Raw genomic sequence first — 288,358 nt, 5'->3', positions numbered from 1 at the left:
TTTGTAACATTGATTTAACAAAGGTCACATTTCATAAATATTACAGAGCAATTTTCACAGATAATGCAGCAGGCTAGTTAATGATTAGAGCAGTAAACTCCTGACGTAAATCTGTGATGAATAAGGGACATATTTTTACAGCTTCTGTTATTATTGCCTCAGGAATCTTAACCAAAGGCAGCAGAAGTTATTATGGTCCAACATACCTTTAAAATCTAGTCCATCAAACTATATCTGGTCTTCCCAATGGCTTTTGGATTAGAAACTAGAAAATTTAAGGTATTTTAGAACATCAGTCAGATTCTTGATGGGAAAATAATCATGTTGGTTTCAATCCAGTTCTACTGGATTCTGCAATTAAAAAACCCAGCCTCAATAACTGGTGGGAATTGGCAGAGCTCAGGCTAAGCAGGGATGCAGTTCTCCCTCTTGCTCCAGCTGCTGGAGTGGCTAGGTCAGGACAGAAAATTTTAGTAAAGATCTAATTCTGCTCCTAGGACTGACCCCAGAGACTGGCATCTCTCATGGGACTGGGTCCAGCACCGTTTCTTAGATGGAAAGGTACTTGAGCTACCTGAGCAGTAATCTTGCTGAAGTCTGTGGGATTAGCTCTGTAGGGAGGCAGTATTGTACATATTATATGTAAGAGAAGGCAGTGGAACGAATCCTGGGATTACTCAAAGGCATAAAACCAGAAATCTTGGGCCCATGTACAAACAGAGGACTTAAAACCAAAGAATGTAATTTTCCAGGATTTAATTAGGCATGTTTTATATCCAATAGCTGTGCACACACAGACAATCCATATTTCTCAGTAGGTTTTTATCTACTGAGCCATTCGTGTCTGAATTTGATGGGCTAGAAAATCTTGGTATAAAACTATGGGACAACTGTCATCCAACAGTGCTTAAGGGTGGAGGGCTTCGGAATCAGCAAAAGTCCAGCAGGCATTTTATATTTCCTTCATCCAGAAGAAACCCCCAGGGGACAGAAAGTGGCTAGTGTCACTCTGTAATGCATTACTGAGAGAAATTAAATGTAAAGCCCATTGTGGAACGTGCAGTGGTGTCCAGGCACTTGGATGAAGAGATGGAACCAGTTACATCTCCATTTGGGAAAGCTGTTTGATGAGAGGAAATGTGAATTGTCCACGCAGTGATGATTGCCGTTTGGACATTTTAGGTTTTAATTTTCAATTTTTAGATGCTCATGCTTTGAGGCCATTCAGAACCTAAATCTAAAAATATAATTCCTTGAAAATCTAGTGCAATTCAAGTGAAAAAAAACCCCACAACCAAACACCCACCCACCCCCCCCCCCCCCCCCCCCCAATATTCATGTAGGTAGCAGCTCAGCTAAACATAAACCAACTCAAATTGTGAAAACCAGCCCAAAGCGGCATCAACACCAGAGTCAGAAGAAACCTAGAAGGCTTTTCCCACAGCCAGACATGGGGGACCCCGACAGGCAGAGGTTCACAAGGTCGCTGGTCCCTGGAGGGCTCACCCTGCCCACAGCCAGCACTTTCTCCAGCCCTGCCTCCATCCCAGCTGGAATGGGCTGAAAAATAACTGGAAGTGTCTTGTCAGAGCAGATGCACATCACAGCCAGTTCTTCCATTGACAAACGAGCAAAAGAAAACAAAATATCACACTGTCATTTAAAAATAGCTTCAGTAAAAATACCGCGGAGAGTGCTTTCACCGAGCAGAGATTGGCAACTGATTAGGGAGGGTTATCAGCATACTTGGTGCTGGATAAAACCTGATCCCGCTGCAAGGCATTCTCACTCAGTCGGACAAATTGTGGATCTGCAATGAACGCCTGAGAAACTTTAGAAGTTTTCTGATAACGCAGGAGTTTGAAACAAGGGTTTTCTACTCCTCACCTGCAATGCAACTTTAGAAAAGCTCTGTGTGGTCTCATGCTGCAAAGTGGCATTCTTGGAGTTTGGTGAGACAGGGCAACTGGGAGGCAGGAGAGCAGGGTGTAGATGTTATTCCTCTCCCATACCCATTCTCTGTTCATGCCAAATGCAGGATGACTTGGTCCACTGCCAAAGTGGGGTGAGCAACCCTATGCAAGGGTGATCCCGTCCTGTAAGTTAGAAGTGAAAGCATTCGTGAAGACTGGGCACCATTGTAAAGTTCAGCCTAGGTTTGGAGACTTCCACAAGTGACGTCTGTGCCTTGTAGCCACGCTCTGAAGTGATATATTTTGATCACAGGCTTTACCATGTAATTTTGGGAAGTTGAGCCATTGAGCGTTCTTGCAAAGTCATCAGTGCCATTTTTAAAACACTGCATATATGTGCAACAGTTTTTCAATGGCAGAGCTCAAATTGCATGACCCAGAATTTAGGGTCGTTGCAACTTTTAACATTCCTTCTGGTCTTCAGCCTCTTGATTCTGCTTATACAATGAATTCAGGTGTTAAAATGAATGTATTTTTCTTGCTTTGTTTATTATAAAGTACTTAGAGCATCATTTAATTTGCAACTATTTGCAAATCTATTTGCATGATTCCGATTATTTCACCCAATAGGGGAATTAATGTTCACTAGCTGAAGAAAATCAAGCAATGAACCAAAACCCACCAATTTGTTTAAGGGACTCTTGAATTTATTTCAAGACAAAAGAAGAAATGGATGGAAAGAGAGCAAGAGCAAGTCCTGAGCTCTTCTGGGATGGTGTCCTTTGTTAGTTCACTGCAGTCCTCTCAAGACCTACCTTGACCCATCACTTGTCTAAAACTTCATAGCTGGAGACACTGCTGAAATCCAGAGGCTTGAAGCACTGTCCGTACTGAAGAAAAAACAAGTACATTAGAAGTAAAGCAACTGGAGAAGTAGCTTTGCTAGGTCAAGTGTCATTCTCATGACCCTAAGATTAAAGATCTTTCCTGTTTTTATGTAGTATATCCTGACTGCTTTTTACACGTGACTGCATTAGCAAAGCACATCACAATGAAAATATGTGCAAAACCCATAAAAAACCCATAAAACCAGACAAATCAGGTAACACAGTGATGTACCCCAAAGCAGGGAAACCCCAGGCTGGGGCTACCCTCGCAGCCAGCACCTACCCACAACTGAATGTGTCCTCTGACACTCGGATCGTATCACGTGCAGCGCGGTTGGGAGGGCAGAGTCCCTGCCTCTGTGCTCGGCATTCAGGACACGGGATCTGCTGGGTTGCCAAAGCTTCACAAAGTGGCCACTTCACTGGGCAACACCCCAAGAGCACGGCAGTGCCCAGGGTCAGCGCGGCCCTCCCCTGCTCCTGGGGTACAGCTGCGTACAGTCATGTCATGCAGCAAGTAGCCCTGTTTTGGGACTCCTTTGCAGGGGTGCACATCTGCATGGGGTCGTCTTGCACCTCTCCTTTCCCCTCCCTTTACCCTATCCCCAGGATCTCACCCATGCAGATTTCCCACCGCTCGTGCTCTTCTAGGCTTTCTTCAAAATGCTTCCTTGGGTGATTCTGAAATCTCCCGAGGCAGCTGCGTTCCAGAGTTTTCCTTTCCTGAGCAATGTCCATTCCCTGGTGGGATCCACATGGGTCATTTCTGAGGACAGTGGCAGATCCATCACACCACTGAGTTTCCTGCTGTCCCATCCTGAGGCCAATTTAATAATAGGGGGTTATTTGGGACTGGTTCTTTACCAAAGCAACGAATACTGTTCTTCAAGCTGGGGGGACAGCAAGTGACACCAAAGACCTTTCACTCCCAGATCTGTTGCTGCCGCTTCAGGTATTGCTTGGAAGGGAAACCAGCTGCCCCCAGCTTACCTAGTAAACCGTGAACAGCAAAGGTGGGAAACTAACACTCCCGCGGCACAGCCTGTTGCCACATCTACTCAGCCTGGACCAGTGACATGGACCATTTCACTGCTGAGATCTCCTGCAGGAAGGATAATACTTTATGTGTGTTGTCAGAATGCCTTTTAGCAATAGCAGGATACTCTCTGCTCCGAGCGGAGGAGGATACATACCAAGCCTTAAGCTGTTCCAGGCTTCACAGCACAGCAGACAGCAAAATACATGTGGCTGCACTGGGACACGTTGTTTTCAAATCCCTGTGTGATAGCACTAAATGGCATAAATCAGAATTACCTGTCACAAATCATATTCCTCCATGGTAATTTCTTCGTCCAGGCTGAACGGCAGCCCAGACTCTCTGAGGCAGTGGTTGCACTAGAAAGAAGGCAAAGCAGTAGCAATCCAGGAGATGGGGAGAAGGTAAAAAAGCATTGATGCTTGAAAAAAATGTTGAAATGCATCCCACTAGAAAGCTGTGCCAAGGTTGTTTTAGGGCAGGAACGTGAGGGGCTGTCATGGTTTAACCCCAGCCAGCAACCAAGCACCACGCAGCTGCTCACTCACTTTTCCCCCTCAGTGGGATGGGGGAGGGAACTGAAAAAAAAAAGTAAGACTCATGGGTTGAGAGAAACAGTTTAATAAGACAGAAGGGAAGAAAATAATAATAATGATACTACTACTACTACTAGTACTAAAATGACAGTAATAATAATAAGAGAATTGGAATATACAACACAAGTGATGTACAATGTAGTTGCCACCACTCATTGACCGATGCCCAGTTAGTTCCCAAGCAGCAGTCCGCGCCCCCCCCCAGCCCCACTCCCCCCAGTTTATATACTGGGCATGACATCACATGTTATGGAATACCCCTTTGGCCAGTTGGGGTCAGGTGCCCTGGCTGTGTCCCCTCCCAACTTCTTGTGCCCCTCCAGCCTTCTTGCTGGCTGGGCATCAGAAGCTGAAAATTCCTTGACTTAGTATAAACACTGCTTAGCAACAACTGAAAACATCAGTGTGTTATCAACATTCTTCTTATCCTAAATCCAAAACATAACACTATACCACCTACTAGAAAGAAAATTAACTCTATCCCAGCCAAAACCAGGACAGGGACTTCCCTGCTTCCTGAGAGCCTGGAACTGGCTCCAAGAGCTTCTCTCTTTAGCATCAGTTTCAAGAGTCAACATTTTGGCTTTTCTGCCTGAAGAAGTGGAGGACTCTGCCCTGATGTGCACCTTCTGCAGTCCCAGAGTGTCCAGTCTTCCTCTAAAACAGTCTGCAATACTTACAAGAGCTTTCAGTTAAAGCTCAGCCCATCCCCAGGGAACCTGTGGAGCGAGGCCAGCGGCACATCCTCCTGGAAGGAGGCAACGTCCGTCCATGCTGCTAAATACTTCACATTCCTCCCAGACACCAATCCAGACTCTAAGATGCACTGGAAACCTGACACAGAGGTTACTCAGTGTCAGACATTTGCCTCGGGGAGCAATTCTGACCAGCAACAAGTCACGTCAAAACCTCTGTCCAGACCTCACCTCCAGATCCAAGCCATATCTCAACCAGCTTCAACAGCCTAAATGTGGGGAGTCACGACCTGGGCACTCTGCCTGCTTTGGAGACTTACCCTTTGGCTCGATATCCCAGGTGCTGAGCTATTGCCACCTGTGGTATTTGAAGGCCTTTTTACTAATTTATCTCCACAGCTCAGGCTTCTGTTGTGGTGCCGTCCTTCTCTCTGGAAGTCTCTGCCTGCCTTGATTTAAGTAAGTAACTCATTGCAAGACACATCTCATCAGAGTTGTCTTAAAACATAGGTGTCGGTTTCTTTTCACCCTCCAGTTTGGGTGAAGTCAACATGCCCATTCTCCTTCGGTATGTGAGCCGGTTAGCAGTGAAAAGCGGTGTGGCTTGGACTTATCACCACTGCATGGTTTCTAGGCACTGTGCTCTGGTAACTAAACAACCCTGCCTACATCCTATAGGTCTAATAAGTATTTCCCCTATCTGAGCTCAAGCTATTACGAGCAGATTTTGTAGAGTTCAGCACCAACATGTCCTACTGAGAACAAAAGGGGTTGCTGAAAAATCAAGCCAGAAATAATTTGTCCATGAACATGAGGTTCAGTGCTGGCTGGGATCCGAGTGCCAGAGCTCATAGCTACTACCGAAGTCCTGCTGCTCCATCATTTGGGGGTCAGAGGCTGAGATCAGCCTTATTTTTGGAAGGAAGAAGTCCTGCTCTTAGCTGGAGTTAAGCATACAGCAATCAGGCCAACTTCATCAATTTATTTCGTTCTCCCTGTCTCACTCCTCATTGACTTGTTCCCACACTTTTTGGCAGCCTCTAACACCGTTTTCATTTTTGCCCTCAGACTGATGTGCTGCTTCTATGCAGAGATAAGCTCATGTAAGAGAGGCTTAGGCAGAAAGAAAACCAAACATCCAAGGTCTCTATTTTAAGAATTATTGAAATAGATTCTGGTATCACTTACTTCTTAGGACAAGAAATCATTTACGTATGTCAAAACCAAAAGAAAACCCTGAAGTGCTGAGTTTCCCCTTTCTATGATCATAATTATTAAAAAGAAGGTACCATTTGCCATCTGCTTCTGATGACACCTACTCCCAGGCAGCCTTTCTACCCGCCCCAGAGTTTGTCCTGGGGTGCTGCTGGGCTTTGCTCACTACTGCTAACGAGCTAATACAACTACTGTTGTCATTCTGCAGGGTTACGGGAAGATGCAGCAACACGAAGTTTTTCAAATCCAGGTTTCAGAAAGAAGTAAGAGACACATATCTCTCTAGTCTGTTGGGGGAAGGAATGAAAAATAAATTGTTCTGGTGACATGCAGTTGCTGGCTATTAATTCCTTGGAGGATTTTGCATTGCTTCCAAGGCAAACATAAAATTAGCTGTTGGAGTAATAGTGTAGTGTGGGATACAGATCTAAAGGTTCTTGTAACACAGATGTTATTTATTTAGCCAGTGCAGAGCAAATCTACTTAAAGATGTAATTTTGTGTTTGTATGGTCACGGTGATGTCTAGCTGCCTAAGTAGTCCCACACTATGACTGGAGAAGGCAGGCATCCTGCCTTCGTGGTCCAAGCCCCCAGCTCGCAGGCAGGGATGGGTACCCCCTAGACCCACCCCTGCTCGAGCAGGTGCCCCGTGAGGGTGTCAGCCCTTTAGGTGCAGCCACTTGTCAACATGCAGAGGTGAGCAGGGCAAAAAGCCGGGAGAAGGCAAGTGGATAACAGGTCTCAGTCGCCTGAAACCTTCCTGGTGATTCACCCAGCTGCAGGGGCTGTCCATCCCAGCTGCACCAGTCGGTGGTGGTGCTTGGAAGAAACGCCGCTGCTGTAAGAATGCCTCTATTTTGTAAAAGCATTTTCAGGACATTCCAGTGCCAGATATCCAGACGTGCTAATGCAAAATGCATTAGCCCAAGCAGCAGGAGCTCCGGGGCTGCTGGCGCCATTGAGTTCCACTCATTTCATCTTTATTATAAATACTGCATTGTCGTCTCATTCTTTTCTCTCATCCTCTCTTTAGAAAAGAATTATAAGGCTCTAGTTGACTGGTCCCTTTGACTTAGTACAGTTGTTAAACCACAGGCAGTAAATACCTCTTTCAATTGTTTAAGGCGGATGTATTTATTTCATTGGAACAACTGAATGAAATCTGTAAGAGCTAAAGAATCCCCCCTTCCGCAGCAGCTCTGCTCTTCTACCTCCGAGCTGAATGCAAAGGAAACTCCTCCTAAACCTGCCGTGTGAAATCAGCCCACCTTCAGGCTCCCTCCGGCTCTCAGCTTAGCTTTTTGTGGTTCAAGAAGTATTCCAGCCCAGAAAGACTCACCGCCTACTTGTAAATAGTGATCTTTCACCAGGCAGATCTCAGCTGACAAATGTTAATTGTTATGCAAACTATCCAGAAGATGAGCTCTCCTCCCAGGACTGAAGGGCAGCCACCTCCCAGAAGAAACGAGGCAGCTGTTTAAACAGTGCGGGGCTGCTCTGCCCCGGCTGCCAGAGCAGGGGGAGAGCCGAATGGGGCGAGCGGAGCTGGAGCTGTGCCATGCCACCATGGTTAACACCCCCGCTTTTGTGGAGAAAACCTCCACAACGCAACTCGAGAACTTTAACCGACCCCACGCCATCAGGAAAATGATCCTATGTTTCAGTGGAAACCAGATATAAAAATTGTTTCTTTGGGCTCATGCAGTGGGATGCTCCCCCCTGCAACTGGGGAAAACGAATTCTGGTGGTTGGGGCAGGATAGGGGTGGGAGAGCGATGCTCTGCCAGCCCAGAGGATTTGACAGGGACCAGGGATGCTGAAAATGCCGTTTGAGCCTTGTTCTTACCCGGTGGGTCGATGCCCCGGGCAGGCACTGCTGCTGGGCCGTGGCTGCCGCTGGAGCCCCCCAGGGAGCCGGGAACCATCTCCCCTTGCTTGGGAAAGGCACGTTCGTGCTCGATTGATGCTGCTCATAACTCCACCGTAGGCAACAGCTGAAGGGAAATTTGAACATGCTATCAGCTCATTTGTCCTTCCAGTCCCATTTAGTCGCTGCTCCTTCTCTCCTCAGCTGCTCTTGGTGCAGGGCTGCTTTGCCCGGTGCAGGGTCTTTGGGATCACTGTGAAGCATGTGAGTCACCCCAGAAAGACAGAGGGACTCACCACGGCCGCTCATAAAAACCATCCTGACAGGGCCGGTGGGAATTCATCTGAGTAGCAGGACTCGCTCTTTGCCTGCACTTGTCCAGCCCTCGGAGAGCACGGCCTCGGCGAGAAGGAGGTGGCTCATCGGAGCGCCGGCAAAGCAAGCTCCCACTTTCTGCTCTTACGCTGAATCTGTTGGACCAGGCTGGCTGCAGAGAAAATTTATGTTTCAAGCCCTGTGTGAGACATGCATAGAGCCCACTAGCGGGTGTTGCCAACTTCTATCTGTATCAGCCACATCCTTGCTCTTCTCAGGTAAAAAAAACATCTTTCTGGCCATCAGAGAACATGGAAAAACATGTCTTTCCTAGAGGGTGCTTAGGAGAGTTTAAAGGGGTTGCTGTGCTTCCTGACAACTATATTGACCAGCGTCTACTTCTGTATGTGGCGGTGCTGAATTTCTGAGCACTGTATTTATCCAGGGCATCATGCCACCCTGTAATCCTTGTAACTGTTTGGTTTTTTTAGTTGGTTAGTTTTGGGGGGAGGGGGTTTTAATTTTTTAAGATAGCTTTGTATTACTGAAGCAGGGAACTTCAGGGTTGTTTTTAAATAAAATAATTCATCCCACCTGTACCTGCATAGTCTTCAGCTCTGTAGGACTTCATGACTTCGACCCAGTGCATTCTGAGATGAAAAAACATAGAAGGGGAGAATGGAGGAAGGACTACAATTTGAACATTCAGGCAACCAGGAGGAGTTTTCACTGATTGTTACTTTCTTTAAATTTAATAGCAACATTTTCATTGATTTCGGTGGCAGCAGGGCTGCAGTCTACTTAAAAGGGAAAAAAAAAAAGGCATTTGACCCAACAAATCTGTTCCAACCTCACATCTCCTTCCCAGCATCAGTTCCCAGTATCTGGCTGAGCAAAACAGCCATGTGCTATCTCCATGCTCCACTTTCCCCCTCAACAGCTCTGTCTGGCAACTTGTTTTACACAATATGGTAAAACTCCTTCCCCAAAGGGCCATAAAGGCATGGATTCAGTTGCCAGGGAAGGCCACTGATTCCTCTCAGCAAGGGCACTTGGCTCAGCTCACAGTGGTTGTTTTCATCTGAGACTGAGCTGATAAGGGGATTTCCTTTCAAGTGGAAAAGCATAAACTATATTTATATGCAGATAATTTCCTATTTGTTGGGTTTAGCGTAACAGGCTGAATTTCTGGCCTGTCTTTCCAGTGCTCTCCGACCACATGAAACACATTCACAGTTGTCTGGGTGGGAGATGTTTTGCCAGAAGCTGGAGAGATGCCACAGTACAGCTGGCTGTGGAAGGCAGAGGTGGAAGGACATGACCGGGCTTCTTTACTCTGCTTTTTCTAGAAGGAGGTAACAGAGACCACAGCACCTGCCTAGCATTTGCTACTGCGTTCATTACAGGAGCTTATGCCACTGATCTATCATTTTATCTGGGCAAACTATATATATTTTGATAAAAAGATTTTAAAAAGAAACCCTTGAAGTGTAGCTTTCCTTCAGGACTTAGTGATTTTGCAGGCAAGTAGGACCATGCTCAGGTAAGGAGCAGGAGAGATTGAACTACATGTGTAGTAGAGGAAGGATTTACTGAACAAGCTGGTAGAAGATTCTCAAACTGTTCATGCCCAAGAGGAGGGGAAGATTGAACCAGCAATACTTCGTGTTTGTCTGGGAAACCTATCCCATTCCTCTCTGCAGGGGTTTCCAGAAGACGAGACCCCAGTTCACAGCAAACTGATAATTATTACTCTTCTCTGTATCATTTTAGAGTTGCAGAGCACCTCAGGATCCCTCCCTGCAGGAATTCTTCATGTTTATTATATTATCTGGGGTTTTTATCTTGCGTTCACTTTAGTGGCTGCCATGGGAGTATCCTCTTGAGGTTTAAATATTAAGCTTTTATTTAAATGTATATTCCTCTAATGTTATACATCTGGTTTTGTTTAAAACCAGATGTATAACATTAGAGGAATATACATGTTACTCGTTTTAGAAATCCTTTGTTTACTGGCTCCTTTATAACAGGTCCACCTAAGTCTCAGGCTGCAGATCTTACGAGCAGCTCCACCTGAGCCAGCGTGCTTTCAAACATCTGACCTCTTCCAGTTTCAGCCTCCTGGGAACTCGCGTGTGGCAGATCAATGCACATGAAAGTTTTGCAGAGGAACTTCTCAAGGTCACCTTCGCTTTATACTCAAAAAGTCCAGCAAACAATAAAGACATCTGAAAAAAAATAAACACCTGAATGCCTTCCCCCTTCTGGGTTTACTTAGTGCTTCTTGAGTCCTGTGAGGTTTGGACCAGTGTCTTTCAAGAAACAGGACGTAGCTCTGGCCCACTCATCTCCGCACAGTCTTCTAGTTCTAGACAAAGTCTTTTTGTTTTGGGGGGCTCTCTGTCCCTTCTGCAGTAGAATCTGATCTCTGTGTATCTCTCAGTTTTGGAAATTTTCTGTTCTTCTTTTCAAGTAGAAGAGACACATGAAAAGCCAAGTGCTCCGAGGAAAGTGCTGATGGTTCCTGATGCCTTGAGTTGGAGCTGAGATCATTCTTCTGCTGTGAAATGGCCATTAATCAGCACTGAAAGTTAAAGTGAATAGAAGGAGAGTTTTGAATTCAAATGGAATTTGTGCAGACATAGGCAGGTCCCCTGGGCCGTGTGTGTGTATGCATATATAAACACATACATATGTACTTATGTATGTCTGCATTTATACACACACAAACCTGAATGAAAATATATATATATGCTGCATTCCAGAAAGAAAGGTAAGCCTCAATATAGAAAGTAATACCAGAAAATATCCAGTTACCATCACAGAAGACACCATTTTCCTAGTCCTGCCCACTAGAACTGCATCACCCTAACTGCACAATGCTCACATCACATAAGAAATTAAATGGTACAAAACATCAATATTTTTTTCAGCTTTTGGGTTTCAGGGAAACTCTCCGATCTAGAGTTTCTCAGCTTGAGAAAATGTTAAACTGCAGAGTAGATTACTGTACCTTGTGCAACCATGCGAATTACAGCCTAGTTTTCCCATGCCCAGCTCAAAATACAGCTTCCATCTTTCTCCTACTTAACCATATCCTGGTGTGAGACGATACAATATTGAGAAACACTTCAAACTACAGTAGTAGTAACACAAATCTTTTGTTTTATCATTAAGCGGAATGAATCCCTGATGACTCAAGAGAACTCCACAGAAGGCTGTGTATGCAAAAAGAGAGGCTGGTTACGGTAAGTAAGGTTAGAGGTTTGGATATAGTCAACATGCACATTCATGCAATGAGTAGACAAACACCCAGTATGGTGGAGATTTTGGTGAGGGACACTTCCCTCTCACCTGTACCAGAGGCAAAGGGATAATATCCATCACCATTTATGAGATCTCAGGATAGAGGGATGTAAAAATATCAATAGTCATCCGTTTGAGGTTGCATATGGACCCTGACTGAGCTACAGCAGAGACTGAAGTCTTTCACCTTTAGCATGTAAGATTGCCAAAGGAAAGTCAAGTGTATTGTGCCAGGTGAATGTTTCTTGTCCCTTTCCACTATTGGTGAAAAGTTCCTTTGCAGGGAGGAGTGGGCAGGTCCTAATGGTGAGAGCTGGCTGGCGTAAATGCCGTGAGGAGCTGGGGACAAGCGTGGATCCAGAGCTCTGCACAGGGAGAGCAGGAAAGGGAGGTGGCATTCTACAGAGCTCTTTGAAATAGGCAATGGAAATCCCAGCAGTAGGACCAAGATGGCCACATTCAGGCAATCGGAACAAGCATAGGAGCAGAAACAGGTCCAGCCACAGCCTTTGACCCCTTCCTTTCTGAGGACAGCAGGTTCGACTCTTCTGCATTAACATCTGCAGTAAACAGGTTTCTTTCCAAATGTCTCCAGTCCAAGAAACCAGTCTACAAAATGCCAGTGCTTATCTTCCATGGGAGGTAGATCAGTCCGGTTGTCAATTAAAAGCACTCGTTGAAGGTGAGCTGTAGATAAATTAATCTAATAGGAAAGCTCCATAGGTCAACAGCTTCCTGCCAGGGATAGGGGAATGTCACAGCGCATTGCTTGATTGTATTGCACATGATGGTAATACTGCCCGTCATCACCTGGAGGCAATGTCCCTGGATATGTTAATGACACCTTTGCCTGCAATCTGCCTGGTGCTGTGGTTCATCATGTTTCAGCTGAAGTTTTGTTTCTGTAATGACCAAAGGTCTTGTGCTACTGAAATGCCCACATGAGCACACCATATGAGCATTCTGGATGGCTGTCTCTACGCTTGGAAAGCAGCTCCCGCTCATACACCAGAAAAACAATTGTCACACACCCAAGAGGAGATAAGGGTGGGTTGTTCTGTAGACAGTACTATACGGAACCAAGATTACAAGTGGAGAAGGTGCAGTCTGACATGGGCCATTACCAAGATACAAACCGCTGGAGATCTTCACAAAGGTCAGCAGGATTTGGCAGTAGTTGTTGGCTAAACCTCCAGGGACGAGTGGGTCCTGCGTGCTCTGCAGTCTGGTCCAGGGCCAAAAGCACCAGCCATGGAGCTGGAGTTGCTCCAAGGACCACACAGACTGAAGAGGTGGTCTCTGACCATTCACAGTGAAGTCCTGCCCTCTGAAGCAGAGGTGGCCCAAGATGACTGAAGATCAGTTCATTAACCAGATATCCAAATAAGGAGGAATAAAAATTTCCTGCCATCTCTGATAAGATGCAAAGGCAGAAAAATGTCTGGCCAGAAGCAACAGAGTGTAGGCACACTTGCATGCAGAGTGATGCTTGAAGGTAGAACCCATTCTACCAGCCATGACCAAGATACGAAGATGACCCACATCAAACATAGCTGAATTTGGGGGAATATTCAGCCTGTGTCTACTGAGTTCTCCAGACATAATTTGAAATTACAGGAAACACAAAAAGACATGATTGCACACAGATGTGGAAGAAGCAAATCTTCACACAACATACCTCAGAACTTCAGGTGAAGGGACGGAAAAATCTCGATGCTCAGCAATACACTCTGCTGGCCACTTCCCTCAGATGATGTTTTGTTGCCTAATATAATGTTTAAAACATCATATTATTGGCTGATGTTCCTCAGCCAATCAGTTCACATCTGTTTTTTTGTAAAACTTCATATTTATCCTTCCAGAGCCTTCTAAGCAGAAGTAGATGTTTTCAGAGATGCAAAAGGAATTCTGGATTAGTTTGGGGGTTTTTTGAGGTGAAGAGGAATTTGAGGGCAAAAGCAGTTTATATTTACTCACCAAGCCCTTTATTTTGTAATACGGATACCAGACATGAATATGGAAAAATAACGTAGGTTTCTCTCATGAACTGAAAGGTAGCTTTTATCCATAAAATGTCTCAAAACAATTACAATCCAAGTAATGAAAAAAATCCTCTAATGGGAGACAATTGGTTTGTCACAATTCAGACAAATATTTGTTATGCAAAAGCAATTCTTATTTTAAAAAGGCAGTGCAGGCCATTTGGGAATGTTCTGAAGAACTTTATTCCTATCTCTGCAGAAATGTAAAATGACATGATTCAACCATTTGCATTGCAGCAACGGGTCAACCGCTCCAAAGGGATGACGGCTGGGTAGAGGAGCTGCCTCTGCCAGAAATCGTAGACATTTTACGTCATGCACATTCTGGTTCTCAGTTTCCCGTTACTGTTTTCTTTCAGTTTAGGGATAATCCGAGATGTATGTTTCTTGCCATTTAAAACCAAGAGAAAAACCACAACAGTATTTTCCATGTAAGCCAAAATCTTTCACATGTGCCAACTGTCAAAGCAGACAAAAGAGCTTTGATCATGGTCAGACACCATAACTAGCTACTTGTTTTAATTACAGAAAGTTTTAGCTATTATTACACGACAAGCTGGCAGATTCAGCACATGACATAATTTTATGAAAGCTTTTCATTTCTCTCAGCAGACCTCCAGCCCTAGGCTATTCCACTCACAGCAGAAGCATCAGTTTGAACGAAGCCAGGGAGATATCTCAGACCAAGACCTATAACAACCCCATTACACATCGACCCCGCTCCCAGCCTGGGTGGGAGACCATCATCCTCAGCGCCCCAGCCGGGGCAGAGCTGTCAGCCCACAGATCATGTGTTTTCTTTTGTTCTTTTAATTTTTTGGGATGAAACAATTCTAAATCCCCGGGCTTGGGGACATAGTGCATATTGCTTTTACTTGATGTTTTCCTTCTATTTATAGTACACTAGCTGTTTTGAGTGACTTGATGAGCTAACCCCCAAAACATTTTTTTTCCCTGCCTGGATCACTGTCAGACCACCAGAAGAAACCAGATGTGGCACAGGTCAGTCCAAACATTTTCACAGGTATTCCTGGGCTACTACATGTTTTCACCTTTCTTAGCAATACTTTCATTTTGACAAAGCTTTCTGTGAATAAACTAGCAAAAGCACTGATGAAGAGCAAATCAAAGAGGGTATGACAGTCATCAAAAAGGCTCTGTGATTTCTGTTTGAACAAATGCTTATGAGGACTCATTTTCTCATAGCTGTGGGGCTCTAATCCTCATCTATTCAGCACATTAGGGAAAAATACCAAATTACACTCCCTATCACTGGATCTAGTTTCAAATGAAATCAAATAAGCATAGTAAAAAGAATAAACACAAATAATTAGTGGCAATGATAACATAGGAATTGGGCTGAAAGAGTATCTTTCCCTTGCAAAACACTGGAAAACAGTGTCAGAGTTGTTGATTAATTTAACAGCCATTAAAACATCTTACTAACTCAAGTGCTAATTGAGTGCTTGGCAGGAATAACAGCAGTGCCAACCATGCACATACATAAAAATTGCTAAGATTTGAAGAAATTCTGTGGCTTAATATTTTATTACTTTTATAAGTTGCTTTTATAACATGTGTGGCTGGCTTAGGTGGCCTTACCTACCTGCTTTGTGCCTGTTTTGAAGATGCCACGCTCTGATGGCACAGTCTCAGCTGTCCTTAGAAAAAGTTAAGGCCATTTGCAGTCCTTTTGGCTGAGATCTGCCAGGTCTGGCTGAAACACGTGCCTCGCAGCAATGCCTGGGTTTGCAGGGCTGAAATGTGCAAACTGCTGAGCTTTGGGAAGTCTCAGTGCCATCACGGCTGATGTAATGGGCACTGAAGGAGACAAGGTGGGCACTGAGGGAAGAATGGCTCCAGCTGTTCCAGTAAAGGACCCATGACCATGCTGACCACCACCTTCCCAGGACTGGTGTTTGGTTTCCAGAGTACCAGATCATTTTTCTTTCTTGTACCTGGACAACTACAGTCTGTAGGGAGAAGTTAGACTAACATTGCTCCTTCCTCTACCTTTGACCCCCAACTGTGATGGTTTGTGATTGCCACGTAGTGTATCCCAGGTCCTTTCTTCCCTTGCGCCCATAACCTGTGAAGGCACCCTACCGCGGCTTCTAGATGGAGAGAGGACAGCCGCATATTGCTATACTTTGTTTTTGCAGAACCACGGAGGAGATCACGTCCACTCACTTCCCCACCATTGCTCCCAGTGGGAGGAAAGCAACGAGTTTTTCCTGTCCAAGCAAAGCCAAGACATCATATTGCCTGATTTTTGCTCGGGGCCTGGAGAGAAGTATATTCCACTGCTGAAAGTGTTGCAGAGACACGCGGCTCCAGACCTCTCCCCTTGAGGACTGCAAGCGGAGGTGGGTGGTATAGAGCTCAGTTCTATAGGGCAAGCCCAAATTTATAGTCACATAGTTTAGATTAGTAGGGCACAGGCAGGAGATATTTTGAGCTCAGCATATCCTGAACACACTATAGATACTTTGAAACCAAGTGGCAGCCGGCAAAACCTATGAAAACTTACGGGTCACGAAGTTTGTCATGCATAAAACCACCTTAAGTCTGTTTTCTAGCCCTCAAAAGAGACACACCCCAAGCGGTTTGTCTTTAGATACACAGAAAGCAATGGATGAAGCCGGGATTTACCGCCAGGCTGTAGCTGACCTCACTGACCCAAGGCTCCTGATTTGTGTGTGGCTTCAACACGTGCTCCCCTGCGCTGGGATTCTTTGCTGTTATTGCAGTTTCTGCAGTGAGTGTGGCTTCCTCCAGCTCAGCAGCTGCAGCGTTAGTAGTTTTTTACACAGAGCTGCCTCGAGCCCCTAGTTAAGACCCACTGAAAGATTATTTACCTCTGGCTTAAAAGCTGCTAACTTCCCTTTAATGGTTTGTTTGCAGCTCCAGTGAAGCATGGGCCGGCAAGCATGAATGACCAGGGCAGGGTTGGAAGCTGTACCTGGGACAACGTCTAGGCTGCCAGGCTTGCACAGGTACCCAGTAAAGATTATAAAGTGCTTCGAGTGGTCGAATCCACTGGGAACCTTGTTCAGAGGAGGGAGGGAGGTTGTGCTGCATATATCATCTTCCCCAGCCACCTAGAAATGACCAGCCACCAAACAACTAGTGCTTATTAATAAACTTGCTTAAGGAAATTGGCTGGAGTCTTACTTTCATTGTGCTGAATGAATGGAGCTAAATATAATCCAGAGCTCGTTTTGCTGGATAACAATGCGAGAGAAACTTCCTGTTCTAGCAGAAATCCCAGAGTTTACAAGTAGGAGTTTCTCTAGGCTGGGTGAAATTCTTCAAATCTCAAGAAACATTAAGGTCACTCTCTAAATTCCTCTCTCCTCCGAAATAAAGATATTATTTTAATACTCTGTGTGAAGAGTAATGTAGTGTCTTTATTAGAACCCAGCTGAAAGCACAAAATGTTTTAATCAATGAGCACTCAGAAACAAAGGTACTTCTTGGCTTAAGACCCAAATTCAATAATTATTTTTTCAGCTGAACTGGAATAAAGACATTATTTAAACATGTATCTGTCGTCTCAGACTGCCTGCGGCTTGCTGTTGGATATCTATTTCTCAGGAGCACTGTGGCAGCTTCTTATTTAAAGGGAAAAAAATATAACCATTTCCTCGCATGACTTCATTTGGGATTATGTCTCCTTACATCTCCTTCCGTGGAGCACCATGTCAGGAGGGGGCTTCAGGTGCTAACAAAGCCTGTGGTGGGTGTGCAAGTGCACGCTGGTCTTTGCAGAGATGCCTGTTCGTGTTGCAGATTTGCAGGACAAAGGGCCTCAGTGTTTGATTTTTCCCTCGGTGCTAAATGAACCGCAGGCAGGCTGGGCTGCAGGAGAGAGGGGATCACTGGAGAACCGGGAGCTCAGCAGCAGCACCGCTGCCAGGGCTGGGACTTGGGAGATTCAGCAATGCAACAATGCTTTAATCCTGCCAGCCTCCTCTCCTTCATTTTACCATCGGTTACATTACCAACCCAACAAGCTTTCTGATGAGTTCTCCAGGAACAGCTTTGATCGCCCAGCGCTGCCAGTGCGACCAACCTCCTTGCAAAGACCTTTGCTCTAGGACAAAAACAAGGAGTTAATCCCCAAGTCCTTTTTAGCTCTGCAGGTGCAAAACCTGGTCTTTTCCCTTTCCACGCGTAATGGACCTGAACCCAGTATTACCCATAAATACCGACTGTTGTTCAGCTCAGGAGGCTCCTGTGCACGTAGCTGCAGGATGGTTTTGGGGTGCATTCCAGCCTCACTGGGCTGCGGTGATTCCTGTTAGAAGAGATGTTCAAGGAAGTCAGACGAACCACAGTTGTGGGTGGGGTGGACACTTAACGCCTGATGGGTGGTGGAACTTTTAGGAGGCTGCCAAAGCCCAAGTCAGAAGCTTTGGCAGAGCGTGGTGAGGCCCCTGGGCAGAGCTGGCTTGGTCCTGCTGGGCTTCACCCACCTGGGGCCAAGGCGCTGGGTCAAGGGGTGCAAGCAAGGAGGAGGCAGAAGCTGGTGGGGTGTAAATGGAGATACATGTTGGAGGTGAAGAGGAGAGAGGGCAGGAGATCATGACCTTGGGGTAGGAGTGAGAGAAGGTGGAAGGCAAGAGACACGCTGGGTACCTGTTGGGTACCTGCTGGTGATCTCTTGGGTGTCTGCTGCGTGGGAGCACTCCTGGGAAGCCATGGGCCTGCTGCGCTCCTGTGTCACATCCGTAGGGTTTGCACAGACAGATACTCAGGTCTGCAAGATTTTACCAAGAGTGCAACAAACTATTTGCTAATCCTTTGCTTCTGAAGGGCTGCAGGTATAGATAGATAGATCACCTGTCGTCATTTAAGTCCAGCCAGCAACGAAGCACCATGCAGCCACTTGCTCACTCCTCCCCGCTGGTGGGATGGGGAGGAGAAAATATAACGAAAAGCTTGTGGGTTGAGACAAGGACAGGGAGGGATCACTTACCGGTTATGGTCACGGGCAAAACACAGACTCAACTTGGGGGAAAAAAACACAAAATCACTTTAATTTGTTACTAATCAAATCAGAGCAGGATAATGAGAAATAAAACCAAATCTTAAAACACCTTGCCCCTACCCTTCCCTTCTTCCCAGGCACAGCTTCACTCCCAAATTCTCTACCTCCTCTCCTCCAGCAGCGCAGGGGGACAGGGAGTGGGAGTTGGGGTCAGTTCATCGCACGTTGTCTCTGCCGCTCCTTCCTCCTCAGGGGCAGGACTCCTCACACTCTTCCCCTGCTCCAGCGTGGGGTCCCTCCCGTGGGAGACAGTCCTCCACGCAATTCTCCAACGTGAGTCCTTCCCACAGGCTGCAGTTCTTCACAAACTGCTCCAGTGTGGGTCCTTTCCATGGGCTGCAGTCCTTCAGGCACAGACTGGTCCAAGCATGGGCTTTCCTATGGAGTCACAGCCACCCTGGGGGGCATCCTCCTGCTCTGGCGTGGGCTCCTCCCCAGGCTGCAGGTGGGCATCTGCTCCTTCACTCCCCTCCATGGGCTGAGGGGGACAGCCTGCCGTCTCACCACCGGCTGCAGGGGCATCCCCTCCTCCCCCTCCTTCAGTGACCTTGCTGTCTGCATAGGGGTTTCTCTGACATCCCACTCTCCCCCTCCGCTGCAGGTTTTTCCCTGCTTAAATATGTTATCCCAGAGGTGCTACCACTGTTGCTGATGGACTCAGCCTTGGCCAGAGACGGGTTCAACTTGGAGCCGGGGAAGCTTCTAGCAGCTTCTCACAAGAGCCAGCCCTGGAACCCCTTCCCCACTACCAAAAACCCCACCACACAAACCCAATACATCACCTTACCCTCCACCAGTGAGACCTGGAGCATCACTGGTCTTTTCAAGGCTGGGTGATAGCCACACTGCAATGGGGCACAGCACTTAGGGGAGAAAAAACATCTTGGTGGCCTTCAACCCAAGGCAGCAGCACTGAGGTGCAAACTACTGCCCTGAGCGTAATTCCACGTGACCTGAACCTGCAAGAGAAACTCAACATTACCAGTGGCTTCTGCAGCTCTAGTGAGCTGGATAGTTAGGAGCAGCTTTGAAAAACTGCATGTGTCCTCTCTAGGTCACCTGTCCACCAAGTGGTTTGGCCTCTCAACCTGGAGCATCACCATGTGGCACTTTCCCTCACTGTCCCATGGCTGTGGTTCTCCACAGGGGACCCGCCACGCGATGTGGCCCTGAGGAGCTCCTGGCATAGGGTACGGGGTGGTTTTTTGGGAGGGGCATGCTGTAGGGCTACCTCTGCCCTCTGGATGATGAACACGTGGGCTGGAGCGTGGATGGAGGCTGAGATGCTCCGGCACAGCCACAGTCCCCGAGTGTTGAGACAGGGCTCGAGAAAGACAGGGCATGCTTCTGTCCACGACCGACTGAGACAACCTTTTATACCTCAGACAGGCCCTGCAGAAACCACCAAGCTTCGAGGAACGGCTGGAGGACGCAGGAGCAGATTTCATGCTCTTGCCCTGCGCTTTGATGCTCTCGGCTAATGAGTTAATCAGCTGCTTGTTGTCGTGCCTGACAGGAAAATAACAACAAACACAACCAGAGGATGAACCGAAGAGAGCAAAACATTTTCTGGCATGTGCTCCTTTGACTGCAACATCAAAGATCACATTGAGATTTTTGTAGAAGGTTATTTCTCCAGGTTTCTTTAGCTCTGAAATTATCAGAAGTGTCAAACCCCATTTGCAGGAAGGTCTTCTGGGGAGGAGGGCACTGCTGAAAGGGCAGAGATGTTTAATATTTCACAAAGGATATGCACAGACTAACGCGCAGTTCTCAAAACACCCTCATTAAAATGCTTTAATTAACATTGGTTCAAGTACTAGCAGACGTGGAGCTCCATGTGTCTCATACATCAGGGGTGCTGGGCACCGCTCAGGTCCCCACGGGAGCATCTTTTCACTCTCCCAGGGGAAGGATGAACCTCAAACCCCCTCACAACCTCCATTTAACACCAGATGAGTTTCCTCATCTCGAAGGGCCAAGGGACTTTTTTTTACCCGACCGCTTGCCAGCCCAGTAACCATTCATGCAAAGCAAGCAAAGTCAGCAGCGTGAAGGGAGCAGCAGAGACGATCTCTTCCCTTTCGAAGACCGTAGTTTAAGTTCCACAATGCTGTAATCTCATTAACAATCTACCCGGCATCCAGACCAGGCACCCTCCTGCTCCCGCACCGGGAGCGCTCCTCTGTCCTCATCTGCTTTGTCTGTCTTTTGGAGAAGGGACAAGAAGACTGCTTCAGGCCAAGCCAGAACAGAAAAGCAGGGGTACAACCTCATTTCCACAAGGTCACTTTTAAAATAGAAAGAAGAGGCTTCTTTTTGCACCCAGAAGAGACAGAGCGCCTTATGTTTTCCGAAGAACTGGGCTGATGCACTAAAAAAACAATATAAGGAAAAGGGAGTGGGAAAATATCCCCTGTATTTATTATTTCTTTGGTCCAGGAAGGGTTTTGGGGGGTCTCTAAGGCAGTGCCCTGCTCCAAGGGTGCGTGGTGAGGCAAGGGCTGAACATCCCCCCGCCAGGGCTGTGGGATACCTGGTTGCTGCCCACCCTGTCCCCACCGAAGGTGCTCGCTCCTGCCCGGGAGCTCCAGCCCTCCCCGATCTCCGCACCCGCACAGACCGCCGGAAAGGTCAAGGACTAAACGTGCCACCAAGACGGACCGAATTTGCCGACAGCGGCAGCCCAAGAGGAAGCGCCCTTTGCCACCGGCCGCTTTACCTGCGTGGAGGTAAGAGAAGGGGTCTGCTCTCCGGCTGGCGAGCGGCTGCCCTTCCCAACCACCGCTGCCACCAGGCAGCAAAGCCACGGAGGAGCTGGCTGGCAGCTCATTTTGCACAGCCTTTTGCAGTGATGATTAACCCGGGTTGGAGCCACAGACCCAGCAGCTTCCTTCGGTCAGCACTGACGTGGGAGCAAGCTACGGTGAGTCGGGTCTGCCGGCGCGCGCACGCCGAGCGAGCGGCATCCCAGCACACGGATCGGCTGGACGACGGCGTCCCAGCGTGCAGATGAGAATGCACTTCAACCTGCAATAGATATGAATCTGCATTCCAGAGAAAATGGATTTTAATTATGCAAACTCTATGCGCATTTTTAAAATACAAGGAAAGAAAAACAGGACCCTGTCTTATCTTTTTGTGAAATCATTATTCGGTTTGAAATACATGGATAATTAACAACATTATCATGCAAATTTAAGTGAATTGAGCTGGGTGAATTAAAGTGACTTCACCTACCTAGCCGTAAAAATTGCAACACGGAGCTGTCGCAATGAAGCTCTATTTTTAGTGCAGCGCTGTAAGAGAGGGCCTGTGGGAGGGCATCTTCCAAAGGAATGCAGACGGTATCTTTTAGGAGGAATTAATCCTTAGGAAACCATTACTAGCTCTCACAATGACCGAAGGGTATTTTTCTGACTAGGCTGGAGTTCATACACAGAAAGCCACATGCACTGAAAGAAAATAATGAGTCATTGAATTTGAGGAACAATTTACTGAAGCCAAATTTTCAAGTGCTCCTTGCTCTGCTCCTTCTCCCTCAGGTCGCTGTCCTTGGGGCACACCAGCCCTTTATCAGTGGTAAAAACAGAGTAAAAAAATCTTATTTATTTCCTCTGAATGGGAGCAGTGAAGCTTTTTCAGGACTGCAGGTCTGCAAAGCTCTCATGTCATACTTTTAGATGCATGAAAAATACCCACCTACTGAGATCAACTCATTTCAAATTCCTGTGATTTTACATCTTTACATTTTGCAGCTTCAACCGGCAGGTTTCAGCCATCAGTGCTTGAAGAGGACATGCACAAACATCTTCCCTCGTTGAAAAAAGACCAGGTTAATGCTTCTTGGAAAATAACCATCCAAAACAGACCCTGAATGCTCTGGTGATTTTTCCATAGATATTTGAGGGGGTTTTTTTGGCCTGCTCACATGTTAAGTTTGACCTGTGTAGGACAGTTACGGATCATGCTTAGGAAATACCCTGGCTCTTGTTCAGTTGCGACTTGGTGTGGAGTAACCCCGCCTGGTCATCCCTCCTGGACACCGATGGGGATTTCTGGCGCACTAGCATTGCAGAATGGCACCAGTCACAGGGACACAACATCTTGGCTGACTGCAGATGCTGTTTTAGTGAACGTTGTCCTTAGACATTCACAAACAGCTAAAACTGGCTTTTTTTTTTTTCCTCAAATACCTATAAATGGATAAACTGAGCAGAGGCCTATCTAGGCTGAAATGTTTCATTAGTACCTCTAAAGTGTCAAAATCGTTGTCACGTAAACTCACATTTCACTGGTATAAAGTACTTAGCAGGATCACCTTTGAAAAAAAGTCATAAATACCATACAACTGAACAATTTTAGATAAAATTTGGGGGTTTTTTTGGACACCTCTCCCTCATTCTCCTCCCCCATGCATATCTTAACTCAAACTCATTTGACCCCAGGTGCAGTATTCAAGAATCTTTAGATGAAGGAGGAAACGATGTGCTGCTTCTTAAAGCAGCAAAGGGATTCAGGAGTTCCCATCTCCCTGTAAGTCACTGGGACTTTGGTTGCCCAAGTGACTTCAGAAAACAGGACTTCAAAGCCTTTCAAAATTGTACGACTGAGAAAAATAAACAAATAAAGGCTGTAACTAGCCAAAAACTTTAAAACATTTAATGACTTTTTATGGAGCAGATTTCAATTTATCAACCTTACCCAGTGCTTCAAAGGGTGAGCAGCAGTGGTCAGTTTGGCCGCTCATCCCTAGTACTAACCCTTCCTTCTAATTTTGCCTCCAGCTTGTTGAGTCTTGCCTTTGATTGCACATCCATAAGGAAAGACTTACATTTTCCTACACGTCTGCAAAATGCCTGCCACAATGCCTGAGCCCTCTAGATGCTACTATAATAATAATTATTATTATGAGCATGATTCCCAGTACGCGCGGTGTGCAGTGAGGCGCCCAAGAGCCCTACCACGAGCAGCTTTGCAGTCTGCCATCTAATTACCGGTGAAGAAAAGGGTGGAGGAAGACTGGCTATAGCGGGGGAAGAGGGAAAGGCTCTTGGGAGAAAACATGATTGTTTTACAAGGCAGACTCACTCTCCTCAGCTGTGCTTAGTGAAGATGAACACCTTTAAGGTATCACCCCAGAGAAAACCCTTTTTTTTTTTTTGCTGGGAAAGTTTGTCTGGGTGGACTTTGAGGTCCTTTTCAGCAGCCAAGGGATTTCTGCAGGCTGGCTTAAGACCTCAAAACACTTTGAAGCGCCAGCAGAAATCACAGGGCAGCAAACATACAGAGGCTGTTGGGAAAGGCCAGGCAGACCATAGAATCATAGAATAGTTTGGGTTGGAAGGCACCTTTAAAGGTCATCTAGTTCAACCCCACTGCAATGAGCAGAGGCATCTTCAACTAGATCAGGTTGCTCAAAGCCCCGTCCAACCTGACCTTGAATGTTTCCAGGGATGAGGCATCTACCACCTCTCTGGGCAACCTGTTCCAGTGTTTCACCACCCTCATCATAAAAAATTGCTTCCTTGTATCTAGTCTGAATCTACCCTCTTTTAGTTTAAAACCGGTACCCCTTGTCCTATCACTACAGACCCTACTAAAAAAGTCTGTCCCCATCTTTCTTATAAGCCCCCTTTAAGTATTAAAAGGCCACAATAAGGTCTCCCTGGAGCCTTCTCTTCTCTAGGTTGAACAACCCCAACTTTCTCAGCCTGTTCCATCCCTCTGCTCATCGTTGTGGCCCTCCTCTGGACTCGCTCCAACAGGTCCGTGTCCTTCTTATGTTGGGGGCCCCAGAGCTGGATGCAGTACTGCAGGTGGGGTCTCACCAGAGCAGAGTAGAGGAGGAGAATCACCTCCCTTGACCTGCTGGTCACGCTTCTTTTGCTACAGCCCAGGATACAGTTGGCTTTCTGGGCTGCAAGCGCACGCTGCTGACTCGTATTCAGTTTTTCATCCACTAATACACCCAAGTCCTTCTCCGTGGGGCTGCTTTCAACCCCCTCATTGCCCAGCCTGTATTTGTGCCTGGGATGGCCCCAACCCATGTGCAGCACCTTGCACTTGGCCTTGCCGAACTTCATGAGGTTCGCACAGGCCCACCTCTCCAGCCTGTCCAGGTCCCTCTGGATGGCATCCCTTCCCTCCAGTGTGTCAGCTGCACCACACAGCTTGGTGTCATCCACAAATTTGCTGAGGGTGCACTCAATCCCACCATCTTATACATTCTTTCAGATGGAAATGGGATGCACAGGGGTAAGGGCAGGCGCAGGAGATCTGCCAGGTCCTGAAACCCTACGATTTATTACACCAGTGCAAAGCATCTGCCTAGCACATGGCTGGTTGACCCAACAGAGCTAAGAAATCCCACATGGAAATCCGGCAGCCTGAGACATAGGGTGAAAGGGACCATCCTAGTCATAAATATAGCTTTGTGTTTTTGCAGGGAACTGAGCTACATATTTCATTCAGAAGGAAGAGCTGGAAGGGAGCCAGGGGTGGATTTTTTTTGTTTTTGTTCTCGTTTAACCCCAGCTGGCAACTAAGCCCCACACAGCCGCTCACTCATTCCCCGCCTGGTGGGGTGGGGGAGAGAATCAGAAGGTAAAAGTGACAAAACTTGTGCGTTGAGATAAAGACAATTTAATAGGTAAAGCAAAAGCCATGGGCACAAGCAAAGTAAACCAAGGAATTCATTCCCTGCTTCCCATGGGCAGGCAGGTGTTCAACCATCTCCAGGAAAGCAGGGCTCCATCATACGTAACGGTGACTTGGGAAGACAAACATCATCACTCCGAACGTCTCCCCTTTCCTTTTTCTTCCCCCAGGATTATATGCTGAGCATGAGCATGACGTCCTATGGTCTGGAATATCCCTTTGGTCAGTTGGGGTCAGCTGTCCCAGCTGTGTCCCCTCCCAACTTCTTGTGCCCCCCCAGCCTCCTCGCTGGTGGAGTGGGGTGAGGAGCAGAAAAGGCCTTGACTCTGGGTAAGGACTGCCCAGCAGTAATGAAAAAGTCTTGATACCATCAACACTATTTTCATCACAAATCCAAAACATAGCCTCATACTAGCTACTATGAAGAAAACTAACTCTATCCCAGCCAAAACCAGCACAATTTTATGGAAAAGATCTGTAATTTTGGAATTTGTTTTCCACTCCAAAGCAGGTAATAAATTTGTTATGATTACAATTCCAAAATTGTTTAACTTCAGGTGTTTGGTTTTTATGAAATCTGATACAGGCCTTGAAAATTATACATTATCTTTTCCATAAGAGTGAAAGACATTGAACCAAAACATTCCAAAATGATAAACTAAAATTGCTCGCTCCTGTTACCAGTTTTTCCTATTGAAATGAAATTTCGTCCAATTCAAAGCATTTCTACAAGAGAATTCATCTCAACACATCAGCATTTCCAAACAGAAGAACACCGGTCCCTGAGTTTCCCATCCCTGTTTGTGCTGTTATTGCACCGCTGCTAGAAAAGACCTGAGGAGTCCAAAGCCGGAGCAGCCGGGGACCCGACGCGGGCTCTGGCTGGGACACGCTGGTATCACCTGGGATGCGCGGAGCGGGCACCTAAGCATTCACCCAGAGCCCCGTCATCAAGGCACGTGTGTCCGGCTGGTTTCTGTCACGGCAGGCAGAGCCAGAGGGTGCTGCACACACAGCTGCCTCGGCGCAGAACACTATCCTGCCAGGCATTTTCTTGTCTTAACAAATTACCCTAAAGTGCCCCTACATATTCGGTTTGCTGGAAGAAATTGGAGAAACGTGGAAGATGCTTCTTGCTGAGCTGACCAGAAAACCGTTTCTGCAAAAAGTCGCGGCATGATGCGGCACAGCAGCAAAAGGTGAGAGGGAGACGAAGGTGCGACGAAGCAAATGTTTTGCAGTGACATGTTGTCCTGGAGCGTAAATTAGGAGCTGGAAGAGCTCCGTGACAGCCCAGCACGCGCCAGCAGCGGGGTCTGTGTGTGCATTGGGCGCTGGAGGTGACAGCCCAGCCTGCAGGACCAGCTGCTGAGGTGATGCTAAAAGGTAGTCTAAAAATAAAGCGCTTATCAGGGCGAGAAGGGCCAAGTATTTCATCACTCCGCCTCGACCGATGACTAGCAAAGCACAGGCTAGGAGGATTTCTGTTTTGTTCGGAGCTGTGTTCTGATTCACAGTTTGCTGGGCTTGGGCAAATATCTTCTGTTGACTTAAGCCTCGCGGGAACGTTGGTGCGACCGCTCGGCTGCGCCGTCCCCCACCCGCCGGCGTCTCTGCTCCTTATAATGCAGGACAGCGAACCACAGCATTTTATAGAGAAAGCACATAAAAACCATGGAGTCATGGCTGGCCCGATGCCTGTAAGAAGCAACAGGTTTGGGGTTGGGTGCTCAGCTCCCCCTTGCCCACCCCCCCTGCAGGGAAAAGCAAGCAAAACTTCCCCTGCAAGGGAAAAAAGAACAAGCTTCACCTCATCTGAGCAACTTGACTGACTCTGTCCTGGGCAGATACATTATTTAAGGGACATTTCATTGAGCACAGGGGTAGGTTTGACTCTCGGGGCACGTTATTCCTGGGAAACAAGGCAGAGAAAGGGCAGGGAGAGGTGCCTGGGACGACCTGCGTACTCCTCGTGGCATTGAGCGACAGCAGCTCCCGCCACTTGGATCCCCGGGCTGGCTTTGACGAAAGCCAAGCCGAAGAAGAGTCATCCAGCCCGGCTGCGCCGGGGCGCGTACGGACCCCAGGGGACGGTGCCTGCGCGGTGACACGGTCACCGCTGCTGAGCGAGGCACGTTGCCGCCGTGCCGGGAGCTCTCGCCGTGGGAAAGCCTTTGATCTCACCAGATCTCCCAGGGCCGCCCGCCGGACTCCGCTTCCACTTCGGTACCTGATCTTGTAAACACCAGCGCCGTGCACGCAGGAGCCGCATCCTGTCAACCCCTTTTGCAATCTGTGGGGCCATCTCCTTGGCCACGATGTTCAGGGGTTGCGACACGTCTGTGTCTGTGTGGAGCAATGCAGCCGTCAGGGTGCGGCACCGGCTCTTTGCACCCGCACGCACCCAGGGTTTTATTTTTGAAGTGACTGAGGCAGGCTATGTGCATCAGTAGATGGTTTCTGCAAGTAATTCTCCTCTCCGCAGGAACATATATCTGACTTTATAATTCATGCATGCCTGGGAAGTTCAATCCAGTCCCACTGGAGTAGCAAGCTCAGTGGGAGTTTATTTATTTAAAAGAGTGCATGCAGTAGCATGGAAAAAAATCAAATCTATCAGAAACCATAAGTCTTAATCCTAAACCAGCTTTGCTTTTCTTAAAATATGGTCTAGGGAAACTGCTTTTAAAATGTGGCTTCCATCGAGCCTTGGCTTTAGCGTTGCAATCCCTACAGAACAACATTATAGCATAATAATTAAAACATTTACAAAATGAAGATAATCTATGGCTGATCCAAGTTTCTATGGAAATTTGGAGGCTATAGTGTATGCAGCTGTTCCCATCTAATGCAAAGGTTGGCTGCAGCTCTACTTCTGAGCCCATTTGTAACTTAGGGGATAATTTATCTGCTCTGTTTACACAGTTCTCAGCTTGCACAGCCCTGGAGTGTAACTTTTCTATGGTTCCCAAGTAAAAGGGTGTCTTACCCTCACCGCTCAGCCTAAGCAATTAGTGTTCTCAAACTTAATGAAACGCCTCTGCTGAAAGGTGTGGGTGCTTGCGCTGGTGTCACAGACACTGCGTGAGATCTATCAGAACATCAGATGCACCAGCAGAGAAATGGAAACACTTGCTCATGCTGGCCTGCCGTACCCACAGAAATGGCCCCACGAAGACTCGCCCCGATCACTCTGCTTTATACGTGCAAGGCGTTTACCTCCATTTTGTTCCCCTTTGAGCTCCTGCATCTCTTACCTTGTGCTGCTGGCGGCGCTGGCCCCGTAAGGCTCGGCCAGCAGTGGAAGGAGGTGGGAGCTGGCACAGCTGGCACCAGAGGTTGTGCCAGATGTTCAGCTCTGAGTATGGGTCCCTGCTCCTGAGCTGATGGCTCCTGCTAACAGGTTTTTCTGAGCCCATGCAGGCCAGAGAGAGCTGAAAAGAAGGCAATTCCCCCAAAGGATGAGGCCAGCAGCTTAAGGGCGGTTAAATATTTTTATCCAAAGCCGTGGGCATCTTTATATGAGTCGCCGTATTAACACCTCTACAGACACACACAGATCAGGGGAGGGTGTTGGCTGACAAAGCAAAGAAACACCCAAGGAAGGACCCTAAACGTTATGACGAAGGACTGTTTGGGCTGATACCACTACCTGGTACTTTATAAACCAGGCTGATAAAAAGCTGGACAATGTGCAACTGCTTGTGGGGGAGCAGAGAGCAGATATTTGGTACCTGCTCATTGTCATGACATGATGATGTTTTACGTTCACAACCTTATCTCCAGCGAGTCCGTGGCTGATGTAAGCAGTTTTCATTTTGCAATATTAAATTGCTAATGAAGAAAGTATTAATAACCTCTAAGGAAGGAAAGTTAGCCAGTACAGCAGAGCTCCAGCAGCTACGCAATGGCCCCAGGGGTGCAAAACCTTCAAGTCTCATTGAAACAACAGCATGAAAATCTGCTTTTTGCAAAGGGACAGGAAAACTGTCGGTCAGGAGTGCACAGAAGAAAATCTTTCAGCTGAAACAGTGCTGGAGGTTCCCATCCTGAAGAAATATTTAGTAGCATTCACTGAATGATTCCCTTAGCATTAGTTTGAAATCAAAGACAGAAAGACATAAAGTCTCAGTGCTTCACAGTGAGAATTAAAAAAAAACAACCAAAAATAACCCAAAACACACAACCCCCCCAAACCTAGTATTTTAATTCCTGGTTGTATTTAACCACCGCAGGACAGCTGAGTTACAGTTGGGATGGAGGCGGTGATGGCTCAAAAGTGTCGTTAATTTTAGAGAGCAGCTGTATCCAGAGGCCCTCAGTCATTTCTCAGTGAAAATTATTTGCAAATAAAGATACGCAACCCAAGACATTAAAAAGCCAGTCAAAACACAAGGGAACTCAGAAACTGAGATAAGTCTCACTTTGTATGACAGGCCTTCACTTAAGAAAAAAATCATTTTGCTCTCTGTTGTTGATTGAGCTCACGTCTCCGACGGCTTCAGCTCGAGTGGCTCCCACAGCCACGCTGACAGCCGATGGCCAGCAAAGGAAGGGCATGTGGGGACCCTGAAGTCACAGAAGCAAGATCCCAAATCACCTCATCCAGCAGAAAAAGAGAGGCACAAAACGCCTGCAGTTGCATGCCCCAGCCTTCAGCCAAGCCTCTGATGAAGGAGAGCAGGAAAAACTGTTCCTTGTGCTCAGGGCTCGGCGGGGTCGGCTGCACCACCGGAGCCTGGCTGCTCACGGAAATACTTGGAGGAAAAAGCATTTCCTGCCATCCCGAGAATACTAATTTGGCTCATGTGTGATATCGCAAAGGGTCGTGCCAATGGAGAGAAACTCTGCTGATAAATTTGTGTGCAGGGCTTGCGGTGGGAGAGCTTATCTGTGTCGCTGCAAGGGAATGGTCGCGGCATTATTCATGGTAATTACGGGTAGTTGTTTACTTTATGCTGTTCTTCAGTGCTTATAAAAGAGATCCTGAGCAGACAAGGGGTGCTGTATTATTTTTTTTGTACACATCTGAGTATAGAAGATTTGAACACACATACTTGGTAGTGCAAAAAGATGTAAGCCAGGCTGAGACCGACCTGAACTCCTCTGCTTCCCCGAAGGGCAGGATCACAGCTCAGCTTGGCCCCAGCAGACACAGACACACGGAGATGCCCTGATGGAGAGCATTGCCCCATTAAGCCTCCACTGACTTGTGGCATCAGGAGTAAGGTAGGGGTTTTGATGTGACAAAAGAGTGATTTCCTAGCAGAAGACAAGATTTGCTGAGCTGTCTGTGCTGAGGGGTTGTTTGCAGGAGCACAGGTCTGTCTGTGTCCGTGCCAGGGTTTGCGGCAATAAATCACTGGTTTGCTCAGATGCATTCCTTATTCCCCATGGGAACCCTGTTGCTAAGTCACACAATTATATCACCGTGGGGCTTCTATGATTTTTTGTAGTTTGCTGGGTTTTTTTGTTCTCCAGCAGACCTTCTGGGCATACAGGTTTCCTTAAGCCAAAATCTTAAATTTCCAGTTGGATGTTAACTGGATTTTGGTCATTGCCTTACCTGCAGCCATGAAAAAGTGTCTGCATATGGTTTTGCTGCTGGGTTATAACATCGGTCACCTCCGTCGGAGCTGCTCCCTCTCCTTTGCAGGACAGGAGGGAGGACCAGGCTTTCCGCAAGGCTGCCGTCCCTCCTGCATCTCCTCGCTGTTCAAAGGTCCGAGGGCAGGAGGGCAAACCTCGTCCGTAAGGGACAGTTGTGGAGAGGTTTGCACAGAGCTCCGGGCAGCGTGAGGGGGCTAAAAAGGGGTAAGAGATTTTGCTGCCTTTCCCACACACTTAGTGCTCAGCTTGTGCCAAAATGCTGTGCTGAATCAGAGATTCACCCCAGTGCCAGTTCCTGCAAGATGAGAACCAGGTCCTGATTGCAGCTTGGCTGTTAACATGCTGATCCTGTGCTTAGGCAAATCACAGATAAAACATTACGGGTTTTAGCAGCACTTTATCTGTTTCCAGCAATCGTACATCCGCTCCTGATCGTCATCATGATGAACTAACAAAACAAGAATTAAACTTAGATTTAGCTTAGATTAACCAACAAGTCACCTTCAACACCTTAAGAAATCCATTAGAAAGCAATTTGCACAGTCCGCTTGCTTTCTGGTTTGCAGGACAACACCTCTCTTGCCCTTATGGCCAATTTTGTTGTTTCTGTGATTATGCTGTTTTAAACCCAGAGCCTAAAAAGCTTCACACATGTTTAAGTAAGTCTCTCCCTATACATACAAAGGCTTCGGATTTTTTTTTTTTTTTTTTTTTAGATTATTTAAATTCCGGTAGAGTATTTTCTTTGTAACTACTACTGCTACATGCATTAAACCAGCTCTGAAGTTAAACAGCAATTAGAGCAAATGTTAAGATCATCAGCCGCTCAGGTCTATTAAAGCAAAAAAGTATTTTTGAGGCAATCCAAGAAACACAGCCCACCCGGCCAACGACAACACACCTTCCTCGTAAAGGGGCAGGTTTTTGTGCAGTTAATGAGCAGCTGCATCTGACCGCTGAGCTCAGAAGAGCCCGAGTGCCAACTAATAATGCAGCTGCAATGTAAACATATTCTGGGAGCAAACTGCACTTCGATTTGCTTTCCCAAGAAAGAGGGAGTGTGCGCAGTGTCCGACTGTACTGTGACTGCGTACCCCCGTCCAGAGAGACACGAGGGAAACCTGCTTACAAAGAGCGAACTGGAGCCAGACCCGAAACCCTGACGAGACGGGCATGAGCCGGGATCCAGGAGTACATGGACCTCTCTTGCGGAACCAGCCGTCCTCACCCCACGTAGCTTTGACGGGATTTCCACTGAAAGGGAAGATCCTTTTTCTGTTGTTTACGGAAGACAAAGCACATCCTCCACCAGGACACAGCACCTGCAGTGCAGAATGAATTCCTGGTTAGTAATAGCCACAAATTTCCAAATAATTTACAGCTAAACTGGAGTTTAAAGAGATCTCTAAGATGTCTTTTTTTTTTTTCCCCCCCTTCCTTTGGTCCCCTGGAAATTTAATAAAAGAAAAACCCAGTTTAAACTTCTAGGGTGTTTTAATTCACTTTCATTCTCAACTATATCCCAGGCTTCTAAGAATAAGGGCCGTTGCCTACCGATCATCCCAACTGAAAAGTCATCTCTCAGGCCATACTGCAAACTGCAAGGGTTCATTAAGGAGAAGTCTACGTGAAGCGTCCTTCTCCCACGCAGCCACTCTCACCCCGTGCTCCGGAGCAGCGCAGCCGTGGTGTTCCTGGGACCCGGCCTCAGCGGCCCCAGAGCAAAGGGGTGGGAGGGCAGGAGCTACCTGGTGGGAGCTCCATCACCGTGGTGGGAGCCTGTGGCCATGGTGAAAGAAAGGAGGGCTTCTAGTATAAAAACGGACCTTTACGAATACTGCTGGTATCATAAATACGTCTGCAGATCTTCACAAGATGCCTGTTGGGAAGGAGGAAGGAGCGGGCCATGTGCATGCATCCAGGAGACGCCGGGAGGGATGAGGGCTGAGGCTAACGTAAACACAACACTCCTGAACGTATAGCTTTAACCGTATCTCTGCATTTCCTGAGGTTTTAAGCACCTGCCTTTAAATAATTCAAACCACGTTCTTTCAACCTTACCTCTATTTTATCATTTTAAAAATTAAGGAATAAAAATGTAATACAGTGCAATATTTTAACCTATTTATTTCTTTACCTGGGCCCCTGGGTATGCCTCCTCCTGCCTTGGGCAGGCCCCCGCCGTGCTGCCTGGCACCCGCATGCCAGCTCCTCGGGGTTTAGTCCTGCGGTCTGTGTCCACCTTCCCCTCCTCTACTTAACCAACATTTTTTGAAAATGCTGATTCTGCAGTGATTTTGCCATTTTTCTCTGAAATGCAACTGTCACATGGAAAGGAGGACTCATTGGTTGTCTCAATAGGTCAGATAAAAAGGGTAGAGATTGCAGAACGGCAAAATAATAAAAAACAAAGACACCAAAACAATCCTTAAAACAGAAGGGAGCAATATTAGGTAGGGGAGACATAAGTACCTTGTTCTATATACTCCTCAAGTGCGTTTTCCTTCTGGGGAGAAAAAAAGAAAGAGATCTGGATCTTAATATTCTTATGGGGACATTAGAAGATCATTACACTTGTAGACTTTCCGTCTTCCCCAGTCCATTAACATCCCATCCCCACACCTCATGCAAGATTTCCCTGGAGACGTCACCTTCTTTCATCACATCTGATATCTAATAAAGACATAAGAGAATTTAATAACAGGCTGCAGAGGGGAGACTTCTGTTCAAACAGCCAAGGTTGCTGCTGATGTGTTGTTACTAGAGATGCTGAAGAAGGATAAGAGCAACCAGGAAACCGTGGGGTGTTTAGTTTTGGAGGTCATGCTGGTGAAGCCACTGATATCACCCCAGCCAGCCCAGACTTTGTATGAAACAAGGCACAAAAAGCTTTTCCAGCCTTCCCAGCTTCATCTGATCAGGTCCAGTTCCCTGTCACTTGGCTCTACACATTTACATAACTTTTTGGAAGGGGGATACCAGCTCCGTAGGATCCTGAAACAACAGAGCAAGTGAAGAAGACCAAAGTGATCAAAGTGAACTTGCACCCATTTCAATCACACTTGCTGAATTTAACAGAATATTCCCGGATTGCTTAAAAAATCCCCGGCCCTGCTTGAGAAACCAGCCCCAAAAGGTACCTGTTTGGTCTCCTACTGGAGCAAGTACTTGCATGAAGAGCACGGTGCTTTTGTGGCTCCTCTCTCCCAGCCCTGAGACAGTTTTCACAGCCAAAATTTTTAAGAATGACTATTGGTTTTGGATGCTCAAATTGAAACATCTTGAGAAGATAATTCTCTTTTTTTCATCTGAAGGTGAGCAAGCATTTTCACAGCAGCAGTCTTGTGTAAAATAATCTCAAATGAGAAATTGAAAAATGAAAGTTGCAAAAATACCACGTCACTTTTAAAAATTGTGGCAAGCTAAAATAAAGCACACTGACCTGATGGCTGGGCCTTGAGGTTCTTGCATGGCTTGTCCATGCAGTGCCTGCCAGGTCCTTTGTCATCCAATTGTAGTTCATCTTTTACAAGTCTGTGTTCACGTACTCATTTTGCAGAGGTGTACTGGAACATTTTCTAGAAAATTTCACTATTGCTGGTGACGGCCAATCGGTTTCACTGCAAATTGTTTATGATTCTTCTCAGGTGTGTGTTTAAATAGAGAATGGAATAAGTCAAGTATAAAGAAATGCTGGTTATAAATACATTATATATACCATGAGTTAAATATAGATGAGAAACAAAAAATGTCTATTTTCTGAGAGCTGAGCTGGGTACCCAAGGGTGATGCTGACTATGCCCTTAAGAGTTCAGCTCCCAGTTTTGGCTCTAGTTTGCTGAGGAGCCATGACTCCCATATTTCACAGTGACTGGGTGCCAAGCCAAAACAACAGCTTTCTGCAGCCCCTGAACCTCAGCTATGTAGGATGCAAACCTGAGGCTGCTAGGCTTTCTCCCTTGGGATAAGATCTTTTTGAGCAGCTTTAAATGCAGGCAGCAGGGAAGGAGTAAAATCCTGCCTTCAGGATTTCAGGATAACAGTAGACACTGCAGAAAAAGTGACATCATTTAACATAAAGAGAGGAAATACACAAATTAAGGTGCTAAACCGGGTTTTAAGAGATTTGGTCTAAGTTTTCTGCCTGATCATGTCTGACGTGGGTTAAATCATTTAGCCTTGATGCTGGTGTATGTACGAAGCTCTGTAGCTCAGAAAAATGTGGGTTCATGAACACTACCAGGTGCTCCGATACCACTCTCATGATGAGCAGCATAAAAACTGAAATACCCCCTTTTAGCAAGCAAATAACGTAGTGGAGCACTGGACCCACGATCGCCAGCCTCATGCAGGCAGGACGCGATGGCCCCGAGCCCTCCTGGCAGGGCACAGTGCAACGCGAGGTGCTCACATAAGGGTTTAGCCTCCATGGAGTTGCAGTCATTGCTATTTTCTCTGGATCAGACAGAGTTTGCAAATGGTACTGTTATTTTTTAAACTCTTTGATACTGAAGACTTTGGTAAGAATTTGTTTGTTTGGGATGTATACTCAAGTTATTGCTGGTAGCTGCACCAAGGTTATTGGTAAGTAAAGGATTCAGGACCTTTTCACTCCCCTTTCTCACTACAACTGTGAATTCAGTTTTTACTACACTAAAAATATCTCAACTTTTGCTTTCAACTATTTCACGTAAGTTGCCAGATTTCTTACACGCTTCAGGAGATTCCTTCCAAAGCAGAGTAGGGACGGGATTCATTTCCGAGCTGGTTTCTTCCAGCAACGTAACTGTGTATTTCTTGTTCCTGCACAGGCTCATTGCCTGCCTCGTGCTGGGCTCCCTGTGCTTGGTGTCCTTATTCTGCCTCCGGACACCCATCCTCACACATGCGGACCTGCTGCATCACCCACTTCCACAGCTCCAGAGAGTCCCCATCACTTTGCTGCTGGAGCATTGAGCCACAGGGAAGAAGACGTTTGCAAAATCCAGAAATAATCTTAGGGAGAAGAAAGGAAAAAGCCAAGTGTTGGCTACTTGGCAAAGGCTGTGTGTTCACTGCTACTGTGGAAAATGCCCGGGAGGCACCATTAACTCATAAGCTTATTGCTGCGGGCTGGCACGTGTCCACATCGCTGAGGACCAGCACTTTCTGAAGGGCACTGGCCACCTTCATGCCGTGCAGCATTTGGCCTGGGTCTCCTCTGAGCTCCCTGCAGAGCCCCGTGGACCCCAGGTCAACAATTATTGCATCAGGGACTGTTAAAATTTATTTTTAAATTCTCCAAATAATGAAAGGACTGGATGGCAGCCTGCCAGCACGATGCTTTTGCAGCAGGACGTGAAGGTGTTTTGGGTTCTGCAGCACGGCATGGAGAACGGTGAGCATGAGGTCTCCTGGGATGGTTGGAGGACTGTCCGGGGTAGAGTACGGTCCAGCTCATGACAGGCTCTTCTGTCTGGCCAACCCTGGAAAAAAAGCACCATCAGTCTTGTCGAGGTTTCTCCTTGGGAGAAACCAGTTGGTTTGCTCCAGAGCAGAGACAGGAGGGAGCTCATATGCATGCCGTGGAGACAGCCGGCGAGCAGAGCCCTGGGGGGAACAGAGGCAGCCAAATTGGCTGTGCAGACAAAAGGTACTTTCATACCCCCACCGTGGTCTCACCGAGTCATATGCTAAACACAGAACAAGCAATGCAATTTTTCCTCACCCATCACCTGCAGGATCAGCACGGCTGGTCCCCGCTCGCCTGCCGCTGTCACGACCATCGGGCTGGAGGTGTCTCCAGCACGTGGCTGTCCAGCCGCGGTGAACTCCTAGAGCTTTGCCAGATGAGGACAATCTTTGTGCCTTGGCGCAAGCCAATTTTTAAATGTTAATTTTTAAAAGTTGATTTTAATTTTGATTTTTAAAAGTTAATGGGACTAAACAGCAATTCTTCTTTACCTCTTTGAATTGCCCTAGCTTTTGCGTTTGGGCCTGTACAGGGGTTTAGGCTCAGTTTTAACCTTAAGATGCAAGATACATAAAACACTTCCATAAAAACAAATTAGATGGCACACAACTCACTGATTTCAATAGCTCTCCCATCCCATTTACAGTCCGTGTTTTCAATAATGCAGCTCTGACTGAAAAGTAATATGAGACAGCATTATTCTCTATCATGCATAGTTTATTTACAAATACATGAAAATGTTTACTTTAAAATATAAATGTAATTATAAAGGTATAATTACAGATAAGACTGTGCATCTTCGAGCTACCTCAAATTATAGCTTCAAATTATAACAATAAAACAGGATCAAATTAATGACCTTGATTAATTTCATTATGGAGCGGAGCAAAGGCCACTCAGCACGGGATAAGCTTACGCTGCCTGACCTCATTTCATCCATCCTCTTCCCCTGCAAGAGAGGAGCTCCCGATAACGCATCAGGTGAGCCGTTCCTCCCAAAGACGTTGCTAAGCAATCAGCTGCAGGGTTATAAATGTTGAGTGCTTAATATATGGTACATAGGAATAGAGATTATCTTTTTTTCTCTCCAGGTATTAAGGGAACTAGGATGGCTCAACTGAACTGCACTGAAATAGTTTAGAATTAGAAATTAACCCAGATTTAAAGCAGTCATCAGTATTTGTGTACAGACTGAACTGATTTATCGTGCGTGCTATGTGCTGAGTTGCAAAACCTCGCTGTATTAGTGATTTAACAGGAGGAACAATTTGATTTGTCATTACTAATAGGGATGTAACTAAATTAGTCTCCCACATACTTTATGCTGATGAGGTCATGCTTAGATTTCCCTTTGTAGATGTACATTCTCACTAGCTTTAATCACAGCTAAGAAACATATCGTATGAGTAACACTATTATGAAATACTGAAGTATTTTCAGAGGGGTTTAGAAACCCAAGAAAATCATGGAAGTCAAAATCAAAGTTAAGCATTAATATTCAGCCCTATGTTGTACATTTGATTAAATATTAATTCACAGCTATGTGTTGGGTACTTACAAGCAAGCTCTCTTGACCCATTTGAAATGCACGGTCACGTATATAAACTTGGCACTTGAAAAAGGACAGGTCAACACTGTAATGTCACTTAAATCTTTCCTACAGTTCTTGCTTAATTAGCAGCCTAATCCTACCCTTACAAGTTCTTGATTGCATTTGTGGAGTTAGGAAAATATTGCCGTAAGATAGATATGCAGGGTTTCAAAAATGCAAAGTCTTTCTGCAATACTTTATTTTTATTTTTGTGGGGTTTTTAAGCAAAGCAACAAGGGATGAAAGGATGGCAACCAAATTCTAGTTTATTCAAAGAATTTGACTTTTACTACCAATGGCAGAACTGTTGTCTGGATGGGAACATTGGGAATTGGCCTGCTTTCTAGTTAAAAATAGGAAAAAAGAAAAAGCCACTGGATAGAGCAGCTTCCTGAACTACTTAGTGGGATACGATGTGGGAAAAGAAGCAGGAGGCTTGTAGTGCAAGCTGGGAAGCTGAAACATCCAAATCACAGCAACATACCTCAGCATTTGTCTTCATCGGGGAACTTGGGAGAAGATGGTGCCGGTTAGCAGAGTGCTGCCTCTGCTTCTTCTGAGTTGCCCTACAACTTCTCAGATGGTACATTACATCCTTGACCACGGTCAATACATCCACAACTATCAGTAAATGATTTGCAACTGCCAGCCCCTGCTTTGACCGTCAAATAAAGTCAGCACTAGGATGGAGCCATCCTTTCCCCATCTACAGCCATTTATCAGTTCCAACATCTTGCACTGAAATTTCTTGAAGATTTTTGTTTCTGCGAAACTGTTAATAGCATTTCATTTGCTATCAATGCTTTGATCTCCCCACTTAAATACCACATTAATTCAGAGCTCCCCTGGGTGGATGAGTTCACAGTATTAGTTAACCTCTTCTGCTGGAAGTCTCAAATACGAGTTAGAAAGAATTTTGTGCATTGTGACAAAAACAAAAACTCATCCTTAATTAAAAGTATAAATAAAAAGGGTTTCTATCCTTAGACTAACCAAAATTCAGACACCAGTGCTTTGCACTGTTTTTTCACTGCATTAAAGCAAAAAATTCTAGTTCTGCATGATCAGCCTACGAGTCTCCTTTCTGGTCAGAAAACGGGGCATTTTCCTGAATGCCATAAAGAACCTGTGAGCAATGAGCTAGCTAGACCCTTAAAACATTTAGATTTTGATTCTTCTTTTGGGAATAAAAACTGAGCTGCAAATTTGGGGAACACCCAAATTTCATTACTGCTGTCAACTTGTAAATGGTTTATTGCTATTTCAAACTCCTTTAAGAAGTCCTTCAAGGTGGTTGGATCCACAAAGGGATCAAGCTCAAGTTTTGCAAAGAGCCTCTCAGCTGCTACCCGCAAATTTCTGACTTCTTACCAAGAACATGCTTGTGGGTGCCCGACCACCTAAATCCTGGCAGTGCAGAGCTGGCTGGAGCCTGAGCTTTCCACCTTTCTTCCCAACAGCTCTTAGGTATGCCTCAAGCACAAAAGGGAGTAGATGGTGACTTCTGGCACCCAGTGCCAGAAGAAGGCTTTTTGCTGCTGGTGGTGGTGGTTTCTATGCAGGACTCCAGTCTATACTTCTTGGAAGTCTGTGGGTTTTTTAATCTAATTACATTTTAATGTTATATTTCCAGTTTGCTATCTGTAACCAGTCAAATGAATGCTGCAATCACTAATGCCTGTGCTTGGTTTCATGCTCATCCTTCTGCCCCTGTGATTCTTGCCAGCCTGGTCCTGGGCAGGACCAAGGCTGCTGTGGAGGCTGCGGGGTCAGTCCTGCAATCCTCCAACCCTGTCCGTGGGCTGGCAGAGCTCAGAGCCCACATCTTCTGGTTTGGGATGAGTCCTGCAGGTGCTGGACCATTGGCTGAAAGCAGGGAGCACCACCACTAGCACATACAGCATCGTCCCACCACCGTGCTGCTAAGGGGGACTGAATCCCAAGTTAATTCCACTACCGATGTCTCCTTAGCATCTCAAGAGAAAACCAAACCACTCTTTTGAGTGGACAGGGCTGCCACCTGGAGGCACCCCAGTTTCCCTACATAGGCAGTGGAGAGAAGGAAGCACCCGTGGGAGATGGACTGCAGGCTCCGGAGGTGTCCGACCGGTCACGTAGGACATTTATGCAGCCATGTTATACAGTCAGGAGATGGCAATTTGGCACCTCAGTTAAGCAAAGGCTCTATGCTAGAGGCCTCTCTGGGGTTAAGGATTTAATCAGGGAGCAAGGTGGTTATTTGCTCCCAAACACAGCCAAAGTACTCTCAGAGCTTTTCTCTCCACAGCCCAGGTTCAGGCAGGACCCTAACCCCCACCTCCCCACTGATGTAACACCGTTAAATAAACAAGGACCTAAAGCACTTCCATCCTACCCACCAGTGACCACAGGCACCTCACAAAAACCCTCGTCCTTAACTGACTTTTCTCTGGTCACTACCAGACTGTTGTTTTTTGTTGGTTTTTTCCAGTATGAGTCCTGCAGAAGCCTCGGCGTTACCCAACGGCGCCGGGTTCCCATGAGGACCAGCAATGAGCACAGCGGGGTTGCGACAGGGCTCGCGTCATCGCGGCGCTGCGTCAGAGCCCACGCCGGCCAACGTCAGGCGGTTTGAGCAAGAGGAAGCAGCCTCAAAAACATGAAATGGCTGCACATTTCTTGAGAAGTCACAGGCGAGGCAGAAACGAAAGATGCAACCAAGTACCCAGAAATTTGCCCCGTCAGCATATAACTACCTTCAGCCCACCACCCCTTTCCTGCCCAGGCTGGCGGATGATGAATTTTGCCGTGCACAGAGCAGTTCTTTATTTTGCATGATGTTCTGGGCAGCAAAGCAGCAGAGCAAGGAGGTGGAAGGGAGTTGTGGCAGGGCTTGCTACTCCTGCCACCTCACCTGGTGCGGTGGCCGGGGTGTTTTCTCCACCTCTGTGACCACCGCTGCGTCCTGGTCCTTTTGCAAAACCTGGGAGCGCAGTTCTGCAGCAGTGGGGCGAGGAAAGGAGAGAGCGTCCCAGGAGAACACAGGAGGTCTGCAATGGGAACAAGAAACCCTTCAAATATTCACGTCCCACCAGAAAGTCACTGCCAGGCTCTGCCGTTCCGAGGGCATCACTAGGAGATGCAACCCTGCGCAGCCACCTCTAGCAACGGGCTGTTCCCACAGAAACGTCGCTCCGAGGGTTTATTTTTCTTTCCTAAATAACTGATGTGGGGAAAAGGCAGGTGTGACTGTCGGATTTCCAGGGTCCCTGGAAACACCACCATTTTGGCATCCATTTCTGTTTCATGGGCAACATGGGGAAGACGGGCCCTGATACCTTCACACCTTTTGGGCTGTGCCCTACTCCACAGGTGACATTTCAGGCGCTGTCTGTAAGGAGATGCTCCAAATGAGCCGAGGTGTTGCAAGCCATCACCTGGCAAACAAATGAGCATCCGCTTCTTTGTTTGCCCAATGAATAGATTTACGCCCCCACCCCCAAAACACTGGATGAGTAAATGTTTCCCTCAAACCTCACAGTCAGCATGACTCAACAGGGACCTCTTCCCAGAGGAGACACTGTTTTAAGCCATCTCCTTCTAGCCTGGCAGTGGGAAGCCCTCCCAGCAGGAGGCCCGGGTAGACCACCATGATTTTAGCAAAAACAGCGGAAGAAAATTAAAAGAGATTTTTCCAAACCTGCCTCATTTTCATTTTTTAATAAAAATCATGAAGGACATGGATTTTTAGGCAGCCATCAAGTAAATTCAGTAAACTGGTTATGGGACTCAAATCTGACTATTTTACTTGCCTTACCTAGAGCAAATCTCGCCTTTTGTCTTCCCTGCCCCTTGGCTTGCTCCTGGTTTTCTGTTTCACCAACTATGGGAAATTTTCCCTCTCTCCCTGGGTGGGTTTCCTCAGTTTGCCAAGGCTTCTGCTTCTTGTGCTCTGCACTTTTGTGCTAAAAAATTCATGTGGAGATATGGAGCTGAACTCCAACCAACCTTGTGGGCTGGTTGAGGACTCCGAACCCAAATCTTCATTTGAACATTAACCACCTCATCTCTTCCCACAGAAGCAAAGACCTTCTCAGCTAAAATTGCTTCTTGATGTCCCCACTTTGCACCTTGTCTGTGGAGGGTCAGAGCAAGGGTCAGTCTGACCCTCACATTAAACTTCAGCTGAAGCGGAGGACGTCAGATCACAAGGTCAAACCAGGTAACACACTACCCTCATTTCAGCCTCAGCTAAGACGACAGCATTTCTCCATCCCCTGGAAACGAAAGGTAGAACCATATTGCACCACAGAGCATTAAAAGAGCACACTCTGCCCATCAAAACATCCTTTCCAGCTGGTACTTTGCTACCCTCCTAATATACATTCCTACCCTCCTAATATACATTCCTACATGCACAGTTCTGCTGAGCAACAAGCTTCATACAGCCTTTAAGGCATGGTTCTTCCCGTCTGTCCCAGGGTTTATGCAGCATTTCCACCGCTCGCACTAATGGTACAGCTCTCATTCAAACGCCACCTCTTCCTCGCTCGTCTCAACACCATTGCAATCCCTCTCACACCAAGCAGCTGCATCTCTACACCCGATAGCAGAGTAAACCACTGCCGGCAGGATTTTACCACCTTATGTTCACAGACTGTTAATGTGTAAAAACCATTTTCTCCAGTTTGTTTGAAAACATTCAGTGCCTTTTTTTTTTTTTTTTTCCATTATTGTTTCATGTGGTTTGTGGCTCACTCCTCACAGCTCAGCTCCAGCATCTCACGGGGGGTGGTTCCTCTCCCTTTACTGGCAAGCACTGTCTTTGCAGCCAGGGTCTTAGTGCTCATGCTAAAGGAGAGGCAGTTTTAAATTCCCTTTCCACCTGTCCTAGAGACAGGAGATTATGGAGGCACAGAAACTTAAAGGGGGTGTAATACAGTCAGCGTGCAGGGATTTGAAAAGCAAGTATCGAAAGAAACCTTATTCTGAAACACATTTGCTGAGTCCTTCTTTTAGAAGGAGTGAAGATTTCCCATCCCGTAAGAGCTTTCATTCAGCACAGACTGGCAGCAGTCCTCCAAGGGGAAATCAGAACATAAATGACAAAAGAAATCACATTTCTCCAATTCAAAATAGGCCAAAGATAAGAAAGTTTTCCTTTATCGCATCCATGTGGTAAAGGCGGGTGCCCAGCCAGTACAGACCTGTATATTCAAGGGACAGTTGTGCCACTTAACTTGGCTGATCTGGAGGTTTAGTCATTTCTCAGAAAATGCAGCCACTTCTATAAATAATAAAATAAAGCATTAAAAGAAAAGGTGTCATTTTATTCCTGCCTCAGGTTGAGGGATGGGCAATGTTATGCTGTCAAAATAGTCCCGTTGGTTTTTGTCGTATGAGTTTTGTCGAGAGACAATTTCTTCGTCCTTTCAGTGCGCTGTGGGGGTCCCTGGGGCGATACAGCCACATCAGGACAGCGCTGTGGGATGAAAACCCTACTGCTATGCCAATGCACCGTCTGGGGCTGGGGTTTTAACAGGCGGTTTTCCACCATTTTTAGCTTAACCATATCCACAGGTGTTAGGAAAACCGGCGTGAAACTGTCCTGCATAGGATGCTGCTGGCTTAGGCCATATTCATTGCTCTGGGTGCGGAGATGTCCCTCTCACGTTGTCCTTGCAGAGAGGGGCTCGCTGCTCCAGGTTTCGATGGGCAGGAGGAAGAGGGGATGCTCTCCCAGACGTGAGCTGAAGATTTGCCAGAGGAAGGGCAACCGCACTGGCCTTCAAACACTTTTTTTAAAAGATCAAGGTATTTTTCTTTCAACTCTGTCCCCATTTTAAAGAGAATTCCCAGTGTAATTTCCATGCTAATCAGACGAAAGCTTGCAAAACACATTTCCTTCAAGATGTAGGGGCATGTATTAAGTTAACTCCGGGTGACCTGTGACTCTGTCAGTGACACACACCATTTAAATCCATGCAAATGAAAACCTTGCCCACGCCACAGGCAAATTCTTTGTTTTTCCCATGCTGCTCGCATGGAGCTGGAAATGTTCGATGAATGAAGTCTTACTGATGCATTTCAGCAATAATTCATACGCTATACATAATTTAGGAACTTGCTGCAGTCCCCCCTGTAACACACGTTGTACAGCGTGTACACACAGGGCCAGACAGCAGCTTTAAGGAGGCTCCAGGCATAATCCGCAGTAAGAAGAAGTTTGATCCATCTCCAATTTGCACCTGCCAGATCATGAAGGGAGCTAATTGGATTAAAATATCATAATTATAATTTCATTTATGTGCGGTAAAACCTTAGGGAAACATTTTAAATGGCAGAAAATTTGAGGATGCAGTCTCTGAAGTCTGCTTTTTAAAAGCCTAATGCTTTCTCCCTCCTCTGTTGCCTGAGACTGGAATTTTATTCCTAGGAAAAGGCGAGCTTGATAAGCGATGTGTGTGTAGCTGGCGTAGCGCACAGACCCCAAAACACTGCTTGGTTTGATCATGGTCATATTTATCAAGGCTAATCGGATACCTTTGATATTATCAGTTCATGGTGACTGTGCCCAGCTATTCCTGCTACCCCTACCCAGGCAAAATTAGCCTTAAAACACCCATAAAGGACTTGACCCTGGAGTCCAATGGAAAGCCAGTTGCAGGGGTGATTGTGAGTCCAGAGGAGAGTGGAAAGACCCTTTCTTTGGCTGTATTCGCAGCCCCCATTTCTCCTCCACAGGGAGACAGTCCTGTGTTTTGGGGCCGAGAAGATGCCCCAAGGAAGTTTAAACCAGGAGCAGCAGCCGGCCCCGCAGACCTGCCTCACAAGTGGGACACACGTCCCGATCAGCGCATCTCCCAGGAGGGTGTCCACCAGGTCCACGGCAGCCCAGCACCACCGTGCCCTCTGAAATGGCGGGGAGCAGGGATGACGTGCTGCATCTGTGCTGATGGCTGTCACCAAAAAGCTGGGAAACCCCACGCACGTGGTGCCGTGCAATCCATTTCAGAGACTAGTGAAATGGAATACAAGAAAGGCCAAAGATAACCCAAACCCATGTCTCCTCGCACCCAGTGGGTGCTCTTTAGGGGAGATGATAAGTTTGTGTAGGGCAGCAGATTTGCTTGGCAGATTTACAAGCCAGACCTGGGCTTTCCCCACTCCCGCATCAGTTGAAAAGTTCAGCCTGGATCAGGTATGAAGCCACTCCTGTCAACCGGGTGCTCAACAGCAAGTTCTGTGTCAGAAGATGTCCAACTAACTTCTGTATTTCTTCTGTGACACTGATTCAGGAATAAACAGTCACAGTCATGATGAGGAATAACACAGAATGTTGCAATGCTCTTGTTTTCACAATAGCCTTAGGGCCTGCTCTGGTCTCGTGTGGAGCTGACATGGAGCTACTGGTCAAGAACAACTTCAAGCCTCACTGAATGGCCAGGCCTAAGCACGTAGAAATTTTACGTGTTCATCGAGAGCAAAAAGGTGGCAACAAGAGAACAAATACTAACCTTACAAAGGAAAAAAAAGAAGAAAGGAAACTATTTTAGGGAGTGTATTAACCCTTTACATGAGGACATGAGGCTTTGAAAAGTCTAGTTTGTAAGGCCCTGCTTATGTCAACGGTGAAACACGGGAGCACATGAGGGCAGCTTTAGTAGGTACCTCACCACTTTGCATGACTGTTGGCAGCCTGGAGCCTACTGCTGACACATTTACCTGATCTCAAGGTTACGGTTTCTTTTTTGGAGCAGCCAACTCAATACACAATACATGGATCTGATTTTCAAAGGGCAAGCACCCCACCCAGTCTGGAAACTGAAGACTTTGTAAGACATGTCCCATTAGACAGGCAGAAATCAATGCCTGCTTGTTCATTAGTCATTCTGGAAACCTCCACCTTGGTGAGTCAGCCGAGGCACCTGGCATACCTGGCTAGCTGGAAGGGAATCTGGTTTGGGGATTATTTTTTTTTCCACCACCCCAAAGTTTCCAACTTGAGCTTCACAGGCAGCAGTTAGCCTCCCTGGGAAACTGCCCAGCAGGGAACATGACATGAAACCCATTTCTGGTCTCACTGTGTCACATCGAACATGTCTAAAGAATATTTGCCTGATGAGTTCCCTCTCTGCAGAAAAACAGCAAACAAGCAAGTCTCTCCAAAGCAAATTATTTGATGATCTTCTGTTAAATACACAAACCTAAGAGAAAGGAAAAAAAGGCCGAAAAGTAGAATTTGCTATTACCCTTTTTGTTGCTGGGATATCTCCAAGAAGGGGAGCACCAAGGACAGTTGTGCAGAAACACCCCAAACACAGTTGGTTCAGCTGGATCAGAAACAGCATTGCCATTCACACAGTTCCTTCAAGCTTTAAGCCAGTCATGACAGGTCTAGCCTGGATTTCTATTCTCCACCTTGCCATCCCAGAAAATCATCAGGTCTGCCCATTTCCAACATAGCCTGCTATGGACCGCAATGGAAAGCTAAGCAGCGTAGATCTTGTTACTAGAACAACCACAACTGCTGTAGATGTACGCAACACGTAAAAACGTCTTACAACTGTGACTGCTTACTGCTGAATTTCGAATTTCCTTGCCTTAGCTGAACACCATGAGAGAACTCCAGCCTTCCCAGGTTTAAGCCACCAACACACCTCTGTACGCAGTCAGCGCATCCTCGCCAGGGCTGGAGCATCCACACGTCAGCAACCATTTTACATCTCCACTCAATAGGCTTCTGCCAATTCTATGTTCACTTGTGCTACGAATGTATGTTTGGTCTTTCAGGTCTCCACACTTGAACAGTGTTGATATAAAGCTGACTTTACTACAAAAGACAAAGCAGGTCAATGGAAATAAAACTTTCAACATTTAGGTGTCGAATGAATGCTAACCATGTTTTGTAATTGTTTCATGTCTGTGAACCAAGGGATACAACCCAGGTGCTTCGGAGAGGCGAGCAGCCCATCAGCGCAACTGTTGCCTTATTTTCCTTGAGACACAATAGCAAGTGTGCATTTCCATAGTAGAGGAGCTCCTGATTGCCCAGCAGAGCTGCTTAGGTGAGCACCAAAGCATACGAGCAAGCTGACAAAACCCTGAAAGGCAGAGGAGCTCAACACATCACAGATTTCCCAGCTCAGCTCAGCATCAGTGTGTTGGACCAGCCACTGGCAGAACTGGCTGGGGGCCACGATACAGCTGACTCTTCCTGATCGTGGGTGGCTGGGGAGCTAAAGGCTGTAAAACTTCAGTGTTATGTTACTCTAGAGATCCCAGCACCAATGGTGGTGCTCTCCTGAGCATTGCACTCAGGAGAATGCAGTTGCTATAAGGCAGCATCTGAGTTTTATGCCATGATAAGGTTTCCACCACTGCTGGCTGTAGTGAGATCCATAGACCTGCCACAGTCCCTACTAGGATCAAGGGATCATTTATTCACAGACGTGATGATGCTGTGCAGGTCAGAGCTTTTTAGCACATGCTGCTTTGCCTCACCAATGACACAGGCTTGCCTGCTGTGCTGGCTGCCAAGGGACACTTGAACAACTCTTTAAACATCATTAAGTCTTTAGCACTGCTCAGAAACAGCCCAGCTCTTTTCTTTGTGCTGTAACGTAGCTCCATATTATTTTTTTTTATGATCCATAGCATTTACTTGGCAATGAGACTTTCCCAACTCCTCTCCTTGAAGGGTATCAGGGAGATCCCCAGGAAATTGCTTCTCCAGAGAGGCACATTTATATGGGCACCCGTGAAATGTGCCTTCCTCTTGTGATGGGACAGGGAAGGGAGGTGGCATGCAACTGGGACGTGAAAAGGATATTCTTCAATAAAGGAAGGGAAACATGACAGCTAGAACAAGACTTGGCCTCCTCCTAGGGGTACACCCAGCTCCAAGCTGCACCAGACTCTTGCTATTTCACAGGGAGAGACCAGCAGGAGGATGAAAAAGTCTGGTCAAAGGGACATGGATGGCCAACCCTGCTCCTCCACGCTTCAGGAAGGACACGGGCGTGATGAGAGCGCCGCTGTCTGCCCCCCTGCAGAGGAATTTTGCTTGTGGTGTGAACTGTCTGCCTGAGCGCTGCGGAACAGATCGCTCAAGGTTAAATTGGATTAAACTGTTACAGCTCCACTTTCCCACGTGTGGTTTAAATTTAAATGCTATAAATTTCATGGTGAGTTATTAAAACCTTCTTGGCAAGGAGAACTCATCTCTGAAAGAAAAAAAATTTCCTCCAAGTTTGCAAACCCACAGGGAGGCCTTAAGTCAAGTTAACGGTGAGATTTCCAAGCAGAGGGGAAGGAAGAGCTGAGGTATTTAACCAGCAGTGTGTGGGAGCGGGAGCCCTGCGGAGCAGCTCTGCCATGTCAGCTGCTCACCAGGTTTTCATGGTCAGCGCCTTGGTCCCACGTGTTGTGCCCAGCAGCACAGATGCTTCCGGAGCAGAAGCCAAGCACCACGCCGTATGGCACATTTAGAGACAGCAGGACATTCCAGGCTGGATGCGTGGAAATTTTTGCAAATGCTTGTCGGCGTAAATTAACAAACAAGCAGCATGAGAGACCTTGAAATGTAGTCCTTCTGAGAAGTCCCACCCTTACAGTTTCTCCTGGTTTCACCCAGCCATGCGGTGATCTTTGCATGGGGTGGATGCAGAATGTCACACTGAGTTTCAGCAGAAGCCATGCAAAGATGATCGCAAGTATCATGCACAGGGATGGCTGGTTCTGCGTGGCTGCTTCTCCTCGCCGGTCCAGGGGTTTCCTCCGAGAGGAACGTCTTACCCTGTTGCTCTCTGAACCTACTAATCAAAAGCTGTAAGGCAGACCACTGACAAGTGCAGTAAGTGAAGTCAGTGGAGAACCGTAAGGAAAAAAGGCCTAGACCAAGCGTTTGTGGCAGGGCAGCAGAAAAGCAGACCTTTCTCCTGCTCCCCGCGCCAGAGAAGGACATTAAACACCAGCCCTGGCAAGGACAGCACAGCAGACACTTACTTGTTCTACGCTCTCCAGGCTCTACATTGAGCCTCAGAGGACTGAACGGCAAAATGTTCAGAGCTGGTTTCTGTTCTCAGCTGTCACAACTCGGCAGAAGCGGCACCAGCCCAGACTGTTCTGCTCCACGCGCTTCCAAAACCTGCCCCATATGTGCTGTTGTCGGAGCAGATGTTCACAAGCCGCTTGGGTATTTTTGGTGGCTGAGCGGTTTTCCAGCTCAAAGCCTCCAGCGGGCTCCCACATCAGCCCCGGCGGGCACGGCCATCGTCTCTGAGAAAACGAAGGGCAAAGCTCCTGCCCTCGTCCTGACGCAGCCGGCAAGGAGCCGAGGCAGCCCCACGTGCCGCTGGCTCCGTGCACGGCCGGGCCACGGAAACTGAAGAGCGATTGCTTTGGATGCCGAGTCTCGGCTGCACAACCTCAACCGCTGATTTCCATTTCAAGACTGGAAAAACACCAAACCGCCTCTCATCTCCAGCTGTAATTCCAAGGGGATCTGGAGGCCCGGCTGCTTACGGGACTCGTTGCCTTTTCGCCTGTTAAACGCCGCAGCCAGCGCAGGGGAGAGCAGGTCAATCGGTGCTGGAAGGGCGGCCGATGGAGAGGCACCCACCCACGGCTAGTGGGCTCGGGGGCTGTCAGAAGCACCCAGCTGAGGGCCGAGATCTCCGATCCCGGCACCGGCAGCCCTGCACTAAGCAAACCCTGATTATTTAGGGGACATCAATCCCACGCTGGTGTCTGAATTCACCTAACAGAAAAAGAGGTTGGTTTGGGGTTTGTGGTTTGTTGGGTTTTTTTTTAATAAGGCCGGAGGTTAATTGGGCCGTAACGGGCTGAAAACCGCAATATTTTGGAAATGTTACCCCCTGGCCCGCGGTCCCGGAGAGAGAAGCCCCTCTCGCCCGCAGCCGGGCTGATCCCCCCGCCCCGGCACTGCGCCGGGCGGCCGCACGGTGTCACACCGAGCCCGCTGCCTGCTGCTGCCTGTGTCTGCCTGTCCCTGCCTGCTGCTGCCTGTGTCTGCCTGCCCGGTTCACCCGCCGTAGCTGTTTATAGGGACAAACCAGCCAGCTCCGGGACTGAGGGACCCCCGGACCGGGGCGATGCGGAGGTGATGGCAGCGGCTGGGCAGAGAGGACAAGCGTCGCCTGCATTTTTGTCCCGGACAAAATTTCATTAAGAAATGAAAATGAGATTTGCTGCTTTTAACCCACCTGGGGAAGCTGCTCCCTCCCCCCAAAAGGCTGGGCATCTTCGCGCTGCAGCTCGTGGTCTCCGATGGGTTCACGGAGAGCTGAAACTCTTATTGAACTTCTCGCCTGAGCAGCGAGGCAGGAGCGCAGCAGAGCCCCGCAGAGCTGGGGCTTCTTTCGGTGGCATCATGGGGTGCGCGGAGGCCTCCGAGGCGCTGGCACTGGTGCCAAACCCCACAACCACAGGGCTGGAGCGCAAGCAGCCCCACAGCCGCGCTAGGGCCGAAAGCAGAGCGTTGATTCCCTGCTAATGGACAAGGTGGGAAAGCTTTCAGGACTTGAACCGCTTCCATCTGACACAAATATCGTGCTTTACATTGGAGGATAGAGGCTCTAACGCTCCTGCGTGGAAGTTAAGCGGAGAACGGAAGGACTCGGTACTCAGCCATCTGATGCAATCAGCTTCCACGCAGCTCAAGCACTTAACCAAAAAGTATTCATTGCCTCCAAACCCTGGTGCTGTCACAGCAGGTAAAGCAGGCTCTGTGAATGCGCTGCCTTCTCCCCGTGCCGAGCTACCGGGCCATTAAAGAAGGAGAGATTATGATTTGGCAAGAAGACTTGGAAAGAACAGCTTTGCTGCATTTTAAATACAAAATGTTTGTTTTCTTGGAAGATGACTTTGGGATGCCAGGCCAGGCCTCAAAAATACTCAAGGCCCCAGTGGAGAAACTACAAAAGGAAAAGAAATAAACCAGGTAGTTGTTGGGTGCAACGCAAGAGCAGCAGGTCATGCCCCAACAGATCAGGGGTGCAGGGGGCTATCGGTGGAGATGGGAAGGAGGGGAAACATTTCAGCACATGGCAGAGTTGCAAGGGCTCATGCAGATCCGTCAGGGCGGCACAGAGCCTCTGCACACACAAAAAAACCTGAGGAAAGCTAGGAGCCATGGTAGGAATCACACACCGTAGTGATAACACACTGACTTGGCAGCACAACCACCCACTCCCATGGGTACGGGGCCACCCAAGCACGGTGCTGTACCGGCAGCTCCGGTGCCTGGGCGTCCCCAAGGAGGCGCCTGTGCTGGCACAGGCTCCTCTCGTGCTGCGAATTGGCACAGACAACATTTAGCATGGAGGGCTGGTGAAATAAGGAGATAAAACGTGTTTGCAAAGAACAAACCAACGAGGGAGCTGGGAAAGCCGAGCGGCCTGGGAAGTGAGAGACAACTCGGATGTGCTTACACAGCACAGCATCCGTGGGGCAAGCCTCTAAGATGCTTCCCTGAGCAGCCAGGCAGAGCCCGCCATTACCAAGTGCAATTAACTGCTTCATTACCATCTAAGCAAAACAAACCAATCAATCTCTGCTGCATTTACCCAGAGAAGAGACTGATGTCGAGACGCAAACATCGTCCTCCAGACTGCAGCCGTGACCCACACCCTCCGGCCCGGCAGGGCAGCTCTGCTCCCCAGCCAGGCCCTGGGAGCACATTTTAGATGTCCTCCACTGTTGCAGGCGTGCTGACACCACACCAGCGAGCCAGCGCTCAGCACCCTCATGAGCTGAGCCGCCCCACGATGTCAGTAAATACCTGCCAAGATAGAGCCATAGACCCAGACGGCCGTGATGGAGATGACAGCAAAATTTAGCCTTCAGAGGTCCATCTTGACCACCTGCACCTATGCTTGATGTGTCCAGCAGGTTTGGGAAATTTTAACAAGCCAAATGAAGGCCAGAGACCACTTTTAGGATGAGAGCAGCCCGCCAAAGAGCCTGCCACTATGGCACACTGATCACTTTCAGAGGACCAGGAGAAGCTGTGATTTTCGAGCTGGAGCCCAGAGCCACCACAGGCCTCCATTTAGGTGGCATGACACCCATCTTTCACAGCAGCATAGATAGACATTTCCCACAAGCTCTCTTCTTCCCAGAAGACAGATCTCTAGATAAGGGTCCAGGTGACAGGCAGAGAGCAAAAGATCCCCTGACATGCAGGAGGAACAGGGAGGGCCAACTCTGAGACCCAAGGTTAAGCTTCAAAGGGCCACTAAAACAGCATCACTAAAAAGACTTCAGCATCTCTAAGACCTTCAGTCTACTGAGAAGATTAAGGTCCAAGCACAGTAAAGAAAACTGCAATTACCCTCTGTGATGAGGTACAAGTGATTTACAAAAGGGATTATTCATGGTTGGTTGAGATAGCAGGGCAGGATTATCCAATCTTGGGTTCCCAAGTCTTTTAATAAACTTTTCTGTAGAATGGAAATAATATACCTACAGCAGTGACATAGGCAGGACCTGCGTGATGGCACATTAACATGCTGGTACCATGGTTAGCAAGGAAAGATAAGGGACACTGTGCATTGTGCAGGGCTGAGGAATGAATTACTACACCATATCCTGTAGACCCCACTACAGCACAGTATTGCAATGCCTCTGCTGTGGGGACACCCAAATGAATGCTCACAACTGTCCCTTCAGCCTGAACGTCTTCGAAGGGAAGAGAAGTGCCCATGAGCAGGGACAGGGGCTTGGCAGAAGCCATGGGGGGCTAGTAGCCTGCTCCCTATACTGAGGCAGGGGAAAGGCACAGCTCCCCCCTCCAGTCCTTCAGGGCTGATGTGCTCTGCTGGGCGAGATTACAAATAAATCCCTTTGGTGTGGTATTTACTTACATCCTCTATCGTACCTCACTGTAGTGTCTGCGCAGGGTCAGCAACTGTGGTCCATGCCCGGTTCCTCAGGCAAACAAGCATCCTCCCTGCTCTCTGGTTGGGAAATCGAGGCACAGGAAGGATTTTGGGGTCTGATGCAGCGCCCCTGGAACTGGCTGCAAAAGCTCTGCCTGAATCCAAAATGCTAGAGCAGGGATACAACTCCCAGCTTCCCAAATACCAGCTCACTGCCTCAACCATCCAGGGCCCAGCTACAAAGGCTGGCTCAGCTGAGCAGCAGAGTCACATCCAGCAGTTGTCAAGGAAAACAAAGCAGAAGGATCATTGCTTCTTTAGCTGCAGGCTGGGCTTGGGAAAGCAGTGATTTTATGCGCCCAGCCCTGCTCGGTTCCCGTGCATGGCATGCTGCTGGTACCCACAGCCCAGCTTGGTTGTTTGCAGGAATTACGCTTTCAGCCCGATGCCAGTATTGACGAGCGCTGTAGGAAATCGCAGCCAGCTCGCAAAGACAGGAGAACTGCTGTTGGCAAACTGCTACGTGGTTCCTTTAGCTGATTATGAATTGCACAGAACGGAGATGTTTGTGGTCACGGATTTTCCTTCCTCTCCTTTAGACACCAGGCTCCCAAACAGCAGCATGTTTTCCCTGCTTCCTTCTTCCTTCTGTTTATCCTTTACCTTTCTTCCCCTGATCCTCACAATGGTCCAATGCCAGTGTGACTCCAGTGCAGGATTAACTCCAGGGTGAAATGGGAAGATGGGGAGTGCTGAGTGGCTTTGCTTGTGCAGCTGCATCCCTCCCACATGTCAGCCCGCAGAGAAATCCCTCTTCTTGGTAATTCCTGAATTGATACATAAACTTGATGTCACTGCAACCAGCACCTCCCCTAACCTCTGGTGCAGGACAGCACCACTGAGCATTCATTTCTGCCTTAGTCCCAATACAGGTGGCCACACCACTGTACCTGTAGGAAGCCCCTCATGTCATGTTAAAAATTCTAGTGACCATAAGCAGAGAGTTCACCACTCCTATTAGTTCACTCTTTCAACAGCTGATTTTCCACACAAGAATTAGCCACCTCTTTTTCACATGGATTTGTTCAAGTTGGCTCAACTTTTGGCCATTGCTTCCCATGAGACAGCTGCCAGCTAGGCAGAGGAGCCCTGCTTATCAGATTTGTGCACCCAGGGTAAGCATTTAGAGGGTAGTTGATTGTGTATGCAATAAGTCTTCTCTTTGATACATTCAAAAGATTGCAACCCCGAAGATTTCCAATCCCCTAGTCATTCCCACGGCTTTTCCCTCATAGCAGAACACACCAGAAACGTCGTTTTTAGCAGTACGCTAGCTCAACAATTCCCATCCAGCTACATCTTCCTTTTTGCCAGGTGCTGAAGCCATTTTATAAACATCACAACCAAAAGCAACCCTGCAGAGGCTCACAGAGCCCTCAGTGCTGGACCCCAGCAGCACGCAGCACAGCGATGAAGATACAATTTGGCAAGAACCGATCTCCTCTGGCAGCTAATGCCGTGACAACATCTGAACCTTAGGAGTGCACTGGAAAGCTTCCAGGAGCGGCACACCGGGCAGAGGGTTTTATCACACCATGCTGGTATTCTCGATAGCTTCTGAGCTGTTTGTACTCAAAGGAAGCTCTTCCGCAACTGCTTGATTTGGGGTCAATGATTTTTCTGTTTCAAACCAAACTGATATTATTTAATGATTGGTATTTATTTGCACTACGCAATTAGATCACATTATGAGAATTCTTTGTTGCCTGAATGGGATTTTGAGATTTTAAGAAGTGAACACCTTTGTTGTTTTTGGTTAGTTTTTTTTCCATTTCTTACTGCAGCAAGCAAGCAGAAAAAAGATTAGAAGTATAAGCAGTAGCAAAAAAGACAACAGCCTCTCTCTGTCCCCCTGCACCTGCCAAGGACTAGTATTTCTGCTAACACTGGGTGGGAATATAGGAGTAGCACACCCAATGCACTTGAGTGGGTTTTTCTCCAAGCTGCTTGAAAATACCCTCAATGCAGTAGGTAAGACTTCCTCCTGGGATTTGATTTTAGCAAAACAATGGGGGAAAAAAAAAATCCCCCCAGGCTGTGTCCTTCGGGCTGGCCGCTCCAGCTTCTCCCTTCAGCCTGGGCCAGGTCCCAGGTAACCAGCTCAGGGCTGCAACACCCGTGGGCTCATGCCTTTGGTGACCGAGGCTGGCTCTCCACTTGGGTATTTTTAGTAAGCACCATCAAGAGTCTCTTCTTAAGAAGCCCTTAAGCCTTCACACTTTACACCAGACTGATTTTGGTTTCTTTAATGCAGCAACTACTTCGCTCTTGTTCCACTGGAAGACAAAAGTTGCGTGGAGGCAGCATTTGGACACAAGATCGCATCCAAAACCTCAGCTTTTCACAACGTCAGTTTTTGAGATGTACACTAGTCACAGAAAACCAGCCAAGTTTCAAATGCTGCCTATGGGAAAGAAATACAGAAATATTTTCCCTGAGACTCAGTTTAGAGTTTAACTCCACTATTATTCCTTTAAAGAAAAAAAAGTAAGAGAAAAGGCAGAAAGCAGAACGTGAGGAGCAAACGTGACTGAGAAGACCTCCTTTTGGGAGCACAGCTGGGCAAGGTTTTCCTACTTTGTTCTCCAAGCAAGGCTGATGTCCTGTCCTGAAACAAACTCTCAAAAAACGCAGCAATTAGAGCCTATAAAAATGGTCACTGCATGAATTTGTAGCAGTTCTATAGTCTGTCCCAACACACTTGGACCAAATTAGTTGAATTTTCTTATTTGAACAGAGCTTCTTTACATGGGGAGTATAGCAATTTCCTTCATTATTTTTTAAAATTAGGGAAGTTACTTCTAGACAAAGATGAGTTACAATCACCGGCTCAAACCTTTCATTTTTGTTCCCCACTAGGGAGACCATTTCCCCCCAGAGATCATCCATCCACATTACGCTTTCCACTAGCGACAAGGTGGCCTACTACACAAAAGCAGACGGTTCAGAGACCGGCATTCAGGACTTTTGAACTACTTGGGGTTCACTCTTTTTCTGTACCATCTCCCACTGTTTGAAAGTCAAGCGATCACAAGTTAGTTCCCTTTTAAATACATTTATGAACTTGCAGAAGTGATTATTTTTCTGTTTATATCTTCAATTATTAATTTCCAGCTTTCTACAGATAAGCCAGAGAAAGTAAAATTAATTTAAAAACACAAAACATGACAACCCCAAACCAACAAGCTTTACTGCTGCATAATAAACAGAAAAGCTACTAATGAGGCAACAATCACAAATGGCCTTGGCCAGAAAAAATAATTATCAACTGCTTCAAAATTTGATCTCACGAGGCTCCCCAAATGCAAAGGAAGATAGCATGGTACAAGTCCTTCGCTAATAAGGCCAGGACAGTCTCACTGCTCTTAACATTCCTGACATGCGACTTCTCACGACCAAGGATCTGGGTCTGGGACAGCCCAAGGTGAAGCCACCACCCCAGCCCCTGAAGGATAAGTGGTGACTTTCTCCAAACTGTCCAAAAAGGCTGAGGCACTCAAGTGTCATTTTCAGACATATCTTTTAAGAAAGATGGATATTTTCAGTATGTTTTACAGGACATCAGAGAGAAGTTACCAGCAAAAATGCTATTCAGGACTATTTCTTCTCAGCATCTTCCCCTATACTGTCAAGCCCATCAGTACCGCAGCCTAATTCCAGCTAAAAAACTGCAAGCTGGCCACTGCTGAAATATTACCTAGAAAGCAGTCACCTCAAACACCCTTCCCTGCTGCTGTTTTATGTCTTTTTTATTATTAACTCAGTGAATAAAAAAAGTCATGGCGGTAACAATAACGTTTTATTGCCCTGTGAAGAACTATGTAAAACTGCAAAAACATGCAAATAAGACTTTCTGGAGTAAGACATGAGTTTAGTGCTTGCTTAAGCGGTATGAGTGCCTGGCACGGGGTTATTTGCAGAAAATAAAAATCTCTAATAGCTGAGGTAGTTACATGCTAAATGCTGGCTGGCTCTGCCATTCCCAGGCACAGCGGTCCCTCACATCCCAGGCTGTGTCAGACATCTCACGCTTATGAGAAAGAGCAGATGGCAGCATGGACACGAACAACAGCCCCCTTCACAATTGCCTTGTGCCCACGGGCACACGCAGCCACCCCTCTGCTGCTCAGGAGTGTCCGAAACAGCAGGCAGGAGGTCTGCAGCCCCCGCTGTTGGCTGCATCGCTTTGGACGCAGAAGAATTTTTCTCTTTGGTGGACAAGCTCAGTCAGAGCCCTAACAGGCTGGTGGTTGTTTGCAGAGAAAAACTGAGAAGACAAATCAACTTCATGCCTTTGAGTGAAACATGAGGGAAAAATCATACTTTACACTTCAGAGCCTTCGTGTTTAGCGAAAATAAGAAATGAAATGAGTTCATGAAAGACTAATTGCCCAGCTTGTTTTATGCATGAGCCCCAGCATTCCTAGCACAAGCAGTTACAGCTTGTTTTCAAAGAGACCAATTATTTCATTAAAACACCATCTTCACACTTCCAGATTTGCTATAACAAGTCTTCTCCTCTTCATCCGTCTGGCCTAATAGTTTGCCATTTTTTGGTTTAAGAGCAAAGAAAAAAATGAGAGCTAAATGAAAAAATCAGTGTCTTTGCAATATGTATAATTTACTAACAGCTGTTAAAACCTAGGGTTTAGGATGCATCCTTTCTCCTCCACAAAGTAAAGGAATGCTGCAGGACATTAAACACCTTGGTGCAAAACCCATGGCAGCTCAGGCAGCCAGGAAGGACCTGTGTGGCAGGATGCTCCTGCAGGTACAAGGACACCAAATGAGGGTTTGAAATGAGCCTGTGCCCAGGAACTTAAAGGGCAAGATCAGGAAGCAATAGGGATGAAAGCTCCTTCGACTGTCTAATGTTGCCTCTAATATTTCACTATCTGTAAGATACTCAAGGAAGCTACATAAGACATCTAGTTTATACACAGCAGAAATGGAAAGCTGGGTGATGGGGTGGGGTAAAGGGTGAAAGAGGGGAGGGAAAATAGCTAAAGAACCCTCAAAAGTAGTCAAAAGGATGCCCACAGAGAAGATTTCTTCCAGACAAGCAACACAGATAAAGCATAATTCAGTAAAACATTATCACCAGAAAATAGAGTTCACAGTAAGCATCTGACTCTGCAGCATAAATCTTCATTACAAATAAAGATGTTTGAGCAATCGCAATCCCTCTGACGAAGCAGAAAGCAGAAGCCTCTGTGCCTGCCTGTGCAGGAACAGAGTGCTGCAGTCTTGGCTCTCGGTGGAGAGATGCTATCGGGGGTTGCCACAGAAACCAGAGGATGCAGACCCAGCAGCTTTGACTTTGCATAAACTGACAGTGAGTTCAGCTGGAGACAAGACACTGAGAATACTGGTGGTTTCCTCCAGCTCCCAGGCAGGATTGTGACAGGGATGTAGCCGAAGCTTTCTTACAGTCAAGTCTCTGGCTTCCACAGCCCACCTTTTGCGTCCTGTCCCCCCAACCCGTGTACAGGCACAACCACACATGCATGCGCTCCATTTTCCTCCTCCTTCCTCCCAAGTTAGGCAACACACACAGTCATTTTCCTCACCCATCGCTTCCATCCAGGTTCTTCCTCACTGAGCTGCTGTGTGACAGCTTTTAAGTATTTTTGAGTTTTCTGGACAGGGGTATTCTCTGGAAGCAGAGGTGGTTTTTTTATTGAAGTTCCTTTCATTGCAGAAGGAGCCCTGGTATCCCACCCCCCTTCACAAACCTGGAGAGAGCAGGAAATGCTGTATGATTTGTACAGATCTAGAAAGGATCATTTCAGAGTTTACTGTAATTTTTTTTCTTTTTTCCCCTGAAAACAGCCTTGATTCAGAGGGAACCTGTCATACAGGAGAGTCCAACACCAGGTGAATTACTGCCACCTTTGGCAATGTTGTTCTCACCTTATTATCCCGTATTGCTCCTGTTGTTGTATTCCCACCAGGAAAACTGCTGCAGAACACATCGTTGTGATTTGGAGAAGAGAATCCCCCTTTTTCCCCTCAAAACACTGAAGTGATGTAAATTTCATTTAAAAAGTCCCTTTAGGATAAATTTCTACTGTTCACACCTTAAGGCAGCATTACTTGCCCATAAATATTATGTATGTTAATTCAACTGCAATCTTAAACTTGTGTGCAGGCTTCCCATAAAATTTTCCTGTTGTTGCACCACTGAAGCCAAGATCCTCATGCACAGAGCTGTAACATTATTTTTCTTCAGTGAAATGGTATCCCAAAGCCACGCATTAAGTCCTCTGGGAAATAAAATTAATTCTCATAAAGCCTACAAGAGTTATATCTCATACAAGGAGCAGAACAAATTAGCACTAGGCATTTATGCTTCATAAGAATAACTGTGCAGGTAGATCCAAGGAGCACTATTTTCATTGCAGATTTATATCCCCCACAGAAAAGATTAGTCAGATGTGACACAGGCAGATCAAATATGCCTAATGTGTGAAGTGGCCACCAACAAGATATTTCAGGAAGGTAGATTTTCCGCCAGTGGCAAGAGATAGCACAAGGCAATGTTAAGTTACAGGCTAGTACTCCAGCTTTGATTTACCACCCCTTCTCTGCACGGGCAACTTCCATTTTCAAATTTAAACTCCTTTCTTTCATGTTACTTGCAAAGTGAGAAAGACTTAAGGCCAGTTTGACAAGATGGCAGCTGTCACTCCATGTAAAGAGACCCCGAAATGAAAGAGCAATCCAGCACATGGAAGTAGAAAGTCCTGACAGTTTAATTATCTGAAGAGATTACAAGATGAAAGTCTTCCTTGAGGCAAATGTATATTAGTATTGATATAGTCATTGTGCTTTTCAGTAAGAGAAATAGGAGTCTGTATTTACATAAGAAACTATAGTGTCTGAGATCTTTAAATATCATATTTATGGAAATGATTCTGAATTACAGCATTTACAAAATAAAAACAAGCTTGAATAAATATTCAGTCCATTAAATAAGATTCTTTTTTTTTCTCCACAGAAGCAACTTTTTGTGCATATCTATTTCACAATTGAAGTTTGCTGTATTTTTTATCCTATAAAAGAAGCATTAAATTTGTTGGTTTTTTTCTAAAAATAAAACTGCAATAATCATTGCAATGTGAAGCCTGAGATTTAAGCCTGAATAAGTATCATTGCTTGCACCACATTACCCACCACCCACCAATCGCCCAACCCCATGCCTTTCCAAACTCTGGTGAATGCTGACACTCCAACTCAAGGATTCCATGGGAAGGATTTCAGGGAAATAATAATAAAAATATAAATAAGGTGAGGATAACACATCATAGCTGACATTGTCTACAAACAGCATCATAAGGCTTGTGCATTACACATAAACTAAGTGAAGCTGTTTCATCTGATTCAAAATGACAGTAGTGGCAAACTGTTATACCCTTATATGGCTCATTAACACTGAATATTAAACCACTTAATAAATGGAATGTCCCTCCAAAATTAAATTAAAAAAAACAACAAAACAAAACAACACTGACCAGTTTTGCTTTATCATTTTGAATGATGACCTTTCTTGAGCAGGATACCGCAAACAACTTCCTTGTCCTTTTTTGGATTTATCACTTTGAAACACAGTGTGTAACACTGCGAGTCAGGAAAGGGGATACAGCAAAGAGCTCTTGATCTCGTTTCCTCTGTAACCACAGCACACAGTGTCTTGCTTTTCATGTGGCTAACTCAAAGCACGTCCAAACGCCTTTGAAACCTCAGTGCTCAGGGAGCTCTTACTGCAAATAGTTTGTGCAAGATCATAGCATGAATCCATGTGAGTCTTATGTCTTTCCTCTCCAAGTGGAGATAAAAATTAATCCCTGGTGTTTCAAATAAATACAAACATCATCTGAGTTGTTAGCATGAGTGAAGTAACAGTATGCAATATTTTACACAGTTACTCTGCCAAATGTGGACAACAACTACCTTTCTCTGGTTGACCATTCTGTAGGAACTTTTGAATATATCATTACATATTTGCCTTTTAAAAACCATCTAAAAAAACCCCCTTAGCATGGGAGAAATATTTTGTCACATTTACTGAATTTTGCTGCTGAACTCTTTCAAAAAATACGTACTTTAATATTAATTCATTTATTTGGTAACCATTTCCTCTGAAGTTTGTTAAGTTTTAAATCCTGATATAGAAACCAAAGCTCTGTGTCAGACTTTTTTTAACAGGGTTTAGCAGAAATGACGTAGATTATAAATACTTCCAAAACTTCAAAATATTGAACTGGAAGTTGTAAAACTTAATCTTTAGAAGACAACTTGGAGTTATTGCTCTGCCCAGTAAATGAAAGGCAACAGAAGTATACTGCTTCAGGACCTTCAGTGCTTCCTATGTGATTTGAAATAGTTTTGCTTTAATTAATCCTAGCATAGGTAGCAAAAATCTAGTAATGGGAAAGTTAAACTGCAGCAGGAGGGAGAGCGCTGACATCCACAGCCATGCTGGTATTCTAGTGAGCACAGAAGTGTCCGAGCTTTGGGATTGATTTGCTGGGATGGACTAGTTAACTGGCTACTCTGTTCCTAGCATGTAAGATAAGCAGCAATGCTTGTTCAATTCTGAGCCCTATTTCCTTCCACACAGTGCATTTGTTCTGCATATGGCATCGTAACATTAATGTTATAAATTTATGGAAGACTGTACTGTAGCCTTAAAGCTACAGACGCTTCATACTTCCCTTTAGCAGCTTAGTAAAATGCAATAAAAACTGTCTGTACAAAATTTATAATAATGGATGTCAAAGCCTACATGCCCTCGTGAGGTCCCTCTTTCAAGTTAATTCTTGGCTTAGGTCAAATATATCAGTCCGTGTAAGACTCCAGAAGACATACCACTAGTTTAATATGTCAGATACCAGCTTTGTCACTATAGAAAGGAGTGACATGGAACATATAACAGTGAGTGCAAACACGGACAGGCTTCATCTGACCATAACGAGGTAATGGAGCAGAGTGGGAGGAACAGCGGGAACAGAAGATCTGAAAAACAAGAGGGAGATTTCACTTTAGTTCCTTTGAAGAACTGGGTGGGACAAAATTGGTTTCAAGGGACAGGAGAGAAGATCGTATGTGTTGGGCTCCTGTGTATTGGCAACACCACCTTCCTCAGCATAGCAAGTGAAAGCCTTCTACAGGGAAGTCATAGCCCAATGACCAATTAATCTGACTGTGCCCAGCCTCTCTGATGCGGGTGCCCAAGTACTGACATTAGCCAAGGCAAGCCTGCCTAGTGCTGCAGCTCACAGGGGAAGGCAGCTCCACCAGAGACAAAAAGCAGCATCTCCCTCCACTGGTTCTGAAGAAAGACTAGGGGAATATTTGTGAACAATACCAATGGTCCTAATCCTGCAAGTCCACTATAAAGTTAACAACAACAACTGCTACTCTACCCTCTTTCTTTTTAACTTGTACAGCAGCAAGTGAAGTGGGACTGCAGATTTCTGGCTTGCTGAGGCACATGACTGCTTTTTTCTCCCTCGCTCCCTCTTCCTCCCCCACAAACTTGCAAAGCAGGAGCCCTACACACCTCAGTCCTCCTGCAAAGGTTTAGAAAGAAAGCAAAGGGACACACTGTCCCTCCCTTTGCAGCTGAGGTGTGCATCACCTCTCACAGTGCAGGCAGCTGCGGCTCATTAAAGCCTAGAGCAGTAGTCCAGAGAGACTCTGGATTTAGGGTGTTTGTTCCAGGACCTCAGTAGGGAGTTCTGCTTTTTAGCACACAAATGCTTATTTCTGTATAAAAGTCAAAACCCTCCCCCCCACTTTCTAAACATAAGCTGAGCAGTTGGTAGCCAAGATACACAAAAACACTTGTGACTTGAAAACCCTGGCCCAGTGCACGCATTTTGCTGTGCAGCTGAGTTTGTGGTATGCATAAATTTGCTGTTCTCTTTGGCAGATAGTTTCTCACATGTTTGACTGAGTCATTACCTTGCCACAGCTCCGACAGTGGTGTTTCCTGCGAATGACTGTGAAAGGAGCCTTGCACGCAGTGCAGTAGCTGCAGACTTCATCTGGAACCCAGTCAGGAGGATCTGTCAGAAACACAGCAATGAAAGGCAACATAAATCAGAAGGGAATAAAAACAAACATGCGATTACCAGATCCTCAGGGGAGTAGGGAGAATAAAATACAACAGCAGCTGCTTTCATCTGAGTTTCTCAAGGTCCTTTGCGAACAGGCAGCTAGGTGAGCTCAGGATGCCTGGGAGAGCTCAATGCCCCCCTTCTCTGCCAGGCACCCACCTTTGGGCAGAGCACAGCAGGCACTGAAACAGCGCACAGCAGCTTTGGACTCAAAATGAAATATATCCTATTCAAATGAAAATGGCAGGGAAAAGGAGATAAGCAAAATAAAGTATGAGGACAAGAGACTTAAAACAGAGCTGGATCACAGGTGTGTTTGTCAATGCAACCAGCCACCAAAACAAGCTCAGAGCTGAGATCATTCCCTGCCTCTTCAGCCCTCCGTACAGAAAAGCTGACTGCTTTTCTGCAATTAGGCAAGCAACTCTACAGATAATAAACTTGAAGCTTGACTACTGTCTGCTAAACTATTAGGACTCTTACTGGAAGTCACCAGTAACTACAGCAAAACCACAAAATCAAGTGTACGAGACAGCAGAGAAAGAATTGGACCACTGTCCTGAACAGCAAGTTTCCATTGTTTATTTCTCCTGTGAGCTCTCTAACCTCTCGTAAAAGCCAAGTAGGGAAATGCTTTGGGTTTGGCAAAGCAGAAGGTATTAGGCTCACTTCTGTTGAGCTGCTTCTGCTAGCAACAGGCTGACATGACCTCAGAGAGTCTAAAATTACAATTGTAGAAATGATGTAGCCGATTGCTTAATTGTTAAACATCTAATGAAGAGCAAAGCAAGTGCTATCCCGAGTCCATGGACACAGTGAACAGGAAGCGCTGGAGGTATTTACCCAAGTTCGCTGTATGCAGCTTCTCTCCAAGTATTATTTACAGCATGCAACCCATACAATTGCTGATTTATAAACCTGACAAGCAAGATCCTTGCCTCAAGGAGCATATTATCAAACGACAAAATATATGGTGCAGTTAATACAGAGGTCAAGAGGGCTACAGCTAGAAGCAGAAAGAAGATAATTAAATGAGAAATGCACTGTATTGTTCAAACATAACCATGACCAGTTTTCATGTGTTTGTCACATTGCAACATTTGTCAAATTAGAAGTAAAAACGAAATAGCATTCAATGCAGAAAATGTTCAAAAAGCAGATTAATAAAAACGAGAACTTTGAATCTCGACTCAGCTTCTATGCACTCCTCTAAACTATTTTGGAAGTTAAACTAGTTTTAAGGAAGCAATCTTTCACTTAGTGAACAAACTGGTCTGATAAAGGTCACAGCTATAGGCACAGCAACCAAAACCAACATCTGTGTGCAGAGAAATGACTGACGTGGTGAAAAAAAGGAGATTGCACAGAGGATCCTTCACCTCATCCCTGGAAACAGTTCACCAGAAAATGTTCTGTGGGGACACAAGGCTACAAATTCCTACTTCAGAGGCAGGCAGTCCTTTAGCAGCAGGAAGATGCAGGACTGCCAGCTTAAGTTGAAGCATTAATACCAATGAAACCAGGAGATTTTCCTTTGCAGTTCTTCTCTTTCTCTGCAACCTCCCTAGCTCCTACATGCAACTTGCCCAGTGAAACTTACTCCTAATATTAGTTTATGATGTTGATTTTGAAAACTTTGTATCACTTTCACAGGGATCTCTGATCTGAAACCATGGCAAGCCTGATGACTTTGGAGCATCTCCATGTTCTCCATCCAGGAGGTCCCTTGGGCTATCACATATATTCCAAACAAAACAACCGAGCCAATAATGTTGTTCCTGTTTAAAACTTGCCGTTAGACTACATAGCCTTGATTATGTTTTCAGGGATTTAACTATCCTATTGATTCTTAATAATTTTAAAGATGGCAAAATTTAGGAAGTTATTTAAGCACTGTGCCACCAGGTCTCCCTCTCAAATGAACACAGAGCTAGTGGAAGCAGGTTTGGTAACATGCCTACTTTGCTACCAATGCTTTATCAGCTGCATTATAATGTGGGTTACCATGTTCAGCTAGTTACTAATTTTAATATTCACAGAAAAGCCAAAAACCACAGGCCATTTTTGTACAAACTGCAGCATGCCAATATGAACTGCAACTTCCACAGCAGCTAGGACCATAATCACTCATTCCCTTAGATCATGATTAGTCCAGACACATTACAGGCTAATGCAATCCCACCACAAAGACTCTGGAGCTCATCAACACAAAGCAGCTTTCTTATCAGGTGTTTAACATTTGGGGTTTATTTGTTGGTTTTTTTTTTCTGTTGTCCTTGAAGTGCAATGTTGAAAAACTTATTTTTTAATTGACCTTCTGTTGATTTTTCTCTGGTGCTAAATAAAAAAAATTGCAAAAACCCCCCTCCATGAGAAACAGCATATTTATTTTTATAAATAAAAACCTTATAAACTCATAATAATCACATAATCCATAGTACATGGTTACAGAATTACTTGACTGCCAAATTCTTCTGCAAACTTAGTTTTTATAATTGCATGAAAAGAATAAATCACATCTTAGCAGTACTCAATGTATAGAACAGTATAACCCTCTACAGACTGTTCTCTCGCATTAGAGGGCCTCCCTCTACCTCCACATTGGTGTCACGTCAGCTGATTCAGTGAATTAACGCATCAGCAGAATGAGCTAAAGGGCACATTTTCCCCCAGACAGTGACTCAACAACAGTAAGGCCCTTCGACAGGGCTACACGGCCCCGTGCCCCATTGTTTCAGGGTTTTAGTGCCCTCCTAACATCCCAATTGCTTGCACCAAGGTCTGCTGCACTGCAGCACACCCCCAAATAGTAACAGTTATGTAACAGCTTTTAACATTCAAAAGGCTGTACAAACATTAATTGCTTTAATCCTCGTCACCCAGCTAGAGTCAGTAAGCGTGTGGGGAGAAATCAGGAGAGAAATGTCTTGCCCAAAATCATACGGTGGTGCAGCCTTGAAGTAAGAAACTTTGGGCCTTTAGCCCTATGCCTTTGCTTCCAGTTGTGACTGAACAAGTCGTTACGCTGAATAATACAAACACAGAGGCTTCATTTTGAGAGTACGCACTTAGAAATTAATGCAAACCTGGGTTGGAGCCGAAGCGCTCACCCTGGCAGGAAAGATGAAGCCCTGAACAACTCTGTCTCCCCAAGCCCATGCAAGCCCCGGTGGCAACAGGATCACTCACCCCTAGGTCCCCCTCGCAAACCTCAACCTTGGGAGCAGCCCTTCTGACTGACTTACATTAACGACTGAGTCATCAGGCTTTTTATAGAACAGGTTTTTGAAATATTCTCTGAAGAGCAGTCTCACAAGAGGATAAAGCTTCAATACGAGGAACAGAGCGAGTTATACAAATTAAACCCCTAGCAGGAGCCTGCAGACATGCTGGAAGCAGGGCAGCAGCACTGCACCCATAGGCTTTTTATGTTACAGTCCTTCTCTGGGCTACGCTGCTCCATTAGCTCTGCATGCAGCAGCAAGTGGAAACATCCAGTCTCTGAAGCGCTATCTGCCTGTGCTTCGGGGATTTGTACAAGGAATGGAGGGAAAACCTTGTTCGTGGGCTAATTGGCCCGCTGCTTTATCATGCAATGAGAGTTAAGAGAAGTCTGTTGGGAAATGGATGAAGACCACAGCACAAACATCAAAGAGGAGGAGGAAGGGAGGGAAGGGATTAACAAGACAAAGACTACAGAAATTAATTTTAGAAGAAAACATTAAAAGCATGTACAGAAAAAAAGGCAGAGAAAGGAAGAGAAACAAGTATTTAAATGAATTAGAAACTAGCTTAGAGAAAGGAAAAGGCACAAGATAAAATTAAATAGTGTGAAGACTGAAAAAGACATTTAAAAAGGAGAAACAGTATTCCCAGCTCCTAACTATTCAAAAATCTTGCATTATGATCTCTCATAAATCATGAAATTGTATGGTCTTTTTATTCGTTTTATGCTGTAGCTTTTAGAATTCACCTTTACATGTCTATGCAACCTCATTAGCTAGAATATTTTCTGCTCTTAAAAAAAGTTAAAAATCTCACATAAATCCAAGATGCTTGAACTTTAAGAAAACCATAATCATGATAAAAAAATCATAGCTACTGTAATTGGTTTTGCTTAATTAAATACGTGCAATAGACCTACTGCAGTCCCATCTAATCTTAGAAAACCAAGGAGAACACCTCTGCATCCCAGAGCACAAGAGGAAGAGAGCCTTGACTCTGATCCATCAACAGTGTTGACTGAAACAACATTAGACCAGGACGCTTAAGTTCATTCAGTGGTGCTAAGATACAAGAGACTGAGGTGGGTCAGGAAGCAATCCCAAAAGTTGTTGGAGATTGCAGAAGGCCTAATCTAGCAAATTATACTCCGGTAGGGAAAAAAAAAAAAAAAGAGAGAAAACATGCACACCACTACGCCCTGCTGTAGAGTAGCTACTAAACCCTAAGCTTGCGGTGGTGTTTGCATTATGGCCAGACAATTCAGAGAAAAGACCCTTTCTGCATCTTTCATTTTTATCAAATATTCCTAGTGCAGAAATCAAACTGAAAGTTCCTCCTGCATTGATGTGTATTAGATTTTTAGAGCACATCATGTATAACCCTGATAATATTTTATCAAACTAACCTTAAGAGGGCTGTTCTTACAGCAGCCTGTGGAACTTAGACCACTGCAGCCGTCAAAGTGCATTACCCTCGCAGCTGCAAAAAAGGTCAGATGGGCTTACTGTAGGTTTTCTGATGAAAGCAGGAATCATAAATTCTCACAGTTTTAAGTGTAGAAAGTAGAGAACTAAGATGACATGACTTTACCCCTCACTTCAACTGCCACAGTAAGATGAATCTTTTTGTCCCTTATCACATATAATTTTCCGCATGTCATTCTGGGCAACCTCTGACTTTCATGTAAAATTTCTAGCAGGCAATTGTACTAAAGTAATCTTTATCCTTGCTCAGTAGATTCAGTGTTGATTACAGCTGGCTTGAAATTTTTCAATAAAAATAAATTTTCTGCTTCAACATTATTTGATGAAAATTTTGGGGATGAGGGAGAAAACAGAGGTACAGACTTCTTAGCTTCAAGTACAGCTCTTGTCAAACAGCTTGCTTAGGATGGATTTTCTGTGCAAATCTAGAAAGCTTTCACCAAAGCATGGAGCTTTGCAGACTTGGGCTCAAGCCTCCACTCTGCCTGATTCAACACGACCTTGAACAACAACATCCTGCGTCCATTCTGTACAGGTACATGATCAGCAACTCATTCTTTGGGCAAAATAATTATTTACACAAAATGGAACAACTCTGATAGAAAACACTGACTTCTGCTGGGATATGGTTCAAATCTTTACTTTAGATCAGACGGATCAGAGACTTGGATCTTGCACTCCATTATTGGGAGTCTTTCTCTGTAAGAGCTACCAATCATAAACTAGAAGCAAGTTGATAATGTAGATCTACATATTACATAGCAGAAGAACACTCAATACGTGTATGTTTAGGACAAAAAATTTCAAACCTAATCAAAATCTCAGTTATGTCACTGTGGAGCTGAATAAGCCTCTGCTTTACAGTACTTATGGATGTTCTCTACTCCTGCAATGAAATCTCAACAAGTTCCACACGGTGCTAACAGAGAGGGATAGTCTTTGAAAAAGTGAAAGTCTCTGAGCAAGTTCTTAAAACCTAAGTCAGATCAAATTATTGCAATACAACCTAAAAACTGTATAAAATCCTCTAATTTTACATGCATGATTAAATATGTTCAGTTGATTATAAAACATTGCCTCAATTCGGAAAACTTGATGTTAGATTCTTCTCTTGCACACTGTAAGCGGAGCTGCTGAATAAGGAAAAAGTAAAAAGTTACATGGACAGAGTATGTTTGGCCACTGAACTGTGCAACAATTGAAATTCTTTCATTTAGAAAGCATTGCTGGTCATCATTATAAATAATAGAGTAGCCACAGGCATGTAGAGGACAAAAAAATTGAAGCATTCAGCTAGAGCTAATTCTAGGCTCACAGTTATTAGATTCTGCACATACAGTAGCATGGGTGGGTCTTCTTGACCTTGTGACTTCTTACTGCAACAAGAACAAGAGCTTGAGCCTTGGGACCATAAATCACTGAATTGTGCTTGTGCTGCTGGTTGGAGAGCAGGGAGGACTTGTGATTAGAGAAAAGTGGGTGGGCTGGAATATTACAAGAGGGAAAGGGATCAAGCAGAAATAGCGTGCTGTTGTACAGCAAACATGCTAGCACCTTTCGGCACAGATATTTGTACTGGCAGCCACAGCAAATCCATTGTGGCTGGAGTTATAACTAGGTGGTAGCAAGCAAGGTAGTTCTGTACGGATGCTAGAGGGATAAGGAGTGAAAATGAATGTATGATTGCAGAGAGAGCTGAGATGCTAAAGCAAGTATTTTCATGGAGCACCAACAGCTTTGTATTGCTGTTTTTCCTTGAAGAAATCTGATTTCTAGATGTCTCATGCTTCTGCCTAGACAAGATGTGTAACTCACTTTCTTAGCCAGCCTGTAACTTCATGACATTAACAACTAAAAATATTCACCTTCCCTCAATCGCAACAGACAAATCTTCCAGAGTAATTAACTACCCCAAAATACATACATGGTCAAAACTCACATTTGCCAAAGTTCACTACTAAAATCATCAAGCTCACAAGGATAAAAAATAATGCTCCCAAACTTGGTGAGCAGGGACTTAGGCTTGATCACATTTACAGTCTGATAAAAAAATGAATACATAAAAATCCTTATCAAGACAAAAAAAAAAGTTGTTACTCTGTGTGTGTGTATATCTATATCTGTGTATACATATATGGGAACCTGCTGACAAATACAAAGGAAGTTTTGTGTTGGGGCTAGAAACACAACCCCAGACACATAAATGGCAGAAAGACAAACTTCTACTTCCCTGATGCTTGTTTTTTTAAAGCTGTAATACATTAAGAATGATGCAGGTCTGTCCCAGCAGGGATACCTTTATACTAGGTTAACTAAGAGTAATTTTCTTACATTTTCAAATGTGGAGGTTTCCTTTAATTTGCATATGACCCATGCTGCCCACTCTCAGTCCCATGCAAACACCTTGGTCAGCTTGTTATCCAAGCTGGAGCTCAGGAACTTTACAATAACCATGCTGGCTCGTCATTCACCAGGACACAGGGAGAAGGGCAGTACCACAAAAGGTCCTGAGACACAGGCCCCTTCTGCTGTTACTGCAATTCAGAGCAAACACCACTGGTAGCAAAGAGCGCAACCTGCTTTTTTCTGAGCAGCTGCCACTACAATTTGCTTCAAGTTTATACACAGAATTTTGTCCCCCACGGGCCATCTTCTCATCATACAACCAGGACATGAAATTTTATTGTATTTAAAACTTATTCATGGAATATTGTATAAATTAATCTTGTATTCTTAGAAAATATAAATGTATTTGCTTTACATTCTCTCCCTATAACAATAAAGTGCTTTTTATAGTCTATGAAGTATAAATACATATGCTTCCTTGAAAGAAAGTCCTAGAGCATTAGGACAGCAAAGATGAACATATATTCCATAGGCTCATTTGTACTTTTGAAAATGCTTTTGTTTTGGAATGCCAATTAATCTGTAGTTTATTGTATTTCAACCTTCAGAAGGTCACAGGATTTAACTCTTACACCCTTGCCAATGTCAGTTGGCTCATGATAAACATTCATATTTGTTTTATGATCCAGACCAGCTAGTGGGTTTTATATACGGTAAGAATGAGAAATCTGACAAAAACAAGTGATTCATCTTTATAACCTGAGTAGAGGTCGGAACCTTCAGTAGAATCTTAAACCTATTCATTTATTTGTTCAGGTTGCTGGGCTTGCTTTCCTTTTTTTTTTTTTTTTTTTTTTTAAATTAACATTGATTGAATGCAATCTTAAATATTCAGTACTTTCTGTAAGAGGGATTTATTTGATAATTGGAAAAAGCTTTCCTGGCAGGTAGCTCGCTGGACTTTCTCAATCTGATACATGCTCATGTTCTGCCACGATGGCAGAAGGGAGGAGCTACTGATGTGCTCATTTGCTTTAAATTGTTTTCATTTTCAGCTGAAATCATTAAGAGTGACCTGAAGTGTAGAAACGATGTACAGAAAAAATAAGTAATTTTGGTGCAATGGTGTCAACAGATTGGTGCAACACTCTCAAACTTTGCGTTGAATCCATTTACAGTGGTAACTGCAGTATACTCCTGTTGGTGTCCTGTGGTCCAGATTTGGCCTGGAGGAGAAACCCATCAGGCTTGCTGCAAGAAATAGGGCACAATGTTCATGTAGCAAAGGTTGTCTTAACCACCAGACATCTTCCACCTGCACCCAAACATCACCCAAAGTCAGGGGCTGTTGCTTCCACAGTGACCAGCAAAAATGAGGTGGGTGGGGAGGTGTTATAAGAGCGAAAAGGCACATGGCTACTGAGGTTAAAATACTGCTGTAAGTTTATGCCTCATGCTAGATGCCTTAGGGATAGCAAAACCTATCACTGCATACCTCAGTAGATTAAAAAAAAGTCTGTACAGCATTGCCAGCAATAACAACTTGTCACCTGAAGGGACAGGAGCCTGGAACGTACTGGAAGTGAGGAGACAGAATGGGTGTTTCTACAGTTCCCACAAATTCAACAAATTGACCCACTTCAGATGCCCCGTTTTGTAGAGCTGTTGTGGTTTGTTCTGGTTTGGAAGGTGGAGCTCATCTCCGTGCTCCCCAGCACCCTCTGTCTCTTTGTGATACAGAAAATTCCTGCCCATCAGCAAATTTGAAGACTAAGTAACAGCAGACTACACTAGTTAGTTTACACAGTCAGAGGAGCTGTATTGATTTGTACAAGTAGGTAGTTTCAGCATAAGCACACACAAGCCAAGTAAGACTCCCACAGAAAGTCTGCAAGGAGATTGATTCAGACATGTCCAAGCCTTCCCAGTCAAAAGCAGAGTACCTGGCAGGAGCACTGGCTAACTGGTTTTGTTTAGAGGATGTGTTAGCATGGGAAAACATTGTGCCAAGGCAGCCAAGCTCATTCTGGCATCCAAATCCACTTATTCAAAAGGGACTTGGTTATCCCACAAGGCTCTGCTTTCCATCACAGAGGCATATGTGAAACACCTGCTATTTAGGAACAAAGGTGCAGGAAGGGGGCTGTTTTTGCTGTAGTTATCTGCATATGCTATTAATAATACAGGCTGGGTTTTATCATTTGCTTAGAGCAGGGACATAACTGATTCACACTACCTGGGTGCTGCAGGGGCCCTTGTAACTCCAAAGATTACCCTTTACCGTACTCCTACGTGGCCATAACATCACCTAAGCACCCAGACTGTTGTCCTCTATTTCAATAAGTAACATCCCAAGCCACAGGCTGCACTTCTCCAAACATAAAACCTTCCCTGTGTCAACAGAAGATGCCATGAAAAGCTGAAGAACCTTAAAAGCTGAGGAACATGCCAGGGGAGTGAAGTGACTTTGCCGTGGCAAAAACGTACATCCACTGCGAGAAGGTTATTCAGCACCCTGCAGTTCAGAACAACTTGCTTTTGAGTTCTGCAATTCAAATTCACTGACAGCATGAGGCATTGATTCAAACCAAAAGAATATGAACTGAAATGGTAGAGAATGAATAATCTCTTGCGTTCTTTTCCAATACAGCTTATACATGGTAAGGATTTTGCTTAAAGATTTGTTCTTTACTGCACCTTCTGTGACATTCTGAATTATGGCACAATAGAAAAATCAATTAAAATGACTACTGAATAGTTCTTTATCTGCCACCCAATCATCTTCCTCCAAAAGAGGTATTTCTACAGTGCATTATACATGAATTAGCCCTGCTGTTCTAAAATAGATTAGAGATCCTTTAGCCTGCAGCTTCAGAAGAAGAGTAAGCAAGCAAACCATAGGTTTTATATAAGCACAAAATAACTTATAAATATGTACCATTACTCTAAAACCTAATCTTTAATATGCCTTCCCCCCCCCCCCCCCCCCCATGATTTCTGATCTTTATTAGAAATGACATTTCATTTCTGTTGGTCACCCCTCTCTGCATACAAGCAGAGATGTACACTGCTTATCACTCAGTTCTTAGTCATTCTGCATTCAAAAACCTCTCACTGGAAGAACAGTAGTGCATATGGACAAATAGACAACAACAGATCAAAGTTTTAAAGCACAGGGAAATTACTGCACACTTGAATTTCTGGGAAGCTCAGATAGAGTTTCACAGTTGACAGCTGTCTTGTATTTCTCACTTGACCACAGAGATACCACCACTCCGATAATTGGGCTCCTGGTGTGCTGAAACCACCACTTAGCCCTGAAAATCAAAGCTGATTGCTTTCTTGTTTGCTCCGTCTCATAAATCTACTTTCTCTTTTCTTACTCTCTGACTGCAAGTGCTCTGTTATTTTTTTAATCCATTTTTTATACAATGTTTACCATACTAGGGCTATAGTCCATAACTGATTCCTAAGCACTCCCACAGCATCTCAGATTAAAAAGAAAACCAAAAACTTTTGAGCTCTCGGAATGCTTAAAGTTTTGGTCAGGATTCGAGACTCACATATGCACTTTTCTTCACTTTTACCATGTATTCAGTGAGATTTGAGTAACCTCAGCAGACTTGCGTAAAACTAACTTTTTCTTCGAGTAATATGGTGAAGAATATGAAAATAATAACCAAAATATTTTGATCAAAGACAAAAGTGAAGAAAATATGAAAGGTACTTCTGCCACGGGAAAAAGTAGCACCTCCACATAAAGCAAACGATATAAAAGATCTCTTTAGATTTGGCTGAGAAGACCTTACTTAGGGCTTTGCATCTTACACAGTACTCTGAAACTTGTCAGATGTTATGTCATACACTATATTAAAGCCTCTACTATACAGAACCTTTCTCCACTGATACAAAGGAATTCATACTGCAGATGACAATTTGTAGGTCAGAGTTTGAGGCTGTTAGAAAAAAAATCTGAAAGAAATATGCTCAGTTTGTCATCTGACTTTGTCTCTAAACCATACTATAACCACCTTACAGTCACTTTCCAGAGCCAAATCTTAGAGTTTTCATTTTAATGCAATTTTTTAAATATACAACAGTATTGTCTCATTTTAATTCTCAGAAAAAAGAAAGTACCTTCAAAATCCCCATCTCTGGCTTTTGCTGCAAGTTCTGAGGATGATATACTTTCTTGACATAAAGCACAGTCTTCCAATGCTGCACTCCTTAAACCCTGATTAACTGTAAAACAAACCAAAGAGTACTCAAATTAGTATTTTTCCAATTTGCACTTAAAATATTCACATTAGGACTTCTGGGATTAGATTACAGTAGCATCTGTATGTACCTTCTTAGACTTCTTGCTCTTTCTTTACCCCGACACAAACCGTGATTTAAAAGTCTCCTCTATTCTTCTTTGGAATGACAACAGAAATGAAAGATGCTGTTATTACAGGACATACAGTCCTCTTACTTCTAGCAGTTTAGTTGTATCCTGTATTTTATTTCCCAGTTCTTAACTTAGATCTTTTACAAAGAAGTAGATTATGAGAACAACCAGAGATTCCCTAAGTGAATCACAGACATCAAATCACATATATCAAAGAGAAACTTCATCCCTGAAGTCCCTGACTTTTATTTGCTCATTTTGTGTATGCTTGCTTTTGACTTTTTTTTTTTTTTTTTAAAAAATGTAATAGTTCATCCATTAGAAATTATTCCAGCCAAGTACTGGTGACTAACATATATTTCCTAGTGATAATTCTTTACAGGTCCAATTTCTTTATATTACTCTTATTTCAATGTTCAGGAGCTCTTTGATCCTCTCTACCAATTCTGTCTAACCCCCCCCCCCCTTTTTTTTTGCCTATGAAAAAAACAGTCTCTTTTCACATCATGACATCCCACCACCATAAAAATGTGGAAGTTTCAACCACAAGTAGAGGACTGTAATGCATGTTGTGCATTATCCCACTGCAGAGTTCAGCTGAATTGGAGGTTTTTCTGATAACTTGAACCAACTTTTAACTTTGTGTTTCATATAAAAATCCTCCATGCTTTTAAATTAAACTGGGAGAAAGGGAAAGCAAAAGTTTTCAATCATGAGGAAAGGGAGAAAAAAAAGAGCACTCTGATCACCTTCAGATGCTGATAGTTCTAATCATAACAAAGGACTAAAGCAATTGCAGTCTTGCTGGGATGACATGGTTATTTTTAGCTAAGTTAGCAGACTTGCCTCTTTGAAAAAGAAATAATCAAAATGGTGACAGAGAAAAAAAGTTCTTGCATTGGCTTATAATCTAGTTCTGGTTCTGTTATCCTGATTATCTAGAATTCAAAATTGGTTATTTTTCTATTTTGAAGCCAAATTCAGCATTCTGCAATTTCTTCAAGACAGGCCAGATTTCAGCATCTTACTGAGCAACCTCATTTTATAGTCTGCTCTTTTTACACAGCTATTTAAACTTCAGAATCAAAGATACACATCTTGGTAAATTCAAATGTGTCCAGCATGAAACAATACCAACGGGGGCGGGGAGGGCGGGGTGGGTGGAATCTATGAAGTCCAAACCCTGCATACTTTATGTTATGACTATATGGGCTACAAACACTGTTCTGTTATACATAGGAATACAGAAACTAGCAGACGTACTCTCAAGGCTCTAACTGTTTCAACATTTGTCTCAAGACGTACTGCTGTGTACCTATACCTCCAGTGACTTCGACCTGTTTGCAGTCTGTTTCCATGACTTTTTTAAACTTAGATCAAATCACTGGACAGTGAGTCCTGTCAAGAAGTTGACAAAATGTTAAGGAAATTCTTGTCAAATAGTTAATGGATCTCCATGGGGCTATCAGCAAAAATTCACTATAGAAAACAAACATTTAGAGCTCCTTACCTTTCTTTTGCTTTTCTTTGTCTTCTGTTTCAGGTTTGGTTGCCATAACTTCAAACAAGGTCTTTAAGATACTCCTCAGATCACTAGCATAGTTTGTCTGCAACTGGTCAGCAACACCTAGGAGTTTGAGAAAATGGGTAAGCCGTTACTAGACTAATGCACCAGCCTTTAAAAAAAAGTACTTAAATTTGCCTGTTGCTACCAGTAATGGCCTTGTATTTATTTTTGAGGGGATCACTTGTTCATGTCAGGAATAAAAATTGAACATTTAAACAAACCAATTTTCCATAATGGTCAAGTTACATTCTGGCCTTTATGCTACCTGCAGTCTGATACACATCCTCCTTGTCCTTTGGCACGAAACACTCAGAGATCCTTTTGCATAAAAATACAACAAAGGCTACTCTCATACCTGAGATACAGACAAAAAGGCGGTGAATAAGATCATTACTGCCATGAAATCTGGATCTGATCTTTTCTCGTGTGGCAATTTTAGCAGCCTGCAAAGCGAGCTGGATTTCTTCCTGATCAATGTCATCAGATGAACAAGAACTTGTCATTAAACTGCTGTTGGAGAAAAAAAAAATAAATAAAAAAATAATGTAAATCTTCACTCAGTTGCTCAAGATGTTCAGCAAATCCTAAAGGACTTATGATTCAGGCAAGACTCTATAGCAAACTGGAACTAATTGCTGCAAATTCTTGTTGAAGTTAATCAACATGCAACCAATCACCATCATGTTTGATTTTCACTCTGTGGCATAGCTGCAAAAAAAACTTTTAAGCAGAAAATCATTTGTCTGTATTTTATTGCATCTTTCTAATTATTACAAAGTGCTGTGCCATTTTTTCACATTAACTTTGTCTGAGAATTCAGTCCTGAGACCATACTCCACCAAAAATCCAAAAGGGGAATATCAACCTAAAAATGAGAAGGTCAGTTCTGAAGTCAACTTAGAAATTTAGTAATGTAGAAGTTAATTTGAAAAAAAGAATTTCTGAATTATTTTACCTCAAAATAGTGAGAATAGAATCTAAATATAACCTGACATTAAAAAAAAGGAAAGAAGAGTGATAAAATATAATTTACACAGTAGAGAGGTAGATTAGTTCCCTTATATGCATAACTGTAGAAATTGGTGAAATGTCAAACTACTGTAAAAAACAAAGGCTCATCAACTCCAAAGACACAAAAACATGTCACCAAATATCTACTAGACATTTAAATTTTCTTTTAAAAAACAGATGCACAGTTGCCAGCCGTTTCCACACCCTCGCCCCCTGCTCCCCATTTATGGAGAAGCAGCTTGAAACAACCTGAGACTGCAGGGAGGCTTTGGTGGGAATCCAGCTTCTTCAAATATCAGGAATTACCTAAATATTTGTAAATCAAGATATATTTTTAAAAAAGAAAGTACTTAGAGAAAAAGTAGCACTTCACCAATAGAAAACCCCTTAATTGGGAGTAGAGCGCAGGATATAATCACATTGAAGTCCTAAGGATTCACTCTGTTGACCGAAGGAGACATGCCTTCTTATTCTACTACATTCAGAGACAGAGGAACACTAAATCATTTTCCCCACATATTGGAAAAAAATTAGTCTCACCAATGACTACAAAAAACTAGAATATTTTATCTATAACCATACTTCGGCTGTCCAGAACTCCAGCGCACACTACCATGCAGACAACTACTATGTTAAAAAAGTTACTGACTGCATAAATAGCATGCATAATGAAGGAAGTAATTTCTAACACATTCCGAGTTCAATCTGCTTTTGTTAGGTGCCGAAACATTTACCACCTTACAGATCCCATCCCTATGACAGTATGCAGAAACAGTTACTGAAGGATAAGACACACAAGTAATGTTTATGATTATTTATAACAAAATTTTATGGGATATAGTTTTGACATTCTACCTGTAGGCTATACAGGTAATCCTTTAAAATGTAAAAATGAATTTATTAGGCTATATCTTAAAAGCCCTAGTAAAAACAGAACTGAAAACAAATAAAATACTGGAGATTAGTTATTGATAGAAATATCAATGGGAAATGTGTAGCATGAGTACCTTAACTGGCTTCTCATTCTTTCAAAGCCAGAGCAAAAAGCAGGCCTGGAGGAGACTAATTTTGTTCATGTTATCTATTGCTATTAACAAAAGCAAGTTCTTGTAAAAAGATGTTAGTTCTATGTTTACAGTTCGCTCAGCACCACGACTGACTAGGTTTATTAAAGACACGAAGAATTGAGCAAGAATACTCTCTCTTGATTTTTCCTTTGCTTTTCCATAGGGGATATTTTTTTTTTATATATATATATATAAAAATAATAATAAGCCTGTCACTGTGGAAAGGTCTGTGCTCAAGACAATGAAAAGGTCATGTAAGAACGTGGCTTAAGAAGGAGCTAGCTGAAACGTAGCAAGAGCCAGGAAGCAATCCCCGATTCGCAATGGTACGCAGTTAGACAATTGCCTATTTGCACAAATGCTCACATACAGAGAGAGGAGTTTGTCTGCCTCGTAACACAGCCAAATAAGGTCTACTTTTTTTTCTCGTTTTTAAAAGAATTGATCTTACAGTGATATACACATTTACACTACAAATTCCTCTCCAAGGCAAGCATGGACCTCATGACAGAGACAAATGCAGTCTGCGTGTGTAATTATATAACCCCAATGCAAGGGTCTCTTTGAGACTCCCAATAAGCAAGAACCTTAGTGCAGGGGAAAGCAGGGTGGCTGATCCAAGGATGACTCTTCCCTCCAAATCACAGCTGAAGAAATATTTCAAAGTAAGGTGTTAAGTGGGCAGAGAGCTATGAAGAGTGCTTTTCAAGAATATAAACTACTTAGTCCTTTCCTATTCTGCAGAAAGGAAGAAAGGCTTATTGCACAATTCTGACCAAGCTCTGCAATTTTAAGAGGAATGCAGTTTTACCTACTTCCTAATTCCTCCAAGCAATGTGGTTTGACCTAGTTCTGTTTCAGGCTATTCTATGTTAGATTTTGTGGTGTGTCATTAAGACTGGTCATGTCACACCACAAGACTGGCTGGAACTTTTTTGTCCTAAAAATCCCTAGCATGGAGCACATACAAATTGCTTCAGCACTGTGGGATGGAAGGTCAGTATGTATGCACACTCCACATTTATAACATACTTTCATATGCACAGTCACAAGTACTATATGCATACACAAGAGGTTCAGAAAAGAGGGCATTTTGTATTCAGGATTGCTTGTGCCACTGCAAAGAGAAAAGTGAATGCTCTAGAATAATTTATAACTGGACCTAAGAATCACTACAGAGTTAGAAAAAATTACTCTGCATTTACCAACAGGACCAAGTCAGATTTAGACAAAGATGACTCTCAAAGAATGACTAATGACCATCTGTTCTTTATTTTAAAATATATCTTACTGTTAAAGAATGTAGCCATAAAATTAATATTGTAGAGGCAGTCAGAAATACTGTAAGAACAGAAACATTGCAATTGTTTCAGATAAACAGCAAAAAAGATAGCTTTTCTTATAACAGGGTATCCCAAAAAGCAGTGATTGCATCTATACAAATATTAAAGAGTCTCGTGATTTTTTAAATTGATATTATAGAAAATAAACCTGAATTTTGATCTATGGAGTTCAGCTTACCTTTTGTCCAAATTATTCTTTCAAACTGTTGTTAGTTCTGTAAGGAATACCTTTCCTTCTGGGCTTATCTAACATGCATAATTTGGCTCAAAATTCTCAGCTGATATCAGATGTGTAGGAAGCATTTCACTGATGCCAGACTACACTCAGATCTGGAATGTTTCACTGCCAATGATGCTGCAGAATCAAGTATCACCACAGAATACAAATAGCCATACCAAGTAGCTAGAGACAAGTCCTCATTTTCTCAACTTCTTGGTGGAAGGGAACCCTGCATTACCCAAGGAATTAGGTTAAGAGATAAGACCAAAATAAGCATAGAACTCCCCTTGTGAAATGTTTTTCATATAAACAATGCTTATCATGTATTTATTTTTCAGACTGTAGAAACATTGCAAAGTTAACACATCTAAAGGTGAATATAAAAAAATAAGATGTTATGCCAAAGGCCAATTCCAAACAGTAAACCTTTTAGATTATAAAGGAACTGATACCCTTTGGCCGATACAATGAATTAGCTTTTTACCTAACTTGGCTAGCATTTATCTGACAATTTTAAAATTACTCTCCATTTGACATGTTAGAAGAGTAGCAAGACTCTTTCAACACTTTAAAGATGTATCTCTAGAACAGCTGCCTGGTCTCAAGGCTTGACTGTGATATTTAGTCAAATACGTACAAGCAAACAAAAGTCAATAACGTAACTGTACATGATATCATCTTTCACCCGTGAAACCAATCTGCTTTACAGCTTTTAAGTGCCAAAGGATACTTGTGAGCCAGGTTAAGTAGTAGTATCCATACATAATGGAAAACAGGACTGTGGAATAAGAATGTTATGACTGACATTTTCAGAAGTGGCCAGTCATTTTAGGTAACCATCTGTGATACCGTAGGCTTTGTGCTGTATTTGTTGGTCATTGACACTCATCCAAAACCGGTAAAAGCAGCAAAGTCTAAAACCAAATAACCAAAGTCAATTAATTCAAAGTTGGTCCAAATTTAAATATTTTACATTTGTGCTCAAAAAATAGTTAATAGCAGTAGGAATCTGTGACCACTCATAGATGTTTCTTTCCAAATTTGTCTAGAAGTGTTCGGTTCATTAAACCTGAAATCTGCTCTGAATTGAATGCAGAATGTGTGAGATTCTCTGAAAGAATTTCTCATTACTCACAGACAAACCCTCATAGTATCTTAAGTATGCATTAAAAATACAGCAGTGGCAGATAAAAAGAATTTAAAATCTCATTGTATCAAATATAATGAATACAAAGAAATCAACTGAATTATCACATTTTCAAAACAATCATAAAAAAACTTTTTAAAAAGTGGTTAGGTTTTGTTTCTTTGTCTTTAGAAATCTTGGAGGAAAAGCAATAGGTGGTTACTACTCGCAAAGGAGAAAACCCAACATACCTATTCTACTATACATGATGCAATTATGCCACGAAATTGAAAAGGAGACCACCCTCTAAGTCTCTGATATCAGGCAAGGTCTTTGATTGCAACTAATTTTCAGGTATAGATTTCAGAAGACTGTCTTTAAACCAAGAGGGCTCATGTTCCAGCATGACAAACTCATCCCAACTAAGTCTAAGAGCAAAACACTTAGAAGTTCTATGAACAATATTAAAAATGTTTACTAGAGAAGTGTTAACACAATTCAGTGACTATCCCTACACCATTTATGTTATACAAATACCTGTGACATCAGTGATGCCTATTCACTTGCTCTGGAAATCTCCAGCAAACTACACAAGCATAGGTAGGATGCAACTATTTGCAACAAAACAGGTAACACCTTCCTGCTGTAGAGCGTGAATTCAAAGCTTGTGAATCCACTTCATAGTGAATTCAAAATCCATGTATTAAATGGTACTATTCTGATGCAGAGGTTTACCCACTTAGCAAAACCAGAGGGATGCATTTTTAGACAAAGTTGTTTTTTAGGAAAATTTCATACATGCTGTATGGTAGCAGGTGAGACCCCTTCTACAGCAGGGAAATGTGAAAACTTCACAAAAGGTTTTCTGTGATTTCACACATTCCTATTTACATAGAAGGACATTGCAATTATAAACCATGCTGAAAGTTTTTACAAAGGGACAGTAGCCCAATTCTTAAATATCAGAGTTCATTAAAAAATTCATGACAGACTGCCCACAAATTATAAAACAGTGCAGTTCCTTAGACTTAAGTGACATGAATTCATTTGCACTAGTTGGCCTTAACGAATCTCTCATGTCCATTACTTAAGAAGTCACACATTTTGAATAACTAAGATAAAGATATATAAGTGTATAGCTATATCATGTACATGGATTTCCCTATATATAGGTATGTATGTATGTTTTGAATATTATAGTTCTTAAATAATTTCTCAAAAAAACATTATCATGAGCTCCCTAGCTTTCATTTTTGTTCATACAGAATTTAGCACAATGACCACCTTATGGTCTATTGTCGTGGTTTAACCCCAGCCAGCAACTAAGCACCACGCAGCCGCTCACTCACTCCCCCCCATGCAGTGGGATGGGGGAGAAAATCGGGAAAAGTAGCAAAACTCGTGGATTGAGATAGGAACGGTTTAATAGAACAGAAAAGAAGAAATTAATAATGACAATGATAACAGTAATAAAATGACAACAGTAGTAATAAAAGCATTGGAATGTACAAATGATGTGCAGGGCAATTGCTCACCACCCGCCAGTCCCCGAGCAGCGGTTCCCCGCCCCCACTTCCCAATTCCTATACTAGATGGGACGTCCCATGGTATGGAATACCCCGTTGGCCACTTTGGGTCAGATGCCCTGGCTGTGTCCTGTGCCAACTTCTTGTGCCCCCTCAGCTTTCTCGCTGTCTGGGCACGAGAAGCTGAAAAATCCTTGACTTTAGACTAAGCACTACTGAGCAACAACTGAAAACATCAGTGTTATCAACATTCTTCTCACACTGAACCCAAAACATAGCACTATACCAGCTACTACGAAGACAATAACCCTATCCCAGCTGAAACCAGGACATCTATGACAATACCAATAACATACATTTTTCATCCAATCTATGATATCTAAGTTTTTCTCTCCCATTTGATTTTTTTCATACTTTAAGTAAATTTAAAAAAAAGAAAAACAACACACCAAAACTTCTGCAGGCAAATCTATGTTATTATCTGCACAGTTTCTAAAACTACTTCATTAACTGGTACATTCACCCCACTGATAGTCATGTAGGTTGTAACTGTAAAGCTCAACACTAGCCTGTCAACCTGTCTTTCCCGAGCTACTATTCTTACTTTTATTACTCTTACTTTTATACTTCATAAGGCTGTAGTCAACTCTGGGTTCCAATTTGCAAGAAAAGAATCAACTACTCCAAAGGCTATGCAAAGGATTAGACACAATAGCTGGGGAAAGACAAATGTTGCATGCGTGAGGAATGACACGAGGAAAATGACAGGGGTTTGGGTAAGGAAAATGTAACTCCATGTCACTAAGAACAAAAAAAAAAATACTACTTCCCATCCTGCTTTCTGCAGTACCTCCAGTGTTTCTTTTTGGATACTCTCACAAGAAACACAATAAACAGCAGGTTAAAACCCCATGGTTTCTAACATGTACTAGTTTTGATATGGTTGGGAGGAAAACTATGAGATTAATAGCTTTTCACAATTATTTTAAGTGAAGGGGGTGGCTACACACTCAATCTTAAAGTCATTTAAACCAAATCCAGAACATGTCTTATTATTCAGGTAATAGCATATATTTATTTAGCCAAGGACTATATTTTAAGCAATTACCCCAGTGGCTACATTTAAAGCAGACTAAAAAAAAGCTTTAATTCAGAGCTTTATTTCCTGACTTTTTAACCCTAATGTTTTATTAAATCAAGAAGGTTTTAAAATGCAATCCCTTAGGTATTTTCTAAGAAAGAAAGGCTAAAGAGAGAAAAAAACCCCAACACAATAGCCAACCAACCCTTAAAGTGTTCCCAAGGCTTCAGAACTTTGTCTTGAGAAACCAATAATACAACTGCATGCAAATCCCTCTATCAGGAACAATCTAGCTATATACCATAGGAAGTGGACTTGACTAGACCACAGTATTATCACATGCACTAGCAGTGCCCAGCTCCATACTTGGTACGACATGTGCTAGAAGCCCCATCTGCTGTCAACCTTTTGAATTCCTCAGTAGGGGGAATTATTTTTCATAGACTGCAGGATTTGCAGAAGCCTCTCAGCTTCTTTTGCTCCAGTAGAGGTGGGCAATCTGAGGTTGGCTGATTGAAATAAGGAATTTGGCTAATAGGATTAGTCATGTGTCCTAAGTGGTATCTTCAATCAGAAAAAAATCCTGAGCATTGAACACTAGTAAATTTGAAATCAACAGCTTCTGCTCCACGCCCTGGCAGCTTCTGTAGCTGCCCACTCCGTTGGAAGAACACCTTCTTGAATCCTTCCTCAGCAATGCAAACCGCAAACTGCAGAACATTCTCATTGTACTTACCATGTTGGACTTTTGAGAAAACACAGCTGTTAAAGCAGCATCTTGCCAAACAGGTCCACTGTAAGAAACTCGAGGTAGACAACCAGCTTATTCAAACCCATTACTGCTCTGGCCTGGGTTTTCACAAGAATGCAAAAATACTGTATTTCAAGTGGGAACTAAAATAAACAACATTGCCAGTCCAGGATTTATCAGCTTTAACAGTGCTCTCTCCCAAATAGCTTTTCTGGTCATTATAGATAAAACTTCTGTAAGAGTGCATATGAACAAATAACTTAAGAGCACCAGTAATCAACAGGGCTGCTTTCTAAGCATCAAATTTCATGCCAGATACTTGCAAGGTACTACTTTTACTGTTTTTCTTAAAATTTAAACAAAAAAGGGATAAAACCTGCAAGACAAAGATATTGTAAAATGAAAAAAAAAACAACTGAAAATTTAAGAAGTTAGAATATTGGTTAGGTTCACCTAAGATTTTCTCAATTCCACCATGATGATGATTTTTCTAACACCTCCTTAAAATCAAACATGCATTTAAAGCTCTCAAATGTTCACTCATGCTGCAAAAGGACAAATAATATGAGATTAGAGCACAGAATTATTTAAACTTCAAAAATAATCCTGAAGTGGAAAAACTGAAAGTGAAAAACAGAACTAGTACAGCATTTATGAAGAAATGATATGTAGTATCAGCTCTGGTACCTGATACAGCAATAGAAATACATCAGTCCCAGCTTTTACGCCTTATCCAAAACTTGACACAGGACAGAGAGAACCTTGATACCTGATGCTGGATACAAATACTTCCAAGGTGTGACGGTCTGACAAATTCAATGGCTCAAACATCCGCCAAAAGAGCTTTGCTGGAGAAAACGGCCTCTGTAAAAATGCTGGAGTTTTGTGAACAGGCCAATGTGGGCAGAGAAGAGGGCCCCACGGAGGGTGGGAATGCACTTTTCCAAAGCCCCAATTCCTTATCTTAAGCGATCAGGAGAAGGAACACAATTTATGCCTTCCTGGAAGAAGGCGGCCCCACAGAAGTTGGGACTGTGCTTCTACCTTAAGTGGCCATGGCAGCAGGAAGAGAGAGGCAACTCCACAATGAACTCCCCCCCCGCCCCCTCCCCAAGCTCACCGACTGATTCCAGTGAACCCCCAGGTGTGGGAACTGCGCATGTTGAGATCATCAACAAACACACTATTAAAGAAGAGAGAACGAGTCCTCAGTGCACACCCTCCAGAACTGGATCTCTACACTGGCTGGACCAACGCTGGACCCAGGACTGGTGAAATCCTTCTTTCTTTCTTTCTCTCATTCTCTCTCTCCCTCATTTGCCTTCTCTCTTTTCCACAGTCCCTACATCTCATCCTTTGAAACATAAACCGGTGACCAAGTCTGAAACTAGGAGTGGATCTAGACGCCCCTGAGCTCCTCTTTGAGAAAGAGTCCCAAAAGCAAGGGGGTCTGCTCTGAACCTCATGACTCAACAGGAGGGCTCTCCTTCTGATACATTTCATGTTCCTTTTTCCATTTCATTTCTCTGTACTTCCCTCCTCTTCTCAAACAGCGGCTTAATGACATGCTGCAAGGTTCACATTAACAAGTTCATGTGTACTTGGACAAAGTTAGCTAGGTTGAATAGATTTTGGTTGTTGTTTGAACTCCTCTAGTGTCGTTTCACCTTAATTCTGACAAAGGAAATCCATGAACTTGAGTTGCTCCAACTTTGGGATGCGACACAAGGGCAAGGAGAGTCATTCCACATAGCTTTTCAGCAATGTCCTTGTGATATGCAAGCAACTATTATGTATGGCATAGAAAAAACTGAATTAATTTAGCATTCAATTCCAGCAGATACTCTTGAGTTGCAACTCCTGTGTGGGGCATAAAGCGATGGAGAAGCAGCACTGAAAAACATTTTCCAGCAAGAGGAACTCTAAGGGATAGGGAAACTTATTAGCACAATGTTTTCGTATCACCTCAATCAGTTCCCTCAAAAAAGAATACAGAACAACCAGCTAAGGCATTAAAGCATCCTAGGTCTAGGAGAATCCCGCAGGAATTCGGTATCCAGCCGTGGGAGTCAAAGCTGAGAAAAGCTAATTAAAGTATTAGGTGGAGCCTTAAAATTTTAATTAGAAAAGAAAGCTTTCTCTTCATTTTTCACCTTCAATGCAGCTGTAAGTATAAGGAAATCCTCTCTTTTTTCCACCAATATAATTATGGTTTCACAATGTATCTTAGTTTTAGGCATTGCCAAAATCTCTGCAAAAACTGAGGTTACTATAGTGATTTTAGTTAATTACACATAATCTCAACACTCCCAAATATGCTATTCTAAGGGTCTTTCTGGGAGAAAAAAAAAGAAATCTGTAAAATAAAATCTAATTTCTGAAAGCTAGTAATTTTTGTTCTATTAGTAACACAGGCAACACCAAGCGACATTCAACAACAGATTTCTACACATCATTAAAATGAACATAATTATAAATGTGCCCAAATTACTAAAAATGAAAATTACAAGTGAGCTATGTAGAAACAAGAACACAAACCCATTATTATCACTTTTGTCAGTCTCCAGCCAGATGATATGCCACCTGGAATACAGTCCCCAAATGGCAAATTTGGGGGCGTATAACAATTTTGGTTGAACAGACTTAATGCCTCTGCCACTGATGGTAGTCAGCTTAAAATATTGCTGTATTTCACTTGATTTACACAGAGAGGAACATATTTTATATTTAATTTACTTCAACCATATTGGCTATTTTAACACTGCTAAAATATGAAGTTTATAATTTTAACAGGGAAAGACCAAAAAACTTGGAAAAACTGAATTTTCACCTTCCCACTGTACCAAGCACTCATTAACAAGTAGTTCACACAAGCTGCCTGGGTTATTCCTTGAGAAAATAAAATCTGCATCAGTTACTTGTTACTGAAGACAAAAATACGCATATAATATACCCAAAAATACCTTGTGGAATTTCCTGAAAGGGAACACTACAGCTTAGAAAATGCTGCACCATTTGGAGATTCGATTTTTTTTGTCTTGCAGGGTGAAGAACAAGATAGGCATGAAACACGTCAAGAAGAATCCTGGCGGTGAAAAACTAGAGACATCTGCTTCAGTCACATATGTCTCACTGACTAAAATCATAAGCAAAAGCTGACAGACCTCATCAATGCTGACTTTTTTGTTTTGCTGGTACTGCTCAGCTGGTTGTTGGGGCAAGGGATTTAGCAGCAAAGCAAAAAGATTGTACACAGGAGCCTGTTTATGGCTGTATTAATATGCGTATTAATTGCCCTCACACTGCTTGAGTGACAGAGCTGTACAAAACACCACCGATTCACAGTGCCTAAAATGTACACAGGCAGTTTGCAGTTCAAAATAATTAGGCAGGAATAGCGTCTATAGTGGAAGTCATTCTGATTTGCTCAAGGTATAAACCCCTTTCTCTTCCCACAGCTCTTCTACCTGAGCTCTATTTCCATGATTCCAGTACAGTACATGTGAAGCCATTGCCACCAGCCTTTTTCTGGTTATGAGCACTCTTTCCATAAAGAAGAGCTATCCAGAAAAAAAGAGGAAAGAAAATCTACAGTAATGCATTGATCAAAACAAAAATGATAGCACCAAACATTAATGTAGAATTAATCCGTTATTTTGCACCGTTTAAACACAGATAACCTGAGCAGGTTAACAATGGTAAAACTGCAAGAGAGGAGATCTGGAGACACAGCTGATCAGGTACACTGTGACACATCAGTTAAAACACATTAACGTATTTGTTGTCCCCCACACTATCATCTGCAAGATCTCCGGAGCAGTCTGTGCCTGAAGGACTGCAGCCCGTGGAAGGGACCCACGCTGGAGCAGTTTGTGAAGAACTGCAGCCCATGGGAAGGACCCACATTGGAGCAGTTTGTGGAGGACTGTCTCCCGTGGGAGGGACCCCACACTGGAGCAGTGGAAGAGTGAGGAGTCCTGCCCCTGAGGAGGAAGGAGCGGCAGAGACAACGTGTGATGAACTGACTGCAACCCCCACTCCCCATCCCCCTGCACCACTGGAGGGGAGGAGGTAGAGAAAATGGGGAGTGGAATGACGCCTGGGAAGAAGGGAGGGGCAGAGGGAAGGTGTTTTTAAGATTTGGTTTTATTCCTCACTACCCTACTCTGATTTGATTGGTAATAAAATTAAACTAATTTTTCCAAGTTGAGTCTGGTTTGCCCATGACAGTAATTGGTTGAGTGATCTCTCCCTGTCCTTATCTCAACCCACAAGCCTTTTGTTCTCTTTTCTCTCCCCTGTCCAGCTCAGGAGGGGAATGATAGAGCAGCTTTGGTGGGCACGTGGCCTCCAGCCAGGGTCAGCCCACCACAAACATCTTCCTAAATGATCTGGACGATGCACTTGAGAGCACCACCACCAAGTTTGCTGATGACACCACACTGGGTGGTGAGGTGGATGCATCAGATGGGAAAGCCACCTTACAGACAGACTAGGACAGGCTGGAAGAGTGAGCTAGCAAGAACAGTATGGAGTTTAACAGAGACAAGGGCAAGGTCCTGCAGCTGGGACGACACAACCAAAGAGCCCGGTACAGGCTGGGGAGCAGCCTTGCTGAAAGGGACACAAGGGTCCTGGCGGACAACAAGCTGAACAGGAGTCAGCAGTGCACCGCTGCAGCCATGAAGGCAAGTCGGATCCTGGGTTGCATCTGCAGGGACATTACTAGCACAGATAAGAGGTGTGATCATGCCAATCTACCAAGCGCTTGTCAGGCCACACCTGGAGGACTACTGTGTACTGTTCTGGTCTCCACAATTCAAGAAAGACGCAGAGTGGAGAGGGTCCAAAGGAGGGCCATGAAGGTGGTGGAGAACCTGTCCTACAAGGAGAGACTGAAGGAGTTAGGTCTTTTCTCCCTGAAGAAGAGAAGGCTTGGGGGGACCTCATCACAGTATTCTAGTACATAAAGAGTAGTTACAAAGAGGATGGAGGCTCTCTCTTCACAAGGAGCCACATGGAGAGCACAAGTTGCACCAAAAGAAGTTTCACCTTGATGTAAGAAATAAATATTTTACACTAAGAACAATCAGTGACTGTAACCTCCCCAGGGACGTGGTAGAGTCCCCATTGCTGGAGATTTTCAAGGTGTGGCTGGATAGGATGCTAGAAAAATCTCATGTAGGCTTTCTTTCTCACAGCAGGTTGGACCAGATGATCTTTTGAGGTTCCATCCAACCTGGGCTATTCTATGAACTGACTAGCAAGGGAGCTTCAAACAGTCTCCTGCAAAACACCCTCTATTTCTGAAGCAGGTAATCAAAATTTCATGTCATTTATATACTAAGAAAACCTTCCCTGCCTTGTTTCACATGTGTGCTTATACTAACAGGGATATACTCAAAGTATGCAATAAAGTAAGCGGTATCCTTCAACTATATCCAGCAAGCCAATGCCTTCGGTTCTGCCCACATGTATGCAAATACAGATATTCTAACGGAAATACCCAGATAAATATCCCACTCTAACTGCTGGCAGAGTCAAGCTGTTTTAGCATAGACTTGAGTCACAATACATTGCAGATAACTCCTTTTACAGACTGTAAGTACCAGGCTAAAACTTTACCACCAATTTTTATAAATGCCTAAAACTGTAGAATAATATACCACAAAACATCAATAGTTAAGCTATAATGACATATATAAAAAAAGTGACTGCTGACCAGGGAAGGCATGTAATGTATCATTAAGGTTAGTTTTAAAAGTTATTATTATTTATATTTAAAATTGTCATTTATTGGCTCATCATACCCTTGAAATGAAGAAGTAGGCTTTACTGTGTACTCTAGGCAGGCAAATGCTTGAATACAGATTCATCAGTATTTCTTCTTCCCTTGCACTCTTACACCAAAAACTCCAATGAGGCTTGAAATCAACTAATTGTTACTACCTTGGTCCTTCTGTTGTCTCACCTGCTTTTCTGTTCTCTCACTTGTTTTTTTTCTCATTGTTCTCAAACCAACAATTTTCTTGCCATTTTCTAGCTCCAGTCTTTTAGGTTCATTCTTGGCTTTAAGCATATTGAGTCATCGCATTCTGTTAGCATGTGAATAGCCTTCACTTACGTTTCCACTCAAATTAATGTCTGTATCAGGACCTTGCCTAGTAATTCAAACACATGTTAAAAGCTGACGAATTCCTGCAGTTTATTCTTAAGAACTACAGACTTTACTACTTCTAACACTGAAATGAGTAAGATTCTAGCAGTGTATTTTATTAGTTGCCTATTTACAATTCAGTAAGTTATGGTTATATTAAAAATTGTTCTAAAAGTTACATTTATGAAGAGAAACCATTAAAAAGGAAAAACTGGATGGATTGTTTTGTGGAGCTAATAGAAACAATTGACTAATTGCCACCTCCCCGCTGTAGCTACAAACATCTCATTTTCACTCAAGTCAGCAGTATTATTCCAGTCACATTCATGTAACAAACAACTTCTGCATAAAACCATAGTTTCTCTGAAGCCTTCTGAAATACATGGAATACATTTATTCTTTGCTGAGAAAGCTGATTACTGATATGGGCATCTCAAGTCTGGATACTGCTTAATGAACATTTTGCAAAAAAAGTATCTTCTGAACTGGGCTAACATTTAACTTCTTGACCATCAGACCTCTGAGACTAGAAAGAGGGGCCTTCTAAACAGATCAGGCACCAATGAAATAATCAACCTTTCCTTAGCAAAACCATTTAAGAAAGCCCTCTGTACCTTGTTTTTCCCCCAATTTGTGCACTAGAAACCTTGAGCAAAGTTTTAAAATGCTTTTCAAATTACTGTGTGAGCACAGTCAGTAATCAAAGTATGCAACTATAGTTCTCATTTAAGACTGAATATCTTTGGCCCAGATGCATTTCAACAAATCACACGCTTAACCAAGTTTTCTACTTTTCTCCATTGACTAAACAGGGAAGCTTTAGCCACAAACCTCCTAATTTAGGTATATCTGTTTGATGCCTAAAATTAGGTGGGATGAATATAGCTCAAAAAATTACACAGCACTGGTTGATGATGGAAAAAGTTTAAGGCAGTAAATCATAGGCTGATTTGAAGCAGCCTCCTTTAACAGGTCCCAAATACTTCCTACAATCATAACAGCTTTTTTCCTCCCAATAAAAAACAAAATGGCAAACAATGACCCACAGGTTGAATGGTGCTCTGGGGTCCAAGGAGCGGGAGTTTTTTCCCCTGGTTCTCCATTTGGAAAACAATAAATGTATACATATACAGAATTCCATATCTATGATACTTCATTACTTCAAATCCATTCAGTCTACGCTATTTAATACACTAGTAGTTCATTCAACACTCTGTGCTACTCTGGTTAAGCTGGTTTTGCTACCAGAGCCAAACTGTTTGAAGGCACTTGGGTATTTCCAAAATGTGCTGCAATCTGACAACACACCTGTCAGCCTCAGTATTGATTATTTAACAGCACAAAAGAATTGTTTATGATTCACAGGAGGTTGAAAGGCCAAACAAATGTATTTCAAGAATTCCATGTTTAGCTAATTATTTTTCAGAGAAAATTGCAAATATTACGTTTTAATTTCTAATTGTTAAGTGAAAACAGCAAGAAATTAAGTACGTTAAAATGGCATATTTCAGAGGAAGAAAGAAACAATGAAAAAAACAACTTAGTTATTTCGGATATGCACATGACATCAGGGAGAACTTAGTTCTTTCAGAAAAGAACATTTGTAGAGATTGTCTTTTGCAAGGAACATGCTTGTTGTAGTAAACAAATGGTAACTCTACAGAAGTTGTTTAATGGCCAAATACAATTCTTTAGGTAATACAAGATAAAAGAACAGGGGAGCCCCTTAAAAATAACATTCTAAAATACAATACAAACAGATGTATTGAATATTACATTTCTATGCACACAGATCTAGGAACATACTACTGTGAAGAAGTCAGACTTCTGAGCTTTTTTTTTTTTCCCCCTTTTATTTTATTAAATTAAGTTGTTAAAAGGAGTTTACACTTTTTTTAAACTATTTCAAAAAGAAATTCATATCGGTATAGTCAGGTGGGCACTTAGCTTTTTTTTTTATTGGACCATAAACTACAATAGCTAGGTAACATCAATCAGATACAGAAAAATAGGCAACTTAGATTTCTTGCATGACACCTAGGGATGATACAATGCTATAGTTCAGTGGACAAGTGCACAAATGCACATGTACAAGTACTGCCTTATAAATCAAACTTCAAGCAAAACAAAATTTGAAAAAAGGGAAAAGACAGATCTAATTTACCTAAGCATCAATACAGGAACATCTACAATATTAACACAGTAGAGTAAGGCCTTGGAAAGAGGTGATGCACCTAACAGACTTACGCTTACTGCTCCAGTTATTCCTGAAAAATAACCGAGGTTACTTCTATTGTCCATTCAGACAGCCCTGTGTGAAACAGTCTTTGATGTATACAGCATTTAGAAGAGGGCAACTGTTGCATGCAGGTAAATTGGCCTTTTTTTTGAACAACAGTCAAAAGGAAATGTATTTCAAAATTAAAACCATGAAAAACAGTTTTAGTTGCATCTTTCTGCCCTTACTTTAAAAATATGAAACTCTAAAAAAATTGAGCCTGAAGATGGGCACAGCCTAAAAAAAAGAAAATATATATGCACTATTTCCTCTATAACTATTAGAAAAGACATTTTACCTCTTTCTATTCCCCAAACTAGACAAAATTTGGAATTCCTAACATTCAAATGAAGTGGGTGGAAGTAAATAGATGAAAAAGGGAGGACAAGCAGCAGCAGCAGATCTACCTCGACTGAAATAGTGGTATTTCAGTCTGCCTGTACCAGAGTAAAAATGTTATTGCATACAAGGTATGCAATACATCACATACATGTATGTTATGCAAACACTGAAAAAAGCAAAGAACTCCCATTTCTGCTTTAGTTACATTTTTCTGCCCTGAAGTTTATTACTCAATTATTCCGATTAAGTGCTCTGAACAAAACTAACTAAAGTTAAAACTCTCATGCATTTTCAGGAGAAGAGAATATAAATTCGTATTCTTGCCAATTTTGGCTAACAACACTGTGGAAGTTAAATTATTGTTAACTGGAACACTCCCCTCATTTTACTATGCAAAACAAAATGGAAAGAATATGTTTTCTAGACAGCCAAGACCTAGCTAACACAAACATTTGGTACTTTTCAAGCTAAAACCTGAAGTCTTTCTTAAGAAATGCTATATGGACAAATAAAAGGGAGATCATGGACATATATAATTAATTGCTGTATGCATTAAAACTTTTCTATAAATAGTTGCCTGTCAATTGCCACAGCACTGAAAACTGCTAGGAAAAGAAAAAGCACCTGCTGTTCAAAAGGAAGAATACTCAGAAGTGTTGCTGTCACTTGATTGTTAATTCAATGAAAAATTTTAACCAAGCATAACCCAATACCATTCGTCAAATCTGACTGCGAAGTGATGTTATTACCTCAGAGCGTATATGCTGGAGAGACTACATGTAGTGACAGAAACACTCTCATAGTCACTGCTGGAGATGGAGCTGAGGGGGGAATCACGTAAGCCATCCTGAGAACTGAAAAAACATATGGAAACAAAATGAACTGCTGAAGCAAACAAAGGTAAAAAACAGAGCACCGTGATAACTCACGGCTTACCATGGATTATACAGAAATAAGAATAAACCAGAAGTTGTATTTTTGCTCTTCAGAAAATGATACAAACCTATTCTGTCTTCTTCCCAAAAAGGACAGACAATTTGGCAAAGTCAGTGGGCACAAATCTTATAAAAATCTTCAATTTAATTCATGCCATACAGTTACAACTTTCAGGAAAGAACTGAGGATCTTACATTTCCATAGGGTATAGAGGGAATAGCATGCCCATGTTGCTAAGTGTGGTTTGATCTTATAATAAAGATATAACAAACCCAAAAGTTCATAAAGCGTGTTTCAGGCCAAGGCACCCTAAACAATAAGCTTCAAGAACTGAAATATCGTGACAAGTTTGATCTAAGTTTCCTTCCAATGGGAAGGAAAAAGTCTGTGAGAAAGCAGAAAGCTGACTCTTCAGTGAAGGAGAAGAAGATAATACATTTACCCTGAATGTGCTCAGTCCCTATAACTGCCACATATGTACCTCAAATTTTGTCCTTTAAACCAACAGATGAGCAGGAAGGAGCAGTCCCATGGCAAACCACTGACACTTCATTAGAGGAAGTCCACTAGCTACTAAGTAAAAGGATACGAATAATTTAAATGAATGGTACATGATTTGTCTCTGGCATCCCTGGGCTTATGAAAAGCCTTTAAATAAACACATCATTTTAGATCTTGCATCATATTATTAACATAAACTAGGGTTAGAAGAGTAAAAATAGTTTCATAAGCACTACAGAACTATCTTGGAAAGATCAATTTTTTGTTTCAGTAACAATTTACGTCTCAGCTATTAGAAATTCTACAAGCTGAAAAAAATTAAATTATACTAGATAAGAAAATATGTGGTCTTGCGCAGAGGTATCATGGCTGTATTGGCTCTAGGCAGTGCAGAAGAATCATTCAAGCCTGCTGAACTCAAATGTTCAGTAAACGGAAACCTTTGGACAAAGCAGAGAGAAACCCAAGAAATATCTTTAGTTAAAAGAAATGTAACTATAAGGGTCAGGATTATTTTACCTTACTTCTCCACAATTAGTAGCAGATTTTTTTATGCTCTTTTGATTTGCAGGCGTATGCGAGGTACATATTCAAACCAGCTACATTCCAAATTCTTTTCTGCTACCGAATTTACTATTGTAGGTATTTTTGCAGCTAGAAGTCTGGAAGAATGCTTAAGGGGAATTCTTCAAAGCAGTATATGGAAGGTATGTGCTCTAATCCCACAAAGAAATAATAGGATTTGTTTGCATACCTCCCACTAATCACTTGGAAAATGTACCCCTTCATGTTCTTAATTTCTGATTGCCAATTTGAAAATAAATCCCAAGCGTACTATGCTTTAGTTGAAAGGAGAACCGTCACAACTGGAAAATAATTTTAGACTTGAACAAAAATCTATTTAACTTTCATTCGTTTTATATAATTTCCCTTGCTAATTCTGCTCATTATGAAGAGATATATGCATTTAAACAAAGGCTTACTCTTTTATAGCTCATCACCTTTACCCATCCAATCTTACAATACGGTCATGCTACCAAAATGTACTTTTACTATCTGTTGTATGGCAGCTAGATGATATTAAAAAACCATTAGCATATGATTTCACAGCATGACTGAGCAGGAGAAGCTGTCTTGCATGGATGAAATGTATTGTTCAGAATAAAGTATTCTTTGAACAGCAGAACCAGGAAACAAGAGCAACTAGCAAACTCAGCACCTTCTTTTATTCTCTCTCACATCCCTGCCATTTCCAGATTTTTCCAGTATAACAATGCTGTCAGTTGATTTGGGTAGTAAGACTTTTTCTGAAAGATGTCAGGTTTGCTGTCCTTCAGTGCCTTCTGTGAAGCTCTGCCTGACATATTTGAAATCCAGTCAAAATATCTCAGTCACCAATAGTACATGAAACAAAATTATGAAAATATTTTAAGAACTTAAAATCAATTTTCTGAGGTTCTTGGTTTTCTAGATATTTTGTTTGTTCTGTTTTAAAGAATTTGAGGTTTTCAGCTCTTATGCACAATCCAAAGGGCTGACTAACACTTTTCCTAAGAAATTAAAGTTTGCATACGTTTTGGGGGAGTTAAACACTCTAGACTGAAACATAAACCAAACCAACCACCACCCTAAGTACCATCTCTCTATTAAAAGCAGATCTTATTTATTGTCAACATTGTGCCAAGTAATGAAATCACTTTCTATCCTGAGCTGACTTTGTGGAGTGGACAGTCCAAGCCAGAAGACAAACCAATAAAGGTGGCACAAAGTGCTGGACCTTGATCTTTAAGAAAACGTTAAGGAGTAACCTCTGAACATAATGGTACACAACCAGCTTACATTATCAACAATTTCAATGCTATCTTTATTTTCACCTTCACAGACATTCTCTGACCAGCTTATAAGCCTCACCTCATACCTCTTCTCCATACTTCTTTTTCCCTCATTTGAATCCTGACTCACCTCTAACTAGTAGCTATCAGCGTAACTTCTTCTCATCAGCTCCACTTTCTCATCTCTTTTTAAGCCTTGGCTTTATGCTGTTTGCCATTCTAAACTGTTTCACAAACTCCCTCTTACTTGGTGCACAAACCTGGCCATGCTGAGCCATCCACTGATTTCAGGATTAGATATCCATCTGGTCAGTCATCACTTGGCAACATAAACTGCTTGGACACACTTGACACAAACCATGCTCACAGAGGTTAGTTTGTTGTAATAAAGGATGTGTAGTATAGGCAATTACAACATGTAAACATTTTTCTTACTCCTGTGTACCAATACAGATTGAATTTTTGTACCAGAAATAATATCTATTATTTACAGTGTTTACTTCTGGTTCATATTCAGGCCGTAACTCTTCAGATAAGAAATTCTGTGTTTATTTAGTTCCAAGAAACGGGAATCCAATAATGATAACTCTGGTTTATACCTTCTCAGTGTTATACTAAATAGCTTTTTTTTAAAAAAAGAAGCAAAAAAGACTCCTGACATACTCAGTGCATTCCTTCTGAGTACACATAGACTCAGGATACCTCTTTGTAGAATTTCCTTCTCATTAGCGTCTGCCTGAAGATTCGCTCAGTTTTTCTAAGTCGCTGGTAGATCCTGAGGTGAATTGACCTGCTTTTCCCAACTGATTCCTGTTATCAGCTTACAGTAGCTCAGCACACATGTTCATTAGCACAATTATAGGAAGAGAAGGTATGTGCATATAGACACATTCTGTAGCTGATAGCAGCTAACCTTTTCTTCCCACACCATCCCACATGTAATTTGAACTTCACCACATCTCATGCTCATTTGAAACTAATACCGTGTTGAATTGGCATTCATAGAACTGTTTAAACTGTAAGATGGCAAAAGTTTGTTTCATTTGTGACGTCTTAAACACCCACAGTGCTATTTTAAAAATTACATTCTAGCACGGGATAAAACCACCATCCACACTCATCAAAATAGAATTCTTCAGCACTTCTGATAAAAATATAGAATAAAGATTTGAGGCAACAGAGCAAAGTGACACAGGGTGATGTGGCTGCCTCTTTTCACAGCCTTTTCTTTTCATACTAGCAGGCTGAACTAACCGACCACTTAATTAAAGCTGTTGGCCATTTTTTGTAACTATTCTAAGTGAAAAACAAACTTTGAAAGCCACCTATATCCTGGTTTGTGTGCTCTTTTCTACTGGAATGTGTTTCCAGCCTCTTACATTTAATTAAACCTCTGGTTGTTTCGGGGGAGGGTTTCCTCATGACTGTTATTACTCAAGTTACAATTACATCCCATGTTACATTAGTTAATTGGTAGAGATCTACTCTTCTCCGTCTATCTCACTACATGAGCGCTAACTCTAAAGCCTCGTGTCAGCTACACCAATCTACTCAAATAAGTGGCTTTTGAAACTGTTTTACCTACTATACTTATTTCAGGTATCTGTATGTTGAGAGTTAATACAGTTCACTGTTTCTGCATTTGATATATGTACTTAGCAAAAAGGAAGCTGGTATAAAACACTGACATCTTTTATTTGCATGCTAAGGCTTCATAACAGCAGTCATGTTACCGGATACCACACAAAATCAGTGTTCAACAGACAAGGTCAAACGCTGCACTTTTGAGACATGTATTGTTAAAAAGAAGGGGAGGAGGGCTTGAAAAAGATTCATTTATACTGAATCTGAATTTGGCCAGTTGCACAAAGAAAAGAAACACAATACGAGAAGAAGAACAGAGGAATTTCTATCAACAGCCAGCTAAACGATTGCTTAAGGGAAGTTTCGCAGTTGAAAGGCTCATATTTTGTTCCTAATCAACTATTTCATTCCTGCTGACGAGTTTTCTTATTCCTAAATAGCTGGTTAAAAGATTAATCATTGCAAGACACTCAGCAGACATGTTTTTGTTTATGTGAACATGCACAGCTGTCCACTAATTTTTATGGAAAAAGCAACTTTGCCATGTAAAGACACAACTTTCTCAAGTTTTACTGTGATGTGAATATTATAGGGAAAGCATGACTTTAAGACATTTAATCAAGTTAATTTGCATTGCAATATCAATTAAGCTAGTTTTGATAAAGGAACACTTATAGAATCAAATGCTATAAACTAAAGGACAAACTATAATGATAATGTGGGCTTGTTTGGTTTTTTTTAAATGTTAAGTGCTAGCCATCCCAAAAATACAAATGCTTCTTTCCCATGCATTTATAAAGGTGGAATGACTTATCTTAAAGTTGCAGTACTGAACATGTGCACACGTCACATGTTGCTAAGGAGTGAACAAAAGAAAATACAGGCAGAAAAATCTGAATTAACAACCAATGTATAAAACAGGTGTTGATCTTTTTATAAACTTATTCTAATATGCTGAGGAAATAAAATTTTAAATCTATTATATATTACAATAGTCTGTATCGTAAGTATATTACCATATATACAGTTTTAGACTACAGAATTGCATCACTAATAAATGGGACAACTTGAATACCAAGCTGGGGAAGAATAAATTATTCATCTTATTCTAGAATTGCAATACAGATCAGCAAACAGCAAAACATGCTTTTCCAAGGATGCCTCATTCCTCCTCCTTACACTGCAAAAGCATATGGCAAAATATTCTGTTTTTTAAGCCCCCACAAATAAATGCAAACAGTGCCAGCATCTAACAGCCGATGGACACAGCTAGAAGCTAGAGCTTGCAGAAAGCTTGAAGATAAGTTCTCCCCGCTACCAATTTCAGCTCCTTTTGCCAGTTCTCAGGTACACTGTAGAAGGCTTCATCAAGAGTACACTCACCAAATAGATCAAGGAAACTGGCAAAAAAAAGTATAATTTAAGCTAGACAGAATGGACCTGCAGTGGAAAGAAGAGAAACTATGATAAAGAATCCTTTTTTTACATCAGAACTGTTTTAATGTCAGTAGGTAGAGAAATAAACACGCAACACAACCAGGTATTTAAGACTAAAACATGAAAACACTAGCATTGCATGACAATATGAAACAAGCTGCCAAACTTCATAAAACACATAGAAGAATTAGCGGTTTTACAAAGACTCTTCAAGAAAGAACAGAAAGCCAAGTATTTCCAAAACATCAAAGAAAAACTGATCATCACTCTTTGTAATTTTCTTCCCCCTTGGAAAAAGCTGGCAGAATACCATGACAAAATAAACATTTTAAAAATCTGTATAGCTTGCTTCCAGTTGAAAAAAGAAGAAAATACTAGATACAGATCTAAAGCTTTGTTTTGGTGTTACGTCCTTTTTTACCCCAACACACCAAACACTCCTTTGTCATAATTTTATCATCCTCTGTACTTACTCTTAACTTCCCCTCTCTAACAGTTTGCTTTGCTACATCACAGCCTTTACTTATCACATTGTCCCTTCAGCACATCAGATACTGACTACATCTTTGCTAGCACTTTTCTCATATTTGCATCTTGTTAATGCTGCTTCCCAAGACTCTCAGTGCCCTTGGTGTTTTATGTCTTTGAGATACTTAAAAGCAAATAATGGAGAAAGACATAACACCAGCTATAACTTAAAAACCAAAGTAGTAAGATTTAGGTATTGACATGTTTTTAAGTAGAAGAGTATTTAATCTGTATTCTGAACTCTACTGAATATTGAGGCTAGATAGAGAAGCCTGAAATACCAGGTATTTCAGGTTTAAGGATTAATTACAGTAAACTTGATTGGATCATTGAAATTATACCTATAATGTCATATTGCATCGTATAAGAATTGATTTACTAAAAGAAACAGTTTATATCATAATGTACACATTTGACAGCTGCCTGATTCAGACAAGGGAAAGAAAATCTTCTTTCCCTGGTTGGTGACTTACAGTAACTAGAAAGTATATACATTTATCAATTTGATGAATGAGCATATCCTGCAGCTATTTCATGTATATTAGATTGCTTATTGTTCTAGCTAATGGGTCCATCATTCTGAAAATAATCTACTGTCTCCAACATTTCCCCTATGGTTAAGTTGGCATTCACAAGCATGTAATAGGGAGCAGTCGCAGAAGCTTAATATGATCTTCCCATTTAAAAATACCATTGAAAAGCAGTGATTAGTCACCACCCAGGCAGCATGAGTAAGAAGTAGTCCACAAAGTTCTGTTCTGTAACTGAATTATCTCTTCTAGTGATAACATGACTCGTGATTCAGAGGCAAGAACCGAATCTATATATATGAGGAAACTAAGGATCTACACAGATAAGTTTTTAATCTAATCCTCAGTAGATCCCCAGCATCTGTGTGTCTCAGAATATACTGAAGGAGTTAATATTAGAATGTTTCCAAATAAAGGAGCAACAATCTAGTAACAAAATACCTCCATCCTATTTCTCCACTTCTGCAAAGATGGAGTATTTGCCAATTAATAACAGATCTACTGTAGTCTCAATAATGAATAGAGAAAATTAGATGTCATCAACAAAGTAACTGTGGAAGAAGCTGTGATGAAAACAGACAAAACCCACTAACTGGTTCAAGAATTTCAGAACTCAAGAATGAATCAGATGAATTATTAACCTCTCATTTAAAACTTCCATGATGCTTGGAGTTTAAAGGTGGCAATCTTTAAAAATAAAAAGGACTCCAAGGGGATTCAAACAACTCTAGTTCAGTAAGCCTGATGTTCATACCAAGCTACTTAACAGAATATATCAAAAGCTAAAATAGGTAGACAATAATGAGATGGTCTGCCTGGCAAGGAGTAACGTGGCTTCTACAGGGGAAACCTCTTGGGAGCTCTCTGAAGGGGTCAAGAAGCTTGTGAAGAATGGTGACTCGGCTGGCAGCCTCTGGACTTCCAAATAGATTCCATCAAAAGTACCTCACTAAAGCTTTTAAGAAAACTAAGGAGCTATAGCATAAGAGGAAGGGGCCCAAAATGGATAAATAATTCTTAACCGTAAATAGGGAGGAGCTGTTAAATAACTACTTCTCAGAAGAGCAGAAGGTCACTGCTTAAGTTCTTTAGGACCCTGGGGGTTCTGTTTTCACACACGATCTGCAAAAGTGAGGAGAGCAATGAGATCTGAAAGGTTGCTACCAGTGCAAAATTATTCAGGGTAATAGTAACAAGAGCTGATTGAAGAATTGCACAGGATCTTAATGTCTGAATAACAGGTAATAAAATGGCAAGATGAGATTCAACTGGTAAACAGACAGAACACTTCTAGCATCAGATATAAAATAGCCTCTGAGCTCACAAAGCAGGATCCTGGGGCTTTGGCAGACAACTTCAAAAAAACCATCAGCTCGCCACTTGGCAAAAAATATGAAGTCAAATATTGGGAGCCATTGGAAAATTAACCGAAAATAATTATGCCACTGTGTAAATCCACAGTTTGTTTGTATCTTGAGTGAGTGTAATTCTGATTCACTTACAGTTAAGAGGAAATAGTGTAACTGGAAAAGGTTTAGAGCGAGACAAAAGGAATGATCAAAGCTATGGACAACCTCGGATCAAGTAGGCTGTGAATTTACAACTGAAAAAGTAACCACATAGGCGAAGAGCAGCTGAGGTCTACAAAATCACCACCGATGCAGAGAGGCCAGGCAGGAACCAGGAGCCATTCAAAGCTGTTAAGAGCCAGGTCCAGAGCAAACAAAAGGACACAGAGGAACACGGACCTACAGAACTCTCTGTAAAAGGACAATTCTCACACAAAGTTTTTACAGAATATTAACGGAGGCTGGACAAGTATGTGGAGAAGACATTATTACATCCACAAACCATGGGAGGCTGAAAAAGAAGCTTACATATATTTTTTTATTATACTTTGTAGACTTGTTCTCACAAATTTCACTTAATATCCTACCCAAGTGTATTGGTTTTGTTTGGCAAGGTTTTGGTAGCGGGGGGGGGGGGGGGTTACAGGGGTGGCTTCTGTAAGAAACTGCTGGAAGCTTCCCCTGTGTTCGAGAGAGAGCGAGCCCATATTAGCCGGCTCTGAGACGGACCCGCCGCCGGCCAAGGCCGAGCCAATCAGTGATAGTGGTAACGCCTCTGTGATAACATTTTTAAGAAGGAAAAAAAGTTGGGACGGAGAGAAACTGCCGCCGGAGTGAGGAGTGAGAACATGTAAGAGAAACAAGCCTGCGGACACCAAGGTCAGTGAAGAAGGAGGGGGAGGAGATGCTCCAGGCGCCGGAGCGAAGATTCCCCTGCAGCCCGTGGTGAAGACCCTGGTGAGGCAGGCTGTCCCCCTGCAGTCCAGGGAGGTCCACGGTGGAGCAGATCTCCACCTGTAGCCCGTGGAGGACCCCACGCCGGAGCAGGTGGGTTCCCGAAGGAGGCTGTGACCCCGTGGGAACCCCGCGCTGGAGCAGGTTCCTGGCAGGACCTGCGGATCTGTGGAGAGAGGAGCCCACGGAGCAGGTTTTCTGGCAGGACTTGTGACCCCGTGGGGGACCCGCGCTGGAGCAGTGTGCTCCTGAAGGACTGCACACCGTGGAATGGACCCACGCTGGAGCAGTTCGTGAAGAACTGCAGCCCGTGGGAATGGCCCACGTTGGAGGAGTTCGTGGAGGACTGTCTCCCGTGGGTGGGACCCCACGCTGGAGCAGGGGAAGAGTGTGATCAGCCCTCGTCCTGAGGAGGTGAAGCGGCAGAAAATAACGTGTGATGACCATAAACCCCATCCCTGTCCCCCTGTGCCGCTGGGGGGGCTTGGTGGTGAAATCCGGGAGGGTAGTTGTGCCCGGGAAGAACGGAGGGGTGGTGGGAAGGTGTTCTGAGATTTCATTTTACTTCTCATTACCTTGCTCCGGAAGACAAAAATGTCCCCCCTTCCGTCTCCCTTCACTTAGCTTTTATATCTGAGCTGACGTCATATGGTATGGAATATCTGTTTGGTTAGTTTAGGTCAGCTGTCCTGGTTATGTCCCGTCCCAAGATCTTGCCCTGCCCCAGCCTGCCATTGAGGGGAGGGCAAAAATGTTGGAGAGACAGCCTTGATGCTGTGCCAGCACTGCTCAGCAGTAGCCAAAACACTGGTGTGTTATCAACACCTTTCTAGCTACAGAGCTGCAGAGCACAGTGCTATGAGGGCTGCTATAGGGAGTACTAACTCCATCTCAGCCAGACCCAATACACCAAGGTAAAAATTAGTAGACAAATTATCTGAGTTTTGTAAATTATGTATGATTTATCAGGACACTAATTAAACATACAGTAATTACTTTTAAGGAATATTCCACCTGAAGCATTGCAAAAGCATGAAATGTCAAAGGGATTTGTGAATTACTTCTTAAAATGAAGTCCATTCAGAAACCCTGTTGTAAAGCCTTGAACATGATCATACTTACAAAATTAAGATTGCAAATACTCAGAATGACGAAGATAAAAGTACCTTCTCAAAAGTAAAGTTTTGTGCACGCCAAGTTGTGTTTAACCTGTAAGAGGAATTAACTCCAGGGCAAAGAACTCTTGATTCTATTTCCACTACCAGTAAAATATTTCATAATTCAATTGTTATGTTATTAAACAACTGTTTATATCTGTAGCCTTTATATTATGGTAATGCTTCATGGTTCAAGCTGCCCACACTGTGTTATCCTGAACTCCATACACATATAACAAAAAGATGCTACATCACACACACAGCCTCCACAGTACTGACACAGTAAGGCACAAAGGAAGAAAGCTGTCACAGGAATACAGAAAACAATAACCTGTATTTAATTTCTTCCCTCTGCTTTATTATATTAATACTTTAGGGAAACTGAGGACATTACTTGCTACAAAACAGGTTATCCCCTAAACAGTAAAACAAAATGAAGTCTGGTTTCCTACTGATGTGTGTAGGATCCCTAATGTCTAATCAAAGTTGAGCTGAAGCATGGCATTTTCTTTAACATAACTATTATTATGGTCTCTCCCTGTTATCTAGTTCCTTATTATAATTAAATATGTAGAACCTTAATCCATGACCTCTATTTTTCTATCAGCTTTCATTGAAATGGTCTAATAGGTTTAAAAGCTGCTTCTGCACTCTATTAGGCTCACTCAGCACACAGACATTCACAAATACACTTGAGGCCACAGGCAACACGATCAGATCAAGCCCATTCTCTCAAATGAAGCTAAGGTAAAATGTGTTTAGGTACCAATTTAATCCCATGCACTTTTGTAGAAGTTAACTTTTTAGTATCTGCCAGACACACTTTTCCTGCAAAACAGCAGAGTACAACAGAGGTAATGATGCAGGTAACGTTATAGCAGCAATGCACTCTTTGTTACATTAAACTGGTTAAGATTAGTGTACTTGATTTCAACAACAGATATACAATTAAAATTCAGGTGTTCTCCAGGTGTTTTCCAAAAAAGCTGAAGAAGTCCAATAAAAAGCTACTTGTATTAAAAAATGTAGATTGAAAAACTCCTTAATCCTGAAACACACTATTTTCTTTAAAATCAACATTAATTATACACCACTCACTAAAGTACAAGGATATAGGAAATCATTTACACACAAATTACTAACAAAACATCAAGTTGCTCTTACCTTGAACTAGATCTTGACTTTACATCTTCCTTTGCTGTTCTTTCACTACTAGCATCTTCACCGTTGTCCAATTTTTTCTCACCTAGTTTTCTCTTCTCCCACTTCTTCTGCTGATTTGAGATGCTTTCTGCTTCTCCTTGTGAGTCATTTTCTGCCCCTACCTGTGAACCTGAGGAATGTGCCAGGCACTTAGAGGAGATTGGCAGTTTTTGCTCTTCTCTGCCAAAGTCTCTTTCTGCTAACAAAGCAGAAGTTTCAGGTTTTAATGTTTCCTGTGCAGGGACTGAATTGTCCAAGTTATCTACATGGTCCATTTCCTTAGACTTTACTAATGTGTATGAAGCATTTACAACACCTCCTGCAGAATGTTTAGTCTTTAAACCTTCAACACTGTCCTCCCTGCTGTCTTCACAGCTGCCACAACACACACAGGAATTAATTAGACAGTTTGTGGCAGCTATACTGAGTTTATGGGATTCATCCTCCTCCTCATTTGCTAATGGATTAGCAGATCCAGGAACACAACTAATAGCTGCTTCCGGAGTTGTTACTGGGGATTCTGAGCTAGAGGGAGATTTAGGATTGAATATTACAGTAGCAGATATTTTCATTCCCCCTGTCCTGTGAGCTATCACTTCTGCTGTTTCTGCATCATCAGCATACGCATCCCAGCCATTGAGGTATAACTGTGAGTCCGGACCTTCTAGACAGCTGCATGAATTCTGAACTGAAATGCCAGACATCTGTTTACTATCTTCAATATTGTTATTATTGCTTAAGTCAGCTTCAGCATCTTTTAAAAGCAAAGTTTCCTCTGTCTGATGGCCATTCTCGTACAGCAAAGCATCTCTATATTGCAGGTTCTGTTTTGAATCGTGGCAGGGGTTATTCACCCAAGCAAAAGTGTCACTTACTGAATCCAACCCAGCAAGTGCTTCTCCTGCTCCATCTAGGTCATCCATAAAAAACACTCTGTCCTCTTCATCAGTTAAATTGTCAAGATGGTGTCTTGTTGGTGAAGCTTCTGTGCTAGAACTATTTCTTAGACTAGGTCTGTGAGCTGGAGACTGACAGATGCTTGGAGGGGAAAGCAGAGAAGACATTTCATCTCCAACTCTGTGTACCATCCTATTCAGCTGTTCCAGCTCCTGCTCATCATACTGCATAGAACAAGCCAGCTCAGCCTCTGTGTTTTCAGCTTTTGCTGAAAGCTCCTTAGCAGGCAAAGTCGCAGTTATGCCCGGTGTAATGACAGAGGGTACTTCAGGATCTGCTCTGACAGGAAAATCCACATCTTGTGAGATGCAGAGGTTACGTTCCAGCGTGTGCAGTTCATCCTCAGTTAATGTCTGAAGTAGATCCCTGAAAATGAAGAAATACACACATCACTTTACACTTCCAATCATAGGAGGCACTGATGTTACAGATTTCAAAGAAAACTTTTACTGTTAGTACAAAAATCTAGAACTTGGGGGCACAGAGTACTTTCAGCTGTGTAACTCAAGGTGCATTCGGTATTTATATTCAGAACACATGTGATGGCTTATACCTGAATTTGAGATTACTCATGCAAATGCAGGGTACCAAATTATTTACATCCTTGCAATTAAGCCCGAACATAAATCAAAACACACACAAAAATGGATCTTTCCCCCCTCCTTATCTATTTATAGTGAAAGTGATATCCACAATTAGATATATTTTGTCATTTTAATTTTTTAATTCACAAATTTGACTTTGATTAGCAAACCAATTTGCCATCCTTTGTACTAGCTTCTGAAAATTATTCTGCAAAAGAGTACCACAGAACTTCCACACCATTATATTATCAGATAAAAGGAATTCATTAAAAATAGTAATAGCACTTATGCACCACTGATGTCTTAGAAGCCTGTTCACTGAAACAGGGACTGGAAGTTGGCTCTCTCCTGCCTCAGACACGTAACTCAGTCATTAGGGAGTTAAGCTTCCGCATGATGTTAAGAATCAGACAGGTCTAAAAGCAAACATTTAGATATTTACTAAACTATGTCTTCTAGAGACATGCAGCATCTCTAATGTTATCAAGTGTCCTCAGTATTGCAGTTCAGGACTCTAAGCACCTAAAACCAAAGTGTTATTTGAGGCCATTATGTTTAAAGACTTTGTAACTTGTAACTTTAAAACAAATCCATAGACACAGCAGCATTTGATTTTAGGTCTGAATTTAATTTACACTATGCTTCTCAATTAGAAACCACATATGAAAATGGCCTCTGTTGAGAACTACTGTCAACATTTTCAAAGACCAGCAAGTATATTTCAGCATAAGTGAAAGGATGAGAAAAGCAAGACCTTCTGCTTAAACAGAGGCTAGGAGTTCATTATTCCTCATATGTTTAGAAATAATTGGCTAGTACACAGCCAGCATAGTAGTAATAATAATAATAATAATATGCACATATTAAAAGAATTCCCTTAAAAGAGTAACTTCAGTCTAACCAAGAGGACAAAAAAAAACTCCAAAGAAACATTCAACATCTCACACCTTGATTTCCAGCCAATGGTTTGCATTCTTAACTTGTTAACTCAAAACCCAAATATTTTTCCAAGTACTATCACTAAAAGATCAAATTGCTCAAAATTAGATTATACAGGATTCTCTGCCAACACTAAGAACGTGGCATGTTTTAAAATGCCTATATAAATATTGAGAATAAAATTAATGTCAACCAGTATACAGAAAGAAATGTTAAATATCACTACTGAAAAGTTTAAAACTAAACATCAGGCATCATTATTAAACTGTAAGGTTTAAGTTGTAGCTACTTCCATGGTTCATTTTCTTTCTGCTGAAGCATCTGTAACTCGTCATTGGATCCAAGCAAGTACTGTGCTTGTATGGAAAAAAGAATTTCTCCCTCTGCTTTCATTATTCAGAAGCTGCAGGTAGAGAGCTTCTGCAATCCACCCTAACAGCAGTAGCACGCTTCCTTCTCAGAGTCTTTAGAAAACACTGAATTTAAAAAAGGCACATGTTCAGGTTTCATCTGCTTTTACTCTTTCTGGCGTAGTAGCACAAGAAGGCAATCTAGCCCTGAAAATATGAGGAACATTTTTCTTCCAGTAGCTACAGCCACTGGCAAAAAAAACAAGGCAAGTTCTTAAGATGTACTCTGCTTGTTACAAGCAGTAGTAGAAATTTACTCTGTCTACTGCAAAGCCAATAAACATATTTTATTCTACTGCCAATATCCAGGGTGCAGACATTACTTCTTCAAAGATCTGAGGCCAAATGTCCATTTAAAAACAAATTTGGCTAAATAGAGGACAGGGCCACAAAACCCCAAGCGCACTGATCTCACACATTCTCCAAGCCTCCTTCATTAACTTTGCTCGTACCCTGACTAGAATTTTAAATTGTCTGTTTTCAGAGAACAGCACTGTTGTTACTGCTAGCCTATGCTTCAGTTCATGCTCTGAACAGAGCATAAGTAGCTGTCCTTACGGAGCTGCCACCGTAAGAACATGATGCAGGTACAGGAATACAATTTGCATTCTCCTGCTTCGACAGTGCTCAACTGAGTTCAGCACAGCAAAGTGCCCAGATCTGCCCTGATACATCAACACTGAGAAACCAACACTGATAGATAACAAATATCACTGGTACTCCTTTACTGCGAAAGTTTTAAACCCACTCAAAGTTTTAAAACACAGCCACCGTGGAAAAACTAACCAGTTTTCCCCCAATCACTGTGCACACTTAAAAGCACACGAGTTTCAACCTTCTCCCCCCCCCCCCCATTCTTTAACACACTGACAACAGGTATACGGCATTTGATTCCTAGTCAATGATACAGAAATGTTTCGGTGTACTCAAAATGGTATGATCCTCTGATTCTGCACCACTTGATCTGCAATCTGCTTGATTCTGCACCACCAAAATCCATTGGGACCCTGCCATCAATTGTAATGGTCCAGAAACAAGCACCAGGCAAGCAGAGGGCTCTGAAAAAGGGCAAAATTATGGAGTACTGCGAAATGCCTAGTTTGCTCACCTCTTAAAATCTCCGTATAGCAGCCTCAAATGTATATATAGTATAGGTAATATTTTATCACTTGAACGTTCAGTGTCACAGGCATCTAAATTAAATATCTATGCATATACTAGATGATATGCTTTGTATACTTTACTAGGCAGATTACAGTAGTTTGGCAGAAATGGTTCAAATGTCTTAGTTTAGAAGGAACAGGGATAACAGTACTATGTAATTATGCATTGGTAGATGTATAAAATACCAATGCTGATGTTTTACATCTAAAATAAAAATCAACACAAGCACCTGGCTTAGGTATTAATTAAAACATTCAAAGTCATCATTTGCTGCTCAACCTTACCAAAACAAGAACCATTACTGCTTCTGCTCAGAGAGCTTCCACAATCTCTATTGTTTTCAAAGTTTCCAGCCACCAACAGGATACCAAAAATTTTCCTAGCCAATAGATATTTTCCTCTGCTAGTTCCAATTTAATTATGTGGGTGCACATACAGTACTTATCATTGCCTTTAACAGGAGGGATGTTTTAGGGTAATATAGCTTAAAAATTACCTGTAATCCTGCCAAATAATCAGCTGTATATTTGGTGTTACTCCATGAGTTAAAATACTCAGTTGGCTTAAAAGTTATAGAACTTTACAGAGAAATTCACTGGGATGTGATAATATTCTGCAGTAAGATGTTGTTCTATATTCTTACAACAGGCACATAATTGCAATACAAGATGCAACTATTTTAAGAGAAGACTACTTCAATCTATTTGCATGCCCTAACTATTGGTGACAGAGACTGGAGAAAGACTCCTGGAAAAAATGCTCCCTTCTTGATGAGGAGCAGAAATATCAATATAAAATATCTCATTCCATCTTCCCTTATAGGTTTTTGTGAACATTCTCACTGAGTAGGAATTGCAGCCTGATAAGTTAAAAAAATATCTGTGATTAAAAAAAAATCTAGACAGCTTAGGTACTTTTTAAGAAGTAATTTAATTACCCTACATGAACTGCACATTTATTTGTATCTCATTGTTATTTTCATTCAATGTATTTTTCATTCAAGAATATTACTAAAGGATCTTTTTGAGCCCAGTTCTTTCAGGTATTCGATGTTCCTCCAATTCAGAGACTGCCAGAGATAAAATTTCACATTACATCTTGCATAAATTTTTGCTGATAGGTGCTGTCTCAGTAAGAACACTTCGCAAATTTTGTCTGCTAGACAACTGAAATCACATTTCTTAATGCTCAGTTGACAGAATAAATGTAAGTCTTAAAGTGTATCAGAACTTTTTCCAAAAACGAATCTGAAAGTATTTTCACTTTTTGAAATTTGTATTGAAAATTATAGTTACTGAACAAACAAGCATTTTACTAATGGATTTTCAAGCCAAGCATTAAGTTCAGTGTAACTGAAAATAAAATGGACTAAACAATAAACTGACTTCATTGATTTTCATTTTCCATGTTCTGAAATGTAAGGAGTAAGCAGGAAAAACAGATTATGAGAAGTATATTAGCCTTTAAATATTCTTTTGGCTTTAGCCAGCCAGTGGAATGCTGGTGAAAATCTCTGTGATAGCCATATATTGGGAATAAGGTATTTTAATGTAAACTTCGTAGACTTTTTAAGCTTCAGTACCATTAAAGTTTATTTCCTCCCTCTAACTTAAGCTTTGCTCCTCAATTTATGTTTTTCTTCACACAGAGTTTTATAAAACCATAATTGCTCAAAAAACCCAATCACCAAACATGTTACTCTGTCAATTTTGAGATTTCAATATAAATATCATTAATGTACCTAAATATAAAACTGTATCACTTTTTCTAGAAAGAAATAGTAGGAAATCCTGAAGGGACACAAAAGGATGTGGTCTGGATATTCATAAAAGCTAACTTCAGAAATAGGCTCCTCTCTGAATCATCCCTGACAGAGCTTGCATTCTCCCTCAGGAGATGCCTCACCTCTAACGGGTGAGAGGAGATTAATCTGGATAAACTTATCTACGTGAAAACTATTCTTACATCAAACTGTCATCATGACATACAGGGAATGTATAAACAGGTGAAAATTGGACATAGGAAAGAAAAAACTTCTGCCAAATTATCTCTATAGACATTTCTAGGAAAAAAATTTGCAGTTGGTATATAAATTTGATTCCTACGAAAATAATAGTACTTACGGATTTAGAAAACAGGGGGTTTTTTAACACCTAGATAAAATACCTTAAGGGTGAATATAAAAAACCTGAATATAAAGAGCCTTTAAAGATACAGCTTGATTTCTCCAAAGTAACAGATCAGTCTTCTAAAGACCTCAATTAAGAAAAAAATATTTTAATGCTCTTTATACTTGAGCTGAAGCCCACATCTCCAATGGTTACGAAGACGGAAGCACTGTGAAAAGAGGCACACAGAAAATTATTCATCCTGTAAAAAGAGATCCGCAATACGCAAAATTGATAGTCATTTCTATTAGATTAAGAATGATCTGAGTATTGCATCATAACATAATGAGAAAATGTAATAAGCCTACTTAAACAGAAACACTGATGCTAATTAGAAACAGGACTTCCTAAAAATAAACTGCAACTTCAGTATTTCAGGCATCATCCAACCATAAGGAAAATCTGAAATGTAATAAAATGATATTCAGAAAAAAAAAGAAACTATCACAAAGAGTTGAAAAGGTCAGAAAACTCCCATGGAATGAAAACCTACATGTAGTTATTTCATGGGTATATCAGGCAGATGAGAGAAAAAAGCAGTTTACGGTTAACATAGCAAACAGATAATTTTCTAGGCATTTATGAGTTCTTTTTTAGGCCTCTGATTTTCACTTCAGAAGAGAAGCATTTATTACTTGCCTTATTTTTCTTAGCAAAGTGTGAAAAGGTCTGAAGAGTTCAGACATATCTTCTGGTTTATGGTCCAAGTTTAATGGTCCCTCGGAGTACACAACAAGGCCACTGGAATTCAAACACACACATGAACACACACATAAATGAAAATTTCATTACACAGAGCAACTACTGAATAAGGAGTCAGAAAAGCACCTGTACATAAACATTAGAACTACACTCAAGTTACATATTATCATCTTATTTTTGTCTTATTCACCCACAGTTAGAGTTAAATGCTATTTAAAGCAACAGGAAAAAGATCCCCTCCCCTCTGTCCACTCCCCCTTAAACATGGGAGGAAAAGCAATGGAAACATAAGGGGAAGAACATTTATTTCATTGCTGCAGCTCACCCATTCAAAAAAAAAAAAAAAAAAAATCAAACCCCAAGAAACTGATTATCAAGTAAGTTGGGGAAGTCCAGACTTGAAAGAGATTGTAAAAGGCTTTTTCTTTCTAGTCTAAATAATTTCTACGTAAGATAGTTGACTCTTCAGCTCCTATTTTTCTACCTCTAAGATAAATACAACCTGGTATTAACATGTGGTAAAAAATAAAACACATTTGCTAAATCACATAAACCACACTTTGGTAATGCCATGCTTCTAAATCAACTCAGCACTTGTAGAAATTTCCCTGGAAAGAGGTTAGTTCATGATCCTGAAAGTCTCCATGTACTTTGTTGTACATAACTCAATAACTCTTCCTGACCGAATCACTACTGCCCAAACCTGTTTGTGTATCAGCAATTAAACAAAATTCACTTTCTTCACTGTATCTGCTGCATCATACCACACTGAGTCCAAGAGAGCGGATTCCACCCACACCAGGCACCACTCTGCTTAAAACTGTTTAATCCTCTGCCCACTGCAAAAACAACGTATACTTCTCAAAGGCAAATGAATCGCATGTTCTCACACTCGAGACTATGCAGGTTTTATTTTTCCCAGGCCCTTTTCCCCTTCTTGTCCTTACAGTCAGTGCTCATCAAAGCTGATGTCACAAGTTATATGAGTGCCACCAAAGTATTAAAAACAGGACCACTTACACTCTATTTGCCATCTAGGAATTACTGCTCTTTTTCTTCTGTTAATAAACCCAGAGTCTAGCTTATGCCCTGGTACCAGGATAGTAACATGGTCTCCCATCAGGCTTGAAGATGGCCATCAGAAAGTTCCGAATTGTCAAGGTAACAAAGGACCGAAGAAATTCAACTACTAAACTTGATCAACTTTGCTTTGGGAACTAGGGTTTTGAGGGCAGGAGCAGGGAAAGGGGACAAGAGAGAGAGAGAAGTTGCTTCTTTTGCAAGTCACCCTTTTTTTTTTTGGTGGCTTAAGACAAACTATCCTGTTACCAAGGATACATACTTTTATTTTTCTAAGCTTTCTGAGCTTCAACAAGCAGGCTGCCACAAAGCAAAGTAGTTATTGTTGATTCATGTCCTATGTTCTGCCTAAACAAATGTTACTTCTTTTGAGTGGAGGCTGGAGGCTGCTCTCACTGAACTTCTAACTGATGTAAAATCACCATTCCTCTGGCTTTCAGGTATAGTTTGCTCTCCACAGAGCTTAACTCTCAGAAGAAATTTTAAAAAAATATAAGTGGGCTAGCACACTACAAAAAGAACAACTATGAAATGGCCTCTGTATAGGTTTGACCTTTGAAAGTTCTGAATCAAACCCTGAATATAGTTATAACATGGAAAGAAGTAATAATTGGAAAAAAGTGTGTCTTAATATTTCCTACTAGGTTCAAAGTTCACTGACACCTGTTAACATACTACGCAACATACACTACCGAACATATATGGTAAACTGATGTCTGAGAAGAAACCTTAGACAAAAAATACTCTGAAAAGTATTCCTTAAAGCTTTGCTATTAGACGACCAAGGGGATCCAGCACTTTTCCTTGCCCCAGACCCATCCTTCTCATTAAGACACAGAGCAACAGCATGACAACTTCGCATTGCATCTGTCTGGCATTTAAAAGCGTCCCCTTTCACAGTACAAGTAAAAGGCTTGCATTTCTTCCAGACAACACTATTATCTTGATGGTGTAGTTTTTCCTGTGGAACTTCACATGGCAGGGATTTATTTAAAAATCACTGGATACTTAGGAGCAATTTAACTTTTTTCTCTTCCCCCCCATTCTTCTTTGTAATTTGGGAATGACATGGTGTATTGTCCAGAGTGCCCTTGGTTTTCCAGTTAGTCATGATGTATTCTTCTTCATTGTGTGTTCCAGCAGCTTCAAACTGAGTTCTCACATTCACGTTGTCTTTTGATAATCAGATTATTACTGTTATTACTTTTAGAATGACAGTTACAGACAATATCCTATTTAACAGGAACAATAGGCCACAAAGATTTCCTGAGGAGAAGTGTATTACACTCAGGATTTGAGGTTTCTTATTTCCTTCAATTATACTACTTATATTAGCCAACTTTAAAACATTCACAATGCTAAAATATTAAAAATGTGCTGGCTTCACTCCAGAAAAACTGCTGTCTGTTAAATTATAAAACACTCAGTAGGAAAAATGCATCTGATTTGTTCAATATTGCAAAAACTGCATGAAGCAAAACCACTGTTTTAATTTAGTTGTCTTGAGTGGTCAAATACAGGGCACAAACCTACACATAAGTTATATGTGTTAATACTTTCCTTGAAAAGATTTAAACCTAACTCAGTGGTCACAACACAGTTTGCCATGACAATTCCTTTTGAACCTAGAGTCATTAAGAAAAATACATAATTCCTATTGAAAATTTTTGGTTTTCAAGACTTGTATCCATAGGTCATATAATTTTTGAGTGACACAAAATACATGTTTTCAAAAAATATTTCTGACAACGTGTCATTCCATACACAGATGTTCTTCATTTTTTAATTTCTTTCTGGAGGATGACTGATCAATTGTTCCAGGTTCCTGTCTTCTATATTTAGAAGACCTTCTCTTTCCTTTTTTTCTCTTGATATTCTACATGAAACTGGTAATGATTTAAAAAAACAACAACAACCAACAACAAAACCCTCAACATAATCCTCTTTTTGATTATTTTTTAAAAAAAAGTACTAGCAAACTCAGGTGAAATAAAATATGCCAAAATACTGAACAAGGTTTTTGAAATATTCAGTAAATCTTTAAATGAGGCAGAGTGGAGAGTAGTTAAAAAAATTACTTACCATACAATGGCTAATCTTGGAATTGTAAACATTAAAGCTGGTTCATAGTCATCTATCATATCTTGAGTGAGGTATCCAAGCCTTAAGGCTCTAAGCAGAAGAATAAAATCATTTAGTAAGAGATCAAACTCTCAAAGAATACATTTCAATATGAAAAATATTGAAAAAATTGTTATAAGCCAAACCAAATTGATAGTATGTAACTCATGAACTATTTTTGTACAATCTAAACCACTATGTGTAGAACTGACCATTGTCTCTGCTTTAAAAAAGTATTAATATAAGAACAAAAATCTTTAAACACTTAAAGCTTTTATAGCCATCCAAAATCAAAATAATTTTTATGCCATTTTCCTTTTTACTATTTCATGCCAAGCTTCAGCTTGTTACTGAAAACCACCGGCACTTAGAGTTTTTGAAGTAAAAGAAATGTTTTTAAAGTAATAGGGGAAAGTTTTTGGTTTCATTTTCAAATAAAACTTGCTATGATCATCTCGGTCAATCCCCCTAAACTAACAAAACAAACTAAAAAAAACCCAACAGTTCTATACACCAACTATTATTGAAGTTTAAGGATTTAATATTTGGGGGACACTTCATTGTCCTCTAATAACTTTTCAAATATCTTAAGCCCCTTTCAGACTAAAATCCAATTTGTTTATGCTTTTCACTTGGCTATGTTTCCCAGGTTTCTTCACAATTTCTTAATTTCCTCATAAGTTTCATAACGTCCTCAAACTTCTTCGATTTGTCCATATCGGTGCGTAAGAAAACACTCAAAACTGCACACTCGTCCCGCTGAGATCTGACTGGTCCCCAAATGGATAAAACAACAACTTTCTCTTATTCCTTGTCAGTACTTGTCTTGCCAATACCACTGTTGGTGGACAGCAAAACGACCACAAAGCAAGCACTGCTTTGTACTAATGGTAGATGGACTCATCAGTGCATGGCCCACTCTCACTCCCTGTTCCGTCCTATAGCCCACTGCCACATTATTCAAAGCTGCAAATGAGAAACCATCTTTTTCCTCTTACTGGGCAAATATGCAGTAGCTCTCTGACTGATGGAAGGTTATTCCTCCTACTTGTGACCATTTTGAGTTGTAATCTTGCCTTTTAAAATGCCTGAAACACCTCTGATCTTGGTGACATCTACAGATTGTGGCAGCGTGCTCTGTAGTCCTTCATTCCTTAATGAAAGTTATCAACCATACCAGATCCAGGGTCCTACCTCACAAGTTCTCCCAATATGACAGTAAACCCAACACTTACTCCAAGTGCATTTTACAGTCAAGTGGTCTCTAATAATTCCACCCAGGCTACGGTTCACTAGTCTCCTTTTGAGAGCAGTGTTGTACCGCTCAAAAACTCACTAAAGCCAGGTATTTCACATGCTGTTCCCCTCTATTGCCCACCTGCTAGGCTAGTTACTCTGTCACTGGGGCGGGGGGGGGGGGGGGGGGGGGGCAGGGGGGAAGAGAAAGTTGTTCAACACAGTACGTTCCAAACTCACATTCTTCCTGTCGCCTTATACTCCTAAAAGAACTTGCTAGAGACTGTTTGGTTTCATTTTTTTTAACATCATCTCTTCATACATATAGAGTCAAGCTTCAAAGCTCTAAGATTTTAAAGAGCATTTACGAGTTCTTTATGATAATCACTAGAAGTTCACAGATTTGAATCATCTCCCCATGTATTCTTGCATGAAATATCATTAAGTCTTGATGCCTTAAACATATTTAGCTTATTTAAAAGCTTAGTCTTCATTTATACATACATAACTATGCATACCAACAATATTGTTACTGTTGGGATTCTTAGATTTGGGTTGTTTTTTTTGTCTAGAAAACAAAAAAGCATAGGCTTGGACCTGGCAAGCATGCTTAATGCTTTTTAACTTTGTACTTGGATACTTACTGGAAAAGCAAAATACCTGGTGTTTATGATGCTTCTTAAAGACTACAGTTAAAGTACTTCTACAAAAGTTCATAATGAAACTAAATACAGAAAGTAAAATGTAGTACTTAACTAAAATGCTTACCTCTCCACAGTTTCACAGAAAAGTACGATTACCTCTTGCTGTACATAATATTCTTTTGGAGACTTCACAGGTACCATGGCTGACACATAACTATAAAGATTATAAAATAAAGCATGTAAAATAGTAGTATGTTAACAAATCAGATTATAAATAAAAACAAACTTAGGACGAATCATCTTAGAAACCTAACCTTTCCTGTATCATTTTGTATTTCTTTTGACAGCACTCACTATGAAAATAGTACAGTGTAAGAATCTGTAAGAAATGCAGCCAATTTAGTTATTGCAGATTGAAGCAGTGGAAGTCAGTAGTAACTTAGAAATATAATTACATACATTTAGCAATCAGAATTCCATACTGTCTGGCACAGAGAGCTAGGTCCTAGAAGGATTTCATGGCCACATCTTGAAGATAGAATAGTTTAATCTGCATTTGCTTAAGAAAAACACCTGACTAAAAAGCATATTTTGTCTAGAAAGGTTTTACCTGAAATTATATTAGTGAAATTCAGTTACCCAGCAAGAGGCAATTTAGGAGACTTAGAAGTTGGCCTCATTTCTATGTGAAAGTACATGCAAAAGCACAAGGTAAGAAACATTGGTAAAAGTTCTCTGTCACCATATTACTTAATCAGTCATTTGTAGATGATAGGTAACACAGGAAGGGAAAAAGTTGTTTACAAAACAATGGCAAAGAAAAACGCTATATGTAAAGAATTGGTATGGACAGGCCAGAAACTGCACAGGCACTGTCAAAAAACAGTTACTGATTGTCATCGGTGTCTGCACTCAAAGCAACACTTAAAAGCATGGTTTTAGCCAACTTGTTCAATTAAAATGTTTTTCAATGTAACAGTATAATGATAAGATTTTGAATCAGAAAAAATTGCTTACCTGAATAAAATAATACAAAAGAATATGAATACTAAAGAAGGGCAAACAGTAACAGGAGACAAGACAGTCTATGGATTATTCCCAAGAAAAATTTTAAATGCTACCCAATTCTGAGAAACCTGTTCTCCTTAGGGTAGGAATGGCTGTATTATATTAGATCCATAGATAGGTCCAGTATCCTGCCTATAACTATGCCCAGCACCACAAACATCTAACAGATGCAGGAAGCTGGCTTAAACTCTGAAGCACAATGCAAGACTTGGTCAATGTGACCTTTGATGCAATAAGCAGTTACTTTTCTCACCCCAAAAGCAGTTATTTTTGCTATAAACCCCCAAGTCATTTTTCAATCACAAGTTTTTAAATCAGTGAGTTCTTGCGGTTAATTATGGGTTGTGTAAAAGCTCTTCCTTCATCAGATTTCAATATGCATTCTTAAATTCACTGGGTGCATCTTGTTTGCATCTCTAAGCACAAGAGAAAAAACCCCCTCATAATCTCTAGACTATTTGTTATCATACTTTTCTTTAAAAAGTCTCTTGTTTGTCACCTTTCCTCCAATAAAGAAAACATTAAGGGAAGAGATTTATGGCTTCTTTTTCATCTTGGAAAACCTCCCTCAAATGCCATATGCCAGTATACAAATGGAAGATTATAGTTTAGTTGAAGAGAGCAAATGTTGATTGCTAAAAAGCTATTTAATTTTCATTATTGCTACACTGGAAGGAAAAACCTAACAATACAACAAATTACTGAAGAATTCAAATACCACGATAAAAAAAATTACATACTTTTTTCCATAAAAAGAAAACAGAACAAAACAGCCAACTTCCAAAAACCAACAAACCACACAACAGCTGTAGGAGCCAAGACAATGCTCACAACATATGTACTTCAGATCTTTTACCTTAATTCAAATTCAGCAAAAAGGACGTCAAAATGCTTGAGTGAATCTTTCATTTTTTCTGTGTAGAGGTTCAAATCCCTTAAGGCCTGGTCACGAATGATATTTCTAACTTCCTCTAGGCTTCGGGTCAGATCCTTGGCTAACGGCCTCATAGCCATACTCTCTATTTCACGATTCATAATAATTGAACCAGCAGCCAAACACTATGAAATACATTAAGAGAGAAAATATTAATATTTTAAAAGTTACGTTTAAAAAAAAGCACAAGATGTGATATTTAATACTTAGAACAAGGGCAGCAGTACTTAGCCCCAATTTGTTGCAAATTATTAAACAAGTGAAAGATTTAAGACTGATATGCCGACAGTCATAAGCCTTTCCATAAAAGCTTAGGGAGTAGCTCAAGTCAGGGAGAAGTGAGAATGGCGGGAGGTACAAGTGCAAGAACCACAGAGCTGACAGAGAATTTAAAAAAGCTCTTCTCCCACGAGTTAGGCAGTAAGTATTGGTAGGATATATACTCTATCTGCGCAACAATTGCTTGCGTAAGAGGGATGTGAATCCAGCTAAAGTACGATCAATGGACTGTTTTGATTCAGGCTAGACTGCTTGTTTTGTAAAATAAATGTATTCCTTACAAAAAGAATAGAAATTCTGCAACTGTGATGCCTTTTGCCGCAAAACTGGTCACACTGGCTATCAGACAAGGGATGCAGCTAGATCAGTACCCTACCTCCCACAGAAACTGTAAATATATTTCATACGAAAGAACATAAAAAACAGCTCACAGTGATTCTTCCCTTTCAGTTGCTTGAAAGCTACTATTTAAGAGACTCCTTGGCCCAAAAGTTATACATGGACTCCCTCTGATCAGCTCACAAAGATATTAAAAGCAGATTTTTACTGTAACACTTTAACAAAACTTTTTTAAAATCTTGCTGTTAAAAAGCTATTTAATAATTTCTGCTGCTGGCTTTATTCCTTTATGGATACATATGAAAGACAACAAGCACTGATATAAATCATACTTGATGTATTAATGGAAATATTTTTATTAACTGAAAAATATACACAGTTCTAGTCTCAAAGTTCTCCCCCCCTCCCCCTTTTTTTTTTAATCTCTATTTGCAGGTCTTCTTCCCTGCACTCCCCTGGATGGGAGGCATTTCTGCAGCTCCGTATGGGGGATATGCAACCCCAGCCCTTGCTCAGCAGCCTGATACATTGATTCATGTTTTAAGGGCACTCGGAGGAGACCATGTCCTTACCCATTATCAACCAAAGCAGTATTTGAAACTATGGATAAGGCAAGTCTTACCTGTTGACAGGTACTCTTTGATAACTCGGAGCGATTGCACTGACAAGGACACATAAGCGTATATTCGTAACAGCTCATACAGTCTTCCTTACTACATGAATTTACAGGAGGACAGTGTCTACAGTAGTATGAGTTAGCATTACTTCATTACTGCATATGTTATTTTCTCTGAAACCAATAGGTCTCTCCAGCCTGTTGGTTTGATTTGAAAACGGTGATTTTGAAAGTTTGATTTTGAAAGAGTAAAAGCATTGGCTTATGTAACACAAACAGTGACTAAAGGGAGACTTTTTTTTTTCTCCTAGAAGATACTGGTTCTCTCAGTGATTCCCTCAAGCATCTTTAACAATGCAAGGAGAAGTTACTACATTGGCAGGCATTTTTACTGTTTGTTCATTGCTGTGATCCTGGTTTCTTAGTCACTTAGAGTAAGAAAAAATAATCGGATTCACAGGGATTCATTACGGATGGTTGCAGAAGGAATTACCCCATCTTCTCCTACCAACTACCAAGGAAGCACTATTGAGCCAACGTGTCAGACTCACAGCATTTTAATACAGAGCATAGTGTCACCTGGATGACAGCAGTGAAGGTCACATGATAATGTGAAGAAAAACTGCTTCTGTTTTTGCTGAGGACAGGATTATAAAGTATTGACATATCAAATTAATTTTGTAAATTCTACCTGGGACTTCCCTGAGAGGTGCCTACAATTAACAATTGTCAAAGAGCTTCAGAAACAGAACATATGGGAGCATATTTTCACAAGGGCATGTAGTGATAGGACAAGGGTAATGGCTTTAAACTGAAAAAGGATAGATTTAGATTAGATGAAAGGAAAAAGTTTTTCCACTATGAGGGTGGTGAGCCACTGGCACAGGTTGCCCAGAGAAGTAGTGGATGCCCCATCCCCGGCAGTGTTCAAGGCCAGGTTGGATGGGGCTTGGTGCAACCTGGTCTGGTGGAAGGTGTCCCTGCCCATGGCAGGGGGGTTGGAACTACATGATCTTTAAGGCCCCTTCCAACCCAAACCATTCTACAGTTCTATGATGATTCTATGATATGGGACTGAACAATATAGGAACTATTGATGCATAGCGTGGACTTTAAAAAGAAAGGAGAAACTGGTAGAAAGAATAGATAATAACAAGAGCCAAAGGATTGCTTCAAATACAGGAGAGGCAAAGCTGAAAACAAGAAGACAATGTGCTGTTGTGGGGTGGGATCTCTAGAGTACTCCCTCCTCAACTCTCCACAAATCCAGTGCTTAGAGTCACCCTCAGGCCAGCAGACCTAAAGAAACTAAGTTTATCATTGAAGATGCCACAATGACTTTCTTTTAAGCCAACAGGCATCAGGACTAATGAATAAGTATCTTACATATCACATGTTTTTTTCTGACACTTCAGGATTCCCTTAGTTAAAATAATTAAAGCTTATTCACTACAAAAATCCTTTATTCCTACAGACTGCTGTAGAATCAGGTCTTTGAGAGAAACCAGGTGAGAGAAGAAGACTTCAGTGTTTTGCACAGAAATCATTACGGTTTTAGCGTACACATGAAACAACTTACATGCAACAAATGTCAGCTCAGTGTTACGTATGTTTAATATGAGTTACAGCATAATATAGCCATTAAAATAAAGTGACAGCATGCATTTATATTTGTTGGAGATAAACTTTTATCCTGATAAAATTCCCATATATATACAGATATATCTTTATTTGTTTCTAAGGTTTTTTCAAAGCATGAGATGCGAGATGATCCATTAGGATGGAGAAAAAAAATCAAGAATGTTAATCAGATGCTAACTCACAAAAGAATAGTTTTTAAGAGATAGTCATAATAACAACAGACAATTAGCAAAATAAACGGCTATGCTGTTAGCCCAATGAATACCAGAACCATAGTTAAAGAATCCCCTTCCACTGAGCATCCAGAGCAATTTCTCACAGATGTTTACTTTACTCTGTAATTATACGTACTATTTTCAGAAAAGTCTCAAGAGGTACTTTAAACTTCTGGCCTTATGCCACAAAAAACTGTCCATTAACCCAAAGTAACAGAAATACGAGAGACTTACTTCTGCTCCAAACCAAAGCTGTCCTGCAAGGTTGTCATGGCGTATTTCCTCTGGAAACTTCACACAAAAGTCTCGGTTGGCCCGTTCATGTGGAATGCATTCATCCATGATTTGATTTATGATGTTTAAAACATTATCCTGAAGCAAAATATAGGATAGGATATATACTATTCCCACAGAAATCCCACAAAATTTTTTCTAACTTTTAACAGAATTTATTAGTGAGGCACCAACTAATTAAATAAGATAGAAAATGCAGTATTTAACTCTTACAGTCATCCCACACACAGAAAACAGAGGAGAATATTGCATAGTCAGAAGAGTGGCAAACTTCACTTCTAGTTTTCCAAGAGACTGTTTCTCAGATCCACTGCGCTTAACTTTGGCTACCTTAGTGGGACTTCTCATGAGGAGGCATGACTTAAAGAGCTCGTTACCTCCCGCTACCTGTAAAATATCAGTAAATAAACTAGAAGTACAAGTAAATTGGATTTCTCTCATTTCCTCTTACCAGCCCCAATGATATGCTCTTCGTTCTTCCTAAAAAGAATGCCTGACACGAGTACCCTGGAGAAATTAGAACTTGAGTTATATAGGGACCATTGGGGTTGAATAGATTTAAACTCATCCTGGGAATCTAAAGCAAGTAGTTTCCCTACTTCAGTGTCCAGTGGGCAACGGCTGGCACACCCGCCTGCCATCTCACCCCTCGGCCATCCAGGAGGGTAAGGGGACACTGCACAAGTTAGAGAATCTTAACTGCTCTGATCTACATCTGCACCAGGACAAAGATCAAAGACCTATAACCAGCTTCTTGATACACAGTAAATAATCTGTATTCATTAATTGGAAAAGATAATTTCTACATACGCCTGCTGGGAACTGCATGGAATTTGATTAACACAATAAAGGTAGATTCGGAGCATGAAAAAGGCTAAGTGCTTTCACTAAAGATGTTTTGCCTGTCTCATGCTTTTTCTACTACTCAAAGAATTCATGTTCTTTTTAAAATATTTTTCAAACAAATAAAACCAAATCTGTCTGTATAGAACTATTTAACAGACAGAACTGCTTTAAGTCTACACTTCTTAATTTTAATTTCCTCTGCATTTAAAAAATAATAGGAAAGAGGAATTTTGAAGAAACCTGCCCCTTTAGTATGTTCCCCACTGAGAAAGACAAAACCTACTTCAGGTACAAAAAAATTACACATTTTCTGTCATTTCAGCGCAGACTGCTGTAACTGCTGTTGCCACAAAATAGTCTTAACATTAATGCCATAATCACAGTTGGTTTTATCCAAAATAAATAAACCATTGGCAATATTTATTACACATTGGTATAAGGTACTTTATGTGTTAACAATTAAAACATTTTTACATAAATGTATTTTTTGCAAGTTTGTCATGAAGTAACACATTTCATTTTAATAAATTGTTAAACAAACAACACCCTGTACATTTAAAACACATTGGCACACATAATATTCAACCATCTTCTCTAGAAACAAATCTGAAAACCAAAGGCTCTGTCACTCCTCCATGGCATCACAACACAGACCGTGGCCAGCAGGTATAAGAAGAGCCAAGAAAACAAAGCTAGATTCACCAACATATAAAATACTTAATTTTACAGACACACCCCTCACTCTGCTGGGTATAACATACTGCCAGGATGAGTGGGGCACTTGGATCCCTAGGAATCCAAAGGGATGCCCATCGTAGAAATTGAGGGAAAACCCAACCTCACAATATTCCCTAGCGTAACTGCAAGGGGAACTTAAGTTCAAATCCTGGAAGAAGATAGAACAGAGCAAAGATGCCTGTAGCCCGTTTCAGCACTGCCACTCTGAACCACTGGCTGAAGAACAAGCTAGACTGCCATCACCTCCCCTCTCCAGGATAAAATGGGAGACAGACAAGGAATCATGGGCAAATTAGTATGACACTTTAGAGTGAGAAATAGCAGACTAATAGCAAATTTCCTGTTTTCCTTCCTTCCATTTCTTAATATCTGGTATTGAGTATACTCCTCTCATCATTATTGGGCTAGATCTGACTGGGGAACCAAAATATTTTGAAAGTAGGTCCCACAAGGAAATCAACTTCTAAACCACTTAGTTCCTACCCAAAGTTACAGATCAAAGAATGAAACTGAAGATTAAAGCATTTAAATTGTAGAAGAGCGCAATTCACACATGATGTTTTTTAAATCAGTTATTACTCATCTATTTTGAGACCAGGTGCTTTGCCTGTAGCTCCCACTTTACCACCAAAGCAAGAAAGGTTGGCACATTAGGATGAAAAAGCCAGATTCCCATTTTCAGGGAATTAATAAAAGTTTCCAAAGATCTTTTAGCACTGGAGAGATAGAGCACTAAGAAGTAATCCTACCAGTTAAATATAACAAAAGCTGCAGGAAATACAAAGAGATATTAAGGCAGGGAACTCTGAGAAGAATTATATTTGAATCTGACTGTATCAGATCTTAAATAATCCAATTCCATTTTATTTTAGGACATGACATTACAATTTATTTTACTTGCCACCAAACTTGAATATGGGAAAATGCAATTTTCAGTCTCTTCCTTTTTTTTTTTTAGTAAAAAGCTACACAGAATAGGATGAAACACATATTTAAGAGCCTTCCTCCCTAATTATTTTTTTACTTTAAAACATTATTTTTCAAATGCAATCTTATTTTACAGCATCTACAAAACAGATCGAATTCCCTTTTTATAATCACCTACATACATACTCAAAATTCCCAATATATTCAAGAAAGTTTTATGCAAATAGAGTAAAGCGATAGGACTCATACCTGGCCAAGCAACTGATCTGTATTTTTGTTCTGTTTTTCTAATCATCATACTTGTAAAAAAGTACTAAGATTCTGTCTAAATCATCTCAGGAGATAACTATTATAAGTATCATGAAATTTTGTACCTTAATGCACCTAAATCAAATATTGCAACCGAAGGCAACAGGACATAAAGATAAACTTTTTACAAAGCAAATACAGTAGTAATTTTTCAGTATATCATTTGTTTACCACCTAAATGACATTTAATATTCTTCCTCATTTCTTCAATATTCCTATAATCTCTAGATGCTTCTACTCCCGAGCACCCAAGATCTACCAACACATCTCCATGTATGCTGAACTTCCTGAGGCAGTTAAAAAAAAGTTTTTTGTTACTTATGGTTTAACTTACTAGTACTGCACAAGTAATTAGAATTTTAATATAAACTTCTCAGAGATAAATCACAATAGCTCAATCTCTGGACTAGTTTGTGAAGAGCTACCTGGCTTCACATAGGAAGCTGGTCATTCTGTCAAAAAGCTAAGTGAAAAAAAGCAATTAAAAAATGAGCATCTTTTCCTGCATACTCTAGTAGTGATACTGCAAAAATAAGGAAAGAATAGTTGATGGAACTTTGCCATTTAGTGTACAAATACTGAGAGATTTCTACAGGGTAAATTGTTTATGCTGTTTCAAGATGTGCAATTTCCCAAATTCTCTGATTTTCTACAGGGTTTATTTTATCCTACTACAGAAAAAATTCCAATTCTCCACCACTTTCCTTCCCTTTTCCATTCCTTCTTCTTATGACACCCTGAGCAGAGTAACCTAAATAGGAAATCTGGAATACTTGCTCCAATAATGATTTCAAATCTCAGCTGCTTTGAAGCTGGAAGGATGCCAGCCAATTTAGACAGACTATCCAATGCATTGTAAGCAAATTAGTCTTTTCTTTAAAAGAGCTTCAAGAAACATTCAATTTAGTTAATTACAGTATTCTGCTTTGTAAGCTAAGAACGAATGGGTTCAGATACATGGTAGCATTGAGGTTTTGCTCCAATTTAAGCAACAAAAATCAATTAGTTGGAATTGAAGTAGTAAATCTTTCACTTGATCCATCTTTCTCCATAAAAGCCTCTGGACTTTAATGTATCCTTTGGTGGCTTTATCTCTTATCTTTTGGTTCATTTGCATACCAGGATGAGCACAGTTTTGTTTCAGCTGCTCTTTTTAGGCTCTCCAGCAGCACAACCGGCAGCCACTGCAGAGATGCTGCTTTGGGATTTACTCCAAGTTCCTCATTTCCTGGAAAACAGAGCTCAGTGTTTCACGTAACAAAGAGCACTTATATTTTATTTTGATAGGAAAGATAATCAGTGGTAGTGAGACAATGTATGTAGTTAGCCACAGTAGAGGACAAACAGTTGGGTTTTTTTTGGCCCAGCAGTAATTGGCCATATACTCAATAAACAGAGCATAAAGCTAACAGCAACTGCTGCATTAGCTTTCAGATTAGGTACAAAAAGAAAAGCCAATAACTTCATCTTATTTATGCTCTAAAACATATATTTAGATCAACAAAAGGCAGACTCATCTACCCTTTCGTACATGTCCTTGATAAAATCTATGCTGCTCTTCCAAGCTATTAAATTTAACATGACCTTCCTGAGGTCTTTTGCAAGATTTCTTCAGAGAAAGTAACATCGCATATTGTTCAGTACCTCTTTAATACCCATTTTTTGAATTATCAGTAACATCTAGTCAAAGTAACAGTCTGTGATAATACTACCATGAGCTTAATAGACAGTATTTCAGCCTCTCTGTTTAAATATATCCTTCACATTTTTCATTTCTTTTTCTGGTTTGATGTTAAGTTGCAGACCACCTTCGCATCACATTTATGACAAACAGAAGCAACTGATGAACACAAATTAAGGCCCCACATAAAGGAAGATTTTGTTTTAATTAAAGCAATTAGCTAGTATTCAGGGTTTTATGGGTTACTTTCATTAACAGAAGAAACAAATAATAAGATGACATAATCTTTGAGGTAACAGGATTTCAAAGGACACCCAAACGTCCTGGCTTCAGAACCCAGCCAGATCTCTACAGATGGCTGTTTCACCCATCAGAGATCCAAAGTCTCTCCCTAAACAGCAACAAGTTCCACTGCTTTCACTCCAGCCTACCTTGCACAGATCCCAAAGGCTGTGCTTTTCAATGTCTCTTCTTCACCTGATAAGCTATTTGACTACTTCCCACTGCCAACTTCTAGATGCTCCACTTTCTAAAAGCAACTTACGATTTTTCTATGTTTGAACTTTGGGCAGTAGCTTCTAGTTTAACCTATCCCACTGTAAAGCAGTACCAAAATTCATCATGAATTAAAGGCAACTTGGACCTCTAGCAATTTAAATGCTCTATTGCCCCAGCCCAGCCCAGCCACGATTGTTGCAGTTTGTGTTGAACTGCAATGTCAAAGCTTCTCTTCCTGAATTATCTTGCTAGTGTACCCCCACAAAGGCACTAAACATTCCAAACATCACAGGTTTATTAATAGAAATTTTGATCTTACCTCCTACATATATTCAAAATTTATTATGTATACACTAAATAACTACATCTCCCCGAATGGAGCAATTATTACATACGAAGTGATGAATACTGGCACACCAATTTTCAAACAAAAGAGGTCACAGATACTTGAACACAGCTTCCAATAAAAATGGTTCTTTAACAAAGATGTAGTATTTATTTATTGGCTAAAATGAATTTTTCACTAAGCCAGTGTGTACTCTTTTGACAAATTACATTTAAATTTAACTTACATCTGTTCTGAGCATCTCTAACACAAAGACCTAATCAAGGAATTCATTTCCCTCTTCTTACTACCCAGCCAAATATAGCTCTCAGTAAATAAAAGAGAATCCCCATTTACAGAAGGGCTGTTTATAACTAAGACCAACTTGAGAGACTACATTAAGTACAGCATCATTACAGGGCATCATCCTCTCTGCAGAAAAGAACATTTTCAGCTATCAAAAAATCTAAGTACTCCTGATGCTACGATAAGAAAACAAAACAAAATATATGGTTTACTCCTCCACACCAAAAAGCCAGTAACTAATACTGGACATGACTGTCTCTACTGAAATGAAGTATACCCAGACTTGCACTGACAGACTGTTCTCAGTACAGAGCTTTTCAGCCAAGCCTCCCTTTATCAGTGTCATGGTTTAACCCCAGCCAACAACTAAGCACCACGCAGCTGCTCACTCACACCCCCCATCCAGTGGGGTGGGGGAGAAAATCGGGAAAAAGAAGTAAAACTCCTGGGTTGAGATAAGAGTGGTTTAATAGAACAGAAAAGAAATTAATAATGATAATACTAATAAAATGACAACAGTAGTAATAAAAGGATTGGAATGTACAAATGATGTGCAGGGCAATTGCTCACCACCCGCCAACCGACACCCCGCCAGTCCCCGAGCGGCGATTCCCTGCCCCCCCTTCCCAGTTCCTAAACTAGATGGGACGTCCCATGGTATGGAATACACCGTTGGCCAGTTTGGGTCAGGTGCCCTGGTTGTGTCCTGTGCCAACTTCTTGTGCCCTGGCTGGGCATAAGAAGCTGAAAAATCCTTGACTATAGTCTAAGCGCTACTGAGCAACAACTGAAAACATCAGTGTTATCAACATTCTTCACATGCTGAACTCAAAACATAGCACTGTACCAGCTACTAGGAAGACAGTTAACTCTACCCCAGGTGAAACCAGGACAACCAGTAAGAGATAGCTTATGAACTTTGACCACAGCGAATCAAAATATACTAGATAAATATCATGGATACAGACATGCTCTTATAGCTCTGTATACATACTTAAGCCTTTTCTATAAAGACTCTAAAGATGTTTGTCTTGTGTTAAAAGACATTTGAAAATAATCCAGTAAGTAACCTGATATACTAACATCCCCTTTTACAGAGTTTCATAGCAACAGAAGAATAAGAGACATTCACTTTGAACACGGGTATCTGCTGCAATAAACATAAAATGGGCTTTCTCTTCCACCAGTACCAGGCAACTGCCTTTCTACCATGGTACAGTGATCCCAAAACTGCCCTAAAATCTAATTCAGGATTTCCCAAGCACAAAGAATTTTAGCCTGGCACAGAGCTGGCACCACCTTCTTCGTATCACTCCAAAGCTGCTCCACAGCTGAGGCCATGAGCAGAACGGAGGCAATGTAACCAAGACTTACTGCCACCTTTGCTTTGCTTTCCCGTACTGCAGAGTGAAAGCATCCTGCATCCCCAACACATTCAGTGCTGAGCTGGCATGAAGCCAGTTTTCCTCCCAATGGTTCTTCGCTGCAAATTAATTCCCTGACCTGCAGTGCACAGCATTTTCAATCCACTCTGCCCACAGTCTTAGATAACAGGCAGTTTCTCCAAATGACCTATTTGATCCATATAAGCAAGTGGAAACACAAGAAAAAGCTTGTTAACACGGGAAACTACAATTTAAAACTACAGTAGTATGCACTATTACAATCCTTTTCTCAAAGAAAAAAATCTTACAGTATTAATCACTCCCTACATGCGATCAAATATGAATCCAAAACGCAGAAATGAAATAGAATTATTGTTAGTTGATAGAGTTGTACTGATGGTCCAACTTATGGTCAAGCATTTTATATTTTCTAGCCATCATTCTAATAATTCTATAGTGAAAAATAATACAAGTGACCAAAAGTTTCCCAACAATGACGAACAAAAGCTGTTAAACAGACAAGATTTTAAAACACACAATTATTTTATTTACTAATTAGAACATTTATTGCTGCACATTTGTTTTCTACCTAGCTTTATCATTCACTGATTGTGTAACATTTCTTTAAAATCTGCATTCGTAGCCTGAGTCCAGCAGAAGAAAATTCAACTCTTCTGATACTTAGAGGCTATTTAACATATTTAGCACAATTGTACTCAAGTCTATGTTCTACATGCACAGTGCTTTGAAGTACAGTAAAAACATATGAAAGGGTTGGCAAGCCCACACACTTTCAGAAGAAATGTTAAAAGCTTTCATTCAGTTGCATACCCAAAGAGCAAACAGGTACCTGACAGTAACTGTTTGAAGTCAGGCAGCACAGAGAAGATGACATCTGTTGGAGCAATGCAACTCACACAAGTAATCATTGCTAGGAGTAACGAAATTACAAATGTTGTATATCAATTATAAAACAACTGAACTGGAGATGAGACTGTATAGGAAAAAAATTACAAGCTCTATTATCACAGATAAATAATACTGCAGAAATGTGCATTGTCTGGAATTTAATCTTGACATCATCACTTAAAAATGCTTTTCAGTTTCACTTTCTTTTCTAAATTGGCACTGTCCCCACTTAAATTAAATTGGAAAAGACAGTATAAAAGAGACAATTTTCTCTGAACAAGGCTTGGCTCGATCTCCCATCAGCCAACTCCTCAGTCCTTCTGGCACAAATTCCTGGCTTTCCTACATCTTCATCCAGACTCTTAAATATACACCTTATGAGAATTTCTCTAGAGCCCACCAGCTCTGCTATTTTTTAGAAAAAGCCTCACAAACAGGTATAATTCAGAAAACTAGCATGATTCACTCCTCCCTACAGATCAATGAGTAATGCCCAAGCGTTCCGATATAACTGAATGGGCTGGAGAGGATCTGCTTTTGGTTCCTACTTCTTTCCTCCACTGTTAAAAAATATTTTTGTCTACTACAGTATCTAAACTTCAGGAACATGAAGGCTTCTTTCAGTCAATTTCTTCCCTCAACCTCAGTAATTAGCCTGCTGTCTCCTTCATTGACCATCACTAACATAACTAATATAATTTCTCGAGGGTTGCAAATTAAGCAGGGTAGAGAGACTTGGCCATTACTTCAGCTAAAAGTACTCCTGGCTCAGTCCCCACTGTTTAACCTTTATATCAATTAACAAAATGACATCAGGAATAGATTCTTGCAAACTTCTAACCAATCATTAGGTTTCAGAATCCAGCCGGGAGTTTCTTACAGCTTTAGCCTAACTTGTCTCCTTTAATGAGATCTATTTCTGCCTAATTCTACATGAAAATGTTCTTCGATGGACAGATGCAATCAAACATGAAAACGCTGCACCTCTGAACTGCCTCATTGTTCACAGTGATTATGGTACATACTCCCAGTTTGCTCTTGTCAAGAACGTTAATGAATACAATTAGTATTTCTTAGATAACTCACTGCCAATCCACTATGACACCAGCATTGTCCTATGCGTTATTTAACAGCTCTTTACAGATACCTTTTTCGTCAAGGGATGCTCATTAATGCTGACTTTCTTTTTAAAAATTGCTTTCACATCAGCATGGATACAATTCAGATAAAGCACAGAACAAAAGCGTGCATTTTTTTTTCCTAGAGATTCCTTATTCTCATACCACTTAAACTTAGGTAATAGGAGACACCTTCAGATAAGTTTCTTTTCCACCTGAAATAGAAAGCCACTTTTCATCAAAGACAGGCAAACATTGTAAGGCCATTTTGCAGTGTAAGTGTTAGGCAGCAATGCCAACTTGAGAAGTCAGCCCCTCATCTCACCTACTTTGCAGCTTTTGTTCCCATCTCCAGGCTGTCTCACCAGCACTCTCTGCTTATTTTTACAGAGGGCATATGTGGATAGTTTCAGTACACTGATCCACAGTAAGCCAGGTCATTTTGCTGTTAAAAGTTCACAGAATGACTCTGCAAATATGTGCATTGGTACAGCTGAAGATGTGGTTTCCTAGAGGTCTAAAGCTGACCACAGCTTATTTCAACTGGCTATGGATAAGGATCTACATGCCCACTGCTCTTTCTCTGCTTCTGTCTGCAGACACTCCTCCAGTTGCATGTCAACACTTAAGTGCCATTGTGCATCCATACGCAGAGTGAATCAACATGACTATTTGGCTGAGAGTGTGACCCCACCAAAGCCTCCTCTAGAACCAGGGTTCCAGGTGATCCCACCCCCTCCATGGCTGTTCACTCACTGCTGGAACATGAGACAGGTTCCTGGAGCATACTGACTGGTGCAGGAAGGAAGGAAGGACAGAGAAGACTACCTCTTTTGATGGCAGCACAGTCTCTAATCAGTTTAAGCTAATGGGAAGATGTGCTTTGAGGTGGTGCCGTGCTGAAGTGCAGGGATAGGAACAAAAAAAGTGTAAATTTGAAATAGAAAACCTTTAAATTGGCACTGTCAATGAACCATGGAATTATGCCTAAGGAAATGTGTGATAGCACAGAAATACATATTTGTGCAGATTTTTTTATAAAATCAAGGTTTATTTATCTTGTTTGCCCATACTCAACCACATATCCAAGCAATAAAGCTAAGATATTTACTGAAACTAAAATGTTTATAACATTTCTACCAAGTGCCCAAGGGCTTGCTTGAATCAAAGACTGGACACACCATAGCACAGCTACTAAAGTTATCATAGGACTCTGACCATAACCACTCAAATTTACATTAATATTTCTTTCTGAAATCACTCTATGTATTTCCATTAATACAGTTATAAAACGTAGCAGTGTTAAGCCATGGCACTGGTAGATTTAAAAGCCTTTACCTGCTAGGAGAGAAAGAACACACACTTTGCATTAAAAAACAATGGAAAATCTGATTTCACAGAATACAGAGTTATCAAGAGAGTTACATTAAAGTTCTGCAGCTGTAGACAAAAGACAAAGAAAGGCCAATGTGGTAGTATACAATAAAAAGTTATATCCAACAATAGTTCAACTCAAAACTGCAGAGCCCAAATCTCTGGAGACCTCTATTCTAACACAGAGAGTTTAGGCCTAGGATCCTTTCTACTACCTGTATATTTTAAATGAGTGATTTAAGGATGTCCTAAAAATTTGCATAAAGATAATACTGCTTACTTTGTTGAGGAATGCTCTCAAAATTTTATTTTCTCAATTATAAAATGAGGTACTTTTAGACTGTTATTTGCATTGCAGAATAAGCCAGACAACCACAAATATGTTAATTAGACATACAGAGTGAACTTTTCGCATTCCAGCTACAGCGTTAAATTATTTTTTCCAGTCAAAGTTGCAAAATCCCTATGGAGGACAATAGTACAAACAATAAACAGGACTGACACTGAGGCCAGAGGTTTGTAGGAATGTGTGAAAATGGAAAATATTTTTTAATCCCAGTCAGCACACAAGTCAAAAGTAGACATGACTCTGCAAGTCTGCTAGAATTCACCCTTGTTTGAGACTACATCAGACCTAACCAAAAAAAGGCAAAAAAAAGAAAAAAAATTTAACCCCCCCCACCTTCTTACAGTATCAGAACAATTCTAAAGCAAAAATTAGGTCAATAAGACAGTTTATATCTCAGTGCCTCAGTTGCTCAGATCAATTCAACGAGCTTTGCAGCCTAAAGATGATCACTTGTGCTTCTACAGGAACTATTATGCTGTTTTATTATGAGTAGTATAAGTGGAACAACAACAACTTTAGCAGTAGTTGCAGCTACCCTGGGGCAACTGAGAAAGCAAAGAATACAAATATCTGTTGCTTGGTATGTGCTTAAGTAATCTTCATGCACAGAAACCTCGAGAACTGAAAATGTATTTTCAGGGCAAAACCAAGAATTTATATTGTGTACATCATATGGTAGTATCAAGAGGACTACATTTTTTAAATTAAATTCTGGGCTTTTTTCTGAACTATGGAACAAGGAGCAGTATCAGCATATAAAAGAAGTTAGCTTTATTTGCTCTGCAGTGGGAAGAACCATGTACTTGCAGTAATACTGCTGCTGTTCATCTCAACACTACTTTCAAGAGTGTTGAAAAAATAGCACTACTCTGTAAAAACTGGAAATCCAGCAGGAAAGAGTAGATGGTATAAGCAAAAAGGTAAACAATCTTAAACAACACAGCATACTTTTTCATAATTCATTTCACACAAGTATTTATTTCCCAAAGCTTTTAAAATGAAAATTTTTATGTGTGCAAGGAGTGCAAAGGCATGTAGTAGCAAAGCCTACCATACAATCAATGCCTGCTCTCCGACATCAAACTCTTCCTTACCACAAGCTGGTTTCCTATCAACCATTTCAAACTTCTTTGAAGCAATACTAACTTGCTAATACACGTAACTCTTTCAAAAATTAGTAACTTTTAAAATTTGTCTAAAAGTCTGTATTTTTTAATAAGTTGGAGTTATGAGTGAACTATATAAGCTGCTCCTTCTCTCTGCCTAATTATAACGTTACAATGACTAAACAAGCTACCCTAATGGGTAACAGTTTATTTTCTTCCCATCACCTTGAACTCCAGCCATTCAATTAGTAGTTTATTGTTAAATTACACAGTAACAATAGGGCAGTCTGAAATTCATCTATTCTCCCAAACTCCAAAATATTTTGTAATCCCTCCTTTGAATCTGTAGAAGTCTTTGTTGCACCCAATTCTTAATATACATAGATGTAGATATATATCTAGATAAACATCTAAAGGCTTCCTTTTGTTTAACGAAAACAAACTTACGACAACCTCACACATGAAAAAACAAGGTTGCACAATATTCCACAAAATATTCTTCATAATAATCCATTATTCCTATTTGAAATATATATATATATATACAGTGTTACAGTATTGGTGTTATATATCTTGAAAATAGATGAAATGGTTAACAATTTATGAATTATTTCATATTGAAAAAACCAGCCTTTATTTTAACTTATAAGTACGTTAAGGTCACAATAGAAATTAAATTCCACTGCTAAGAACTGTCTTTAAAGAAACAATGTGCCTTCTTGTCTGTCTTATCATACTTCCCCAGCATTAAAGGAAAATTAAATGAAAGAAAAAGGTTTTTTCTTATATGATTAAGCAAAAAAGCTTCTAACAGAGGAAACCAGACTTAATCCCCAAGTACAGAAATATCACCAAATAAATAATTTGCATGTATTGTTAATCTTGCTAACATGGTGCTACCACATGCATATGGAGGAAAGAAGGCAAACTGCAGCATATTTAAGTCATGAGACTCCATAAACAATTGAGTGGCTGATACTAGAATTTATTCTTCTTTGCAACAGTAAAAAAAACTAAAAAGGACAAATATAGCAGAGCTGACAGCAATCCTCTGATGGCACTGATGAAGAATGTGGAAGTAGTATAAAGCCCCTGATAGTCAGGCATGTCACATTACATTAATTCCTACAGAACTGGATCTGGTATAGTCTCATACCTCGCAAATGCTGAGAAAAGTCAGTTTTAAAATGACCTGGCTCCACTGTCCTCATTTAGCCTTCAAATGCTCTGGGAATTACACCAGCATGTCTCAGGTCCACTATGTCAATAGTCAATCAACATGCCAACATGTCAATTTTTCTTAATATAAAAAGTATGACCTAGGGCAGATAATTATGCACTAAGAAATGAGACATCATCTTATCTTTTTAAATAGAATGTCAGAAAACTTCGTAAACTCAGAAATGAAGAGCCTTCTATTCTATAGGCAGGTTCTCTTTCACAAAGAAGGAAATACCACATTTTTTAATTTCAACAAAACTTGTGACATCTGGACCAAAAAAAAATACTATTCTACTTGAAATACAGATAAAATATTAATATTCCTCTCCTGTTATCGCCTCATGTTTTAAACAGATGACTACCTCATCTTCCACCAAAGAGTGTTTTTCCATAGGAGTTTGCATGCAATGAATGTGGTCATTGTGAGCAGATGGTGCAGTATAACCTCACATCACAGTCCATTCAATAACAACCTATGGCTTCCCCAGCACGCACCATTTAATATAATATAATCACATCCCTTTTTTCACTGATAAAAAATTAATTTTATTTTGTATACAAAGATAAGTTCGCTTTTCATTATTTAGCAACTTGTCAATCTAGCTTCAATTTCACCCTTGTGCATTACTGATTGCCACCTGTGTTGTCATTCCATGCTACTCCAACTTTTATTTTTTTTTTTATATATATATATACACAGACACATATATATATTTAAAAAATAAAAAGTCACACTTCAAAGATCCTTTCCATTTCCCACTACAGAGAAATCCATGCATGCTCTATGACAGAGTTCACTGCAGCTCAGTCATGATTCTCCTCCACTTGGGAAATTTTACTAGGCATTTTGCAAACCCTGCAACAACTTCAGCATTGTGTGTAGTGTTGGTGTTGGTGTGGTTTGGGGTTTTTGTTTGTTTGGTTTTTAATTAAAGAAAAAAGCAAGGTAGAAATCTGCCCATGTATATGGTGCAAGCTGAGATAAAAGGCAACTGGACTGGTTTCCATGTATCAGGCTGAAATTGGTAACCACCTCCTGAAGTGACCCATTATCAAATACCATTACTTCTTCAGCAAGACACTGAAGAGTATCAGATTAAGAGCTTCCCCTACTTTTAGACTTGTCTTATCCATTCATCTCCACCTTCAGAAAGCAAATAATGTTTTCAAGCTTTTAAAATATGCAAAAAGCATGTTTCAAAGATGAAGATTATTTTTTTCTTTTTTAATTAAAATTTTGATTTTGATTCAACAAGGCCGTGCAAGGTCTTGCACATGGGTCAGGGAAATCCCCAATATCAGTACAGGCTGGGTGATGAATGGATTGAGAACAGCCCTGGGGAGGACTTGGGGGTATTGGTGGATGAAAAACTGAATATGAGTTGGCAATGTGCACTCACAGCCCAGAAAGCCAATCACATCCTGGGCTGCATCAAAAGAAACATGGCCAGCAGGTCAAGGGAGGTAATTCTTCCCTTCTACTCCATTCTCATGAGACCCCACCTGAGTACTGCATTCAGCTCTGGAGCCCCCAAAATAAGAAAGACCTGGAGCTGCTCAAGCGGATCCAGGAGGGCCATGAAGATGATCAGGGGGCTGGAGCACCTCCCCTATGAGGAAAGGCTGAGAGAGTTAGGGTTGTTCAGCCTGGAGAAGAGAAGGCTCCAGGGAGACTTTCCAGTACCTAAAGGGGGTCTACAGGAAAGATGGGGAAGGACTCTTTAACAGGGAGTGTAGTGGTAAGACAAGGGGTAATGGCTTTAAACTGAAAGAGGGTAGATTTAGATTAGATATTAGGAAGAAATTATTTACTGGGAAGGTGGTGAGACACTGGCACAGGTTGCCCAGAGAAGTAGTGGATGCCTCCTCCCTGGCAGTGTTCAAGGCCAGTCTAGATGGGGATTTGAGCAACCTGGTCTAGTGGAAGGTGTCCCTGCCCATGGCAGGGGGGTTGGAACTACATGATCTTTAAGGTCCCTTCCAACCCAAACCATTCTAGGATTCTATGATTTTAGCATGCCACTCTGTGACAAAGGAGATTCCCCAGATGGGCTCCCAGCAGCATTTTACCCTTTACTCGTCGTTTCCCACAGCCCATTTCTACCCTCTTTCCACACTCTACAGTAAGCTCTTTCAGCCTGTAGGTTCAAACCACTCTAACATGTATGCCTTTACCATAAGGGCAAAGCTTTGTTTTCATTGACACTTCAATCTCAACGCATTTCATAGTGATGCTTTCAGCTGTTAAATTGAGCTAGAAGAAACATGGAGATAAATCTGGTTGAAACACAGCATTTTTTTATAACATTCAGCACATATTTCATATTGCTAGCGAAACCGAAAGAGACAAGTGATAACACCACAACATGGAAATATACTTCAGCTTGGTCTAAGTGCTCCGATTCCTCAGCAACATTAACTTATACTGTCATAGATAATGAGGTTCAGATTCTCACCCACTATACAGAGGAGTGACCTATGCATGAAGGAGCCCACTAAAGGCTACATTTTAAAGCCTAACATTACAGCAAACTGAAACTGCTGATAGCCGTCTTGAAAAAGCTCAACTGCCAATTGCAGTAATTTAAGTGGTGCTTCCCAAGCAGGCAAGTAGCAGGAAAAGAGTGAAGAGTCAGTATAACGTGCTACCAGTCAACACAGCATCAATTGCTCCTACCAGTGAGCCAGAAATAGTCGTGTTTCACAAATATTATAAATTACCCATTTTACTATTCTGTAGTACAGTGCAAGGGGTAACACAGCTGGACAAGTCTACAGTTTGCTTCAGGTCAGTGCCCTGACCGGGTGAATTCTTCCTGGTGTACTTTAGCAGATCAAATTACACATTGCTGAGACACAATCTGCAGTTCAAGGAATAATTCTGATAAAACCATGCTGAGGAACTGACTCATACACTATTCTGAGACCTCGCTACTGTACATAGAGAAATAATTCTCAGCATACTGAAACAGCAAGCAAGTACTATGATCCTGAAAACATTTTCACAATGTAAAGTAATTTTACATAGGCTCAGCTTCTACCTATCAAGTACTAACAAGATCTCTGGGTTAGAAACAAAGGGTTGGGGTTTTTTTTACCTTCTACTCTTACACAAAACCATTTAAGTTCTGTAATAGGTAACAATAAACCTTATTCCATTTAAATAGGTGAGAAATTGTTTTAAACCAGCTTATCAGCTCAAGTAACAACATACTAATCAATGTGAAAATAGCAAAGATCAAGGCAAATTAATTAAAGAATGATTGCAAATGCACAAGTGATTAACTGAGAAGTGTACACAAAGTACCATTACTTCTTATGAAATTCAATACCATGTGATGTTGGGAGCAGCATAGAAAAGGACACCTTACTATATACCACTAATAGAAAAATACTTAAATGAATTATTTGTGTTGCAGGGGGAAAAAAAACCTCAGATGAACCAGCACTGCATATTACTCAAGATTCACTGATGCAAATACGTTTTTCTTAAGGAAAAAAAAAAAGTACTTTCCTTCTATTACTGTCAATCAATTTCAACAAACCAAAGAATGACAACCTACCTACCCCATTTAAGAAAAACCTACATAGCATTTCATCATGCATCTCTGCATGCTTACCCTATTGTTAATTTTAACAGAAACCAGTAGTGAAGTGTTTTATTCTGTTGGATAGGTATTACCCACACAATAAATGTAAGGTACTGTATGAATAGATATGTTATGTTCTCATAATATCCTACCACTGACATGGAAACACCAAGCAAAACGAGGGATGTCATTTTTATAATAGGCTACCATAACAGGAAAAAACTGTTATATCGCATTAATGTGAAAATGAAAAGTGAAGCTTTGAAAACCATTACCTTGATTTTTACTCATAGATATATGCTACTCAGCATTATGCTATACAGTTAACTCACAGCATTTGAAATTCAAGTTGCAAGATCTTCAGAAGTTTTGAAAAGTTAATTTATTGTAAAAAGTGTGATTTTTTTTTTTTTTATCATCAAATACTACTAAGGCAAAACAGCATAAGACAACATTCAGAGTTGCAGTTCTTTACTAAGGAAGCGTCAACAGTCTTGAAGACTGAAGTTCTCTGCACATCCATGTGAACACCAAAATGCACCATACCCTCAACTTGCCTTGACTAAAACTGCCAGTGTTGTTAAGATAGAAAAATTTAAGTATGTCCACTATAAAGCATTACATCCTTTAGTTAGAGCCCTTAGGTTTTGTCTGAATCTGTTCACACACTATAGTAAACTTGGAGCTCTTTAACAATAGTACCAGAAGTTGAAAACATAGACAAAAATATAAAACTTAACTCTTCAGATATGGTTAAGATCCAACAGAATATAACCTCTCTCTAAAAAGAATCACAGTTTATAAGACTTTTTGGTCTTTCAGAAGAATCACACTAATTATTTCTCTAGTCAATAAAACAAAATAAAATCTCAAAACTTCATCTGTTAATCAAGCAGACACTGACAGTAAATCATCTGAAAATAAACAGCCCAGGAACAATGAATTAATTTCAAAACCAGATAAAAAAGCAGAAGGACAAGGGATTTTAGAAATCTTTGTCCCTACAAAACACTAAAACCCAGTAGAAAGACTATGCCTCTGTAAAGTTCATGGAGATAAAAAATGGGAATAATCTGGAAAAAAGTAATACATGGAAAAACAAAGACAAAAAAAGGGAAAAAAGTCATGCAAAGACTGTGACTGGTAAACTGCGTTCTGTGGTCACAAGTCCCTTTTCAAAACCACTGCTTGAAGAGTCAGAATGAGCACATATCTGAAAGAAAGGTCTCAGAATTGTGTGATTGTTGTTGCAGATATCACAGAGATATTGCACAATGTAGCTGCTATCCTACTTTCACATGCACAACCTTCCATTACAACCATTTTGACTCCAGGGCTGACTGTTGGATCTTCACCTTCCTCAAACTCCACCATACCTTAGGCTAAAACCTATTTTTCTGCTTACCATGCAATATTTGATTAGCAAATACCTACATTCTGAATCCCTACTAAAACACTGCTCCTTCTCTCGTTTGGCATTTACACAACAAATTCTTAGAAGGAAAAAACAAACCCATTGCTTTTATACAAAGTACTACAAAATAATATAAGTCCTAATTAGCAAAGCTATTTTTGACATGACATTTGATGATTATCTGACCTATTCTGCAGAACTTTGAAAATTAGAAATTACAAAAATAGGTACATGAAAAAATAAAACCATCTCCATCTTTTCTTTCAGCTCTAGCAACAGATTGTTTCACTAACAGCAATCTGTGTGACAAATGAAAAGAAGAAATTACCAGGCATCAGAAGGTGTTAAGAGTCACAAGGTGGTGAGTCACTATATAACAAGCCAAGCTAACTGACCAAGGAGCTATCGGAGTCTGCATTTCTTGCATTCCTACAGGTGAAACATTCAGAGAAGCCAGTTTTTTAACAGAACAGCTCCTTGGGTCTATCTGTACTACAAGAAACAAATTGGAAAGCCTGTGCACCTGCAGAGAAACAGGGAATAAATTGTCATCTCCAGGGATAAAACAACAAACAAGGAGATTATCTTGCACCATGATATAGTTCATCCACCCTTATTATCAGAAAACCTTGCCTAAAACAAAAAGTCTGGAATGAATTGCCTAGAAAAGTTTGTGGAATGTCCATTACGGGAGGTTTATAAGAACAAGTCAGACAAATATTTGTGAGGAGTGATTTAGGTACATCTAGGATCCATCACACAGAAGACTAAAGTCAGTGACCTTTCAAGATAACTCTCACCCCTATTTGTTTCCCCCTCCAAGTGACTGAATTTTTGACTGTTACTAAACTTAGTTTCCAGTTTGGTAAACCCTTAAACTCCACATTTTTCTTTAGGGACAGTACAGTACGAAACTGAAGATACTCAAAGTAGACATAAGCATTAACATTGTTTCTGACATAATACATTTACTTTTTCTCTGTAAGCACTCTTGAAAAAAACTGCACTGTTAAAATTTCATTTTCTTGCAAGCAAGCACATAGTACCTGCTTTTCTTTTCAAGAGACTCAGCTAACTTACTGTGAACATTTGCTACAATTATCAGGGCACTGCTCTTCAAACTCATCTTAACTTGATTAGTGATGAAATCTTTCCACATAACGAAGTTCGGCAGATTTTATTAGTAGTAACAGTAAGAAATTCTAGCAAGGGATGAATCAAAACACATCCTTTCCACTTAACTGCCATTTCTTACTTGGTGGAGATGTAAATGAATCTTTATTACTATGGTCTTTCCACTTCCAATTCTCCTGAGTTGACAGCAAGAGCTTACTTTTCATACAGAAATCCTCCTACCACCTCTGGCATGGCGTATTCTGGACTTGAACCTACTTTTCTTGGGTGTGACTGGGAGAAGAAAGATCAAAGCATTCATGCAAGTACAAAGTGCACAATAGAAGTAGTTTCTACTTCTAAAAATTTGAATTTTCTTACTGAAAAACTTGGTGTAGAATGGCATACAGCATGACAGGGAAAGTTTAATTTTTTCAATTGTTTTTCAATATCTGAACTGTTTTTCTTCATAAATCAAATCACAAAACCATCTAAGTTAGAGACCTAAACTTAGCTGAATTGTTCTTTGCAGTCTCTGGTTCTTTTCCCTTCAAGTCTCACTCAAAGTACAGCCACAGTTTCAGCAAATACTCTCAGGAATCTTTTTTTAGGTGAACTATATTATACAATAGGAACTTAAAGACAGATACATACTTTTGAAATAATTTACAGATAAAAACCCCCTCTTCTGCTTGATTCCTCAGTAGTTCCTCTCATCTTCAAGATGAAGCAGATAATATTCTTTCCAAAAAATCAGCACAGCTACCAGCTGTCTTCACATAGTTCACTTGCTAATGAAAAGCTATCAGATTCATGAGGTATGTAAGCTGAGCAGCTACAAAAGACAGGGCTACTTTATACTGCCTGAAATTTTGAAATATTTCTCATGTTCTAGTAAGCTCTGTATGCTTATTTTATACAAAGGAAAAAGTTTTTAATGTATGTTCTTATTTAAGGAAAAGCATCAACACTCTTAAATGAGATGTAGTAGATTTAATTTTCGGATAGTGTTTTTAAAAATATACCCTTTAAACTAAAGAAAGGCATATATCTACCAAGGATTCAGTATGAAGGGATTTGACAATAAAAACTAATACAATAAATAATAATGTAATACATTTAATGTACACAAAAATGTCAATGAAATCAGGAAGGTGATATTTTCATTACCTGACAAGAGCGAAACTGGTTGACTAGCAGCGTACATCTCTGTGGGTCTTTTCTTCCATCCAAACTGTCCAATTCAGCTGCTACTTGATTTAGTTCCTCATCAGCATAATAAAACTGAGCAAGGAGCTGTGGGTCTGTTCTCTGTATTGAAGACAGAGACATACACAATATTACATTATTTTTGCAAATAAAAACTCACTTCAGCTAATTGTATTTAATGCCTTTTTTTTTTTACATATAAGCCAGATAAGTAGCATGGCAGCATGGAAAAGAATGATCTTGAGATATTTAAGCACATTTACAATTCTTTTTCTACCTGGAAGAAAACAATCTCTCACTTAAAAAACTTGGGGCATTACTCAACTACTGTCATCTCCAAAACCATCCTGGCATTCTCACTACTTGTGGCATAATTAACTGGTGGAGCAAACAACTGAATCACAAGTTTTGTTTATTAAACAAAAGTACACTTCGGTTCTAGTCAAAACAGGACAAAGTTGCTTTCCAAGTTAAAACACACCCCCCCCCCCCCCCCCCCCCCCAATTTATCAAGCAATGTGATAATACACCAAGCACCATGGTAACCCCTGCAACATGATGCACAGTGCTATCTGGTCAGAATCCTCACTTTGAGGATCACAAGAATCAAGTCACTTAAGGGAAAGGTACTGCATCTACCAGGTACACTACCAGGGCCAAATGGATGTAAAGACTTCAAAAGCAAATAATATGACTAAACGAGGCATTACAGGGAGAAAACTACGCCACAAGTCTTCCAAGCAGCAAAGAACAGAATTATCACAATGGATTTTTGGCCACATTAAAACAAAACAGCAATTATAATGGAAAGAATATAAGAATAAAGGAATGCATCATCAAAAATATTGAAAAATATTAATAATAAAAGTTTACCCCATAAAAGGGATTTTTTAAAAAAATATTAACAACTGAAAATTCTGATTCCTATGAAAGGTTTCATCAAAATATTGGAAAAATAACAGAGATCAGTGTGTGTGGAGGGAGAAGATAAGAATTTTGACTCTTAAAAGACAGTGGAGATACAAGTGGGAGGAGGGAATAGCTTTTTGTAGGTGCCAGCAACTTGGTGAAAGATTCGTAGGCTCAGATAAGCACAACCTCATATTATTCTAAAGTAGTCATCAGTAAAACATACACAAGATTTGCGGGAGATGTATAGAAAACCTAAAATAGCTCTTAAGCCCAGTGTAAGAAACATTAAAACTATACTAACTGTAGACTGGGAATTAGAATTGTCACTAGATGAAAGAAAAAACGCCTCATACTACAGAAAACAAAAAGCTGCAAAGTATCCGAAATTGATTCTTAATGCACTGAAGAATGAAACAACAAAAATACTTTTAGAAGGACCAGGTTACGTATAGAACCAGTAAAAATAAAGACCAAGTTGCATGGAAGCAATTCACAGACTTAAACATGGGAAAAAAAAAATTAACATAGGGAAGAACTTCCAGGTAAAGAAAACCATTCGCTAAAAAGAAAACATTGCTTTTTATAACCTAAAAAAATAGCAAAAGCATAGAAATTATCAAGAAGCAACACATTTTAAATGACAACTAATGAAGATGTACAAGTACGTATGTCAGAGCAAAACATGTACCAACAGAAAAGAAAGTGTAATACAGTGAAGAAATTAGTCAACAGCAAAACAGAAGATAACATCACTTCAAAAGACAATATCACCAAATGCAACAAATGGCAAAGGACAAAAACACTGGGGGTATAATGAGGAAGTATATGTTGTGAACCATAACATTTTCTATCTGAAACACAAAACATTTCCACTATTGTAGACAAATAAAATACCAAAGTTCTTAAGGGATGGGCATATGGATGCAGTAGAATCAGAAATGCTGTCAATTAGCAAACCACAGGTTTAAGGCACTAATTGAGGTGATAAAGGTGTATTGAAGAGCTCAGGCTCGTCCTTCACATACACCCAGTCCTGCAGCACCAGTCCAGAAGACACTAACTGTCTGCAATCACAGAGAAAGATCAGTAGCAAACCTCGGCCAACAACAACACAGTTTCAGAAGTGGTAAGAGCACAATAAATGCTGTCAGAAATACGGGGGGGGGGGGGGGGGGGGGGGGGGGGGGGCGGGGGGGCGTGCACCAACAAAAAAAACAGTTATTTTTGCTTTATACTTAAAAAAAATTTCAACAGAAGGTACCACAACATATTGTTAAATTCCCTATTTTAGTCTTCACAAGATACGTATCCTGCAGAAGAATCATTTCAGGCCTTCATAGTAAAACAGCATTAAAACCTGCACAGCTGTTTAGTCCCTGAAAAGGAACAACAGAGTATTAACACCTTTTGAAGAGAACAGTATACATCCTCCACACTTGACAGGATCAAGGAGTTAACAACTGCAAGTATTTTATTGCCGTAAGACTTAAGGAAAAAGATTTAGTCTTATAAGTGATGCCAAATATGCCCTCAGTGTTACATGCTGAATTGGTTCTCAGTCAGCAATTTAATGAGAACAACAACCCTCCCTGAAAACAGTGGCACTAACTCCTGTTCCTACATGCCTTATTTGTGCATGAATATAGTGACTTTAAGGCTACCTTTAACATTGCTGTGAGCTGTCACACTGCCCAGCAGCTTCCTACATCACTACTTCACACCCACCACCCCAATTCTGAGGCAAGTCAGAAATGAAACATCTTTTCAGGAAGTTGAAATGTAGTAATCAAAGCATTGGTAGTTTTTTCTTTAAGCAGCCACTTTCTACAAAAGAAAGGGCCTTTCCAATCAGAAGTTTCCTCCTCTTAATCTTTCAAATGTTGTCTTTTATTAAGCAGTTTCAGTACCCTAAGTGTAAGCCGTCAAAAATTTACAGTCTTGAGTAATGTCTTCACTATAGCCTTGATATAAAGGTGCCCAGGGAGAAGAATAAAGCTTGCAATATATGGTCAGGGAAACAAACAAAATTCAAAATGAATGATAATATGAGGGAGGCCCTATAATTGAACTACTAAATTTAATTTTGTTTAGTTCTAAATTCCTGTATTTATAAAGTAAAGCTTAGTAAAGCACTTCTTTCAGCATTTCCCCTACCCAATTATTTTTATTATTTCCAATTTTTACATTTTCCTTCAGCATTTATCTACATCCATTAAAACCTTCTAGACAAAGCTGTGAAACAAAGATGCGGGAGTTTAGGTGTGTAATTGTATCAAAGCATGATTGCTGATTTATAAGCATTTAAATTGCACTGCAGAGGGAAAACAAGGCAATTTATTAAGACTGGTCTCAAGCAAAACAAGCAAGGCTGAGATACTTAGCTCCCACATGGCTGATCTTTTAAATTGGAGGGACAAAAGTTTTAATTGAGTTCTCTCTACTGTGTTATGTTTCGTGTGGATTAGTAGCATGATCTTTGATTAATAGTGTCAATCATATGTGGTCCCTGGCATGCCAAAGCTGCATGAAACTTTAAATCTCTTAGCAGGGGGCCATTTAAAGGAAATAACCACGACTTTCTAAATTCAATTTGTTCCAACTGGTAGCAAAAAATCAGAGATCGCGCCATGCTCAATGCCAATTTTTACTTTGAGTTTATGCAAAATATGTTTCAAATAATTCCATCCAAATTACTTATTATTCTTCAGCAGAATTAGTAATTCCCACCCTCAGGTGCTCAAATTAATAGAAAGACTTTATTTGAAAGCACCTGACAGGGAACCTACCCCTTAAAGTGGTAGTTTGTTTCAGGAATTAATCTCATTTACCATCAGATGAATGCATCTCATCTCTTGTTTTGATTTGCTAGACTTCAACTTCTAGATACTGCTTATTTTGCCTTTTTCCACTACAGCATCAAGTACTTACGTTACTTGTATTTGCCTACTTCTGTATCCACAGACTGCAGTAGCCCCTTTAATCATATCACAACTGTAGACTGCACACACGGTTTGGGGATTTTGGGGGGAATTTTTGTTTGGTTGAGTTTTTTGGGTGGGTGTGGGAGTGTGTGGAAGTTTTCTGTGTGTGGTGTTATTGTTGTTATTTTAAATCTGTTATCCCAACACCCTCCTGAGTGTAAGCTATGCAGGTAGGAGTCTCATTCTATAAGCACACCCTGCATTCCTTCTGTCTAACATTTCTTTATATTCCACATCTAACATTCAAAAGGATTCAGCCCACCAAACAGTCCAGCTATATTGACAGCACATAATTTACCATACCACTGGAGTACCATCTCCACAGATTTGAAATCATCACTTCATATGTGGGTCATAACTTATTATCCCAATTTGTATGATATACTCCAGTCAGTAGACAGGAGTCAGCACACCATCAGTTCCTTTTTTTTTTTTTTTCCAACATTTAGCCATGTCATATAATACTGCATTATTAACCTTATTTTAGGAAAGATCACTCACTGAACACTGAATATTTATTTTAGTGATTTTTACTCTTTATTAGGTACCACTCTCATTAGGTCAGAGGTCAAAACCAAAAGAAGACTGCCTGCCATCTGCAAGGATGGCAGTGTAAAACAGTGCATATCAAAAAGCTGTATTAACTATTGAACTGGTTACACTTGGGTTTTTGCCCATGAAGTCCTACCAATGAACAGTGACTAGGATTAGCTCTAGTTCAGTTTGTTGCATAATGAATTCTGATTTGATTTTTCAAACAGGATTTATATGGACTATAACAGAAAGTTAAAAGGAAAACATCTTAAATTAAAGACACCTGTTCGCTACAGGTTATTAGCTAAGTAACAGGTCTATAAGATTACCGATTACATGTTATCAGATGAAAAGAGGCTATTCTCACATCTTGTAAACAAGCTGGTCTATCAAAACCAGAAGCTGTCACTAAAAAAAGCGTCAACTAACTGGGAAAGGAAAACAGGCTTCTCAACACAGGACAGAAGTAAACAGCTAGACTGAAAACTGATACTACAAATGAGAAGCCATGGTGCTGACAGATCAATCTCAAACCATACAGTAATTCTGGAATTTAAGAATTGTCTTAAAAATCAAATTGCCAGAAATAAGCGTTTTTCTTGGGGACGATTTCCTCCTTTTGAAACAAAATTGCAAGTATCTTTTGCATGATTTTTAACAACAGCTTTCAAGTATCAATACTGCTTCTTTTTTGAATAACACAAAATACACAACATCTTATAAAGAAACTGACAGCAGCCCATAATTTGAACACTAAAGGTAATGTTTCCCCCAGGTTTCCATGATCCTTTGTAGGGAAGTAAAGATATTGTTCAGGCCTTTTCTTCTACTGACATTACAACAGGAACAGAGCCCTCCTCACCACTGCAAAGAGACAGAAGATGTCATCATCCCAAATGAGCCAAAGAATAGACTGAAGCACGGGAACCATGCAGATGAGCAAGATCCCAGCCAGTGATACAAGTATATTCTGATGCCTGCTAGTCATCCTTTGGAAAATAATAATTTTTTAATTGCTGATCTAAAGGCTATAGAACACCAGCTAAACCCCAACCCTGCTTAAAATAAAATTCATGGACCTGAGATAGAAAGCTCCAGGTCTCCCTTGTCTAGTAGCACTTTTCCAGCACTAAGCATTTATGTCTCTTCCACACACTCAGAAACCCTGACTTGATCCTTATGGGAAGAAACTATACAGAAAAGCATTAATTATATGCATTTTGCTGATGGTAAATCCAGATTGCTTTTTGACAAGGGAACAAAGTAAACCTACATCCATCAGGGTAACTTTTCAAGTAGTATTTGGTAATGGTAAAAAGTGCATTTTACACAAGTACTTGTATTTTATTACACATTGCAGCAACTGCATTCACAATCATGGGACGATACGGGGTGATAGTCCATGTGCAATATTTTCCGCTGCTGTAGGTGCCACAGGACACTACCCTTCCTTAGCCAGCATCAACTGCCTGCTCAACAATTTCTATTCTGCTCCAACTCCAACAGCAGAAGTGAAAAGTTTTCAAGAAAGGCCATGGCAATCACATCGGTGGAACTGTCTTTCATCTATGTAGCTTCCTTATTCCCCCTTTGATAAGGGAAAGGGTAGTATTAATGTCTCTATTACTGAGGGCCCAGTCGTTTTCAGTCTCAATCTGTTGTCTACTATATTTTCAAGAAAAGGAAAGCAGCACATTGTCACATGCCCAGATAAAGAGGATCAACCTCAAACTTTCCATTCCCTGAAATAAATGCTGGCATTATCAGACAATGTCAAATACGAACAATTACTGCACAGCATAGAAGTCAGAAAAGGGACTTCACAAGTGAAAGCACATTTCCTTTGAGATGGGAATTTGGAAAGGCTATAGGTTAAGAACTTGATCCTACTCTGCAGTGTAGAGAAAACGCCGTCTAACATTTTGGAAAACAACTCATTGTATGAGTTGACAACATGTTCTGTGCACAAGGCAGAATTGGGTCCTAAGCATTTTAAATATAGCCAGTAATGAAGCAACGCAGTATTTTTAAAACTTATAACTGATGTTGCATATAACTAGTTTTAAGCTAATTAAACTTAACTAAAACTTGAGTAACATTATCAGAAGGAAAAAGTGTTTTGTTCAGTAGTAATAGGATTTAGGCACAAAGTCCCAAGTTTATTCATTGCCAGTGTGAAAAATAACGGACTTAGTGACAGAAACTTATCCAATTGAAAAATGATTACACCAGTCACATTTGCACTAGTAGGCTTAACTGGCAGATGAAAAATTCCAAAGGTTTAAAGGATTTCTTCAGAAAAGGATACCAGCAGGATGACTTGTTACATCACCTCACATATAAGCAAATGTACTCACATCCTTCCTTTAGAGAGGTCCTCTGAATTTTTGGTTGATTTTCAAATGCTAATAAAAGACAATAAGAAGCAATAATTTGATTACAGGCAGGTGAGCCAAAATTTCTGATAAATTCAAATGTCAATTTTTAGTGGCAAAAATATTTCTTCGTATTAAATGAAAGAGGAACTCTGCTACTCCCATGTACACAGTTTTGGGAGCTTTTCTGTTTGGTTTTGTTTTTTTTGTTTAGGGTTTGTTGGGGTTTTTCCTTTTAATCTACTGAGTACCTGAAGTGCTATCCATTAATGAAAAATTCCCTCAACATTCATATTTTGTAGAATGTAATGAAGTCTTAAACTGGTGTTGCACATGCATAAGGACTCCAAGATGAATACGACAACTAGCAATTGGTTATGAAGATATGTAAAAAAACAAGCACTGTGAGAAAAGCTACAGCCTGGTTAAAGCTTTGCCAGCTGCTCTGTGTTTATCTACAGAATATCATTACACAAGTGAGAAAGACAGGTGAACAGCTTGTTAACACAATAATATGCTAGCAGCACCTTAAACAAACAATCAAAAAATCAGTGAGATTACTTATTGGACAACAAAAATCTGGCAGATGAGTTTTTGCAATACTAGTACACTCTCCCCAAACACATTTAAATGTTTCGTTTTCCCTACAGAATGGTATAATACCAGCCCCCCAAAAAGGAAAATCTGACAGTGGTTACAGTGAACTAGAGTAGCAAATATTTGAGACTGCCATGCAGTTGGTTTTCACTCATGATGGATTAAGTCACCATACAGAGTTTCTATTTTTGAGTGTTCATAATACTAATCTAGAAAAGCATGTGCTCAAATCCATATTTTCTGGGGGAATTACATAAGCATATGCTGAACACATATTACTTAATCTTTCGGACATGTACTCTACTGAATTGGAGTGCCCTGCAGCTGAACCACAGCTTCGATTTCTAGGAAAGACAGACAGATTTCAGGAAGAGAAAGGGGTTTTGCTGTGGGGAAGTCAACATGCTAAGCAGGTATGAGAAGTGATGGAGCTGCCACTTCTTCCATGTGAAGAGTGGGTAACCTGCAATGCTACCTCCACGCCCAGCCTATAGCAGGCTATTTTTAATTAGCAAGAAATTAGTCTTCCCCAAATTAAGTCTGCTTTGCCCATGATGGTAATTGCTGAGTGATCTCCCTATCTTTATCTTCAGCCCTGGACTTGTTCATCCTTTTTTCTCCCCCTGGCCTGTTGAGAAGGGGAGTGAGAGAGCAGCTGGGTGGGCACCTGGCAGCCAGCCAAGGTCAACCCACCCCACTGAACTTATAAAACACTTACAGAAAGCCTCCTCCTGCAGCTAGTATCTCCAAGTTTGACCTTAAGATAATCGCATTTCATTCTCAGCTGCTGCAAGAACATCAGGTTTAAAGAACAAATATTTACTCAGAAACAGCAAATTCAGCTTCTCAGGATATATATCAAAATGGGCAAATCACTCATTAAATGTTTTTATGCAGTTTACCTCAAGTTTGTCTAGATTTCTGTATTTAAACTCAAACATTACACTAAGTATCTATTCAAACAAAACAGATTCTGCAGTTTTTAGTGACTGTTACCTATCAAGAGGAAAATAGCCAATTTAGCTACCTGGACTTGTTGATCAATTACATTCAATTACACATCTATAGCCCCCACCTTACACAGAGAAATAGTGTGGCATTTGGAAGTGGCACCCAACTATTTTTCCTCCAATAATGCAAGCCCTCCATCTTGCTACAACACATCATCACAACTTCCTGCCTCAGAGAACTTTTTAACCCACTATAGTTATAACATGTTTTATGGATGCGTCTAAATATTTATAACAATTCCTAAACATTGAGGCAAACAATGACCTCTTCTTGGACATGTCCTCAATGTTAATGTCTTCCCACCCTTTTTTCCTTTCAGAATCAAGACTTCTATTCTAAAAAAAAAAACAAAAAAAACCACAACCAAAACAAAAACCAAAACCAAACAAAAAACAAACCAACACCCAAAACAAAGCAACAACACAACAAAAAACAAAGAACAACCTCATAAAAAAAATTTTGTGCAGCTGAAGGATTGCTTTGCAGTCTCTTTTCAGCTCCATCTTGTTTTAGCACGCACATATCCTAATAGGAATTTTTTTTTCCTCCCAGGTCTGTAGTTTCAGTATTTTGCTCATGCTTAGTAGACCTGGTAGAATGCCAATTTTGCCTTGCTGTTCAGTACCGACCTGTTTTGAACAATCTGCCACATACAGCATTTTACTTCTGGATCATGAAATAAATGTCTTCATTAATCAGGGCATAGACAAAACTTTAACAAGAGGGAAACCTGACCCAGCAACGAGTTTGAGCCTGCTGACTGTAAAAGAGTTACTCCATAGTCTTTCTCAGGTAGTAACAGGCATAGCACATTCCTTCAGTTTCTTCATATTGAAAGTGCATCTTTATTTTTCTTTGCCTCAGCAAACTTGCTTATAATGAGATGAAGGTGTTCCATATCATATTTTAATAAAAGCACAGTCATCTGTGTGAAGTTGCTCACACATAACCTCATTTGCCTTGTAGGAAGCTTTCTATAAGCTCAGGTGGAACACCTTGCCAGATGTTCAGGATTTAACTACCTTGGCATCATATCACTAGCACGATCAATCATTGCAACAAAAAGATTTCATCAGAACTCTGTTCCGAAACACATCTGTTCAAGCCCAGTGATGAAAGGAACTGCTCCTACGGCCCTCAGCACAGGAACTTTTCCCAGATTCTGCCTTCTGACAATAACTTCAAATGAACGTCTGTGTAAGTAAATCTTTTGATCTTATTTCCACTATTTCAGCTAACTCATATAAACAAGTAGCTTTCCGAGTGCCATTATCAGTCAAACTGGGTTTCTTATTCTATCTTCCAGATATTAGCAAGCTTCAGTTGATGTTTGTCCTGTGCTCACTAAGCACTTACCTGTAGAGATTCATGTCTAATAACAAATGTGCTCAAGACACAGTCCTTCAGTCAGAGCATTTAGCATCATCTCTGTTTGCAGAGAGTCCCCACCTCCTTTTAGGTAGGGACCTACCTAAAGTTTTAGGGAACTTTTAGGAACTTCATTGCTTTTAAGGACTTGATACCAAGAGTACTATCCTTTTTCCAAGCATGCTTGAACATGAATAGTGGCTTTCAAAATTACCAGAAGATGGGCAAGAACAGAGAGAGGAGAAAGGCACCAGACAAACCATCTGAAGGACCACAGAAGACCTTAAACCGTACTAAAAACTTTTGAAACAGTCCATCAACAAAACCAAAATATTTTCAAATACACAAGAAGCATATATTTGCTGGAAGACAGTAAACTAACTGGGTGACAGTGCATGGGAGAAGGCTCCCCTGCATCCCTGCTCGCACCCCCTGCTGAATTGAATCTTTTTGCTCAATTAGGCATTCCTGGGTCTCTTCAGACAATATCCTCAAGCTCTGCCCTTGGTCTCCTGGTCATGCAGAAAATCTCTCCTGGGAAACAAATGGGTTTGTATGGCTATTCCTGTTTTCTGTGCTAGCTCAGCACACAGTTTTAGTTTGACCATTTCTCCTCAGCAGCACATATGCTGGATAAGCTGTATCAGTCTTCAACTATTCTGGCCCCCACCCCCACCCCAAACCAGTTCATTTTAAATCAAGACACAGAATGCACAAAAACTAAGCAGAAATTAAACACAAACATGAATGCTCTACTGTTATATATTCTCCTAAGATGGACAGTTCTATATTCATTGAGAGGCAGGGAAAAAAAAACCCAGACCAACAAAGAAAAGAACCAAACCCTCTAATCACTACATATTAGTGATTCATAGAAGGATTTATAAATCACATATCATCTCCTCTGGCAAGATCAAGTTTCTCAGAACTGTTTGCTGCCTGTTTAGGTAAATATAAAAAACCAACACAATTATGGTACTACCTATTTCATGAAGAGACACTTTTCCCACATCCCAAAACCAGCTTTCAGAAAATCCTACTGCCTATTACTCTATTGATCAGCAACATCACTTTCACATTATAAGTATACATGTTCACATTCTCCCCAAATGGATTCTGCAAACTTCTGGTTGCCAAGTATTTTCTCTAGTATGCTAAATGACAAAACAGGCAAAGGCATTAATTGCAGAACTGCTGTTAAAAGCAAGGAAATGCATTACCAGTAATGCTTACTGTAATACTTAAAATGGTTTGGCAAGAACACAATTCAACCTAGTCTTCCTTTGTTGTATTTGATAATAGCATCAAAAACCAACATTGGAGACACCAAAAAAAAGATAGGGACATCTGATCCTTGAAAAATGTAGCATGCTTAAGTAGTGCAAAAATGTTAACTCATACATGTACATTTCACTTCAATTTGAACAGAGACACTTACTGCAGGTTTTTATCAGCAAAAAATAGTAACCTTTATCTTCCACCACAGCTGAACTTCACTCTCTACCACCACTGCTCTACACCCCAGTCGGACTCCAGAAAAGAACACTAACTAGGGACCACACCGAAATCAGAGGCAGACTCATGACTTCTCTCACATGTTATGGGGCAAAGAATACCAGTGCTTCCAAAGCCTTACAGAAGAACACCTGCTGGAGTACCTGTAGCTTACATTTCAGTGGCATAACAGGTTAAGAAGTTCAATTGGTTTTACTATGAATAATGCATCTGACAGAAGGTTCAGCATACGTGCAGTCTTGGATCAAAGCTATTCATTGCTTTGCCATTGAGAAACATTGAATATTTTTTCTCTGAAGAAAATAATCAACATAAAATCAAAGTGTCAAAAAAGTTCCCTGACGTTTGTGAAATCAAAGTTCTTTATTCCCAGCAATTTCAAGACTAGTCTGAAAATCGATGGTAATAGCTGCATCCAGCCTGATTTACACAGCTGTCCAACCTACAGTCACACAATCACATTACTTGCCTAAAACGTGGGCATTTGCTCCAAAACAGGCAAAAATAACAGTTGTCATCTCCCATCCCTGCTTCTTCCTGCTCAAGCCTTTCTGGTTAGTTTAACAAATTCAAAGTGGAGGTCAGAACTTGGAAGTACTTCCTCAATGCAGTCTTTGCTTGAACCAGACAAGTCTCCCTTCAGCCCAATCAATACTTTGTTGACCCATTCAAAGGTTCAAAGATGAGAACTGAAGACCCCTCTAAATTTGCGACAAGCATGGCAGTATAATTTCTTTCTGCAGGTAAGACACATCTGTTCAAACCTAATGAACTAAAAATCTCTTTTTTTGCCCTTACTTGCTCCCTTAGAGACAAGCTGCCTTGCATCCAAGTTTAGCTCCAGTACTTGTAGCCTTTTCAATTTTGCTCCCTCCAGCAGGGATTACTGTTGCACCAAACCTGAATCACAGCTCTGCTTTAATTTTCAAAATCCAGTACATGTGACATGGGCAAGGCTGCAGACTGCAAATACCTGCAGAACTTCAGGGACTACCAATGATCATCTAAAAAGTCTCAAGGCATTATTAAACATAAAAACCCCACTTTTAATATATACGACACCAGCAACTGCAGAGAAATACTTAAAGGAGACCTGTATTTTGCACTTTTGTGGCAATCTGGAAACACACTCAAAGCAATTAATTGAAAAATCTTACAGCAAAATGCTTTAGGTTATTCCTCCAAGCAGTTGGTTTATTTAGTCAGGTAACAGTTTCCTCATGTACTGAATATTTTACGACTTCTAAAGCTACATTGTTTTTATCAAAGTATAGGTGAAATACAGCATTCCCTTTGTGTATTGACATACATGTCAATATAACATAACTCAGATTTTTTTGTACCTTCTATTTGTTTTCCTTTATATAATTTTCATATTATTTGTAATTATCAATGATATACATAGAAAAATCATTACAAGTTTGGTTAAAACAGAATATATCCAATTAAAGGCTCTGTTCAGGACGACACAATAACTTCAGAAGATGATGTTATTGCATCCTAAAATTGTGCTGTGAACACAAACACTATTCAAAATCATGACTAACATCTATACTTACAGTGTGTGTTGAGAAACAATTCTTATTCGTTTACTTTTTGGTTTATTTATTTGAGAGAAAAAGGAAGTTCAGAATTTATCAACTGGAGATGACAGGCTGAAGAATATAGCCTGGAACTGATTAAGTTTGAGGATATGCATATATTTTGGAGGAGTATCAAAGATTATTTATATTCAGCAAAACACATTTATGAAATGGACAGAAAACATAGCAACGTAAATGAAGCTGGCATTTTACTTCTGCTCTCCAAGCAGCTACTGCTTGATTGTTCACGTTACTACAGACAACACTCTAAGGACTAGTCAGGTCCCAACACAACCTAAGACAGAGGAAAGGGCATTAACTATAGGGTAAGGGTGTGTAATTACAATAAGACAGTAAAAGTGCCAACTGATTACAACATGACGAATCATTTTGGGGATATGCATTTATATATTTATTCCATATATAGCAAAATAATCTGTCAAAAACTATGGCAAAATTAATTTTCAGGAGGTACATGAATGCAGATCATTTCACAAAAACCAGTTTGAGACAGGCAGTTTCTGCATTTAAATTACACAAACTCCACATGTGAAATATAGTAATCATTGTTTAACACATCACCGAATGCTTAAGCACTGCAACAAGGAAGGCAATAAAAATATGAAGTACAGGGTACAAAAAAGCACAAACAAAAGCACCCAAGCTAAGACAGAAGCTAAACCCAGTACTACTGCTGAGAACAGGACACATATAGAAAAGAAAGATAAAATTGAAAAGATACATTTAAGCCCAACGCAAACCTCACCTCTTTGAAAAGCATCTTCAAACTCCATTGTAAACCCAGCCCTTCTCCTCACTGGTAACTTCTGAGCATCAAGTCCCAAAGCTAACTTCTAAAGCTATGACAAATGCAGGCCCCCTAACAGGATAAGTTCTAGAGTAAATGAGGCAACTTGAATTATGAAAATTACATTAACAGCTCTTGTGTGTGTATATATATATAATTGTCTTTGTAAAAGACAATTTCAAGAAAGCTATGCAAGTTACTTTAGTCCATAAAAATCCCCTACATTACCTGTGAAATGAAACTTGCTAAATTACCAGAAGAGCCATTACAAACATCTTCATTTCCCATGAAATAATTTCATTAGACAAAACATGAAAAACCAGGAGACTGCTAGACTTCCTAATGATTACGTATGTTTTTCACTACAAAGCTGTTAACACTTGTGAAGAGCAGATGTGTACATAAAAGAGTCTGTCCTATATACCCCAAATTTCTACAATGGAGCCTAATGAGACTGTGGTCTCCCACCCCTCCATTATCAGGGTAGCATTCATTCTTCTCATATAGTACATGTGTGGCCTCATGTTACTGCCCCAGCTGCACTCAGCTCAGTTTGCCAAGTGGCCCAACAAAGCCTTGTTACTCCCAACAAAGAGGAAATGGGAGAACTTTCTCCCATATGGTTAATTTCTCTTGGGACATATTGTTACATAAAAACTTTTGTACAGTGCTTAGAGCAAGATACACTGCATGAAAAAATTTCAAAAATAAAAATCAGAATTTAAAAAGAAAAATTCCTTTTTTCTTCATTCTGCCCAAGCCAACACTGATTCAACGTTCTTCCCCACGTATCATCCTCTGCAACAGATGGGAAAATTCTCTAGCAGAGCACCATTACACACTTCAGCAATGAATTGTAGAAGACAACATGGCTCTCATACATTTCATTTCACATGCTGAGGAATTTATTCTGACTTGCAATGGATGATGCTACAATAAACCCTTGCCTTAGCGCACCTCACCACAAGCATCACTCAATACAGGAGACTGTAATTTGGAAAAGGACATTGCCCTTACCAAACACACTCAATCATGCCTGCTTCCAAAAAACCATTGGAGCCAGAATATTGTTACCATAAAAACTTACTGCTTAACAGTAACACTATAGCAAAACAGTTGAAACAATACAAAACAAGCTGGAACTCCCCAAAGTCTCTCTCAGGCTGCTAAAAGCCAGATGCAACTGGACTACATGCAGCTGCAGCAGATATGAATTTGTTTTGGCAGACTGGTCTTCCTCACGCACTGAACCATCTCTCTCCGGGTGCATGAAGTGCACCTGCCTGCACTATACCAAGTCTTTCACTCTTCAGTTTTCCAACCTTCTTCGCCCTTCCAAAACAAAGCATATTGCTCCTCACCAAAGAACCAAGGCATTCATGCTGTAAAGGACCTGACAAAGTAAAATATGGAGGAATGTTCCAGTAAGTATATTTAGCTGGAGGGAAGTTACTTAAAATCACTTCCTGAAAAATAGTACTTATGTGGAAAGCAACAGTTCATGAAAAGCAACATGCCAGTTGAGGATGGGACCCAGAACATCAGATTTCTTTCAGAGGGAGTAAGATAACCCAGACACATATGGCACTTTACACCAGAACTAATTTTAAACATTTATTTTCTCTGGGTCTATTTTTAAAATCAGGCCAAAACCCAGAACTATACTCAAGGCTAATGTTCTGTATTCACAGTATTCTAGCCAAGTTTAGGATTGTATTGGGTTTGTGTGGCAGGTTTTGGTAGCAGGGGAGGGGCTGCAGGGGTGGCTCCTGTGAAAAGCTGCTGGAAACTTCCCAGGATCCAAGTTGGACCCACCGCTGGCCGAGGCTGAACCCATCAGCAATGGTAGTAGCACCTCTGGGATAACATGCTCAAGAAGGGAACATGCAGCAGAGAGAGGAGTAGAATGTGAAAGAAACCCCTATGCAGACAGCAAGGTCAGTGAAGACCTGGGGAGGAGATGCTCCAGGTGCCGGAGCAGAGATTCCTCTGCAGCCCATGGGGAAGACCCACGGTGAGGCAGGCTGTCCCCCTGCAGTCCAGGGAGGTCCACGGGGGAGCAGATCTCCACCTGCAGCCTGGGGAGGACCCCACGCCGGAGCAGGTAGGTGCCCAAAGGAGGCTGTGACTCTATGGGAAAGCCTGCTGTGCTGGTTCTGGCTGGCCTAAGAGTTCATTTTCTTCACAGTAGCTAGTATGGGGCTATGTTTTGGATTTGTGCTGAAAACAGTGTTGAACTGATAACAGGGATGTTTTCGTTACTGCTGAGCAGCGCTTACACAGAGTCAAGGCCTTTTCTGCTTCTCACCCCACCCTGCCAACGAGTAGGCTGGGAGGGGGCACAAGAAGTTGGGAAGGGACACAGCTGGGACAGCTGACCCCAGCTGACCCCAGGGATATTCCAGAACACAGCACATCAAGCTCAGCATAGAAAGCTGGGGGAAGAAGGAGGAAAGGGGGACATTTGGAGTGATGACGTGTGTTTTCCCAAGTCACTGTTACGCGTGATGGAGCCCTGCTTTCCTGGGGATGGCTGAACACCTGCCTGCCATGGTAAGTGGTGAATGAATGCCTTGTTTTGCTTTGATTGTGTGCACGGCTTTTGCTTTACCTATTAAACTGTCTTTATCTCAGCCCATGAGTTTTCTCACTTTTACCCTTCTGATTCTCTCCCCCGTCCCACTGTGAGGGGGGTGAATGAGCAGCTGCATGAGGCTTAGCTGCTGGCTGGGGTTAAACCACGACACCCAAGCCGGAGCACCCTGAAGGACTGCATCCAGTGGAAGGGACCCACGCTGGAGCAGTTTGTGAAGAGCAGCAGCCCATGGGAAGGACCCACATTGGAGAAGTTAATGGAGAACTGTCTCCTGCAGGCGGGACCCCACGCTGGAGCAGTGGAAGAGTGAGGAGTCCTGCCCCTGAGGAGGAAGGAGCGGCAGAGACAACGTGTGATGAACTGACCATAAACCCCATTCCCCATCCCCCTGCACCACTGGAGGGGAGGAGGTAGAGAGAAGCGGGAGTGGAGTTGAGCCGGGAAGGAGGCAGGGGTGAGAGGAAGGTGGTTTAAGATTTGGTTTTATTTCTCATTATCCCGTTTTGATTTGATTCATAGTAAATGAAATTGATTTTCTTTCTTCCCCAAGTTGAGTCTGGTTTTTGTGCATAAGGTATTTATATATTAAGGATAAACCCCTCCTTGCCAGACCACGGCTGGGAGCTGGGAATCCTACAGCAAACACACACACAAAGTTCAAATCTCTTATCATAATAGGATCCCCTTCAGTAAAGACATACAAGTCTGGTATCATGGTAAGACCTCAGCTGCAAGAGGTTGTCTAGGGCCCTAGCAGCATTTTAACTGGATGCAACACAGTAATTTGCTATTTTAAAAACCCCAAAGCAAACAAATATCAGTAAAGTATAGTTCTCCTCATTTTCCATCACATGTCACTACATACAATTTTATCAAGCTTTGTACTATTCTCTGCAGTTACCTCAAAATTACTAGAAAGGCTCAAAACAAACAAGTGGAAGAGATATCAATTGATTCTCAAGGGAGAGACAACCCTAACCAGAGACAGCAACTTGCACAATGCCACAAAATATAATATAATCAAAAAGTTACATACTCAAAAAGTGGACTTCCACTAAATACATGTCTTTCCACTAAATACATGTCTTGTACAGAAACTGATAAATAAGGTGTTTGCTGGGAGACACACATCCTAAGTGAGCATCACTGACATACACAGAATAGTGAGCAGTGTACTGTTAAAATTTTAGTATCTACACTTTGGTTGTTTAAAGAACATGATGTGCCCCTTTCCCTTAAGCCAAAAGAAAGTCTGGATTCAGTGCTCTATAAAGCTCTCAGTTCTCAATCACAGATTATCACAAATTTACCATCCCAGTCTCTAATATTCTTTTACATACTTTGAAGAGATATGAATATACATGCTTGGTAGTGAGAAATTAAATCTGTCTGCGTCTCCTGATTAAGCTGGTAGTTCATTACTTCACATTCCTACCTGACTTACGGAGTCCATGCAAAGGTTTCTAGACCGTTATCCAGCCTAGCCAGAAATGCCACCTAGACTGGGACAACACGCTCTGAGGATTTCCTCCCCATTCATAAAATCAGCACAGTTCCTAGCCGGGAAGAGTGTCAAAAGCAGCAGTTTTTTCAGACTATTTCTTAGGTCTGTCTGTCAGCTTGTGCCAAGAAAAATCTCACTTAGGCATAAACAGCCACAGCACCCCAGGAAGAGAGAGGGAAAAGTGTAACACCAAGCAGTCTAAAGGAAAAACAAAGTTGAGTACAGTTAAACCACACCACATTCCCCTGAAAACTGAGATTAAGGATCTGGTCCAGTTTTGAAGTGTCATATCCAAAGATACTACACCTCTGCAAGAAGAATGCTACCCAGCCCCACGCAAGACCATGAATGCAAAGTAAAAAGACAAATTCTTGAAGGGCAAAGTACAGCCAGGAACAAACATATGCAGTCATTGCCTTCAAAACTTTTCAGTTCCATGCAGCAGATGGCTTAGCTATGCCAAAATACATCTGAAGTACAAGATGCGGTCACTCATGGAAGCTCTTGCTACTTGATTCCCCCAATTTGTCCTCTAGGACCAGGCTGCTGAGGCAGCCCTCTGCCGACATGTCATTTCTCCTCAGAAAAAAATTATCAGACGGAAGTGAAAAAGTTGACATCATACCTGATGGCTCCAAACTACACATGGATTAGCAGCCTTGGCTTATACCCCAAAAAGCTTACACAGGAAAACAGGTAAGATGTAAAGAACCAAGGTTAATTTCAAGAAAAATTAGTAGTCACTTCCTAGGGAGATAGATGTGCTGCTTTTCTTGGTCAATGCCATAAAACTTGCCCCAATAGCTTTGCACCAAATAAGATACTTATGAATTGCTATCAAACGAATCAAGATTAAAACACTGGCAGGACAGTGATACAGAGAGAAAATGGCATAACAAGAGAGAGAGAATGATCTCCTGGAAACTGCATCTACTACTAGGGTAAGGTAAGAATTATCTTTTAAATTTTTTTTCCTATGGCTGATGGAAAAACCTTGGATTAAAAATCCATTCTGCCTGTAATACAGCTCCACTGAACATACTAAAGGCATTCCAAAAAACCTAATCCTTACTTGTATGTTGGCAATACCTCATTCAAGACAATACCAATGTTCTTGAATCAAGCAAAAAAAAAACCCAAAACCAAGAGGTCATGATTATTACTATGGATTCATCAGGAAACTAGAAATTACAATATATGTTGCTTTGATTATCAGAAAGTCAGAGGAGAAAAGTGAAAAGGACACTTTCCATCCAGGAGAGAAGAATAATCTACACAGTGGACTTTAATTACTTGCACTAAGGGCAGGCAGCTTTAGTGGTAACACACCACAGGATGCATTCATTTGAGTGAATGCACCGATGGATTTATTTTTCCTAATGCCTTGAGATCACCGAGTCTCCTGGACGTGATGGCAAAAGTTATGGTGCAGCAAAGTTGGATGACTGAGAAGAAAGGACAAATGCATGAGCTCTGTTTAACAGGGAAGAAAGTTTTCACACATGCTCAGGTTTATTCTTCTGGTGGTCCAAAATTTTTTTCCTTAAAACCAAAATCCTAGTACATTCTCATCAGAATGTACATGGCCATAAAAAGCAAAAATATTTTAACATATGTCTAATATGATAGCTGCAAAATAATTTTAGAGAACCAGATGAACCTTTAATCCTACACTGTTCACGTCTGCACTAGCACAAGTTCAAATACTAGTGTTAGGGCATCTAGACATTTCCAGGAATCTTGACATCTGGTTTCTATACCCACAAAGAGCTGTTATGGTTATTTTGGTTGAGTTTAAAAACAAGCTATGGAACCACTGCAGCACTCTGGAAAAAAAAAAATATTTAAAGTTGGTTTATGTGTAAAAACATATTATAATGTAGAATTATACATAAGGTTCCCCAGTGACTGTTTGCTTTACACAGGAAAGGTTAAACTGCTTAGAGAAAGATGCTAGAAAACGAAGCCCATCCTGTTTTTTATTGTCAGCCATTGCCATTCAAACATCATACTACCCTACTAAGGTAAAAATGAACTTGCTTGCATATACCCAGGTGAAATTCTACACTGTGTAATAATAAACTACAAAGAAATTTCAAAAAAATGCTAATTGGATTCCACATCCAGCATTCCAGAGCACAGTAAAATACTTCTGTCCAAGAAATAGCTACATTCCTGTTCTTTCTGTGTTCTGCAGCATATGGATGAACAGCCAGGCTGAAGGCAGACTTAGACAGATTTAGAGATTTGTATACAAGGAGGAAAGAAAAAAAAATTCTTTGCTGGTTGCCACTGAAAAAGTTCACATAAAGCACCAAACTGACAGATTGAACTGGTTGCCGATAATGAACTGATAAAACAGAACGCCTCTTCTTAAGAAGCTGGAAGAAAACTTTTTAACTCTTTGCTTATCCTATTTATCTCACAAACACAAAACAATTGTTTTGCAACATCTACTTTTTCAGTGGCATCTTGAGAGTGACAAAGAGTCACTGGCAATAAAACCAGTTCTCTCAACACATTTATTAATGTGGACATGCCAACAAATTCTTAATAGCAAAAAAGTAGGCATTCATGGGTGTTACACCAGTCCCCATACTTCCCATCTTCCATCTTCTGATTATTAGCAAAAAACCTAATTTCATTCTAGCTTAGCAATGACCTAAGTAATTACAGTTTTCAAAAAACTGCTGTGTCCCTTACTACAGTTTAATAACCACCCTTAATATTTATATTACCATAGTTCTAAACAGGCTTCATCATCATCTGGTTATGCTGCAATGCTCCCAAATCATCCTGAGAAACCATCTCTAGCCTCAAGACTTCAACTTCACAGCAAGCTTTAAAGAAAAAAACAGAAGGAAGAACCCCAATAAACAGAAGGCACGAAACAGACTGGCTTGGTAGACCTGTATGAGGTATTAGCTCTGCACTGCTTTCCCTCCCTTGCCATTCTGTAATACTGGTTGAAGTCCTTGTCTACTTGCTCAGATGTTCAGCTTTGCTCTTACAGAAAAAAATGTATTTCTGAAAAGGAGGTATGACATAAATACAAGGTGTAAGAGCATATTTTGAGACCTAATAAGAGGATTTGTTTTCAGAAGCTGGCTTCTACTTGTATGTGTAGTCTTCACAACGATTTGTTGCAGAGCAACAATTACTTGGATTTGACTCGTGTCAAGGAGCTACAGACATGTTATTCTTTCAACATTCAACAGCAAACAGAACAAGCCAAAAAAGACAACCTAGAGTTAATCACCTCTATTTTTATTCAAACATCTCCAGAAAACAAACCAACCATGCAAAAAAAAAAAACCCCATAGCCCCATAACACTGTATTCCTGTTGCATTTAGCACATAACTTGATGTCAGGTTCATAGGTTCAATGACAATAAGCAAGTTACAGAATACAAGACAGCATTAAGTTGCTCCCCATTTTCTTTTAATCAGAAAATGTCTAGCATTTTGCAAATTTAAAAAGTAGTGCTATCACTATAGCACTACCACAGCAAACCTGAAGGTTATTCTTTAAATCCAAAGAAATTGATATTTAGATATAACTGTGCCAGGAAACCATCCATACTTTTTCAGCGGCACTCTAACACAGCATCCAAGCACACCCATTAACCACGTAATTCAGCTCGCAAAGCAAGGGGAGAAAACATTCACTGCTAACAGGCTCTGTCTACACTATTGCTATCTACCCATGATGTGTAGCTTCAATTTCAACTAACAGCTGAGAATTATTACAGTAAGAACTCTGCAAACAAATGCAGCATCTTCTTACAGGTTCACTCAAACCTGTAAGTCGACAGATTTTTTTAAAGCATTGTAAATGAGAACTCAAGTGTATTCCCATTCCAAATGCAATGGACAAGCCTTAATCCCATAACGAACAGTGACACAAGGACAGAACAGGTATCTATCTAGCCCAGGGTCCCATTTTCAGCTGTGGATCACAGATATCCAAAGACTACATGGATAGCTGGAATCTGGCAAGAATTACCTGTAGCTCAGCAATCTTCTGAACTAGAGTGATGTCCAGGACTTCACTTATTCCATTCATCTAGTTGCTTCCTGAAAATACTGTAAACACTGGGCATCTGCAGCATCCTAGGGCAAGGTGCTCCACACGTCAGTCATGCGCTGAGGAAAACCAGTGAATCTTTTGTTTGTTCTGACCCTGCTTCATACAACGCCCCTTAGTTTTTGTACTATGAGAAGAAACGTGAATCTCTTCCCTGCTCACCACAGTATTCTCACATAAGCATCTATCACGTCACTGGTTTCTGTGTTTTGTCTCAAATCTAGAACTAGTAATGAGCTAAACAGATTAGCCTCATCAAGGTGTTTGCATCGAGTTTGCCTGTTAACATACAGAAGGGACACGTCAAACTGAAGCAGAGACAACAAACACCAGAGAGAATGGAAGGAAGGTGTAGGAAGCAATGCTTGCTGAGGAAGACACATCTTCCAGTGACTAATGATAGCCAAGAAGGCTCTCTGGCATGCTCAGAATATTAATGAGCATCCTTGAGCCTCAAGGTTTCCTCCAGAAGTTTGTCCAAGTATCCTGTAAACATGTACATACTGAAATACTTGGTGGGGCGCGAGGGGGAGACATGGCAGTGGCTGGCTCTCTCCAGCAAATAATGAAGAAAATTAAGAAAAGTGAGAGTGTCTGTTTTAGCAACTAATCTTTACCCATGTCCTCTACTAAGACAACACTGAAAGGATGCTGTTGCATTTTGTTCAGACGCAGATGTAAATAGAAATATCTTTAAATACACGCCGACACTTAGACAGGTTTTTACTTGCAGACTAAAAACTGGAAAAAAACAAGAAATCAAGACAACGGACTGTAGCGTACAAAGCTTAGAACCCATTAAGGTTTTTTTAGCTACATATAAGAAAAATTTCATGACCCAAAGGACCACCACATACATCAACTCTGAGTTAAGTCAAAGGCACACAGTGCACAAACCTTGTTTAAGCAGGGACAAGTCTAATGAGTGCCTCAGCAGAGAAATGATGCCCATTCAGCCTAACTTCACTGGAGCCTTCAGAGTAGTCACAGCTGGACTGTTACCCCAGAGAAAGACCTGGGGCAAGGCCTGCATGAACCAGCAGAAAGCACCACTGTGAAACTAACACCCTGGTTATTTTACCCCTGGAGCTGAGTAGCACTTACACACTTTATTACCAATCATACTGAATGTTTTGCAGTAGCATTTGTTATATGCTTCAAAGCACAAAATAAAAACCATGACTCAGGAAAATGAGGTAAGAAGTGGACTTTCACAGTTAATGTGCGGTAATTTAATGCACAATAATCTTGGTTCATGATCACATATTTGAATTGAAATGAACCTTCAAGACAACTAATATTCTAAGAAATTTGCATTTTTAGTACAGAAACCGATGGAACTGAGAATTGCCACCAAGCTGCAGAATTGACAAATCCCATTTTCCTCACTGTAGGTGAAAACAGAAAAAAAATTGGACTTGTTCTGAGGAATGTGACTATAAAAAAGAAATCAAGGAAAAAGAAAATACTTTGAGCAAAAAGGGTAAGAAAAGTCTGCATACACACTTAGAAAATAAGGTTTCAAGGCAGAAGATGAGCCCTAGACCTGGAAAATGAAGTTATAATCCAAACTGGGTTTTGCTAATTTTTTTTATTACATGGTTTTTTTGTCATGTTATTTTCAGATTTATCTAGAGGTGTCACTATCCAGCCAAAGTGGAAGCATGGAACCAAATACACAATTCATCTTTACAACATGCTACATACAAGTTTCCTCAATTATTTACTTATAAAAGTAAAAAAAAAAGGTATGCCAACTATATAGGTAATCTGGATAAATTCAAGTTTCAGAAGTAACTTTCCACTTTGTAAAGCAAAACCAATCCAGGCTACCTATGACCACACAGAACCTCCATCAGACTTCAGAGAAAGATTTTTGATGTTTGGCATGTCTTTCTCCTTTCTTTAATTCTTCACTAGAGTCAACTTTACAGATCTTCACAGATATAGAATTGTTGATGCAGCGTGAAGACTAGAGAAAACACCACTAACACAACAAATAAGACATCCAAACAAGAAAACTTCATATTCATATTGGTTTTCCCTATTTGTATAGAAGTGTTCAGGTGCATCTAATGAAAAGCAAAACCTTTCAATCAATAATATTTTATAAGCTTTCTTATTCTTTACCTCTTATAAATTGCTTATAAGGTTGCTTATGCATTACTGCATTTCACAGTTTTCAGCTTTACTACATGACCTCCCCTTTGCTGAAACTATGTCACCAAGAAACTTACTCTAATGATTTATTTAAATAAAACTGGTTTTCCACCAAGGCTTGCCCAGTTGGGGGCGGGGAGCAGAAATCATTAAAACTAGTAAATGTTTCCGTATCAAGTTCTCTGCTTTTTACAAATCCATTATTAAATGGCCATGTTGGAGAGGTATGAGCAAAACCAAGTAACTCCAGCTACAGTTTTCAGCTGCTGATGTGATACAGACTGTAACCTGAAGCATTGCTAGGCTGGTGACATTTTGGTAAGGAACCATGATCTGAAGAAGCACTAAGCTGAAAACTGTATTGATTAAAGAAGACAAGGGAAAATAAAAAAAAGAAAATAGAAATAGAAACGAGGAGGCCCCCAAGGTAACAGCAGAACTTGCATCCTCTTAACTCTTGCAGCTGACATTAGTAGCCTCATTCAATTAGTGTGTTTTCTCTTACTGTGTTTCTTTCAGTTTTCTAATTTCTATTCTATTCTTGAATAGAAACACTTTAGCTCTTAAAAAGCCATTTTACAAACCTTTCATTACTCAGAAACTGAGCAAAATAGTATTAAAAAAATCAAATAAGATTAAAAAAGCAGAATGAGACAACAAATGGATTAAATAAGGAATGGACCTCCCTGATCTTAATTCTATTTTAACTTTCATGTGTTGTGAATTGTGAGAAAACTACCAGCTTTGGGCCTGGCAATGCTGCTGAGTGCTGTATGAGTATGTTACCAACATTAGAACTGAATCCCTCTGTGACCATGGAATAGTTCTAAACCTTTAACAATATGGTTATGGCCTTCAATTTCAGCCTGCAACTGTATGATTAAGTTTAATAAAACTGTGGTCTACCCTGTGACTCACATGAGAAGTCATCATGAACATTTGTTGCACTAGACCCATAACATGCCCATCTTGCATGTGGAAAATTAAGGTAACATTTCACTCTCACAGCACTCACTTAATGCAAACCATTCCAATACGGAAAAACATTGTGAGAATGAAGCCATAAGTGTTTATAAAGCACTTACGAGATTCTTGGATAAAAGATATTATAATTAAAAATTAAATTATTCTAAACTAGTGGGAGGCATTTTACATCCTTCCCTACCAGAGCTCATACCCCCACGCACAGCACCACTGCTACAACACTCCCCACTTTCATGGAGCCTGCAGGGACAGAATCCAACTTAATTCCAAAGTTCAACCCTACCTGAAGCTGCAAATCTGAAACTACTGCAGCTGAGGAAATTCAGCTTTTTTATTTAACTAAGGCCAAGGCACACTAAATATGAAACTTTCAGCCTCACTTAGGCTAGGAATCAATACAGTAACCCTTCAGTGAGCTTAAAAAGTATTGCTACCATAGCTTTTTACAATTTAAAAAAAAATCAATACTTGCGGAAAAAAAATATCATGACTAAGCAGTAAGAAAGGTTACTGAGACATTAAAATAAAAAAAATTGTGAACACTTGTTCACAAGATTTTTATTACAATCTTGCTTTATTACTTGTGAGCCAAGTTAAAAAAGCCCAACAAGCTTTGCTGAAACAATTTTTCATGTATACAGCAATTATTTCATATAACAGAAGAGCTATATTTCACATTTTAAAGCCCACTACACCTGAAATTCTACAAGCACACTGTAATGGTCTCCATAATGAAAGAAAAATGGCTATAAGAAAGCACTGACATCAAGAATTTATTGTGCATCTGTCTATAGGTATATTAACTTTTGTCTTGAAAAGACTACAACTCTGTTTAAAATGAGACTCTTGGTATTATTGAATATGGGGAGGACAGTGATAACCATAAAAATAACAGTTACATACATCAGCTATTGCATAATTTGGTAGCATCAAAAGTTATCCCTAACTTGCCGTTATCATCAAAAGAGGTGTCTGAAAAATAGCAGCTTCAGCAATCAGTTTGGTGAAGATATACAGGCAACTGTGGAAATGAATGGGAAAGTTAAGTTGATCTTCCACACTTTAACTAGAAGCTTGAAGCCAGTGCAACAAGATGGCAAAATTATGATACCTAGGAAGCGATGGCCACATATGCCACACCACATTTAGTTAACTGCCTTGGGTACCTGGTTATGAAGCATTCCTTGAACAGTGGCTGGATGGTTCAAGCAGTAAGTGTTCATAAAAAAGCGTTTGACACAGGCAAGCTAGATGCTAAATATCAGAAAATCCACCCAAGACAGAAGATACTAATTTACATCAGTCCGCTGGTAAGACTTGACCACATAAAACTGTGGCAACTCTAACCAGCCTTACACTGTAACTTCCCCCGCAGCTCCAACTGAACATTCAAGACTTGCAGAACAACTCCAGCTTTTACACAAGTTCTGGGAAGTCGGTCTCCCTCCTTACTTTTTTGGTTACCCAAAAGAAGAGAACTGCCTGTCTTTATAATCTCTATTGACAAGAGAAACCTATTCTGACAAAAGCTAAAGCATCCCTTCCCAACAGCCTTCTGAATATTGCATACAACAGGGAAAATAAGTTGGCATGCTGAATACAGAACTACCAAAAAAAAACCCCAAAAACCCAAACAAACCAAAACAATACATAAGACTATTACAATTACATAACATTACATTCAGAGTCTAAAAAAAGAAAAACCACTTCAGGTAAAAACCTGGTAGATCTTACAAATAATGTCTTCCTCCTTTTGCCATCTAAATAGGAAAGGCAAGTAGCAAAGGTTTAGCAATTGTTTTAAAATAGGTAAAAGCTCAAACATATTAACATTTCACAGAATCACGTAACGGGTTGGGATAGAAGGGACCTTTTAAGGACATCTTGTCCACCTCCCAGTCCGTGGGCAGGGGCATCTTTCACTAGATCAGGTTGCTCAATAGATTTCCCTATTTAAAGTATTAAATTCTGTCCTAGCCTTGATACAGCCTCTCATGTTTTTACAGAGCATGTTATTGCTGCCAGTGGTTGCATAAGAGAATTACTGAGATTTTCAGAAACACCACCAGAAGTAAAAAACATAACCCTAGGAACAAAATGGAAATTCAATTATCTGCAACTTTTCCCAGAAACATTGTTTTTCACAAGCAATAACCTGGAATTATGTTTAATTTTAAGATGCTCTCTCTAAAGCAAAAAAATTGATTTTAAAAAATTATTATGAAATTGTACAATTTCAATTATCTGCAAACATACAACTCACTCTCTACAATGTCTGCAGATAAACAGACAAGTCATTTAAGGAGCCTGGTGCAACTGGAAAGTTTCTTCCCTCTTCAGCTAAAAAAAAAAAAAAAAATATCAGTTAGGCTCCAAATACAGGTTCTGCTGTGAGTCTAATGCAGGCCCTCTAGCAGCAAGATTATGTGATTATTTCTGGATGCCGCAGTCATGTGGTTGCACAGCAAAGCTTTTGTCGGAAACATGACACAATCCCATTGCACTCAAACTGCCGGCAGCAACTTGCAGTTTTGCATTTTCCTAAAGCACACCCACAGTGACAGTAAAGAAATACCAGCTTTTCAGTGCTATGGTCTCAACTAGTCAACTATATTCCTTGTTGCAGTAAATCTAAGGGCTCATTTCTGTTGTTTTTTACTGTGCGTCACTTCAGGTGCACATTCGCTGGGTCCCACTAAATCACAGAGCATTAATATCCACCTCCCCCAAAGCACCCCTGCTTAAGGAAGCCTGACTAAAGACTGCAGAATAAGGAATTTTTAAAGTTTTGGTTAGTATTTACTCTTACAATATCTTTCCCTCAGGTACAAACAGAATTTACAATAGCCAAACTACATAATACTATAGCAAAGTATGCACAGTACAAGATTATCTACCCCATAAGACATCTATTTGGATATTGTATATATTCAGTGTTACCCCTTCAGTCAGATAGGTTTTTTCAAACATTATCATATAAGCTCTCACTGTACTTTTCAGAAAAACACGAGGTTTGCTAAAATATTTCACTGTATTACATCTTAATAATCAAGTCCTTGTTTAGCTTTACCTACTTCTGCCTCTCAAACTGCCTTAAACTCAGAATATTTAAACATTCAAGCACTACATGTACTTAGAAACAAGGAACTAGTTAAAGCATGTACAGAATACTAACCACTAGGTATACAATTGACAGCTTCTATAAAAACTGAGTACAAAACTAAGCATCTTGGATGTTAAAAAACAAAAAGATATTTATAATAAAACAGGCTATGGAAATACACATACTTGGTTCCTAGCACGTGACTCATCACTTGTTTTCTGTTACCTATAAATACTACATATTCACTGCCACACACATGGAGTACTAAAAAATACTTGATCTAATTACCTGATTTCAGGATAATTGGCATTTGGCCATAAAAATCAAATCTTGTAATTCAGTACTCTCATGGTGTATTTTTGCAGCACTTACTTTTCTTTCTGAAAGCTTGTAGAAAAAATGCACAGAAAATAAACCCAATTCCCATCTAACAAAGTTTAGCAAAAAGCTATTAAATACAAAACCTCATATTGCAAGTCACGGAAACCTACAGCCACCATAGTACTCCAGAATACCTAGGAAAGGATTCTGTAATGAAGAAACTCCTATTCCCAGATCCAAATCAACTCATTTAACAACCTCAGGAGTGGGCTTTCCTGTGTCTATGAACACACCTTGCTCATTTGCTGGGAGACTTAAAGCAATCAGTGCATAGTTCAAACACTAGTCACTGCAGCCCTCCTAGAAGAAAGCTCCTAAATCATAGCTGTAAGCAACACCTGCCAACAGGGCTATTGGCTGGAAGCAGAGTCAGAAGTGATTTACAAACAGTAATTTTAACAGAGTATATACTCCAACCTTTGCTAATTCCTGTAATAAAAGTGCGAGTTATACTGGCAAGACATGTTTCTTTGCCCTGTTTCTGTTAGCCCGACTGAAGGCTGTCTACTGTAGCAGCACAACTATTCCCCTGAAATCCTCCCCAAACTCTTGAGTAATTTTTTATTTTTTTTATTTTTTTTTTTTAACAGCAAGGTGTGTGATTTCATCCCATCACAGCCAACATCCCCAGGACATCAAGGCTTTGCTGGTATACCTGGCTGAACTCTGCATATGTCTGCATGCAGAAGCTCAGAATAGCATACAGGGGGTGAGGCAGAGTTTAATGTACACTCAGCTACAGCTGAATGCATGAGCAGCAATTTGCTTTTTTTCCTTGGGAACACACTAAATGAGCCAAGCTGTAATGAGCTCTGTTGTAATTGGTTAATGACTTTAAAGTTCTAAAAAAACAACTCGTAAACTAAGAGCATCTGCATAATGAAAGCTTGAAAAATAATATTTTGCACTTCTGCTATCTACAGGTCTCAGTTGAAAGAAAAAGTGGAGCTATCAAATTCAGACAAATAACAGCACGCAATCATTAAGCATCCTGCTCATGGTCAAACAGCACAATTACTAGCTACAACAGGGAATGCTGAGAGCTCACAAGTTATCTGAAGCTTCTGGGAGTTCTGTTAAACATGGGTGGTTATGAGATAAAATGCAGCTCCAACTCTCAAACTGGACAGCCAAGACCAGTGCTTTCTTGCTATCTGCTTGTAGCTTCATACAGCATCTATAAAACCGTTCTATAATTAGAAACCATTACACAATTAGAAATTCAGCCATATGGCACAAACATCACCTTTTAAAACCTTTAAAGTTACAAATATGCCACAAAAAGCATCTTATTAATTTGACCTGTTTACAGTAAACCACAAAAACTAATAAAAATATTTTAAAGACAAAGGCATTAAGTTTAGAGAAATACTGTTTTCCCAATAAGTTGAAGCAATAGTTCTGAGAGGAGAAGAAACAGGTAGGAGAGAAAGCAAAGACTGCTGCACTTCAAGAAAAGTGACCATGCGTACCGATGCATCATTAAATGTAAAGGTTCCCTTACCATTTTTAGGATGGTTTAGAATGGTTTTCTTAAGCCTAAAAAGTTTCAGATGCTTTGCAATTGATTCCCACATTATCTTAATTCTTACATCTTCTAAGATTTTTCTCCCACTATAATTATATGAGCAAACTAAAGCCTCTTTGTATCAGTTCCTGACTGTTGGTGTTAGTACCTTCCTAAGGTGTCAAACAGAGTTTAGGTATTTACTGTGCATTTCAAAGGCTTTCAACCTGTAAAACATCCAAAACCCAGTGACATGACATTTCTCAAAACTAGTTCTGAACTGAAATATAAATCTGAAGATACAGTTTCTCAAGCAGGTCACTCACCATGCAGTCTCAAGCAGAACTCTTCAAGAGAGGGAGAACTAATGCTGACTGATGGCATAAACACCATTTTGAAAGAGAAGGACCAAGAGCAGGTGGGACAAGCTTCCTAATTCACAGTAAGCATTTAAATTGCGTGCTATTAGGATGGGCAGTACAGTCCAAATCTGAGTAAGAGCATCACAAGACTCATTTGGGACTATGCTGAAGTATTACCTGTGACTGCAGCACCTAATAAGAACTTTTTCTTGGCTTCATGAGTTAATTGTCACTAAAAATTCCAGTTCATCGTTCATGTCCATATAACAAAGTATTTTGAACATTGAATCTGATAGCGGCTATCTTGTCAGGGCTGGCTATTAACATCCTAACCAGCATCCTAAGATGCTCTCATTACACACACCTTTAAAAAAAAATTACAGTACTAATAAACCTGCCAGACATTACAGATTGCAAAGTGACTTTTTTCATCAATATATAAAAGTTATTGACAGTAAGTAGCAGAAACACAAGAAACATGTTTATGGTATTGTTCAGCTATTATGGACTCATTTGATGAGCAAATTTGTTCACTGTAATTCTCAGCCCTTCCTGTGGCTAATCAGAGCCCTTGAAAAGTGCCTTGTTTGCCAACCAGTAACAGAGTGTATAGAACTGAAGCAATAAAGAAAACGTACTTCAGATTTCCTTTTCTCACTTTCAATCATTTCTCTTGACTCTTCTGCCAGATTGAGCTATTTAATTCATGGACTTCATGACTATAGAACAGCATTTACATCTTGTAAATAGGCAATTCTAACTTCACACGTGTACATCTCTAATTATGCTGATATGTAGCAATATGTTTCCAGAACTCCCTCAAGTAAAAACTGATGAAGCCGCATTTGGTTCATTTTAAAGGGAACTTGAACAGAGCACTAAAATGCATCAAGTATCCTATTTATCTCAGGAGGTGTTAAGATACTGAGTGGTGAAGATGATCTGCATTCTGCAGTAAACATTTACCTGATGGTCTGGTAATTTTATTTGATGTTGAACCTGCTCACTAACTTTAACTTTTAATTTTTCCTGTGTTAAAGTGGAAGTCCTGCTACATCTCTGTTTATAGTTTAATGCATCTGCTTACCCATGCAGAAAAACAGTTCCACAGTCAGACTGTATCAATTTGCTCACAAGAGATAGTCTGTAATTAATAATATCCTCCACTGACAAATTAATACAGAATTCTTCCATTCTGTAACTCTCACTTTGTAAATACAGGTTATACAGACACAATATTCCAAAGACACAACTTTCCAAATCCTTAAAGAGTCTCCCCAATAGTTTATCCACTCAGCTGAGCACAAGAACAGTCTGACAGTCAGAGTGGCATTAGCTTGTTAACACAAGCCCTTTCTAAAAAGCAACAGCAGAAACCACTAGCATCAGCAGCCCATTTTCACAGTTGCTCTAAAAAACGCACACTGCTTCACTTTGTTTTTTTCCAGAGAGGTCCTGAACTTAGTTTAAAAGTCTGTCTTGCACCTTCAACACCACCAGCCTGATCAGGACTAGGGCTGGAGAGCATAGAACAAGCTATCACACATACTGGTTTATCATGTGCCTCCTAACCAGCTACACCAATCCCTTAAAGATGCTTAAGCATCCTTTACCTTGCAACTCTCTTGGTAAGTCCCTCCCTTTGAGCAGCAGACTAGGTCCTCCTACTTCATAAAACAGGTCTAGCCTCACATTCAGCCTCCATCTGCAATGGCTTTTTGAGCCTATCCAGTATCAGCTGTCTAGTGAAAGAGTTACTGGTGGGTTGACCCCAGCCAGCAGCCAAACACCCAGCCAAACACCCCAGGGAATGGGGTGAAAAACAAAAGGAAGGCAAAAAGATTCATGGACTGAGATAATGACAGTTTAATAAGAAAAGCAAAAAGGAATTCATTCACTGCTCCCCATGAGCAGGCAGATGTCCAGCTGCTTCCTGGGCCTCAGCATGGGTAACACTTGCTTGTGAAGACAGATGCCATAACCACAAACACCACACACACACTCCCATCCCACCCCCCCAAGTTCCTCCTTTCCCTGAGCTTTCACTGCTGACCACAGTGTCATAGGGCATGGAATATCCCTTTGGTCAGCTGAGGTAAGTTGTCCCAGCTGTGTCCACTCCCAACATCTTGCCAACCCCCAGCCTACTCACCTTTTTCTGCTGTGTTACCAGCCCTGTTTTAGCCACCAATGCAAAGCACACCACCATATGGGCTGCTATGCAGAAAGTTAACTTCATAACTCCATCCCAGACAGACCCAGTACAGAGTTACTACAAGATGTCTCTGAGGTTCCAAGTATCAGTCTAAGACTTGTTTCTTCAGTCCCAGGATCCTGACTACAAAATTACTTTCCATCACCATCCTGAAAAATAGGCAGGCGGGATGAGGACCTTTAGAATGATCTCCCCATCATTAAACAAGCATTTTCAGAAATTTTAACACGTTAATTGTACATAACTTCCTTAGCTAAAAGTCAGTGACAATTTCTTGAAATCACTTCACATCCTGCCTACCACAGACTAGAGGATCACGAATGGCAGAGACAGGCTTGAGAGAAAAAGCAGGCTCACAGGAGTGATGTTACTTGTAATGTGTGCATTTTGTTTTGTTGGAGTTGTTGTTCCATTAGTTAAAAAAACCCAAAAGCCCCAAAAAAACTATAAAGCAAATGCATCACAAGATACTTGGGCATGACTAGGCAGAAAGCAAAAGAGGAATGCAGGACACTCCTTAGTAAAGTTGTCAATATTCATTCCTTCCAGTCCTACCACTTTTGTGTCAGTCAGTTCAGACAACTTTAGAGTTATATTTTTGGTTTTATACTATTGTCCCCTTGCTTTCTAAAGTTGTGAAGCTGGAGATACTTCTTTTTTTCTTTTTTTTTTTCTTTTTTTTTTTTTAACATTAATGCCCCCTCTGGGATACCCCAGGTGTGTATTAATCTGATTGCCAATTTAGGTGCTCATTGGTGCTGCACTCAAAATGCTGAAAAAAGTTCACAGGGCCATTTCTTGGCTGGAGGAGCAATATATTTGAGAGAGCCTGATGTACACATTCAGTCTTATTTGGTTAAGCACAGGTTGTTCTCAAAACATTTTGTTACTCAGATTCAATTACCCCGCACGCACTTACTGTCTCGAAGGACTTGTTCAGTGGAAGATATTTTAAACTTGTATTCAATACTAAAGCTTATTAATGCTTGCTTCACAATAGGACGAACACAGAGACTCAACCATCTGTAACATTCAGAGTTCTGCAATATACTTTTAGAGTCACCTTATTGTGACTATTTTCATAAGTTAATACAAAATATTAAATGCAAAACTTGGAAGACTTTATGTACCATCTGAGATCAAAATTAATGAACATTTTACTATGAATCTGGGACAGATTCAAATTTAAAGTGAACCACACTTTATTGCCAACATTCAAGTGAAATCACAACAATTACACTAACAATTTTGCAATCAGTTGGGACATAGTTAATTCCCAGGGTTTTTAATTGAAGTAGATTTGGAAGGGATTCTTTAATCAAAACTATGAATTATCTGCTAAACAAACTAACCAATTTTAGGCAGGTTTCATTATAATAGACATTAAAGATTAAGTACAAGAGGGGGCTTTTACTTTTTTTTTAAATGCATCTCTATCTTTTGTTTTCTTCCACCGAACTGTGAAACCCTAAGGATGACAAACTATAAGATGACAGGACATCTTTCTAAATAAAATTTGTCAGGATGCTTTTTCATTGTTAAATTCTGCTTAGCTAATGACAACCTATTCTCCACAATTTCTTCCCTGAGCCATTACCATAGTAAAACTTGGTGACATTTAGAACCAAGGAAACCCATCTAACACATGGACAGCTAGTATCTTTGACAGCCTAATTTTCGTCAAGGACAGGAGAAATGATGTCTTGCTAACACCATATATATCACAAATGAGATCAGCCTGTGCTTTTCATTATTCTACATGGATTACATTTGGAAAGGAAAACGTACTGCTGCATTAATACATCTCATTGTGCATCAACATCATTTGTAATTGTAAAAGTTTGAAGGCAGAAAGAAGTACATAAGGGAAAGGGATTTCTTAGGGGAAATCAGAAAATGAGTGGAAGATGACTCAAACTGATGAACTCAGATTTGTAACTTTTTTCTTATGTATAAATTAAAAGAGACCATTCAAATTTAATTCATGTGTTTCAAAATTTGGAGGAGATGAAGACACACATTTTAGTCCAAAACAACAGGTCCCCATCCTAGCACTGTCTACTTATAAATTCCAAACTTATAAACTCTACTTATAAACTATCTATAAAGGTTATAGGTTGTATAGAAGAGACAAATCTTTGCATAACCAAGAGCATAGCCCCAGACCTGAGTTTGTATACTGAAAGCTTGTATATTGAAAAGCTCTGTAAATTCCACAAAGTACTATGGAAAAAACAAAGAAACATATTAAGAAGTGAAACAAGGTAGACTTATTGAATGTTCTGTAATACCACCGTAAGAGGCTGAGTTCGCCCATCCTGTTTCACCCAGCTCTGGGGTAGGAGCAGTGCCAAACTCCCCTTCACACACCCTGAGTATCCTGTGACTCACAAAAGCACATCACATGCATTTAAAACCAACCAAACAAAAAGATTATAAATTTCATGTGTCCCTCCTCAGCTCCATGTATAGATCCATGTGCATATCTACAAGGACACAGGCGTATCTACAAGGAACATGTTAACTGAATTAATTTATTCTACGTTATCATAGAAATTAGAAAATAATAGTTAGGAGATAGGAAACAGGATTTTCTTCCACCTCATACAACAGCAATGTACCAGATTTCAATTACAAAAGTATCTGCATCTCACTTCTAAGCCATCAAGTATTCAGTATTTGAGAATACTGACCTAAGTCTTAGATATAATGAAACAAACACAAATTAAATAAACCAGGGTCATGTAGAAAGATGCTAATTCACTGCAAATGTGTGATTAACATCTTGTTTGCAGGCTACTATATGTTGTAGCCTCTGTGTAAGTTGTTGCTGAACTTCTGGATCATCCCTTAGTAAACACACTAAGCTTAACCTTGCAATTCAATGTGCTTTGCCAGAACTTGCTACAAGGCAAGCAAAAATATTGTGCTGCTTTATAAATCAGTTCTTCATGGGCAACAGTAGCAATAAAAGCCCACTAACAAAACCGCTGTGAGAATAAATGCATTTTAAAAAGCTCAAACACCTTTAAATCCCACTCTAACAGACCACAGACAACACAAATTCATACTACTCAGTTTAATTCAACTTGAGGATCATCCTTCATGCCTATTCACACACAAAGAGCTAAATAAAGGATGGTTGGGATCAATTCTATCTTTTCCTGCGGCCTGCAGTGGACACTGAAGAACACACAGCACATTTATACAAAATCCCTATACCTCCTATCATGGAAAAAAAAGAAAACATACGAGGAAGGGAGAACTATAGAAAATAAGATGTATTCAGGTAGCATACTAAGAGAAGAAAAACAAAAACAAGCTGTAACTTCTAGTGAAATTATTTTCTGTTCTCTTGGAGCCTCTGCACTTACATTAGCTTAAATGGTCTGGTCCTTTCAATCCACACCTTGACAAGAGCCTTGCTTTAGTGGCTGACATGCAGCTACAAACCACCCCCAGAATAAAACAAACACATCAGGATGGTAAATGCCATTAAAGTAAAGTAGAATGATGAGAGAGATGGAACAGGAAAAATATTTCTAAATACTTAGTACCAAAATTGCCTCACTGAAATTTTCCACTCTTTAAGCCACTGTTTTGAATTTCTCCTATACATCTTATCCCTTCTCTCACACAGCAGTTTCTCTAGATGAGCAGAATACAAAAGGTTAAGAAAAAATTGAAAGTCAAGCACACCTCTGTTCAACTAAATGTCTTGAGAAGGTTCTTCATATAAAATAAAAAACCCCAACCCAAACATTTGGTCCTATTTGGAATTCCTTTTAGCCCAGTAATAACCAGAGTTCTTACTACTTGTTTGAAATTATCCTTATGCCAGTATGGTATAGAACAGCAGACTTGAGCCATTTTTAAACAAATATACTCTAGGCTTGCATTTCCAAAGCTATAATTACATGAAACACTGACAGCTTTTATGACTGACATGGCAGTCAGACTTAATTTATATTCCAAATTTCTCCTAGTAGTTATGGACTGCAAATCATTTTACTTTTTCAATTATAAACATGAATCTGGAATTATGTGAACTAGGCATAGTGAATCTGTGACAATCACTTGCACGTTCAAAATGTGAATATTCAGAGTCATATCTTAAAGATATATTGCAAAGTAGAGCAACATGCTCTTCTCAGAGTTATATATTCTCCTGTTTCATAATCTTACATAATTACCAGAGTTTATTAGAATTTGTATTTTTTTCTAAGTATATTTTTAAACTAGCAAAGGCTGACACTGATTTTGTGTGTGTGTGTGTGTTCTCACTGAATAGCATGTCAAATATACCATTTCAGATTTTAAATTTTTAGCCTTACAGTTTAAATTATTAGCCTTCAAAACCCTGCATGTGGATTTATAAGTACTGTCTGAAGAATTCACTTGAGCAGCTTTAAAATACTCAGGAGACGGCACAACATCTGTCCATGACAAGCTGCTGAAAACCAGGCAGTAAGCCAAGCACTCCCCAAAGTTCCAGCCCAGCAAAATCAGACAATCTTGAACAGCTGTAAACAGTAAAGTAAGAACTGCTTTTAACATTAAATCAAATAAATATAAAAGCTTGCAATAAACATTTAGCAGTTGCTCCTTGAAGTTTACCGAAGAAATGAGAGGCACAACTTTAGTCCATATCAGCATATTATAGCTTATTACTATTTTACCGATGAAGATATTTGTGTCTTTAAAAATTACATTAGATTTAAAATATGGGGAGGGCTTCATTGCTCTGCAAAACTAAATTGATCCTCCTCTGACAAGTTCACGATGCAAATTCACAGGAGAATAACTAGGCAGAGCAAACCTGTAGAAGAAAAAATGACAATACAAGTTAGACTTTAGGATGCTTTTGTCCATTAGGTTCATATCCTGAGCCTTCCCAGAGATTTCAACTGTCTTTTGGAGGTTTCTTTCACTCTTAGAAAGAGTAAATATTATATTACAACAATGAAAACTACAGAATAGAGTGAAAACTACAGAACAGATAGAGTGAAAAAGGCTTATAAGGTCAGAGATAATCAGAGGTGCAGGGACATGAAAAAAAAGAGAGGTATAGGAAATTCTGAAAGTGGAATTCTAAAAGGAAAACTCTAGAAGATGTTTAACTCCTGGTGAAAGCAGAAGGAAAAAAAAAAAATGAACAAACAACAAAAATAGCCTGTTTTTATTACTTAAAAGAAAACCAGAGTGTTTCAAGAACAGAATGAAAGTATAACCTCTTTGAATATCAAGAAGAAAACTCAAAAGGCTTTTTCTAGCAATTACAAGTAAAATGTTTTTGAACATGTTGCATTGAAAATTAAAATCTCAAAACATGAATTCTTGAGCTACAAAATAAACCTTGAGCAAAATTTTACCCAAACATGTACAGTCCCATGTTTTCAGTACCTCAAAACAGTGTTCATCTATTTAACTTTTCTTGTATATGTAATAGATTTAACTACATTTTTCTTTTTCTGCCTTCTGCCAGGACACTGCCAAATCATACAAGACCTAAGTCGGAGGGGAAATCACACAATGTTCAATTGCATTCTCTTTTAATATGTGATATCATATGTTAGGCTGCATGACAGTCAAGGGATCACACATGGGAAAGATTCAGAGTAAGCCTTTGGGCTACTTGGAGGGGTGCCACAGTACAATTGACTCTTCCCTGCACTGTAGCCCTGCGCATTGGATGCATTGGTGGCATCACAGAATATTTGAGAGGAACAGATATCACAGCCCAGCCAATGGCAGTGCAACACAGAAGCCATCTGTGTGAATCTGATATTCAAAGCAAGTGATACAAAGTCTGCAAAGTATACAAAGCTGACTCTGTGGAAGAAGCTCAGTTTCATGAGATCTGGGAACAGCTGATGATGGCACTGAAGGAAACCCCTGCAAGGCTGGGCTGTTGACAAGTGCAGCTGAACAGGTCTGGCAACATTAATTACAAGAACCATGTAATAAGGTACTTCTCACATACACATCCTGACTTCCTATTTATTTCCTGGTGCTTTCAAAGCACTGACAGAGCCCTGTACCATTCCTGCAGGAGGCTGCTACTGGCTTTGCACCATGCTGCAGTAACAGGGTGAAGTGAGGTGTTCAAACTGGAGCTTTCCAAAATACAAATGCCTAGTGACAGGCAACATGCTCAGGAGAAACCTGCACACAGTAATTACCTTCTCTGTCAGTCTAAAACAAGTCAAGCATAATCTTTCAAAAATTGTACAAACCCACCAACTTTATTTGTTCTTTTTTTGTTATTGTTACTTTTTATTTTTTAAGATTGGGTGGTATTTAAGAGGCTGCTCCACTGTTGTTCTGAATATCCTTCCTTGGTTTTATTTTGGTCATGAAAGGGACAGTTCGTTATTGAAAAATTCATGCATACTCTTGTCTTGGTATTTGACTAAATGGTATAAATAAAATTTAACTACTTTTCATTTAAAATATAAAAGGAAGGGCTTATCTGAGCTGAGTGACAGTTTGGAGGAAAGCAGAACTGCTAGTTAATCAGATGGAAACAGGAGTGGTGGGAGGGAAGTAAAATGGTGATTTCACATTAAAAATAAGGATCATCTAATTTAACTTGTGGCTGCCATGCATTGAAGTACTGGAGAATACTCTTCTGAATGTCATTCACCTTCAAAACAAGTTATTTTAGTTAGAGTGCCATGGGAAACAATACAGCCTTGAAGTGCCACAGTAAAAATAAAACCAGCATCCATAGCTTCCCCCCCCAATATAACGGATATTGACAAACTAATTTTTTTCCATTAATCTTCACGGGTTTGCACTGAATCTATTTTGTATCATCTATTGAGCTAAGAAGCAGGCCTACACCAATGCTGAGAAACATCATTTAAGTCACAACAGGCAGTGTTCAATCCTGTTCAGAGACAACACAAGTCATCATCATTTTAAAGACTTAATGAAAAGAAACCAGAATTCATACCACAAGCTTCTTTGGCAAAATAAGATTTAAACGGCACGTTTTCCCCTAATGGCAGCTACATGCAATGTGATACTTCAATTCTATCTATAGGTACGTTAGGATTTTTTCTTTTACATCTAACTAAAATTACATTAAATATATTTTTATAACTTGCCTTAGAGGGTTAAAATTATTTAAATACCATCTCAAAGCAACATGAAATAACTGAAATATTAAACTCCGCAAAACCAGTAATTATCACAAACAATTCATCCAAGATTAGAAAAGGGGACTCATTTCCTAACAAACCATCGTGCTGCTGGTTTTAGAAATTATTCATTAGTTTACAGGGACTGCTGTCAGGAGTGGCTAAGGGAGCAAACAAAAACCAGCAAAAAATATTTGGAAGACAAATTTCTGAAAAACATACAGGCATGCCACACAATAATTAGGGATAAGGATACCTTTCTATGTTTAGACATTATGAGCAAAATGCTGATGGGAACTTATGACTTGTGTATTTATCCATTACAAGACCTAAATTCTTGTCTTTACATAAAACATGATGAACAACTATCACCATCTCCCAGCCTCCAAAACTTAGTACAGATAAATATATATTGGTAATACTGCAAAGCAGCTTGGTTTGGTTTTTTTTTTAAATGGCATTAAACAAAATTACTTGGACAATGTGTGTGGCTTCTATGAACTACCATAACAGTAATATCTTAACACCAGTATTACTAGTACAATACAAGATCCTACAGAATCTTACTGTTTAAAAGAAAAAAAAAAAGACACAAAACTTCCTAAATATTTGTAGCTAGACTAGGGGAGTGAGAAGGGCTAAGATGAAGTTCCTACTCAGTCAGACACCCGACTTTCACAAGGGGTTTGTGTTTATTTGTTTAAGGAAAAGGAAATACACAAAACACACAGTGTCTCATCTTTTACTCAAAAGATCAGCCAGCAACTGCAGCATCCCCTTTGCCCTGGACATTGCTCAGGTGATGCTTCATAAGTCAGGTTATGAAAACATGGAATAAATTCCCTCTCGCAGCTAACAGTACGTGTTCTCACGTACTGTTCTCACAACAGTGCTTGTGCTCACCTCTCACCTCTCCAGCATGTCCTTTTCTCTCCCAACCTACCATCCACCTCAGGGCTGTTGCACATTTCTCTGAAATTCCTGATTATTTGGAGAGAGAAAGAGCTTTAGGATTTTCACTCATAAATAGGGGAACAAGATATGCCTAACATGCTAATTAATCCCTCAAGCAGGTTAGCTACAGCCAACTTTCAAGTTTTTTATGATTACATAGAAGGAGAAAAAAAAATAACCAGGAGTTCCCATCAGGGAGCAGCAGGGAAGAAAGCAAACAACACAAGCTGGGTATTACTGTCCAACTGCAGAGAGCTGACCTTTCAATATTAAACAAAACCTCCTACATACACTGGAGTTAGGTGGGGTATGTGGCTCAGGCAGGAAAACAAAGAAAATGAAGGAAATAGCTTATGTGTCTGTTACAATAGGGAAGAGGGAGGCAGTGGAAAACAGTGCCAAATAAGTATACATGGTCACAGTAACCAATTAGGGTATTACTTTCAGTGACCATATGAATCTAAATGCAAAGGGAAAAAAATTATTTGGTACAGTCAATGAAAGTACTGAATTAAGAGAAAAATATGACAGCAGTCTGCTCAAACTGTTTTATATCCGTGGACGTACAGGAAGGCTGTATGCTACTGATGCTATGCCAAAAGAATTTGCAAAAAAAAAAAAAAAGAGACACAGATTAGAGGCGAAGTCTACTCAGAGTCTGAAATGGCACAGCAGAGAGAATCGAGGGAAAAATAAGGATGGTGGGACTACCCAAAGAAAGATCAAGAAACATGACAAGCAAAAGCTAATGCAGAAAAACACTGCAAGGTACTGGACATGTGCTGAACTTGAACCAAAATGCTCAATAAACTTTTTTCAATACACTGAGTTTGTTCAATCATGCTTTTCCCAGGACAGAAAAATCTACAAGCAACAGACAACTAGAGTAAGGATATCTTCTTCCTTTCTAGGTCACCTCCAGCATTCACATTCAGCATGGTATCACCTTGTTGCAGCTACACAACACTTCTAGACTTAACTCCTAAATCCGAGCTGTAGATCTTTCTGAAAGTGGCACAGCTGCCTATGTCACTTCTTCATTAATGTTGCTCACATCTGCAGAATAACTACCAGCAGACAGCAGGGGTGGATCCTGCATCAGCCTCCCTGGGCCAGCCCAAGCCCCAGATGGGAAAGGGCCAGCTGCCTCCCCTGCCACCTCTCCCAGCAGCTCAGAGCTTGGGGCAGGCATGTCAGCACCATGTTCTCCTGCAGAACAGGCTCTCCCCAGCAATTCATCTACAATCAAGTATCAAGCAATTTAACTGCATCTTTTCAGTGAACTGAGCTGTTAAACAAATAAGATTAAAAAGAAAAAAAAGCTGTAAGACAAGAGGTTGGGGTTTTTTTAATACAGTGAAATTTTCTTCTTATATCTGGGTGTAGTGTGCCAAGTTTATTTTTAAAATGCCTTCAGGGCTAAACCTCAGAAAATAGAGCTTTGCAGATGAGAATACCACTAGTTCCTTCAAAGGTGCATACAAGAAGCTGTATAGTACTGGGAGCCACAAACGGAGAATCGCAGAAGATAAAACTATTTTATATTGGTAGAGAAATGGGACTGTTCAAAAAGACTAACACTACCTTACACTACAGAGTACCCTACCACACCATCTGCTAGCATTAAGGGAATTTCAGGAATTTTTCCATTATAATACTGATGTTTTCAATTTATCACAACTCCCCAGAGCAAGCTTGCAAATCAGTATTTTTCAGACAGCATCTCTCATGGTAAGCAATCTTCCCCACCCCCCAAAAAATAAAAGGTTTAAACAGAAGGCGTTCAGTTATGTTAAAGCAAGTGTGGAAGAAAAAAAAATAACCTTTTCTAACAAAGAAAAATAATTCTTGAAATGTAAAACAATTCTAAGCAGTTCTAGCAGTAATAATTCTGAACCCAGAGATGAAGTCTGGCACATTAATACCCACCTGTGGTGTGCTGGTTTTGGCTGGGATAGTTAATTTTCTTCACAGTAGCTAGTATGGGCTACATTTTGGATTTGTGCTGAAAACAGTGTTGATAATACAGGGATGTTTTCGTTACTGCTGAGCAGTGCTTACACACAGTCAAGGCCTTTTCTGCTTCTCACACCAGCCAGGACAGCTGACCCCAACTGACCAAAGGGATATTCCAGACCATATGACATCATGCTCAGCATATAAAGCTGGGGGAAGAAGGAAGGGGGGACCTTTGGAGTGATGGTGTTTGTCTGCCCAAGTCACCATTAGGCGTGATGGAAGCCCTGCTTTTCTGGAGATGGCTGAACACCATCTGATGTGTGACAGGCTGAACACCTGCCGATGGGAAGTCATGAATGAATTCCTTGTTTTGCTTTGCTTACATGCATGGCTTTTCCTCGACCTATTAAGCTGTCTTTATCTCAACTCATGAGTTTTCTCACTTTTACCTTTCCGATTCTCTTCCCCATCCCACTGGGGAGGAGTGAGCGAGTGGCTGCATGGGGCTTAGTTGCCTGCTTGGGTTAAACCATGACATCCGGGAAAGCCAAGAGATGAGCAAATTGTTCCACAAACTTCTCTAGCTTATTGCCAGCTATGATGATTTTGCAACAACTGATTGTAACTATATGCTTTTAAAAAGCACAGAACAGAAGTTACTGTGAAGCTGAGCTTTGTGTTACAGTAGTATTTACAGTACTTTGCAACTTGCATAGTCACATTGCACCTGCAAGGGAAAACCTGCCTGGCATTTGGACTTCACTGAAACCAGCACATTTCAAGGTTCACTTTTAGGGTAGTGTTTCTGTTAAACATTCCAGTTTCCTTACAGATATATTTCTATGAAATTCAAACCCTTTAAACAGTATTTTGTCACAATACAAAAATCAACATATATCAGAACGAGAATGAACTCCTGAATACTCTAGAGAACTACCTTTAATTGATAAACGAATAAAGTGGAAGCCTCACCACATTGAGTGAAGGTTTTCAGAAGAGGTGACTTGGGAAACCTCTTTTTGGATGGCCAGCTTTTGACATCTTTAAAAGGACTTTCTTTCAAATCAAGATGAACACTTACACTAGAGAATAAGGTCTTTAAGAGGAAGTCAGACATGTAATATATTAATATACCTGAATTTTCACAATCCTTTGTAATCTCCTTGCATATTCACTGGACCAAGTGTTTCCTTTCCAGACCCTCTCACAGCTACTTTTAAACAAAAGCAAACAAAAGCAAACATTCAGAAATCTTCTCATTTCCTGCTAAAAGTGACCATTGCCAGTTTTCAGAAAGACAAGGAGAAGGGAGAGAAAAGACTTTCAAGCCATTCAGTATTATTTTCTTAGGATGATTCTAAATACTATTTTATTAAATACCTGCAATGGGACCATAATTCTATCTTTATTCCAAAGGTCATAGTAATGTCGGGGACTTTAAAAAGTACTTTGAGTCTGCCAACTTTTACCAGCCTGCTTCCTAAAATAAGGGTCAATTTTTTGTACTTGCCTCTTATTCAATATGCAAAATACTGCACACATTAAAAAGTAACCATAAAAACAGTCTCAGATGTAACGAAAAAGATCATATGGTGCAACATTATTGTAAAGAGATTGCCATAACTAATTTCAATGTGCATGTTCCATAAAATTCTTAATGTTGTTCATAAAATTCATCATGAGATATGAACAAGAAATTCCAAGGCAAAGAGCTTTTCTTATTGAAGAGCTTTTTCTTATCAACACACAGGATTTTAGCCAGGGAAAGTTCTCCCATCAGTCAACCCACAGAGGAGGAGGTTAGATTGCTAGTCAATTTAGAGGAGTAACTACTGAGTAAGACTGGGTTAAGAGAAGCAGGTTACAGTCTCAGCTCAGCTTTTAGCAAGTCCTTTATCCTCCATTTCAATTTTCCACTAGAGATTAGGTTTATCTTCAACTGTAGATACGAAAGCTCTTGAGAGGAGACATACTGCATAGGTTTTAATCAATAAGATGCAATTTAAAACTTAATTCCTCCGAAGTACATTAAGAAAGCACAAGAAAAGGGATTCAGTTCTTCAAATCTAATTGCACACATTTGTACTCTAAACTCAAGTCTCAATACACAGAATAGAATTTTATAAAAAGATTGCTGACTTCTACCTAATAAACAGAGCCTGCTAAATCAGACCACTAACTAAGGGAAGAGAATAAAAAGAACTAATTCATCCTTACTTGAGGCATGCACAAAAACAATTAAGCCAGCAAGCTAGCATCAATCCTGGAAAAGACCATTCAACTTCAGATATTTTGTATACCTGCTGATTTCTACTGTAGACTCATCTTTAAAAATGAGGGAGTTTACATATTCATTTTTCTTGAAAAAGACAAATTTTCCTTTAAAAAAAAATTAAGATTATGAGCAGTTTATATCAATAACAACAATTTTTTAATCCTCTGAATCCTTAACACAATTGCAGTACACTGCTTCAGTGGTCACATGGAAGCCCAAACCAGAAGACACAGAGGAAGGCATAACTTGCACTGAACCACACCTGACTTTCCCCGAGACCTAAAATGCAAAGAAAATTGCAAGATAATACCTTGCACGATGTTCTCCTAAGCATTAGAGTTTAAATGCTCCTAAGAATAATGGTGGAACATCAGAAAAATACTCAAACAAGCCACGGGAAATACAAAGTATGTGATTTCTGATCAATCAGATCAAAGTTTAAATACCACTACAGCTATAAATGCAATCTATTTCTATTTCAGAAGTTGTTCCTGGGAGTTCTTATTAACAATTACATTAACTGCAGATGAATGAAAGACAGGAAAAATACAGGTATAAAAGTTACACTGCAGCATCTGGATTCCCTTTCAGGCCATGCAACTCCTGCACTACCCTCCTACATCTGCTTGAGACTAGACGAGAGTTTCTTTATGAACTTCCTGAATGCATCCAACAGACAGCTTCAGGATTCTGAAAATGTCATTTTTATTCTATCTGCAGTGTTGTACTTTTTTTGCAGCATTGAAGTATTAGCCGACTTCTCTTTTTTTTTTTTTTCCAAGGGTGGTTTGTTGCGGTTTGTTGTTGTTGTTTTGTTGGGTTGTTTGGGGGGGGCATGTTTGGGGGTGATTGCTTTTTTTTTTGGTCACAGCTATGTTGTTTCTTAATATTAGAAAAACAAAGTATATGAAGAGCTAAAGTAAGAATGAGAGAAAAAAATCGTTCTGATGATGCAGTATACTGCTGATAGCGAAATGTGCAGTATACTAGGGGCTATGTCAGAGTTTCAGTGGAGGCAACTCCACAATTAAAACATTTGTCTTGTGTCTCAGTCTTACAGGGCATGTTTTTCCCCAAACAGCTCCAGCTGATGAAGTTTTATGCTTTTTATGCTATACAAAAAACTAAGGAAAAGGTGGTCACTGTAACAGTCATGATAAATCCAGTACAGAATCTGACATAACAAATAAACTCATAGACCATCATTTTGTACTTAAACCGTTCCAAAATTATAATAATCATGAAAGTACAAATTGCTTACAATAGTCAAAGCTGGAATAAATACACGAGAACCTCATTCCTCTTGCTGCAAAGCTGCTTACTGAAGTTACTTGTTATGTGCATCATTCAGACTTCCAACCTGGTGCTTCTTCCAAGCATTACATTCACTGTTTCTAAATGTAGTCTGCTTGTCTGAAATTTTTAACCAAGATACAAAAATCAATGTTATATAAAGTACTCTTTCCTGATACTGATGATGCATAATATGAGTCACCACTTCAAAGCCTCCAACACACCACACAAGCCACATTCTTTTAAGTCACGAATAAACCCTAAAGTGGTTTCTCCTGTCTTACTTCTAACAAACCATCCTCAGTTCCCAACAGCAAATTGTAACTTTGTCACTCAGGAGAAAATAAGCTCTACAAGCAGAAAAGAAAGCTTCTACACAATACATACATCTCCTTTAACTCAAAATGCAAGTATTTCCCAGACCTGTTATTTTTTAAGCTTTTTTAAAAAAGGCTAGAAAAAAACAATCCACCAGTGAAATGTTAATATTGTATCTTTGTTAATTTCTTTTTCAGGATTTTTACAGTTAATTTGTGGTGTGCTTCCACAATCTGTAACAGAAGGGAAGTGGGGGGAAGAGAGGGTCAGAGCTTCTGAAAGTTTAGGCACACAAACAAGCTACTGCCTGTCGTCTGGCTTCTGGTGACTGCTGTGCATGCTTTTCACCAGCGGCAAATACCAGGCAATCAGAAGTAAGGATTCACTTAATACAAGACAGTTAAGCTAACTAAAATAACTTCACTGTCACCAGAATTACTAGGCATCTAATGATCTGCAACAACCTGTTGGTATTACTTGGCCCTGAGAAATCTGAAAAGGGAAACCCTCTTGAGCAGAAAAAAAAGGTTATTCTTTCTCAGGAAAGAAAAAACGTTATTCTTTCTCAGGAAAGAATCATTCTTTCTTGGCTGGTGACAACTTCATCAATGGGAAATTCTTTCCCATTGAGTTTCAAGCACACACCCTATCCACTTGAGCTGTACACATACCCGCACATGACCGTTATTAGTGTCTAGCAAGACATCTCTTGTAGCACTTGTTGTGTGGGCTGAAGATGTGGGCCATGAAGAGCCCAGCACTAAGAGGCCACTGTTGCAATAATCCAGTTAGGTGCCCACCCAGATTCAAAGGATTTCTTGACTTGTAAACAATGACAAGAACTCCTCCCTTTAAATAAAAAATGGTTTCCTGGAAGTTATACTGCCCACCTTTCAAAAAAATCACCACTGAACAGTTAATATACTGAGGCTTTTAATTTTCTCATTAACTTACCTGTTTAAGCTTCCCCAAAAATACAGACTCTGAAAACATACACTGGGAAGAGTACAAGTACTGTAGCATGATGATGTCTGATGGTAGTGTAACTGCTCTAGTTCAGAAGAAATCAAAAGATCAACTACATTACATGTACAGCTGTAAAATAAATAGTTTATTAGCTAACAGTAAGTAAGGCTTGGAAAATCTCCCAAGTAGATAGCCCACCTCAAGAATAGTCACAATTTCAAAGTACTACTTTGTTATTACAAAACTGTAACAATGTAGTCAATATATGGGTATAGATAAACCTGCACACCTACATAGACATACATGTAAGTATATAAACAAGTACACCCAAGGAAGTCACAAGCTAAAGGCAACATTTGGGATGGTATTTTGAAACAACCAGAAAGTGAAAGGATTCCCAGACCAACTGAAACAGCTCTGCCAGTGGAAAAGCAGACAGATGCCATGGATCTTCCCAAACCCACAGAACTGAGTGGTACAGCACAAACGAGAGATGATGCTTCAATGGAATTTCCTTTCCTAGGGAACTGTTTCTGTCATCTTTTGCCAGGAGAGGGACCAGCGTGCAGAAAGCACATCTATCTCTACATGTAAGGACCAAAACCAAAGAAGCAGCACTAGTGAGGTGCTTACAACTGTCTGAATTTATCCTCCTCCAGGGATCATTTTAGAAGAAAAATTATATAGTAACAGTACAAACATTAAATCAAAAATATGTTCTAACATTTTCATCTTTTTCCTTAAGAGGAATACTTCAATTAGAGCAAGGTCACTACTCCTCTTTTGATGTCCAGTGTCACAATCTATGAAAGTGTTGCCTTTTATCACTGAAGCAAAAGCTAAAAATGTTATCTATGTATATTAGATCATCTCTGATAAATACTGACAGTGCTATATGCTGTAGAAGTAGCTCTTTCTTGTTTCTACTTAGTCTATTTTGAAAATTTAGCAATTCTACTTCTCAGCTATGTTCACATGATTTCTGGTAAGGCCATCCTGAAAGCCATATGAAATTCTAGGCTATAAAAAAACCTGTCTCTTCAAGGAAGTACTGGTTGTAATGAAATACAGTGTTGTTAACTAGTGTTAATAATTTAATTTGTAATTTACAAGTATAAAATTCAACAGTAGCTTTTTGGTCAAATACTATAATTTTTCACATCCAAGCTTCTATTGCAATTGAGCCAATAACAGTGAAAAAAACCAGCAAGAGCTGGTATGTGTCAGAACTGAGCTCTGACAACAAATATTGGCACCTTGTGAATAAAGCATGCCATCAGTTATGCAAAAGTAACCCCACCAAAAATAACAAGTTATAAATATACATAAAATTGCTGTGAATGGTAGTAATGGAACTACTCAAGTACTTATCTTCAGCATGTTGACTGCACCAAATTTTACGAGGAGATCCCCACATTTCTAGCCATAAAAAGGGGCTTTTTTGTTGTTGTTTAGTTTTGGGGGGTTTATTGCGAGGTTTTTGGTTTGTATAGTTGTTTGTTTAACTAAGACTTAAGCAGACATTACAATCTTTTATTGTAACCAGAGCACAGGTGGAAAGCTAGCCGAAATGACTAACATGCCTCTTTGCATTGTAAAGTGAATTTATAATTTCAAAATTAGTAACAGGTTAAGGAACATTCCTGCTCACTATTTTCTTACTTGGTTTCTTCCTCAACCCCCACCCCCTTGTTTTTGCTCTGCAGCTTCAGTTCCAGCATAGTTTAACTGCAACACCACTAGAGAGACACGAGGTGCAGGGAATATAAAAATACAAGGAGGTTAAATAGTCGTGATTAACATAAGACCCTGATTCTGCCTTTGGAACAGAAATTCTGAATATGTCTGAAGATATACTAATACCTGAACAAATAAAATAAAATTTAAAAAAAAAAAAAAACACACCAAAACCCCAGAGTTTGTTTACTCTCCAACACTTTTCCACATAGCAGAAGGACCAACTCATTCCTCCATCGTGAACAACCACGTGAGCATTAGCCAATATAACATCCTAAACTTGAACTTGCTGATACAGGAGTTCAGCTTCCTTCCACTAGGAAGCAGTGTTAAACCAACGAACAAATGGTTGGGATGAAGTGACCTAGCTCTAGATTACATTCAGTGAAATGGGCAGTACTCATTTCAGTACAGCAATCCAGCAAAAGTAATGTCACTTGCCATCTAAAAAGATGAGTGTCATACAAAGCACTGAACTCAAGTTCCTTGGTATACAAGAAGAAATCTGAGAGCTTGCTAACAGACCTGTATTAATATTCGCTAAAGAACGGGATGCAAGCTCTAGAAGGGGCAGACCTCACTCTATAGTCCATCAGCATGTAGAATTCGGTACTTGAGATGAAACTGAGAAAGTCATATGTAGATTTAAACAAACTACATACAGCTAGCATATTATGGATTCAAAATTCCAAATTACAGAATTTACCATTATCACACTTTTTAAAAAGTTACATCATATCAGAAAACCTACTCCAGGTTTACTTTAGGTAAAACAAAAAGGACAACACAATCATCTCCTATGAAAATTACCTACTGGTTTTATTATCTTAGCTCCTGGATGGATTACTTTCTAGAATAAGTGACTAGCTTAGCATCAGCACTAACTTAATCCTAAATTATTACTGCTCCTAAAACTAGAATAAACTATGACAAAAACTGACCATGCAGAACAATTCAGTACCACCTTGGTAAAATAAGCAAAAAGTTCAGTACATGTTAAAATGATACTGCATTAGCCTCAAGGAATATCTGCAAGTAGAATTAAAATTTACATACGCAATACAACTAACCTTCTTCACGTTCAGTTCTTTCTCTCTCTCAAAAAAAGATGATTTCCCCACACAACTATTTTCCCTTGTCTTACCTACTAATCCCATATTTACTCACAGTGATAAGATGGCAATGAGAAAATAATCAACATTGCAGCATACCACTCAATAGCTGTCTCAATCCTGCTTTGTCTTTAAATATTAAGTGGTCTAGTTTGCCTTTTGATAAAGTATGAAGAACAGGGGGGTTTATTAACACGTTAATAAATAACAACTTCTCTGAAAGCTATCATGTTTTTTAAATCAACAGACTATAATACTGCATGTGTCACATTATAACCTAGGACTAAAAGACAGTAGTAACACAGGAGTACAATGGCACACCACACATACCACATTTTTCCACTCTCCACTATTGGTACCAGGAGCTGACAGGATCACATTCTCTAAAGTTGCTGTTTCAAACTTGTATCCATGGAGGGAAGAGACCACAAAGTTCAGCAGCTCTCAACTTCTCAAACCATGCAGATCAACACTGTTTTGGTATGACTTGGCTAAACATCCTCTCCAGCAGAGAGAGCAGCATGAGGAGCATGGCTGTGACTGTGACTTTACTAATGGACTGCCTTCCTGGCTGCAGCTGTAAGTGCACAATGTGGTGCTCAAGGTTCATTACAAACTATTGCTTACTTTTTTTTTCCCCCCATAGTTTGCACGTATTTCTGTTTACAAGTTTCCCTTTTTCTTTTAAAAATTTGAGAAAACAATGCAATAAGAGCAAAGTGTTTTCAGATTAAACAGTTTATAAACACAGATATTCTGCCATTTCTAATCCTGTTTAACACAAGAAATCTGGTAAGCTGGACTCAGGGCTTGAAGTCAAGGTATCCACATGCTTTTCCTAGTGCTGTTACCCACTGAACAAGCTTCAGCAATTACCTTCACAGCTCTGATTGAAATTGTCTTTCCCTTCCTCCCCCCCCAGCGATGATTAACATGTTGTCAACAGCTAAACTTAAAAGATGGACAATATTTGGCTAAGCACATCAGCAAATTCTTCCATAAAACATATCCCATCCAAGCTTTCTTGGTCTAGAATGGATCTCTGGTGAGAGTTAGAGACAAAGCATGCTACAGAGTCAGAGCACACCAGCAATCAGAGGTTTCAACTAGCTGGTAAGACACGATACCTCCTCCAATAATAGAGCAGACCGAAGTCACATCTCAAGCACCCTTGTCAGTACACACAGAGAGTTTCTCAAAGGCAGCATCCCTCCCTGGAAAGCATGGCCTTCACAAGCAGGAACCCTGCAGAGGAACCCACAGCCCAGTTGCAACCAAGGAAAAAGGCTCAGGGGAGAAGTCACACACCTTGGGCTCATGGGGCTTTGCAGAACATAGCTAGCACTTGGAACCACACAGTCACAGCCACAAAGAGCTTCTCATATCAAGTGACAGCCATGGCTGTAGGTTGCTGGTTTGGGGAAAAGATTTTCCACTGCATGACTTCTTGGCATGAAGAACAACTTGTACAAATGTAAGAAGAAAAAAAGATCAGAAATCACATTTTAGTATAAATGACCAACATAAGAAAGTATTGCATCTTTCTGCACACTCCCTTCACGTTGAACAAAGCTAGAAGTGAGTAGAACAGTGTAGAAACCCTAAGCATAAATGGAAAAAAGGTACAAAATGTTTGTCTCAAAAATAGCACAAACTGCAATATAAGAAATATCTGATAACCAAGCAGTCATTTTCCTGAGTTTGGCCTTGAGAGGACATGTCTAATGGATCACCTAAACAGGGAGAGTCAAGAGAAGGAAGACAAGTTAGCCAAAGGCATTACATCAGTACACAAATTAAAGCACATCAAACTCTTGCAAGGACATTCCCTCCAGGAAGATCAACCTGAAAAATCAAATGAAGGCCATCTTCTCTGCAAATGGGCACAAGGCAGTTTAACTTAAAGGCATTAATTTCTCATCTTTAGTTAATTATATCAACTCTCCTGAATGCAACTGGATAGGCAATCCCTACTGATTGCCATAGTGAATGGCATAAAAGAGAATAGCGAGCACTAACATCTCAAAAAAACCCACCCCTAATAATTGGCAAAACTGTAGAAGACGTAAAAATACAAGATTTGAGAGAATAGAAGCTTTAGCACTTTTTTCTTCCAGGAAGAACAGCATTAAAAACCTCTGTAAGATACAACATGGCATCCTCCTCAAACACCTGTAAGCAACACACTGCCTGCTGGCTCTTTCTCCACATTATTCAAGTGCCAGAACTTTCCTTCCTCCGAGAAGCCCCCACTCCACACCCTTTGCAGCAGTGCAAAAATGCACATGAACAACTGATACAAGACAAGTCTTCAGTGCACACCATAAGGTGCATATTTCTAACAAAAACAGATTTAAAATCAGCTTAACCACAGCATCTTGGAGTATTCACAGATTTAAGTTTCATAAAAAACTTACCTGGACTCATCTATTTCTCTTTGGGCAGCAGAATTATGATGATATATTTTTCTTTAACCAGTACAGAAGGCTTACCATCTTCTAGACTACTTGATTCAGTATTAACACATCAAAACTACAGCTCGCCTAAGGATAACATTGTTTCTCCTTGGCGCTCTCACCTTAATAAGCCAACTTGCATTGGTTTCAAAATCAGTTTGTCCCTGACAGTTCTACACCATCTTGAAGTAAGATGATTTCAGTGAGATGTCATGCCCTTCCCTTCATACATTTGAAACATACCACACATTTTTAAGAAGTTAAATTCTAATACAGCGGACCAAAAACAATCAAATGAAGGCCGCACTGAGGTGCCTATTATCCTAATGTTTGAAGTACAGTGCTGAATAAACTAAAATGCTGAGATGGGTTGACCCTGGGTGAACACCAGGTGCCCACCAAAGCCGTTCTATCACTCCCCCATCCTCAGCTGGACAGGGGAGAGAAAAATATAACAAAAAGCTTGCGGCTCGAGATAAGGACAGGAGAGATCATTCACTAATTACCGTCACGGGCAAAACAGACTCAATTTGGGAAAATTAACTCAATTTATTACAAATCAACCAGAGCAAGGTAATGAGAAATAAAACAAAATCTCAGAACACCTTCCCACCACCCCTCCCTTCTTCCCGGGCACAACTACCCTCCCGGATTTCACCACCAAGCCCCCCCAGCGGCACAGAGGGACAGGGATGGGGTTTATGGTCCTCACACATTATTTTCTGCCGCTTCACCTCCTCAGGGTGAGGGCTCATCACACTCTTCCCCTGCTCCAGCGTGGGGTCCCACCCACGGGAGACAGTCCTCCACGAACTCCTCCAACGTGGGCCATTCCCACGGGCTGCAGTTCTTCACGAACTGCTCCAGTGTGGGTCCATTCCACAGTGTGCAGTCCTTCAGGAGCACACTGCTCCAGCGTGAGTCCCCCACGGGGTCACAACTCCTGCCAGAAAACCAATGGTGCCTAAGCACCATTAAAAAAAGAGCAAGATAATATTAAAATTATTTACACAAAAGTAACTGTATTAGTTATAATGACAATTTTCCTATTTAGTCCATTTTAAAAGCTTCATCTAAAACAGAATTTACAAAAACACACCTTTGAGCCACAAATCAAGCACTGACAGCAGTCAGGTTTATATTTGAACATTGTTTTTTGTTTGTTTTGTTGTTTTTTAAAAAAATAACCAAGACAACTATTTCTCTCAGTCACTTTAAATCTTATGCTTTCCAGTTTTGAAACACTGCCCAGTTTCTGTTCTTCCAAAACCAGCCTAAAAGGCATATTTAAGATGTAAAGAAAAAACCAGACCCAGTTACAGATCAGTATCCCCTTATATCACATAAGGCTTATCACACAGAAAAGCGCAAGACAGGCAAGAAAAGGTAAGTTAGAATTTTCATACTGAACTCCTATCTACAGCTTCAGACACTGTATTAAACTGTTATTTCAAATAGTAGGATTCAAACTTAACTTTCATGTCAGTGAATTATCACACTTAACATTTACAAAAAATTTCATCCCTCCTGAAAAACTAAATATGGTTATCCAAAGTCAAATTATACACTGTAGATAACCAAAACCATTTGCCTATTTCTAGACAGAAAGACATGCTAATACACTGAAACAGTTGTCATGCAAGACATTACAAATTCTTTAGTGAAGTTATGTTAGAGTCCATGTTTAGTGTAATATTTGAAATTATTCATAGAAGTTTAAGATCCAAAATAGCCCATAGCTTATTTTGTAAAGCACTTTGTGCTCTGGTCCCTTTTATCTTTTTACCATTTAGTCAATGATTTAACCACAGTAGCCTAATCACAGAGTTACCAACTAGAACACTAAAAAATAAATTGCATCAAACAATCTCTGGCATTTTCCTTTAATTAAAAAAATTGTCAATGTTCTAAATAATATAATAGGAGACATAACTAGTCAAAATAATCTTCAAACCAGCCATATTAACCATAGGTTTCTTAGCAGCCAAACTACCACAATAAATCCCTCATGAAGCTCTATTTTGTTCATGTATTCCTCAGATTACCAAATGCAAAAAAAACCCAAAACCAACCAAAACCAAAAAACACCTTCAGGATTTAAGAAGGAAATAGTTCAGAACGCTGGAAAAAAACAGTCAGTACCTCATAGCCACTTGTTTCCACCTCCCAGATAGCCATGGTAAATTGCTTTATTTCCCTCCTCCCTCTCTCCTCCCCACATTTTGATTGGGATAATCCCTCCTTTGAAAGCATACAATACCTCAGTAAATATACATAAATTTGAACTTTCACATTTCTCATTCTTTTCCCAGTGTCATTTCTAAATCTATCATTTTCTCATCAACTTTACTATGTAAAGTAAAAATCAAATTTCCAGATTAAAATCAAAGTTAAGGAAGAAAATGCACATTTTAAGTAAAATAGTAACTTGGACATTTCCCAAATAAAGATCTGTTAAGTCTTAAAAACATCTGAAACTATTCTAGAGGTTGGTCAATCACACATGAAGCAGTTCTGCTAAGCACAGGCTCAAACAGGAGCTCCATCAGGTGCTTGGAAATACAAATTCCCACAAGCTGTTTCATGTGGCACACACAGCTCCTGTATACTGTGCCAAATATATAGCCCATTACTAAATTGCAACTAATTATCACCTTTTCAATATGCTCTACAAAGCACGGAAAGATAATCTGACCTTAAATCCAGAGGAGAACGGAACAATGAGTGAGAATATTGTAATAATTTTCTTTGCTATTGGAAGTAAAAAAAGACATGCCTTTAAATAAATTGCATGTGGGTTTGACCCCCCCCCCCCCAAATGCCTACATTAAAATTGAATCAATTCAAAGAATGGCTTTGATAATGCTGTGAAAGTTTTCAGTCATTCAAATTTCATAATATTAAGGGGGGGGTGTATGTGCAACACCAACCATCAACAGGTAGAAGCTTTAATTACTAATTAAGCAAGGACAGAGAATACAAAAAAGAACAAAGTGACCAAGCATAAAAAAAACATAGCTCAACAGAACTGGGGTTTTTTTCCCCCTACTGAAACCTATTCTTTAAAAGATTTTCCTATAAAATTTACTCAAAGGTAGGATTCCCCCCCCCCCATTCACTAGTATATATTTTGGAAAGGCAGATCTTACTTATGTTATGTTACTCAACAGAGACTTTTAGAACATGATAAGCAGAAAAGTCTGGACAACTCATCTGGTTTGAGGTTTTAGTAAACTATCTTCCCAAAGATGCTTGCTCATCATCCCTAAACCCAAGTTAGTGATTTTGTATGACTCGCCTGCAAGTAGTGAAATCTGTTATAAGACCCAACACCAGTGTTCAAGAATGCCTGGTTTCTAGGCCCATGTGCAAATTCAGTAACATTTTAAAACCTGCCACAGCACTAGCTTTAGCTCTTTGCTAAAGAAAACAAAAGAGCATAAGAGATGTTGAAGAATGCACTCTACCTTTAAAAAGAAGCTACAAATTCTTTGAATTCCTAAATCCATTCCTTCAAACTATGTGGCAACTCAGTTACATGTTACACAGAAAAGCTCTTGATGTCAATCTTTCTTATAACATTTCCAGCTAGGTTTCAGAACAATTGCCCACCTGTAGGTGCCAAAACCAACAAAAACCCATTCAGACATTAGCACAAAACAATCCCTATTTCAACAGTAGCTACTAACCATATAAACAACACAAGTTGTTCTTCCACCAAAGAAAAAAGTCACTGGCAGTCAGTGGACAAGATGAAGTATTAGCAGCTTTTGCTTACTACCTGTACTTCACTTGATACACCTCACTGTGACCAAGTCACTTTCTATGTGGCAAGATTGATGCATCCATCATCTAGCATCACATTTGCTACAGGTTAGAGTGTCCATGTGCTTGAAAATTCCAGGCATACTGTGGTCCCTCAAACATCAGAATACAAGGTGTAATTTTAGTCATTTCTGATCTTGCACATCTATCTGTAGTGGTAGCAGTTTTGGGGGTTTGGGGCCCCAGTCAGGCCTATAACGAAGCTTTGTAGAGCTTGGTTGGAAGACTGAGGAGCTATCAACAAAATTCAACAGCAAGGGAGAAACAATATTGCAATTGGGGGGGGGGATGTTGACATTTTGGTTTCTTTAATTTCACTTCAAAAAACATCTTGGAGGATGAGAAAAAATGCATTCTATGTAGACTGACCTTGTCAACAGCTGGCCTTTAACACTGCACACTTTGATCCTACCCAGTGATAAAAATACATGCTGTTTATTTAAACAGACAGAAAAAAACCAAGAAAAGACACAATTTATCTTTACAAGTACTCTTTATCTCCATCTGCTGCTCAGCTAAACATTTCAGAGAAAGAATTCCAGGAGGGATTAGTAGAAATCAGTTTCATCATAAGTTTAAACATTTATGAATCTTAGTTTACCTAATTCTTTTGTGAACTGTTTAAGCAACACAGTATGCAGATTATCATTTGCTAGGTTATGCTGCTTATTCAATTATCACTCAGACACCTCTATACCTGGGAATGAATAGTATTAAAACAAATAACAAGAGATATGCCAAACCTGGTAAAGCCTGAAAGGCAAAAGAAAAAAAACAAAACTGTATCTACTTCCCTGCAGTCTTTGCTACCTGTACTAATAACCACACAAAAACAACCTCATGCAGAGATTCACTAATCAAAAGTTGCTGGAAACATTTCAAATAAAAAAAAAATAATAAAAAAACAACACATGACAAAACCAACGAAAAAACAACCCCCCCAAACACATTTGACTGATTTTCAGTGAGGTTACTGTTTTAGAACTCTTCGTTGTTTATAGTGCCTAGTAAGAAGACTTCTGCTAAGCCACTAAGCAACACTCAAGTTTCTACCTGCTGTATTGCATTTGTATTAAAACACATTCCTAAAGCCTGCTAAAATCTGCACTTAAGATGCTAAATCTTAAGATCAGAAAAAGTGTTTTAAGATAACATTTTCAGCTGTTTCCAAAAGTTACCTGGTTCCTTTGCACTAAAGGGTTATATAATTTTGGATGTATATTGTTCCTTTCACTAATTCTGATAAGCAAAAATTCACATTAAAATTGACATGTTGCAACTAGAAAACATTTTTGCTATTTATATGTTAAGAAACAGAACATGTAAGTTATTTAATTAAACTGTTCTTAGACATTCAAATGTTCTAGTTTTACAAGTTAAGGAATCTTCTTTGTAGAGAAATTTGTTCAGACAACTGGTGATGAGCAACAGTGCTTTTCAGCTAGCAACTACATACTACAGGTAATGAGGAAACAATTAGAATATTTGATTAAAAGTGTTGTTACTTGCTGAACTATTTCAGAAGTATTTACTGTCCAGTTGTCAACAGAGAGAGTAACCTCTACTTACGATGTGCAATCAGTTTATGTACTAAGTGATTTCACAAATTAATTACTATACTGGAAGCTAATTACCTAAGGAGATTTACATGGTCAATTATTAGAAAACACCTTTGAGAATAACTGAAGGTGTTCAATCTCACTGCCACAGTTTGAAGAATTTGTTTCTGCCCATTGCAGCAACACTAGCTGATGCTATGAAATTGCTAAATTGCAAAATAATTCAATTGGCTACACCAAATCCCCTATGAGCTGTGTGAGGGAAGTCACATAAGGGACAGAAAGGCTACTGAAAGCTCAGTCACAGGGCAGGTAGGTCACACAAATTTAGTTTTTATTATTTTTCTTTTTTTAAATGAAGGAAGAAAACACTAGTTAGACATGCTTATGCCCAAATATAGGAGAAGATAAGTTATTACCACTTATGACTACATTTCCAAACATTGTTACTCATCTTTTCCTAGTCACATAGGAAAAGGTTTAGGCATGACGACGCCCCCCCCCCCCCCCCCCCGAAAAAACTAAAAAAAAAAATCTATGTTGAAAGTCTTAGTCTAGGTAATACCTTCCAAAAGCTGGGTATGAAGTTTTACCTCCAGTGAAGTGAATGACACAATTCCTGTTGGCTTGGAAGAGGACCAGGATATCGCTCTGAAAAAATACATATTTTTCAACTGTTTAGCACAATTTAGTGCTCATCTAAACTAGGGCAAATCTAGTCTTGTTGGAATACAAGAATAGGTTATGATTCCTAAAGAAATTGAATTTATTAAGAAGGGCTGGTCTGACCGTTTTAAAGCAGTTCAGGGGAAAATTAACTCATGAACAACATAGATAAAAGACATCCCTAAAGCAAAAAAACAGAACTACATTTTACTCTAAATTTCCTGAAGGGAAAAGCAGAAGTGAAGAAACACCTATAGGTATTCAAATTTGGGATTAGTACTCTATAATCAGATTAATTCAGATCTAAGAAGCAAACTTCTGCATTTTTTCATATGACAAATTGAGGGCTCTGTCTTACCATACTGTTAATTCAAGCTGTAACCCAAGCTTTGTGACACATTCTTGTAAGATTTTTTGCTTGAGTTCACCAATTCTTTAGAAAAAGCTGCTAGAAATATCAGTTAAAACTCAAACCTTGCTGATGTTCAGAAGAGCAAGACAGTGGGGATACAACAGGGGCTAATACAGCCACTTTGCATAATTTCAGTGATTCCCCAGGGTGGTTACTTTACTTCAAGATATACAAGTTAAATACATGAATGCAAATTGCTGTAAAATACTGAAATCAAGACAACTTCAGGTCACTTTGTTTTTAGGAAAAGGCCTAAATTGTGCAGTCTTGAGCTGGCCATGTCTAAATGTGCCTTTTATGGGACATTCATCTACACAGACAATGGTCAAAAGAGTATATGTAACATATTGGTAGACCCTTGCTAGCTTTAGCCAAATCAACACAGGCAATGGAAATTAAGATACCGAGGGTTACAAACACCAGAAGCCGCCCAGCAAAATCCTGGTAACTACTTTAACCCACATCTCAACATTCACGCTATAACGTAAACCATACTAAAATAATCCCTTTCTTCTGCTGAGAGCTGTGAGAAACAACTAAGAGCACACTGAATGGGGCCTGACCAACCCTAACTATCTTTCTCAAAGTTGATTTTGGCTAGTTCCTGGTATTAAGAAGAATTTGTCACAAACCTTTTTAATTTAGTGATGGAGCAGCTAGTCCTGGAAACCATTTCCAGGCACATGAACACCAAGGAGTAGTCAGCATGGATTCACCAAGGGGAAGTCATGCTTGACCAACCTGTTAAAACCCCTACAATAAAGTGACTGGCCTGATCGACAAGGGGAAAGTAATGGATATTGTCTACCTGGACTTCAGTAAGGCCTTTGACACTATCTCCCATAAGATCCTCATAAACAAGCTGTTTATGTACAGCCTGGATGAGCAGACAGTGAGGGGGACTAAAAACTGGCTAAGTGGCCAGGCCCAGAGGATGATGATCAGTGGCACAGTCTAGTTGGAGGCCAGTAACTAGTGGTGTACCTCAGGGGTCAATACTGAGACCAGTCCTGTTTAACATCTTCATTAATGATCTGGAGGATGGGACAGAGTGTACCCTCAGCAAGTTTGCTGATGACACAAAACTGAGGAGTGGCTGATATGCCAGAAGGTCATGCTGCCATCCAGCAGGATCTCAATGGGCTGGAGGTGGGCTGAAAGGAACCTCATGAAGTTCAATAAGAAGTGCAAAGTCCTGCACCAGGGGAAGGAACAATCCCATGCATGAATATATGCTGGGGCCACACAGCTAGAAAGCAGCTTGGCAGAAAGGACCTAGGGGTCCTAGTGGACAAGTTCAACATAAGCCAGCCATGCGTCCTGTGGCAAAGAAGGCTAATGGTAGCCTGGGCTGCATTATACAAAACATTGCCAGCAGGTCTGCACTGGCGAGGATGGAGCCTGGATTGCTGCATCCAGTTCTGGGCTCCTCAGTACAAGAGAGAAGTGGACAGACTGGAGAATGTTCAGCAAATGGCCATGAAGATGAAGGGACTGGAGCATCTCTCCTATGAGGAAAGGCTGAGAGAGCTGAGACTATTCAGTCTGGAGAAGACAAGGCTCGGGGTAGGGGGGGATCTTATCAATGTTTACAAATACCTGATGAGAGGGTGCAAAGATGACAGAAACAGGCTCTTCCCAGTGGTGCCCAGTGACAGGCCCAGAGGCAGTGGGCAGAGATTGATACCCAGGAGGTTCCCTCTGAACATCAGGAAACACTTTTTTACTATGATGGTAACTGGCACAGGTTGCCAAGAGAGGTTGTGGAGTCTCCATACTTGGAGATATTCAAACGCCATCTGGACACAGTCCTGGGCAACTGGCTCTGGATGGCTCTGTTTGAGCAGGGGGGTTGGACCAGATGACCTCCAGAGGTTCCTTTCAACATCAGCCATTCTGTGATTTTGTAGTTCAGGTGAGAAACAGTGTATAGAGACAGAAAACAAAGATAATGATCCTTTCTCCAACCCTCTCAGCAGACATGATAAAATTACCAACAAAATTATACCTACTAAGACCTGCAAAATTAAATGCCAAAATATATTGTGTTATGTTTAAAATACAGTATTCCAATCCTGGAAAATTATTTTCTTCCAACCATCCAACTAAACCAACAAGTTACCTTAAAATAGATGCAGTATCTTCCAGTCCTCAAACAAAAAAGCCGCCATAAAAAGTGTGAACTTTGAGACAGTAACTGGATTTCGCCTCGAGGCAGTTGCTACCACTAGCAGCATTCTGGCACCAACAAAAATTCCATTTACAAAAACTATATGAAAGCACTCAAACATAAACCAAGTTGTGGCAAATCTTACTAAAAAAGCTCTTCTAACAAGTCTTTTCACTCTTGGAAGGCATAATACCTTTAAAACAAAGATTCAGGGTAGCTGATGCTGTTATGAGATAAAATGACCAAGTCAGAAGAGAAAAACAGACTACAGATAACATGATGAGTGCTGTGAATGTGCTCTAGTGTCTTTCAGGCTTATTTAATTTTTTTCTTAAAGAACATGACTTTAGACAAGGACAGAAACTGAAGGATCCTATATAACATATACAAACTCTTAACTGATTGCTATGATTCATTTCTATTCTCCAACATCTCTAAAATTTTAAGTGAAATCATTATTTTATGTGCAAACCCCAAAAGTACTTCTCATGGAGAAGATAATACTACTTCAAATGCTAAGAGCAGATTCCTTAGTTCACTTCAGGAATTCCAAGAGGAGTATTCACAGAAGCTAGACTTGCAGGAACATGACTTGCCCTGCTTAGGACTCAGCAGACAAAACAGGAGAGAAGAGCTCTTCTAAGTAGCAAGTCACACTAAAAACTAACTACAGATGCTACAGACTCTCTCCTGCATTAGTGTTTTTCACTTCCTTGATGTGGGAAGCAGACTAGCTTCACTAGGCTAAAGTTTGCCTTTGAACAGCTTTGCAATCCCTCTTCCCTTAGGAAAAGGGGGCAATATTCCTTCCTTCCTCCCTACCTGAGCTCTTGTAAAGCCTACATAATTGCAAATACTCTCAGACTGTTTTCAAATGGAAAAGACAGAAAAAAGTCAATATAGTTTTGTTCTAAACCTTTATAGTTTTAGAAAATAAGACTGTTCAAGGTGTGCTCTATGGCAGCAGCTCACAGACATTAAACACGAGGCATGGGTACCTCCTGAAAACCTCTACTGCAATAACTCATATGAATAAATAGCTCCACTCTGGACTTCAGCTAGTTTCATTACAGAAAGCAAGCCATAACTGTCTTTTCAGGGAGAACTTCCTCTTTAGAAACTTTTCTAAAAAATAGCCTAAAGTCTATGAAAAAGCCCTTCAGGATGCTGCAAATAGATATTTTAGAAGCCAAAGCAAACCGCAAACTAAATCAGCAATGCAGCCATATTCAAAGCATCCACAGTCAAAGCTTCTGAGTAAAAAAGTTATTTTCCCAGAAGAATTTTTCCCACCAAAACTGACAATTCCTCATGTTCATCATAAAAAAAAAAAACAAAAAAAACCAAACAAAAAAGACACCCCTCCCCCCCAACCAAAAAACAAAACCACACATACACCTGGCAAGAAGACTTAGAATGAAACAAAATCAAGACTTTTGCAAGTTGTATGGTCCGATAATCAAGTATCACTCACTGAATAGGAAAAATTATCTGTCAAAACCTGTCCTTCTTCAACAAAGGATGTGAAAAAGACAATTGGCCTTCTTGTTTTCTGACATTTTTGAAAAGAAAAAGAAAAACATTTTTACTGCCTCATTCAATAGCTTTGGTTACTTCAGGTGTATTTCTGGTACCTCTCAGGTCTTCATTTGTCTTCTGCAATATCATTCACTATGGAAGAAGGCAAAGGTTTTAATTGTGGTTTTTAAGAAGTTCATAAATCCATAGGCTTGGAGTTCATTTCTCTGATATTACAATGGAAGAGTACTAAGAAGTTACCTCTAAGGAGAAACTTAAAGTCCTGGAAAAGGTGTGTTTCTGGTACTGAAATAAACACATACCTATCTAATAAAATGTTAAAAACTAGATATTACTCATATCAGTAGTATCCAATAAAATTTCCCTTAGAATACCTAAAAAATGAGCCAAAGACCACCTCATGGAAGAGTAGAAAACACAAGGAGGACCAAGAACAGAAGTCAAAAAAACCCTGTTTTACTGAGAAGACAGAGCAAGAAAGAGTCAGAGAAGCTTAGAAAGATACAGGGGGAGGCACACATAAAGCATAAATTTCTAAGCTTGGAAAGAACAGTAAGTCAATAAACGACTGATATTATTTTCTTCCAGTAAGGACAGAAGTCAGTTCAACTCCCTTCTACAAGACTGTTCTAGTGAAGACAGAAGAATGTTTTCACCTCACTAAACTCTTCACACTGACCCATGTGACATTCTTATTAACAAACTAAAGGAACACAGTCTAGATAAAGTTGCCCTGAGATAAAAACTGTTTAACTTCTTGTGTAACTTTAAAGTATACGCTATTTGCTGTTAAGATCTGAGCACGTTTCAAGTGCTGCCACGGGCCAGTTCTATACAACTTTAAAAAAAGAAAAATGAAGTGTGGATATAGTCCACTTATACGTGAATTGCACTAAGGCATGAAAAATGCTTTGGAAAGCAGGAAAAGAATTTACATTTGAATAAACTGACTCAATTTCACTGATTAACTTTAATGACTTGCTGTTGCCAAAAGAGTCATCCCATTTCTCTGAATCTTCCTCCCCCATTTCTGCATACCTGGCTGGCTACTATTCAGTTCTTGCAGAAGGCTACAGCTCATCTAGCCTTTCATTCTCAAACTGATTCAATCAGCAAATCTGGAGGGGAAAAAAAAAAACCACAACAAAAACCCAAAAAGCTTTCCAAGGGGCAGGATGAAGTATAGAAAAGAGGTCAGTTCAGGTCTCCTTACACATCCCCGAACTGTTTTCTTCTAGTTTGAGTCACCTCAGGAAGGGCTCCAACAAGTGCCAAAGCCGGGGAAGCAGTGGGACCAAGGCAGAGGGTAAGAAATGGTCACAGCACGCTGTAAAATTGGGTCAACTGCATCACCACATCAAGTTCACGGTCTTAGCAGACACAATCCAAAAAACAATAGGATGATATTCTACAAAATAGCACAGTGGGAATTACTCATGAAGATGTGGTAGGTTGACTCTGGCTGGGTGCCACTCTATCACGCCCCCTCCTCAGCTGGACAGGGAAGAGAAAATATAAGAAAAGGCTCGTGGGTCAAGACAAGGACAGTTTCAATGAAGTGAAAGCAAAGGTTGCGCACCAAAGCAAAGGAAAACAATGTTATTCTCTACTTCCCATCACCAGGCAATGTCTGTCCACTTCCTGGGAAGCAGGGCTTCAGTACATGCAGTGGTTGCTCCAGAAGATAAAAATGCATCCCCTTCCATCTCCCTTCACTTAGCTCTTATAGCTGAGCTAACATCATATGGTATGGAATAGCTGTTTTGTTAGTTTAGGTCAGCTGCCCTGGCTATGTCCCCTCCCAAGATCTTGCCCAGCCCCAGCCTGCTGTTGAGCGGGGTGAAAATATTGGAGAGACAGCCTTGATGTTGTGCCAGCACTGCTCAGCAGCAGCCAAAACACTGGTGTGTTATCAACACCTTTCCAGCCACCAATGCAGAGCACACAGCACTAGGAGGGCTGCTATGGGGAGAATTAACTCCATCTCAGCCAGACCCAATATAGAAGACCAGGTTCTAATTAATGAGGAATGCAAAGAAGGATCAGCTAATTACAACGTATCAACTGAATGTGAGTCAATGTCCTAACACCAATAAAAACAAGATCATGTGTAAGCTACCACAGATGTGCATTCTAGTCCACACCACGCTCTTGCTGTCTTAGTTGAAGCCCTGCCTATCAAGCTTTATAGAAGATCTACATCTCAAACTAGAGAAGAAGCAGAAAATAAACAAGAATAGGAGGTTTCAAAAAATGTAGCCTATAAAAGTATATAAAAAAACCCAGGCAAAACCCAAAACTCATTTAGGACAGCGAGGTGGAAAAAAAAACACCAAAGCACACAAAACAAAAAGACACAAACACCACCATTCCAGTACGGAAGAAGTTAGGAAATAGATTTCTTTTTCATATCTCTTTGGGCTTAAGAGGGGAAGAAACTAGATTAATTTGCAGGAAAAATGTAGTTGGCATTGAGAGCTAGAAGGGAACTAATTATGAAGGAAGAGCAATAGATTGTCCAGAAATGGTGAAAACCATTTTTGCCAAATTTGAAGAACAGACCAGCAAAAAATCCTTATACCAAAGAATGCCAACAGCATCCTGGACTGCATTAGATAAAGAATTGCCAGTGGGTCGAGGAAGGTGATCCTTCCTTTCTAGTCAGCACTGGCGAGACCTCTAGATTTCACCAGAGACCTCTGGGTCCAGTTCCGGACTTCCCAGTACAACACAGGCATGAACATACTGGAGAGTCTGGCAAAGGGTCACAAAGATTCATGCCTTGGAACATTTGTCATACTAGGACAGAGCTGTGACCATTCAGCCTGGAGAAGAAAAGCCTCAGAGTGCAACTTACCAACCTGTATAAATAACTCATGGGAGGGTGGAAAGAAGACTGAGACAGACTTATCTTGGTGATATCCAGCAAGAGCAAAAGGTAGCAGATACAGACTGAAATACAGGAAATTCCACCTCAACATCAGGAAACACTTTTTCACTGTAAGGGTGATTGAGCACTGGCCCAGGTTGCCCAGCAAGGTTGTGGGGTCTCCATCCTTGGATGCATTCAAAGAAACCCAACTAGACACGGTCCTGAGAAAGTGGGATGGACTAGACAGTCTCCATAGGTCCCTTCCAAAGTCATCCTTTCTACAATTCTATGATTTTTTGCACAGCTCCGAATTCATCTATGAAAGCTACAATAGCATCACCCAAAGCCAGGCAATTCTACACAGACACAGCAGAGAAAATTCCTATATGCTTCATTAGTTGTCATTAGTTATTACAATATTCTGAATGAATCATTTAAAGACATTGAAGAAGCACAAAGAAGGCTTGACATGATCCTGGTATATATATATACACACAGTGTCATTGATTTAATAAGTCATTATAGAAAAAAATGTAAATTACTGTTTTATATTAAGAACAGCACTCACCTATGAAAACAAATCACAAGACATTCATGGCTCAGTTGTACAGTCTGGAATGCCTTACAACACATTATTCTGCATCCTAGTATGGTTCATAAATTAAGGAAGGTCAGGCTGTTCAAGAGCAGATTAGGAGAAACACAGATGTCTGCAAAAAGCCCACAGCATTGTAAATACACTTGGCCACATGCTTCCCCAACCTGACCCCAACCAATGTCCCAGCATGACACCAGCGATTAGTCTGTTGCTGCATGTGGAGCTCTCAAATGACTCATAGGTTAGAAAATCTTGGAAACTTGTGATCTCATGATCACTGGCAGTTCAAAAGGGGTGTACTTCTTGAGCTTTTCTCCTTACTTTAATAAATAGCATTATAATTTGCCTATCATACAGAACTAATTCTCACGCAATTCCCATTGGACATGCTATTCCTTTACTTTTCAGCCTGAACTGCAGTGAAGCTACAGCAACTGTTAAGAGTTTTCTTTCCAGGAGAGGTACACTAAGATAATAGACACAGAAGGTCTACAATGTGCTAATTAATTATTATCTCTAAGGTCCTACCATTGTACTTTGATGGCCCTGTAAAGCAGTATAAAGCACCTAGATACTTCGTATTCTTTTTTGGATATTCATACCCACTAATCTATCACCAGAAATGTACAAAGCTCATTTAAATATTACTATGAGGCTGCAGAGGGTGCTCCAACACTGCTTATAGACAGTGTCTGCTCAATACCCACATTCCTCAGCAAATCACTCATTCATTTTTCAGAAGTAACCAGAATTTGGAAAAAAATCTCAAGGCAAGTTAAGATTAGACTTCCCTTAACACCTTGTTTTATCCAGAGAGAAAGGTGACATGAATAAAACAAAAAAATTCTATTTCCCCAACCAGCAGAAGGTGTTCTGAGTAAGACTAACATCTAGGAATGCAGCACTTACGCACGATGTTGCCTTTTTCCTACACCTAAGATATGAAATATCTAATTGCTCCACATGGATCTAATGGGCTATAGAGTGGGGAAGCAGGCACATAGATATAGAAACACATACTGTAATATCATCAACCATATTGCTCCTAAGTTGCTTAAGCAAATAACCCCCCTAGAAGTAACTTCTGCTGCTTTAAGAGTAGCTCCTCAAAAACAGCAAAGCTTTTATAGCTCTTTTTGTGACCACTCAACACCACTATAAAGCACACTCAGTGCAAAATGCAGTGGCTTGTGCAGATAGTGCTCTACTCTTGGGGCGGGGGGGGGGGGGGGGGAAGCAGGAATCCACAAAATAAAAAACACCTCTACTTGTGTATCCCAGATCTTACTTTTGTATTTAGCACCACAGAAGTTTTGTTTGCTAGCTTTCAAGTAAGCAAAGTGCAGATAAAAAAAACTTCTTTTGGCTAAAATTAAATTTAACAAGAATTTGTACTTCTGCCCTTTCTTTGGTTTTTTTAGTCTCATTCCAGTAAGAACACAGTGAAAAATGTTACATTACCTGACAATACTGCCATTAAAATATATTAATTCTGAGCCAGCTGATGAAAATTAAATAGAGGAAAGGCTTTTAAAGGCTTTGAAATTAATTTTCTTTAAAATGTTGAAATAGTGTACTTAGCTGATCCTTCACTTTACTGGCTCCAAGCCCCAAATTAGCAAGTTCTAGGTTTGACAATTCATATATTGAACTTGAAAGAGAACAGATATGCCAAACACACAATAGAGCATTAACCAAATACTTTGGTACCTTCACAATTCTTTTTTGAAAGAACAGCTAGCTCAAAGCATCAAGTAGTTCAAGAATGTGAAAACCCTGCCCTTTCGTAGCTCACTGCCTTGCCTCACTACTTCTGAAATGTTCTGCTTCCAGCAACTGCTATCTGTGCCTTTGTCACTGCAAGATTACTTGCATTAAGGTGCAGACCTTGTGTAAAATGTTTATGACACCTAAAAATAACTTTGGGTGCGCCTGTTTTACAGTAAAGAACTTGATCACAAGTCCAACTCTTAGTCCCATGTGACTTCACCTGGGTTTCAGACTGCTCTCTGCACTACAAGAATTAACATCTTTCATACAAAAGAAAGAGCAACAGAATAGGTGTAATTTCGATTAGGGTTTCATTTTACCAGTATTTATATTATGAATACAATATAAGACACAAGCACTAAAGACACTGAAGATGCCACCCCATAGTTGGTAAAAGGTAGTATTAAGACCATGCTGCTAACAAAAGAAGAATTTGTGCTGCCCCTCTCCCTGATTAAGCTGACAACTGAGACTGCAAAATTATATAAACAAAGCAAGTAAGTTTCCACCTGTATTAGAAAGCTGATCCAGTGCAAAACACAGTCACACAATTTCCAATACTAACAGCAAGGAGTTAAGACAGGAGTACATGGCCATAAGCTGAAGCACCAGCAGTGCACTAGCAGCATTTCTGCACCTTCTGCACTGTCTTGGTTGACTTAAAATTCACCAAGGGAGTGCACAAAGATTCTTGATAGGAGGCATATATTGTGAACATGGGAGAAAAGTGAATACATCTCCCTTTGCTCTGAAGGGATCACTACTACACTAATACATTTGACCATACCTTACAGAACTTTACAGAAAATGTAGGTCATTGTAATAGAGAAGTTGTATAATAAGCAGTAAAAGGAGGGAGTCATAAACAGTATATGGTAACAGAGTTAAATAACCAGAGCTGTGATATGGAGTAACTATCAAACAGAAAGTTTGCAGCGAACAGGTTCAAAGGTTAAGTTTAGACATTACTGATAAATCTTTTATCCAACACTGTAAAACCTATATACATCACAGATGCCGGCACTTGAGACACTTCTAATTCCTATTTTATCATGTGGCATTTATCACCTCATCAACTTTGTTTTACACAAACCAAACAAAATGTAACATCTGTAAGCAAAATACCTCACCACAACGAAATGGATTTTCTATACTTTGCACTTAAGACTCATGGACAGCTACTGACTTGGAAGACATACCCCACCATCCAAATTACAGAAGCATTTCAGAAGGAAAGTTTTCCCCTCAGCAGCTTTGCATGTCAACATACACCAGTGATTTTACCACAAGGGGGAGATGAGACAGACAGAACTAACTGGAGGCACAGTTAGTGAGGCATTGGTTTAAACATGACTAACAGTTGAAAATCATCATTACCAACCTCCCATACATTCTCATTTGTAAGCAAGAGTGGGACAGTGAATCTTAACATATGGCAACAGTAAGTTGCACTGCAATCTTTGAATAGCAAAGTACATACAATCTGGTCCGCTGCTTCAGCTGTAAAATGTTATTGCAGGGTAACCTAAAAGGAAAAAATAATCTCATATAAAGTAGTGGACAGGGAGAAGTGGCAAATGAGGAATAAAATGGTTAAGAAACCCCCAAATTAAGCTTTTCTGGCTAGTTTGGCTATCGGCTTACATTTAAGGGCACTGAATAACCTCATCTCACCTTCATGCCTCAGTCCCCCATTTGAAAGCTAGGAAGAACGACTAGTTTTTGAAAGATGCACAGATGATACACAAGTTTTGGACCACGCACAACACACAGGCACACATAGAGAGATATATACATAGACAGAGAGAGAAAGAAATAACTATAAAGAGAGCTGGAACCAACCTCACAGCATTTCATTGCTTGACCTGACTGATAACAAATGACTCTGGGCTTAAGCAACAATTGTGCTTAGCTTTCTTCCATTACAACTAATGTTACCAGGAAAAAGGTTGTCACCTATTAACTCTTCAGCAGCACTCATGAAGTATTATTTATGACAGTCTTACACAGTTTATCTTTTTTCAAAAAGCATGAATTACTATCTAATACACATTTTTTATAAACTAATCAAAAAGCTTATTAAGCACCAATCAAGTCAGCTGAATTTAAACAATGCACTACCCCTTTGTTTCATGCAGGAAACAAAAGCAGCTAGGCACCTTCAATTCATCTACTTTTTTTGTTAACATCAGAACAGTAGACTGTATCTATGTGTGTATATATATGTACATATAGATTGATATATGCATATTACATCAAGAAATTAACAGACCATTTCTAATGTAGAGTAAAAAACTATTTTAATTTTTTTATACTGAAAAGCATGTCATGGCTTTTAAAAGATGCAATCATTTTTTAAAAAGTTGCATTCTAGTCCCATATCTAAAAACACTTTAAAATTCAGAGGTGTGAGTTATTTTAACATTAAGATACTGTTTTCTTTTTATCCACTCTACACAGTGCTGTCTACTATGAAAATGCCAAATAGTAACTCTCAAAGTTCAATAGGAAAAAAAGAAATCAACTGAAAATAGATAAAACCTAAGGCTAAAGGCTTTCTTAAAGAAACTAATTGTCAAAGGAAATACTCTGTCTGATTAATTGAGAAAATATACCTTTAAAAATAACTGGACAGAAAAATTGAAGTGTCAAGGGAATACATGCTCTGAAATAAAGATAAAAGCCCAATAACAAGCCTTGCTTCCCTGCCTCTTCTAGTGAGAGAAGTGCAGAACAAAAGCCTACTGCCTTTCTACTTCAGTACCTGCCTTCCTCCTGTCACCACTATTATCAGGTATAGCATTTGTCAAGTATCCTGACTGAAATCAAGAGGGCAAAGAAATTTGCAGCAAGTCTGCAATTATGTACAAAACTACCCCAAAAAATTCTAGGGGGAAGACTTTAAGGAAACAGAAGCCATCGCAAACAGCAAACAAAACTTTCAGACACAGAGAGGTATGATATTGCCTAAGCAAAAAAATTTTAAAAACCCCAACAACAACAAGAAAACAATCAAAAAAACCCAGCCCCCAAATTAAAAAAAAGTCATACTAAAAACTAAGGACATTTCCTCTGGATATAATTTATTTTCCTCAAACACACTCAATGAATTGCTTAGATGAAACAATTTACAAAAAAATTGTCAAAATACAGTAAAACTACAAACAACGTCCTTCCATAAAACACCTCCAAAACACCCCCATGATATCTGAAACCAGATTCTTCAACATGAACACAACAGTTCTGAAGAAAATACTCAATAATCACTTCCATATAAAGAAAATATTAGCCAAACTAACAATTATACCAGTGAACACCTGTCAGTAAACCATATGCACTTTTTAACATAAGGCACATCAAATAACCTGTCCTCTTCTAATTGTTTCCTGCTGATCATGACCTAATAGTCTTATTCTAAATTTGATACAAAAATTGTAAGATAGCTATGAGGTACACAGGAAGATAATTTCTTGAAAGAACCCACTGCTACCTATAGTCTTCAAAACAGACCTCCAGATCTGGCTGAGCTCCCTACCAGAAGCATACGTTATCAAATAGAAACAGACTTACAGAAAAATCAATGCAAAACTTTCTAATACCTCTTTACAACCACCCAATGGAGCCTGTGTGTACACTTGCAAGAACGCAATACATTTCACCCACGGCACCACGTCCTTACAGGATCTACACTCACGTAACCATGCAACCACCGTGTTCAAGGATGAACATGCACCAGACATCACCAAGGGACACAGAAAAACCTAGTTGCCATTTCAACTTCATCTCTTACATCTTAGTGAGGACCTGCAAGTTTTCTTAAAATACAAAGCAAAATAAATCATGGATTCAAGATGAGATTTGTTTGATAGCCCTTTACATGTTTTCCTACTCCTTACATCATATTAACTCTTCCTTACTCTACAAGAGCTTCCATCCATCTTGCACCATGAAATGACATCATTTCTAATTGCATCAAGATATTTTTGTAAGGCTGTCTACTAGATCAGGTATACTGGTTCAGCTTTATAAAAAAATACTTTAAAAAACATTAAATAATATGTTCAGCAGTGCAGGCACTCCATATATGAGAATCTTGAAAATAAAGTAAAAGCAGACAGTGCTTTGAGAGGATTTGGAAGGTTTTATAGGAAGCATGCTGATATGTTCTTATCTGTATGGTAAGAGCACACAAACTCCAGCAGCTGGACTAACACAGCAAACTGAAATTTCAGCCAGGAGACTGGTGCTTACAGGAGAATTAGAGGAAGAGGCACTGATATGAGAGCCTGTACCATTCCTAAAACAAGATTCTTAGATGACAAGCATCCAAAAGCCACTTACAGACAAACATGCAAGACCCTTTTCATGCTAAGCTCCTTTCATGGCAGGAAGCAATAACCTGCATAAACTGGGGTTTTGAACATCTGATGAAGTTGAGAATGTAAGGAAACATCTCCTACATTAAAAGGTTTACAAAGGAAGGTGAGAATTAGAAGAATGCAAAGCAGAAATGCAGAACACCCTGAGCATCCGGTTAGTTTAGCTTCAACCACCTATAATTCTCAGAGATCAAAGTGCCAGTCAATGGCAGGAATTAACACATTCCAGCATAAACATCACCCCAATTTAAATTAACCTGTGTCCCATTTGAAAATAAAGAGCAGGCATTTTGAAAGAGTAGCATAGTAATCCTCCCTTTTTCCTCCCTCAAACTATTTTTCTTACATTTCTATACCAAGCATTTTCTTCCACCCTATCTTCTTCACCTGTCTCCCCTTCAGTGTCCTTTTCCCCATTTGCTTTCCTTTCATTCATTCACCCAGCATGGTATACATGGAACTGACATGATGCTCACCCTTACATTATTCATTCTGAATGGCTATCAAGTACAAATAAAGGCCTGCAAGAGAAAAGAAAAACAAGCTTATGGCCCACAAAGAATAAAGTAGAGGCAGTGCCTACATGACACTCTCAGAGGTCAACTGTCCTTGCTGTAGATTGTTACACACTTCCACAGCCTCACTGCAGAATTCCATTTCCTTTCATAACTCAGTTCGTTGATCAGCTTTTCAGGGCATCTTATTCCTAAACAGGATCAAAAGCGATAATACTACAGGGAGGAGAGAGTGGGGAATGTAGAGGAATCAAAAGATCAAGAAGAATTGCCAGGCTAGAGGCCTGAGGAAGTAATGCGAAAAAGTCTCTAACTGCTGGGGAGACAAGAAGGAAAATCCTACAGCCTGCAGGGTAGAACAGAAATACACAGACAGGAGGTAGTAAGTCTGACCCACATCATCAAAATAAGTAAGAGCCAGACCTTCCAGTTACAGCAGCAAGGTATACTGCAGCAGGAAGGCTGTATCCTAGAATGGTTTGGGTTGGAAGGGACCTTAAATATCATCTAGTCCAACCACCCTGCCATGGGCAGGGACACCTTCCACTACACCAGGTCACTCAAAGCCCCATCCAACCTGGCCTTGAACACTTCCAGGGAGGTGGCATCCACAGCCTCTCTGGGCAACCTGTTCCAGTGCCTCACCACCCTCCCAGTAAAGATTACCTTCCTTATATCTAATCTGAATCCACCCTCTTTCAGTTTAAAGCCATTAGCCCTTGTTCTATCACTACATGCCCTGATAAACTGTCCCCCTCCAGCTTTCCTGTAGGCCTCCTTTAGTTACTGGAAGGCTGCTACAAAGTCTCCCCGGAGCCTTCTCTTCTCCAGGCTGAACAACCCCAACTCTCTCAGCCTGTCTTCACAGGAGAGGTGCTCCAGCCCCCTGATCATCTTCGTTGCCCTCCTCTGGACTCACTCCAACAGGTCCATGTCCTTCAAGTTGTCCAAATGTTCCACCTCACAAAAAACCTGACCCTTTCCTATATCCTAAATCTAGACCTCTATAAAAAGCATTACAACTTTTGTCACTCACCTATTTTCAAACAGCTGGCAGCTGATGTTGCCTCAAAGAAAAACCATATTCTATTACACTGAGCTATCCATCAGACATAGGTTAAGTGCTTTGCTTTAGCTGACTTAGGGATAGCTTGAGTTTATAAGATTCAACAACTTTAGCTAGCATGGAATGCAGCAGATCACTTCCTGAATGCAAGCAGGGGGCATATGGCCATTATACCAACAATACCCAGCTTTTAATTTTAGATATAATAAAGAGTTGGAATATTTTGTATTTCCAAGATAAAAACAAATACTTGGCTGAGAACAGGTAAGACAGATTTCAATTTAGCTGCATCCTCTAGTGAAATGACCAAGCTGGAGAAACTTGCTCTTTCACATGCACTACAAAGGTTGGTCAGTCTTCAATCATGAAGCAAACAAACGTACTCAGCCTTCAATTAATTTATTCTTAACATCATTATTTAAAAATAGTTTTATGGAATTAATTTAAATGAATGTTGCTAGCACAACTGCCAAGAAAGTAGATAATCATAACTATTAAAGCAGTTAAATGAAGCATGTCAAAAGTATTTGTGTTGTTTATTTTTCAGTTAGTTCAGTAAGAAAATATTCTTCTGTGGTCCAATGGAGAGGGTATTTTTGGTGGGGTTTTTTTTGTTCTGTCATTCTCCTAAAATAACCTAGGAAGAATGCACTGTGATCTTTAAAAAGTAACTTTTCCTAAATTCTGCTAAGTACCACCATGTGGGGGTAGGAGAACAACAGAATCTAAATACCCAAATCAAGTTTCCAAGAGAAAGAGCAGAAGATAGTCTGCAGGACAAGGGGCAGCACATTAGGTCACACCAATGGCTGCTTGCAAAACTTTTTAAAGAAAATGCTTACCTCACTACAATAAAACTCAGCTTTAAGCACTGAGAAGCCAGTAGTCATTACTGACCAGAAGTATAAATGAATCGAGAAATGATTAGACATTTCAAGGCAAAACGTACATGAGCTACTGAACTATAAGGGTACAATCTGCATCTCAGCAAACTCCCATGCTGCAGACTACCATAAGTTTAAAAAAAAAGCCCAGGGGAAATATCAGGTTTTATTCATCTCATCTTTTTTCCCTAGGCATCTGTTACAGGAGACAGAGATAACCACCAGACATCACACCAGGCTAGATGGACCTTTCATCTGATACACTATGACTCTGTTCACAGTAATCCACATCAAAAATAATTTCGCAAGGCGTATGTATTTCTCTCGCATCAGTAATTAAGAACAGCCAAGCAATTTTCTTAATAGACAACTGCAATAGTTACCTACTTCCCTTTTGCAGCTACAGGTAAAATAAAGGCTAAGAAACAATATGACTGCAGGTAATTGTCTTCAGTCAGCTGCAGAGCTAGAATAAAACAGCAAAGACTTATTAGTTTCCACACTTCGGTTCAAACCACTAGATGGTGCTTCTAAAATGAAGTAATTCAGTATGCAAAACTCTAAAACCGAATAATGTATGATAATGTATAAGTTGCCTTCCTCAGGGTTGTTATCAATAACACTGATTAATGTGGTTCAATAGCTGCAGCCTCTGATCAGACAGGAGCAATAAGAATAATTAAGCAGATAATTGAGATCAAAGAGCTGATCATGAACACAGTAAAGACTTACAAAAACCCAGTAACTGCTGTTTCCCCAAATAAGAAAAATTCCTCATTCTTCTGTCTTTGAAAGTCATTAGACGTTAATATAAATATTACATTAAATAACAAGTTTTGTTCACAAACTGCTGAGCCCAAAGGCTTTGATTACTATATGGCACCAGTAAAAAGAAGCTTTATGCTACAAATAGCATTTACCTCTTATTTCACTCTTCATTCAAGTAGGTTCCTCTAAGACATTTTTGCCAAGACTGAACTCACTCTATTTCTCTTCTGTGAAGAATAAACACTTGACTTTTAAAATCTGGAAATCGTAGCTAAAATAAGATGCTAACTGCTTTCTACCTATCACGCTGTAAGATAATCCTTTGTTTTTCATTCACTCCCCCCAAATTAGTCTGAACAGTTGTTTGGCTACTCCAGTAGCTTTTTTCTTTTTCACCATTTCCATCCATGAAAACACCACTTAAAATAACTCTCCCTATTCCTGCATCTCATTCTACTGAACCAACTTTAAAAATGCTCTTTGCAGTATGTTAACCACATAGTTGACTATATAATTTATTATCTTCCATTCTTCTAAAGTTCAAGCTTCTCTTAATCTTTAAAGACCCCCTTCTTCTTTTTCTACAAGTAACTTTTTCCTACAAAAATTCCTACAAACATGTTTCTTCTCATCCTTAAAAAAAAAATTCGGTTTTAACTATTTCCTATTTTATTGCCCATCTTTTACTTCATTGAATCAGCTCTGCCACTAAGCAACCCTGACAACACTGCTGAGAAAGATTACCTTATATGCAGCTTTTAATGTTCAACACTCACCTAGGACTTAGTTTTTTTTCTTTTTTTTTTTTTAAAACACTCTTCCTTCTGCAAAGTAATGCAGAAGCTCCTAGGGGTCATTTGAATAATTTTTTTCTGCCATTGGTTCTCACTTTTCTACTTTAAGGGATTGCTCTTGATCCCCTAGGAATGCTTGCACTTCCTCTTACTTGCATGAGATCTTCCAAGATACCCCATTTACTATCTCATGTTTTAGGCCTTTTTTTAAATTAGCATACCTATCCTTTGTTTAAAGTCCTTCAACAACTATTATTAGCAACAATTATGACTAGCTATGGCTTACTTTCGTAAAACGTAGCTTAGTAAGAAGATCCCTAAGAAAGTTAGAGAAAGACACTATGCACACAGAAACAAGCCTTCTGCAAGTACCTGCCATTCCACTTATCCCTAAATGTTACTTTCGATCAGAGAGCACCACTGCAGAAACATGTTAACAGGCAGCAAGAACCTCTTGACTTGAAGATGCATCTGCTAATCCAGCTGCAGAAAGTAATGATCAGATTTTAAAAAGAAACCAATGAAAAGCATTTCAAAACAAATATCCAGGAAGATAGCAACTACAATTCTAAGCATCTCCAAACACTCCAGAGGGAGAAGATGCATGACCATTGAAGCATGTGAAAGAGGTCTGCTGAGTACCTACTTGTCAGTAAGTGCTCACTCCTAGCTACAAGTTGGGGCCATTTCTGTAAATCCATCTTTGCATCTTCACAGGAGTTACACAGCCTTTTATTTAAAACAGACACTAACAGCACAGCTATACCTTGGTCAATCTTAGAGGAGAGGGGTGTTAAAAAAAAAATCATACAAAACCTCCAGGCTTATGCAAGACTTGTGAGCATCATCTAGCTGGGACAAAGCATTCACAAAGCAGTATCTTTACTACCAATGACCATGAATTTTGTGTGGATTATAGGAACATAAGAAATTCTTCAACATCTACCACAAGAAGTTTGCATTCTTTTACTACGTAAAAGAAACTAGGAGCAAAAATTAGGTTAGTGAATGCACAACAAAGAAATATCAAAAAAAAGAAGGTAAGGTCTCATGAAAAAACATATTCCTTGGCTTTTGTTCTCCAGGTAAAAATTTATTCAGATTCATAGATGTAAACACATAATAAGCAATATTTTTAAAAAATAAAAACATGAAAAATAAATATACACTGAAGATATTTCAGTCTGTTATGCCAAACAGATTAAAAAAACATCTTGAAGTTGTGGTTAGAGGCAGACTTTTTTCTCCCCGTCAAACACTAAACAGTTCTTTCAAAATATCAATAAAACTTGAGTTCAATTCAAAAGAGCTACTCCAGTGAGCTAGTTACCCATGCTTTTTTCAAGCTTGTCTCTAGATTTAAGCAGCAGCATTCAGAGAAATTATTCTGAATACTTTGGATATCAAATGCATTTCAAAACTCTATACAATCAGTCCAGTTCCCTATTTCTGCTGGATGTTCAGATCGGCCTGGGAGCAGGTTCTGACCTGACACCTGTGGAATGCTCCAGCAGCAGAAGGTACAAGATAAGAAATTCCCTGAAGTGACAAGAAATATTTCTATTTTATCTGTGCATACAGACAAATATTTTGATTTAGAAGGGATCATACTTTGTCTCAGAAAGTTAGCAGTGCCTGGGAAACCTGCAGTGTCCTGAGGAGGTCAAAGAGTAACTCTTTTTCCACCAGTGTGCTGCAATTCAAGAAGACTATTGCTTCAAATCACTCCTCTCCATTTTCTCCTGGTTCAAAAGCAAACACCAGCCCCCCTTCAAAAACTTAAGGCATTGAGTCTGCGGTCCCCAAAAGGAAAACACATCTTACAGACAACATTTAAAAAAATTAAACAACTGATGTGGCCCTGGCAACCGGAAACAAAATCTCATCTCTTCTCCCTCTCTAATAAACCAGTTAAAAGTCTGCCTCCTACCAGCTACACAGATCATGTCACTGCTATTTATTTCATTCTCTGGTTACCTCTACCATCGGCATTTGATCCGGGTTATTAAAATCTGGTATATCAGCATACCTGAAGAATAGGGCTGGACAGGAAGAGCACTGACTGCACAAGGATCTAGGAAAGTCATGCTGTTCTCGTGACATGCTCACGACATTAGTCAAAACTTTCCACTTCCTACACCCACATTTTCTCTCCCATCCTTGCTATGTTCAGACAGAGATGCAGCAGTTACCAAGTAAGTATCTGTCTAGATGCAGGTCCCTGCATCTTACAGTACTTGCTGATTATCCTGATAGCTTTGTAATTCCATCTTGTTAAGCAGTATCTGTTCTACTCCATTTCCTCTTCTCCCCCATTTACAAAGATTAAGCTGAATTAATTTACATATTTTGGGGTTGGGTTTTTTTAGGAAGAATTATGAAATAGTTCCCCTGGGATTAAGCTAAACGATATATTCAGGTTTCTGAACGGGCTGTACTGTGAATGTGCTGCATTCCTTTGTCACCCCCTCCACCCCGCACTCCTCCCCCCACCTTCAAAGTATCTCTGAGTGGCAATCAAAGCCATAGGCCAAACGCCCAGTACCATCAAAATCTGCTGCTATGCAGAAGTCCTATTACGTAATAGTAGGATCTGGAATACTTCAAAAGAAGTGTGCCCCATCATTGGTAGTAGCAAAATTTAACTGATAAAACATACCTGGCATCCACAGCACCTAAACAGAGGATTATAACTAAGCAACCTAAGTCACTAGTGGTGATGGCCCCCACCAGAATGAATAAAAAAGTCATCTTCAAAATACATTATATTCAAAATAAGACTGTTGAACCCACCAACCTTAAGGGAAGGAATCCTAAAGATTCCTTGACGAAATAGGAAAGCAAGTAGTATAACCAGGAAAGTTACGGTCTCTGAACGTGAGCTCCTCCATCTTACTTTCTACCAAAAGAGTGCTATTCAAACTTCTGCATATTTAATTATATTGTCCGTATTAATCCTTCTGTGTATTTAATTATATTATCCATACTAATTCAATAGGCACATCAGAAAAAATGCTTGTTTCTGAAGGAACACATGCTATTACAATTTGCCAGTAGCCCATTCTGAATACAAGTACAAAAATTATGTAGCAAGTACTGAAACTAACCAAAACTATTCCCAAAGAAAGTATAAATATACAACAAAAAGGACACGGTGCTGGCTTTAAACTAACAGCAAGGGATGTTACTGATTTATGAAGGCACAGTGTCATGCAACAGGCTTGGAAAGCTCCTTTACCACAGAGAAGCCCCACAGAAATATAAGCATACACTGTTTGACACAGACCTTGGATGCTGAACATAATGCATACAACAAAGGAACAGTATATTAATGAGTAAGTTTTATCATAAAAAGATGAAGTCTCCATTAAAAAGAAAACTAACGTGAAGTCTAATTAGTTTTGATTAAAAATAGTGACAAAAGCTATAGTTGCGATGATTTCTTCTTCATTTAAGATTACCAATATTTCTTTTTATTCATTAACTGTTTCTCTTAGTTGTTGCTTGGTATTAAACATAAACAAATAACAAAGTTTATTGAAAGCCACCTGTAATTTGTTAACTGTATTTTCAGTTACTTAATTTCTAAATTATTTTCCTTTCATTTATTAGCAGCAATATCAGACAAGCATGTGTTCTTCAACAGTACTCACCAGGGTTATGACTACATAAAAGAAGCCATAAAGCCAGCACAATCTAAACTTTTATTTTGCAGTATCACCTCAACTTTTTTTTTTAAAACCCAGCATACTGGCTGTAATTTGGGCAAAAGGACTATGTGCGTGGAAGGCTTACAAAAATGAGGCTTAACGCTATTACTTAAATTAAAACACAAGAAAAAGTGGGTGGTAGTGACAGACAGGGACAAAAATTAAATCAAATACTTCATAAAGTGAATAACTATACTGACTGCTATAATGCCTGGACAAAAAAGGATGCTGTAGATGTTCAAAACCAGTAATGCCCTTCATATACGATCTGAACATCACAAGCGAGACAAGATCACTCTCCAGACAGTTGTTATTTAACACGTGCCAGAAGATAATTTCATTACAAAGCAAGCTATGATTCTTGGATTCCTTCCAAGCACTTCAAAGCGAAAAGAGAAGGGCAGAAAATATACACCTACAGAGCACCATTCAACAAATTTTTTAACTTAAAAAGTTCCCAGGTGCACGCGGATAGCATTAATAGCAGAGCAGGACCACCTGAACCGCCCCCCCCACACACACACACCCCCACGCACTCCCCCGCCCCGGGTTCAGGCTACACTCCTGAACAGAGGACAGCGGCCGGGAGTTCAGCCGAGAAGGACTTACCCTGTCAGAGGTTAGGCACAGCCGCCTCCGCGCTGCGCTGCCCACCGCGGGGCGCGCCGGCGGCTCCGCACCAACACCCCCCCCAGGCTCCCCGCCGCCGCCGTCCCCCCGGGATGGGCCACCAGATCTGGGGAGAGCCCCCCTGCACCACCACCACCCCCCCCCCCCCCCGGCCGTGCTCTCGTCAGGTCCACCCAGCACCACGGCACACGCTCTGCTTTGTCATCTCTCCCCCCGCAGCGGGCGAGCCGCTCGGCGCACGCCGCTACGAGCTGTTCGCCCGCTCCGGTGCCTCGCACACCCCAGCCCCTCTCGCCTTCCCCCCCCCCCACCCCGCCCCGCGGAACCGCCACAGACCGTGTCCGGCGGCACCCGTCCGACAGCAAGCGAATCGAGCGAGCCCCGCTCGGCGCCCACCTCACGCCACCTCCGCGGCGGCGGCTCCCGGCTGAGGAAACCAGCGCGAAACGACCCGCGCCCGGCTCCGCGCATCGCCGCCCCCCCCCCCGCCGCGCCTCAACTTCCCGGCCGCGGGGTGAGGGTGACCCCGGGGAGAAAAGCGAGCCGAGGTGCCGCCGGGCGGCCAGCCAGTCCCCCCGAACACCACCACCACCCCCCCCCCCGCCACCCCGTCTCCTCACAACTTACCTTGGGTTTGTAGAGCCACTTTCTGAACCTGTTCATCATCACCGCGGCCGCTGCTACCCCGCCGCCGCCTGCCGCTGCCACAGGGGCTGCCGGCTCCCCGCACCGCGCCGCTCGGGGGACCGGGGCGAGCCCTGCCCCTCGCCGGGAGGCTCCGCCGGGTCGCCGCCGCCGGCGCAGCCTCCTCCTCCACCTCCTCTGCTGCCGCCGCTGGCGCCGCCGCCGCTCCTCCTCCTCCTCCTCCTCAGGGGCAGAGGCCGCCAGCCGCTGCGGAGCGCGGGCGCTCGCTCGCGCGCGCTCCCCTCAGCGCAGACACCGGCCGCCGGCACGGAGGGCTGCGCGCCGCGCTGACAGCCCCCAAAACATTGCGCGGCCGGCAGCAGCGCGCACCGCCGGCGCATGCGCAGGGGCGGGCCCCAACGCTCTCCCTCCCTCGCTGGCTGCCGCCACCAATCGGATGGCGGATGGGGACGGCCCCCCCCGGCGGCCTGACCCCGCCCACTCAGCCGTTCATTTGCGTAACACTCGAAGGGGGGGCGGGGAGACTACGTGTCCCAGCATGCCGCGCCCCGCAGCCGGAGGCGCGGTGCAAAGCGCCGTGGCCCGGTGGATGCCGGGAATTGTAGTCTTCTCCGCGGGCTGCGCTGAGCGTCTCCGTTTCGGGATGGCAAGCCTCTGCTTGTGACAGCCAGCCCTACCTGACTGCGCGAAGATCGGCTGACTGATTGATTTCCAGCTTCCCGCGAGAGCAAAAATCGAGCAGGAGCGGAACGAGTTGCTTGGCAACGGCGGCAAACAATCGCCGCCATCTTTTTTCCCGGCCCGGTAGTTCTTTGCCCCCCATCGGGCCGTTCCGCAGCACGAAGGCGGGCGCGCGGGAGAACTACAGCTCCCAGCAGCCCCTGCGTCCCTCAGCAACGGGGACGGCCCGGGCCGTGTCGAGCCGCCGGCGGCCGCAGCGGGGTCTCTGCGGCTGGAGGGTCCTCGCCGCCGCTCCCGCCGCGCTGAGAGAGGGGCGCCGAGCTCCGGCGGGGACGCAGGCGGCCGCCCGGGCTGGCGGGGGCAGCCAGGTACGCGAGCGGGCAGCTCCGGGCTTGAGGGGCCGCCCGTAGGGGCAGGGGCCGCAGCGCGCTCGCGCATTTACCTCAGGAGGCGGCGGCGACTGCCGGGGCCGCTGTGGGGTCCGGGGTGTCGCACCCCTGCGGCCTCCTCAGGGGCGTCGGTTGGCAGCAAGGTAGCCGTATATGGCACCTCCGAAAATAAAAATGGGTAAAATGCTCGTGGCGTGAAAGCGGCAGGTGCCCTCGGCAGGCTTATAACTACTTCACTCGTTTACTATGTCCTTATAAAAACAAGAGAAAAGATCAACGGGGCCTATTTTATACTGTAGACAGGATTGTTGGGCTTTGCTCCCAGAGTTTTCATTAACTGTTGTGATTTCGGGCAAGTAGCCAGCCTTGGTGTCCTCCAGCTTACCTATCTCATAAATATAATGCAACTTATTTGCAGAAGGCTTTGTACAATACATATTTAATTGGAAAGTTCCACAAGTTATTACATAAAAAAATACTGTGTCGTGTCAAGTAAAATATATGTAGTAGGTAGGCAAAACATTGAAATCTATGCAAATTAAAAATAAACATAAGATCCAGGCTATAGCTGTTCAGGGTGAATGTTTTCCATCTGATGCTTTGCTGCCTTAAGGGAGGAATCTGCTGAAAAGAGGACCTCTGCCCAGAACTGCTCTCTGCTACGCTCAGGTGACAGTCAGCGATGCAGAAAAGTCCAGAGTAAATGCGAATGGCAGGATGTAACCATTGGGATGATTGTACCCTGTATTCAGTGGCTCTTTTTCTAGCACACAGCAGAGAGAAACACCTATTTCATTTTGAGCATTAGATACTTGATCTGACTGAATTTTGCACAGGCTTGGTTCAACCCTCTTTTTAAGGACAGCTTTCATCAGAGGAAAGGCAATCACAGTCCTTCTAGGCTTGGAACGTAGGAGCAAAGGTAAAACCTGAAGGAATGTTTCAGATCATTGAAACCAGTCCCTACAATTGTGGCCAGTCTTATCCTATGTAATTGCTTTCAAAATATCTCCAAGCTCCATTGTAAAATAAGGCTAAGTCAGGTTCTTACCTCCTTTAACTGAAATTCTACATCTGATAATGGAAGAAAATTTCTACCATTTTGTACATAGTATAAATTTATATCATTTTTACGCACAGCAATTAGAATGTTCTCCTAAATGGCTGTGTGGAAATAAGGGTGCATGTCATAACACAAAGCAATTTATTCCTGATGTGTATGTTTTAAAACATCGATCATAATAATAGCAGTTTGTTTAAATACAATTACATGTGAAGTTCTTTCTGTTAAGAACCCCTGTATTTCCAGAGTTCTCAAGGCATTACTATATGTCTTGGTTTTCATATTCCAGTTTTTGGTTTTAATGATTGTCATTTGGAGCAGAAGGGTGAATATCAGCATGTACAGAGCAAGAGAGCTCAAACTTATTTCTGCTGTGCCAGAAGAAAAAAAATATTTGTCACAGGTAGAGGTGTTGGAACCTGAATTATGATTCAGACTGAATGAGTACAGAGGTATTTCTCTCTCTCCTATCCGAAATCTCTTGTGAGTGTCAGAACCTTGGCAGGTGCAGAGAAACAGATCATGATTCTCAGAGGAGTGGAGAAATGGTGATTCCCTCTATGACAGAGACACTGTAGCACCTCTGTTTTTTACTTGCCATCCCTTGTCATGATCCAGCCCTGTTTTGCTGGACTTCTTTTTTTTAATTGGACATTTTGTCTTGATCATACCAGGTAACTAAATGCCTATATTGAACATAATCATAGACAAACTCTTTTTTTCAGCGCTTTGAGATTAGTAATTAAAAGTGCTGGCTAGGCAATTATTATTGAGCATGATAGTGCTGAAAGGCAGAGTACAAAAATGCTGTATCTGGAAATGTTATGATGTCTTTTTAAAACAAAAAATGAATTATCTTTACCACAGTGGGAATGAATCATCTTGATCAAGCATTCTTTTCTAATGTCAAAATACAATGATATATAAAATACAAGAATGATTTTCAAAAATATATTTTTATTTTCACCATGGAAAATTACTTCTGTGCTCATTTTTTCCCATTGCTAAACCAGATTAATGACTTTCAGCCCTGATTATTACTATCATTGGTCTTTGATACGCAGCAACATTTGCATGCATATAAACAAATGCATTACAGTTCTTGTCACATGAACATTAAAATTGAGCTAGCCAGTTCTGCAGACTCTCACACATACAAGTAAGACATCATTTGAGATAGATGTAATCCAGTCATTTCACAAACAAAGCATCAAACATAAGAAGTACCCAACTGCTGTGCCTTCAAAAACCTTGATGTGGCCTAGACTACTGATGTGTTGTGATCACTGCCCAGCTTGCTGACCAACACTGTCTCATTGGTTCCTTATAATTCCCCTCTGTTCCTATTCTTTTATTATTTTGGAAAAATAGGCTGTTAATAGCAACATGTAATAAGATTTAAGACTAAAATTTTGCTTTCAGTTGCATCTCACTGAGAAGAGCAATGTATTAAATAGGACATGTATAGCACACATGCAAAAATTCACATCATGCTTTTCTCTAGTATCAGCTTTAATTATATTTTGTCAAATAACCTGATACCAAAACCATTTTAGGTATCATCCTAAGGATCTTTTGAGACACTTGCAGAATAAGAAATATGTAATTATGTCTTCGATTTTATTGATGTTTGTACTGTATTCTCATTTCTCCCATTAGCTGTTCTGAGTAACTGTGATTTTGAAAGCTTGACCTAAATGTTCTTTTCTACATTACTGCAGTATACCTTCTCTGTGAGACTATCAACATACATTATGCTACAACTGAAGGAGGCATGAAAAATTAATGATTTACTATATTTATAGGATTCTCCATGGTGAAGATGGTCAGCCATGGAAAACATATTGCAATAATAGTCCAACAGCTTAACAAATTTAACCCTGAAAATCAGAGCGTGGAGGATTTCTTGAATGAATCAGCTAAGATGTTGCAGGTATACTAAGTTTCAGTTCATCTTACACAGCTTACTTTGTTTTACTATGGGATTTTAAATATAAAGATATCTGTTTTCTAACATGTTGTTGGAACTTTCACAGATTTTTCTTACAGTGACGTATTTCATTCATGAGTAAAGTCCAAATTTCTTATGGTTACCACCAGGAAACAAGGAAGTAAAGATCAGAGGGGTTGAAAAACTGCTTGGGTAGCAACAAAAAACGGGAAAGCAACAACCTTCTAAAATGGATCTGACAGTGGTAGGGAAAGCTTCTCTTCCACTTCTGACTAAGCTGTTTTGTAGTTTCCTATCTCCTTTCCTCCTTCCAAATAGAAGTTCATGTCAGTTCCACCCATTTGTATATACGAATACAGTTCAGAAGCTGACTCACAGGATCAGGTGTTCTTGCTTTGAGGACATAGGTGACCATCAGAACAGTGGGAGAGAAGGCAAGTGACAGTAAATCAACTACGTGATTTTAATCTAATACTGCAAGTAACCAGACTAAGATTTGCCGATATGTAGCTGTACTGGCTGAAGCAGTTCCCATCCTTTCCTGACCATAGCCTGTCACCTCTTCCCATCTCTTTGTCCTCAGTGCCAGCCTGACTTGTGCTGATGCAGCTACTGCATTGAATCAGCTTTAGAAAATCACTAAGGGAAGACAGTAATATTGTTTAGACTGCTATTGTCTGTGCGTGCCATGTATTATCAAACTACATTGTTGGAGCCCTGATTCCACACTGCCATGTAGCTCCAGTGCTCACTTCCACTTCTGACAATAAGGTCTAAACCAGTGGTATTCTAATTAGATGGTCTTTTACATGGATTTTGCATAAACACAAATGACTACAAGAATATCAAATTTTGGAGGTGTGATATGAAAATCAGAGGCTGAGGCAGAGGATCCATGAACATTTCTTGGGTGCTTGCTTTCTTAAACAGTTTCCACTCAGGCCCCTCGTTTCTGCCACTGCCTTCCTGCCTTGTAGTACCGGCATAACTCTTTGTGCATTCATATGCTGAATTTCATCAGGGAAGTGATCCAGTTTCAAAGTAATCATTTTTCACTGGATAGAGAGCAGGTAAATTCAGCTACCACTGCTGCCAGAATATTCAGATCATTGTTCTTCTCAGACTGGGAAAGGTGATACAAAGACAAAAGAAGCAGTAACTCCATTAGAGAAACATGAATCTTAAGTTTCACAATAAACACTTTCAAAAGGGGAAGAACAGGGAGGATAGCTGATGCCAAAGGTAAGACAGAAATCTTCCTCTGGGATAGTTTCAGCTCACTTACTACATAATACTTTAGCTGTGAATTTATCTAAGAAATTAAAAAGTAAGATCTATGTTTATATAAAATTCAAATTTGTTTCAGTACCAAATGGGTGATTATAATTCATCATGGAATATTCACTTCACTTCTTTCTTTTCTGTTTCATAATAGGCATATGATACTAAAAATATTGTTGCATTTTTGTACACATGATTTCCAGGCTTGGCCACTTACCAATTAATTAGCTGATATTAACTGACCCATGAAGAAACTTCCTCCAGTTTGTACCCTGATTAATGGTATCACTTTAAATCACAGACCAGATTCAAGCCTGTATGTCTCATGCTAGCAGCATGACAACTAGCAAACCTAGTGTTGCGTAATACTGACCAGACAAAAATGAGGGTCAGATTCCAGGACCACACATCTAAATAGTTGCAAGAGACAGGTCTCTTTACATTTATTTACTTATTTAGATATGAAGTATATCAGATTTGACTTTTCTACAAGTTACTATCTTCTATGCTATTAGACTTTTCAAATTGGTTAATTAGTTTTCCATCCCCTAAAAGTACAATCAGATTCCAGTCATTTTCAACACTGTATGTTTAATTCATATTATGTATCTTTATTATATTTGGATGTTTTATAGTCTTTATGTCCTTCTAATATGATATCTGAGGTATCTTGGTTAGTTCTTTGATAACCTGTTGATGACCTACATAAAATATGCTTGTTAGCCTATTGTCCAGCTGTTTGTGGTTGTTCCTGGTGAAACCAACAATTTGGGGCTAGACTGTTTCTCTCAAAATAAAAAGACAGCACACACAGGTCATTCCAGAATATGTTCAAGGGAGTTCAGCACCCCAGTAGTGTCTCTGCCAGGCTGCAGGAGACACTACGGATGCCAGTATTGTCAAGTGCCAGATACTGGAGATAAGTACCTCTGGCAACCACACATTCTCACCTGAACTGCAAGGAGCAGATAGCAACAGGCATTTTGCAGAGCAAAACCTTTGTCAGAATGAAGTAGGTTTCAAAGAGTAATATGATTGTTTGTAGTAACTGACTGAAAGTAAATAAAATGACTTGTTTGGAAATCTAATAAATGAAATGAGAAGATGGGCATCCTTGGCTGATCAGAAATGGGGGATGACATCAGTAAAGAATAAGAGATAATAGGTAGAATAGAACTGAGTTATGAACCATCTTGATAGCAAAGACAAGCAGCTTTTGTTTATGTGCTAGAATCAACTGTGAGATGCTAGGTGGAGTAAGTGGGTGAAAACAATGGACTAGCAGAATGGTCTTAACGATAGCATTCCAGATAGTTGATTTGCTAGAGAAAGATTGGATTAGTTAAACCCAGAAAAGAGATGTTCATTACAATTAAATAGAAAATTTTGAGACATTACCTTAGATTTTTAGCTGTGAAGTAATAGGAAAATACTGCTTGAAACCTACTGTCCAAAAAGAGTGAAGAAGATGTGCACATAAACTGGTTATGATATCCTGGAGAGTAGTCTACATGAAAAATGTTCTCTGAAGTTATGGGTTTCACTGACAGGCAGGGTGGCAATAGTACTTGTAATTGAGGAAAGAAACAGCGTAAGAACACTGAAGTTTTGTTTTAGCATTGTTGAAATTAAGCTGACAGCAACAACAAGGAAATGTCACAGAGAGAGGCCAGCATTTTAGACTGTAGTTTACAGTTCTTATTTGTGTACATGATAAATGTGGATATGTTATGAAAGGAAGTTAGATTTAGCCCTAAGAGAGTGAGTCTGGAAGGCACAATCTGTCTTGATCCAAATATCCCTGTCAACCGCCTACCAGGGGCATAAGACCATTCTTGTGGGAATCCTTGCAAATTAAAGCAGTAAAAATGGCTGGCGAAGTGAGGCACAGGAAAAGAAGTAAAAGTGCGCAAGCAAATATATGTTACAATGAAGGACTTTACAATATAAATATATAAAAAAGAAAGAGGCATAAAATCCAGGGGGTCGAAGCTGTAGGATGAAAATATACTTGCTTTGCAAATGATAGCAAGAATTAGCTGGTAGTTTTCCATATTGGATCTTTTACTAAGTATAGAATCAGTCTTTGTTGAATATTCTGCTGGAAATCCAACACAACATTTCCATTGGTTTCCCTGTGCTGCTGCAAAGGTGACACAATCCAGAGGTTTGTGTAGTAACTCTTCAGCAAGATTTTCTTCTTAATTTCTAGGTGCTCTAATTTTACTTACATGTAAATTTAGATAAATAATTAAAACCCCAAATACATCATTGTGTGAAATAATAATAGTATATTTTGCTCTTTCATAAAGACTGTGTAGAAATTTTTTATGTTTTTTTGGCAGTTCAGAATGGTTTGGAAATGGCTGTACTGTAGAGGTTTGGAACAATCTGCTAGCTAAATATTGGGTAGATGGAAGAGAAAGATAAACTGGGTTCATTTCTAAGCTCCATCACCTTTCTGTCCCTGTCCTTTCTCTTATTTACCCTCAAACTTACTTGCCCAGGTCTCTTCATTTAACCTGTCCCAGTTCCATCTCTTCAAGTTGTTGATTCCAATGTGCTATTGTCACTGTCCAGCAAGTCCTGTTCACCTCTTTGGTTTTGTTCTGCTCACCTCAAAGTTCTTGCACTTTCAGTTCCAATGTCTATTGTACCTAAATTGAATCAGAAATATCTGTCTCTTCAGACTGAAGCCCACAAGAGGCAGATGTCAGAGAAGATAGGCGAGACAGGCTCTCTTCTATCAGTTTGAGCTCCCAGACTGACCCAGTATGACTTGTCCCAGTTTCATCTTGTATTGTATTGAAAGCTCTGCTTGCCCTGGGCTGGGCGTGGTAAGGGCACACAGAATCTTGAGGGGAGCTTACTGTTACGATATAAATTTGCACAAAACATATGCAAATTGATATTTTTCACTTGGCAAAATGCATATGGATTTTCATAAGAAAACCAAAAGGCCAAATTTGAAAGGCACTGCTTGGCGCCTGTGTGCCACTTTGAAAATACATCCCTAGCTATTTCCCTGCATTTGATTTGCAATTACTTACTATTTCCAAATAGCTAATTAAAAAACTGAACATTTGACAACTTTCTATCAAATACCAGTTCCTTGTATCAGACCGTGTGAGCTGCTCTCATCTTGTTCCTCTTGAATAGCATAGGAGGATATCCATTAACTTCAACAGAAGCAGAAGCAACCTCTTGATTATTATTATTTTTATTTCTGAATGCATCTTTATGATTTTATTTAAATATCAGTGTTCCCATCTGAACATATTCTTTCATTGTAGGAAATCTTGTCTCAAGCTTTGAGATAGAAATCTGTTTGGAAAACATTTGGGTGTACAGCCTGCTTCCAAGTATATTCCAGAGTGACTGCCCAAAGTCAGAAGCATTACTCTGTACATATATTGGTATAAATGAGATAAGTAGTTGGCCATCTTTATTTACAGAGAAATGGTGGCATTAGATACTGCTATCAAGAGTTATGTTTTTCTAGCTGTGTGTGGGATTTAGCTTTACACACTCCATTTACAGTAACAGCAGCCACACATCTAATCCCTGCGTACTGCTTTGAAAAAGCACCCATCTTTCCCTGCATTTTTGTAAGTGAGGTAGATCAAGCAGATAACATATCCAATAACCATTGGGATACTTTTTTTTTTTCACTTACTGCACTTTGCAACCACTCAATATTTCAAAATAGAAATAGGGAATCAGAAAATTAGTAGTAAAGGAATAGAAAGTGAATTTAAAAGACCAGAGGTAAGCCATTACTTTGACAGTAGTGCAGGTCTGTCTGAACCACTCTATGTATAAAGATAGAATCATCTTTTGGTGTGATGGAAATGTATAAATAAATTGCTGGAGTGCCAGGTATTTAATAGTGTTTAAAACCAAGGTGTCAAGAGAGAACATAATCTCTACAAGGCCGCTCAGGAAGCAAGAGAGAAAGACACGTTCCAGTCTCAGTTCCCATCTTCCAACTCCTAGTTCACTCTCCTACATAAAAGTGGAGTTAGGGAAACTCACTGATTCAGCCTCCTGTTTTTAGAGAAATGCAAATGATATATGGTATGGATTTTAAACTTTTGAGTAGTGTGAGATCAATAACATGGTTTCCTCTAATTAGAATGTTATAATCAAAATTAGTCTAGAGGTGATTCTGTGTTAAACTCCATACATTTTATTTCTGCAACATGTAAATTTTACATCATAAAAAGAATTTCTATTTGTTCTTCTCAGTGAATGATCAGACTTGATATTCTTCCAGGAAGAAAACTCCGCTTTGACTTGTAATTCAGTTATTTACAATCTTCATGTTTATAGTATTGTAAGTTATGATGTTTATAACATAATATCGGACTTTTTTTTCACTGCAAATGTTTTCAGTAAGAACATAGGTTCATTAGTAATATGATGGGTGATTCCTAGTTGCAACAAACAAGCCTTCACCTTCAATTCATAAAGAATCATATTATGTCCCTCAAAGCTCCTAAAACCAAATAATAAGTGCAAATAAATGCTTTTGCTTTGACGTTGTGACCTTGTTACCATTAAAACAGAAGTCAATTTGAATTATCCCGAATAACACTTTAACTTAAAATAATTCTTTAAGTCTATCTTGGTTCTTTAAATTATTAGTATTCACATTCAAATTTACATCTCTATTTCTATTGTTCTTCATTTGAATGCCCAGACTACTTCTTGTTTATCTTCCTAAATGCTTTTTAATACTCCTTTCATCAGACTGATGCCCTCCAGATGATATCATCGTTCTCGTGTACTAAACCCCTTTCTTTTTATTAAGTGTTCTTCAATTACATCTATCAAAAATGATCCATATCCAGAGTGATCCTTCAACCAGTGTATATTGTACATAAGGGTATCATTTCATCAGGCCATTTACAGAAATGGACGGCATCTGTTCATTTTGAAAAAAGATTAAGTTTTGTACCTAACCAAAGCATCCCAGGCATTTTTTTCTTTCTTGTGACTGTTAGAATCAAGCTTTTACTATGATAACAAGAGACAGATTTTAACACAGAAGTTACCGTGCAATGTTTGTGCCTTTCTCTATGCAAATAACTCACTTTATTTTTAGTGGAATATTTTCAGACCCATCATACTGACCTTTATACATCCCATCTACTGAAAAGCTTACTTCTGTAAAATCAGAACTGCCACCCCAAATTTTCTGTTTTACTCCTTTATCCCTCCTATGTTGATAGCAAGATGAACTTGTTTATGAGCTTTCCATTTCACAAGAACATGGTGTAATTTGGCATAACTCTTCATAATTCTCATTTGTGTTGGTTCAGCTGTGTGTCTCACACGTGCCCACTCAACTGCGACTAAAATCCCTAAATGTCAAAAGTCATAGATTTAGTTTTAAATATGAAAATAATGTAATGCAAGATTATTTTGATACATGTGGTGAAAAAACTCCTACTATATTATACAAGTCTAATTTGTATTATTAGTTACCGACATAAATGCAGATTAGGATCTTTTTAAGAAAGGATGGAATCTGATTTTTCTGCAATGTTCTGCTCTTGTGATTTAGTATTAAGTACAAGGGAAAACAATGTTAACTGTATCTCTTCAAGATGGTCAGCATTATCACATGAAGATGAAAATACTAGCTTGTGACTGCAGCATAGACTGTAAATAGTAGAGGCAGGACGTTCTTCTACTTACATCCTCAGATCTCAGGTTTTTGCCCTGCATTGAAATTACTGGCAGCATTTTCAGTGACTTCAGAGGGAAAAGAGGACTGGGTTCTGGTGACTGATTCAAAACCCAGTGAAGTCAATATTTTCTTTCATTTCCACAGCAATTTGATCAGACCTTTGGAGAGGACTGGCACTGATATCTGAAGCACTATAAATTAATCAGGCTGCATCTGCAAAAGCTGCATATTCTGCCTAGAAGTAGACAAGTTCAGTACATACTATTACTCAGTTCTCTCAGGAGGTGAAAGCTATTTTATCTTTTCATCAAATATTATCTTCCTTCTAAAATGTTTGTTTCACCTTAAACTAAATCTTTATCCTGAGAAGTCTCAAGCAGAGCATGGCTCATGTTCTTTTCCTTCCTTTCCAGAAGCAAGAGCTTTTCTTTCTCTCCTTACCCATCCTTTTCTGATCTCTCTGGACCTTAAACAGGTTCCATTGTAACCATCCTTATTACCGTACACCCACAGTGGCAAAGCTTGCTCTTTGCAGATAGTTCTCCATTTAATTCATGCCATTTCTTCTACTAACACATGTTGAAAGTTGTTTGTGTACAAAGTCCTATGCTTAAGCTTTCTTACACAGTCTCTAATCTCCTTGAAGAAACTTGACTTGTTCCCAGCTACAGCTAAGTGTCAGGGAGCAAGGAAAATACGTCCATGGAAGCAGGCTAAGGGCATTGGGGATTTCTCAAAAGGGGGAGATAACGCCAATCAGCAGATATTCAGACAAGAGTCACGTTTTTTCACAGGATCATTCAGGATAATTTCAGACAGGATCATTCTTTTACAGCTTAAACACTTGGGAATCAGAAAAAGCCAAAATTCAATGCCATAGAGAGAACACTTTCAGACACTTGTATGGGAATGACCTTGTGAACACATATAACTATTTTACATATATCCAGTGCATCAACTGGTCAACACAGTAATAAATAGGCTTTCAAATATTAGGAATATAGGACCATCCAGTATTCATCTACCATAAACTTACTATGCTTTACACAGCAAAACAACAAAGAATAAGCTGTAACATTAGAGATAGGGAGGTTGTTTCCTGAGCATAGAATAGTCATATTGTTCAAGACCTGTTTTTCTTCTGATAAATTTCAATATTTGGTGCAGCAGAAGATGATAACTACATGTGTTTCACCTGTAAATTATCTGGTCTTCCTCATGCTGAAGGACACACACAATAGACTTGCAAACATAGCTAACTGCTAGTTGTTTCAGAGAAATACATGAGGTAAAGTATACTTGAAAAGGTAAGAAGATGGCCTGTTGGACAGAACAAAGGCTCACAAATTAGCATTTATTAATTCTTGTTGCCACCAATGATACCAGTGACACCAGTGTGTCACATGGGGCAAATCTCCTAGCTGCTCCATACCATAGTTCCTGCATTTGCAAAATAATACTAGCCAAAAGGAATTTCATTAAACGCAATTAATGTTAATGAAGTGTTTGAGAACCTCATACAAAAGGTGCTATAAATGTACAATCTGTCATCATATTTTACTGTTTCAGGATCATTTGACCCAATTCTGAAATACATCCCACTGACACAAAATGCAACGTAATTAGTGCTAGAAATTACGCATACCCAACATATTACTTTCCCAAAGTGATTATGATTTCAGATATACAGATAAATTGTAAATATCCTTGATGAAATTTGTTGAGGACAAAATTCACTTTCTGTGCAGAGAGTATGCTAACTGTTTTAAAGCATTGGCTCAGTTTTTGATTCACTAGATTATCAGCAGGGCTCAACCAACAACTGCCTCACCTTTGAGATTTCTTATCCAAGTATTCATCTTGCCCAGTCTTGTTTAGTTTATTATGAGTTCTGATGAGATCACTTCCTTAGATGACACAGCTGCAGGCTGCTTAACTATTCTCAATTTTTATATGTAGCAATGGAACATTTAGTACCATTTGTAGTTGAAAGCAGATTCAACTGATAATATGTCATGACAAGACTTTTTGGCCTGTGGTCCACTGAATTACCAATCGGTACTGATGTTCTGGGGCACAGTTGTCCTCAGGCTGCACCTGCTGTCACCTTGTTGCTACTCGAGGCCATGTAGTGGTTATGTACCTTCTTGCTCAGGGAGTATGCAAGAGTAAGTGCTTCTTTCTGTGTTTGTCCTAACAACTAACTTCTGACTGACTTGTTAACTCAGAACAGTAAAACAGAGTAAATGTAAATACGCAATTGCATTTTTGTGCTGTAGTCTCTACTGCATAGGAGATACGATTTCGGCACTGGTGTCATCTTGTTGTTATCTGTCTACTTTTGGTCATGTCTCTAAAGTACATTTGAAAAGCACTGGTTTGTTGTAGCACTTCATACATGTACGATATATCAAAGTACTCAGAAGGTGAATGCAAAGATTCTAATCAAATAAAGAACTTGGAAACAATTTATATTCTAGCTTTCTAGCAGAGACAATTGTGAGAGTTTTTGTTGGGCTTCTTTCCAATCTGCTTGTCCAGTTTTACTATAGACTTTCTGTTTATTGTCAGAGTTACTGTTGTCTGCAGATAGATCTGCTCATGAAGAACAGCATTTGTTCAAGGGAACCAATTGTTTTAGATTCAAAATTCACAATCCTACTTCTACTGGAACTACGTCATCCTGTCTCACTTTGCCATTCAGGTATTTAGGTTTGCATTTGCCTTCTGTGGTGAATTCTCAGATATCTCATATCAAATATGGGATATATATTTGAGAATTTAGTGGGGAGTTAGATTTCTGGATTTTCTGTCTCAGTTTTATGAAAGAACTTCATAAATCTTCATCCAAAAAAGGTATGTTTGGAATGGACTGTGTGCCTCAAAAGAATTCTCAGTGCTTAGCAAGATGGAGTCCATGCTTCCAATGAAATTAATTTTTTTGCATATTTTTGGATGTGTTCAGTCTCTTTCCTCTGCCCTTCCATTTGTGTCCATCCTCCATCTATGCCCTTCTGTATCTCCTGTTTTCCCCTACCTTACTTTTCACTCCTTTCCTTCTTTGCCACCTCACTCTAGTTGGCTCCACTTTCCCAAATGCATCCCCCTTTATCTTTCTCCCATCTCAACTGCAACCTGTTAGTTCTTCTTTCTCTAGAGCCCTGATTAAGAATGTAAGTGATCCCCTGCTTATTCGCACTCAGTCTGTAGTGCTGCCCAGCAGACTTTGTGAAGCTTCCATGTCTCCATGTAATGATTAGTTTGGTTACACTCTGTTTTCTCTTACCTAACATATCTGGATCACAGAATATATTGAGAGTCATATCTGATTAGATATAGAAATAAAGCTTTTCTATCATTTTAACTATTATTAGCCTTTAATTAGTAATATTGTCTATTACAGTTCTGCTAGGGAGGTAGTCAGATGTATTAGTGTAATCCCAATGGCAGTAAAGAAATTACAAGGACATATGTAGGTGTAATTTTGCCTGCACATGTGTATGTGTATATGCATACATAAATATATATGGATATGGAGACAATTATATGGAGGCATTATTTTTTCCTAGTGATGATGCACAGATTGGAAGGAATGAAACCTGTCTTTTGAGCAGGAGTAGTGAAAAAGTATTATGCTTACTCTGAATGACAACCTGAGAAAATACACCTGGAATGCTTCTGCATCATTTTTTAAATTTAAAAATTAGAACTGTAATTTTAAAGTTTTATCTTTTATTTGCTCAGTCTCAAAGCCTTATATAACATCATACATCAGAAAACTCACATAGTTCCTTCCAGCAGCCTCTGATAATACCTTTAAACTAGAAATGAATCACATTAGGGAAATAAAGCGATCAAGATGCTAGCAGATAGCCTAGTAGGCAAGGTGAACCTCTCATCTAATATATTATTGCAGTTCAATTGTTCCCACATCTCAGAGCTGTGGGAGAGATCATATATCAAATGTGGACTACATGTTTTCAGAAGGTGCACTTAGCTTCTTTCTTGACTTCTTGGCTAACCTCCTTAAGCCAAAGAATCATTATTGTTTGTCATTTTGTCATATTGTGGCTGTCCTTTTTCAATTCATGTAATAACAAATTGTTCTGGGTCTCAGACTTTCTTGCAATGTTTAAAGGTGGTTCATACTAGAAGTTTATCTCATGTAGTAACAGATATTCCATAGGTTATTTATTATGAGTGAAACTCTCTGTAAAGTCAGGAGCATTCAAACTTTTTGAAGGGATTATGAGGTAGGATTCAAATGGCATGCAGTGAGCATCTGACCCTCCTTTTTCTGTTCTCTTGTGGTATTGCATGAACATTACAAGTGACTGAGAGCACAGCTGTATAAGAAACAAACAGTCTGCATGAACAAGAATCCTGGCACTGACAGATTTAGTTTAAATTAGTCATATTCTCCAATATTAGGTTACAGTAGCAGTTAGGAGTCTTCTCCATAATCCCTGTCCAGCTTCTCCCCTCAATTTAGTCTCCCAATATAGCACAGACTTCACCTACAAAGAACAGGTTTCCTACTGGAAAAGCAAACTCTTACTGAAACTTTCTCATACTGTTGACTAAGTTAATCATTGCTCATAGCTCAGAGACTTAAAATTTTCTTTGCATTAACTGTTGACATTAACACATCAAGGCCTTTAACTAAATCCATGTGTCAGCAGATAGACTGAAAGTTTAACACTGGGGAAGGTCACATTTTACTTTGTTAGGACTGCCCATATTTGATAGTATTAGAAGTGTGTCAGCCCTGCCAAAGGCGCTGCTGTTCATTATTCATGTTTTCCAATTACTTCAAAATGATTGTACTTCTTTTTGTACACAACTAACATTTTCTTTCCAGGATACATTAATCATTATTAATTCTGTATCTCTATAGACTCTTAATGTGACAGAAGAAAAATTTGTGTTGGATACACTAGCTGGATGCATAGAATATAAATCCTTATTTGATGTAGTAGTCAATGCCTTTTTTGTTCGGGATGGGAGATACTGCCTGATTTCTGAGCGTAATCTCTATATAGGTAAGTTTTCTTTAAAACACCAAATGTGTTTACCACAAAACTTGAAAGAAATATTATTTTACTAGTGTAGGTCTTAATATTATATTACATTTGAAGCATTGTCATTGTGCCCAGTGCAGTACGAAGTACAGGACCTTTTCCAATGCCCTTTTGATGTAAAGCCTAAATCCTGAAATTGTTATTTAGTCTGCACTCTCACAGGTGTTAACTAGAATTTTACCTAAGAAAATTATGCAGAATATGCCTGCAGATTAGGTAACATGCAGATGGAATACAGATGGATCGATCGGTGGCTGGAAGAAGTATCTTGGAAGCTTAATGATCACTTAAATATTCTTCATTGATTTCCCTTTATTCTCTTCTATGCAACCTAGTATCTCTGCCATTCAGATATGAAATTGTATAACAAAGCTCTGTTTGCTGAGGAACACAGCATGTCTCACAGTATGAAGATACAACTGTCTCCATCCACACATGGGTTTCTTTGTTACTGACCATCACAATGACATAAATAGACTTCTGTCTGTCTCTATGAGTGAGGTCTATTATTTCCCTTTTATTAGTTACTTGGTTAGAATCAGTTACAATACAACTATATCTGATAGTATGAGCTAGTTAATCAGAGTAGTTACTACTCCAAAAGCTATTTCAGGCATCGAGAAGTACATTAACAAGTAACTTAAAAATTTAATATGCATATACTGAGATTGATTTATTAAGTCCCTAAATAAATTGGAATCACAAATTGCACTGGCATTGGTTCTCTAAGTCAGATATGCTCTGAAGCTTTGTGGGTACTTTAAAAAGTCTGCGCCATTTGATTCAAAGTGGTTGAAAAAAAAATGTATCTAATATAAGTATATCTACATTTTATGTTTTAAAAGCTACTAAATTTCTATGGCAATTTTGGTTGCTTCTGTCATAATCTGGAAAGGTATAGCAATCTAAATCAAATAACAAATGAAAGGGAACCTAAATTGTCAAGGATGAAATTAATAGTATATTGAGTTTATTCTAAATGGTAATGTTTCATTGTCTCCATTTCTCCAAAGCCATGTTTGTCAGTGTCTGGGGCACATAAATTATACCTTTAAGCTGAGTGTTGCTATAATTGGATTGTCAGGACTGGTCCACTCAAAAGCCTCCATTAATCATAGGCAGAGGGCAGGCTCCAGAAAATTTTCCTGTATCAACAGGTTGAGAGTCTAAGGTCATTGGCTTACATTTTTTTAAGCTGCTTGTGATTCCCTTTGCCAAGCTGCATTGACACTTAAATGATCAAAGCTGCTTATAAAGGCTGTTGCTATGTGTGAGCAGATTTGAATTTAATAAAGCTTGTAGGAGATAAATGTATATTCTCTAAGACTGCTTAAATATGTTGCTATGCTAAAGCACAATTTTTAAGCCTAACAATACACTGAGTTGGCTGCAGCATGTTGGTCAGAATTTACTGATTTTATCATTACTGTTTGGTGGCAGCTAAAATACTGCAGTGCAAGTGAAGCTTGATTGATCAAAGTGAATATGGTCAATGAAAGCTGATACAGGAGCTCATGAACTTTACAGGTCTGCAAAAATCTTACAGCACTGAGTATGCCTCTTCCTGTATCAAACTGCATACTTGCCAGAGGGGAGTGCAAGAATCAGGGTTGGATTTCCCAGAGAATTTCACAATTTAAAAACTTGGTTTTATTCTAATTCAGAATAAAAACAAATATTACAACACTTTCTGCAAAATAGTCACTTGCCAAAAAAAAAAAAGGAAATAAATACTGGAATTATGGTATTTTATGTTTAAAATTTTTGTTATGTATAATAAACTATGATTTTGGAACAGAAGAATAAGAGATATCCTCTCTGAAAACATTAGAAACAGGATATGTTGAAAAATTCACTATCAAAACTTCCTTTTATGTCTTCCTGTTCACATTAAATTTTCTCAGAATAAGCTTGCTTACACTAAAAGTGAGCTGTTTCCAACAACATAATGCTGTCAGAAACTTTTCAGTCATGTCTCTCAGGAGCCACATGACTCCTATTCTCCCTGTGTTATTGCCAGACTAACACACAATTTCACAGATGGAATATGCAGATATTTGTTGTATAAGCTGGTACTACTACCCAAAGAAATAAGCCGGCCTTTTTCTCATTACCGGCCATGTATTCTCACCCCTATGTCATATCTTCTCTTGAGTTAGAACTTGTGTTTAGCTGCCATCCAGTGAACTGATCAAGAAAGCGCTTCAGGTTAAAATTCACAGTCTGTTTTAACTTGGCTGTGTGGGTGACTGTATTTGCCCAAGAGAAGAAACACCATGAAGTAAAAGGAGGGGATGAGAACAAGCAGTTAGGGGTTGACAGAGCTGCTTATTTTAGTGGTGATGTTGGCATAATGAAATGACTGTGAAATCATGGCAAGATCTTACCTTTGGCCTTATAGGATTCCAAATGCTGCTGTGGTAGATCTCCCAGTTCTGCAAACAGATTTTGCAGGCATCAAAAGGACCTCTATGAATGACTTCAGATAACTACAATTGTTTTACATTTTTTGTGTAAGTAGATCCTCAGCTGGTAGAATTCCATAAAATTGTGCAGATTTGCACTAGCTTGGATCTGACTCATGAAAGAGATAACTAATTTATATGAACCATAGCATAGAGTCATGATGCTAATAATGAACACAGGGTTAACATTGTATTATAACTTCATATTACAAGCATTATATTGTCTAATTGGATAAACAATATTGAAGACTATTTAAAATTAAGTAACAGTCTAAATCCCAAAGTATGCTGAGTATAGGGTATAGGTTTATTAGAATTTCCCTCCTGCATTTTAACTGTATGTATCTTTTGATAGTTATTTGTTATCTGGCTACTTTTCAACTAGAAGAGCTTGGTCTTCAGCACTTCAGCAGAATTGTGAAATCTCTGGACACTGCAAAAATGCGAAAGGTAACGAAGGTACAGAACATTTTAAAAAATAATTAATGATCTCTTCATGGTGTTTGATTAATCAGATGACTTTTCTCAACTTTCAAGATAATTTAAATTGAGAAATTAGCATTATTTTCTGTTTAAATACAGAACCTTCAGTTTCTATACTTACATGCGACTGTTTCATATTCAGTCTAAGATCAATTTAAAATGCATATTATATAATCTGAGAAGGTAGAATAATCACATGATTTACAGTTTTCCCTCTAACTTGCATACTCACTCTTGGGTCTGCTTGCATCCTGTCTTTGACTTTAGGCAGGAGAAGAAGTTTTTCCTATATGCAATGAATCTATGGAAGCTTGCAGTTCCTGCTGATTAGTGTTCTTTTTTCCCTGAACAAGCCACTACCACTTTGATTATCAAGCCTATTGTCCCTCCATCACTTTTTCTTCTTCCCAAAAACCAATTCCTCATTTGGAGCTATGCATGTGCCAAGTACACCATGACAACATATGTGCAATTGACCAAACGAATGCTGCCAAATAGAAAGCATGACAACAAAGTTCTCCCTGCCTTTTTGCTGTCTGGAGTCACAAATTTGGTGTTTGCTCCTCTACTTGTTTGCTAATTTTGATGAAATTTGTGGAAATATATATATACCTTCTGCTTCTCTTTCAAAATGGTTCAAAGTGCTGATTATCTTAAAAGCTATGTTGTATAGAGGGGCACAGGGATAAACTGGCAATGCTGTCTCATAAGCCCTGTTTTCTTAAGAAAAATGGCTAAAAATGAAATTACTGGTGACACAGCATATGTAAACTTCGATCATCCAGATGTTTCAAAGCATAGTCCAAGCACAGTGTTTGAATAACAAATATGGAATTCAAGAGACAGGCAAATTTTAGTAATCAATACTCAAAGGGCTAAGGTTTATCCTTATACTGATTACTTTGAATGTTCATGTGGATGCCAGTGTCTCTTTAATGGGTAGAGTTGCTTTATAATATGTAGGAGGAGAGTAGGTTAGGTGGTCTGCATAATGTTTTTAGAAACACTCTATTCACTTTGTTTTGATGGATTTACTATGGAATGGTTTTTATTAATTCCATTCAGAGACAAAAATTATACATTTCATTAACTATCAGAAAGAACAGAGAAGTGGCTGGAAGAATTATCATAATCTGGTAGACAGACAAATCACTCTGTCTAAAATGCTCTCCCAGCCCCTTCTTTGGTAAACATCTTAGACACAAGCCACTGGATTGGATGCATCTTGAGCTCATGCAGCTAGCAACACAATTTTCCTACTTCCTGCCAGTTATCTCTTGTTGATTCCATTCACCTAGCTTTAGATGGCTTAAGCATCAGTGCCCTGATGTTCTAGTTCAGATAATTTCTCCTTTCGTATCTGGAAGAACTCTCTTCTGATAGAGAAGTGCTGCATTATTCAATGGTATGCAGCTGCTGCTTTTTTTCATGTAGATGTAACTTTGCTTAAGAACCTTATCAGATCCTCATCATCATGGTACCTAGCTTTTCTTCGCTTGCATTAGAAGAGGTTCTTTGTCTCCAAAGTGATGCTAGATTATATTAATGCACCTGCAGCAAAGGATTTAGAAGCAGCATTTTGTCCCCCCAGCAACAGAGACAAAAACAGCAGAAGGCAGATCTGCAGCCTTAGCAACACAAGTTGTCAGAAATTTGGGATTCTTCTTCAGGATGCTGACCTGTAGATTTTGCCCTGATGACTATTGTGTCTGAGTTGAGTTGACATGCAGAAAAATTTTTCACATATATTTACTTAGACTAGATTAATTAAAAAATAAACTTTTCTGCACAACACAGGCTGAATGGAATTTTCTTAATCATGCAGATAAACCTTACTCAAATGAGTAGTCTTCAGTTGAATGAGATCAACTCGTGTGAGTAGACCTTTCTCTTAAAGGACTGCATGACAGAATCCATTCAAATCAAAGTCACAGTGTTTCCGTATGATTGATGCAGGTTCAAATATTTTCATTTAGGCAGAATATCCAGGCAGAATAATAATGCTACCTTACTAACACATGTTCATCTGCTTGAACAGAAAATCATAAGCTCTCATTCTATAATGTTAAGAACACATGCAAAAGTTCTTTATGGTTGTATAATTACAGAACCATAGGATAAAACCCAATTTTGTAACTTTAGTGTGATTGTTCTTCTAAGAACATGCATTGCTAGCTCAAGCCTATTTTTTTTTCTATTATTCATATATGTTATTCTTTTATATTTGTTGTAAAATTTAAGGGTTTGTATGTTAGAGAAAATACACTGTTGAAATAAAAAGTTGAAGTAAACAGCTTTATAATTGCCTTGTAAAAAATTCAAAATAACTAGTGTTTTCTTTCTAGTATTCAAGAACCTGTTTTGTTCTGTTTCATGTTCTGATTGCTTCTAACAGCAGTAAAGTCCTTTATAAAGAATTTCTGAGATCTGCAAAGGAAAATCACTACATAAGAACTGGGTATTGTAATTTCTGTTACGATGAGGTAGGAACAGTAGAACAAGATCAGTAAGAAGTAGGATAAAATCAGCTTCATGGTGGACATTGGGGTACAAAAAATCCAAGCTGGGTCATACAATGACAGAAGGACCTGAGACCAAGCGAGGACACTTTTCTCTACACCTTTACCTCAGGATCCTGAAAATAGAGTTGCCCATTACAATTTCTTCATAGGAAAGCCTTCTTAGCTTCTTGCCTTCCTCTTCATTTCTCTGTTGCAGTTGAAAGGCACAGTCCTACAGGTGGTTCAGCTGGCATAGCTGGAGAACTAAACTACAATAAGAGGGAAAGAATCAGCAGGTGAAGAGAGGAGTGGACAGGAACCTCCTTGATTGCTTTTGCTACTACAGCAAATAGCTGTGGGTGTGTAATAGCTAAAATAATAGCATTCTCAGGTAGTGGCTGATCTGTATGGAGAAACAGAACCTGCTGTTTCTTGCAGTTACTTCCTTAGCTCAAGAGTCAAGAGCTTATGCTGTGAATATAAGGATTTCAGCTCTGCAAATGACTGCATGGATGTAAAGATAAAACCAGATGAGGAAACTTCCCAGTTTTTATTTGTTATTTAGAAATCTATGAAATCCCACTGTGTAAAAATACATTAAGAATATTAGCAGGGCGTGTTCAAATTCTCAAAAGCAAGGTATTCAGCCCACTTGTAAAACTGCATTACAAAACAGTCTTTAATTACACACACTTGTCTTACTACAGCCAGAGTACATTAAAATAGTAAAAATGGGTACAATTCATTTCTGGTGTAATTCCACCACTTCTAGAAGGGAAATTAATCTTGGTTATCATGCTCTGTGAGTAGTGGAATTCTTGAAACATACAGGACAGAGATGTAAGCAGAATAATTCTGTTACCAAAATGACTGTCCAGTGACTTCTCTAAGGAGAAAGATGCTGGTAGCATCCAAACAGAAATCTGTGAAAACATCAAACCGCATCTTGCTGCTGTAAAAGCAAAGACTGCTGATATTGAGGTTGTCACCTGTGTCACATGTGGCCAAAGACAAAACAGAAATATAAGGAATTTTTCCTAGCAATCCAGTTCAAAAAACACAAAAGTGTCTATTGTTAAGAAATGAAATGTGCTATGGCTTCATGGGTCTTATTCTGCCAACATTTGCCATCCATGATATGGATTATCAAAACCAAGACTGTTGACTTTGGCTCTGGCAGACTCTGGTCAGAAATGATGTTTGGTAATGCTGCATTGCCATTTTCAATCCCTGCATTGCCTGGATAACCGTTCCAGGGCTGCATTCAAAGCCTTCTCTAGTATGATGCATATTGAGGCATATCCTTATCGTAGCATTTCTCTGGGGACTGTGACTAAAACAGTACTAAAATATATATCACAGTATTGATATCTGTTTACACAGTTAACCGTTCTCTGTACCTTATAGGAGGACATCATAGCATTTATCAATCATAATTACCCATTTGTCTTAATACAGTGTGAAATGTTAATAACCAGTACATAACTGGTGTTGCAGCAGGAGGCCTCAACAGGTAATAGCTAGCTGTTAAATACAACAGCTAGAAATCAGTGTGTGCCTTTATTATAGTTTCATCTGCCTTGAAGAGGTAGTTGAATGCAAGTGCTTTGTAAAAGATAGTTACAGCAAATATTTAGAACACCTAGATGGAGATCAGTCAGGGAAAGCTGAAACAGCAGTTCAGAGGCTTAGTTTCACATGGCAATGCAGTAGAAAACTGACTGAAGCCTCTGAAGATGGACTAGGCTATAAAAGAGGAATACTGAGGACACAGAGAGGGTGGAGTTGAGATTAATGAAAGCTAGTGAAAGAAAACTGGAGGATTTACAAATCACCACCTGCAGTATTTCTACATCTGCTTTTTCTGTGAGCTCTCTGAATACCTAGAAATTTGAAACTATCTTCACCCCTCTGTGTCTGCCTCATTTTAAGTATATCAGCTCATGTTCAATCCACCCCTGTATGCATACTTGCTTACATGGGTTTAAAACCACATTTTTTATAAACTTTGTGTATAGTCAGGACCTTCTGTAAAGTAAGAGTACTTTGGCAGGGGACACGTTCACTGGGTCTATAATCATATATACAGTTAGGATACCTGGATGTAAAATTTTGTTAAAATAACTGGTAGAAGTAGTGTATATATAATGCATCAATTCTGTTGGAGAGTATGAACTCTGTCTAGACTTCTAGCATTTTATTTATATATTGCTTAAGTACAAATTACTATGTTAGGTGAAAAATGTAATCCAACATGCATGGAGTACAGGAAAAGATCCTCCATAAGGAGAACAAATGAGTTTCTAGACTAATGGAATGAAATGCATCCCTTACCATATACTTAGCAAACTCCACTGAATCTGGAAGCACCAAAATACCAACTTCTTCACAATTCAACACTTAGTTTATAGTCATGTTTTTAGGGATGAAATATCTTCTTTTGGATGGTGTGTTGATATGCCAGCATCTGCAATTTTGGGGAAGAGCAGTAGTTTCTAGTCACGAATGGGAATCCAAGGGAGTAATATTAATTTAGTCTGTCAATTGTTGCTCAGTCTTTTGACTCTACCAAAAGCACAATAGATGAAAATAAGACTAAATTTCAGGTTAATTCTATGGAAATGGTCACATCAAGACTACAGAATTCAAGTAGCAGGTTTTCTACATCTGTTGAACATCTGCAGCAAACACCTTGAGTCAAATCTGAATTGTTTATAGCTGAATTATTCACAAAGCTCTGAGCCACCTTGGACCTGGCACCACATGTGAATTAAGCTCCTTGGTAGTCCTCCAGAACTAAAAACGCAATACAAAGACTTATATGGCTCTGTGGAAACCAACGCAAGATAAGGCTGATGCCAAGTCTGAACTAATAAGCTCTGCAGTCCCCATTGGAAGCTTCTCAAGTAACTGCACTCTGCTTTCCAGTGTGTCTCATGATGTCAGTATTATTTACTGTGCTTTTTTCTATTACTGGGATTATTTCAGCATGATACTTGCTTGTACTTTCATTTCCAAGAATTTTAATGAAAAAGTTCAGGTTCAAGTTTGGAATTTATATTGCTGTAAATTATACAGGCTGAATCTGAGTGCCATTTTTGAACAGTCTGTTTCAAAAGGCCATTTGAACAGTTCAAGTTTTAAAGAAAGGCTCTTGACCTTCTGGTGAACTCCAGTGGGAAACCAAAGTTCTAATGTTAGTTGCTATTGGTTCAGCACATAAAGCCCTACAATGTGTAAGTGTGCCAAATTTCAGTCTTCTAGTTTGATGGGAATATGCCAATTAATTATATTTCAATAAAAGAAGAAGCCATATTGTATAGCAGTTACTATAGTTCTCAGCAGTTCTCTGTGCCCAGTTCCTAGGAAGCTGAAAGGAACTTAAGTAATTCAGGTGCAGTGCCAGACCTGACAAGTTTCTAGGCACCATGGATCATCTAGCTATAGATAATCAGGAGTTGATTGTGGGTATATTAGACTCTGTAACTCTATTGTAGAATTATACTAAAATCAGTGTATTGCAGTAGTAATTACTTTTGAATAAAACCTTTTGTTTCACAGTGTCTGAGGAAAATAAAAATGCATCAAGACATCGCCATGTTGGAGCCCCTAGATTTTTTTTTATGCCACTAAAAAAATTTTATTATCTATTAGTGTTTCACCAAATAGGGCTGAAAGACATGGGGTTGTCCTAACAGAATGAAGAAGAACCTACAAATACCTAGTACCCAGGATTATAATTACAGGGTAAAATACAAGCAAGTTCTTCAGCAGTGTTTGTAGTAAAAGCAACTATCTTTTTGTAGTCGTATATACACTATGCTTTCAGTATTCATATTTAAAAGAAACCACTTATTATTAGTTTCTTAGATTCTTCTTCAATGCCTTGTATTTGAACACATGGATAAAAGATGAATGGAGTCAGTTCTACGATTCACTGTATGTAAAAGAGAACTGGATTGATCCACTGCTAAGGTAAGCAAGTACTTAAGTAGCCTGCGGCCACCTCAAAGTTTAAAAGCTGGAGAAAGCTTCCCCTGAAAGTTCAATTTGCTGTTAAAGTGTTTCTGCTATTGAAGTCACTGGGAAACCTTCTTGTCTTCGTGAGACTATAGTAATCCCTTTTACTTACCCAGAGGCAAGGTTCTCTCATAGAAAAGTCCTTTCACAGCTGTTGTACATTTGCTTCTCAGTGCCCCTGAATAAATCAAACATCATACTCTGAAAAAAAAAATATCCAAGTTTCAAATTATCTTACAGAGTAAGACTCATGCTTCATAAGTCACTTCAACATCTGTATGACATTAAGCATTTGAAAATAGATGTTTGACTTCCCTGAGTTTGGCTTGATGCACGAACTTGTTTATGCCGATGGTCATAAAATCCCTTCTGAGCAAATCAGATAAGCATGTAAACAAGTCTTTTTAAATTATTATTTATTTACGCAATTGCAACACCATTTAACAGTTTAAATGCTCTGAGGTGCCAGGTGTGTCCACACATTGGTTAGGTGGTGATACAGTAGCATGAGTACTTTTGCCAAACTGGAACATTTTCATGTGGAGAACAGTAGCTCTGCAGCCTATTGTGTCACTTCTTCACTCTCATTTTTACCCAGGACAGATAAATTAGAGCTAGCATTGGTACACCAATGTGGCTGCAATCACACATCCTCCTCACTGCAGTATAGATTAAACTAGATGATGGCAAACACTGTTAAGACAACAATGTGCTACAAACAATGTCAGCTGGAAAAGAGTTTGCATCTAGTTCTAACTGTCATGTCAAAGTCAATAGAATTAATCCTTTCATACTATGTAGATTATGCCAAATTAGCAAATGTATAGTATAGATTTGGCTTGCAATACTCCAAATTGCACTGAGTTCTACAGGAACTGCAGGGTTATATTTGAAGTCAGAATTTGACTCAATATATTCCATTGTAGTGATTCTAATTATAACGTATACGTACAAGAGTATAAAGGTACCAACAGAGATGTATAGAGATATACGCACATATCCACATAGTTTTTATATGTATATACGCATGCAGGCAGATGCTTAATCTATTGCTTGTTTCATTAACACTAAGCTTATTGGAGCTGTCCTTCACAGTCAGTTACATTCCATGTAACAAACCCATGTTTTGTCTAGAAGTTGTAAAAAGAAGTTGTACAAAAATATTAAAGACCATATTTTGGTTACTGGGTTTGAAAATTCCTTCAGGGGGCTGAGAATGCATTGATCAATTTAATCAGTTCAGTAGTTTAAATTCTTTCAAATATGTCTTCGTATTCCTCTTTCTAATGTCAATGAGGTTAATATAAAGAGTCCTATTTATTTTAATGGAGCTGCATTACTTGCAGAAGTTACTTGCAAGCCTCATCCCATAATGACAGTACTAGCTAAGGTCACAGTCACATAAACAAGTTACTGTAAATTTGCATTGTCAGCTGCTCTTTAATTTCTGGGAAAGCTCCATTGCATGTGTAATAGTTATGGATAGAGCACATATAGAGGAGGAATAACTGACATGAAGCTGTCACCATAATTAGCTCTGTGATAACCTGTTCGTGTCTTACCTTGAATTCTGCGCCTTCCTGTCATTCCTTGGAAAAAGTCTGAACCTTCATGCAAGCCAAAATCCAAACACAGAGAAATCAAAATCATCTTGACTGCCCTACAGGGTTCACTGAGGGTTCATTTGCTAATTCACCAAACTCCTTACATCTTCCTATTTTTTTATTAGAACTGCCTGTACTTTGAGATTGATTTATGTATGCTCTGTCAGTTGGTAAATGCGGCAATACTCAGACCACTGTTTGTTCACAGTCTCTTCATCTAAGTGTATTAAGTGTGTACTTAGCTTATGACAGCTACTTTTCTGATTCACAGTCTGGTCCTGCTGCAAAACAAACTGGCGAGATAGTTGCTTATTCAGTAAAAACTGTGGCTATTTCACCACTGGTAGTCTGAATGGACTAGCATCTATCTATCAAGAGGTGAAGTAACACCATCCAACTAAATCATGAGTACAAATTCATAGGTCAATTTTATTGAAATTGAATGGCTGAAAGCATTACAGAATTTGCACCAATGCCAACCTCATATACTGCATGTAAGTTTGTATGAAAGAAAAAAAATGAAATAAAATTGCAAAATCTGTTTTTATTTGAAGATGGCAGCCAAAAGTACAGCAACTGATTGAACAGCTCACAGATAAATTAAGTAATCGTACTGCCACTGTCAAGACTTCGACGGTCACTCAGCCAAAGGAATTTAATTTGACTGTACCCAGACCACGTGCCATTCCTATACCTCTGCCAATACCTGTACTGGAAAAAAGGCCACCTGTGAGTTTTTTTATGCTTTGAGAGATACTAAGTTTTATGTATGCTTGTGTACAAAATCATAGTAGGGGAGTTAATAGTCTCTTTAAAAATAATTATAGGAAAACTACAACCTTTGACAGATCAACAAGGATTTTTATTGAAGGTGAGATTTCTAAAAAACACCCAAAGTAATTCTTTTCATTTCAGTGAATGTTGTGTAAGCAAATTGTAAGCCAAACAAAGGAAAGGGAAAAGGTTGGTTCCTGTAGTTGTTTTGTGACTTTTGGTGCTAGAAATATACAATGGGTACAAATTGATGACAGCATTGATACAAGTGTTTCTGGTAGTCCTTGGATTTGTAAGATGTTTACTTTGGATAATGCACTGCAGGATGTAAGAAAAGAACATTCAAATGAAAATTTTTTATGAACTTAGATTTTTGTAGATAAACTCTTATTAAAATAGATGGCAAAGCAATTTCACTGGAGATGAGATGGACTCTAGGTTTGCAGCTCCTCCTTGAGAGTGGAATTTTATTCCTTTCTAATGTTGAATGTCTAAAATTAAGGTTTTTCAGTTTAAATTTATTGCTCACCTATAAATGAGACTAGATTTATCCCTGAAATGCTAAGCTTTTATTTTACTCGTTGTCTAATATTGTGATTCAGTTACACTGGTACAAATCAGAGATACACGACTGGTTTTAAGTTAGCTCACTGGATTTGGGATCAAGCTGCTATGACCAACTTAATAAAGACTCCAAAATCATGTATATTTAAATTCAGTGGGAAGTGAGCTTGGAAGTCATAGTTTTGGGCATTATCTGCCACCTTGTATTAGCACTTCAGGTTTTAAATAATACATGTGTTGAATGCTCTTAGAAACCATTTACATCTCAGGATGGCAGAGCAATTTAATGGTAGTGTGTTATACAGTTAATGGGATTTTACATTGAAACAGCTTAATACCAGGCTCTGAAAAACTGCGTTTAATAACTACTTAATCAGTATAGGAATGAGTCATATTGCTGTCATTTTAGTACCTTTATGCTGTGCAGCCCCTTTTAGAATAGATTTGCTTTAATGTAGATGCATTTACTGAAGTTCATTTGTGTTGTTAGGATTATACTAAATTTGGTTTACATTCTGGCCAAGTCTGCAAATTTAAAAGCTTGTGTGAATCTAAAACCATTAGCATAGTAGTGACATATGTTGTGCTCATTTCTGTACCTATCTCAGCAAATAAAGCTTCACTTTAATTTGCCATATTGTTGCCAGTATCACCATTTTAGATCCTGAAATGAACAGAGACTGAAAAGACAGCCCAGATGGCAAGAAAGAGTTTGTAAAGTGAGAGCAGGCCATAGTTTTGGCTACTGTATGGTGGACGGTTGTATGTGAGAGGAACGCACGGAAATAAAGCTCTTCCAGATTACATCCCATAATCTGATGCAGAAATTTTCTCACAAAGTTGTTTGTTTTATAAGATATCAATTTTTTCTCATGGTTCTCATGCATCTGACAAAGAACTTGTCATGTGGTATATTAGCAGGGACTATTGTAGTCACAATAACTATAGGTGTAGTTAGTGCTCGACTTTGAAACTGCTGTATGAATTCATATGGAGGTGTCTGGATTTCGAGCAATGACTATTGATAAGTTTGCATCCCTATGGGGAAATTAGTTCATTCTGATTAACAGGATTATTATTTTAGGTATTTCTGCTAGGTTGCATTATTTTTCTAGTAGAGATAAATTGCAAAGTAAGATGAGATACATCACATACATTGAGTTCAGGAGCTGGGATAGTACTGCTGTCCTGTACACTGAACACATGCTTCTTTCACAGGAGAGGACTGGAGATGGGGGTTATTGCAGAAGGCAGGGTAGTTAGTTGTCTTAGTGTTCTGTATTGAGAGGGGACTCTCCACGGACCTTGGAAAGTTCCACTGGAGTAACATAGGCCTAGAAAGTTAGGATAATCATTCATCATCATAAACATTCATCAGAAATGCGGGACAGTAAGTGAAAAACACTTTGATTCTGAAATTTAATAATGAAACATTTCACTCTAAAGATTTGGCCTAAAGATTATAAATTCTTCTCTCCACTGTCCTTTATACACAAGCACATGGATGCACACACAAGCATGCACATATGCATATATACATTCATAAATACAATTCTACAAAGAAAAATGAGTGCTTTAGCTTAAAGTTTGCAAAGGAAACAAATGGAGACAGGTGCTTAAACCTGATTAACATGCAAAATGATTTGGACACATTTAACTTCCTTGGATATCCTGGCCTTGAGTTACAAATAAAATCCATTCTTTTAATATCACCACTGTACTAGAATAATAAAGCAATTATTTTATTTTTAGATTTTCTGTAAACCAATAATGTAGTTAAAAAAAAAAAAAAAGGCTGCACTGAGATGTTATTGTAACACCATTCAGCCAGATTTAGTGAATATTTTAGATATTTTCCTTATTATTTCAGCTGTGCTTCATGAGTGGAGTTGCTGATTGTTTAAAATAATTAAATGGGTGAATTCATTTGGCCAATATGGAGGAATTTGTTTGCAAATATATAGACCCAACAGTATATTTATCTTTATGATCTTGTTATGTATAAAAATAGAAGCTCTTAATACAATAGCATTGCATTAGCTTGCCCTTGTCCATCTCACAACAGTAACTTTAAAAAAATAGAATAGTGATGACTACTGAAGTTCAAAGTGATTATTCATTTTGTTCTTTCTTAAACTTCTTGTGGTACCTACTCCCTAAATAAACTTCTGGTAAAAGGATATCCAGAAAGCATAGGTGAGCCTGACCACTGGATGGAGAGGAAAAGCAAGGTTGGTGTCTCTTACTCCCAGCCCCCTTTTTTTCATATTAGGATTAAGTAGGTACAGTTTGGTCTTCTGATCTCTGGAGTTTACAATTTATTTAAAGTGACTTGTTCATCCTATTCCAGCAACTGGGTAATTGCTGTATTGTCTATCTGTCTCTCTGATTGGTACTCAACACCATGATATCTGGGGGCTAAATTACAAGGCTAAGATCATTTTTGAAACAGAGCTGATTGAAAAGTCTCCTCCTTAAATTACATGGAATAAGCATAGCAGTTTCTGAGGAGAGATTTTCAGCTTACACTGGCAGATGAGTACAGTTTTGCAGGTAAAGCACATGACTAGGAAGAAGAGTGAAATAAACTGATACTCACTGCCTGTGCAACCCTTTGCAAATCCTCTGGGCTTTAATTTCTCCATCCCTAAAAGCATAATAAAAATTCTTAGATACTGCTGGGAAATAGTTTCAGTTCTGCTTCACTTAAAAAGCTCACAAAAATACTTGAGCAGTCTCACCAGTGCATTTAATTGCTGGCTTCTTCTGTTTGTGCATTTGTTTTGCCTGTAGATAATGATGTCAAATAGCAAAGGCAGTGGAAAGTACATCAGATCCATGAGTTTTTCAAAGCATAGCTCTTTATATAGTCCAATAAAGCTAGATGGGATCCCCATGTTCCCCAACCTGACCTCCAGTACAATACAGATTATAGATTCTTCCCATTAATTCTTGAATTAATTCTGTAACTTCTAATTGAACTAGAACATTTTTAGCAAGATAAATATTTAAGCAGATGTCCAGTAAACTGGCAGACTATCTCACCCACACAGGAAGGAGACATCGAGTCTTTTTTCAGAGTTTGCTTCTGGGCAGGATTTATTGCTCAAGCAAATATTGAAATCCACCAGAGGTTTCAGCCTAACTCAAAACCATACCGTCCCTAGTCTCCTGTTGATCCATAATGACAGCCAGACGATAAGTCTTTCCTGGTCATTTTATCTGTAGCACTTTCTGACATGTTAATGCTTTCCCAAATCTTTGACTAATGCTAGGAGGGCCATCTCAGTCCTCTGCTTCCAAACATTTAAACTATACCTCCAGTGGTATTGCCTTACAAGGACATTAGGGCAGCCATAGTAAACCAGAGCAAAGGCCCATTTTGCTCAGTGTATCTTCTCCAGCAGTGGCCAAACACAGAGGTCTAGGAAGACTACAGGGACGGGACAAGCATAGCTGCTGCTTTCTCCAACTGCCTTCTCAGCCTCCCACCATTTCAGCTCAAAGAGTTCCTCAGCTACAATGAAGTTCCTGGGTATTTAATACACTTCAAAGGGTTTCTCCTTCCTAAACTTCTTTGGAGTCTCTGTAACTTGTTGCTTCTACCACACACTGTGCCAGAGAGATCCACGGCTTAACTTTATTCAGCTGTCCTATCTGGCTGTCAGTGCTGTGAAGCTGAAGTTTATGAGATGCCAAACAGAACTTTTCCCCTTCTGGCAACATTTTTTTCCCCTTGATAGGGCCTATAGTATTTATTATTTCTTTAGCCTTTCTTGTACTAGTTTCAGATTTTTCTTTCTTTCTGGTCTTTTGACTAGGGATTATAGTACATTGGACAGGACTGAAAAGTCTGGGTAGTCCCAGCTAATTGGAATCTGTCCATGTCTTCTACACTGGCACTAATAGAAAAGAATATTTAAAAAATAACTGCAGCTGTTCTACAGTAAAAGTAAATATGTTTTTTTCCTGCAAGAATGTGTCACTTGGAATGTTTTATACCAGATTTTGTAGAGACTATTGCCTTTTAATATAGGTTCCCCCAAGCACCTACAAACCTCCAAAGGAAAAAAGGCAACTAGAGGAAATCAAAACAAAAAATCGCCGAAAAGCAGAAGTAAGTGTATTATGTTCTTGTTCTAGTCTTTCCTTTCTTCTAAACTGTTTCTTCTGTAATGTTCCATTTTCACAAGTCTTAGAACTTTATCTGAAACATATTTGCTTTTGCACCTAATAGTTCCTGGCTCTTTCTCTAGAGTCATGAAGTTTGTATCCTCTGTTCTGTTCTATCACCCTTTTTCCATCTGCCTTATTTTATTATTAATTGTCTGAGACAAGGTCCACCTTTTATTCACTATATAAGTACTATGTGCAAAATTATGCAAGTAGCCATGTAAGGTAGCAAGAACATGATTACTTTCTTCTCTTCACAAGCTAGAAATAATTTGATGGCTCTTTTACTCCCACAGGACATGGATATTTAAGGTATTCACTTAATAATTAAGGCTTCAAAATATGTTCAGTATTTTAGGTTTTTTTCTATAGTAACTGATAAATAACCACATGTCATCACCCACTGTTTTAAAATATCAGCAGATTCTGACTTCTTTTTTGTGCTGGCTCCATACTCTTTTCCTTCAGCAGGCTGAGAGAGTGGGAAGTCATGATTTGTAAAGAAGCAGAGTACATGGTCTGTGTGTTAAGAGAGCAGGGGAAGGGAGGGCCTGGAAAAACAAAGAAACAGATCTAGTTATTTGATCCAAACTTTGATATGAATCCTGTCCAATGAGTTAGCTCCTATCATAGTTAAAGCAGATTGTTGTCATCTTCTCCTTGGAAGGGAATTAATTAAATGTCAGTTTCTACTTTCTTCCTCTCCACACTGCAATCACCATATCCAATCGAGTAACAGTATAAGCTTGATAAAAGGCATGCTATTTGACTCCTTTTTATCTGCACTCTCACACCCCCATTCTGAGAATGCCTTACTCTAGCTTTCACTAGCCAGTACAAATCCATTTATCACTGTTCTGGGGTCTCCTCATGTCCTTGTGAAAGGGGCATTGGATTCTGTTCCTAAATTATAGTAAATGCTTTAATGTGTGGTACCTTCTAGGGGGATAAACTTTGCATTCCTTTTGCTGGCCCATCACCTTACCTATGCTTGATATTTCATTATAAAACAGTACAACATTATTTTTTATCCTTTTATTATTCCCATATTGTGGAGAAAGCACATGCCTATTTGTATGTGTGCTTATTTGTACGTACAAACTTCCTAGAAAAAAATGGGGAGGAAAAGCAAGATATCACAGTGCCTGTATTGTCAAAAATCTATGACAACTATAAAATCACTTAAAAACCAGCCACATTCTTCACTGGAGAAAATGCATGAATACAAGGAACAAAGGAAAACCACCACAGAAATTATAGCTGCAATAATGGCAGTTTTTGTCGCTTCTGGAATGTTATAAAAGGCATCCAAAGCATTCACAAAGGTCAGTTCCCTAGACTGTTTGCTAAACAAGCTGAAATGTTGGGTCCTAAAGAAATATGCATTAAAATGCCACTTGTTTCATAGCATTTTTGCAGAAGCTGTAACTGTCATTGGACGTACCAAGTCTGAGCATCTGTAAGAAGGAGTGAGAAGCCATACTCTAGACAGTTATGAAGTGCTGATGTTATGGACAGCTGCTGAACAGAAAGCCATTAAAAAATCTAGTCTGTTTCACAGCTTTGATTAGAGATTTGGTTTACAACCAAAAGAAATATCCGAAAACTAGAAATGTGGCTGCCTGTACTTCCCCCTTTAAAATGACAGGTGGAATTACTGTTGGGTGTGTGCCTGTTGGAGCAACCCTTGGGGCTCAGATCCCCTAACAGTAATCTTCTAATTTAACTCAAAAACAACACCATTGGTTGTTAGCTATGTAGAAACAGTTACTACCTATGGTACTGATGTGCCATAGATAATTATGAGGTTTTTAAGTTGAATTCTGGATGAGCAACATGTTTCATATGGGCAGACCTATGAAAGGCCTGTTGCCCTATGCAAATGATATAACCAGGCAGAACTATGTAGAAAATCAAGACTTGCCTACTTCAGGTCTTTAACCAGGAATGAAAATTCATATAAATACTAAGTCAAGATTTCATTCATTGGAAAAAAAATAATACAGTGGTCAGGACTGCAAGGCTTTTCAAGACAGAAAGCTCTTATTTAAAGAATTTAAATGTACCATACTTTTTAACCTAATTGGTTGAATTTTAGGATCTGCTCCTGAAAGCAAATGCTAACCAGTTCAGGTGTGCACTGATGAAGTCTGAAAAGGAAGAGGTATGCTAAAAAATACTTTATTACGTAAAAATCCCCCAGTATGAAGATGAAAAATGACTGGAGTATTTAAAGATATCTCAAAGTATTGGAAATTTTTTCTTTATTTGCGTTTAGGAATTACGTGCTATCATTTATAGCTGTACTGTCATTTCACATCCATATACTAACATTTGCCTCTTTGGATGCATAATGCACAACCCCCTTTTCCTATACTTCTGGTGCTGCTTTATTATTCTCTTGGTTTTGAGGCAAGCAGCTTTCCTGTGATACTACTTCAACAAGTCTCCAAACTAGCAATATTTCTCTAAACCCCCATATTTTTTTTCCATTAACTTTTATGCCACAGAGCAACCAAGCTGAGGGAATAATGGTCTCATTCATACAGAATTCTTGCTTTGGTTGATTCCCAGTTCACAACTATGTCACCTAACTATGTATGTAATATATTCATTTCAGCATCACATCTGCATATTCTATTCACTGTGTTCATTCCCATGGTACCAGACACTTTCACATCAGTATTTATAGCTAACACCATAAAATTAAATTATTAATGATCAGTAGAATTCTACCAGTATTTAATAATTTCACAAAGTGTGCTTTGACACCCTATTTTGTCTTCCCAATATCTATTTCAGTTAAGAGCTGAATACATTCATGTATATAGGTAATATTTCATAGTCAAACAAAACTTCACTGTTTACTTTTTTAGCATGATTTAATCAATATTTGGACTAACCTTTGTATGGTCATTTGGTATGGTTGGGCATACATAGCATGTTTTTGTGGATATAACAGTTCCAAAATACGTCCCCTGTGATCATACTTGTTACTCTAGATGAATATTCAAGAGTGATTTTTGGTAAACATCTAGTATTTTTTGCTGAGTACTTGAAAATCTGTCTCTGAAATGAAATAATGTATTTTTTTGTTTGAACTGCAGAACACACATGACAGTATGAAGAGTAAACCAGCATTCCAGGCTCAAAAGATCCAAAGCAAGGTGAGTAATCTTTAAGGTACTGTTGTCAGATGTACTTGAAAACTTTGGAATGAAAAACACACATGCAAATTCTGGGGTGATGCAAACTTTACTGGAATCCATGTTTTTACACTAAGTTCTGTGGCCAGGAGCATGGGATGGATTGGGTCTATGGCTCATAAATTTTGGCCTATGCACCATTAACAATCCACAAAGAAATGGTCAGGGAGCAAGAATGTGGCTACTCCAGGAGGGAAGAGAAACAAGGAGCCAAAGGTAATGAAAGCACAGTCAGTGTCCTCACCAACCAGGCCACAGTATCTGAACATGGCAAAGCTGGTGGTAGTGACAGATTCTCCTGACAGCAACTCATCTTTAGGCAAAGCAAGGTAAAAAGTCAGGTCTGGGGTCAACCCAGGGAGTCCAGTCAGGAGACAAGGCTCCAGCAGCAACCCAGGTCCATGACAGCAGGAGACGGAACTGGATGGACAACCAGGAGCAGAATTACCTCTAGCATAATGGGAAAGGACTGAAGCCCATATCTGAGCTTAAGTGGGGCTCCCCGACCAATAAGCAGTATGAGTGGAGGTCCTAGGTGAGGCTGATCAGGGCAATTAAGACCTGTGTGTTCCCTGAGGGCCCTGACAGGTAAGTTGTGTGTAGTTGCACAATGTAACCACATTGCCTTAATGGTGTTTTCAATTACAAAGGGAGAAGTTTTGATGTAAAATGGTAAGGACTGAGAATAGTCCACAGGAAAAAAAGAATTGTAAACCCCTGGTTTAAGAACTCAGCATAGGGAAATCACTGTTTCAAAATGATATCCTGAAGAATGCTGAGCAATCATTCCAGCTGACGGTCTGGTACACAATATACAATCAGTCTGGACGTTTGTCTTGTTTTCTTTAGACACACTGAGGTCATAAAATCCACTATACTGCTTGCTTCTTTGCTAGGATTTCCGAGGTTCAGAGAATTGTAAACATGGAAAACAGGCTGTTCAGCCTTAATGGTATAACATGAAAACTCACATTGCTACTTCTGTAATAACTGTACTACAGATAATCTTCAGTCTTACATAGTTCAATCTGTCACCTTTCATTTGTTTCACGTTCATATGCAGAATAATTTAATGTGGAAGCTGTGCTTGTATTGTGACCTCAAGTATCTTGTGAGTGGGTCTGCCTACTCTTTAAAACTATGTTTAGGTACAGCTCATATACACTTTGGAAAGACTGTTTCCCTGCTAGGGAAACTGGGCATCTGGCAACTATTTCTAAAGCATATCTGGCATTTATCACATACTGAAGTTATCTTTCATAACAGTATCACCTACTCAGTCTGCTTGCTTACAATCCAGCAGCATTTAAATTACAGGAAAGTAGTAAGATCCGAGTTCCTTCTGCACTCAAAATCAGGGGAAAAAAAACCAAAACAGGAAGTATTTACATGGTTAACCCAAACAAGCATGACCTGTAATTATGTGGGCTTAGTTCAAGACTATGTATATTCCACTTCCTTTTCTGATCATGTAAAATATTGAAACCTTAGTGTGGACTAATAAGAGTCAAACCATCTGCCTAACTGCATAAAAAAAAAATGGATCTGGCACCTTATGGCATCCATCAAGGCCACTTCTAACACCTGCTATTACCTCCTCTAGGAGCACAATCAGTTTTATCTTGTCTAAACACATTTGCCTTAGAGGTTGGTTAGGTGATATTCAAGATGCTGCTATAACTTTCAAGCTGAGATAGCCATATTGTTATTGAATTTTAAAATACTTTCTACTCCTGTTGCCTTCCTGCCTGTGCAACTCTGTGAGTAGACAAATCCTAAAAGGAAAGTTTATCCAAGATCTATAAATAAGATTATAATCCATCCTCAAATTAATGAAATTATATAATGTTTTAGCCAACTAGTATTCTCCTTTCCTCTTTTTAGAATACCCACACTACATTAAATAATTTTTTTTCATTTCAAACACATTCATTATGTGCAGCAGCAATTATTTCTCATTGCTGTTACAAAATATCTATTAATCCTTTTCACTGGAAGAATGAGACAGTACAAATGCATCATCACTGTGTCAGTCTGCCTCTTGCTCATATCAGGCCTTGCTCTTTACATATGTATTGGTTTTGGTGAGCTACTGTGTGTTCATTAGGTGGCAATAGTGAATACAATTTTTTTCCACAAGAACTACAGTGTTCTGCAATTTTCCCAATTACTTCCATTTTGTCATCTTGAAAAAAGGGAAGATATCTCATAACAGGAAAAGAATGAGTACAAGTCAAAATTTCCTTGATACTACATGATATAGAGGAATCTATTCAGTTATTTTACTTATACCTGTCTGCATATATCTTGGGACTCCTAGTTATTTTGACTATACGGGCTGTTATATTTCTGTTTCATTGTCATAGAGTCATATTTCTGTTTAATAAACTGGGAAACTGAAATTGAAGGCATCTCCATTATCATTCTTAGTTCAGTTCTCTAGCAAAATTATAGTTACTGTCCTGGTTTTGGCTGGAATAAAGTTAATTTTCTTTTCTTAGTAGCTGGTATAGTGCTGTGTTTTGGATTTAGGATGAGAACAATGTTGATAACACACTGATGTCTTAGTTGTTGCTAAGCAGTTGTTAGTGTACTAAGCCAAAGGCTTTTCAGCTTTTCATACTGCCCTGCCAGCAGAGGCTGGGAGTGCACAAGAAACTAGGAGGGGATACAGCCAGCACAGCTGACCCAAACAAGCCAAAGGGGTATTCCATACCATATTACATCATGCCCAGTATATAAACTGGGGGGAGTTGGCCAGGGGGCACCACGGCTCAGGGATTGGCTGGGCATCAGTCAGCAGGTGGTAAGCAGCTGTATTGTGCATTACTTGTTTTGTGTATTCTCTTATTAGTAGTAGTGGTAGTATTTTCCCTTCTTTTTCTGTTCTATTAAACTGTCTTTATCTCAACCCATGAGTTTCACTTTTTTTTCCCCGATTCTGTCCCCTATCCCACTGCTGGGGAGGGGGAGTGAGCGAGTAGCTGCACGGTGGTTAGCTGCCAGCTGGGGTTAAACCACGACACTTAGTAGATACAGAATATGAAATCTGTATACACAGGTAATTGCCAAAAATATGGAAATTTCTACATGTGTCAGAGAAAATGCCTACTCTAAGCAGACGTTTTGTACACAGTATAGTGTAAAAAATACAGGCTGTGGAGGGAATGTTCATATAATACAGAAGACTGTGAGAAGAGTTGTGAAGTAGACCAAAAAGAAGGAAGAACATCATTAGGCATTAAGAAGAGTAAGTACAGTGAGTCAAACAAAAGAAATAAAATACATAGTTTGGGGTTTTTTTTCCTAAATTCGTCAAATTATCATCATTTTGTCAAGAAGCAGACAGGTAATTAATTTTTGTCCATTAAAATGTGCCATCTGTGTCGAAAACAGAGTAATTCTACTTAGTGAATTTCTAGGTGATAGCATGTGTTTGTTATCCTCAACCTACCTAATTAATATCAATTATAAAACAACCTTTTTCCAGTTAGCTTATGTATTTCAGGAGACTGCAGTACCTGTTTGTGCATACAATATTTGCAGTATATAGCTTGAGTGATTCTGTGCATCTGTTTCTTGGCCACTCATTAAGCTGTTAATTTGGAATTTAAATACTTTTGGATTCTGAACACAGAACTTGTCTGGATTTACATCAAATGTGTCATGACTAAGCTTTGTTTTCTGCAGGAATGATCCCAGTTCTTATCCCACCAGCACTGTTTTGCCTTGGTTCAGATCAGGTCTCTTACATGTGTCTGCAAAGGTGATACATTTTTTCTGAATAGCCTACTTGTGCAGGGAACTTTTTTAGCTGGCAGAGAGGTTGTTCCTTTCCTCCCTCAGTATTTAGAGGTTGTCTGGGAGTTAGTCCTAAGTCAAAACTGTGAAGAACTGCAAAGCAGCCACAGGATCTACTCCAAGTCACACCATGAGGCCTGAAAGTCACTGAGAACTGTACTTCACTTCTACTGTCTAGAAAATGGATATGGCAATTGGTGATGCTAGTTGTCTAAGAAATATTTTGAAGTTATAATGGTGATTATTTGTAAAACAATTCTAAGACCTTTCTATGAAAGGTGGTGCTTATGTTTGACTTTAATGGTTTTAGCTACCTTACTGTCTTTCAGAGAACCAGTTTTATTTTCTTTGTCCAAAGCAGATGGAATCCCTGCACACTATCTATATGAGCACTAAAAAAAATGAAAGAAAGTGAACACATTCTGTGGGATTTGACATGGTCCAAGAGTGATTACAAATTTATAATCCACTTGGGGGACTTTGCTGATTTCTTAAGCAGCTTGAGTGGTTTATGAACAGCATGCAATTTCATTGTGAATGTCAGATTAGTGCTAGATGAATGCTTTAAGCAAAATTTATGCTGTCTTAGGTCGATTTATTTAACCCATTGAAATGTTTTTATATTCTGTTTTATGGTTTACATTACTAACTATAGTATATACATTCCCTTTCCTGACAGATTGACAATATACCTATTAAATTAAATGCTGCAGCTATTTTAAGAGAGGGTGCCCTCTATCAGCGGAAAATGGAACAGGAGCTCAAGAGGTATAATCACGCTTCTTTCTCAGATTACTTTTCACATCCCTGGATATAGAATAATTAACCGCATTAAAAATAATTAAGTAAATTACAGGTAAACTAAAATGATGGATCTGTTGTAAGGCATTAGGAAGCTATTCTATAAACATGGCTGACAAAGAGAAAAGCAGACTGAAATGAAAAGTCTCCATTAAAGTCATTGGTTTACAGTAGATGCTATACAGTGTGACTGTGTTCTGATTTAGCACTCTGGCTAGCATCCACTTGCAAAGTCCAATAAGGATCACTTGCTATATTTATTCCGATTCTCCAGAAAAAATAATGAACAAAATACACATCTAATTCTGTGTCCATTATAAAAGATGCATATATATTAAGCCAAATAATTTCATATATCCCCATTTTCTTCAATGGTTTTCATAAGGAATTCAGCAGCATAGGTTTTCATCAGACATTAACTAGGGAGAGGGTGACTCCGGAATGGTCACTGCAGCTTGTATTCTATAACTAGAATTACAGAACATTTTCACTAATAATTTTAACAAAGATAAAGCCTATATCATGTCATCTTGATTTAGTATTATTTCTAATCCACCTGACTTAGCAGGCAAAGCACTAAATAGTGTTAGCATTTTAAGTCCCGGAATGACTGCCTAAGGTTGTATTTGGTCTTTGGACCTCGGAAATTTTCGTATATGGATCAAGATTTTAGCAGTAAGATATTATGCATCACTCAGGTTCTGTTATCAGCTATGTATGTATATTGAGGGTTTTTTGTATTACTTATGATACGGTTCACTCTGGCAAAATTTTGTTCTACTCAGCAAAGGAATAGATTTTCCCTGTAACTTAACACTATTTTATATTAATGAGTTTTAATCTTCAGCTGCATTTAACACACCACAGATACATATATGTATGCATTGGGGAGACTCAATTCACTGCATTTGTGTGTCTCTGCCCTAGTTCTTGGCTCATTCACTCCTCTGCTGCAGGACTTTGATAGGCCTGCCCCAGGGCTTTGCTATGCTTTTCTCTCTCAGTGAGCACAAAAAATAAGAATGTGGCTTTGCTTAACAGCTGAATACTTCTTTGCCTCATTACAGCAATATTATTTAATTGACAAAATACAAAACAGAAATAGAATTGAGCAGAAAAGTTTTTAGTTCTCTGCGTTAAAGTGGCCAAGATTGCCAAAGAGAAAAGTTGTTTGTTCTTCCTACCTCTAAGCAAAGTAATCCTTTGGGAAAATGTACATACCTTCAGCCTGATTCTCCCTGCTCCTTATGAGAATCCATATGTAGCTAAAGTTTGCCCTCTCTTGGGGCTTTGTTTTACTGAAAACTTTCAAGTCCATGCCCTCATGCACTTTCTTCTAGCTTGGCTTTCCGAGGCTTTCCACATAGTAGGAACACCTCTTAGATTGGAAGTAAAATATATCTGTCAAACAACTTTGTGATGACCACCTTTTTTCTCTGCAGAGATCAAACACCTTATATCACAACAGACTACTAGAAACATTTTATGAACCAAGGCAAGGCTGCAGAGCCAGATCCCTAGCATAGTATACTCTTTCTTCTCTCCTGCAGAATTGAACATTTGCTACAAGGGGCTGGAGACCCATCTGAATTCTTGGAATGGCAAAAGCAGATGCGTGGAAAAGATCTGGAAGAACAGCTGGCTGAAATAGAGTGTAGGAGGCTTCAAGGGAAACTGAGTCATGAAGAGGCAGTTCTAGCCCATCAGAATGTAATTCAAGAAAATAAGAAGAAAGCTGATCTAATGAGAGAAGAGGTAATACATACAGTGTTGCTCAAATTTTGCTTACATTCAATCAGTGCAAAACATACCACAGATGATACCTACTATAAGAAGGTGTAAAAGTTCTATACAGTGTTTTTACTCACTGGACTCTGCAAACAATGGAAAAATAGTGCTATAACTTCCAGATACAGCAATGTTTATACATTAAAGTACTTTTTACAAGTGTTTGATTTGATTGATAACACTTATGAAGTAAACTGAATAAAACAGAAGGTTAAAGCATTCTCCCCTATATTCACATCATTGTGCATATCCTTTTTGAACAAATACTGAGATACTAAGCACCATTTGCAATGAAATCACCAATATATGACTAATTTCATTATCTTGTTAAAATGAGAGCCACAAATATGAAAGAATTTTTTTTCTTAAACTGATATAATTCAATTTCCTTCATATTACCTGACATGCCTAGATCTCTCTTAGGGGAAATTCAGGCAGAGAACCCTCTTTGGATCTATATATATATGGAAAACTGAACATTTATGCCAAGAAGTATTTTCACACAGTTTCCGACCTGGCAAATCGCAGTTTCCCAAAAACTTTGCTAGATCTTTTTGGTTTTTTCCCAAGCTCACATTACATTTTTTCCAGTGCTTTTCCTATAAAGTAAACAAGTGATCAAGAAATAACTAATACTATAGATTTTAAATTTTTCACAGTCACTGTCACAGGCTTTTCTTTTCTATTAGCCCAGTTTGCTGCTATGCCCTGTAGGCCAGCCAGTACTTTTCTCTTGGGCATCTCTCACAGATGCCTCTGCAGTGTCTCAGCAACTTAAGATAGGACCACAAATGTACAAGATTTTCATAAAGGCCACCCTGCATAAGGGAAACTTGCTTTAAGAGTTCCTTTTTTGTCCTATAAAATCTTTCAATCATTTTTGGCATTGAATCTTCATGTCTGTTTAGACAGGCTGTAGCAAGAATTTAAAAGTGAACCCTACTATATGTACAAGTGAGCATAGCGTGATCACTCACACTCATTCCAAAATTATTGTAATTATTATATTCACCTCAATTTCAGAGCATATGTGTTTTATTTGTTAACAGAAATGTCACAAAATGTATAGATTCAGGGATGTGCAAATCAGACTTGCACTAACCTGACCAATTCCAGGCAGCTCCCTTCACTTGCCAACAGATGCCAGCAGGGCACTTCATCCATACGGACATCTCCAGAAGTACTAAGCACCAATTCCCTATTCACCAACAGCTCTCCTGCTGACCCTCGTTGTTCTTTTTAGTCTTCCATCTAAAACAGAAACTACAGTAAGGAATCTAGTCTGGGAAAATCCAATTTCCTGCTTCCTGTTCATTTCCTCTGACAAAGAAAGGAACATGATAGCCAAAAGTGGACTTTCGTATGTCACAGAGATATGACTTAGGCCGAAGAAGATCCTGCAGGCACACAACCAGCTGTGTATTAGATTAGCACTCTTCTTGTTATCTCACAACTGGATCCAGAGATGGCTTTTTTTGTCTGCTTTTAGAAATATGTGGGAGGGAATCCTGGAAAATAGTAATGCAAATGTTATGGAGGGCTGTTGTGGGTAAATAAAACATAGAGAAGGGAGCTTAAATCTGGGTGTCTCTGTTATCCCCAGCCAATGTCCTTTGCTACTTTTATGGATGATGTAATACTCTGAATCCAATTGTCCTTGCCCTATTTCAATGATTTGAGACACTCAGATCACCAGTTATCAGAGGTTTTATTCACCTGTTTCTTTGGGATTTAGAAAGCAGAGCTGATGAACCAGTATGCAGAGAAACGTCTACAGGAACAGAAAGAAATGAGAGAGATGGTGGAGCAGGTTGTGGAAGGACACAAGAATGCAAAGCAAGCAAAAATAAAGCTCCGGAAATACAAACAGCAGATAGGTATTTATATATTGCAAGAAAAATGAGAGATTATGCCAAGTGTCACCAAATTATTTCCTCTTTCTTTTAGTGGGCCAATTACAATTTTTACAGAAAGGAAAGGGAAGTTGAGAGAAAGATCCAGGCTGTGCATTCCCATGAATGCATGAAAATGAATTCCAGGAATAAGTTGGTAATGGGTAGATCAGAAATTCTAAGCTACTGGTCATGGGAATTACTCTTTTTTTAAAAGGGAGAAATACAGCACCAATGTTCTGCAACTGGTTTCTCTTCCATCTAGAAGTAGCATATGTGAATGACTCTGCTTTTTGTCAAATCAAGTTATGAAGCTCAGATTCTTGTGATTCATATCATTAAGAGAGGATTTGCCTAGCAACCACTGTGAAAGAATCACTGCTCAAGATTATTGTCTTCTCCAGAAGACAGTCCAGAGAAGAAGACTGTAGCTAAGGAAAGACAAGCCATTCCCAGGACAGACCAGTCATTAGGATGAAGGGAAATAATGTTACTAATCCACCATTATTCTTAAAGAAAATTCTTCAGTTAATGCATTAGCTAATGAAGGCCAGACAGAAGGCTGTTCTGACTGGCATGGCTGTACATATTCCAATGCAACACCATGTTAACACCTACTGTATGAACAGGCTGCGTCTAGCTGTGCATATTTTGGTGAGCAGACTTTTCTCTGCTTGTGTATCTCCATACTTGTATCAATAAGGGTTGAGGTGGGCAGAGGGTGTTATCCACTCTGAAATGGGCTAGCAAAGCCTACCAGCCTTTGCAATTCAGTGATTTCTAGGACATATATAGCTTGAAAAACTATGAATATTTGCTATTGTATAATAACCTTTTATTAAATAATGAAACAATATGCACTAAGAACAGAAATTACAAAGCGGTAATTCAAAGTGTCTGTGTATGTATACAGTATGTTTAGGAGCAGAATAGAATGATAGAAAGTGGAGGTGGGAAGTACTCACTTGTTTCTCTAATCATTCCTCCCACCAATGCCAGACTGTTCCCTCAAGTACCTTTAGATCAGTATTATTATCATTATTCACAAATGCATATGAATTTTCCTCCAGATGGACTGCTTGTTAAAATATGCAACCAGCTAACAGAGATTAGTTCTTATCTTTCAGTTCAGGAAGTTTGTGAAGAAAATCGAGAACTTCTTCGGCAAGCTTTAGAAGAAGAGGAGGAGAAGCTTAGGAAAAGATATGAACTAATTCAACAAATACGAGCTATTGAGTCTTTACCAAACATCAGACACAAGTTTGTGGATTTAACAGAGGTAAGCTCAAAAGGAAAAACTACTGTTTTTACATAAATATATACTGTATATGTTTCACACATTCAGAGGAATTGTGTACTGCATGCAGAGGTATCGCAGTCTGGATGCACAGCATTAAGTACAAAGTGACACATGACACAAAGCTGAGATCTGAACTGGAACTTTCACAAAGTTTATTAAATGAAAATTTTAGCAGGAAGAATATTCTGATGGTAAGTGAAATCTTAGTCCCCTTGAACTTCCTTTGAATTTTGCCAATAGGATCTGGTTTTCCTGACATCTTTCAAAAAGAAACTGGCAAGTGATTACAACATGTTCTATCCATCTTCACAAATTCACAGATTCGTCAGTCCTGGGTAAGGACTGAATGAACACAAAGTTTGGACTGAAGTACAGTTGTTCATATAGCAGTGGTGATTGCCATGGTAATTAACAAAATTAATTTTCTTTGCTTTCAAAATTGTCAACATTCAGGTATATGAAAAAGATTGTCAAGAGAACCCAAAACCTGGTGAGCTGTTATGCAAGTACTGTGCAAATGACTTGTGTGGATGTGTGGTTAAGTCTACAGTAAATGTATCCCAAACTTCTTGGACTTACTGTTGATGCACAACAACTGATATGCCTGAAATTAGGCTTCGCAATGCCCTCTTTTGCAGAATTTCCAGACTTAGGCAGCATCCAGAAATCTGTTGTCTTACCACTAAATCAGAAGCAGATTACCTGAAAATACTCTTCCATTTTTCTTATCCAAACTGAAAGAAGAGTAACACAGAATAATATAAAATGACACTAGCAATTTTAAATAGAATCCTTTTGGTTTTTTCTTTCCTTTATTTCATGAGTATTCAAAAGAAGATCACAAATTAAAAAACATCCATGGCTAGTCTGCAGCAAGGATACAGAAGGAACAGGTCTTCCTTCCATGGGGCTGTTGGAACAGCCAATATGATGCTTTGGTTTTATCTCCTGCTCCTCTGAATAGAACTGAGCCATTCTTTGATTCCAAAGCTACCTACTATCTTTGCAGCCACCAGATAAATCCCCCATCTTGTTTATCAGATTTTAGAACACATTTAATGTTAAAGTGTGAAATAAGTGAACAAGAATAAAATCAGCTCCCCAGATGTCCCACCCTCCTTCACTCTCTTTGTTTGCCTTTATGCTGCTGCCATCACTTCTCCACTTCTTTTCCAGCCAAAGAAGGCAATTCTCTTTTTTCAAACCCCAACTCACTCCACCCATTTGTGGAGAAATATTACTGAACCACAATGGAAAAAGCAGGGGAAAAAGTGAAGAGTACAAAGAATTATTGTACACCACAGATACTGTAAACTGCCTGCATGGAAATGCCAAAAGGTACTCCAATCTATAGGTCTTTTACTGCTGCAGATAGAGTTGCACATTGTGTCACCCCTAAACAGAGCCCTTAGCATGGTCTCACTGCACATTTGTTACCCAGATGATTCAGTCACAAGATGTAGGCTGCAAAGACACAACAGTATGAAGTAGTTGGACGTGGAAGTGTCATTACTTTTGCAATCACAACAACTGTAAAGTGGTGCAGGCTCTCATTCAGGAAAATGAAGGTGACTGGAATGTCAGTACTTTCTTATTTTTGCCCCTAGTTCATTTCATTGCCACTTACAGTGGCTGTCACCTCCTCACATAGAGCTTCCATTGAAATACTGTTTGTTTCTAAGTACAGAATATGGATTTAAATACATTTTCCCATCTAGCTCATCTCAAAAAAGAAGAAAGAAAAAAAAAACAGAAAAAACCAGCAGGTTTCAAGTCATATATGAAAAATTCATTGAAAATTCAAGTTTGTCCTGTGTGTAAGGTTACTAAAGCGTAAGGTTGCTGAAAATGGAGTGGTCATACAGGTCATACTGCAAGTATAAAAGAATGGACCTGAATGATATGAATGGACTGTTAGATGGATAAGGAATTGGCTGGATGGCTGCATCCGGAGTTTACAGTCAATGGCTCATTGTCCAAGTGGAAACCAGTAATGAGTGGTGTCCCTGAAGGGTCCGTACTGGGACCAATACTATATAATATCTTCCCTAAAGACACAGATAGTGGCGTTAAGCGCACCCGCAACAAGTTTGCGGATGACACCAAGTTGGGTGGTGCAGTTGATACACTTGAGGAAAGGGACCTTGACAGGCTTGATGAGTGTGCCCACATGAACCTCATAATGTTCAGCAAGGCCAAGTGCAAGGTCCTGCACCTGGGTTGGGGCAATCCCCAGTATCAATACAGAATGGGGGATGAATTGATTTGAGAGTAGGCCTGCGGAGAAGGACTTGGGGACATTGGTAGATAAAAAATTTGGTATGAGTTGGCAATGCGCACTTGCAGCCCTGAAAGCCAATCATATCTTGGGCTGCATAAAAAGAAGCATGACCAGCAGATCGAGGGAGGTGATACTCCACCTTTATGTTGCTCTTGTGAGACACCACCTGCAGTACTGCATTCAGCTCTGGGGCCCCCAGCACAAGAAAGTCATGGACCTGTTGGAGCAGGTCCACAGGAGGGCCACAAAAATGATCAGAGGGCTGGAGCACCTCTCCTATGAGGAAAGGCTGAGAGAGTTGGGGTTGTTCAGCCTGGAGAAGAGAAGGCTCTGGGGAGATGTTATTGTGGCCTTTCAATATATAAAGAGGGATCATAAGAAAGACAGAGAGAGACCTTTTATACCAGGCCTGTAGTGACAGGACAAGGGGCAATGCTTTGAAACTGAAAGAGGGTAGATTTAGATTGGACATGAGGAAGACATTTTTTACGAGGGTGACGAGCCACTGGAGCAGGTTGCCCAGAGAGGTTGTGGATGCCCCCTCCCTGGAAGTGTTCAAGGTCAGGTTGAATGGGGCTTTGAGCGACCTGGTGTAGTGGAAGGTGTCCCTGCCCATGGCAGGAACTAGATGACCTTTAAAGGTTCCTTCCAACCCAAACCATTCTATGATTCTATATCTCAACTTCACAGTTCCCTTATACTCAGTGTAACAATAGCACTCTGAGTGAATTAGCACACTTTGGGTGATAGCTTGCCCTGTTTCTTCCTTTAGGCAAAAGGCTTTTTCAGGCTTAGTGAAATTAAGTATGTGTCCATAAAATTCTCATAATTTTAAAGTACCAGTTCTTTCCTTGACGGCACTTAAGGTGCTTGAACACCAGCATTATCTACTGCATGAGTACAGCACTTTTCATATTTTAGGAACCACTTCACCGTCTTCACTGAGTATTTTTGAAATGCAGACACTCAAAATACTCAGCCTCTACCATTCTATGCTTCTAGGAAATTCTCTTTCCTAGACCTTTTTGGTGTCTGCTTGCCATGCTCATACACTACTGCTGGTATATATGCCCTGTTGCAAAACATTTTCCTTTCACTTCCTGTGAATACATCTTGATGGCCATTGATTAGTTTAAATTAGAGGCAAGGTATTATAGCACTTGCTATTTGCAAATTCACTCTAAATTGAAATCTGAGAAGGAGATAAATGATCATTTACTGTTTCAGTAACCATGGTAGTACACATTTTTCAGAGATGCAAAAACAAAGACTGCTTAATATTGATCTGATTGCTGATGCTACGTCTGCTGATGCTACTTCTACTGATGCTATGGTGACCATTGTTTAGGTCATGTTTGGTACACATGAGGAGCATGGAAGCAGAAACCACTGAGCCAAAACTGAAGAGACAGACTTTAGGTGAAAAAACGGTGATGATCTCTTCTTACTGGCTCAACTTCTGGAGCTTTAGAAAGAGAAGCTATAGGGACCAAAACTGCAGGAGAGACTCTTGGAAATCTTGGAGGATTCCCCAGGGATGGCAACCCAAGACACGTTCTCCTTCACTGACAAGCTTGTATCATTGGATTTTTCAGACTAACTAGTAATAATCCCTCTTAAGCACCAATGGTGTGGCAGCAGAGAGACAAGCCTGGTTATTTGTCGTACTGTCCTTTGTGGTTTTATTGCCCCTGCCCCCCCCCCCCCCCGCCCCGCCCTATGGTTTTCTTCATCTCTCATGGCTTCCCTGTTTCATGGACACACTGCTCTGAACAGCCAGAGAATGATCACTGGAGCATGAGTACCATGCTAGATTGCTTAGATGGCATTCCAGACCAGAGAAGAGGGACTGGAATTGACTTGGTCAATTCATGCAGCCAAACTGACAATCTAAGCATCTATCTATGACAGAGCATCCTTCTCTTTTCCTTGTTTTTTTCCCCCCTTCATGTTCTGTTTTGTGAAAAGCTGAAAAGCAGAAAGGTGACTACTGTTCTGTCAACAACCTGCACAGTATTCAATACAAGGGCTTTTTTTCCTGTTAAAAAGGATTGCTTGAAAAAATGAAGGCTTTTTAACTGAATAATTTCTCTCCATTAAAAGGATTATAATGAGTTTTACTTCCATATGTTTATCTTTACCACTTAATTTCAGTCTGAGAAATACAATTTGGAGGAGTAGTTGTTGTTGTGGATTCCACACACACCCTTCATCCTTTCCAAACTTTGTCATTAATTTTCTGTCACTAGTTCTATGCAACTAAGTAGACCAAGGTCTTTGTGATTAATCCTAACCAGTGTTTCACTCTTAATGTAATATAACTGTATAGTAAGAGTCAGGTTAGCATCTTGGCTTCCTGCACCCATATATTCTGTTATAACATGCCATGGTACAAGATAGGCACCAAAGATGAGTACCAAAACTGTTAAAATAGACAAAAGAATATTAGTTGGGCTGAAATGGATTAAATTTTGCAAAGAAGGCTACACAGAAGCTTGGTATTTGTGGGGGTTTATGCAAGTTTTCAATATATGCAGATATAAATATGTGTAGACACAGAGAAAGTGAGAGTATATGTAAGACCAAGGGCCAAAAACTTCAAGTGTTGACAAATCTGTATAGAAATTATCTGTCTTCGTATGCAAACTAAGGTGCAGAAGTCTCTCATTACATCTCAGAATCAGGCTCATTATCACTCCCATTGCAAAGTGGATATTAAAAAGCCTTCATTAAACATTCAGGGTTTAATATTTGAACTTTGGGCATTAAGATCTGAATTTCCTACATACAAAGCATTGTTTAGCCCTAGTCTTTTCAGATAAAAATAGTAGATACCATCATAGATCAAATCCATACCTTGGAAATAGATAAATACAAAAAATGTGTATTTTTTAGTGTAAAGTCTGTTCTGGTGTTACAAACAAAAAAAAATGCAGTTTTACACATTTTAAAACTTCAAAAGTCTAATTAAAACTGGAAGATAGGTCAACAAGAATTTTTTTGACAGCAAATGTATTTATGATTCATCTACTGTATATCTCAATGCTTTTTCATGAATTGTTTTATGAGCCTTGTGTTTTTACACATACAAAAGATAAGCTCTACACCTTAAAAACAGCTTGTAAATAACAGGCTAGGGTATCCCTGTATTTCTTGAAGTCAAATTATATTCACCATGATTTGGAACACAATCACAACATTCTGGTTTTACTCATTTTCTGTCCTCTTGGTATTTACAGTGTTATGTAAACCTGTATTTCATGTTCTCTAGACTGGTGGCCATGGTTTAATTTGTGAAATGTCAATAGTGGAACTACGTGAACGCCTCGCTCTACTCAGAGAGGCACAGAAGGCAGCAGAGGAAGAGAAGAGAGACCAGATAATTCATGAAAAACAAGCTAAGGAACAACTTCTTCTAGACAAACTGGACCAGATTTCCCTGTTCAGAGCAGAACTTGGACGAGCAGCTGCTTTAAAGTCAGTATAAAACAGCATGTGACATTTAAGACATTGCAACTTTGTTAATATTTTGCTAGCCCCTTGAGGAGAAAAACAAGCTGAGAGCAAAATACTGCCCTTTTATAAATCAGTATGACTTTTGTCGATGATTATGCTGGGGCCAGGATTTCTTTTATTCTTGAAAATAATTTGCATCAGATTTAACAAATCTTTTTCATCATTTATGGTTGAAGACACTCCATAGGCTAGTGTTGACAGTATTGCCCTAGGATTCAGAGCCATTATTATATACTGAGAAAGAAGTTCTGCCTTTCTTCTGTTCCTTTTCAGCTAATCAGAACTAATTTGATGTTATTAGAATCATTCTAGCTTGCCACTTAAAGTGATTTCTCATTTTCATCTAAACCAATACATTAGGGCTATAGTTTACTTCCTTGAACATTTGTTATGTGAAAAGGCAGGCCTTATTCTAGAGGTTAATATTTTAGGAAGGAGATTTTCTGATAACAATAGTAAGTTATAAATTAAATATACTATAGCAGTAGATTAAAGAGAAAATTCTTTGCTTAAAGGCTCTCTGATCAAATTCTGTATTCATTATTCATATTTATTATTAATTATCATATTTATTATTCATTGTCATAAAGGATCCATAACGATCATAGATGCTTCACATATGCAGAAGGCAGGTTCTTTCCACAGTTTAAAATCTAAGTTAAAGCTATTTACAAATGAAACTGAGCAGGAAGAAAGCCTGTGTAAAAGTGTAAAATATGGCATACCTCTTGATCTTACACCATTTTGACTGCATCTTGACTATTTGCCATTGTTTTCTTGCAAGTTGTCTTTCACCTCTTCCCTGTTGTGGGTTTGAGAGTTTAGTCCTTGTCTTGCCATATTTATTTTACAAATAGATGTTCAGGCTGACATTCTGAAGACATATTCTATCAGGCTAAAAACAGGTCTTTAGACATGTCTTAGATTCATGTTTATTGCTGAGATACCAAAGGTGGCTTCTTAGAGTTCAATTCATGTTACTGATTTATCATCCAGCTCTAAATCTCAGTTACAGAGGGCAGCAGTTTTCACTAGTCCCAGCTCTAATTTGCTTTTGTTGCTGATAGTTAATCTTCACAGACTGAGGTTTTACTATGTTTAGTACTTAAGAAGATAGTTTAATTAATTTAATGAATCAGTAACTGCAGCTGCAGTGGATTGACTGCATAGATCGGTGACCCTCTCTTCTATGGCATATATTGAGAAAAGATTTTAAGACTAAAGAACCTGAAATGGCATTGTAACTGGAAAGATATTCTCATCACTAAACGGTCAGTGTTGTGAAAGCCTGTGGGAGCAACTCAAGCCACCACTTTCCACTAGAGATGCAAACTAGGCATTAAGAATTTGTGTACTACATAAAACCTGTTTCACTAGTAACTGCTTAAAGAATCATTTGTTATGCTAGATGTGCAGTCTGTGAATTTCGTATACTGATGGGTTCCTTGAAAATAGACTCTTTGGCTTAATTCAGTTCTAAAACTGTTCTGATCCTGAAATAAGCTACGCTTGAATGAGAAGATAACTTTGATTCACTTTTTGTCCTGACATTTGAAATGTTTTTTAGAACAGACCAGCATGCCAAAGACAGTAGAGTCCAAATTAAATGAAACACTTAATTTGCAAGCTTCTAGTCAGACTCATGATAAGCAATACAGTAATTTTAATGGAACCCTGTTTGCTCTCCAAATAAAGAAAATATAGTTTCATTATAGATGTGATAAGACATTCTTTTCATGGCTCCCAGGCAATCTATGTATGTAACTTGGAAGCACCTACTATAAAAGGGCATCATCAAAGTATACCAGAAATGTTGAGTATATTGCATGCATTTTCATCTAGAATCCAAATCTATGGTATTATTTCTGTTAATACAGGAATACAGCATGCTGGCCTATTTACAAATGCTAGACACTTTGCTACTGCAAACTATAGGCTTTGTGTGTTAAACCTGATTTACAGATCTTGAATCCTGAAATATCTATCAAGCCAGTGTGAGTGATTAATTGCTTGGGTTGTATTATTGATATGCTGCACAGGAGATGCAAAAGGCAAATTTTTATGTATACAGAATTATAATATGTTTACAGAATTATAATTATAGGGATAGAATAGCAAATCTTACCAATAGTCCTCATAAGATAGCCTTATGCACCAATATCAAATTACATATCTTAAATTGCATTATGTTGAAGGCTGCTGCTAATCAGCTAAAGTATAGAGGCTAAGCTTTGCTGAACAAATGTGCTTTAGTTAGTGTCAGCTGGCGTTTAATTGGGTCCCTACCAAGCAGGTTCCTTTCAATATCATTTACAAACAGACATACATCAACACAAAATAAGCACATTGAGCAAGCATATAATGAGCTATATTAAACAAAATAGGAAACGGAACATGAAAAATTACAGAGACATCAGCCTTTAATAGACTGCATGCCGTGACATCCATCACTGCAGTGGCTTTGTGAGTGCTTGCAGAACACTTAAGAATCAATTCAGTATATATGCAGGATGTACCTTTAATTGCTAGAATTTCACACAGTTTGAAAATCAGCACTGGCGTATGAAGTGGACAAACATTTGAGCTGTTGGCTTTCAAACATGAGCACCAAGAGATTTATGAGTGTTTGAATACACGCTAATGTACTAAAGTTATGTGCCTGTATACCTCAGGTACAATTCCCTTTCATTCCAGTGAGGCTACATCTATTACTGCAAGTAATTTTAATGCAGTAAGAACCAAGCAACAGATCAAACCAGTTGGTGCTGAGGCTCCCTCCATCCACATTATCTGTGGTTTGCGGGGGTTTTACTTTGAGTTGGATTTAGTGTGGTCTTGGGACTGCACGCTCTCAACATTCATGTAATTTAAAGCTGTCCAGAGGCAAGTTCTCACAAAACTTCACACACTCAATTCCTGGCTCCTCTGCAAGCCTGTCTAGTGAACACCACACTATCCTATTGTTTGTCTCACAGAGATGACATAGTACCATAAGGTACATGGAAGCCAGCCTTATTTCTGTTTCTGCTCATGTTCCTGCCTCGTTTGTTTTCTCGCTCATTTTCAAGTGACGTGACAATGCCTGCTGCCCAAGCCTCCTCCCCTCTCCAAGTCAGGGCAAAGTCTGGATGGAGGTAGCAGCTGCAGTTCCAGGGTGACACTCTGAACTGACACTTGCATATTGAAGAAGATGCACAGACTCCCACCACCACAAAAGTTTACCACATCCCCATCTCATGCAATGGTAATTGTGTAGCATGCTGGGGGCTCAGCACTGGATTACAAACGATGGTGTGTTTGCCAAGGTGGCAGAGCGCTCCTTTCTCTCCCTGCCACTGCCAGTGCTCAAACCCCTCCTTGACGAGGGGCACTGACCACACACCAGTGTAACACCTCTCTCTTGGCCTGAACTGGGGAGGGGTGGAAATAGCAAGAGGGCAGCCATGGCAGGAGGACAAGGGGGAAGGCTGGTTATGAGGAGGAAGAGAAGAACAAGCAGAAGGGAGGGTTATGGATGAATGACTGTGACAGTCCTTTCCAAGTAGAACAAGCTCCCTAAAGCAGGTGTTCCCTGGAGTCTCCATGTCTGACTTAAGGGGTCAAAGGCCTCCTGGATGAGGAGGTGAGAATGGAGCCCTATCCTCCAAAACCTGTGAGACACCCTGGCAGCACAACCCTGTGACGTAGCACACAACTGAGGGAAGGGGCGGACAGCACATGGAGGTGGAAAAATACAACAGGGGACTACGTGCCATGCTATCCCTATGTGTGGCTGTTGCTTCAGGTCTCCAAAGACATAGCACAGAATAATGAAAAAAAGGTGAATAATTAGCAATATAAGGGACTTTGGTTTGGTACTTCATAATATTTGTGATTTCATTAATTTCATAAATTTCATAAATACTTAAGAGTTCTGTATGTGTTTGCAATAAGGAAGTAAGATTTAGTTTCTCAGTCCCTACTGCTGGTAATGAGTTCTTCACTAGCACTGAAACAGTAGGAGGAAATACATCAGCAATGATGGATCAGAAATATAAGTATGTGAAGGGAGGCTGTAAAGAAGACAGAACCAGGCTCATCTCTGTGGTGACCAATGAGAGGACAAGAGGTACAAGAGAAAACACGGGAGGTTGCCTCTGAACATCAGGAAATACTTTTTTACTGTGATGGTGACCGAGCACTGGCACAGGTTGCCCAGAAAGGCTGTGGAGTCTCCATCCCTGGAGATACTCAAAAACCATCTGGATACGGTCCTGGGCAATCGGCTCTAGGTGGCTCTGTTTGAGCAGGGGGGTTGGACCAGATGACCTCCAGAGGTTCCTTTCAACCTTAGCCATTCTGTGATTCTGTGAATGAACTTTGATTATACAGCTTCGTAATCTTTATTTTAAATGAAGAAAACACTGTTATGAATAACAAATCACTTTCCCACCTAAAATTAGGTGCTTAGTAAGTTAATTGTTTTGGAAGGGAGTCAGATTTTGAGTGCTAAAATCCCTCACATTAGTACAAAATAGTAATCAATCTAATAGTGCAGTGTTCTTACATGTCAAAACAATGACTCCCTTAACAGTGAACTGTTAACAGTTAAGATACATTGATTTTCTTCACTACAATAATTAAGAATTACATAGTGCAGGACAGAAAAAAGGCAAGGTACTGTGAAATACAGACAGTCCTAGTCACTGAGACTGAGAGTATGAGGAAATAAAAAAAAAAAAAAAAGTTTATTGCACTATAAGGCAATCCTACTTCTGCTTTTAAAAATATATCTGTGTTTATTGCACAAGACTCCATTTTGTAAGGTGAGCTTATAAATACAGTCCTAGCTGCTTAAATTGATATTTTGGTGCATAGAATGGTCAAGTAGCCACTTTTCTCTATGTCCTACAAGTATTGAGTCAGTTAAGAGCTGTCATACATCTATCTCCTTATACTTTTGATGTACAGCTGGAGTTTGAAAATGTAAATGAAGAGCAAAATGTAGTTTTCAAGAGGAATGCTCTGTGCAAATCTTCCAATTCCCCATTTTTTAAACACAGCTGAGAAGACCTAATCCAACTGTTCCAAGTGTTTTAATTTCCTGCAGGAAAACCTTTAAAGCTGAATTGCTGCTTCTTCAGTTACAGGCCGGATGACCTACTGGACCTACAGTCCATTTGGCCAGATGCTTAAATTGCAGGGCAGATAGTTAAATAATTACAAGGGATATGTAAGTAAGAAGACGCTGGACTGCCAAACTCCATGACAAGTTTGTAAAATGTGAAGTAAAAAAACCCAACATATATATTTTAAAAATTCATTATATTTACTAAGGAGATAATTGAGACAACAAATATGGGGTGTCAACTGCAGTTTAAGATGCCTGGAATATTATTTTAAATAGAAAGACACTTGCATTTTACCCATAACTGATAGAATTGTTTTGTACTTCATCATAGTGAGCCAAAATCTTTCTGCTGTTGACTGTACACATAGCTTACATGGCAAGTGAACAGGGAAGAAAATCAGTGGCAGATAAAGAAATTTTCACTGTTTGCTTTTATATCCATATTCTGTTGAATCTGTCATTAATCCCTTATTTTTCCTCCTCTGAGTAGTTTATACATATACCCCACAGTACTACAAACTTCCACAAGCACATTCAGGAATCTCATCTCATTCCTTAACACTAAAAGGTACTTTCTGACAAGGTCACTAAGTAAAAACTAGAGTTTGTTAAACCATTTCAAATACATACAGACTTAAAAAATGTTACAAATTTTTTCAAAGTCTTTGGTAGGGAAATATTTTTTTAATTATGGCAGAATCACAAAGGGACAGAAGACTCTTGTCTGAGAACAAAAGAAAAGAAAATTAACAAATTCTCCTTTGGACCAAAGATTTGACATTACATTTTACGAACTAGTAAAAGATTGGTTTTCATTCAGGGTGCTTATTCAATACCAGTAGCTGGTAAATAAATGTAAAAGTAAAAGCAAAATGGTTTCTGCATATTTTTTTTTTCATAAATCATCACATAATTTTCTATTGAATCTGGAAAGGATTTTTCTAACTATATACTACCCCATTCTGCCTGGCTGTTACTTTACTTCCTTAGGAAATATATGATATGGGGTGACAGAGATCATATGAACTTTTTCTGTCTTGAGTCCTGAAAGTTCTCAACTGATCATCACAGAAAAACAGAATTTTAAAATTTCTTTTTTCATTCCTTACCCTCTTTGAGTTTCTGTTATGATGTGGTATGACATCTGAAAATCTATGGGACTGGCAGCTTTTTGGAATAGTGTAGATGACTGGAACACGACTTCATGTAGAAGAGGACTGAATATTACTCTGAGGAGAGGCAACTACTTTCAATGTTAATTCAGAAGCAGCTGCTGCTGCTTCATGATGTTAAACCTCTTGCTGTATTTCCTGTAGTTGTATTTACAAGAATTGGGATTTGCATGTAAGGAAAGGTTTTGTTGCTTATTCCGACTGACAATATTTAATCATCAAGTATTTACATAAAACCTTATTGTTATATTCTCCTATATCCCTTGGAATGCAATGCCTTGTTACAAGGCAAATAGAAATAATCCATGCTCTCAGTTAGATTCAGTGATAGTACATAATTTTTACATTTACAGAATAGTGTTAAAAATTAATCTCAGTGTAGCAGAGTATATCACAGTATTAAGGAGTATAAGGAAGTGTTATCCTAACCAGACAGGATGACACAAACAGCAGAAAGGTTCGGGAAGTGTCTTAAGAAAGAAACTGGAAATGAGAAGCCAAGCTAAACTTTGCCCCTTATTTAGAGTGCAGAGTCACATTTCAGAATGTTAACATAGGTCAAATCTCCCTTTCATCCAGTTCCTGAGGATTTTGGGAACTCTAGGAATGGCTGCTCTGAAGAATACCTGCTGATATGGAGAGTTTCCTGTTAGCAAAGATGAAGCTAGCAAGGCAGACAAAAGCCATCTCTCCCAAATGAAAGAAGTGTTTGGATCCCTGGAGTCTTGATACAGACACTTTTTAAGGCAAATTGGTGGTTTTAGCATCAGAAGGAACTTCTTCCTTCTTCCCCTTCCTCCAGCTCTTTGAGAAGAGTGTGCCTTATACCGCAAACACTGTGGTATAAGACCCAAGAGATAAGGGAAGAGTTCTGTCATAAAACATTTCCAAAGGGCAACCTGTCTGTGAAATTAGTCCTGCCACTGACAAAATAATAGTTACAGTATTGGCTGAACAATGCCCCAGTGCACTCTGCTCTTGGTCATTTGGAGTCTTAATCTGGTTTCCAATAAAAGCAATTGTAATGTTGTACCACAGCAATACAAAAGGACCTTTCATAAAACTATCTTTGCCAGGTAAAAGAAGGCATCAGATCTAACCTGGTTATGCATTATACAGTTATGTATATTCTTTGGTAGATCTGACGCTTCAGCTTTGAATTTGGCCAGAGAATCACAGCTGCTCAAGACATAATATTAATACTACAGCTTAATCACACTGAGCCAAATTCAAGGGCAATGTTGAATAAAAGAAGAAGTTGGATGTTAAGTGAATCACTATGTAATGTGGTGTAACCTTCCTGAAGAAGTTGTGAGTAAATTGTGCCAGTTGGGTGAAAGTAAGCAAAAACAGATAAAATGTGAACTCCAGAGGACAGAAAAGTAGCTACAATATAAGGAAAAAAAAGGAAGACTATCCAATAACCTCTCTCTTATGCCTTATTTTTATGCTGCACATGGTGCTATCAATTTATGCTCACCTAGACCAACTAACCTTAATTAATACATCACCATCCCATAGATTCTGAATCTGGGCATTGAGATTACACAGACAAGAATATTTTTCATTTGCCAAGGAATACAGCATCAAGATGAATGCTAATGATGATATAAGGAAAACTCCATAGTTCTCACAAGCAAAAAGCTGCAGTATTATCACAAGTTTTGCACATGCTTTTTCTAAAGAATGTCACGTCAGGCTTGAAATACTTCCGATATTGTCATCATGGCATCCTGTGGGAAGAAATTATTCTATACTGTTTAGTAATGCTGTTCTGTAAACAACAACAAGCAAGTTGTGAATACCACATTCAAACGATATGATTTAAACCTGTTTTGAGTCTAGCTGGTTCCCAGAAGCAAAAGCAAATTCATTATTTTCAAGGTAATATATGCTCAGAAGGATTTATTCTGTGGGTTGACATTATTTTGCCTTCTCATTGCTTCTTCTTGATTTTGCAGGCAAGAAGAAAAGAAAAGAAAGTCCCAGTCTGGTGAAAGGCCTATGAAGGATGAACGCATTTTAAGCCTGCAGAAAAAGATTGTAGAAAAAACAATGGAGCGTAAAAAGCAAGCAGGACTCTTAAAGATTACCCCCCAGAAAACCAGCATCACATCAAGGAAGGTCTGGAAGTTACATAAGGAGAAAAGCTCTGCAATAGACCTGCTGTTCACAGACCTTTGTTCAACTGCCAGCACTGGCAAGGGGGGCAGAGGCAGATGGTGACATACATGACTGGCAATAACAACACCCTGCTTCCTGCATAGGCAACGGTTTCTGCAAACCATGGCCTTGACCTCACCTTCTTGTCACACAATCTGCTGCCACAGAGCAGGGCTCATCCGTACGATGCCTAGCTTCCTGCTCATTACCACACGCTCTCAGCCCATCAAAACAGCATCTTACCCTGTCTCTTAACTCTGGTCTTTCTCAGCTTCCTATCGCACACATGCCATTACACCACACTGGGATGCTCACCCCCTCTCTCACCCAAGGCATGTTACACTTTTTCATTCCCATGGTTTTTAGCTTGCCTTTCCTCAGCCTGGTCCCACATCGCATGGAAGCACCAATACGCCTGTAGGCTTTATGCCGGTTCACACTGGTTGTGTTTCCTTGGCAAGTGTCTAAAGACAAGCAGTGAAGAACTGCTGCTCTTGCCGCTTCTCCATTGCCTCATGCATACCTAACATTTAGAAATGGTTCATGTACCAGTAATAGTACATGTACCACAGAATATGGAACACTGCAGTGAACAGTCATGATGGGATCACTTTTTAAAAGCTGTACTAGCCCAATGTAAAATTAGAACTAAATCTCCCTATCCATTAAAATAATGATAATACTTTACCTGTTTTGTGAGAAAGTTAGATGAAGCTGAATTCAATGAAGAGGAAAACTTTCTTTTTCAAGTGTGTATAGTTTAAAAACCAAAATAGTGCAATCTTTCAGAGTATCAATGTTTGCTGCCTTCAGAATCCCCTTTCAGGCAAGCAAAACATATAGGTCCTTATACAGACAACTAGGTCTACCCCTTGTAGCAAAGAAAACATTGAAGACCTATTTGAAGAAAGCATCTAAATTGGGATGCCTTTCTAAACTGAAGTTTTGAACACATGCGTAAACACTTTGCTGAATGGAGTCCAGAGTAAAGTAGAAGTAATAAATGCAGACTTCAAAGGAAAGCAGCCAAATAATTACAAACATGAGACATTTTTAAAATAAACAAAGAGAAATAATAAATTCACACCTGGAACTCTTGACTACCTGATGTGGGTCTGTATGAGTGCTCTGGTGTCACATGAATGAGCAAAAAAGCCAAGGTTTGAAAGTTGTTTTGAAGTTAGATTTTATCTTTTTCTTGAGTTTAGCTTTAAACAGTAAGTTTCTTAAGATGTCACAGTGGTTTTATGTTCTGCCCAAATGTTAAGAAGACATCTGTTAAAAAAAAAAAAGAAAGAAAGAAACAATAGAAAAAAATATAAGGTTACTTTAAATTATTCAGCTGGTTTGGTGTATTTTCCATCAGTGCTGTTCAGCTCTGCGTGACCCTATCCAAATGTTACTACAGGAAAGTGGCTCAATTCTGGTCAGATATGTTCAGCAGCAACTTTACTGTAGTTGAACTGCATATTGCTGAAAATGGTATTAGGGTGACTATAGAAAAAAATTCCTCCCTTAGTTATCATGCAACAGTTGTCTGGCATTCAGTTAGTACTGCTACCTTTTAGGTTCCTCAATAAGTAGAAAAAAAGTGACACTAACCCCTTGTCTTAAAGTTCCAGATTGTGGCTGCAGTTACATTTGTGGTGGCCCTTTGGGCCCAATGGGTTTGTGCTTATATAAGTCAAGGTAACATGTATTTATAAATCACTATTACATTCTTGATAAAATGGAATTTATATTGCAATTTAGAAAACTAACCATAAGAAAAACTACCATTAATGAAAAAAATTTCTATCATTTTATGCAAAGAATCAGATGAAAAAGTAGCATTTTTCTGTTTGTTCTGAGCTTTTGGGGGAATGCTCCCTTGTGAACCCAGCTTTTGAATGAGTAAACCACTAGAATCTGATAGCATTTGTGCAACTGTTCATTTATGGCTTCAAGAATAAACTCTTGGCAAAGAAAGAACATAACGTAGCACCACTGGAACAAACCATCCAGATGTAGTTTTATCTTGACTTAACATTTTGAGGAGTTGCAGCCATGTTTAATTCCTCTGAAACTGGGCAACCCACTCGAATTACCTTTCTATTTATCATGCCCAGTTTGATGTTGACAACTTTCCCAATCACGTTAGCAAATAAACTGTGTTGCCAGCCAGCCAGATTATCAACTAGAAGTTCAGTGTATCCTCTAAGAGAACCACTGTATTATCTGCAGTCTGATCATCTGTGTGTCTTTTTCTGCAGGATTCTTTGCAATGGAACCATTGGAAAGAACTGGAAGAGAGTCGGGAAAGACAGTTCAAGATCCTTCAACATGGCTTTATGGCCAGAGAAACAGCTCAGAAAATGGCTGCCTATGAGGCAGCAAGAAGTGGAGCCACAGTCTGCATATTGCGCTCTGAAGTAAAATAAAATACATTTGGAACAAATTCAGGCCTGCTGGAAATCTCCCAGTGTACCTATTTCCTACAAGGTTGAATTTTAATCTTTATTTCACCTTTACACTGTGGTTAGAAACATCTGGGTCATACAGGCACAATAGAATAAAAATGTGTTAATTTTTTTGTCAGAGAATTTTGTTTTTACACTATAATGATACTTTTTTCTTTTGTTAGAATCAAAAGCTTCAAGAAACCCAAACCTTACCATCGAAGTTCCTACAGCAGAATGGCAAATATCTGCATAAGAATGTTGAGATCTGTATGTCTGTTATCGTTGTATACTATGTCATGGTTTTCTATGATCATCTTCCAAGAGAGTAAAAATAAGGGCAAAAACCAAGCAACATTTGTTTACATATGCATCTTTTCAGAAGGCATGGTCAGCCCAAACTCCTAACATGTCTTCTAACATGACAGTAACTGTGTGAAACTTTTGGATCACCAGTTTCAACACCGTTTTTAGAGGATGAGGGAAAAACTGTTTAGAAAGTTTAGGTGATGTGATAGCCTTCAGGAGCCAGAGTCTAGATTCAGTGACCCAGACAGACCATCCGTCTACTCACAGATGTGAATCGCTTCAGTCTTTAAACAGTGGAAGGAGAACAATTTCTATACTGTGTAAAACAGCGTTTAAATCACAAGAGTTATTCTAGGCACAAAGCCAAGGAGGATATAAATCTGAATTAAAATCTGCAGAGCAGTAAGACTTTGTAATGTATTTCTACTTTAACTTGATGCCAGTTACTAAGTGTTTAATTATGGCTATTGCAAATATTTAAATTGAAGGAGACTGTCGCTGACACTAGAGTCAGGCAGCTGCTTTTAATCCTCTCACATTACATTTCTCACTTTTTACTAGGAAAGTCTAATGGAATTCTTTTGTTGCCATCTAGCTGTGAAGATCACTTCCACAATCAACAAGCTGATAAAATGTGCTGTATTTTTCATTCAAAGTAAATGCTACAGTAATCCACAAAATCAACATAGGGCTCATGCTCCATAGAAAGAGTTAAGGAACACAGGAGACTGAAAAGAAGAAATCATAGCAGGAGAACTACAGAGAAGAGGGAACTATGACGCTATATGTAGTAGGGGATTGTAATGGCTTAAAACAACAAACCCTTGGTGGCAGGGAGCTTATAATCTTCCTTTGCAGTCATTCAGCATTCTGTTGCATTGTATTCCAGAACAACAAAACCAAGTGGTGACTCTAACACCTTATCGTTTTCCAGAAGCTAGCAATTAACAGGGCTGACAGTCATGGTCCGTGATATTGCACAGCTGAATAGTTCCTTTTAAACTTTTTGATGTGTCTTGCATTTTGAGAATTAAAAAAAAGAAATAAAATCATCATTAAGCAAATAGATAGGCAGGTGTATTTAGGTAGGTAATATGGTAATTTCAAAAACCCATCATACTGCATGCTTCTTCCCCTGTGATGTTGGGCCCAGTTTTCTAAATTCTTACTGAATTGCAATCAAGCTGATTCATAACTATTTCTTTCTCCATATTTTC

General features: G+C 39.9%; 2 protein-coding genes and 1 long non-coding RNA gene across 8 annotated transcripts; 2 read left to right on the top strand and 1 right to left on the bottom strand.

The window, feature by feature from the left end:
• The first annotated feature begins 10,525 nt into the window (after positions 1 to 10,525).
• LOC126053114 (uncharacterized) lies at positions 10,526 to 17,346 on the top strand. The gene is made up of 4 exons (XR_007510270.1): positions 10,526 to 11,773; positions 14,847 to 14,875; positions 16,036 to 16,239; positions 16,778 to 17,346. It is a non-coding gene; the product is annotated as an uncharacterized LOC126053114 (long non-coding RNA).
• Positions 17,347 to 59,912: 42,566 nt separating this feature from the next.
• On the bottom strand, positions 59,913 to 224,841 carry ZFYVE28 (zinc finger FYVE-type containing 28). 5 transcript variants are annotated; one of them, XM_049793175.1, is made up of 14 exons: positions 224,622 to 224,841; positions 143,001 to 143,141; positions 122,562 to 122,699; positions 119,160 to 119,362; positions 117,360 to 117,449; positions 115,317 to 115,406; positions 112,092 to 112,193; positions 105,192 to 106,553; positions 93,969 to 94,073; positions 76,673 to 76,827; positions 76,261 to 76,377; positions 74,498 to 74,602; positions 63,151 to 63,254; positions 59,913 to 62,199 (listed from the first exon to the last, which is right to left on the bottom strand). In XM_049793175.1, the coding sequence occupies exons 1-14, from the start codon at positions 224,658 to 224,660 to the stop codon at positions 62,068 to 62,070; spliced, it is 2,883 nt and encodes a 960-aa protein (XP_049649132.1). In that variant the 5' UTR covers positions 224,661 to 224,841; the 3' UTR covers positions 59,913 to 62,067. The 5 variants fall into 5 exon arrangements, with proteins under 5 accessions (XP_049649132.1, XP_049649143.1, XP_049649171.1 ...); XM_049793186.1 differs by having other exon boundaries at positions 76,673 to 76,824; XM_049793214.1 differs by lacking the exon at positions 224,622 to 224,841 and adding an exon at positions 218,480 to 218,499.
• A 732-nt stretch (positions 224,842 to 225,573) lies between these two features.
• CFAP99 (cilia and flagella associated protein 99) lies at positions 225,574 to 287,131 on the top strand. Of its 2 annotated transcripts, none has more exons than XM_049793233.1 (16): positions 225,574 to 225,688; positions 228,578 to 228,705; positions 240,597 to 240,741; positions 243,601 to 243,695; positions 250,092 to 250,204; positions 252,408 to 252,582; positions 257,228 to 257,308; positions 259,463 to 259,528; positions 260,472 to 260,531; positions 265,051 to 265,139; positions 266,723 to 266,927; positions 268,696 to 268,837; positions 269,980 to 270,131; positions 275,705 to 275,910; positions 284,193 to 284,355; positions 286,647 to 287,131. In XM_049793233.1, the coding sequence occupies exons 2-16, from the start codon at positions 228,586 to 228,588 to the stop codon at positions 286,812 to 286,814; spliced, it is 1,980 nt and encodes a 659-aa protein (XP_049649190.1). In that variant the 5' UTR covers positions 225,574 to 225,688; positions 228,578 to 228,585; the 3' UTR covers positions 286,815 to 287,131. The 2 variants fall into 2 exon arrangements, with proteins under 2 accessions (XP_049649190.1, XP_049649182.1); XM_049793225.1 differs by having other exon boundaries at positions 243,601 to 243,704.
• Positions 287,132 to 288,358: the final 1,227 nt, after the last annotated feature.

Source organism: Accipiter gentilis, chromosome 3, assembly GCF_929443795.1.
Source record: "Accipiter gentilis chromosome 3, bAccGen1.1, whole genome shotgun sequence".
Lineage (NCBI taxonomy): Eukaryota > Metazoa > Chordata > Aves > Accipitriformes > Accipitridae > Astur > Astur gentilis.
The sequence above is the reverse complement of the archived record's forward strand: the minus strand, read 5'-3'. Positions and strand labels throughout refer to the sequence as shown.

Coding starts and splice junctions, on each gene's coding strand:
- ZFYVE28 (XM_049793175.1), bottom strand. CDS start 224,660: ATGATGAACAGGTTCAGAAAGTGGCTCTACAAACCCAAG. Junction 117,450..119,159: donor TTTGCTGAATTTGAATTAAG/GTAAAAGATCTG, acceptor TAATCTTTATAG/TTATGTGTCAGCCATGGTAC. Junction 106,554..112,091: donor ACTTTGCTAAGAAAAATAAG/GCAAGTAATAAA, acceptor CTTCATTTTCAG/GGATCTACTTCAGACATTAA.
- CFAP99 (XM_049793225.1), top strand. CDS start 228,586: ATGGTGAAGATGGTCAGCCATGGAAAACATATTGCAATAATAGTCCAA. Junction 240,742..243,600: donor TGAGCGTAATCTCTATATAG/GTAAGTTTTCTT, acceptor ATCTTTTGATAG/TTATTTGTTATCTGGCTACT. Junction 284,356..286,646: donor CCAGCATCACATCAAGGAAG/GTCTGGAAGTTA, acceptor CTTTTTCTGCAG/GATTCTTTGCAATGGAACCA.